The following is a 288,358-nucleotide window of genomic DNA, read 5'->3' as shown; positions in this document are numbered from 1 at the left end:
CTTCCAGAAATTGGATCCAGATGTGAATCCAGAGATCATCAAGACGCTGGCTCCCAATTCTGCCTGTTTCATTTTCATGTATATTTCTATTACTAGATAAGATGCTAGACACAGAATGTCCAATTCTTCTCCCTGTTGCAACAGTAAATACTTCAAACCTAAAAGTCTAAGGTGGGTCGCTCCCACCTCTGGCAAAACTCACGCATATCCCTCTGGCAGCTGGGATTGGCTCCAGCCTCCTCAAGCCCGAGTGACCGACCAGATGGATGTTTCTAACCAGGCAGCTCTACACCCCTGCAAATTTTTAACAGAATTTATTCAAAACTTTGAGCCGTCACGTTTACAAAGAAAATAACACATACACACATTCACACACCCTAGCAATAACATAACCTCTTTGGTGTGGATTTAAAAAAAAGGCCAAAAGGCAAATTTATTTGTACAACCTTGCTTAGAAGAGCACAGTAAAAGTGAAAACTTGAAAAACTTACTAACCTCTTGTAGGTATAGTTTGTTCCAAGAAAAACCAAATATCTTGTAGCTTAAAAATTTTTGCATGGAAGATAACTGACAATAATGCAAAGCACAAACCAGTTGTTAAACTGCTAAAAGGAGAAATAATAACTGCTGAATTTATCCACCATCCCCGTGGTGCTGTGAAGGCACTGTCACCTTTATTTGAAGACACTGGACCTCTATCACCAAGTGTGAAAACGTTATTAACCTGCAACAAACAAAAAACCCATGTGCGCCAGTCAGTTCTGCAGCTCACTAACATGCATGTGTTAATGGATCCAACTCATCCCAGATAATAGGGTTCAGCTCATTGTTTGCAGAATGTCTGTTATATGCAAACGTTTAGCTCAAGGTGATGTGGAAAGAGCAGTGATTTAAAAGAAGCCTGCAAAAAAGCAGGAGACATGCATTTTTGCAGGAAAAACCTAAATAGTAAGGTCTGAGGTGGAAGCCAGAAAATGCACAGAAGACATGACCATTTGAAAAAATTAATAAATACTAGTTTTAAAAAAAATCAAGAAAGCTGACAATAGAGGCAGTGTAGCTCAAGTTTAAAATAATAAATAAGATAAAGTTTCTAAGACAGCCAGACCCTCAAAATATTCATAAATCACTCATTTGTGCACTGTGTTTGCAAATGAGGCCAAATGTTTCAGAGTCCAAATATTTGGAAATACTTTCTTTAGGTTCACATTACTAAGGCAAGAAATAAATCAGTGATTTTGATTACTGGCCAGTTGCTGCAGTTGTTCCATATTTTCTTGATGTAAGGGTCAGTCACAGCCAACTAAGATAACACAGCTCTGCCAGAGTCAGATTTACTAAACCGACACATGTCAACGAAATTTCAGCGTTGTAATGATAAACATAAATACAGAATTTGTTTTGGTCACATAGATAGAAGGATTTCTGCTTTGAGGACTCCTCTTGCAACTTTCTCCATCTGGGTGGAAAACCTTTGTTGACTTTGGTTCCAGGCACAGTTTGAACAGCAAACACAGCCCTAAGGAAAAACTTCAAATTCACAGCCCTGCTTCTCACAAAATTACCCCAGCTCTGGTATTGCTGGGCATCCTCAAATGAACTGCTTGAGGTCCTTCCACAGTATTTAGTATCAGTATCTGACCTTCACTGTTTAAAAGTAAATCTTTGGCAGAGTTGCCGGTGCTCAAGGTGCAAAAAAAAAAAAAACATTTAAAAACTAGCGTTTGTAAAAAAATCTAACTGAAAAAAACATTATGTGGGAAAAATCTTCAGTTTTAGTCTTTGAATGTGGTCAAAGCTGTCAGCCCAACCAGTCTCAGCAGGCTTTGTTGCTTATTTCTATGACTGTGATGTCTGTTACTGTGTCAGGTGTCTGCTCCGAACCCATTAAATCTCAGTAATAACCAACCACAGTGTAAGATAAAACACAAAGACTGAGACTGAAGATTGTAATGAAAAATCCACATCCATGCACTCAAGTTATAGGCTTTAGTTAGCTATAAATTTCCAGTTATATTTCCTGGAACAATGTTTTATTCATCGTTCCATTGTTGATTGTTGGAAGTTCATGGTAGCCCTTATGAGCCCTTATAAATGCTGTGTTTCTCAATTTCAGGCAAAAAATTCTATTTTGATCTCACATCCATAAACACAGCCTCCCACCAACTTTCTGGTTTCTCTTTGGTGAATTTCTTAGATGGTGTTGGCCTCCTTGTTGCTTTACTGCCACGCAAGCCGTTCACCTTCAAATTTTTCTTTGAAAGCACACTCATCAATATTAACCTTGGCATGTCCAAATGTTTCTGTTGCAGTACTCCTTTCATGCGCTGGCAGCTTAAAGAAAGGAGCTACACTGCAAAGGACATTTGTCAGCTGGTCCATGTGTTAATTAGGTGTTCCCATGCCATGTATTCATTGCTACTGGAGTCAGCGATCACTCGGGGTGTTGTGTTTCACTCCCCAAGGACTCGTGTACATCCAAGTGTGCACGCGATATTGGATAGTTGTGTTTGTGAGAAGTGTCATCTACATGACAGTCTGCAGCCACAATAGCTCTTTGTCTGCCAAGAGAAACTGAAGCAGCTAAATATCTCACACAAGATAAACTCAGCATGAGCGTTGACACATTTTTTAGACTCTCGCTCAGCATTTTGAAAAGCGAACATGTGTTTTTAAATAGCTATTTGTGCTTTGCATTTCAGTTTGTTTAGTTTCTTGTTTTCGTGATAATGTCGGAGTGAGATTTAGCACAATAATTCCATTTAACAATCCAGTTAGTCTGTCTCACACATATTGTTAGTTTTTTAAGTCCACAACATGGTCTCAGTTAATTTTATTTTGTCTTTAACACTAGTTTATTGTATCTAAGTTAACTTAAACTTTTGCACATCTGGTTTAATTAAGTTCACTATACCTTTAATGTGGAAAACAGGTAAACTACAGCATGTATTTTTCTTCAAATAAAAGCAGAAAGGTAAAATTGGTATTTATGAAGTGCTTTACTCTTGAGTACCTGATGCACTTTTCCACGGTAAAGTCACATTTGGAAGCATTCATACTGTGCACTTTAAATTGTTTTGATTCATTTTACAGACAGGGGCAATTTAGTACCTTGCTCAAGGACACCTTGGCGTGCAGACTGGAGGAGCTGCCAACCTTCCCACAGGTGAAAGCTCATTTACACAGAGCACAAAATAAACAGGACAATATGGAAAGGTTGGCAGCAGACTGACGTATCATGAATTTTACACCCACTTTTCCAAGTGCATGCATCTATTTATGAGAACACAGTAATGTCCTGTTGTGTATCTGACAGCCATACAGCTGCTTATTGTGAACTGTTACGGGAGTCACTAAAATGATTGTTGTACTTCTGTGTGCCACTTTCTATTTTTTATTTAGGCATGTTAAAACAGCATTTAATATCACTACAATGACTTTTGTGCAAACCATCAAAGAAAGAAAAAAATTCAGAGCAAGATATATTAAACCTAATCAATGAAATAAACTGTACAGAGCTCTTTGAATTTGGTCAAGTCAAGTGGCTTTATTGTCATTCCAACCATGTGCAGTGGTACAGTACATAGTGAAACGAGACAGCACTCCACCAAGACCATGATGCTACATATAACAGACGATCAACACAGGACTACATAAGTGCAATGCGCAAAGATTGCAAACAAAACAAAGACAGTGCAACACCAGGCAGAACAGAACAATACAGACACAAGACAGTGCAGACACAACAGTGCAATAGAAGCCATCAGCCATCTCAAGTGAACTTTTAAGTTTCCATGTTAAGTCCTCGTTCAGTACCTTGGAATTGTTAATCGTACCAACTTAATCTGTTGCTACATTAAACTGTGCCTGTATGCATATTCGTGCAACTTCTGACTTTCTTGTTCCATCTGAATGCATCACTTGAACTGCTCAAATGACAACTACCTGTACATTGAAGGATAACATGTTCATATGCTGCACATCTCTGTAAACAATGTCCTTGTAGTCATCAGTAATTTTTTCTTTTATTACTTTCTACCTCGTACATTTTCAAAACGAACTCGTTACTTTTGGTTTAGCCTGTGTGCATATTGTTGCACAGTTGCTGCTAGCTAAAGATCCAGCTGCTGTATTTCACAGGGAGAGAAAAGAAAGAGCTAACTTCACTCAGAGATGGAGAAAGACACGAAAGACAGGACACTAGAGGAAGAAGAGAAGTTATATTTAAAGGTAAGGACTGCTCAGTGACGCTTGATGAACTGCAAATTTAAAGCTTACATGTAATAATTTTAATCACATATTGGATTTGTATATGTTGGGTTTTAATAAATTAGGTATTTTCATTTTGTGAAACGTCTTGCAAAACAAACTAAGCTATTCTAGCTTTGTTATTCAAATGTTGCATGAAAGTATGGTTTGGGTTTTCCAGAATAAACAGGTTAGTTTGCAGTACTGTGGTGAATTCACAGTAAAGTTAGACTCATCAGTGACTGCGGTGCTGCTGATGGTCAGATTTAGGTTACATCAAGGTAGCAGATATGAATTTCAATTTAAGCTGAGGGTGCTTGGGTTTATTAATTGAATTCCAACTTTATACTGTCTAGTGTAAACAGTATAGTGTCAGTGTAGGAAATGGATCGATGGGGTGTGTTTGAGGTGTGGTCCTGCTCCTGAAATTCAGATAAATTATCTTGTGCTCTCATGTTTCCCTCCTCTTATCTTCCTTTGTTCTTAGCCAACAGTACCATAGCTTTCATTGGCACCCTATTGGCCAACAGCAGCGTTAACCTAGGCCACACTCTTTACATTACATGTAAGACCAAGACTTTAAAACAGCTAGCTGCAAAAATATGATCATAAACTAAAATTTTGGGGATGTAACATTTCAACGAAAGATTGTCAGCTGAAATGCAAGAGTGAGTCTACTAGGTAGACAGTTGTTTTGTCCACGTTTGTGCAATGAGTGCAGAGATGATGTGTGCCACAGTGCTCCCACTGAGAGCTAACTGCCTGATGAGTCACCCTCTTCTGAGAAATGGAGGCTCCAGTCCCTGGGGCACTGTTCTTAGAAATAATTAAATGTAGTGTTTTCCGAACTTCAGGCCCAGTTTCCATAGAAGCTGGCATGTTGTGTAAAAAAAAAAAAAAGGACAGAGTTTGATTTGCAAATCATTTAAACTCTAAATTTAGCTGAATCTAATATAAATAAAACATTACATGGAATCTGGGACATCTGCAGTGCACATTTTGAACACATTTAAAAGATGTCAAGACATAGGAAGTTTACTGGGGTATTGTATTACCCTCAGGATATATTGCTATAGTTTTTTGGGGAAAAAAATATACCATCCCTTCTCGTATGATTTTAGCTACTCAACAGTTTGAGGCTTTCTTAAGAGTATTTTTGTTGTTGTTGTTGTTTTATAATCCTAGAGCTGTTTTCACTGGGTGACAGGCCACTTTAACAACTTTGCTCGACTTTATATTTCAGTGGGTTAAAACTGCAGAAGGTGCACGCATTTTTCTTTCTTGCTGAGATTAGATGTTTCCTGAAAAAGATGTCCGCATGGAGGACACGTTATAAGCAATTACATTAAAATTAAAAAACAATTAAAAAAATTGTTCTATGTCAACTTTCTGCTATTTTAAATGAAATACAATGCATAAAGTTAATTACATTTTATACAGAGTCCTAACTTGCTTTAAAAAAAAGGTAAGTTTGAAGCCACTTAACTACAAACCTTAAACGAAACAGGCAACAAATGCCTGTGATAACCTTCTCATCTCCACCCAGTTTTATTGCCAAAACCAAATCAAAACTTTGGAAACAGGAAAAAGCATTGACTGCCGATGGAGATAAACAAGAAGCTCTCATCTTTAAACTCAAGTAGGAGGGTTAAAGAATATTGTAGAGATGAAATATTGACCCTGGGGGAAAAGGCTTTTTAAAAATCGACTGGACCTGAGATTATATACACAATCACAGGTTCAGTCAATAAATTTCTGCTTAGTAATACTGAGTTGATTTCAGTGAAAACGGACAGCTGAGTATTTCCAGGAAAGCGTAACACATCCGGAAAGCACTCGTGAATTAATTAAAAACATGAGTCGCCGTGTCGAGCTGAGGCCTGAGCCAGGCAAGAGGCAACAGGAGAAGTTTACATTCCTGTGCAGAGTCATCACCTCAACCAACACACAAGACAGCATACAGTTGCATCACTGGCGGAGGTCCGACACATCCCTATGAGGAATTCTTCACTTACCCATTGTAGATACAACGACACACACACACACAGATAGAAAAGCCAAATATTACGTCAGAGGTGCTGCTGTTACGAATGAGGCTGACGGTAAAGGAGCGCCGGCCAGCTGAATTACTCATTACACCATCACTCTTGAGAAGTGATAATTAAACCTTAGCTAACAAAGAACCGGGACAGAAAAGTAGTTTTCATCGCATTTCATTGCACGCTGCATCTGATTATGTAGGTACATACTGCATGGATATGCTGTTGAGTATTACAAGTACTGTTTTGAGCACATATAGTGAGGCTGCTCTTCAAAGGAAATGTCAGTTATATTAATTAATTTCAAGTGAGGTACGCTGCCACGCAGGGTACATTTGACAGAGAAAAGAGAACAGGCCGGTGAGTCCGTTTGAGATCACATGAAGGAGAGATTTCCACCATGTGATTCCATTTCAGTACTGTAACTGCAGACGCACATGTGTTATTTTACCTATGAGGCATGCAAGAGATGCAACACGTCACTGAAATATAAATAATGTCAGGAAGAACAGTCTGCAAAATAAATATTCCTTTGTTGTTGTTTTGGTTATTTTAAGCTGATCAACCTTTTTGCCCTTCCTTTCTGTTTGTGACTGTGATATGTCACATTTGACCATGTTGTGAATTTATTTAACCTTCAAGAGACCAAATGAAGTCAAACTACTTTTCTTTTTTTTTTACTCTTCACATTTCCATTTTTTTTTAAAAAAAAAAAAAAAGAAAGATTTGTCACATTTATTTGAACAATATGGACTTTCTGTTCATTGTGCTACTGAACTGATTTGTTTTGTAGAAGTAAAAGAAAAAATTTAAAATAAAAGTAATTTTGTTTGTATGATTTGTATTTTAACTCCTTTTTGCTTAAAAATTATTCAAAACCATATTTAATTATTTTAGAACCATTAGAATATTATTCATAGATAAAGCACTCTTGAACAACTTAACTGAAAGTTATGATTTGATGCAATTTGCAGCTTAATTAAAGGATTTCAAAGAAGCAAGAAATCTCCTCTCACAGCATGGCTTATAAATTTTTCATTTACTTAAAACATCAATTTTCTCAGAAGCAGTACACTCGGGCATAAAGTTTGCCTGAAGCAGAAGAAGTTTTTACTAAATTTATATCCCCTGCGTCTCACTTTTATTTCAGTCTGTGAGATGACAAGCACTCATATCAACAGTTAATTTCATTACATTTGCGAGCTCCCTTGTCATGCTGAGGCATCACAGTGCAGAATTAATGAAAAGTCTGGGTCTGGTTACATAAAAGGAGCAGACTTTGTGATTTCTATCAAGTGTCGTGACTCACTTAGCGACCAATTCTGGGTCAAGTTGACCTGTTGCCACTTTATGAGAGATTTTTTTTCCTCTTTCCTCTCTGCAGCGGTTGTCTGCTCATCTGCAGGAGTGGCCACAGGTGTGTTAGTCAACCAGCTGCAGCCAGTTCCATAATCAAGACCTCTATATATACAGCAGACCTTTCACTTCCACCCTGCTGCTCAGTTGTGTAAGGTTGGGTGAGCAGCTGGTGGTTTATGTGAAATGTTTTTAATAACCCCCCCCCCCCCAAAAAAGAAACCCTATCCTGTTTTTCTGTAATATGTAGCAGCTCAACTCCTCCTTAATCAACATGTTACTCCCAGGTATTAAGCCAACTAGCTCCCACTTGCCTAGCGGAAATTCCCTAAGCCCTACCTTTCCCCAGAACTCACAAATGTATGAGAAGTGAACCTGGCAGCCTTAGTGTTGCCCGTGTGGTGTTTTTTGTTTGTTGGTTGTTTTTTTTTTTTTTTTTTTTTTAATTATTTTTGGAAGCCTGATCCTTGCTCTACTCAAATTACCACTGTTTGGGGTTTTTGAGCCAGAAACTGCCACTTAGACAAGGTGAAGGTGGCTGGTGCTAAACTGACTATGCTAGACTTCCTCCCAGCAAAACTAAAGCACAGACCCAGCCCAGCTTAAATCTGGCTATGTCATGAAAATATGGGCTTTTAAAAAATGCCAGACTTGATTTCTCTTTATAAAAGGAGGGGAAACTTTCCATAAAAGCCAAGTGTCTTGAACAAGGTAAACACATTTCTGAAGTTGGGCGTGTGTTTGGGGTTTTTGTTTCATATTAATAAACAAGTCTTGAATCACTTGAAGCCAAATAAGTCATAAGAACTGCTGGATTTTAGATCTTGGACGCTGGATCAACTTTGCTGTGTTCCTCCATGGCATGGGAAACAGCAGGAGAAGTCTTTCAGGCACTGACGCTATCAAGATGCACTGTTTCCTCTGGCTTCTCACTGACTACCCAACATCAACACACCCATGTCTGAGGTTCCTGACATGTCACCATCTAGGGGGAGGGGGAAAATGGAATAGCAGCCTCATCATTCCCAGTTCCATTTTCTACAGCAATGCTGTTGCTAGTGCTGACACATTGTGTTTCACTTATCCACAATTTCATTGTACAATCAAGGGCTATGCTATTTGACAGCAGGAAGACTAGCACTACAGTAAACTTCATAATTGTAGTACTTGGTGTTGAAACTAGTACACATATATTCCTGAATGAAGCACATAAGCCCTAAACTGATAAGAATGGCGTTTTGGACTTTCTCTCTCCCCTTTGTTATCTAAAAGGTTTTGAGGGTGCGGCATTTTAGTTTAAGGTTAACGTTCGGGTAAATGAAGTAGGCACTCTCAAAGGTCTAGATCTGCATGTGTGGGTTCATGTCCTTGGCCTGCCAGGTGCTGACCCAGTTTCCCCTACTGTGCGTTGGCATCACCGCCAAGCACCAGCCGGTTGCACAAGGAGTCATTCACCCACCTGCAAACACGCAAACAAAGAAGAAATGTGACTGCGTTTGAATCCATACATGGATGAGTGAGGTACCATAGAAACCTACTGGGAGCAGTGTTTGTTGACCTTGGCTCTCTGAATGTGAGGCTCTGCATTGAAACGGTTTTGGAGTTGCTGTGGCACTCACAGGCACAAGTCTACAGGAAGAGGACATTTTCCAGCATGTTTATCCAAAACATAAACTACTTTGGTTTCTCAAGACGAAAAGCATAAATGCAACTGCTGATTGACTCTTAAATAACCATATGCTAAGTCAGACTGAGACTTACTTCTGTAAGGAAGTTCAGCTCTTCTGTTTTAATCAAAATGCCAGTTGGACAAATATTTGGGGCTTGGCTCTAAACCTTCAGGGCAGGAAAACAGCCAAAATATCAGCACTTTAATAACAGCTTGGTGTGATCTGCACATGCTAATCCTGCAGTGACTGACACTGCACCCATTTAGCTAATCCCAAAAGTTCTAGACATTTGGAAACCTGTCCATAGTCTCTGAGATGGTGCAGTGCCTGCTTAATCTTAAATATGACATCAGCCAGTAATGTGTGGAAAACTGAGGTGGCACTCAGAGCCTCAATTTATGGAAGCAGTATGAAAGGTGCATAGTGATGCGTATCTTTCTACAAGATACAGGGTCATACTCTTAAAATGCTTAACCGAAGCCTTAAATTCTAATGTGCTTGATATAAAACAAAACCACACAACCTCAAAACAGGGAACCACTGAATTTGTCACTTAAGAGCATCCATAGTGTGTGTGTGTGTGTGTGTGTGTGTGTGTGTGTGAGAGAGACAGGCCAGTCAGTCACTGAAAACAAGCAAAAACAGAACAACACTGTAGCAACAACACAATGGGGCCTGGGCCCTATCCGGATGAGGACAATTTTCTTGGCAATGCATAGGACAGTGAAAACAATGTGGGCTGTGTTCATTTCTGTAGTAACATCATCCAAGTTGCCCAACAAACACACTAAAGGGAGGCTAGAAATTTACATTTCAGACACTTTGGTTCTGTCCAGCAGTTAAAGAAGTTTTGGCGCAGGATATGTGAAGACTTATCAAAGAGTGTGGATGTAATTGTCTATTGTATTGCCTTGACAGTGTGAGCAGTTGCTGTAAAGCTGGGCTTATGCCGGCCTTACACTGCAATATTTTATTTTATTTTATTTATTTATTTTTTGGCCCATTTTGAGACTATTTGAGTCGTGCGACCGTTTTGGTGATCAGCCCGATTTTGGCCTTCATCATGGCGTCGTGTACTATACGTGGGGTAACGAGAAGCGATTAACACCTCACGACCAGCTCCCGATCATCAATTGTGAGGGTGTCACCGCAGCCGCTCACACTGCGCACACGCAAACCCATAAATGTCAGCGAAAAAGATGGAGCAGTGCAGCGTGTGATCTGGACACAAGCGCTGGAGGCACAACTTGTAGAACTTTGGAAAGCTCATCCAAGCCTTTTCGACGTGGCCTCACAAAATTATCACGACCACAATCGTGAAAATGGTTGGATTTACTTTGCTGCTCAATCACAGCTGCCTGATCAATGTTTTTCATTAGCAATTTATCAAAGGTGGTGTGAATGAAAGACGGTTAGGGAGAGTGAGCAACAGATTTTCTGTTATAACCTTCATTTTATGGACGCACAGTGTGAGCACTTAGATTGCATCTAACCCCTGCGAGTCAATTGTGCAGTTTGAGCAGAAGCTGAGTAACGCGACTGGAAAAAAAATCGCAGTGTATGCCCAGCATTAAAGGGTCATGCGCAGCAGGGTGCTCACTGCTTTGTGAAAGTGTATTTTGAGATTAATCAGTGATATTTGGCTTTAACGTAGCTAAAACCAGGTTTAGTGATAAACATGGGTCCCTTACATCCTGTCGTTCTCCATTATTCAGTCAGAAAAATGTAAAGCAAGAATGGGGCAGGACAAAAGCCAACATGTTCTTATTTCAACAATTCAATTTTATTTATATAGCGCCAAATCACAAGTCTCCTCAAGGCGCTTCATAGATACAGAGAAAAACCCAACAATCATATGACCCCCTATGAGCAAGCACTTTGGCGACAGTGGGAGGGAAAAACTCCCTTTTAACAGGAAAAAACCTCGGGCAGAACCAGGCTCAGGGAGGGGCGGGGCCATCTGCTGCAACCGGTTGGGGTGAGAGAAGGAAGACGGGATAGAAGACATGCTGTGGAAGAGAGACAGAGGTTAATAACAGATATGATTCAATGCAGAGAGGTCTATTAATACATAGTGAGTGAGAAAGGTGACTGGAAAGGAGAAACTCAATGCATCATGGGAATCCCCTGGCAGCCTACGTCTATTGCAGCATAACTAAGGGAGGATTCAGGGTCACCTGCTCCAGCCCTAACTATATGCTTTAGCAAAAAGGAAAGTTTTAAGCCTAATCTTGAAAGTAGAGATAGTGTCTGTCTCCCGAATCCAAACTGGAAGCTGGTTCCACAGAAGAGGGGCCTGAAAACTGAAGGCTCTCCCTCCCATTCTACTTTTAAATACTCTAGGAACAAGTAGGCCTGCAGAGCGAGAGCGAAGTGCTCTATTGGGTGATATGGTACTACAAGGTCATTAAGATAAGATGGGGCCTGATTATTTAAGACCTTGTATGTGAGGAGCAGGATTTTGAATTCAATTCTGGATTTAACAAATGGAGCCAATGAAGGGAAGCCAAAACAGGAGAAATATGCTCTTTCTAGTCCCTGTCAGTACTCTTGCTGCAGCACGTTGGATTAGCTGAAGGCTTTTCAGTGAGTTTTTTTTTTTTTTTTTTTTTGGACATCCTGATAGTAATGAATTACAGTAGTCCAGCCTGGAAGTAATAAATGCATGAACTAGTTTTTCAGCGTCACTCTGAGACAGGATATTTCTAATTTTAGAGATGTTGTGCAAATGGAACAACGCAGTCTTACATATTTGTTTAATATGTGCATTGAAGGACATGTCTTTGTCAAAAATGACTCCAAGATTCCTCACAGCATTACTGGAGGCCAAGGCAATGCCATCCAGAGTAAGAATCTGGTTAGATACCATATTTCTAAGATTTTCAGGGCCGAGTACAATAACCTCAGTTTTATCTGAATTAGATCATTTGTAACCTTCACTAAAGCTGTTTCTGTGCTGTGATGAGCTCTGAAACTCTTCAATAAGCCATTCCTCTGCAGATGATCTATTAGCTGTTTGACAAATACTCAAAGTGGGGCGATCGTGGCTCAAGAGTTGGGAGTTCGCCTTGTAATCGGAAGGTTGCCGGTTTGAGCCCCGGCTTGGACAGTCTCAGTCGTTGTGTCCTTGGGCAAGACACTTCACCCGTTGCCTACTGGTGGTGGTCAGAGGGCCTGGTGGCGCCAGTGTCCAGCAGCCGTGTGTGTGTGTGTGTGTGTGTGTGTGTGTGTGTGTGTGTGTGGCGCTTTGGGGTCGTTAGGGACTAGTAAAGCGCCATATAAATACAGGCCACTTACTCTTTCAAGGATTTTTGATATGAAAGGAAGGCTGGAGATTGGCCTGTAATTAGCTAAGACTGCTGGGTCTAGAGATGGCTTTTTGAGTAAAGGTTTAACTACAGCCAACTTGAAGGCCTGTGGTACATAGCCTATTATTAGAGAGAGGTTGATCATATTTAAGATCAAAGAATTAATGGCAGGACTTCTTTGAGCAGTTTTGTAGGAATGGGGTCTAAAAGACACGTTGATGGTTTGGAGGAAGTAATTATTGAAGTTAACTCAGACTCCTTTTCTCCAATTGATCTTTAACTTAACATCAATGGTACTAAGAGTAGCTGTAGATAATATTACATCTGTGGGATGATGATGATTATTGGTAATTTTTTCTCTAATGATAAAAATTTTATTTGTGAAGAAGTTCATGAAGTCATTACTAGTTAACGTTAAAGGGATGGTTGGCTCAACAGAGCTCTGACTTTTTGTCAGCCTGGCTACAGTGCTGAAGAGAAACCTGGGATTCTTTTCTTCAATCAGTGATGAATAGTAAGATGTTCTGGCTTTGCGGAGGGCTTTCTTATAAAGCAGCAAACTATTTCTCCAGGCTAAATGATGATCCTCTAAATTTGTGACACGCCATTTCCTCTCCAGATTACGAGTCTTCTGCTTTAGGCTACATGTTTGAGAATTATACCACGGAGTCAGGTACTTCTAATCAGAGACCGTTTTCACTGGAGCTACAGTATCCAGAGTCGTATGTAGTGAGGAGGTGAAATTATTAACAAGATAATCGACCTGTGTTGGTACAGGGCATTGAAGATGAGACATACTGCACGAAGAGCGAGAGAGACTAGCAGCTTTCTGTTTACGCCTTGCTCTGGTCCTCCTCTTGGTCCTGGTGCTCAGTCTTGAGTGCCCCGAGGTAAGCTCAAAATTTACAAGAACCTACAGAAACTCACATTGTCTCGCTCAGTATAAGCAGCTCACGCGCCGGGGCTTTGGCGTGTTGCGTTGCCGAGAGTGGGCCTGGGTCTCAGCGGTTGCTTGAGCGAGCATGGAGCTCTGGGAACGAGCGGCCAGACGGCCTAGCTCTGTTAACAAGTCTTGTCTCTCAGTGTCCGAGAAGCAAATATTTTTCATGGGAATCTAGCTGTACTTGTGAAGGTAGCCTGGGAATCTGACTCAGAGGGAATAGGTAATCCTCCAACTCGGAGATGTCTAAGAGTTAAATCAAACAGTTATTGTTATTGTTTACAATTACCTGTTATTTGTGAGGGTTAGGGTTAACCCTTCTATATTATTAGCGGCATCATTCACTAAATCATCTATAATTAGCAAATTTGTTCTTGTCTGTAGGTAGGAGGGTATCATCAGCTTGAGGTGTGTGCAATGTTATCAATACGGTGTGGAATAATCCTGGAAGCCTTTTCAACAATATTTTTGACAAAGTCTTTCTGCAGTTACTGGGGCCACTGACGACCATGCTACAAGGGAGATGCAGTCTGCCATTAAACCCTTGCTCTAATTTAATCTGCGTTGTATAGTCTGGAAACACACGGCACTTGTAGGCCGCTTTGACCTTCTTCACAACAGTTTCATTCTTCAAATATCAGTTCTTTTTATTGCATCTGATAGTATCAGGCACAGCTGTTAGGTGCATGTCTGGCTACAAACGCACAAACTAATCCTTTCAAGGAGTCGTAGGTGGCAACTTGAGTTTAGAGCGTTGAGTGTCACACCTTTACATTTAATGGTGTTTATCAACAATTTCGCCTTTATCGTTGTAAGAAATTAAGTCTGGCGAACGGTTCAGCGCTGATGAAATAAGCTCTGCATTCCTCCTACTCCTTTTAGATGTGTGTAGCATCCCTGTTAAGTTGTTCGGGTAGGGATAAAGACAATGCATTCTTTTCATGGGCACCTTGTCTCACAAGCGTGAGGTATCTTTGGAGAATATCACCATATATATTATTAATATTATTATTATTTTTTTAATATCTTATCTTAAAAAAATATATATATATATATATCAACTTTTTTTTCCTTTTTTTTAAATAGCTTTCTCATACACATCTGTCCCGGATTGTTGTAACACTTGAAGCATCTCATTGTCCAACTCATTCTTAGCCTGTTGTCTGATGCTGCCTGTGTGCTGCTGTTGCTTTAATAAGTCCAACTAGTGTTGGGCCACCAAAAGCATCTTTTGCACATGTTCCATTTTCACCTGTTTGCAATCAGACTGGTTATAAAAGGGATTGCAGCCCCTAATAACGGTAGTCAAAACCCGCCAGATTATTTGATTGTCTCTTTTTCAAAATTGCTGAGAAAAAAGATCAAATCAGTCTGATTATTGACTGTTATTGGACCCCCCCTTTCATTTTTAGATGTTTGTACTGCTGATTGGTCAAATGTTGCCTTGCAATACATTAAAGGCTCTCACACAACGCATTGATGAAATCTAAGTTTGCATTACTAATAATAACTCTGTACAGTAGGGCGAGCCTTGTATATCAACTCAAACAGAGACAGATTCCTCCGCATGTGTGATGACATCCTTTCACCTCTTCGCTGTGAAAGGATGACCTGATATTTATCTCATGGATTATTAAACAATATTAGGGTAGTTAGTGTTCAAGGAAATAGTTCTACTGGATTTTTCTTGAATAAACAGATCTCTCTATCGTTCAGACTTTCTCTATATATCAGTGCTATGTACAAAGCCGAAATAATTTTCTAGCCTGTCAAGGTTGTTGTAAATGATTTGCAGGTGTCCTAAAGGATGTTTGTTTTTGTTTTTGTTTTGTTTTTTTTGTTTTTTTTTTTTTTAAAAAAAGACTGCACTGTGGGATAGACTGAAGTCGTAGTAATATTTTTTCCATCACATGTAGTCTGGTGGTACAGCTTTAGAGCGTTTGTGCGCCCACCGAAGAGGGCATCTCATGGATTCAGGCGTTCTGGCTTTCTGTATGTGTGCATGAAAGCCACAACTGTGGGGTCTGTCTGCTTCAAGGCAGCCCATTCACACTCCCACATCACAACCATGCTCATACTGTGTTATCTCAATGCATCCACTTTATCACAAAATATGCAATGCAGCAGTCCAATGGATGCTCTGCTGACATGGTTAACTTCACTCCCGGGGTAGCATTTAACACAACTGTGGTGAAAACATCCAGCAAATTCATATGCCGTATTACTTGTGGGCTCAAAATATGGACCAATCCGCTGTTCGCCGCCTCTGAGAGCGTGTTTTACCACTGTGTTGGTAGTATGGGCCACGTATTGAAGCCATTCAATAGAGATGTTAGAAAACGTCTTATTCTGCTCGACGAATGCACCATCATACGTGAGAGCAAGCGTGTCTCTAGGCAGAAACAGTGTTTTATACACACACATGCTGAATGCAGCTAAGGTAGTATACATGAATGGATCAATGTGTGTGTACAACCCAGTAGAGTGTCACGATATATACTGCATGCTTTACACAAGACATCAACATTATTAACACAGTAGCGCCTGAGTTCAGCCTGAAAATCAAAGGGGTTTTGTGAGGCAGTGTGATGGATGCATGCAACCACACAACTGAGATACTTGGGTAATATTCATTTGGTCTTTTGTCTTATGTTTATGTTATGCTCTAAAGCTTCTGTGATCATAAGTTAACTAATTTGATATTTTGAGTTTACCTGTAATGCATGACAGCACTAAGCTATAGCCCAAATGGGGGCATAGACTTTGCTTTGCATTGTTATTTTATATAGGTATGTTATATTGATTATATTTCTGCTCTTTCTGAGTTACCTGCCCTCCGCTCCAGTCCTTCCTGGTTTGACTGAAAGAGGAGGGTGGAGCTGGTTAAAATGCAGAAGCCAATAAAGTGGACTGGACCATCTATTGTGATCATGCAGGGGGAATGGGGTTCTTCTTGAATGATGGTTAGCTGTTATCTCTTTAGTTTTACCTTTGGTGTATATAATGGTTTATTCATTTGCTATATAACTGGAGCTGTTTCTCATTTGGGCAGGTCAGGTTGAGTTATGTTTTTATGTTTTTGGCTTTTCAATCAGGTGATGGTGTTAATTGTGCAGGTACATCATGACAGTGTTTGGGTTTGGCTCATCATGTGTGAAAAAACTAAGATGTTTACACCCTGCAGCATGATAATAGATTACAATCTTGATGTTTTAAGTGTTCTCAAATTTGCTGACATCAGAGAATGATACTTGCTGTGTGTCACATAGGCCTACTTCAGCATGCATCTGTTTAGCCATAGCAATTTTATCATTATCAGGGGATAATGAGTTTAATCAATGCGCTATGCAAAGGAAGAAGCACAAATTGTTGTGCGTTTGGTGTGTGCAGATGTTTACCTTTGAGAGAATCTCATCATATGGGATGTGAACCAGTCTTAGGCGAGCACCACTGCTACTGTTCTGGTCAACTGTGACAAACTAATTCATCGTCACTGATAGCTCAAGTTATGCAGAGTAATGATGAATCTATTTGATCGAGAAAAAGATCTGGATCGTACTAATCATCAGCATTTAAAACAGCTTGAACATCAGAAGCCAGCGACGGTCCTCGCAGAACTACATTTAGAACACAACTCTGCTGAGATCCAACCACTGCCCTATCACGCAGGCTAAGCAGTCTCTCACCCTTGCCGGCCCTTGTTCTGGATCATCAAGACTTATGTCCCTAAAATCAAGGTGCTCACGCAATTCTTGGGCATTAAAATTGGGTATCTCTCTAATGCTAGGGTTGACTGTGTCTACCAGACCCAGACTGAACAACGGGCTCGACTACTGCAGCACCTGTTTAACACAAACATTGTGAAGAACTGCAAATTTCTTGAGGTGTTGTGTGGAGGAGAAATACTGATCATTTGTGGTGGTGCATCAGTAGCAGCAGCAGCACCCAGACACCTTTGTGTGCCAGGTGCACACCCCTGAGCAGGTGTGACAGAAGCATTAGTAAAAACAGCCCCAGTAGCTGTGCCGACAGACAAGGATGTGCATCGGACGCAAGATCAGCAGCAGCTATACAATCACCATTAACAACAGCCCCAGCAGCAGTAGGAACAGACATACAAGGATGTGCATCAGATGTTGTCGCACGAGCCCTATGAGGTCTTGTATGCAGAATATCACATTTGTTTATTATTTGTTCAGACCACTGGTTAAAAGCCTCTAAGTCAAACCATCTAGCAGGAGTGGAGGTACCGTTATTGTGTTTAAATAATTTATTAGGAGGGTCCATGATGTGGATTTTAAGTCAGGGATTTAAAATTCTGGTGCAGATGACATCTAATACGCTGGAGGTTTTGTGATCCTAGTTGGAGCACCGGCTATTTCTTGCAAGTGTCCCTGTGCTGCTTGTTGATGATAATTGAGTTTAGCTTCAATCAAACATAATTTATCAACTACTGAAGCAGTGACTCTGTTCAGCAGGCGGCAAGCCTGCAACATTTAAGTATGTGTCGTATGCCTGTGATATTTGAGTCTGTTATGCAGCTTTCTTCAAAATCTGTGTGACTCGTGGGTATTTCTGATACACTCTGGTGTGGTGGGTATGTGAACTAAATTGAAATCCGATATGCTGTACTCAAAAACATCACTAAAATCACGAGTCAGGCACTCACTCTGGGGTGTTGATGCATGGAGCGATGCTCTCCACAGCCTGATTTACAGCTCTTAAGTCTTAAATCATGCACCACGACTGTGAATCAGCCTTTCTGACTGGGAAAATAGGTGTTAGATACTGCATGTGGTGCTTCAACTAATATCCCTGCTTTAATCATGTCCTCTATTACTGGTTTAATGCCTTCCTCTGCGTCAGGCTTTAACAGATATTGCTTCACTCTTGGCCTATATGAGGTTTTGGGCTTTATTACCATCGGACTTGCTGTTGTCATTAACACTACATCAGTCTTCCCCGTAGACCAGAGCTTCTCTGGGACCTGTTTAAGCTCCGGGTGTTCTGTGACATCTACAAGATATCATTCTTATGTGTCATTCTCACCCCCTTCTAAATGTGTTTGTGGTGTTGTGTCACCCATCCCAGCTTTTTACGAAAGATGCTGCATTGCATGTCTGTCTCCCACCCCTCTCCAGCTTGCTGCCACGCTCTGTGGTCACCTTGCATCACTAAAGACTCTAAATCTGTCCACTCAGCCGTGCTTTACTTTGTCAGTGAAACGTGGCATTTTTCCTTTAAAGAGTTGTGCTGTTTCAGAAAGGATCATACTGCATCCAGCCATTATTTCTCCATCAGTGTATATTGCTTTTATGGTGATTCTGTGGCCCTAATTTCATCACTCTGTCTGTGTAGGCCTCATCAGGCCCAGGCGTAGTCTTAAAATATCAGCGTAACAAATCTTCTGGTGTCTGTGTTCCTCAGCTGCAGCTTGCAGTTTATTTGCTCTGGTCTGGAGGCTGACAGGTCAAGTGTCCAGTAATAATGCAAATCCCCACTGTCCTGATGAACCATTGTTACAGCAGTTTTCTCCTTTTCCTGCAGCTGTCATTCCAGTGGCTGTTGGAATTATTGAAATTCCAAGTTTTATCATATCTCTTCCTAAAAGGTTCACTGGACACGTTAGACACATAACTGAACCCTGGGCTGCCTCTTGCGTGGTAGGATCTCTAATCCACACTGGTTTAGAGATTCTATGTTGATTTAGTTGACCACTTGCAGACTTTACATAAATTGTGCCACTTGAAGGGTCAACTCCTGACACATGATCTTTCAAGACTGTTTTATCTGCCCCTGATTCACATACAAATTGAATGGTTTTGGGATGTAAACTCCAACCATGATGAAGAAGGAAGAAGGCAAGCGAAGTTTAACAATACTTCAGTTAAATGTATGGTCTGGAGCACAGACTGTTGATTCTGGCAACCTAAACAGTCATCTGTACATGTGTGGGTGTTGGCAGTGGCGACAGGTGCTAGTCAGTTATTGATGGGTTTTTGGGTTTGGGACGTCTATATTCTTCAGGCTGGGGCTCGGGGCAATCCTTAATATAGCGGCCCTTTCCTCCACACCCATAACACCTATCGAATTTCTTGTCCCGTTCCCCTTTTTAGAACCCAAATTCCCTCTGCCTCTCTTGCCTCCGCCTCTATTTTTTCCCCTTTCTAACCTGTCCCTAGAAAAAGATTTTATCTGCCAAGGCGGCGGCAAAGCTTTGACTTGTATTTTTGATTACTTCCTGTGCAGGGCGGGCCCAGTTCATGCATTCAATGGACCTGTCAGTGTTATGATTAACAATTGATTTCCTAATGAAATCAGCAATGGGTGGATGAAAGCTGTTCATCAGAGCATGTTTTTAACTGCTGCTGCTATAGGCTATATTCTCTGTATTCTTTGAAAACTTCCTCTAATCTTGCCCTGAACTCATGGACATCCCCCTCTTTCTGCACACATTGTTGAATAGAATAGAATAGAACTTTATTTGTCAATTTCTTCAAGTGTACTTGCCATACAAAGGAATTGAAATTACGTTTCACACTGTCCCATGCGTAGACATTGACAACAATAAAGTGCAGGTGCACAACAAAAACAGCCCTAACAATAAGGTAATATTAAATAGGTAACAGGATAGACAAGACCTAAAAATAAATAAAGTGTTCCAACAGTGTTCCCTGGAAAATAGTATACTAGTCTACTTGAGGTAGTCCCAGGTTGTGGTTGGTAGGGGTTTTTGTTTTAATGCAGCATAAGACTATAGCAGCAGTAATAGTAATATAATAATATAAATAGTGCTAAAAGAAATACTAAAAATATATAGCAGCAGGTGTGTGCAATTGCAATGCAGAGGTAGTTGTTTCCAGTCAGGAATGTTTTCCAGTTCTTGGTTCAGAGAGTGTTTCCTTGTTGGAGAGTGTGCCTGGATGGGGTGTGGGAGGGGTAGAGTCCAGTCTGTCTTCCTATACTTCTGCCAATCTGGTGATTCTGCTGGCTGGGAGCCGGGAGGGAAGAGAGTTCAGCAGTCTCACAGCCTGGTGGATGAAGCTGTTGGTGAGCCTGGTAGTGCGGGAGCGGAGACTTCTGTATCTCTTTCCAGAGGGCAGGAGGCTGAACAGACAGTGCGCGGGGTGGGTTGCATCGTTGACAATTGTGATGGATTTGTGGGTGAGGCGAGTGGTGTAAATGTCTTGCAGGGAGGAGAGTGGTACACCAACTATCCTCTCAGCTGTTCTCACAATGCGTTGTAGAGCTTTCCTGTTATAGTCAGTGCAGCTACCGCCCCACACAGTGATGCAGCTGGAGAGGATACTTTCAATAGTTCCTCTGTAGAATGTGGTCAGGATGGGTGGTGGAGCACTTGCCCGCTTGAGTTTGCGCAGGAAGTAGAGGCGCTGTTGTGCTTTCTTGGCCAGTGATGCTGTGTTGGTGGTCCAGGAGAGGTCCTCACTGATGTGCACCCCCAGGAACTTGGTGCTGCTCACCCTCTCCACCGCAGTGCCGTCGATGGTCAATGGGGGGTGACAGGTGTGGCCTCTCTGGAAGTTGACAATAATCTCCTTGGTCTTACTAACATTTAGCAGGAGGTTGTTGTCTCTGCACCAAACAACAAAATCCCCCAGAGGCTTTAAAAGTGTTTCTAAGGCGTTCATAGACCCCGTCAACTTGACCTATTAAGTTTTCATGCCCATTGGGCAGGATGGTGTTGCCATCCCTCCCCGTGTAGGTGCCTCTCACCCGAGGTGTCCGACACCTCCTAAAGGTGGCTTCTGTTTCCTGACCGTTTAAGTGATACGAGGAGCAAAGCTGTTTGTGTCGAGTGATAAATGCATCAACATTGGTCAATGGGTCCCCTAAGCCTTTACATGCCTCTGCACATCCAGACTCAGTCAATGACTTGTAAACACAAATAACACGGCTTTGGTCACCTTCAATGCCATAATGGCGGTTCGACCTCGACCACGGGATAGGTATTTACTGCATGGATGGGGTCGGGCTGCGAAGCATCCCTCCCCTTGTCCTCGCCGGTTGCAGCTGAGGCTTTATAACAGTCTTTTATGTGAGCTAGGGAGGGGTAGACCTCACCGCCTTTATTTGTGCATCTAGTCCAATAAGGGCTTAGCAATCTGGTCAGCCAGCTCCCACAGTGCATTGCTCGCATTGGCCTAAGGAGGGATGTAAACTCCAACCATGATGAGGAAGAAGGCAAGCGAAGCTTTTGTAGTAGGAATTGAGGGTTTGTTTGTTTGGGTTTTTTGTTTTTGTTTTTTTTATTAATAATTCCATTTAATTCTAGTTTGGTTTTGTGTATTTTGTTCAGTATTTCCTGATCTTGGTCAGACACGTAGGCTTCTAAGAATTTGATAGGGGTTGTTTTTTTGTTTTTGTTTTTTTGTGTGGTTTTTTTTTTTTTCGATTTCCTATTTTATATCTCCAAAAGTTGATTCTGACGCAGCGTTTTGTGGGAGAAACTTTTCGTCACTCATCCAAGTGACTTCTTCAGTATCAGCTGACTGCAGGTTTTCCCAGATCTTATAAACAGTACATTTGCATAATGACTGAAACCAGCCCACTGAAGGAACAGTGGGAACAGCTGTCATGCTCTCGATGGTGCAACGATAGAAGTTCACCAGGATGTCTGAGGACAGGTGGTTCTTCCTCAGAGTCCTCAAGAAGAAGAGGCGCTGGTGAGCCTTCTTGACCAGCTTGGAGCAGTTGGTCGTCCAGGTGAGATCCTCGGAGATGTGGACTCCCAGGAACTTGAAGCTGCTCACACGCTCCACAGCCGTCCCCTTAATGTGGATGGGTGGATGTGGGTCAGCATTCCTCCTGTAGTCCACGATGAGCTCCTTGGTCTTCTCGGTGTTAAGCAGCAGGTTGTTTCTGTCGCACCACTCAGCCAGACGATCCACCTCCTCCCTGTAGGCGGCCTCATCGTTGTCACTGATGAGGCCAATCACCGTGGTGTCATCTGCAAACTTGATGGTGTTGGAACCATCAGCAGGTCTGCAGTCGTGGGTGAAGAGGGAGTAGAGGAAAGGGCTCATCACACAGCCTTGTGGTACACCGGTGTTCATCGTGATTGTAGATGAACAGTGGTTATCCAGCCGGACATGTTGGGGGCGGTTGGTCAGGAAGTCCAGTAACCATTTGCAGATGAGGGAACTGATGGTCTGTCAGTTTCCTGATGAGTTGTGAGGGGTGGATTGTATTGAATGCTGAACTGAAGTCTATAAACAGCATTCTGGCGTAGGTGTTGTTGTTGTCCAGGTGTGAGAGGACAGAGTGCAGTGCAATGGAGACTGCATCCTCTGTGCTCCTGTTCTGGCGGTATGCGAATTGGTGGGGGTCCAGGGTGGGGGGGAGACAGGATTTGAAGTGTGCTAGGACCAGCTGCTCTAAGCACTTAGTGATGATGGGGGTGAGTGCTACTGGGCGGTAGTCATTGAGGCAAGATGGGTTGGAGTTTTTGGGTATCGGGACGATGGAGGTGGATTTGAAGCAGGCCGGTACCACAGTGTGGGCCAAGGACAGATTGAATATGTCTGTGAGCACTCCTGCAAGCTCCCCAGAACACGCTCTTTGAACACGCCCGGGGATGCCATCAGGACCTGCAGCCTTGTGGACATTGATCCTGCTCAGCACCGCTCCTACATCGGTAGGGGAGAGAGTCAGAGGTTGGTGGTCTGGCATCACGTCTGCTTTGGTTGTGGTTGTGGGGTTCCCTCGCTCAAAACGAGCATAAAAGTTGTTGAGCTCGTTGAGGAAGGAGACATCAGAGGATGCGGGGGAGGGTTTGGTGGTCCTGTAGTCTGTAATGGTCTGGAGTCCTTGCCACATGCATCGGGGGTTGGAGTTGGAGAAGTGTTCTTCTACCTTCTTTTTGTAATGGTGTTTGGCTTTTTTGATGCCCTTCTTTAGATTAGCCCTGGCTGTACTGTAGGCGTGTGCATCTCCTGAGCTCAAGGCGGTGTTGCGGGCCTTCAGGAGGAGACGAATATCCCGGTTCATCCAAGGCTTCTGGTTGGGGTACATGGTGATCCATTTCTGGGTGGTGACACTGTCTGTGGTTTCGGAGATGTAATCCAGTACAGATGAGGCGTACTGGTCCAGGTCTGTGTGGGTGAACATATTCCAGTCTGTGTTTTTAAATCTGTCCTGGAGCACTGCGTCTGTCCCCTCTGGCCACACTTTAATTGTCCTCACAGCAGGTTTCACACGTTGGATGAGTGGTGAATACCGAGGTGTGAGGAACAGGGAGAGATGGTCCGATTGTCCAATGTGGGGGAGGGGTGTTGCTTTGTAGGCTCCAACCAGGTTGGAATACACATGGTCTAAAGTCTTGTCTCCTCTGGTGTGGCAGGAGACATGTTGGTGGAATCTGGGGAGGACCGTCTTTAAGTTGGTGTGGTTGAAGTCGCCAGCAATAATAAAAGCAGCCTCGGGGTGTTTATTCTGGTGTTTGTTAATGGCTGCAGAAAGTTCTTTCATGGCCAACCTAGCATTAGCGTCGGGGGGTATATACACGGCAGTGAGTATGATAGAAGTGAGTTCTCTGGGGAGGTAATAAGGTCTGCATTTGACCATTTAAAAACTCCGCATTAGGTGAGCAGTGACTCTCAGTAGTAGTGGAGTTCATGCACCAAGCATTGTTAATATAAATGCACAAACCTCCACCTCTGGTCTTGCCGGAGTCATCTGCTAGCCTGTCGGCTCGGTGTGTGTGTGTGTGTGTGTGTGTGGAGTTAGCAGGACGCCACACATGCACGCCACACACGCCACACACTCTGTTAGCAGGACAGCTGTTGTTTAACCATGTTTCGGTGAAAAACATGACATTTAAGTCCATAATCCGTCTGTTGTTAGTGATGGAGAGCCGTATCTCATCCATTTTGTTTGCCAGAGAACGTACATTGGCGAGGAAAATACTGGGTAAAGGCAGCCGGTGTGGTGTTAGCTTTAGCTTAGCCCGTAGCCCTCCGCGCCTACCTCGCCTTTGTTTACGATCTCGGCGCCGTCTGCGTGCACTTCCGCCTGGCCGGGGAGAGTGAGCAGCCTCCGGTGTTCTGGAGATCTCTGGGATGAGTCGGAGATCGGCGATAAAACTGTTGGAGTTATGAGTCCAGATGTCCAGAAGCTCTTGTCTGCTGTAGGTCAGCAACGCACAGCAATTCTGGATGAATAATCCGGTTAAAAGTAGATAAAAAAAAAAAAAAACGCTAAATAGCAGCACCACTGCACAGAAGACCCCACCCCCTCCTGGTGACCAGGTGATGACTCTGTCACCGGACAGCGTGAGGAGATCCCTCAGCAGGATCAATGCACGTAAAGCTCCGGGTCCTGACAACATTCCTGGTCGTGTACTGAGAGACTGTGCAGTGGAACTCACTGATGTCTTCACAGACATCTTCAACATATCACTCATCCAGGCTGTCGTCCCCACATGTTTTAAAGCCACCACAATCATTCCGGTTCCAAAAAAGTCCTCTCCCTCCTGCTTTAATGACTACCGTCCTGTTGCACTTACTCCCATCCTGATGAAGTGCTTCGAACGACTAGTCATGCAACACATCAAGACTGTCCTGCCCCCCTCCCTGGATCCCTTCCAGTTTGCCTATCGGCCCAACCGCTCAACCGATGATGCCATCTCCACTGCACTCCACTCGGCACTCACACACCTGGACAAAAATGACTCATATGTTCGAATGCTGTTCATAGATTTCAGTTCAGCATTCAACACCATAATCCCCCAACAGCTCATTCAAAAACTGGTCCAGCTGGGGCTCAACACCTCACTGTGCAACTGGCTGTTGGATTTCCTCACCGGAAGACCTCAAGCAGTACGGGTTGGCAGTAATACATCCAGCACCATCATTTTAAACACGGGGGCCCCGCAGGGATGTGTGCTGAGCCCCCTCCTCTTCACTCTGCTGACCCATGACTGCACTCCATCATACAGCTCCAACCTCTTCATCAAGTTTGCGGACGACACAACGGTGGTGGGTCTCATTAGCAACAGGGATGAGACCGACTACAGAAGTGAGGTGAGACGCCTGGCCACGTGGTGTGCTGACAACAATCTCTCTCTGAATGTGGAGAAGACGAAGGAGATTGTTGTGGACTTCAGGAGAATGCACACCCTACATGCTCCTCTGACCATTGACGGAGCGTCTGTGGAGAGAGTGAGCAGCACCAAGTTCTTGGGTGTGCACATCACAGAGGATCTCTCCTGGACGTACAACACCACAGCACTGGCCAAGAAATCACAGCAGCGTCTCTTCTTTCTCCGCAAACTAAGAAGAGCAGGAGCACCAGCCCCCATCATGTACACTTTCTACAGAGGCACCATCGAGAGCATCCTGTCGAGCTGCATCACTGTGTGGTTTGGAGCCTGCAATGCGTCCTGTCATAGGACCCTCCAACGCATAGTGAGAGCTGCAGAGAGGATCATTGGTGTCTCTCTCCCCTCCCTCCAGGACATTTACAGCACCCGTCTCACTAAAAAAGCCCTTTGCATAGCGGCTGATCCCACACACCCAATGCAAAGCTTCTTCAAGCTGCTGCCGTCGGGGAGGAGACTGCGGAGTCTCCAGGCCAGGACCAGCAGGCTGAAGGACAGCTTCATCCATCAGGCTGTCAGGAAGCTTAACTCCCTCCCGATTCTGCCCCCTCTCCCCTCTCTCCTCCACGGTCTCACTGAACTCTGTCACACACACACAAACACACACACTCTCTGACTCACTCACTGGCCTGCACCAGTTACCAGTCACTTTGTGGAGCATTGGACTGCCATTACCTCATAAGACTTTGTTGTTACACTTTCTCTTACCGTACACTACTAAATCTCCATTTGCACTATTTGCCTATTTGCACTACTCTGCCTGGTTTACACTCAATGTCACTTACCCATTATATTGTATATTGTATAGCTTCCTTGTTATATGTAAAATTGTATTTATTTAAATTTTTACTTTTTAATTATTTTACTAGCATTTTTTTAAATCACTTTTATATTTAAATATATTTAAATGTTCATTTGCTATTTATCTAGGGATTGAAGAGTAACGCAATTTCTATTCTCCGTATGTCCTGTACATGTGGAAGAATCGACAAATAAAGTTGACTTTGACTTTGACTTTGACTTGACTTTTTCTGGAGAGACACTGAGCCTCGCGTTGTTCACGCGCCGCCATCTTGAGTGGGAGAGAAATTACAAAATTGAGTCGTTTGGCTAGCACTTTCTTTTCAGGTTCAGTGAGATTCTTGTCTGAAAAGTTCTCACAACCAAGGACAGTCAGGAAAAATGGGTGAAGTATTGTGCCGGTATTGACTGGGGAGTTTTTATTAGCAAAGTATGGAATTTCCAGTGTTGTCGGTCTTTTCCTTTCGAATGTTGGGCTCTAAGCCTTGTCCACAAACTTGAAAATAGGGGAGGGTAGAAGTGTTGAGTTCCTGTAGAGTCTGATTAATCCTGTTTTGGAGTGCATGTATAGTGAAATAGACCTGTATCTTTTCACTTAGAAGTTGATTTTGTGCTCTCCATAAAATCAACTCCGCTCTGGTGTTCCCTGACCGTGAACACAAGGTGCAAACTCTTGGGACAAAGTCTTCTTTGTCTGCGTCTTAGGTTGAAGAGATGGTTAGGGAGTATAAAAGGGAATCAAAAACCTAGCAAATTATAGGAACCAACTGGAGAGTGTTCCTCTTATCTGAGAAGCTTCTTCAAATCTGGGACTCTCCACCAATTGCTCTTAGAACTGAAGAAGCTTCTCTGATGAGATAGAAACTTAAAGTAGTACAGATGCTTTTCTTTCAAAGTGTCACAGTCCTGGGTCGGTGACGCAGCATTTTCTGTTTTGTATTGTTAATCTTTGATTTCTTGATGTCTTTGTTTGTTCCTAGGTTTTGGTTCTGTGTCAGTATCGGGTCTGAGGTTTCTTTGTCAGTGTCCCTCATGTCAATGTAGTTCTGCCTCCTCACCTGTGTCTGCTCCTGGGTCCACCTCTCTCTTTCTCCACTCTGAGTTTTGTGTCACGGTCTGCAGGCAGACAAACTACAATGATCTCGATCAGCGGTCCCTAAGCCCCGGTCCGTGAGTCTTTTGGTACCAGGCCGCGAGAGTTGAGGCTCAGGTGTGACATTTATGTTAAGTTTTTTATTGTTTTTTTTTTTTTTTATTGTTTTTCGTTAACTCTGTTTCCCAGGGCCTTTTCCTCGTGTGTTATGAATAATATTCTTTTTTTGGTACTGGTTTTATTTTGTTGTATTTTTCCGTAACACCTTAAAGGCCAGTCCGTGAAAATATTGTCAGACATAAACCGGTCGGTGTCGCAACAAAGGTTGGGGACCACTGACCTGGATGACTGAGAACCATCACGTACATCCCCTTTCTGTTTATTTTTCCTCATCTTGAAAGCTGCTGTAGTTCAGCAACCACAAAAGTCCTTCCCCTGTAACACTGTCCAGGAAGCAGTTTGAGGCTGAAATTGTCCCTTGGCCATTTCCATCTTCCTGGTCATTCTCCTCTAGTTGAGAAGAAAAGTGCTGAGGAGATCCCAACCGGTCACCCAGGTTCATCCAGCAGCCATCGTGCAAAAGCCACAGGGAGCTGCAGCGACAAGCCGGTAGGCTCTGCCAGAGCAGACGAATGCACCAGCAAGTGTGATGGGGTGAGACAGGCCTCCACAGTTGTGGGGGGCCTGAGATTGAGTCGAAGACCCGACCCACAGAAGCAACAGGCACGCACAGAAACAAAAATGCATTCCCAAACTCATGCAAACACACACAAATTTTTACCCTCTAACTGGTGCCTATTGAGACAGTTGTGCTTAGTTCACAGGACATAAATCCAGAAGCAGACAAATCATAGGGATAGGTTAATGGTACATTATCAAATAATGGGCAGTTTAAAAAAAACTAATGGATTAAGTAGACAGGCCATTCTTTATAATGAATAAAGAGCTCTCTGGATGTCAGAAGGGGGGGTTTCCACACTTTAACAACAATTCCAGGGTGTCCAATGGCTTGTACCTGTGTAAATAATTGAATAACCTTGACTGAATCAATCCATTACAGCTTTTTTTTTTTTTTCCTTTCTTTCTAAATTGTGCCTCACCACAAAGCATCAGTGAAATTCTTAGTGGCCAAAGGTCAGTTAATTGCAAATACATTCTCCGGCTTGTTGTTCTTCCTCCTTCAGCCCATGAAAAACATTTGGCTGTGCTGAGAGAGAAAAAAGCAGATCGGCATTTTTGCTGTGAGACTGCTTGTGTGGCAGGAAGCGTGTAAATGGTGCTTCACATTCGTCGCAGCAGCAGTGAGCGTGAGCAGCTGACGGGAATGAGAATGAACATCACTGTTTGCGGACATGAAATGAACGCACTCTCCAGCAGCTCAGTTATGTTAAGTCTGTTTTTCTGTAGCCGAACTTAAACATGGAGCTCTGTTTGCCTGACAGCATCAAGGCCAGTGGGGAGTGGGCCAGCAGGGAGGAGGTAAATGAGCCCAGCATTCAAAAGAAGAGGGTGGAGTCGTTTAGGATGTAATGAGCTTCAACCCAGCCTCCTGTCTCTGTGTTTTCATACAGACCTTATTTTGTTAACGTCACACCCTCATATGAGCTGACATTGAATATTTCCTTCCCTCCTCCACCGCTCCAGCTGGATCTGTCTGTAGCTTAATTCATCTCTCATGTTTCAGGTTTATTTTGCTTGGGTTAACTGCTGTTTACCCTCCTCTCGTGACGACTTGGAAGTACATGTTTGTTCTCTACAGGGTGCTTTTGGACTATAATTAGAGTAGCAGGTTTGAGGTAAACAAGTCTGAATTTAGGTTATATATTCCCAGTGTTATAGGTTAAGGTTAGTGGTGCTCCTTTACAACACAGATGCTCTGAAATTCTCTGAATTTGGATCCTACTTAACAGTGTCTGTTACGTTTTTACTCCTCAAACAATATCTTTTTCTAAAGTGGGTTAAATGTGAAACACTCCCCAGTTGGAGTCACCTACAGCAGTTTCATCCCACATGCACATGTTAAGTCATCTACCTGCTGTCCCTTAGACTTGGGGATAATTATTGCCTCGGAGTTGTAAACGGTCTCAGCTTCCCTCCTGTCTGCTCTAACAAGGAGCAAGAACTCAGTTTTATCTTTATTCTTTAAAATGTACAATGTTTGCACAGTTTGAGAATAAATGGAAACTTTAATGTTTTCATTTGTGTTGCAAGGGCAGATAAACATGCAGAAATTCTCCAAGCTGTTTTGACAAAAACGGTGCAGAGGTAGAAGTGAATTTCTTGGCTGTAAACACAAGATGGAAACAGTCTCACTAAATGTGCATGAAAGAGTTTCTTTTAATGTCACAGCTTGCATACACTCACCTGTGTAATTGTTCATGACGTGGTAAATAGACTGGTTCCTATATCTTGCTTTTCTACTCTACCTGAGCACTCAAACCACTCGCTTTGTATGAATGGGGCATGTTGTATAAACACTACTTTTGTGTGTTCTAACATTTACATTTCAATGGATGCATCAGGGTAAGCATCTTAAGGACAAGATTTGACATGTAGACTGGAGCAGCTTGGGATCGAACCACCAACTTTCCGATTAGATGACCTGCTCTGCTTTCTAAGCTACAGCAACTCCTTTAGATTCAACCGAATGGCACAGATTCAAAAAGGTGCTGGAACTGTTCCTCAGACATTTTGTTCCATGTTGATATGATGGCATCTGCGCCACTGCAGATTCATCCGGTGCACATCATGATGTGACCCTGTTCCACCACATCCCAAAGGTGCGCTGTTGCACTGAGATCAGGTAATTGGAGGTCTTAAGGTTTGATATGATCTGAGCTTTATGACATAGAGCTTTATCCTGCTGGAGTCTGTAACCACAATGTACTCATCTTCTGGTGGCTAAGGAATGGATGTGGTCAGCAGCAATAATCAGGTAAGCTGTGGTGTTTTAAATGATGATCACTGACACAAGGCAGTATGGATTCATGGTGTCATGCTGTTTATGCCAAATTTTGACCCCAAATTTCAAAGGTCGCAGCAGAAATCGGGACTCTTCAGACCAGGCAATGCTTGTTTTTTTCGGGGGGGTATGTTGTGGTGTTTCTGGTTTTTTTTTTTTTTTTTTTTTTTTTGTTTTGGTTTTTTTTTAAATCGTCTGGCTAATTTTGGCGAGCCATTGTCACCTCAGTTTCCCGTTATACCTGCTGCCTTCCTAGCAGCTCAAAGCAGTCTGGCCAGTCTCCTCTGGCATCGACAAGATGTTTTCACCCAGAGAACTGAACATTTTCTTTTTCAACACATTCTCTGTTCATAGCATTTCAGAAACTGCTGATCTGCTGGAATTTTCCCACACGATGTTACTTGGATTTACAGTGTCTGGCACCGCCAAAAACTACCACCATGTTACATTCAACGTCACTTTGCTCTTGTCTCCTCACATTGCAAAATCTGCCATAAAATCCTTGAATATTTCTTTTTTTTTTTTTTTTTTTTTATCTTTCAAAAGAGTGCAAATGCATCAGAGTATGGACCACATGTAAGAGTAAAAGACACTGAAAAAAATTTGATTTGACGATCATTTTTGGCTGTGTTAAGCTTCTGTCATGGATTCTTTTTGCAGGAAATCTTTTTCATCAATGGAAAAAGTTGGAAAAAAAAATGTCTGAGGAGGGCTTAAGGGTTAAATGACCTTTCTTCCCCTACTGATGATCAGCTTAAAGTTCAGTGGCTTAAATGGTGAGTTATTGCCACGTGACTAGGTGACAAAGTGATTTGGGTGCCTAAAGTTACAAAGTACAGTCACTTAGCAGGAATGCTTAAATTACAGTATCATATTTATAAATCTCTCTTAAACCAACCAACTCTTCAGGATGATAATGTTTAGGTAACATTGACCAAATATCACCAAAAGCTAAATGGTTTGTCATTGCAGAGAAGGAGGCTTATAATTTGTTTTCTGCATCCAAATCTGTTGTTTATTCATGCCAATTTGGATCTTGGTTCACCAAAAACTGTTCATTCTTTCAGAGACGATGGAGACCTCCCAGGATGGGAAAGAAAGAAGCTTCAAATTCAGGTCCTGCATTGACGCCGATCACACCAGGACATTTGATCTGAAGTCGCAGCCACAACCTCTGACTTCCTCACAGCGCTTCTTTTTCACACACAAAGGGAAATGTCAAATGTTTGCATTTTCAGAGGGAGCTGGGTGTTATTTTTCTTGGCAGGCTTGAGCTCAGCAGCTGGAGACTTGCAGTCAGGTCAGAGAGGCTGACAAGGTTGCTACACCACCCCCTGAGCTTTTTTTTTCCTTCTTCTTCTCCTTCTTAAATGGGGTGGCAAAGGAGAAAATGGGAGCCTATCAGGAGAATCTTTGGTTTTGTAAATTCACAAGTATCAATTATAAATTGAGAGGTGGGTCCACAACTGTAAGAATATGGCTAATACACCGAAGCACACAATTCAGTGTCATCTCTGCTTACCTTTATTCTAAACACAGCTCATGCTTCTGCTTTCAGCTACATTAGTGATCAGTGGGGGTTAGTTTAGTTGATTGCTTTTTATTTTTACCAGAAAAGGCCCATTGAGATCAGTCTTTTTTTTTTCATAAAAACAAAAGACCCAGCAAAAGTTGCAATCTGTCTTCTCTTTTGTTTAGAACATTCTTTAACTCAGTAAAATTTTTCCAAATTTTATAAACTCTGTTTAAAGAATTCAGAGGTCCAGATGCCCTTACATTCATTAAACAGTGCAACCATGGGTACTAAATTATGGGTATGGACAAGTGCCATGCATGTTTTGTTTCTGTACATGTTAAAATAAATGGCCTGCTTACATTTTTTTTATTTAAAATGGTATAAGCTGAAAGTATTCCTTCTCTTTGTAATTTCACTGTCTGAAATAAAATGTGCGTTGACTCATACTCTCCTGGAAGAAATAAACGTGGTGTCCGATTAGTATTAATGTGATTATAGGACTGATTCTGCCAACAGTTAAACACTTTTCTGTTGTTAACCTGTCTTGGGGTGCACTACAAAAGTAAAAGCAACATGCTGTATTCTGTATGTATTTCAGACTGTATAGTTGGTCAAGCAGTTGATAATCTAACCATTCGAGGCCCTCTGTACAAACACACTCGTAAGTACAGTGTTTGGACAACCCGTCTGTCTCTTCGTCATTGGTGGAGTCCTTTCCAAGTAAACTCTTTGACTCAGTTGCTAGGAAACTTCTACTCTGTCTCTGCCCTCCTGACTGCGAGCAGCCGGCTCGCTCCTCCTCGTGATGTAAGGACGCTGTAACAGAAACACATGTCATACTAAGTAAAAGCTGAGCTGTTACTCACTGCATTGAGATGGGTTTCATGCTTATATTGGTCATTTTGCTGTTGTCTGTGTAACATGAGAGTGAGTACCTTCTTATCACTCTCACCATGCACTTGTCGCTCCGCTGTAGTCAGACACACAGGCTGTAATTTAAGGTGGTCTAAACACCGAGTCTATTGACCCTGATTGTGTAGTGTGGTGTCAAACAAGTACCGCCTTACAGCAATAATCCATTCACTCTGATAAATGTTCACAACAAGACCAGCAGTACGAGTTTTTTCAAGTGGTGTAAACATTTGCCAGTATTGTAGCCAGTTAGTCATTTAAAAAAAGGCTTTAGTGGGTTTGCTGATATCAGAAACACTTGGTTTTTGTTCATTTTGACAGCTAACTATTAATCACCCTGAAGACTGGCCCTTAAAGCCACTGGCTGACATTTTCAAGTTTAATCAGACTCGTGGAAGAATTTTAAAATACATTAAGTATTCTTATCTATCAGAGTGAGATTTGGAAAAACTTCCGTTCAGTTTTATTTACATAGCACCAATCACAACAGTCACCTCAAAGCACTTTATATTGTAAGCTAAAGATTCTACAGTAATACACAGAGAACCCAAACAATCAGACAACCCCAGATTAGCTAGCACTTGGTGGCACTGGGAAGGAAAAACTCTTTTGACAGGAAGAAACCTCTGGCAGAACTAGGATCAGGGACGGGAATCCATCTGCAGCGACCCGTTGGGGGTGAGAGGGGGGACATGGGACAGAAAACACACTGTGGTACAGAGGCAGAGGTTAAAGTAAATACTAAAAGGTTCACTTAGAGCCTTAAAATAATGACGTTAGTGAATCTGCAGTTCTAGCTAATCAAGTAGAGCAGAAAGGAAGCACCAAATACCCAGTTTGGTCATTAATCTTTACCAAGTAGCTTACTGGGATGGCACATTGACTGAAAGAGTTTACAAAGTACAACAGCATCCAGGGTGTAGGAGCTAAAAAATAAAATAAAATAAAATACTACCAGCTTAATAATATGTAGGTCCTCTAAAACACTTTTGATCCCAACAGGACTTCATGGACTTCTGAGGACATTATGACGTATAGAACCAGTACATTGGCAGTGGATCTCTTAAATGGATGTGGCTTCATGGAATCAGACACAGAATTGGAATCTTGAAAGAGTCAAAGGTGGGTGTTATCCGGACACTACAACACAGAATGAACACCATCCCAGACGGGCACAGCAGAAGGAAGCAGAAGAATATCATTTCAATAAGGCCTTGAGTAAATGTGGTTATGCCAGCTGGATCCAGGAGCGGAGGGCAACTGTTGCTTAAGCGAAAACCTTTAGTGATACCTTATGTGTTAGGAGTATTATTGCAGAGATGCATTTTCTAAAAACACTGTCTCCGTGACTTTCAAATCCCAAAACGCGTTACCCCCAAGAATCAGGTCCCCATTCACAACAACAGTAATATGGTGTATGCCAGGAGGCTTCACGGACGGCACGGCACAGAAGAGCTACCCCGTCAGACCAGGACTCCGCAGTCTTATTTACACCTACAGGTCAGTGGACACTCTTACAATGAAGAGGATGTACACATCCTGGACAGGGAGGAATGCTGGTTTGGTCAGGAACTGTGTTGTCTTCGTATAGCTTTGAATAATTACACAGTATCCACTTGTGTTTTGCGAGCGTCTGCTCCAAACATTTTTATTATCTCATTCACAAGTCAGTCTTCTTTTATAGAGGCATTCATGAGCCCTCTCAAATACAGCGCCCCCTACTGGCAAAACCCCATTAGCACATGAACACCCACACATCACCACATCCCCTTTTCTCTTACAACATAGGTCCCACGAATCAACATATACACATATTTATATTACAATAATATGTCTTCCTTTTTTTTTTCTTTTTTTTTTTTGTTACACCATCAGAATATAAGATAAAAAAAACAAATCCAGTCATAGCTTTACAGATTAAGCCTAACTGGTCTTTGGACCTTACGCTCTGACCTCCTCAATACAGGTTCTGAAACAACTGCACTCTTCTCTACATGCCCATGTCCATCCAGTGGTTTTAAACCAGACACTGTCTCTGCATGTGACACATCAACATTTTCATCTCCATCACCATATTTTTCCTCCTGAAATGTCTCTTTAGTCTTCAGCAAGTTGCGACGGTTCCTTCTGAACACATGACCTTCTTCAGTTCTTACGTCATATGATCTCGGACCTGCTTCCTGAAGAACAACGGCTTTCCTGCTCCATGCATTCTGATCTTGGATTCTCACTACATCATCCTTTGCAAGCAACTCAAGTGCTCTTGTCCCCTTGTCGTATTGTAGTTTTTGTTTCCATTTCAGATGCTCTTGTTTTTTTATAATTCCTTCACTCTGCTTGCTTTCTGCATAGCAGGGCAAAGTTGTGTGTAGCTTACGATTCATCAGCAATTCTGCAGGGGATAAACCACAGTCAAGAGGAGCAGTCCTGTAGCTCAGCATAGCTAAATAAGGATCTGATCGACTGTCTGTAGCCTTCTTCAGAAGCTGCTTGATGATATGCACTCCTTTTTCAGCCTTGCCATTTGCCTGTGGATGTTGAGGACTTGATGTGACATGTTTAAAGCCGTATTCTCTTGCGAAATTCTGCCATTCTTTGCAATTATAGCAAGGACCATTGTCACTAATGACAGTTTCAGGTATTCCATGCCTGGAAAAGATAGACTTCACATGTGTGATCACATTATTAGCAGTTGTACTTGTAAGCAGAGTAATAATCTATCACCAACAGATAGTCTTTCCCATTAAAATGAAATAAATCTGTTCCGACTTTCCTCCAAGGCGCTGTAGGAAGTTCAGGAATCATCATGGGTTCTCTTGCCTGTCTGCTCTGAAACTTGTTACATGTTTCACACTTTCCGACCATGGTCTCAATTAGAGCAGGGCGATATGGCCAAAAATATTTATCACGATATACATTTGAAAATTTGCGATAACGATATAACTGACGATATAATTGATGCGAGACAAAATACTCCACAACATTACTAGCGCAAAAAGACAACCTTCCATTAATTTTCACTTAAACAAGAAGCTGGTTTTTATGTACATTAAAGCTTTATAAAAATGTAACAGTGCAAATGCAAATTCCTTGCTGAAAGTTTAACCAAAAGGCATTTCCAGTAGAAATGGGCTGACATATCCTGAGCATAACCATATATAATATCCACTGAAGTTAAAAAGAGGTGCTTTGCAACATTAAACTGTAGTGTGCAGTACGTATTTTTTGGACCATAAGGCACATTGAGCTAAACAAAGCAGTTAGATAAATCAAACTTTATTAAACTCATTCTTCTTGCTTCCTCCACTTCTGTACCATTGATTCATTGATGTTGAATTCTCTGGCAGCTGCTCTATTCTGTCTTGTCTTAATGTTGGTTTAAAATGGAGCACTGTAACAAAAAATAATTTCCCCCAGGGATCAATAAAGTATTCTGATTCTGATTATTCCCATGTTGTTGCAGTATATTAATGACTAGCCTTGTATTGTGGATGGATTATCTCAGTTGTTCTCCTGACTGACGTTTGGTCCGTTTACAGCATCCTGCCATGCGATTGCATTTGTCTCTAACCATGAGGAACCTTAGTGTTCATCCTCCAGCTTCACTGTTTATGTTATGCTAACATAGCTGTGTCGCTAGCGATCACGTAGCACATCATTATATACCAGCTAGCCCAACTTCAGTAACCCTACAAACGTCACTGCTGTTTAGTTTCCTGCCTTCATTTATGTTGGAAGTGATAGCAGAGCTGTACGTTTGAATTTTTTCAGAAATCTCTCAGTCAGAACATGCTATATCATGCTTAGGTAACTAGCGAAACTAGCGAGCTAACTTCCGCTAGCTTCCTGCTAACTTCTAACTCCGTTAAATGTAATAAATTTTGTTTTCATGGATGCCTGGAAGTTAAACTGAATTGTTACACCTGGTAAAGCAGCAATGCTGATCGTTTTATTAAAGATGAAAGAATTTAGACAGTTAACTCTCAGTGATGCTGCAGTGTTGTTTGACCTGAAGCATACGGAGTTTAGGACCCAGATTACTCCCAGATTTAAGAGCATCTTAGTCCGACAAATACGACAATAACGACGGCCGCTTGCATGTTCTGCAAAAAAATGTGCTTTGTTGTGTATCTGACGGACAAACACCAAACCAGTTCCACATCACTGAAGTTGCACCATTTTTACAAACCAATTCTGGTTCATCTGTTTCACTCAACAATCGGCCATGTGCGTATGAAAACAAAGGCACTGCGCATGCGCGTTTTACTCATATTCTATCGCGATATTTCATTTTCCTATCGTTGCCTAACATTATACCGGTATTACCGTGAACGGTATAATATGGCCCAGCCTTAGTCTCAATGTCTTTATTAATGCCAGGCCAGTACACAGTGTCTCTAGCTCTCCTTTTACACTTTTCTATTCCCAGATGTCCCTCATGTATTCTTTGAAGTATCAGCTGTCTCAGACTATGTGGTATCACAATCCTATTGCCTCTCAACAGCAGTCCATTTACCACATTGAGCTCCGATCTAACATGATAATACTTTGAACAAGACCCTTTGGGCCAGTCTCCTTGGATATTTTCCATCACCGTTTGCAGCTCCCTGTCTGCAGCTGTCTCCTCGCATATTTGTTTTATCTTTGCTTCAGACACTGGCAGAGACTCCACTATCATATTAACATGATCGTCTACTTCTTTCTCAGTGGAGCTTGCGTGACACACCTCTGATGCTCGCGACAGTGCATCCGCTAAAGCTAAATGCTTTCCTGGTGTGTATATCAAGTCAAAGCTGTACCTTTGCAGTTTCATCATGAGACGTTGAATCCTCGGCGACATCTCGTTCAGATGTTTCTTAATGATTGACACCAAAGGACGATGATCTGTCTCAACTGTAAAGGTAGGAAGACCATAAACATAACAGTGAAAAATATCAAGTCCATATGCCAGTCCGAGACATTCTTTCTCAATCTGAGCATATCTGGTTTCAGACTTAGTCATGGATCTAGAATCAGAATCAGAATCAGAATGGGTTTATTGCCAGATGTTGAGGTTTACAACATTAGGAAATTGCTGCGGTGCTTCAGTGCAGACAATAAGAATTAAAGTGCTATGTAGAAAGAAAGATATGTGCATGCGATATACATGAGATATATATAATTATGAGTGCTACGTAGAAAGATATATACATGAGTGCAGGTGGTGATCAGTGCCAAACATGAAATGGTGCAGTGACACAGCGTAGGGTCATGTGTTAGTGGCGGGGACAGTCATGTGGTTATTGTTCATGTGTCCAACAGCAGAGGGGAAGAAACTGTTCTTGTGGCGAGAGGTTCTGGTGCGAATGGACCGGAGCCTCCTGCCTGAGGGGAGCAGGTCAAACAGACTGTGTCCAGGGTGAGAAGGGTCAGCTGAGATCCGGGCTGCACGCCGCAGTGTCCTGGAGGTGTACAGGTCCTGCAGAGATGGGAGTCTGCAGCCAATCACCTTCTCAGCAGAGCGCACAACACGCTGCAGTCTCTGTTTGTCCCTGATAGTGGCTCCAGCGTACCACACGGTGATGGAGGAGGTGAGGATGGACTCGATGATTGCAGTGTAGAATTGCATCATCGTCCGTGTTGGCAGGTTGAATTTCTTCAGCTGCCTCAGGAAGTACATCCTCTGCTGGGCTTTCTTAATGACGGAGGTGATGGTGGGCTCCCACTTCAGGTCCTGGGTGATGGTGGTACCCAGGAAGCGGAATGAGTCCACAGAGGTGATGGGGGTGTCAGTCAGGATGATGGGGGGGAGTGGGGCTGTGTGCTTCCTGAAGTCCACAATAATCTCCACTGTCTTCTGGGCATTCAGCACCAGGTTGTTGTGGCTGCACCAAGACACCAGACGTTCAACCTCCCTCCTGTAGGCAGACTCGTCCCCGTCCGAGATGAGCCCAATGACGGTGGTGTCATCTGCGAACTTGATTAGCTTGACAGACTGGTGGGTGGAGGTGCAGCAGTTGGTGTACAGGGAGAAGAGCAGAGGAGAAAGAACACAGCCCTGAGGGGAGCCGGTGCTGATGGTCCGGGAGTCCGAGACATTCTTTCCCAGCCTCACGTGCTGCTTCCTGTCCGTCAGGAAGTCAGTGATCCACCGGCAGATGGGATCAGGCACATTCATCTGGGAAAGCTTGCCTCGGAGATGGTCTGGAAGGATGGTGTTGAAGGCAGAGCTGAAGTCCACAAACAGGATCCTGGCGTAGGTTCCTGGGGAGTCCAGATGCTGCAGGATGAAGTGTAGGGCCATGTTGATGGCGTCGTCTACAGACCTGTTGGCTCTATATGCAAACTGCAGGGGGTCCAGGAGGGGGGCCGTGAGGGTCTTGAGATGGGAGAGAACTAGGCGCTCAAATGACTTCATGACCACAGATGTCAGAGCCACGGGTCTGTAGTCATTTAGTCCAGTGATCCTAGGTTTCTTGGGGACAGGGATTATGGTAGAGGACTTGAAGCAGGCAGGCACATGACATGCCTGCAGTGAGGAGTTGAAGATGCCAGAAAACACTGGGGCCAGCTCGTTTGCACAGTGTCTGAGGGTGGCAGGAGACACACCGTCTGGGCCGGGAGCTTTCCGAGCATTCAGACTCCTAAACTGCTTCCTCACATCTGCTTCATGAATATGAAGAGTTGTGGTCGGAGGAGGTGGTGTGAAATCCTCTTTTGTGTGGGGTGAGGGGGCGGGTGTTGCAGGTGAACAGTTTGAAGGTGGTGATGGCTCTATGGAGGGGGGAGAGGTGGGGGAATGAGTGTCCAAAGTGCCTCTATTGTTGGGGTCGTTGGAGGTGTGAAGGCTGCCTGATGGCTCGTCAAAACGGCAGTAGAAGTCGTTAAGGGTGTTGGCTAAGAGCAAGTCATCAGTGGAGTGGGGGGTTTTAGGCTTGTAGTTTGTAATATTCCTAAAACCTTTCCACACAGAGGCCGAGTCATTCTCTGAGATCTGCTGCTGCATCTTCTCAGAGTGCTGATGTTTGGCAATGTCCACTTCTTTAGTGAACCTGTACTTGGCCTCTCTGTAGCAGTCCCTGTCTCCGCTTCTGAACGCCTTACTCTTTTCCAGCCACAGCTTTTTGAGTTTAGGAGTAAACCAGGGTTTGTCATTGTTATAACTCACCCTGGTGCGTGATGGCACAATGCTGTCCTCACAGAAGTGGATATAGGAGGTGACAGTGTCCGTAAACTCGTCCAAGCTGTTAGAAGCAGCCTTCATTGTGTCCCAGTCTGTGGTCTCCAAACACGTGCGAAGCTCCTCCACAGCCTCGTTGCTCCACAGTTTTTTGGTCCTCACGACAGGTTTGGAGAGCTTCAGCCTCTGTCTGTACGTGGGGATCAGGTGGATCATGACGTGGTCAGAAAGTCCGAGTGAAGCGCGCGGCACCGCGCGATAGGCCCCGCTGATCGTGCTGTAGCAGTGGTCCAATGTCCTCTCCTCTCTGGTCGGGCATTTAATATACTGCTTGTATTTCGGAAGCTCATGGCTCAGATTGGCTTTGTTAAAGTCCCCAAGAGCAATGATGAGAGAGTCCGGGTATGTCCGCTCCATGTGGAGAATCTGCTCTGCGAGTGCGCACTGAGCTGCTTGCGCATCCGCGTCTGGCGGGATGTAAACAGCGGCCAGGATGAATGAAGCAAACTCCCGCGGAGAGTAAAACGGTTTGCAGTGTATAAAAAGATATTCCAGAGAGGGAGAGCAGTGCTGAGCAATCACTGTTACATCTGTGCACCAGCCACTATTGATGTAGAAGCAGACACCTCCACCTTTGGTTTTACCGGAGAGAGCGGCCTGCCGGTCCGCGCGCAGCAGATGAAAGCCCTCCAGCTTGAGCGCGCAGTCCGGGATGTCCTCACTGAGCCACGACTCCGTAAAACATAAGACACAGGAGGAGGCAAAGTCTCTGTTCATGCTTCTCATCAGGGCCAGTTCGTCTATCTTATTCCAGAGTGAGCGTACATTAGAAAGGAAGATCCCAGGAAGGGCCGTTCTCAGTCCGCGTCTCCTCAAACGCACGAGTACGCCGGCTCGCTTACCTCTCTTTCGACGTCTCACTTTCCTGATCAGAGTCAGCAGTAAATCTGCCGCAGATGCGACAAATATTGGAAATAAATCCACAGGCGTTGTAGTCCTGCAGTTAAGGAGCTCTTCTCTGGTGTAAGAATATCCAGAGGAGTGCCCAGACACAGAAGAAATGCACAAAAACAAGACAAAAGTAACGCACTGAAGCACCAGGGCATCCATACGCGGCGCCATCTTGGTTTAACATAAGCAACTGGTTTCCAACTCCCTTCTTCAGCCTGAAGTAAAACAGCTCCAAGCCCATCCTTTGAGGCATCTGTTGAGATTTTCAGACTCTTAGTTGGATCATAATATGCAAGCACTGGGCGCGTTGTCAGTGTGGTTTTCAAATCATTCCATTCTTGTTCATGCCTCGCTGACCATTTAAATTCCATGGAATCACGAAGTAACTCCCTTAGTGCTGATGTTCTCACTGACAAGTTAGGTATGAATTTTCCTACAAAGTTTATCATTCCCATCACTCTGAGCACACCTCTCTTATCTGTCGGGCGTGGCATTGTTGCGATGGCTTTTACTTTTCTTTCATCTGGCTCAATACCTCCAGCAGAGAATTTGTCTTCCTTCACACCAAAATGACACTTGTCACGATTTAACTTTAATCCATTCTCCCTCATCTGCTGCAGCACCTTCACCAGTCTTTCATTATGTTCTTGTAGGGTGGAGCCCCATATAACCACATCATCAACATAACAGCGAACACCTTGTAAACCCTCTAACATGTTGTCCATGGCACGATGAAAAATCTCAGATGCTGAGATTATGCCAAATGGCATTCTGAGGAATCTATACCTGCCAAAAGGTGTATTGAAAGTACAGTATTTTGAACTTTTCTCATCCAGCTTTATTTGCCAAAAACCCTGTGCTGCATCTAGCTTTGAAAAGTATTTGGCGCCTGCCATTTCACTTGCAACCTCTTCACGCTTTGGTATCTGGTAGTGCTCACGTTTTATGGCTTGATTTAAATCGCCAGGGTCCATGCATATTCTCAAATCATTGTTTTTATTCCTTTTATCCACACACACCATTGAGTTTACCCACGCAGTCGGTTCTTCCACTTTTGTAATGACCTGCAACTGTAACATCCTGTTAAGTTCTTTCTTTAAACGGTCCTTCAGTGGAGCTGGGACTCTACGTGGTGCATGGATCACTGGCTTTGCATCCTCTTTCAGCTGGATACTGTAATTGCATGGTAGACATCCCAAACCTTTGAAGATATCCTCATAATGCTGTACAATGGAGTCAACTGCTCCTCGCTGTCCACTTTCTGTTTCTGGACAGCTGATGTGATACACTCTTTCTACTAGGTTCAATCTTTTGGATGTCACGCCACCCAGCAGTGATTCACGACCTTCTGGAACAACATTAAACAATACATCATAATCTTTATGTTTTATTGTCACTTTAAGCCTTCATTGACCACTGCTCTCAATATACTTTCCATTGTAGTCTTTTAGAGGTACTCTTTTCTTTATTATTTTGGGCTTTGGTTTCATGGCATGGATCTCTGTCATGCTGATTAGGTTCGCCTGCGCACCTGTATCAATCCTTAGTGCCACCAAAGCTCCTTGTATTGGGAGTGAAACAATCCACGTGTCTTCATAATCTGAGCATCGCTCACTGTCCTCTGCTTCGTTATGCTCACTTTTTACATCCTCAAGTGACACTATGCCCACAAAGAAAGTCTCGCTTAAGTCAGTCTCTTCAACTACATGCACTGATTTGGGTTTGGCTTTCGACAGACAATGTTTGGCAAAATGATTTTTTCCATCGCATTTCAAACATCTTTTGCCATAAGCTGGACACTGTCTAGGTTCATGTCTGCTACCACATCGCTTACAGGAGTACACTGTATCCTCTTTGCTGGGCTTCTGTGACATATTCTTCCCCATTTTCTTCTTAACCACAGCTATTCTTGCACCATCATGTACTGCAGCGACGCTCGTCTCATTAAATGTCTTTGCATGCTGCAGGGCTAACTCACTTGCATGACACAGTCTTTCTGCTTCATCCAGAGTCAACTTGGAATCTCTGAGCAGCCGTTCTCTAGTCCGTTTATCATGGATCCCATACACAATTTGATCACGAACCATAGAATCTTTCAGCTCTCCAAAATCACATGACTGTGCCTTTAGCTTCAAATCAGTCACAAAGCAATCAAAAGTCTCTTCTGGTTGCTGCATCCGAGATCGGAAAACATACCTTTCATATACTGTGTTCTTCTGTGGTGAACAGTGTGCATCAAACTTTTCAATCACTCTGTCATACTTATTCCTGTCACCAACTTCCTCAAACTCAAACGTGTTGAAGACTTCAATGGCTTGAGGACCAGCTACCGTGAGCAGCAATGCAATTTTCCTGGCATCGGGTTTAGAGTCCAGTCCCATGGCAGCCATGTACAGCTCAAACTGCTGCTTAAAACACCGCCAGTTTCAGTCCTTCCGGAGGCTTCAAACTTTCCATCTCAAACAGAACTTTGAGCTACTATCGCTTCCGCTCTCCCACTTTTACTCCTGGTACCATGTGTTGTCTTCGTATAGCTTTGAATAATTACACAGTATCCACTTGTGTTTTGCGAGCGTCTGCTCCAAACATTTTTATTATCTCATTCACAAGTCAGTCTTCTTTTATAGAGGCATTCATGAGCCCTCTCAAATACAGCGCCCCCTACTGGCAAAACCCCATTAGCACATGAACACCCACACATCACCACAGGAACAACCATCTCTCAACCAAGAATAAATCCAGTGCTTGCAGTCGTCCCCCACCGATCTGTGGATAGTACTCAGTTTCATGATCACTGATCAATGGCCATGACCCCATGCCCTGTTTTTGGTGCTTCTTTAGGTTATTATGCAAATATATGGTTTTTAAGGGTGGGGAAACTGCAGTCAGCCGAGACTGATTAGGTCACTTAGACGAGTGATGAAATATTTCTCCCGCTGAAAAGCTACATCCAGATGAATAAAAGCAACTTTGTGAATGTTAGGCAAAAGCACCTGTCTGGATAGGTGAATGAGACTTGTAATAAGTGCTTTGAAATGTCAAAACAAGAATCCCACAAAGTGAAATGGATGCACTGAGGACAACTAAGGGTGAGGTAACTTGGCCAAGGATACTTTGGTATGCACACTGAAGGAGCTAGGGATCAAACCACTGGCTTTCTGACTGGTAACCACTGGACCAAAAAAACATTTCAATCTTCTTTTTTAAGGCAAACAACAAGGTAACTTTTAGGCTGTCTCAAAACACGCATCGTTATATTTAGGTAGATGACAGACATGTAAACCCACAAACTTGATGAGCAAAAGAGGATGGATGGATAGAAATTAGAGTATTTTTAATCATCTCATAATATTTATTACAAAATACGTGTACAGAAAATGAGTCGTACAGTGACGACTCGTTTTCTATTTCATTTATTTTCAATCATAGTCTATTATTCAGTCATCGATAGCTGGAGCGCGCCCCTGAACGCGCCAGGTGCATGGGCATGCTGTTTTCAAGCTCAACAACGTACAACACGCAACATCCTGTGGGGCCCTTCAAAGTAAGAGTCTCGGTAAACATTTTGTATAATTTCTTATAACTTAAGTCTTACAACGATTTAAACGTACAGTAAGCATATATAGATAGTCACGTGTTGGATTTCTGAACTTCGAATACCATAGAATAGAGCATAAAAACTTGTTATAATAGCTTCGTGCTCGTATTTTGAACGCTATCGCACTTCGGTTCCGGTTTCTTCTTCGCGGACTTTTGGTGACTTGACGCAGGCGCCGCTGCTGCTGCTGTCGTCAACCTGCAGCATCAGAAAACAACAGGCTAAAAACAGACTGGCGTATCCCGGTGAAGATGGTGGCCAAACAGAGGATCCGCATGGCCAACGAGAAGCACAGCAAGAACATCACTCAAAGAGGAAACGTAGCCAAGACGCTGGTGAGCCGCTAACGGACACGCAGAGCGACGCCAACCTGACACGTTAGCCCAGAGAGGTGACGTTCAGCCCGGCGTGAGCGCAGCGGTGATGGTAGTGCTGATGGTGCCAGCTGTCAGTTAAAGGTGTCAGGGTGCTGAGCGACTTGGGAGCTTCAGCGTGATATGTGCGGTGTGTTTTATTTCACACGGAGCGGATCGGGGTGTAATTTATTCAGACTGGATTCACTCCGCTCGTGACCGCCGCACACTGCATGTTGCTGTCCGGGTGAAGAGGCTGCAGTTAGGGCAGGAAAATTGCCGAAACCCGTTAATTCTGACATAAAATCAGCGGTAAACGTGAGAGCACGTCTGAAATGCATTGATTTAAAAACAAATAATTGGTTGTCATCAAGGAAAAGGAAAATAAACCCCAATAAACCCATCACTTTATTTTACTCTACATTGTGGGCCACATACAGTCCACTTTGATCCTAAGTGACCGGTGAAACTTTCTGTCATGGTGAAGAAGTTTAACTACACATTAATTACTGAGCTATCATAAAGTAACAGAAAAGACTTGTTAGAAATAAATATATTTTTTTAAAAATACAAAAATGATTAAAAGTAATGGTAAATGGCCTGCATTTGTATAGCGCCTGCATTTGTATAGCGCTTTTCTAGTCCCTAAGGACCCCAAAGCGCTTCACACTACATTCAGTCATTCACCCATTCACACACAGGCGATGGCAAGCTACATTGTAGCCACAGCTGCCCTGGGGCGCACTGACAGAGGCGAGGCTGCCGGACACTGGCGCCACCGGGCCCTCTGACCACCACCAGTAGGCAAACATGGGGTTAGTATCTTGCCCAAGGATATTTGGCATGCAGCCAGGAGGCAGCCTGGGATCGAACCACCGACCTTCTGATTAGGGGCTGACCTGCTCTGCCACCTGAGCTACAGCCACCCCCTAAAGAAACAAAACAAATGATAAAAGGCTTTTTGGTAAATAAAAGAACGTACGATTTATTTATCAGATTTATTTGGTAATTTTTTGGAAATTTTTGTTGTTGTTGTTTGTTTTACTGTGGACCAATTGTTTAAAAAAACAAAAATAATATTGTAAAACTTACATTTTGGACTTTTAACTTTATTTAGGACCTCCTTCACATTGTTTGGCGTCTTCGCCAGGCCAGTTTTGGCTCCTGGGCCTTGTGTTGACACCCCTATGTAACCAGCTCCCAGTTTGGATTCAGGAGACAGACTTTAAAACTTTCCTTACTTCATGAATTTCACCTATCACGGGTTATTTGTTATAACGTAACTCCCGCGATAAACGAAGGACCACTGTACAGCACTCTACATTTTTCCTGCCTCCCCTAACCCCCAACCAGCCCCTCACTGAGCCTGATCCTGCTGGAGGGTTCTTCCTGTTAAAAGGGAGGTTTTCCTCCCCACTGTCGCCAAGTCCACTATTGTAGAATGGTTATCTTACAATATGAAGTGCCTTGAGGCAACTGTTTTTGTGATTTGGCGCTATGTAAATAAAGTTGAGTTGAATTGAAAAAACCGTGCAATTTCTACATGCTAGAAAACATTGGTTTCTTTCACTTACTACAGCATCACAACCATTTGGGCTTAAATTTTAAGAAAGACATTTGCAAAAAAAATTGCAGAAAAGTTTGTGGTGGCTCGTTGCCCAGAAGATTTTTGTGAAGTTCCCCCCAAAAAAGACAAAAAAGAACCAACTGGAGCTTTTCTCTCATTTAATTGTTTTTGAATCAATGAATGTGGTGTAGTATGAATGTAGCAAAAGCTGTAAAATCTAAGAAAATACAGTTAATGCCAAAATAGGTGAGCTGAACAGGAGTCTTTGCCCTTTTGACATCCCTGCTACTCAACATGTTTGTCTCACCTGCTCCCACCTTTCACTGAGGTCAGTGCAGTTGAATGGCAAGCTGATATCACAAAGCAAAACCAAAAAAAACACTGAATTAAAAAAGTGAAAATAGATGTTAGATGGCGCTTATGAGTCTTATTAGTTACTATTAATTACTTTTAATGACTGTGGAACATTTTAAAATATCTTTAATACGTCCTTCACATTTTCATTTTTATCTGCACTCTTTTCCACTACTGTGGATTTAAACATTTATTAACTTTAGTATCTGTTCTCAAGGTCAGTAAAGGGATCATGGAGGGTTGTCTTCTCCACAAGTTTTCTCTTTTCATTTCTGTTAGTCTCGGTAACTCTATTCAGTGATGTCAACATTAGTTTTCTTCACATATCCTCCTCCTCCTCACACGTTTGACATCCCAACAGCAGACATGTAATGCAGAATGTCAAATTTGCTCATTTGCTCTAGTTTTCCAATAAAGCTCTGTGATAATCCTTCTCTGGTGATCCCCATGGTATTACACAGGGAGTGGAAGCATTTCTAGACCAAGATGAGCTAAAGACGAGCAGGTTTTGTCTTTTCCCACTGTGACGCCAGACACACTGGCCAATTTATTAGGAAGGTGTTGCAAGAACTGTTGATGAAAGTCAGGATGGAATCATACTGCCATATTATTTACACCAAATTTGGATCCTACCATCTATATATTGCAGCAGAAATTGAGTTTCATAGACCAGGCCACGTTTCTCTAATCTTCCAATGATTCTTGTTCTTAGCTGACAGGAGTTTCACCCAGTGTGGTCTTCTGCTGCTGTAGCCCATCTGCTTCAAGGCTCAATGTGTCATGGGTTCATAGATGCTCCTCTGAATGCTTTGGTTGTGATTATCAGGGTTTCTGCTGCTAAATCCTTGAGCTGGTTGCTGGTGTCTGATAAGATATGTACATGTTATTATATTAATAATAATAGAGTGAATGTCTCATTAAATAAGAGAATAATTTGGAAAGGAATAATATTTTTCTTTGTTTTTTTTTTAAAGTTAAAGTGAAATATTTTTAGATGTAAACATACAAATTCTCTCCCTTCTTTAAGTTACTGGCAAAACTTTTTCAGGTTGAGCCCACTTGAGATCAAATCAAGCTGCATGTGGTCCAGGTTTAACACATCCAACCAGATGTGGACATGTCTCAGCCTCCACCACTCTCAGCACTGGAGCCCCCCAGGGGTGTGTTCTGAGCCCCCTGCTGTACTCTTTGTACACATATGACTGTGTGGCCACTACCAGCTCCACCACCATCATCAAGTTTGCTGACGACACCGTCATGGTGGGCCTGATCTCTGATAACAACGAGACGGCCTACCTGAAGGAGATTAGGAATCTGGAGAACTGGTGCCAGAGGAACAACCTCCTTCTAAACGTCAGTAAGACAAAGGAGCTGATAGTGGACTTCAGCACTAAGCAGGAGAGGAACTACCAGACCCCCATCATCAACGAGTGCCCAGTGGAGAGAGTGGACAGCTTCAAATACCTCGGAGTTCACATCACGCAGGACCTGTCATGGTCCTGTCACATCAACACCGTGGTGAAAAAGGCCCGACAGCGTCTCTACCACCTCAGACGCTTGAGAGACTTCCAACTGCCCTCCAAGGTGCTCAGGAACTTTTACTCGTGCACCATAGAGAGCATCCTGGCGGGAAACATCTTAACCTGGTTCGGGAACAGCACCATGCAGGACAGACGAGCTCTACAGAGGGTTGTGCGGTCAGCTGAGCGCACCATCCGCTCCGAGCTCCCTGACCTGCACTCAATCTACAGCAGGCGGTGCTGGACCAAGGCCAGGAAGATCGTGAAGGACCTCAGCCATCCCAACAACAGACTGTTCTCTCTGTTGAGGTCAGGAAAGCGATTCCGCTCCCTGAAGACCAACACAGAGAGACTGAGGAGGAGCTTCTTCCCGCAGGCGATACGGTCTCTCAATCACACCACCACACAGTACTGACCCACACATACAGTTCTTACACACACACTGGACTTTCTGGACATTGTTTTTGCACAACACTGGTCACTATATTCTTCATTTCCAGTTAATACTTGTACAGCTGCTGTTATTGTGTATATATTTATTTATATTTAGATTTCTTCATACATTCTTATATAGTTCTATATTGTGTATTGTGTATTTTGTTGTACAGTTATTTTATTTTCAACTTTAATTTATATATTTTATCTTATTCTTCCCAGTTAAATTTACCCTTCATTCTAATTTGTGTTGTACAGTTATTTCATTTTTAACCTTAATTTATATTTTATTCCTTCCTAGTTAAATTTACCCTTTTTAATTTTGCATATTTATTTCCTATCTTATTCATAGCCTTTCCTTTTTTTGTTTTCTTTAGGTCACGAGTAGTTGTCCAAGCATTTCACTACATATCGTACTGTGTATGACTGTGTACGTGACAAATAAAATTTGAATTTGAATTTGAATTTGAGCTCATCACGGCTGCTCTCTAAACCTTTGACTGATGAGCCACCGTGTAAAGAGGGAGAGAGAAGTGCTGACCCTGCACCTTTCAGTGTATAATTAGACTCTGAGGTTTATCCCTGCAAAAACAGTTGTTGAAGTTGGACAAGGAGCAGGGAAGCCTCTGTGTTTGCTCGGCAGCACATTTTTGCTGACGTACATGATGTGTGTTTCTCCTCCACAGCGGCCACAAGAAGAGAAGTATCCTGTGGGTCCCTGGCTGCTCGCCCTCTTTGTGTTTGTTGTGTGTGGATCAGGTACGGACGTTTTCTTTTTTTTAAAAATATCTACAGAAGAAAGTGGTTTCAACTGGTCAGTGATGCTGGATTTTAGGACCTAAAGTCAGACTGATGTGATGTATCAGTCTGTGTTCAATACCCAGCAGCTCTTTAATGCTTTGATTATCTCACTCAGATGACTGGACCTTCAGTAACTGTGTTAAATTAAGTGTTTTATATACACAGATAAGGCTTATTTCATGTTTAAAGGCTCACTCAAATCAAATGTTAATTAATTATGCAGTTGACCACTGGAGCTCCACATCCCCAATCCAGTAGATTTATTAAGCACTCACATTTAATCAGCCTCATTGGAGCAGGGCTGTGTTCACAGGGGAGTGTAGCGTGTCTATTGATGCTTTAAGACTAGAGTGCTGTGAAGTGTGAAGTCTCACATCGTGTTACTTGTCTGTTTTTAGTAAAAGAGAGGTTGACCCGTATTAAGCTCCTCCTCCATTTCAGATGACGGTGGCATCAGAAGATAATTCGGTCTACGGGAGAATCCCAGACATTTTTTTCAAACCCAGGGTGTAGTAAATTTTTCTCCAAAGCTGAAACGGCCTATCGATTTGCATGACCTTCACGTCACGTCATTGGAGCTTGCGTCATGTAGCTGTGCCGCATGACAGCTTGACCAGAAGTCTTACAAATTGCTTAGAGGACAGCATGGATGGGATCAGGGGTTAAAATGTAAATCTAATAACTGTGTATTTTAAGTACTTTGTGTATATTTTGATGGTAAAGCATTTGTGCTACCACTTGAGTATGATTAAGCCCTAAATACTTCTGTCGTTACAGTAACGATGAAAAATTTTGGAAAAGTCACGAACTTAAAAACGTCTTTTAAATGCTCATTAGAATTCAATTCAAAACGATGAGATGGAGACTTTCACATGTATGAACGTGGCCGTGGAGTAAGATCATAGAAATACATTTCTTCATTCTTGGCAAATTCTTTCGCTTTTGCTTTTCGCTTTTGCCAAGAATGTTTTTTTTTTTCCACCAGGACGCTCTAGGCCGTAGGTCGATGATCGATTTTGTAATCGTATCACCAGACCTGCGACCATATGATCTGGACACTCGGGTAAAGAGAGGGGCTGAGCTGTCAACTGATCACCACCTGGTGGTGAGTTCGATCAGGTGGCGGGTGAGGACGCTGGACAGACCTGGTGCACCTAAACGCGTAGTGAGGGTGTGCTGGGAACGTCTAGCAGAGGCCCCAGTCCGCGAGATCTTCAACGCACACCTCCGGCAGAGCTTCAACAGCATTCCGAGGGAGACTGGGGACATTGAGTCCGAATGGACCATGTTCAGCGTCTCCATTGCCGAAGCTGCTGCATTGAGCTGCGGCCGCAAGGTGGTTGGTGCCTGCCGTGGTGGTAATCCCCGAACCAAATGGTGGACACCAGAGGTGAAGGGAGCCACCAGGCTGAAGGAGGAGTCCTATCGGGCTTGGTTAGCCTGTGGGACTCCGGAGGCAGCCGACAGGTATCGACAGGCCAAGCGGAATGCGGCTCGGGCAGTGGCTGAAGCAAAAACTCAGGTGTGGGAGGAGTTCGGAGAGGCCATGGAAAAAGACTTTCGGACTGCCTCGAAGAGATTCTGGCAAACCGTCAGGCGTCTCAGGAGGGGAAAGCGGTGCTCTACCTGCACTGTGTATAGTGCTGGCGGAGCGCTGCTGACGTCGACTGAGAAAATTGTCAGGCGGTAGAAGGAATACTTCGATGACCTCCTTAATCCCACTGACACGTCTTCCGAGGAGGAAGCAGAGTCTGAGGATGAGGGGAATGACCCGCCAATTTCCGGGGGCGAGGTCACTGAGGCAGTTAAACAACTCCTTGGTGGCAGAGCCCCTGGTGTTGATGAGGTCCGCCCCGAGTTCCTGAAGTCTCTGGACGTTGTAGGGCTGTCCTGGTTGACACGCCTCTGCAATGTTGCGTGGAGATCAGGGGCAGTACCTGTGGACTGGCAGACCGGGGTGGTGGTCCCCATCTTTAAGAAGGGGGACCGGAGGGTGTGTTCCAACTACAGGGGGATCACACTCCTCAGCCTCCCTGGGAAAGTCTATGCCAGGGTGCTGGAAAGGAGAGTTCGTCCGCTAGTCAAACCTCGGATACAGGAGGAACAATGCGGTTTTCATCCTGGTCGCGGAACACTGGACCAGCTCTTTATCCTCTCCAGGATACTTGAGGGTGCATAGGAGTTTGCCCAACCAGTCTACATGTGTTTTGTGGACTTGGAGAAGGCATTCGACCGTGTCCCTCGGGGTGTCCTGTGGGAGGTGTTGCGGGAGTATGGGGTGTCTGGCCCATTGCTACGGGCCATTCGATCCCTATACAACCGTTGCAAGAGCTTGGTTCGCATTGCCGGCAATAAGTCGGACTCGTTCCCGGTGGGTGATGGGCTCCGCCAGGGCTGCCCTTTGTCTCCGGTTCTGTTCATAATTTTTATGGACAGGATTTCTAGGCGCAGCCAAGTGGCGGAGGGCTTTCGCTTTGGTGGCCTCAGAATCTCATCTCTGATTTTTGCGGATGATGTGGTTCTGTTGGCTTCATCGGGTGAGGGCCTCCAGCTCGCACTGGAACGGTTCGCAGCCGAGTGTGAAGCAGCGGGAATGAGGATCAGCACCTCCAAATCTGAGGCCATGATTCTCAGCCGGAAAAGGGTGGAGTGCCCACTCCGGGTCGGGTATGAGTTCCTGCCCCAAGTGGAGGAGTTCAAGTATCTCGGGGTCTTGTTCGCGAGTGATGGGAGAAGGGAGCCGGAGATCGACAGACGGATTGGGGCTGCAGCTGCAGTAATGCAGACGCTGCACTGGTCCGTCGTGGTGAAGAGGGAGCTGAGTGTAAAAGCGAAGCTCTCAATTTACCGGTCGATCTACGTCCCTACCCTCACCTATGGCCACGAGCTGTGGGTAGTGACCGAAAGAACGAGATTGCGGATACAAGCGGCAGAAATGAGCTTCCTCCGAAGGGTGGCTGGCCATCCATGAATATGGATGGATGGACAATGAGATTTTCAGTGTGTTTCAGTGAGCGACCCACAAACTGACGCCACATTACAGGGACACACATCTGCTGCAGTTTTAAAAAGTATCACAGAGTTGACAGGACTTTTAAAAAAAAAAAAAAAAGCTGCTGATTGGAGCGGGAAATTGGACCCAGGAACGGGATAGAGAATCCAGATGAGAAATGATGTCATGGCTGTTTACCACGCTGTTTTCCTTCCTGTCAAGGCTTTGACGTCGTGTCTCCCTGTGTGCTCTCAGCCATATTTCAGATCATCCAGAGCATCCGTATGGGGATGTGATGAAGGAGAAGACTCTGGACCCCTGCCCTCTACCCCCCAAACCCTCCTCATGCCCTCATAGCGCCTCACCTGTGCACCCTCCAGAGGTCCAGAGATGAATGCCACTCCTTGGAGAGAGAGGGAGAGAAGCGTCCCCCTGAAGCTGACCCTAAAGACACCACCCTGCCCCTGATCAGCGTTTACAGTATTGCAGTCTGTGGTACTGACAGCTTTTCTATGGACAGTCTGAGACCACGCCGGCTGGAGATCGTGATTCATTTTGTGTGTGTGTGTGTGTGTGTGTGTGTGTGAGAGAGAGAGAGAGGTGGTGTGTGACTGTGCGACCAGTGATTCCTGCTAACAATGTGCCATACTTGTATAATTCACTGTCAGTCTATGAAGAATGTTTTTTCAAATAAATGTTGAGCATTTAGAAAACGTCCACGTTTAATTCTGCTGTCGTAGACTCTGTTTTACCAGAGCACGATACTCACTCCACCCGTCAGAGGTTTCATGTTGTAGGTGGCAGCAGGATGCAGCTAAATGCTTTAAATGTCACCCGGGGTACACATACAGCTCATTTGTAAAGTAGCTATCAGAACTTTGTGTACATAATCTTGCATTTCCAGTTTAAATATGGTTTCCCTCTAAACAGAGATGGTGGGTATTTTCAGTAATGAGAGGGATCAGGGGGTGATTTAGAAGTTTGAGAATGACAAACAAAAACACTGCTTTCTATATTTAAGGTTCAGTTCAGCCACCTAAAGGGAACAAATGAGATCCCAGTACATTAAACCAGTGTGAATATCACCTTGTTTAACTGTTACGTGTTACAGAGCAGTAACACAGTTTGTAATATGACTTTTTAAAGTCATATTACAAACAAACTGTGTTTGTAATATGACTTAATTGCTGTCTGCTAAGATAACATTATTTGATATGTAAACACTGAATTTAATTACATCTGCAAGTTATCCAAATTATATATTTATTTTTGTTTTTATTTTCTGGAGCTTAAATGCATTTGTTTAGGTTTGTTTTTTTTTAGCGTCACTTTAATGGAGTCTGTAAAATTCCCTGACTCTTAAATACATGCAGAGCCCATTGTGGTTATATGTAATTGCTCGTAGGAGGCAGTTTCATATAAAGAAAGCAAGCCATGGGAGGTCTGGCCTCTTTGGATAGTTTTCCCTCCACAGCAACTGAGGAAGGTGAGTTTATTTTATAAGTCATCCACCTGGATATTGGAGATCTTAGAGATTGTAATGGCCTCTCTAACTAATGCTACAGTCACAATGTGCAGCGGTCTCATTCATTTTGTAACAGTTGGAGACGGGCACCTGGTGTACAACTACTTGTTTCAAAACGACTTTGTTGTGTAAAGATGGGCTCTGTCTGCCATCAGCTTGCGATTGAACAGAGACAAGTGGACAGTTATGAGCAATCTGTGATAATAGCTGTGATTAAATGTGAAGTGAAAATCACTTCTGTCTCCATATACATACACAGAAATTTATATAAACTCCTTGAGTCCAGTCAGAATTTCAGATGTTAAACTAATATTGATGCAGTGGTCACTACTGCAAAGAGTTGAGTTGCACTAATTGTCCAGTGGTTGTCAGAGTTTAACATTACACTAGTTCCCAGGTTTTTTCAGCTGTAGCTGCAAACAGGGATACCAACCTAACCTCTTTCATTTGACTTTTTCTTTTTAATTTAATGCAATTTCAGTTGCTTTGTCTTTTTCATGGTTACTAGATGGAGGGGATACGTCAGAGGCAAGTTTTAAGTTAACCAAGTAGACATCCAGAGTGTCAACCTCTTGTCTTTCAGTCTCATCACAGAAACATTTTACCAAATTAATCCCAAAATTAAAGCGATTTCCTCTAGTTAGTTTATTTCAAGTTCACAAAATCATGCGTTTTATTTTAGTTAATGCTCCACTCTTGTCCAAATGTGGTCACTCTTTTCATTCATGAGCGCAGTAATTGGACAGGAAAACTGGGGAGGGGAGGAGAAAAAAAGGAGTCATTTCTTCCTTAACCATGTTTATTGAAAGTTGTGAAGTGCAGCTGTCAAGTGCAATTGTGGTATGTATGTTACAATATCTCATCCGGTCATTGCGGAAACATGCACAGAACATGAGCATACAACTGATACACAGAATGAAAAAGAACATCTCTAGAGTTTGTATTTTTTTTTTTTTTTTTTTTAAATTGAACTTTAAGATATTGTTCATCCAAAAGTATTTCACTGTCAAAATAAAATAAAATAAAATAAAGAGTGCAATACTCCAGAAAGAAAAAGAGAACCAAGTGGAAATGGTTTTACAGTCAAGAGTTAATGTTGCAGTAAGGGTTATGGACAACACAGTCGGGCTGCTTGTTGTCAGTTAAATATCCTAAACTCCTCGTCCATCCACAGTCCTGAAAATACAGCATTAAAAATAGATGACACAGGCTGGGCAAGACTCATCTGCATCAATCTGTGTGACCTAGATAGCATCTGTTGTTTATCTTCACCACCACCTCCTCTCTATTTTACATGATACTTACACTATACAGAAATATACATCATCCTCTGCCCTCTCGAATCTTTTAGGAAAACAAAAAGGGGAAAAAATGCAGCTTAGCCCAAAAGAAGTCTCAACCCTGTCTGATAAGGTTTAAATTACATGCCACTGCAGGGCTGAGAAAACTGCAATGAGGAGCTTCGAGGGCAAAAACGAGGAGGTTGAAATACTGAAAATAGAATATCATCATCTCCATAAGAAACCACGGTTTGTTCATCCCATCAACCCACAGCTAAAAGATCATACCATCATCATCAATGCTGCTGTAAAGAACCTCCCCTCCCACCCCAAACTCCCCCAAGATGGGGGAGTCTGTGATGATTGCTCACATTCTTCATTTGGAGAAGGTGTCTTCCTCTTGAGTCCGTCAACCTGGAAACTTCTTTTATTTACATCATTCTGCAAAACAGGAAACTATCAATCCTGCTGCTCCACCCACTGGTGTAGTCGACATCACTCAGGCACAGTGATTTTTTTTCTTTCTTCTATTTAAATCTAAGCATTGTTTCCACTGATGAGCTGTTCCTCTGTAAGACATTCTAGTTGATGAAAAGAGGGGGACTTTTTTGGCAAATGTTCAAAACAACTTCATGTACAGCATCTCAAGATTGGCGCCTCCGAGCGCAGCCCCCGCTCGTCCCTCTGTCTGCATCCTTCTGAGATAAAATGTGCAAATTCTCATCTTAACGGCGTAGCCTCCTGCGGTTGAAGGCAAAGTTTGGCTCGGCGGCTGTGCCAGAGCTCAAACAACACAAACAAACAAACAAACAAAAAAGTCAAGTTCTCCACCTGGGCCAGGCTACGCCGAGGGGCCGGAGCTGTGTGTTGCAGACTGGGAGAGGGTGGTGGCGCTTGCGGGTCCCGGCGTGGCGGCCATTTGAGGGGTAGGTGGCGAGCCGGTCTGAACCTGGGCCTGGAACTGGGCCATCTGTTCGGGGCTCGCCAGCGTCTTCAACAGCGTGTTCTCCTGCTCTAGCTGGGAGTTACGCTCGATCAGCTCCTTGATCTGCTCCTTCAGCACCTCCACCTCCTCACGCACGGCGTACATGAGGTGACTCTTCACCAGGTCCTGAAAAAGACAGGAGGTAGAGGTTTACGACAGGAATCCACAAACATCAGGTAAATTAGGTTGTGCCTTTAGGCAAAAATCATAATTGTAACCGTTTGATGTGAATTTAAATTTAAGGATGAGGTTGATAAGGAGAAGGATAAAATAACAGGTAGCATCTGTTAAACCAAATGGAAATTGCACATTTTTACATTTAATAGATATGCACCAATTTGAAACACAGCGCTATTACAATGCCAATGTTTACTAAATAAGCTGTAATCCTCACTGTAAGAAGAGACTGGACAAGACTCACAGGATAATGTTATTCAGTCCCGTTACACACTGAGTACCTTCTTTTGCTGCTTTGCACACATTGAAGTCAGGAGTGAAATGACATTGAATCAAGTTGTTGACGACACATTATGCTAACTTTAAATTAATTAATATGGAATTTTTCCTTCCTACTGTCAGCAAGTGCTTGCTCACGGGGGTGGGGTGGGAGTGGGGGTCGTCTGATTGTTGATGTTTTCTCTATATCACTGGAAGGTCTCTACCTTACAATACAAAGCGCTTTGAGGTTACTCCTAAGGCTTGATCTCCTCAGGGAGACGAATTTACGGAAGGAAATGTGACACAGCTATTGCCTTATACAAAACTACTAACACTTTTGAGTTGAATTATTTATTTAAAATTTCCTTTTAATTTTATCAATGTTGTTGTGACTAATTAGAAAGTAACATTCTGGATCAGACTTAATTTATTATCCTCTTCAGTTGCTTTCTGATTTCCATAAATCAACTGTTCTTAACATTAAGGGACATTTATTAAAATCTAACTAGTCTTTAAGGATCCAGCTAATTTTCAATTGCAAACACCAGCAAAAGAAAAAGCTACCTGTCTTATGTCTTCACCTGGACCAGATGCTGATGGCCTTAAGGTGTGACTATTTGTGCATCATGGGACTGTACACTGAAAATACTGTTGATCATAGTTTTAATGATCTGGGAAAACAAACATTTAAAGCTGACCTATTTTATTTGGAAAAAGTCAGGAACTTTCATTCAAGCTGAAAGTATCCCTAAATTGAAGCTGTGTGTTATCTTTTCATGGAAAAGCACTGCCAGCCTTCATTATACTGAACTATTTTATGAAAAAACGAATGTTTCGAGAGAGAGAAATAAAAATAAACTACTACAACAACAAAATGATAGTTACCTAAAACATTAAACTAACAGTTCATGAAGGAGTAAGTGGAAAGAGATCTTTAGAAGCGAGTCTCTATGTAATCTAATCTGGGATAATATAATAGATGATGATGAAAGGAGAAGCGTGAGAGGGAATATTCCCAAGGTGCTACGTCAGCAAGCCGGCCCACGTTTAAGTGCTAGCCAATCAGAGCCCGAGATATTTATACCCAGGCTGCAAGCCTTCCAGTTTGCCTAGCAACAAGAGCTGACAGCAGAGACAACAGAGACTTTAGATTTTTCTGGAAATAAAGGGCTAGATCTTTTTAAAACTTTGATTATTTTTTGATCGGCTGTTGTGCTTATAATTTTATATTTATTTTATATTTGTAATAATCGGGATGTTCTTTCAACTTGGAACCAGCGGTTCGTTTTGAGTTAGCTAAACTACTTTCACCTTTACGTCCGGTCACTCGTCAGTTCTGAAGTCTCACACTATTGCACTATTCTCCACGTATTAGCGGTTTTATTTCACAATTCGTTAACGTTTTGTTTGCCAGAAATTCAAATAAACACTTAAGTACACTGGGATGACGAAGTTCCAGATATAGGTGATTTAAAGTAAAATACTTTTAAGGAATACCCTATTAAGACATCTTATAGCAATTCGAAGACAACAAATTAAAGGAAAAACTCACCATCGCTTGCTCTATCTTGTTGTCTATGGCCACAACGCTGGCTCCGGATGAACTGCAAGAGAAAAGAGAAATAAATCCATTTTAAGCCAAACTGTGCTGCAATGGGGGGAGGGGGGGGGAGAAAAGCAGCAAATAAGATGGATGGAGAGAAATGCAGAGAATAGAGGAAAGCGAACCGCAGAGCCTGAGGAGCTCCCTCTATAGAAATGTAGGTCGCTACTAGAAACATCTGGAATTTTCTATAAAAGCAGGAATTTTTTATGCTCTTTTTTCCCCTCACAGTGAGCATTTACAGTCATCTAAGCTGGATGCTACACAGTCATGAGGAAAAGGCACAGCGCTGCAGGTGAAGCAGCTGACGGAGCATTCACCTATTATCGAGCTGGACGTGCGAGCTCTCCGCGCTCAACAGCGACGACAGGAACGATATGGAAAAATTCCTCAGCTGGCACACGCCTAGATCCATAGCCATGGTGTAGCACGGAGCATTCATGCTGTTCATGATTTACAGGATCTGCGTGGCACATCCACGCGCTTCTTTCCCTGTGTGTTTTCCCCCTTTCCTTTTGTTGTTATTGGTCCTCTCTCCGGTAAAGCTCGCGCACTGACTGCAGCGGTACGGATGTAAGCCAAGGTCAGTTCATCACAGCGACGCGCGTACACACAGATCTGCAGCTAAGGACGAGGCTGGATGATTTATCCACACACGCGCAGAAAGAGAGACCTCCGATTGGTGGAGGCTGAGTCTGTTTGCGTAATATATGCAGGGAACGCCCACACCTGCAGCTCTGCCGACTGGTTTCGGCATAAAATCATAGTCCAGCAGCACAAAGGGGGAATATCCGAAAAACAGCTCCCCCCCATAATCATATATTATTGAATTTAATCATTTTAAATCATTGCTGGATGGCCATATCTTTATCTGTACTCACAGGCCTAGACACTAGCTGGCAATCCCCTGGCATCTACCCGTCGCTAGAGGGAAAAGAATTTGAATTCCCTGAATGCCTCTTCAAACATTCTTACAGTGGTGAGGCTCAACATTGACATGAAGGTAAACGTTGTACATGTATTTGGCGAGCATTTGCAGGAAATCTTCCTTGCAAATGACCGGCAATCGCAGCAGCTTGGAGATTTTTTGTTTTGGCACAACCTGACCAATTTAACCTAAAAACAACAAGCAACCGCTTGCCAACCACTCAGTGAATGCACATTTTTCCTCAAAATGGTGAGCACGAAGATCTATGCTGACATCTGCACACCTGCCAGTCATTTGTGACCTCCACATTACTATTGCACGCGCCCCAAACAGTGGGCTTCAAAGTAGTAGAACAGCTTTCTGCACCAGAGAATAATAAAGGCTCTATCCTTTAGGAGCAATGCAACTTTTTGCATGGACCAAAAATTAAAACACCAAAATAACGTTTGTAAAAAATCTTCCTAAATAACAAGTAACTGAAGATTGTAACAATATGGAGTGCAAACTACAAAACTTAATATGGTGGAGCAGAAAGGGAATGAGCATAACTTAAATACTTATAAATGATCACAACTGTGCTCCATGTAAATGTACTAAGTTGCTTTGCACTACTGGTCCTAGCCACGCTCTCGTCCAAACTAAGGCATTATTTCATTGGCACCCATGAGGGCCAGTGTCCATTATGAGAAAGAGCTTATAATACGGAGAAATGGCTCAGGGACAGATAAGACGATAAATTATTTAGACAAGACGCACAAGGTTGACGGACAGGGAATGTATCAGCTGCTGCTGCTGTAGTCTCCACAGTAAGAAAGACTTTCATCCAAGGGGGTCAAACTTAACGGTAACATTTAGTTTATTACTTAAATTAATTTTCACATGTGTTGTGGTGCCTGTGGGTAACTTAGATCCTCTAAATAATCTATAACATTCATATCTTTGGAGAACATGCCAACCCCACACAGAACAGCTGAAGTCTGCTCCTCCATGAATCTGGTTGTGCTCGAGGTTTCTTTCTGTAAAAAGGAAGATCTTCCTCCCTACTGTTGCTGGGGGTATCTCCAATTCTGTAGGGTCACAGTGTGCTGTTGCGAATTGATGCTACAAATAAAACTGAACACTGAAACTTCAGATGAAAGTCAACTTGGTCCATGTAATCTGCACTAACAGAACATAATCAAAAGAACAGCTTAGCTTTTATTTTAGGTTACACAGAAATGAACGTATTTAAAATACTTCAGGTGGGCACTTAGTGTTATTTCGTGTACATATGTTGCCCCCTTGCGGCCTTGTGATGTATTGCACTTTGAGGATTATTATCAAAGGACTCTGGCATTAAAAAGACTGTCTTACCAAATGGGAACAGAGATGGTATACATAGAAATAAAAGGTCCTCCACTTCCAGACCATTTTCTTTCTCAAATATTTGCAGGCCAAACACTGTATAAGCACATTTCAGAAAAATCCTTCACCCCACAAGTCTCTCCTTATTGAATAGATTTTAAAAGATACATAACTGAGGCAGTTTGTCCTCTGCATAAAACAGTGTTGACTCTCGCAGAATATACCATTATGTATATTACAAACAAAATGACAGAAAGACCTGGGCTTTCCTTTTGAACACAGTGAGTGGGATTTCCAGTGTGAGGGGAGCAGATACCTCTGTTGTAAAACAACCATTACAAACTCTGAACCCTCTGAAAAAGATCATGTTCACCTATAACAGCCTTATTAGACAACATATTCAATTTTTCATCTGCCATAAACTGTTGCTCTCTGAAACAGTGAAACTATGTATAGAGAAATCAATATTTGTCTGGCAAATACTGGTCAGACAAATGTGGTTTACATGATTAGTTTTGTGGTTTTGAGCGCATATGGATGATGCATTTCATTTGCTTTTATTATACTGGTATACATGTATGCATATCATTCTGATTTAGTTTGTGTAAATACTCAGTCCCTCATATCATAATATCTGGATTTATTTGTTGGAATTTGAAATATTAAGTTCTTTATTGGATTATTGTAATTTCAATTTAGTGAAATAGAACAAAGTGAGGAGTTCTTTAGTGCCATTTCATAAAGTTGTACACCTATACTTTTTCAGATTGGTTGTTTTTCATGTTTTGACTGCAGTAGCACATTAAATTACAGACTTTTGGGATACATACAAGTACATCTGATGTGCAATGGCTGTGTTGGGTTAAAAAAAAAAAAAGTTAAAACAGAAACAAAAGTAAATAAAGCAGATGCTCCTCCTTACTGCAAGATGATCCATGTCTACATATTTTTTGAGGTTTTACTTCAGAGACATATTCGTAATCTTACGTTATTTTATTTCATCCTATTCAACTGAGCTTTTTTCATTATGATTAATTTCACTTCCACTAATTTTGTTTTGTTGTTGGTTGTGTTTACTGTTTTGGTTGCTATAATGTGGAAATTTTGCTACTATTTGTAAACATAAAGACCTCTTATCTTACCTAATTCTACACTGTTATCAAATGTCTGTCTTCAAGGCAGTCATGGTGGGTCACTGCAGCTAATTTGACTGAAATCTACACACCCAAAAGTTTTTTCACACACATTACAGATGGGAGTCTTTGTTCAACAGACTCAAACAACTCCTACATTTCCAAACATTTCCACATCAGACACCCACAGCGCACCACCCTCTCCCATATACCTCCCTACACCCGGTGAAAAGGTCACTCTCACACATTCCCCAAACACACGCAAAGTCCTTAAAATCTCTTATACAAACTCTTGACATTCACGCCTCTGATCACACCCATGTCCACATCATACAGCAATCAAGCCACAAAACTAGTGTGAAGAAACTTAAGGTCCAGTTTCTGTGGTCAGAACGAGTTAATGTTTCATCAGGAGGTCAGAATGCGAATTATAACCAGACAGCTGAGAAACGGACTTGCCAGCAAGCACAGGACAGCTATGAAGACAAATCTGTGGCAAGCAAGCTGGTATAAAACAAAGAGGACTCAACATCCCCATGAATTCAACTCAGGGCCCCAAAAAAATAAATGCCTGTATTATTACAATTAAAACCCTGAATCAAGAGCTAAAGACTGAACAGAGCAACGTGTAAAACATTCACTTGGATTTTAATGTTAACACTTTACAACTTCTTTGAACTTCTGTCGTTTCAAGTTTTATTGGTTTCTTTTATGTGTATGTGTGTACCTTATGTTTAATAAAACTGCTTTTTATATTTCTATGTATTCTTATTCTTACAAATAGTCACAAGTGTCAGTGATCTTGTGCCTTTGTCCTGCAGTATTACGCCCAAGAATAATTTTCCATCGGGAAAACTGAGGCACTGAGTACAACTGATTGTGGAGCTTAACCCTCAAGGGGCCATATGATGCACAACTATTGTCTTTTTATTTTATTTATTTATTTTTTTAAGAAAGACTGGATAAAAATAATGACAATTCTCTACATCTACTTGCACACTGTAGCTAATTATTTTTGTTACCGATTACTTTGGTAGCATCATATTTAAGTTACATGTTTTACTGAGCCAGGAGTAAAAATGAAACCAAATCTACAAACAAAAAAAGCAGTAAAATCTCAGAACTGCAAAACTGGAATGATGAAATTTTGGGCATTTTTACATTTTGATGTATGAAGTACCACAGCAGGCTGAAGAATGGGAGGGGTCTAATCTTAGTGTTTTCAGGTGAAGTATTCAAAAACAAAGCACCAGCTGGATACCAGAAGTCACCTTTACAAATGGTGGCTTAAGCTAATTTGGGCATCAGTAAGCACCAACACTATGAACAAACTGTTTTTTGTACTCTTGCCCGCCTCGCACACCCTTGTCCTCAGTCAAACACTTACCGAAAAGCCAAGTACCTCAATAAGAAGCTCTGAGCAGTGCTTATCTCTTCCGGTCAATTGACTGGAAGAGGGTTTAGCCAATTATCCACACCCCAAATAGCCAGTACAAGAGCGGCTGCTGAGGAGTAACACCCACGCATAAGGTCCAAATTAGACCTACGTATATGGAGTTACATTGAGGCTTGGTAGGAGCTATACGTGTTTACGCTGAAAAACTTGATGCACTTCCAGGAAAAGCTAGGAACAAGCTTTTCAAGGTGCAACTTGCACAAAAACACTACTGAAACTTAGTAACTTAGTTTCCCCACACGTGATTTAAACCTAATAAAATCCTGAACTAAAGCCCTCATCAGTGAAGACAGAGGGGCTTTTCTTTTTACCTTTTAGGACAAAATTTTAAACTGGTTATAAAGTTTTAACTCAAATTATCAAATAAATCCAGAGTTTCTGACAGAAACGTAGTTAAGTCCGGAGGCTGGGACAGAGGAAGTTGTCCCATTCTTGTCTGATAGAGGATTCTCGTTTTTCAGCAGTCCCAGTTCATCTTTGTGTCTTATTAGCTTCATGATTTTTCCATTGGTTAAAAAGTTGGAATGCAGGCAGGGCAACTCCTGAAATGTGTTGCTGCCATCAAAGTTAAACAGAGTGAATATTTGTAACCAACTAATAAAATGTCTTAGGTTAAACATTTGATAGTTTTCTGTGTTCTACCGAAATCTCATAAAGACCTATTTTACTCAGTCATCTTTTTTTGTAATTGGGTTGTATATTCATTGAGGTGCAGTCATTTTTGTCTAAATATCCTGGTGCTTGAGCTCGACTGTGGGCCAAATTAGACACACATGTACTGTTTTGCAAATGTGAGTGTTCCAAGTTAATTTAGTAAAACTGCAAGTTGGCATCCTAACCAGCTAGCACCAGCTTTTGCCCACAAACTACTACATTTGTATCGATTGTCTCCAGAATTCAAAGAATACTCCAATAGTTGCCAGTGAAGATCATGCAGTATTTTTGTTTGTGATACCCAGGCCTACTCTGCACAACTTAAGTCGTTCAGAAACCACAAAAGTCGCCCCCTGCTGGCCAGCACAAAGATGCAGTTCACATTTTCCCACCTTTTGACTGGTATCAAGTAACATAGAAACAACAAATCAAATTTTATTTTATTACAATTGCGGCTTTCAGACATAAAAACAAAGCAATCATCCTTTTTTTCCTTTACAGCTGAAGCTTTAGTCCCTCTGTAAAAGCCCCAAGTAACTCCTCACCAGGCTGCGGCATATTTACGACTACAAACACCCTCCAATGAACTATATACTCCACACTGCACCTTTGGGGGGGGGGGGGGGGGGGGGACAAAAAAAACAAAAACAAAAACAAAACACAACCCCCCCCCCCCCCCCCCAGAAAAAAAACGAATCCAGGGTTGAAGCACCTCACAAATTCAATTAGACATTAGTACCCATTTTCCAACTCTATTTAAGGGATGTTTTCATTGCTGAGGTCTGCATGAGTGTGTTCTTTGTTTCTATTAAGAAAGGCAGCAATTAAAAGCATCCATCCATCCAAGGCTGGAGCCTATCTCAGCTGTCCCAGTATAGCCAGGACAGGATGGCTCACCAGTCCATCACAGTCATTAAAAACATTTCAGTTTATTTCTGCCACCACCATGTGCCACAGATGCAGTGAACCCATTAAAATGCTGCTATGAAAGTCACAGTAATTCTTCTTTATTCTGTTCGCTGATGTATTACAGAACACTGTAGTGTTTAAACTATGCATGCAATAACTGGCAGTGTCATACGCAGGCCAGCCAACCAATGAATGGCCTCGCTAGTTTGCTGTAAAACAACACACCAGCCCAGTGACCTACTGAAGAAACTTGGAGAGAAATAACCCAGCTCCTGGATGATGTTCTGCTTTTATCTGACCACAATTACTAAGCACTTATTTCAATAAAAACTATGTACATGTAGCGGATACCATTATAAGTATAATGTGCTTTATACAACACCAACAACAATGATTTTAACGCATTTTCTGTGCATATTATCAAGAACACCTCAACAGGAAGTACAGAAATGACACTGTGGGCTGCATCTGCTGCAAAAATAGGACTTCATATGAGATGATGGAGGAGATGGCCCCATTTTGTAACAAGAGGCCAATTTAAAAAAATTAAATAAAACAGCAGAATTTGGCCAAAAAAAAAAAAAGAAAAAGAAAAAAAAAAAAAGCAGCATGCTGTAGGTTTTAATTACTCACCCCACCAGAAGATATGAGTAAGCAGCACACATGGACTACACAGTGTATCGTCTACTCGCCATCTGCACATTTACTATACATCAAACACTCCCTACAGTTTATCTGCTACACGTGAATTAAAAGAACATGCAGTGCTAATGCACCCCTGAAGCCCTGCATGACTGAACCAAAGGACAATATAGCCATGCAGCCTTTTGTGTGCAGCTACTGTAGTGACTGGTCTATTCACAGCTACCGTATACAGACCCCTTTAGGGAAGGGGGTGAGGTGGTGATGGCGGTGGGGGTTCCCTGTTTTCATTTTACCTTTTGAGATGCTGCTCCAGCTCCCAGAACAAAAGCTTCATTGCCATCTCGTCATGGCCTTGCACTCGTATCCCCCGCACTCTCATGGAGCCGTCCGTTAGCAGCAGCATATACACTCCAGAGTAAGCGCAGCAGCAGTGTGTCCCTGACCTTCTTTGTTTAGTGTGGGTTTTTGTTTTGTTTTTTTAAAATACAAACACCAAAAAAAAAAAAAAACCCACACCACTCGTGCCTTATTAAATTCAGCGTGCTAGATCACAGCAAAAGACGCAGCTGGACAGTGAATAAAAGGCAGCGTGCCAGGTTATGACTGTACATGAGCTCCTTATTTTTTTTCCTCGGTCACTCATTTGTGTTTGAATGGCTGACTAGTGAGTGATTTACTGAATACAGCCAGTTACTGAGCCGGTGGTGACGTGTGATCATGTGATACTAGGAGTTACATAAACCATCACCGCAGATTAGCATGTGGACCAATGAGTTCCCTGCTCCTGTGGTCTCTATAGCCTGAGACATATGCAAAAAAATAAAAAATAAAACAGATCTTAAAAAAGATTACGCGGAGTCCGAGTTTGTAGCATTTTTTGGTCTCAAGAACTACAAATCAGTCCTTTAACCTTTAGTGACAGAGATTAATAATGCTACAAAATTCCCTTGAACTCAAAGTCAACAGGATTTTAGGGTTTCCTGTCAAAGACGGTAAGAGCATTCCTGACACTGGTTACTTAACTCGCCACTTCAAACCAAATCATGTCTTTGTCCTTTTACGAGTACATATGCCAGCCCGTTGTGTGACAGACCAGAGACCCTGAGCTTTAGGGTCTTATCTTGTCATATCTCATTGGATGGCAGCTTTAAGATGGCTTAGTGCTTTCCACAGATAGAAAACACAACATATACTCACAGGTAGGGCTGCTCAATTAATCGAATTTTAATCACGATTACGATCTGGGCTTTCAACGATCATTAAAAATGACTGAGCCGATTATTAGCCCCTCCCTCATTTATCCGCGACACCTTAAAGGCCGGTCCGTGAAAATATTGTCGGGCATAAACCGGTCCGTGGCGCAAAAAAGGTTGGGGACCGCTGATTAAGAGGACCCGAGGGAAGCTCGGAAAGCTAAGCAGAAGTTATTTGGAGAGGAGAGTGACTGCCGTTGGTTGAAAAGAGAGTTTAAAAAAAAAAAAAACCTTCAGTGGTGTTGCACACTATTTTATATTATTTTTTTAAAGTCATTGTTAACCCTTTAAAGCCGGTCAGAGCTGCACGCTCCGTTTTGCGTAACTATTTTTAAATCCCTGTAGAATCTGAACCGTGTAAGCTAGCGCAATAATTTGTTTTGCATATGAAACCGGAGGAGTTGTACTTACATCTTATGCCATCAGCTTGTCCTCGGTCACGGTTTCGTTCCACATATAGCTTTGCAAAAATTGCATAAAAAGCGCTTGCAGGAACAAAAACATAATATTCCAGAAACACGCTTCGCCGTTCCTATCAGCTGTTCGTAACACTTCCCACAGTAAAATGATGCACATGCTGTTTTCTTTGCAAATTTGCATCATAGGATTGTTTTTTCGTTTTTCCTGCAGTATATAAAAATTGCTGTATCTCCAAAATAAAACTATGAAGACACTCAAAATAAATTTCCTGTGGTGGGAAACTATTTTTTGCAACTTTTTTGTATTTAAAGTTTTGAGGGATAAACCTCTTAAATTTCTCCAAGTAGAAATATATGTAAACAAAACAAAAGCGATTTTCAATTTTTTTTGTAGTTTATTGCACTTTTTTGCAATTAATGTAGTTACTATGGACTTAATGCATACATATTAGTAAAATATGGGCTATAACAGTTGTATAGCAACTTGAAATGCTCCCACAAATGGCACTACAGCATGTAAAAAAAATAATATAAGCTCTGGTGGACTTGGTTCTATAGTAGGTCTTAAAGCGTTAAATAAATATCGTCAAATAATCGTGATCTCAATTTCAGTGAAAATAATCGTGATTATCATTTTTGCCATAATCGAGCAGCCCTACTCACAGGGCCTCTGCTGGCTTAGAGACAGCCCGCCAAGAAACAACAGGTAAAGGATGAGCACAATCCAGGGGATATGAATCAGTACCACATGACTTCTGGGCAGCTCATGCCACACCCCGTTTATGGCATTATATTTTAGGTAAACCATATTCTTAGAGATTATTTTTATTTTAACGGGTGTGTTGAAGGACTAATTTTTTTAGTTTTTGAGTTAATGTTTTATATTCAACTATATTTCCAGTGGAAAGATTTTTATTTATTTAGAGAAAATAATTAAAACTTAAAAATGAGGAATACTTATTAAAGAAAGGGCCCCCTTTTACAGTACATATGAACACATTTCCCTTCTGAGGCTAGTAAGACAAACAATTACTCCATACTTGCAAGTAACTGAGCACACAGGTGACCTGCACCTTTCTGCAGCCTAAACACATGCAAAAGTTAAACTACACAGAAGCAGATGCACTGCTGGGTTATCATGCATTTACTTCTTATTTTGAACCATCAGAAACCAGACTTCCCATAGACCTGAGGTGATCTCTGTTGCTTAATTTCACAGATATGATGATTAGCTTCAAAAGTTGGGTACTTCCAACCTGCAGTCATCATCCTCATATCATCATCTCAGAGTAACTTTCTGATTGACCACAGACTCAACGAAATTCTTTGGTTGGGGGAGAAATTCTCACAAAGCCACACCACATTTGTAAAAAGTGCAAAAATTAGCCACACGTTAATTTTCACCTATAGACTCTGACAAGCGAACGAAACAAAGGAAAACATAGAAAAAAAAGCAAGCACAAGAAAAATAGAACAACAATAATGTTGTATGGAGAAAAGTTAATACCACCATTACACCAGATTTCACAGTAAGCTATACATGAATAAGTTGGAATGACGCATTTGCAGTTTCCTGTCATAACATGCTTTTGATGTAGCTAAAATTTAATATGAGTAATTTTATTCTGATGTTATCTGTCTCCTTAATTACTTCTAATTTGTTTGCAGTTTCTGGTTTAATTCACTCTTTTTTTTTTTTTTTTTTTTTTTTTTTTAAAACATGGCAGCCAGTTCTGCCATTTCTGAGGGGAAAATGTAAACTGTAAATGTTTTGTTTTTATAAAATAAAAATAAAAAAGAAAGGACCTGGCGCGTCCCAGTGATGAGAAAAGAGGCCCATTGAATTGTTGAATTGTAAAGGCTTTTGGCTGTGCTGTAGTTTGATAGTGGGGAGCACACACAGACTTTACCAGTAAGTCCTGGCAGTGGTTTTTCCACTGTGACACCCTGACTATGGAGAATGACAGAGAGCTACTGAGTGAGTCAGAGAAGCAGGGAGGAATGATGAGTGGTCATTTTGGCATCCATACGTGACAGAGGGATGGGCTTTTCGAACATTTGGGCTGACAGCAGCAAGTCCTCAGTCCTCACTCTAAATTAAAAGTCACACATGAGGGGAGAGGCAAAGGAGGAGGGAGAGAGTCTGCCAGAGACATGGGGACTGGAATGACCTAGATCCACCGCCTCTGCATTAGTACTCTCACTGAGTCATACGGCAAGAAGGGAGAGAGACACAAACGAATGCACGTTTCAAATATAAATCAACCATGAGAATATTCAGTTTGATGACTTATATTCGCAATGACCTTTTAGCTAAGCAAATTGAATTGTACAATGTCACCTTTACTGCCACCAAACCTGCTCATTAAGTACGATGTCATTACCTATGTCCTTCAGTTCCCAAACACAAATGACTGAAAGCTATAAATGGTCTGCAACATTAACATCCAGACATCCATGACAAAGATGACTCGTGAGGTTTAGTTATAGACCATATAGAAAATGGACAGAGATACCACAGCCACTGTTTCTGAAGTCTCTTTTTGAAGCCTTAAGATGAGCATTTTTGCGAGGAATGGATGTGACGAGGAAGGGTGGGTGCTAATGAGCAGACAACCACAAGTTATCAGGGTGGGGTTTACCACCACTGATAATCCTCCATTTTGAAACACGGCATGACCAAAAAACAAAAGACTTGGAAAAAAAAAAACATTTATATGATCAAAAATGAGTGATTGAGCCAATAAACTCAACAGCGAAGTGTTTACTGAGTTTAAAAAGATATTTTTGCATGGAACTAAAGTTAAAGTCCCTAATCAGCAGAGACACATGCCATCACATGGCAGGGAGAGGACATTGAAAATGGACCAAATTGCAGCCAAGAGAAAGTCTGAGATGATCCCACAACACGGGTTAGTCATTAATATGGTGCAATGTGGGGCAGCTTGGTGGCTAGCATGTTGCCTTCAATTTACTTACTACAATTTTTTTTTCTTTTCTGTTTAAATATGCAACAGGCTTCAATTTGCATGAATATCCAATAGACAAAGAACAAGAAAATGAATACCAGATGATGTATTTAAGCCATTATTTTTCACTAGTTTAAAAGAAGACATGTTATAAAAGCAAAATAAACCAGTACCTCATAATTCTTTATGAATAAAAACCAACTGTGTTTTTGCCTGAAGTCTCTTGCCACAACACGCATATAGCAGTTTAATCAGCCTTGCACCAAAGTCAGTTCTTACGAATAAAACAATTCTCTTTTACACATAATTGTAGACAGACACACACACACACACACACACACACAGTTACGTAAGCTGTGATGGTTTGCGAGCAGCAGGTTTGAATAATGCGGAGTGAAACCTGGCATTAAAAGGATTAGCAGCCAAAGAAAACACAGTGCTCTGTCCAGACATCAGAGGACAGAAATGATGCTCACATCAGCAATAAAAGGGGGAGAAAAAGGCTGTAAGCATGTCCAAATGATGCACTGATACTATGGGCCTCTATACAGGATTGATTTTAATGACTGGTAACTTTATAAGTTGTGTGATAAATTTCATTAAAAGAAACAAAAAAAATATTTCTGACATCTGTAAAGTGGTCCTGTAAAGTGACTGATCAATAAATCAACTAATATCGACCTATCACAGATATATCAGCACCGTTACCCCACACAGGTGCATTGTATTTGTGGTGGCAGTTGGAAAAAGGGCCCTGCATTTACATGCCAAAGGAGGGTCACCCACGCTTTTCCAGTAAAGTAGTAAAGAGTATAATTTATGATGATAACTGATGGTTTAAAAAAAAAAAAAAAAAAAAAAAAAACTGCTTTGCAGTCGATTCCTCATCCTGCAGGTGAACTCTTAATTCCACCATCTACAACTGCAGGCCATGTTCTTCTCTTCAGCCTCAGTTTCAAGCAATTCCAGTGCAGAGATCGTTCATGAATGACAAAGAAAGTAAAACAAAGAAAGTATCAAAAACGTGATTTTTGTCATTTGTGCACCACCACAGTGAATTTTAAATCAGCTTTAATTCAAAGGGTTTTGCGATTACAGCTATTTTTACACATAGTCACCCAATTTTCATTATAGGAACCATTTGCTGCAATTGGAAGAAAATTTGCAGTCAGTAGCTGACTGCCCAAAACACCAAATGCTGTGTTTTCACCCTGGAGATGCTCTGCCAGACCTTTATATCAGCCGCTTTCAGATGCTGCTTGTTTGTGGGTTTCTCTGCCTTCAGTTTCAGTGTTTCTTTCTGTTAATTTTTAATGCTATGAGGGAACAGGCTGAAAATCTGCACTACAAACTGCATATAAAATATAATATAATAGGATATATATCTATATCTCTATATATCTCTATATATATATATATATATATATATATATATATATATATATATATATATATATATATATATATATATATATATATATATATATATATATATATATATATATATATATATATATATATATATATCTCTATATATATATATATATATATATATATATATATATATATATTATACTATTTTATATATATTTGAGGGGTTTTTTAACCTCCCAAAAATCAAATCCTTAAGCGTCTGTGAGGGTGGAAAACTGAGTCACACTGATGTCTGGGTTACAAACCTTTACAACTCACACCTGCTACAGAGTCACCACTTTAAAAGCTATCACAAGGTGTTATAAGTGTGTTTGTGTTGGCTGGTGGGAGGCTGATATTCTCATACAGACACACAAGTCTGACTGAGTCATCTGCACCTCTCATGCCCTGCTCTACATCTCAACAAATTTCCCTCCATATTCAACAGGTTTCTCAGCCAAATCAGGGAAAGCAGTGGGCAGAAGCAGCGGTACTGAAATTCTTTTTGGCCAGCGGCATCAGCACAGTCATGTGTTTCTATTTTAGAACTGATGATGTGCATTAAACAATGGTCTCTCCTAGGGATGGGCATTATTCTAATGAATAGCCAGCAGCTAATAGGATGTAACAGAACAAAAACTAATGACACCATGCTACTAAAAAGCAAGCGCTGTACTCTTTATGCACAATTATAGCTTCTCACATCGAGAACATTTAAGATGCACTTCCTGTTTGCACTACGAGAGATATTGCATATGTTAATTGAGCAATACGATTAATGCACGAGTTCAGACATTCTCAGATGACAGAGTGGGAGATGCTAAAATAGCTGGGAGAAAACAGGAAATAAAATAATAACCTCCATGATAATTTTGTGTCCCCATTTTCACTTTTCCACCACCAGACCTGATGTGGAGGGTTTTGTCTGAGCTGTGATATCATCATCTTTTAAGGAAAAGACTGCAGCAGTGGTCAGCTGGCTAGTGCAACAAAGTTTTAGATGTCATATCTCTTGGTAACATCAACCGTCACAGTCAGTCTACACAATGCCTGTGGAATATTGAGCTCTGAGTCTATTAGGGCTGCCACAAACGATTATTTTGATAGTCGACTAGTCACCGATTATTTATGCGATTAGTCGACTAATCAGATCATCATCCACTGGACATAAAACTACAGCTTATTGCACCAGCAGCATCTGCTCTTATATAACTATCATTAGCTTACAGCTTTAAGCTTTTAAGGTGCTAACTAAAAATAAAGACAAGATGATAGTTTATTCAATTTTAATGAAATTTGCAGATTGTTTCGGTAAAGTTTAATAAACTCCTTGCTATCTAAAATATAACAGGACACCGGAGTATATTCTCCAGCATCTCACACTTCTGATAATCAGCTGTCTGCTTGACGTTTATTCCGCTGTGTAAAAACTAACTTTAATCTCAGCCAAACCGATTTACTCAGGAACAAATAAAATACAAAAAAAAAAAAGCCAAACAATAACATTTTTAATTTATCTAAGTGACTCATATATATTTAACCTGAGTCGCGAAAGACGGCGGTGGGTTTGAAAACAATTTGCCGGGAGTCCGGTGTTCTCACGGCGCTAGTGACCTAGCCCCCGGCTAGCTATCGAGCTAGTGGGTAACAGACGTCTCCGAAAACGTCGGAGCGCTTTTGAAAATATGTGGTGTCCTGATAAACTGAGCCGATATTTGAGGTTTACACAGCTACATTCTCGCCTGAAAATATGTTAAACGTTTATTTTGTGACCCAGAAAGAATAATAAGAGTAATATTAAAACTAACTAGCTACCGCCATTGTTGGAAACTAAGCTGGGCCGCGCTATGAATTCTGGGACACAGCTGCTTCTTCTTCTTCGGGGTTTAACGGCAGCTGGCATCCTTGTACATGCTGTGCTGCCATCTTCTGTTTCAGTCCGTTATTACACTCTTAAATCCTGCTATTATTCCTGCGTCTTTTGCGATCTTACAAAGCTTCAAACGACACGTCGACTATTAAATCAGTCGTCGACGATTTTGATAGTCGACGTAATCGTGACTAGTCGACAAATCGTGGCAGCCCTAGAGTCTATACAGCGATTTTCAAAACTGTGAAAATGAGAAAAGCCTCATTTCAACACTGCCAGATTATCTATTTCTATAATGTAACAAGCAAGCTAGATATAATTACAGCCTGTTACATTTAGTTCACAGAAGTATGACTTTGTGTTGATCAATATGGTGAGTTTACACTGCGTATTATTACCAAACAGATCAATCACAGGCCTGAGGTCTGTGTAGACACATGTCTGGGAAGGTGCATGGGGTTATGGTAAAGTGTATAGACCTACGCCACAAATTTAATGCAGCACTATAAATAAAGCACAAGCCCCTTAAAAAGGTTAGGGCTTTTTCAAACCAACAGCTTAACGGTAGGATAAAATTATCAATAATCAAGTAAAGCTATTCAGATTAGCATCTCCACTGCACACTTTCCAGTATTTCCTAAAGTTAACTTTCCCCATCTGTAATGCATCTTGAAAAAAAAAAAGCAAAATCCTGAAACATTTGCTAAGAGCAAGGCTTTTAGTTCACATCACAAGTGCAATACTTCTGTGTTGCCTACTGTTTTATCTCACCATCACCTATCAAACAAAGTATCCTAAGCATTTCCTTTTGATTAATTTGGTTTGCCTTCTACATATTGTTGCTTCTCTCCCATCCCCCCTTTTGCTGCTACCTGCAAACTAATTTTAACTGTGGAAATACAAATATAAACACTGAAGGTTCAGGGAGCAGCAGAATTGATCAGTGATGGATCACTGAGGAAATTGGGTGCACTAAGATCAATAATGCTTTGGTCTTTCCAAATCCCTTAGGCTTCTTCAGAACAACAAATGCCTACCAACAAAAACACAATGATACAAAAATGTGTCTTTGTATCTGTTTCTTTCTTTTTTGTAATGTAGGGGAAACAAAATGTTGCTATTCAGTTTTTCTTTACCTAGCATCAGCTGACAGAAGAGGAGCAGCAGATCAATAACTGGAAATGTTAAGCTCCAATCCCTGACCCAGTTTCCTCTTTGTACTCATGTAAGATTACAAGTGAAGACACGAGGACGGAGCACTGAGTGGATTAGCCAATGATAGCGCCACCGTCACCGCACCTAAACCCCTGACGACAGCGGAGCTATCATAAGCGCGGCTTAATGAGAAACCAAACAACAAAATGTTGTTTCCTGCAAGCTCTGTCACGCCACTTTCACTAAGACGACCCTTATCTGGATATTTCTGTTTTTGTATCCAGCTTCCTCTCAAAAGGTTAACGAATATAAATGTCCAAGCATAGCTACAGAGACAGAGTCATGTGATAACTATGAGAAGTATTCTCCGACTAATTACAGCTCAACAGTGCCAGCTAGTGAAGCTAGGAGGCGTTGCCATATATTGGTTGGTACATATACTGTTTGTAGCTTGTCAACATGAGGATCAGATAAGTGAGTCTGGGGTAGCTGCTTGACTGCAAAACTATCAAAAAGATGATTCATAAAATACTGTCTGATTTACCAAAAAAGCTAAACAAACAAGAGATCTGCAGCAAAGTGGAAATAACAGCCCAAGCCCAACACAACCACATAGCTTTTACTGTAAAATCAAAAAATGACAATAAAACATCAGCACCACCCTGCGGCGACAACCAGGATGCAATTTAACTTTTCTCCTGTAACTTCTTGAGAAAACTGGCCTGAAAACACCAGGGTCTCATCATCTCTCTCATTTCTGCCTCCTCTGTCCTTCTGCCTGTGACCAGGAAATTTCATATCACTACAGCATGTTGAAGCATCTCAACTCCCATAATGCATCTGTAGGAAAGACTACGTTGGCACACAGGTGGCATAAACAAACCACTTCTGGAGGATGACTCTTTAAACGACTAGTCCAATTTTCTGCCCTTCATCATGCATGCGATTACAATTCATCTTGTCATGAGTGTCATTACATTTACATGTTACATGTTCAAGTCACCATGCTGATATTTACTTGACTAAAATTGAATTCTTTGTTCCTCGTTAATAAAAAGCTGTTGTGGTGTGAGCTTTAAACATTTCTAGCCTTTTTGAAGTGGAAAAAGTGTGTGAAGAAGTGCTCTAAAAGGAGCCAAGGACTCATTTTCTGCCTCACTTGAGCTGGACTTCCTAACCTGTGGACGAGATACATCCGAGTGATATTTGGGAAATTTTTAGTAAAATCAGCAGTAAACATTGAGAGATGAACCAACACACTGCCCTCATATTAGACTTTGATCTTAACAAGTTGATACTAACAATTTATTTACAATTACACCACGAGGCACACCATAAGTGACTGTGACAAAAATACCCTATTCCTACAGTTCCTAGCCTTCCAGCCTATTACATTACATTTCCCTAACACACAGTTATAACAGCATAAAGAATTTGATAAGAAGCTGTTATAGGCATTTGTTCATTCACGAGTGTTCTGAGCATTGAGCTTAAAAGGAAATTAATTTCTCGTTGCTTCACCATTTCCTCCCATTTTACAAATATGAAATAAAATAAATAACTGTTGACTGTCACAGACCAGCAAGGCGAGGCTATACTCCTAATGCAACTGCCCGTTTGGGGATGACCAGGAGGTATTAGCTTGTGCACACTGCCATCTGCTGGTACATTCCTGCAGCCAAACTTTCTCTAATTCAGCACACTCCACACATCTTTATGGTGAATTGCTCCTCAGAGAAACAATTCAAATTTGGCATCTCACAAACTGACTTGTGAGCTGAAGTTCACCATTCTCAAAAACAAACCTTCTCTGACATTAAAAAAAACAAAACAAAACTGAAAGGTTTCTTTGATACTCCAGAGAATTAAACTGCCTGTGAAACTTTGATACTCATTAAAGCAAAACATCTCAAAAATTATAGAAATAAAAACTGCCATAAAGAGATTCTGATGTAATTTAGATTGTGATACACCGTAGGCCTGAGGCATTTTTTCTTCATTATAAATTAGTTTATGTATAAACCTAGTCAAATGACACCGATTTCCCACACATATACTAAGCCTATTTCCAGACAAAAAAAAAAAAAAAGATTAATGAAGGAAAAGTTTGTGGTCCTGGCTTAGACCATGTCTTGAACCAACACCTAATGAAGAGTAATCTCAGCTCTTGGCTGCTGAAAACTTATAATTTCCCAGATTATATTAACTATATTAACATTTCTCTTTGAAGCAGCCTCTGCTTTCCAATTATAACTAAATGAAAATACAAATAAAATATCTGTAATAGGTTAACATCGCAGGATTTAAAAATAAAACAGAATAAATAAGATGATTGTTCCCTAATGTAGACCTGCCTCCGCCTGCCCTTGTAACAGCCTCTGCTACAGTTAACAGGACAATACAAACGCAAGCCTGTGATCTTAGACAGTTAACTGCTCATTATCTTTTCAGTCCGGTCTACATGGGAAGGTCACCTATATTCACTTCAAACACCTATCATTAATTTAGCATGAACACATAATAATAACCAGGTGAGTATATTAACAGCGAATGTCTACCAACTGTTTATATTAGGCCCCATATAATTTGCTCAGGTTCTCACAGGCACTGTGAGAAAATATTAGTGTACCGTTTTCACAGCCAACCCTTCTTTTCATCAAGTCTAATCACACCTTAAAGCATTAAAGCATCCGTGCAGTAAAGATGTGCATTTCTCACATTTCACCACTCATTGTCCTCAGTCACCCCAGTGCCAGAGCTTTCCCTGCAAATTAAAATAAATAAATAAAAATCTGGTTCCCACAAAGAAAAGTCACCAGAGCTGATTTTTTTTTTCCTTGTTTTTCTTGTGGAGTTAAAATACATGTCAAATAGCCAAAGGAAAAGAAAAATGACATGAACATGCTTTAATTCTTCCTTCTTTTAAGGAAAAAACTGCAGTGCTCCTCAATCATCTGACTTTACAGGGCTTTCCTCATCTAACAGCAGAGTTGAGATTTGTTAAATTAAACTCTTTAATCTACTTTCTGGAAAAAGTGCTATGATTTTCTGTCATCCACACCTGCTCTTCTGAAAGTGTTAATCCATATATTTTATATGTAATATAAATACATTTAATATGTAATGAATAACAAGTGCTCTTGAAAAAGTGCTGTTAAAGAGACATTAAACATATTTTTAAAAACAAAACAAAAAACCCAACATTAAATGAATGGGGAAAATATAAAAGTAAATGGGCTATGAAACTCAAAAACAAGAACCATTCCTGGACCCAGGCAGGTTAAACGGAACATTTCTTACTGTAACGAGGGGAAAAGTTGATCACAGTTTGGAAAAACTGGTCTTTAAAACAAAAACAACCTCTGTTTGCTCAAAAATTGGCCATCCTGCATGTGCTGAGGAATTTAAAAAAAAAAAAAAAAAAAAAAAAAAAATGTTTTACAGGTTATGAATTTATAGCTCTACTGCATTGCTTTTCCCTCCCAGCAGGACAGCTAGCTTGCCTGAAAAGGAAGACTGAAAGAAGAATGTATTTAGGACTCTTAGATTTAAATGTGCTTCTTTCAGGACTAGAGGCAGCATTCAAACCATCCCTTGACAGTCCTAGTCTGCATCCAATATGATGATCCTGGTGTCTGTTGGCAGTCGCTGCTTGTTAACCAGCAGGGGGTAGTACAGCACTGTTTACAGAGCTCAAAACTGCACACAGAGACACAGTATAGTCAGAAACCATGCCAGTAGCTGTCAAAAGTTAAACTAAGAACAAAAAATAAATAAAATAAACCAAACAAACAGTCAATCTCTAGTCTAAAGACATCTGAAGTTCAAAATAAACTCTTGGTTTTTTGTTATTAAGTGTGTGCATCCAAGTGCATGTCAACACAGACGCACAAGTAAAAAGTATTACATATAAATATTTGTATACCTAAGTATTATATGGGAAATGGTCTAGTACAGACACTGAATTACAGGACACAGAAAAGTATCTCAGCGCTTTACTCATGCTAATAAGAGAAGCAGCTGCCAGGACTTTTGGGGGGGGGGGGGCCTCTGGCAGCGTAGAGCTCCAGCAGCGTAGAGCTCCAGCAGCCTTCCTCATTCAGCCACAGAGCATAGAGAAAGGGATTAGCTCACACAAAGCCAGAGTGAATGAATATTGAAGCCTATGGGAAAGCACCCTGACTGACTGAAACTCTCACATCACCACAGCCAAGCAGACAAAGTATCAAACTGCACTAGCCTGAGATAACCCAACACTGTTTAGCTTTGGTATTTATAGATAAGCCTTTTATTTTAACTCATTTCCAATCAACAGGATTCTTAAAACATTTCTCTGCTGGCATCCATCCTTTTTCAACTTGTGGCAACTGCCTTAAACCAAGAGTTCAAACAAGTCCAAAAGAATTTCTTGCACATAGTGACCATGTTTAATAGTAACACCCACCATTGTAACAGTAAATATATGACAAAATACAGAAAAGCACAACAGGCCCATTTAAAGTGGCATAGCTCTACCTCCAAAAACCTAAAACGTTTGCCGATTTTCTCATAACAGCAAACTGATTATCTATCATTGTTCTGTCACAATAACAATATTAAGGCTGTTCCTGCTACTACTTCAGTAGTTATTTAAACAGTCCAAACGTAACAAAATGCTCACAAAACATTCAAAAACACACAGTCAAATGGACAAAGTTAAGCACTGGCCACACAAATATTACATGAATGTGTTTCACAAGGCTTCAGTCACATTGTGATGTCAGTTTACCTTGGACAGCAGAAATAAAATATTTTCAACATCATATTGCAGAATTTTTACTTCTTACAGCTGTCTTTAACCTCGCTCATTTGTATCACAGGAGAGACGAGTGGTACTGTCCGTCGAACCTGCAGCCCCAGTTAGTGGCAGATAACTTCTACTACCCATTAAGACTTGTAGTAACAACACCACAGCAGCTCTTGCAAATGTCTTTCACCGATACTTGATACACTTGTTTTTCCAAGCATGCTTAGTCATTCCTTTAGAACAATTTAAAACAATAACAACTGTTGGTGCTGACTAGCATGGGCAGAAACATTTAAATTTCAATGAGCTGGGCACACCCATGATGACAATCAAGTGATAAATGTAGTGATTAATACCCAACTTGTCTTTTCTCTACACAGGATACAACACCATTTAGATGCGTCATGACTTTTCAAAAATGAAATCCTGATACAGCTTCACTAATTACACCAGATATCGTGAGTAGTTGTATAATTGTTACTTTGGTGTTTACAGACCACCTCCATTTTAATTTGTTATACGATAGCATCATTGTTATTATTTGTTGTAGGTTCTCCCCCCCCCCCACATTTTCTTGATACATTGCGATAAGATTGGGTTGTTACAATATCATAGTTTTACATTCACAATAACAGAGAACTTCACATATCTCATAGGATCCAGCAACACTATAGAAAATGATTTGAAAATAGTCTGCAGGAATGATGAGAGCATCAATCGATGGAGAAAAAACAAAAGCCTCACAACTATCAATAACTATGTCTCCGTTATCCTGGGATGACCTTTGGTAGCTGTGCTGTTCGGCTAAGAGCGAACAGAGACATAATGACAGCAGCAGAACAAACACTATGAAACACATGGAGTACAAAGAGGCAGCAAACTTACGCCTATAGCAAAGTCATGCACTGCATTTTTGCTTCTACATGTGTGTGAATGTGTGTGTGTTAAACTCCTGCAGCTGACTGGACAGTGCTCTGGCCACAGGAATGCCGGCCATGATTCAGCACATTGCCTGCATGTTTAGGGGGGATGACAGTGGCAGCCCACTAAAGCCTAAAAATAAAAATGCGTGACTGAAGATGAAATCAACAGCATTTTAAAATTTATGCATACACCCAAAAAAAAAAAGTCTCATATGCTGTTCGCAACAGGAGATTTAGTGTTTGTATGTTAATCCCCCTTTTCTTCCACGTTTTTAATACAATAAACTTTCCAAACAAATAACTGTAACAACACAGCGTCTCTGGCACAATTTCCCCCAACAATGTACACATTTAGATAATAACAATACCACGTCGACATCAATATGCAGTGATGAATCCTGCTCTTGTTTGTAAAACAAAATCTAACTTGTGTTAGTTAAACAATACATAACAGCACCAAGTAAACTAATATTTCTCATCCTGGGGTTTAGTTCAGTCAGGATGAAACAGGATTTTGTTCACTGAATGGCCCAAAGTAACAGGAAAAGGCACATACGTCTGCGCGACAACTGAGCTTGTGTGTAGTTACCTCCAGAAATACAAGAGGTTTTGCCAGCTTTCATTTAAAACTATGGTAATCATAATGGTCAAAAACAGCATGAAAAAAATAAAAAAATAATTAAAATTTATCTGGAAAATGTTCAAGTACTCCATCCACAAGCATCACCACCACCAACTTAAACCAAAGGATAGCCTCCGAGAACCAGCTGCATCCCTGAAGTGGTGCTCAATCAGCATCTGTGAACGTACATTTCAAATCTTTAACAGCCAACCTCGCACGGCGCTTTGCTCTGCTGATGAAGTTAAAAAATTTAAAAAAATAAATAAATAAAAAAATACACTTTTCTGCTGAAACCACTGCTGAGCTAACACAGTGGTCATACTAAAATGAATGAGGCAGGCTTTTTTTTTTTTTTTTAAAGGGAGCTATTGTTGGTCCGAACAAGTGTATAGTGTGTTTCAAAGTGTGAAAGCTTAGGGGAATGTGGGCTGGTTGGCAGCATGATGGCTATCTCTGCTGCAGCTGTTTTGAATGTAATCTTCCCCCTGGCAGTGCAGGGAGCGTGCGTGTGCGTGTTGTGCCCGTTGCTCATTGTGGGGAGATCAACGAGATCCCTAAAATTCACAGCACACAGCGGAAGTGACCTGAGCTGACCTGACCCAAGTTAGTCAGGTCTACTGGAGCTGGTTCAGACTACTTGAGGACACAGCAGACGGGACCAGATGGAACCAAACTGAGCAGAGTCGCTCACTGCTGCCTTTCATCGATTCGATTTTCATTTATTATTGGCACTGACTTAACAGACCTAGTGTCCAGATGTTCTGGTGGGGTTTTACAGAAGAAATCTCTCTTTGTTTAGGATTGTAACAATTACAAAGCAATCTTTTTTCTTTTGTGCGTTTTCTGCATTGAAATTTGCTTCTAAGCTCTTGCTGTATGATGGGTTTTTTTCCTCTTCAGTTGCAGAAGCATGATAGATAGCTATGGGACACTATTCACAGATTTTATTAAGTGAAGTATGGCAATTCCTGGGTTCCCTTGATAGGATTTTTTCATATTCTTGGATTAATACAGAGAATAAACTCTGTGGGAAAAATGTTTATGATGCCTGAACATTTTTGTTATGCAAGATAATCTCACCCAACTCACTTTTACTGATCTCTAAAGTTTAACTGCCACTGACTGCACAAGGTATACCCTTTAGTTACGCATTTTATGCTGCACTTAACTTATAATTCACCCAACTGCAAGCACCTACCAGAAGTAGATACATGCCAATCTGGGTTTTAGGATTTACTCCTGTGACTCTGGGTTTTGTATTTCTTTTAAAAAGAAAAAAAAAAGCGGATAAATCTAACATCAAAGTAGCAACAGGGAGGAAAACCAAAAACATACATATCACCTGTGGATCTTTATTTAGTAAATGCCTTTGCTTACAGACTGCCTGATTGCTTATGCTTCAAAAGTAGGGAACATATTTTCTCAAACTGTTACATCTGTAAACTTACACAAGTCAAAAGTAAAGTTAGAATTATAGTGTCAGTGGCAAATATTAGTGCTAAGGAGTGTATTGACTGTTGAGCCTCCTCACTCACAGTTCTAACTATATGAATACATAAACATTAATTTAAAAGTTAATGATCCACAGCTATCTGTCACACAGGACATAAAACTTTTTGAAACAAACAATTATCTGCACATTATTAAAATTTATACCACTGAACAGCATGTTGGACATAATAATAGCTAGACAGGCAGCATAGCAGCCTGTTAACAGCATTCAACATTCAAGACCAGTGAAGGCAAATGGAGGATAAAGAAAAGAGACTAGAGGTACCAAAATAACTTGTGACCAAAAGAGGAGCTGCATCTGCAGTTTGTCTTGTTCTCAGTTCAAAGAAGGCCCGTCTCATTTTGGGTTGTTTTGTCTATCACTGTGCTCTCACTGGGGGTCAACTCGTCCCACAGGTGAGGAAACGACGATGTGTTACACAAGGCTTACAGGTGATTTTCCTCACCACAGGTTAGTTTTTACAGCAAACTTTAAATCCAAGTGGCCTCATTCACATTAAGCAGTCCGACTTTTAACGTCTTACTGATAATCCTTGTAACTGGTCCCAATTATGTTTCTGATAGCGTCACTCCTCACCTTGGACAACTAATAACCAAACCACAGCAACCTTCTCACAAACAAGGAATTTATCAGTTTCAAAATGGATCAAAAGCCTAGATCAGTTTTGCTTTGTACAAACTAGAAATATTGTAAAGGTCAAACCAATTCTTTAGAACAATATAACTGAAAACCTCTTTCATTAGATATAAAAGCCTAAGCCCCAGACCTGTCAGATCAGAGAATCAATTACTGTTACAGGTTTCATCCAGGCTTAAAACAAAGGGCAAAATGTGCCTTTATTGTTTTAGCCAGACCACTGTGGAACAAACCTCCTCTTATAAGATTAGCAAACTTAGCTGCTTAACAGAGCTAGGGTCCCAGCGGCAGAGGGCGCTGCGAGGGGTCTAGGCATCTCCCTGGCCACCATCTCCACCTTATCCAGGGGGACACCAAGACATCCCCAAGCTACCAAGAGACAATCTCTCCAGAGGGTCCTAGGTCTTAGCCTCTTTCCACTAGGACATGCCTGAAACACCTCACCTAGGAGGTGTCTAAGAGATGTCCAGGAGGCTCTCTAATCAGATACTCGAACCCCTTAACTGGCTCCTTTCAATGTGGAGTAGCAGCATCCGTACTTCGACTTTTGCCTCATCTCTAAGGAAGAGTCCAGCCACCTTTCAGAGGAAGCTCATTTCCATCGCCTGCTTCCACAATCCCATTTTTCCTCAACCAAAGCTCATGGTCATAGATGCAGGTAGGAATGTTGATCGACTGTTAAGTTTTAGAAACACCTTAAATTTTTACTTTTTCCTTTCCTTACTCATTGCTTGGACATTTTATTTTTGATTAATTTGATATATTTTGGACCGTTTTTTTATCTTCTTCTTTTTCTAAAATATAGACTTATTTAAATTAGCACTGATTTAGCAAGATGCTATAGAAAAAGTTTTTGCATTATTCTTAGTATTACAGGCAGCCTGTTAAGGACAACTCTATGGCCCTTTGAAAAATACTGTTAACAAAGCCAAAGAGCCATTATTTATGGTTTTGGTTGTCTGGTGGTATTTTTGTCCACTTATAAAAGCACTTTCATGCCACTATAAGTCATACACTCATGACAGGGGGGAAAAAAGTGTGACTCTAAACCTAAATAAGCATTTGCTTAAATAAAAACTTCATTAGCAATACAATGTGAAACCACCAGAACCTTAAAAAAAAAAAAAAAAAAAAAAAGACCATAATTACAAACTTTTGATCACATGTTCCCTTACTGCCATATTTACATCAATTTCAGTCCAATCGTATTCAAGTATTCAAGCTATAATCACTGTTGGTACCAAGTTTTTGTAATTATTATGAATTACACTGTATTACCCCACTATATCCTTGTTATTATCAGGCTGTAATACACAGTGAAAATATCACTCAAATCTGAAAAATCCACACAGGGGCCAAAACCTGGGCAGGTATCACATTTTTTTGAGCAGTTAGAACAATCTCCGTGACAAAGTCCGTCACAACAAATGGCCCAAAACTGCTGTAACGTTCAGCCGTGCTCTCTTTATATAGCACTAAAGTGTTTCACTACAAGTAAACAGCAATTGTTGTGTGTTATGCTACTGACACCTCCCTCAATCCTACCACACATACAGACCGAGCCAGAGAGCACCAGAAAACAACAGAGCAACAACATGCTGTGTATGAGCAACAGAGGCAGCGAGAGGGAGGTCTCGCTGAGTATTTACTATCACTTTTTAACCGGGAGGTGAAAGTATGAATGGCAGAAGGAAACTGAACACTAAGATTGTTCAGGGGGGACCAGAAGTTAGCAGAAACCCTCTCAGCGCAGTTTACTGTCTTAGTCTTCTGCTTTGCTGGTGTTCTCTGCTCAGATGCGTCATTGATTTTGTTTGTGTCTGCCCCGTTCTTGCTGATGGTTTGTTTTTTCATCAATAAACAGGACTGTTTCACTTAAGAGTGTGGTGGGAAAACTAATGGCCTGTAATGGATTGTGTTTTTAGTGTGCCTTTCATCTGAGAAAACTGCCCTCCCAACCTGAACATGCTCACACGGGGACAATAGGCTAACCTTCGTGACAAACAGCTCCATCTATTATTATTTTGTTTCCTCATTATAGAGAAAAAAGTTACACTGCTGCCTAATTCCACAGTGGGTGCATTATTATAGAGTGGACTGAGTTTGTTGGGCCATAATAAATTTAACAAAAGATAATTCTTGCTCGCTAAAGCTAGTTAAATATTAACTAGCTTTAGCTTATATATTTACATTCTTGCTAGCCAAAGCTAGCAAGAATGTAAATATATAAGTTACCTCACACGCTGGATTCATAAGAGGTCTCATTTTTCCCCCTCTTCAATCCAAAACTTTTCATACCTCCAGCAAATATCTTTTCATAGCCCAAATATCACAAGTGTTGCTATCAACAAAATAAAACGAATCCCTACTACTCCATTTAAATAAATAAACCAAGCATGTGGAATAAAATCAGAATTTGCAGAATCTCCAAAGACGTCACCACAAAATTAAGGATGCGCTGACAGTGAAATTCAGTGAACATACTGAAGCCAACTGCCAACACAAAGAAGAATCTTTAAAGAGAAAGACATGCTTTCTCTATGCTTTGCATTATCTGAACATGTAGGTAGAAAAATAATGTTGCAGATAAACATCAACTGAACCAACTGTCGCATTCTTGTAATTTTGGGAAAGTTTTAAGGTTTCAAAATAGGACTTAAGAAAATAACAGGTGGCATCGCAGCAGCTATGTCCATCTTTAAACACTGCAAGGATCTAGTGAATAGATAGACATGAATGAAAAGTCCCAACCCTAATGACGTCACTCTTCTTACATTTGACTTGCTGGGAAACTTATTGCAACATTACTATAACATGTGATGATTATCATCATCATCATCATCATCATCATCATCATCATCTGCCCGTTAGCTAGACGCAACATGTATTAGTGTGTATATACATTAAAAAAAACAAACAAAACAAACCCTGCATTCTCAATGAGAAAGTAGAAATATTAAAATAAATAAATAAAATAAAAAACTAGCACTAGTGTGTGTGTGTGTGTGTGTGTCTTTTTTTTGTGCTTCTCCTGTGTTATAGTGTCACACTAATTTGTCTCTTCTGCTTTGTTCACTGTTAGCATAACAGAGAAGCAGACAGGTTAAGTGAAGATTAACACTACTCCACTTGACATACACTTGTGTACATCATTACCGTAAGTGCAATGAAAGCTTCCCCACAGATGTTAATCATTCTAAAACCAAAAGAGACATTGACCTTAACGTTTGACATTATAACAATCCCTAAAGCTTTGCAGCCTTGGCAGGGAACCTAATACAGACCCAAGTATTAGTCCCCCACCAACTTTATGTTACAGGACAAAATTTCACCCATATTCACTGCCTGAGAGAAAAAGCACCTTTCTAGACAATGAGGGCCAAACTTGGCACTTCTAGATTCTCAAAACATTCTGGCCTGGCTGGTAGAATATGTAGGTTGCATATGCCAAACTACACAGACAGGGGTACCTCTATCACAAATTCTAGCTAACAGAGACTGGTACAATTGACCATAAAATAATCTCTGTCTTCAAGAAATATAACTTGCCTTTTCATTTTGATGGTTGCATCCACAGACGCGCAGAGATATGGGGCAATTGAGAGGGAAAAAGAGGCAGACATGTCGAGAGCAAGTTGATCAAAGCAAGTCAATAAACTGTATATCCAGGCATTGATGGGATTCTCATTTCCCAGTGGGTCCTTTAGTGAAATTACAAGCAATACTGCTGAGGTGAGACAAAGGCACAAGAGGAATGCCAATAATAGTTAATAAACTGACCATTTTAATCTCAAAAAAGCAAGAAAACAAATAAAAAGGAGGCTCAAGTAGAGCAAAGTGTAATTGATGAATTGCCTCATTAAAGCTAAAACAAAATCAACAAAAAAAATTGTGTTACAGTGGTGTGAAAAAGTGATTGCCTGCCAGAAAACATCTTGATTATCGCCAAGACTTGGGAAAATAACTCTGGACTGACAAGACAAAAGTTGAACTTTTTGGAAGGTGTGTGTACCATTATATCTGGCATAAAAGTAAGAGCATTTCAGAAAAGGAACATCATATCAACAGTAAACTATGGTGGTGGTAGTGTGATGGTCTGGGGCTGTTTTGCCACCTCAGGACCTGTAAGACTTGCTGTAGTCTGCTGTCTACAAAAACATCCCGAAGGACAATGTCTGGCCATGTGTTCGTGACCTCAAGCTGAAGCGCACTTGTTTTCTGCAGCAGGACAAAGATCCAAAACAAACCAAGTCCAACTCTGAATGGTTTAAAAAATAAAATAAAGACTTTGGAAAATCTTGAGATGCTGTGGCATGACCTTAAAAAGGCATTTCATGCTCAAAAACTCTCCAATGTGGCTGAATTACAACAATTCTGCAAAAATTCTCTACAGCACTGTAAAAAACTCATTGACACTTATCACAAACACCTAATTGCAGTTGTTGCTGCCTAGGGTGGCCCAACCAGTTATTTTTCCACATGAAGGATTGGATTTTTGTTTTCCCCTTAATAATAAACACCTTCATTTAAAAAAAAAACTGCATTTATACTTGTGCTATCTTTGTCTAATATTTCAAACTGTTTGAGGATCTGAAATATTCAAGTGTGATAAACACCCCCCCTCAAAAAAAAAATATAATAATAATAATAATAATAATCATCAGGAAGGGGCTAACACTTTTTCCACACCACTGTATATTCATTTCTGACCAAACTTTTACAGCTTGCCAATCTACAAAACCTCTGGTCACAAGACTCAAATACACACAAATGTGAAGTCTCACCTCACGAAACCACTTCCTCACATACAGGATGAGCCATGAGCGTGGGAGCATGCCAGGTTTTACTTAAAGTTCTGCACACAGGAACATTTGACATTCTGTTTTTAATCACTATTAGCTGCCAGTAAACCCCAGCAGTGGCATCCTCACACTCACTCACACACCTCATTAATAACTCGCAGGACAGACTCAGGATATGTACAACAGACAAGCTCCCTCATTCAAAGAGACACATGCAGACAGATGAACTGGCACTCTGAGGACACCTAACTGTTAGCTTTGGCTCCGGAGGGGTTCGTGAGGACAGGGTCATCCCACATAACAAAAACTGAAAATTTGGTCATCAACAGTCACAGAGAAGACCACAGGAACTGTCCAACCCTAAATACAGCTCACAGATTCCCTGTTCACAACATACTTGTACACATATTTCTACCAGACAGAGAAAGCTAAGAAAAAACATCTCAGTGACAGCCTCTGCACAAAATGACCATAATGTTTCAGCAGAAATTTAAAGTTAGAACAGTCATTCCTCTGTTACTGCAACTAACGTTAGGGCAACAATTCAATAACAGTGGGCAGGAACTGTTAGTGACTGTTAAAAACATAAGTGTTTCAAAACTGTGTGTCCAAAACACACAAAAGGGCACGATGCCACAATGTTAAGCCAGACCAATGAGCAAAGCAGTTCCTATGTTATCTGACATGTGGTCAGTTCCTCTTTTGATTGCAGTTTAACAAAGGGCACTTCTGACAGCCCATTTTCCCCCAAATGACCACTGAGACCACATCAAGTGTTTCTTTGTTGTTTAAAACTCAGCATAAATTTGAAATTCTATTTTGAGAATGAAGTTGAAATGCTAAGAATAAGGTCAGCTTCCACACTTACCCTTGTTACCACTCTATTTATGTTCCAAAACAGAACTGAATTTCTTGTTGCCAAAAGACATTTTCAAGTATCATGTCACTAATTAATCTGCATAAGGCCTTTTGTAGAGGCTCTATATCTTGGGGCAACCTTTCTCAAAAGTCCAGCTAAGATATCTAGCTCCTGTAATACTGACCATGCAACCATTTTTCTTTAGGTGGAGAGCCGTGTTGCACTGGTGGCAAGGCTGCTCAATCATTGTGGTCATTATTGTAATCTTGATTATTCAATAATTTAAAAACCATGCAGTTGATCACAACTGCTGTTCATTTTTTGTCTTGGTAATAAGTGATGCTTTTAAATTAAGTTTTATTTTAACCCAAGAGGGTTGTCATTTAACATAACTTTACATAGCAGTTTTGTAATTAATAGATTAATTTACTGTGTTTTGTCTGCACAAGTCCAAATATAGAATCACAAGGGAAATACCTTTCTTGAAGTATGCCTGTTATGCAGTCACGGAAGTGCATTACTTTTGTCAGTGAACATGAAAGAGAGGCAGAGATATCAGTAATACAAAAAAAAAAAAAAAAATCTCAGGTTCACAATTATTTGTGAACAAATAATTGCTTAGATGATTAAAAGCTGCTGCCTTCAGTAATTTGCAGCAGAAATACTATAAATTAAAAAACAATAATCATTGGATTTCGAAATTACTTTTGCATTCATTTTCACACCACCACTTTTGAGCTTTTAGGGAGGAGCCATGAAAACGAAACTATGTGGGGGAAAAGAAATACTGCAACGTTTTCATTGGTGTACAAGTGAAAAGATTATCATCAGTTGCCTGTAACTGCCTCAGTCACCAGGTCTCACCTTGTAGCTACCATGAAGGCCTCTTGAGCTGTGCGAGGTAGCTAAGCTGATGCATGGGCTTCTTTGTGGCAGCTACTCTTGTTACACAGGCTTTAAAGTCAAAAATACCTGTTAGCCCAGGTCTGAAACTCTCTCAGACCTCATGTCTCCTACCAAGCTCATATCTTTTATTCTTTTTCCCCCCTATCAATTTTTTTTTTCTTCCTATCTTCAAGGAAACTTGCTGTAAAAAGTCTGTTTTCTGTAACTGTACAGTGTTGAAATTACTGACAATAACAAGCAGCATGTTAAATAACTGAGCTTAACCAACAATTCGGATTATTATTTTGCCATAATCATTATTTTGCCATAATCAAAAAGCCTTAAGTTAAACTAATTTCTCATGTTGCATTAATGTACAGTGCCGGTTATCTGTTGGGTTAAAGTTGTTGCCAAGTTACCTGTCGAATGTCGGGCCCAGCGTCCTGGACCCACTCTTTGTCTCACTTTAGTTGTAAAGAAGCACAATGTTAGACAGGGCAGGTAACAGCCCTGCAAACCAGCACAGTTCTGTTTTATTTTCATCTGCCAAATGTAGGCCGCATCAAAGTAAACTCGCTTAAAACCACCTGACCGGAGACATGTTTATTTACACTATGCACAGGTGTTTGCAAGCACAGAAGGTAGCTCGTCCTAGCACTGTTAATGTTAGCCACACAAGCCACTGTATGGTGCAGACTGACTAGTCTAAAAGTAAGAAAACAGAGTCAAAATATTACCACTACCACTGATAGCAGGTAAACTAGACAGAATGAGTATAATTCACAGAGATAATCTGTAAGCAGGGCTTTGGTATGAGTGCTGATTAAAGACAATAATCCACCTGATCCCACATAGATTTCAAATTCCTCAGAGTTAAACATCATGTGATAAAAACAGTCACCCTTTAGTATCTACCCAGCTGACCCATAAAGGCACCCCCCCCCCCTCCAAAAAAAAACAAACTAACATAACTTTCATGTTACCCTCCACATTCCCAGCTGTACCTGGCATCACTTCGCTAAGCGCTGACTGAGACTCAGATATGCTAAACATCCCTAAAGCTATGAGGGCAAAGGTGACAGTAACACCAACATATTCGTAAGACTTCAGATTGTTAGGGGTGACGGAAATGAAAGCAAGTCCCTCGTGCTGCACAGTGATTAAAATTCCTGTCTAACCTCAAAATATGTTCTTAAAACTTCTTGTGAGGAATTTCCAAAGGATTTCAAGTTTGCCAGTAGCAGAGAGAGAGAGGGAAAAGGCTCTTAATGAAATCGATAAGCTTTCACTGAGGAAAAAAGGAGCCATGTGCCTTCATTTTCATGTGAATAAGCAACCTGGCAACTCTTGTTTCTTTCCTAAAGACGAAAGGGCATTTCAAGACTTGCTTTGACTACAACACAAAATTGACAATGGCTGTCAGTTTATTTCATACCTGTCTTATTCTATTGCTTATTAAGTCATCGACAACTGCTACTGTAATTTCTGCTTTTCAACAACAAAATGTGCTGAGAGTCTCTACAGGGAACTGTGCGCCCAGCAGAAAATGTGCCCTGTAAGGCAGACAGCCGGGATTTCAAGCAGGCGGGCGGGTGAGGTAAAATGTTGAATCACTGCAGCCACTTGATAAAGACAAGAAACGTCACATCCAGCTGAGCCCTGCGTTGTATCCCACTGACAGAGGACAGAGAGAGTGCAGCAGCTTGGCCTCTGTCGGCTGGTGATCTAGGATAACAACAACACTTTTCTTCCCTCACAGCTGCAACATTAAACAGTGAACTCATTCAGCTTCAAACAGACTTAAAATGCTGAGTACCATCACACAAAACTCTTTTTTTTAATACAAAACAAAAAGAAAGCCATAAACCGTTTGCAGATAATCAAACAAATATAAGTGAGAAAAGTATAAAAATGAAGTCTCTTACCCATCCTCTTCTCCATCTACAGTCTTGAGACCAGCTGGTGCTGTTAAGGCACTGGCGGTGGCAGCGTTGCCCTCAGTTTCCTGACCATGGCCAGTGTTGGATCCAGTCTCTCCCCCAGACAGCTTGGGCAACCCCAACAAACCCGACTGATGCTGGAGGAGCAGCCGCTGGGCATCTTGCAGCTGAGTGGTGGTGAAGCTCGGCAGACTGGCATACAGGGCGCTGGCCTGTGCAGCGTGAGCCAGGGCCTGGGCACTGCTGTGGTCATGGGTCAAGCTCACAGAAGACGGCTGGCTATGGGGAACTCCCTGCGGGGGCATCCGAGCAGTATTCCCAGTGTTGTGAGATTGGGGTTGGGCCTGGGCCTGGTGATCGCTCTGAGGGTTGGGGGGAGGCACACTTGGTGCAGACGCCTGGCTCTGATGGGCCGCTGTTGGCAGCTGGGTGCTCAGCCCTTGGTTTTGGATTTGTGTTGGGAGTGACTGCGGCTTTTGCTGCTGGCAATCCAAATGGCCTGGATGGCTCTGAGGCTGCTGGCCAACACCAGCTACCCCGACATGAGAGGACATACTAGAGGTGGTAGACTGAAGAGAGTGGGGCTGCTGAGGACCTCCCATCATATGGCAGGCTCCGTTAGCCATCCCAGCAGATGTGGCTCCAGCTTGGTTGGACAAAGGCTGGGAAGCAGCAGCAGAATGAGGGATGCTTTGCTGCAGCTGTGTGTACTCAGGTGGCCTCATCGACATCGTGTGTGCTTGGGGGGCAGCAGCTGGCTGTTGTGGTAGGGTGGCATAACCCATCTTCTGCTGCTGAACACCTACTGGGGGTTGATTAGCAACTGCCTGGGCATAAGTGAGCTGCTGCTGGGACACAGCAGTGAGTCCCATGGTGGTCTGGTGGCTCGGCATGGATGGAGGCTGATGAACGTTTGTAGGTGCCGAGGGGGCCGCAATAGTTTTATCATGCTGTTGGGGTTGGGTGTGAGATACCCCCATGCTTAAACCGCTGGGGAGGATTCCTTGAAAGCCCTGAGGAGGGGAGTTGTAATCCTGTGCATGCTGTGGTCCACCAACATCTCCACTGCACACATTCTCGACATAATGGCTCAATGTACTCATAGTACTACTCACAGAACTCCCACTTGTGCTTTCTCTCTCCGACCCCCCAGCAAAGCTCTCAGAGACAAACTGTCGTATGCTGTGGGACCCAGGATCAGAAGAAGAAGTGGGGGCAGGAGCTGGGGTGTCCTTATCATAGAAATCAGTGCAAGTCCATCTGCCCTTTTTGAAGGGCTCAGAGTTAGAGTCCAGCTTCACCACTCTAAAGCGAGAGCTTGTGGTGGTGGCCACCACAGGGGCCGCAGGAGCAGTTGATACAGGAGCTGTGGTTGCAGCTGTAGCAGTTGCACTCACAGGCTGCTGCACAGCTGATCCAACTCTTCCATGGAGCCCGCTGGGGAGCCCTACGCCTCCAGAGACACTCACAGCAACAGTAGTTGTAGCAGTCATAGCAATGTTGGAGTTTAAGTTTTGGTGTTGCTGGATCATGCTAGTGGGGGCCATTAGGTTGCTCCCCGCTGGAGCAGCAGCACTTTCTCCTCCTCCACTCCCTCCACTGCTGCTCATCACATTGAGAGGATAGCCGCCACTGCTAGTGCTAGCACTCGTGCTGATCCCCCCTCTCACAGGCACGTTGGCAGAGCTCAACATATTCACATTACTAACATTGCTGGTCTGGGGATTAACTATGCTAACTGTATTGCCAGCAGCAGAGCTGTGCATTCCAGGGATAGATCCCGGGACTGCAGTCCCCGTAGGCTGAGTGGGGATACTTGAAGGAGCAGCCTGGGAAACTCTCTCTTGAGGGCCGCCCATATTAGAAGGCATTTTCTGGGTGACACAAGGTAAAGCTCCAGAGGTGAGACCAGACGCGGTGATCCCGGAGCCAGAGGACAGAGGGTAGACCTGGGCATGGTTAGGATGTGGAGGATGTTGATGGTGTACAGTCCCATTCACCATGGCTCCACCGTGTTGCTTCTGTGCCTGGTTCAAGGTGTGGGGGTGTGAAGGCTGATTTGGAGAGACTGCTCCAGGGGTCTCCGCCTCATGGAAATTATTCAACGTCTCCTCTGAGGAGCTTCTCTCTGCTCCAACTACATCATTAGCTCGGGAGAGGGACACATCCAGAATCTCAGAAGACGACAGATCCTCAGTATGGGACTCATCCAGGTCGTCGTAGCTCTCAGTATCCTCTGCAATGCTGTTATTGGTACTAACAGATACCTGTGCTGGAGTCACACTTGTGATCTGGAAACCACTCTTCTTTTTTATCTGAGCTCCAGTGGACTGTGTGGGCTGGGGCTGGGAGAGCAGATTTAGGCTGTGGGGGGGAGGAGGATGATGGGGACCCGGGGAGGATGAGCCAGCAGGAGGTTGAATCAACAGGGAGGGCGGGTAGTCATCGCCTGGTACGTGGCTGTTATTAACCACCGGGTTAGCTGATGTTGACAGCCCGGGGCCGCTCCCGCTACCAGTGTTGCTCCCCCTTCTGTGAAAGACAGCCTGGTGCGCCATCTTTCTAACACTGCCAGAGTCTCCTGCAGGGTCCGGATGATGCATTTCGAGAAGATCCGGGTGGTAGTTGGTCTCTGACAGTATGCAATAAGGCTGCAGCTCGTTAAAGGCGCCGTTTTGACAAAACTACGCTCAACAGACAAACGACCAAAAAAATTATCTAGAAAAAAAACAATAGATATTTCAACGAAGTGCGCAGATATGAGGCAAAAGTTGTGCCGATATTTACACCCTTGTCTTCTTTCACTCGCTTCGGCGTTATCCTAGCGAGGCAAAAGAAGCTAGTGACCGCTAGCGTCAGCTGATGCCAGTTCGCCGGTTAACTACCAGAGCTGTCCGTCTGCGCCTTTATTAAACACAAGCTAACATTTCTGTATGTTTTGTTGAAGAGAAAAAGACGCCACGCTGCAATGAACACAAAAAGCGGGCAAAAAGCTGCTGAGTAAGTTAGCGTTATATTAAAAGCTAGCTAGCTGCCACTCTCCATCACCGGCTAGCTAAACACAAACTCGGCTGTTTAAACTGCTGGGTTTTTGTATTCTTATTCTTTTAACAAGAGGAAACGAAGTGAAAGCGAGCCACCTTTAATCCGCAGTTAGAAGCTTTAAAAGGCGAAACACTTCTAATAAAAGCGCCGTACACGGGTTAAATCCATTCCTCTGGGTCCTCGTTTGGGTTTTGCTGTATCACTGGTCCGCCCCGGCGGTAGCGTCGTTCAGTATGGAGCCTCCCGCACCGCTGCCGTGGTCTGCGCTGTCTGTGACGGGGCCGGAGGGGAGGGGTGCGCAGTAATATGGCGACCGCGCATGGCCGCTGCTGCCAGACATAAAGCAGTCTGGGAGAGGCGGCCACGAGCTCACGTCAATATCCACGAAGCGTGCCGGAAAGTGCCGAGCCCAGCCGCTCCCTCCGAAAACCAGTTTAGGGCCATCACAATAGATTTTGTTGGTCTTTTTGAACCAGAGGAAATCAGTATGGAGTCATTATAGTTTTGTAGTTTCTCATTACTTTAAAAGTTTATTTAATTTTGAGTTTTTTTATTTTTCATTCAGTTTAGTTTCAGTTAGTTTTCAGATCGGATTTTCTTGTTTTGTTTTGTTTTTTAATTCTCTGGAGAGTACAGAGAGTACACGTTTTTACAATAAAAATAACTTTTACAAAGTCTTATAGACATCCAAAGTCTTAATTATAACATAATAACATTTTATACCAAACTAACATATTAAAGTAAGGTAATTTCATTTTTGTTTGTATAGTTTTCCAAGTTCACAAAATTGCTTCAGTTAGGTTTTATTTTGTTTTAGAATCAGAATCAGAGAAACTTTATTAAGCCCAGAAGGAAATTGAGTTGTTGTAGCAGCATACATAAAACAGACGATAAACCATTCTTATAAAAAGTAGAAGTAGCATTACACCAGTGGTACACTGTAACAACCTTAGTCAAAAGACCCAGTATGGCTCACTCTAATATTCTTTGGAGAGTGGAAAAACCTGCAGGAAATACTCCAGTTTTATAAATAAAATGCATTACTGTTTCTGACACAGGGGATGCCAACATAACACAGGAGTGAAAATGGAAGTAAATTTAAACATATTTCTAAATCAAGGGAAGTTTTTTGAATTACAAAAACACAAAATACTCTTGTTTAGTTGAAAAAAAGTATTTAGACCCTTAACTGAAAATCAACATCCACCTTAAGTGATGGATTACATACATGTGGAGGTATAGAGATGTCTAGGAGAGAGGGCAAGGGGCTTTTTCACCAAACTAAATCCTAGAGAGAGAGTGTCTGTGAAGAACGGAGCAGAAGTGTGCTGGTACTAGTTTTCAAGAGCAAGAGTGATGTGAAGAGCTGCTGAGCCATACAATAAAACTATGGAAAAGAGATCAGGAAGTATATTGTGGACTATAATATTTGCAGATGATGTTGTGGTCTTAGTGCGAGCAGGGAGCAGGTGGGAGAGAGTCCAGAGAGGTGGAGGTATGCTCTGGAGAGAAGAGGAATGAAAGTGAGAAAAAGCAAGACAGTATGTGAGTGAGTATTAGTAATACCTGCTATGATGTATCTCTTAGAGATGGTGGAATTAACAAAAAGACTTTTGGGGGAGTATAATAACTCAGTTACCTACATTAATACTAGTTTAAAGAGAGACCGTTGTTAAAAACAAAGGCTTGCAGTTTCAGGCACTAACTTCTAAACAATACAATAATAAACTAAATAATATAAACCTGAATTCTGTGTAATGATTAATTTTATGTCTATGCTAACATACATGGGAAATAATAAGTAATTCCATTGTTAGGTTATCGTGTTCCCCTTTTATTGTACTCATTTAAAGAAAAATGTGATTTATTTTGACAGTGAAAAATACTGAAAAGAAGAGGGAAAATGATGGAGGGTGTAAACATTTGTTGTGGTATGAGCAAAACATCCCCACAGCAGTGTTTGTGAAACAAAGGTAGACAGAGAGCTGCTAGATCCCTCTGCAGACACATGTGTCAACTACACTGAAGGATTATTCTACATGCAGGTGCTGTTTGGGGCCTCTCTCACCCTCACTCTCTCCCTTTTAAACACAGGAGAGAGAGAAAAATGTACACATTTGTTGGTTGGTAATGTTGCCACAGCAGGTCAACGAACTCTGATCTCAAACTCGAGCTTCTCCATTTTCTGTGTTCCGGTGTTTTCTGTTCATCACTGGATATACAGAACCAGTTCTAGCTCTTTTCAATCAGTCTCTTCTTTTCTCTTCTCTTTGCACTGAAATTTTTAAATAATATGTTAAGTTCAATTAATAAAGGCATAGAATTACAGTGCATATGTTTCTTTTGCATGTATTTTGGTTATCAGAAGCATGCTTTAAGGGAAATTGCATTTCTTTCACATCTAACCAGAGGTCAGAGTTCATGATCCACAGAGGTAGATGCTCTAAACATGACGCAGGTTTCAAATAATGAGGTCAGCATATTTGCAAGGAATCCCTGACTGCTCCAAACTCTCAGGTTCAGAGATTTGTTTTTTTTTTCCCCCAATATTTTTCTATTGGATCAGAACGATGTCAAACAGAGTAGATATACCTAATATGGTCATCTAAGGTACACAGCAATAAGCACAGAAGTCAAACCAACCTGCTGTTCAAACCTTCTGTTTGTGTTGAGCAGCCAGTCACAAGGAAGCTGGGTTAAAGCAGTGGCTTTCAGAGCCAAGTCGAATGATGTTGATGCTGAAATGTGGGTTATTTCTTTTTAAAAAAGGGTCATGATTGGGGGAAACAATGGTGTTAAAATTAATGCTGGTGGTTTGAGAACCACTAGATTAACTCAGAATGTAGAAGATAATTGACTGTGAATCATATAAGAGAAAAAATACTGGAAAAAACCAGAATAGGTCCCCATGTAAGAAAAAATAGATGTCTTGTAGAGTTTAAGCAACACTGGCTGTCTGAGCTACTGTGAAATCATACATCATAACGACATCTGTGAGAAAAAAACAAAACAAAACAGGGGAGGTAATGCAAGAAATAGAAAGAGGAGGAGTTGTGGTGGCTCACAGAGAGAAAGGAGAGAGTAATAGTGAAGGAGGAGGGAAGAGAAGAAGAGATTAACTGTCAGGCAAGCAGACAGGCTATACCCATCGATACAAATGATAGAGGACAAGAGGGACAGCAGGAGCCTATTGCAGTGTAAGCGCCTGGTGCTGTCAGCAGCTTTAAATCATCCTGGCACTCCACAAAAAAAAAAAAAAAACCCCAAAAAAACACAGCACTATTGTGCTGTGGCTCTAGCACTAATGAGTAATTTATACTCTGAACTCTGCATTGATTTTCTTTGCCCTGCTATGAAGAAAAGTAATCACTCAAAGGGTTTTCAGAGAAAAAGGAGAAACATGTTTTGTTCTTTATATCCGACTGAAAGACATCCGACTGTTGGATGTGCCCTAAAGCGATTCTTCCTAATTTAATTCAAGAACACCCGGGCAGTTAGGGAAGACGTATCTCGGGCAGAAGGTGAGTTCGCTTATTAAGTTTGAGCAGGCAGTTTGATTCCTCCCCCCTCTCTCTAAGCTGTAATGTAAATGGGGTTAACAAGAAAATTTTATTTTCCAAAGAACAGGTGCTCATAAGAAGTGCAGACAGAACAAAAAAAAGTCCAGGAAGTGGAGCAAGAACACTGCTGGGGATAGAACAAGACTCTCCAACCCTGATAAAAGTTTAGCGTTACGCTGCCTCTATGGTTAAAGAATAAATGAATGTGATTTCACTTGAAGATATATTGCCCTGTTATCCCTGCACCAATCAACAGGACTTCCTGGACTTTGTTATTTAATAGAAACTTCGTCATTTCTGTCCAATGTGGTTGTTGTTACAATGCCAAATTATAAATGAAAGAGGAATAAAAGGTCCAAAAATAACAATGGTAATTCAGCGTTTCTTGATTATGCGGTGCACAGTCAGAGGAACATTAGTGTGATAATGTGTGGACCGCAAAAGCTTTAAAACACTGCATGTTTTCTTTTGGAATGGGGCCATTTAAGTTTATTATGTGATTGTGTTTTCATCAAATCAGAACTGCGTCCACACAAGCTAGGAAATACTTTCAGTGTGCTTGCACACAGCCCAGACCAAACACAGACGTGACTATTATGCGAAAATTAAATTAATTGAGGGATGAAAGGCTCAACATAAACAAAAAGAGCCTTTTGATTAACAAGAGATTTCTGAAAAGTGCACTTCAAAGCACTGAAGCTCTGTGGTGCATTGCACAGTTTTGAGATGATTAAACCCCAAATATTTCCATCTTCTGATCATCACAATCTTTCAGAACTGGGAAATATTTTACTTTGTCCTTGTAACTCTGCAAAATACAAACAAACCTTTTAAAAAAAGCTTATTCTTTTACAAATAAAGTTTTGATAACCTAATTTATTTGTGAGTACATCTGCATTCTGCTGCACGTTTCCAAAATGTGCGATGCTAGATAGTAGTTACCTCAGTTATCTTGTTTAACCAACTGTAGCAGCAGGTAATGATTATTCTGCTCTGAATCTAGTCTTTGTTGCTTGTCGAAGTATCCTGGTGGAGCTTTAATGATAAGGTAGCAGATCTTTCAGACACGAGTGGCACTGATGGTGGAATAACTGAGCTAAAATGCTTGAATGCCCGGTGATGAGAACCAGGGTAGCTGAGTCTGTCTGAGGCTTGTGTCCACTGATGTGAATGGAGGCCAGAATAGATGCCAGCTTTATTTCAACCAGAGGAGCCACAACATTCATTCATGAGCCTGTTTTCCCACATTGCTGAGCTTGACTAAAGAAAGATTAGACTCCGAATCCCTTGCAGCAGGGTTGTATTGACACATTACCCCCCAAAATGAATTAACATATATACCTTCTGCTGATTTAGACATTTTACCTGTGATCTATTTCCCTATTCTCTCTTGCATATGAAGAGATGCATTGTTTCTTTGTTACTAATAATAAAATCAAAAGTCTAGTTAATATGCTATAGATTGTGATGAGTAAAGCTCCTTCTACAACCATCTGTTGCACTTTTTAGGCCAAATGTCACATGGAAACCCAGATATGATGAACATATACACGTGACCTTTTATGCTTTTTTTTGGTCTTAAAAATGGATGAGGGTAAAGGCCTGAAGACATGTTTGTTTAGCAGCAAGGTCCCAATTTCTTTAAGTATTGTTAGTGAAATTTAAAGCAGCTCTATTATTCTTTGAATTATTTCCTGTGACATATACTTATATAGTAACAGTGAATATACACTGTTACAATTTGTCCATTTTAAACATGGTCAAAGTTTCAAATACTGAGATCAGTGCCTGTATAAATAATCCAGATTGGGGTTGTCCTCTTGGCTGAATATGATGTAAAGAGAGGGCCACAGTGGCACAGGGACGACCGTGTTTGTGTGCACCAAAACAAGAGTTTGCATCGTCGCAGTTCCTTTAACAAAAAAGGTCAATGGAATTTTTTCAAACACTTTTTAGATTACTGAGAAAAACAAGCTCTGTGAGCAATTGGAGTTTCTGTTTCCTGTATATTATGTTCAGAAAATGATCATCTTTACAAACTGGCTCTGCTTTGATGATATCCAAATGCAATCACCACACATGAAATGCTGTTGTGCATAGCATCTGCAAGACTGATCATCCTGATTCAGTTTCTTCCTGTTAGAAGGGAGTTTTTCCTTCCCACTGTTACTTCGTGCCTTAATCAAAGAAATTATCCACACCTGCTGATATTACCAGAAATTGATATTAACCCAGTTTCCTTCAGGGCCAACCTTCAGGATCAATAAAGTTTTATTGAATTGATATTACATAAAAGATGGCAGGTGAAGGCAATCAGAGAGAGGTGTCAGAGTATAAGTGGCACAAACATGAAGACGGCACAGCTTCATGAGAGCAACAGGTTGGACTGGCCCGATGGATGCCAAGGAGATTAGCCTGGAATTGTCTGTGGAACTGGATTCAGATGTGGTGGAGGAGTTGTACCCAGTAAGAATGCCTCTCCAAATGAGACCCAACTGGGGAAGAATGATTTGTGTGATGGTTTCAAGACTGTTGCACCTGGGGTAGTCTGGGTAAATTCCCAGATGATTAAACATGCAACTATTTTGCTGGTAATAACTGAAATGAGTAAAGAAAATCAACAGCCTATGTATGTAGGATAATTCATAATTTTATTGGGGGGGGGGGGGGGGGGGGTTGTATTGGTTGGGTCTGATTATTGGGGGGGTCATAACCCCCCTAACCCCCCTGGAAATTACGCCCCTGTATATAAGTGAGACCTATAGTTTTAGTTTTTTAAATTCCCTGGGATGGTTTTATTGTAAATAAATTATGTCAACTGCTGCAGTTTAGTTTTGTACTTCTTGGCTACCACCACATTTTACTTTCTAGCTGCTCGCCACCTGATGAAAAAGGACCTCGTGCTTCCTTGTCCTTTTCCCTCATTACACCATTCAACCTGAGTTGAATTTCTGACATCTGCAGCTCCTTTTAGCCACTTCTTACCAAACACATTTTATGGGACAAAGTATAGACATGAGTATTTTATGTCCCTTCCATTTTCTTCCACTTGTCGATTTTCATGGTCACTCAGGGGTTGGAGCCAGTCCATTGCAGGGCTAATGGAAACACAGGCAGCCAGTCCCACTCATATATAGAATCACTGGCCATTCCTGCAACAGTCTGTATGGTCATCTTCAGCACACAATTCATGCTCATCAAATCATCAAAAATGCGTTTACATATTAAAAAAAAAATTAAAGCCCATTTATAAAAACTCTCAAAAAACCATGAGTACATAAACACATTTTGAAGTGAGTTTACTTTTTCGATTAATCACTGTTCCATATAGAGGTGGCGAGAGAGTCGATTTTGTTTGTAGTGCTGTGGGTATAGTCGTCATGGTCTCTGAGTCTTGGACCCAGGGTTTTGAGTTTTTAGGATGTATGAGGTTTTTTTTGGTTCTGTGCTTCTAAGAATATTTTGTAATATTCTGGTTTTATGGTTCTTTATTTATCCCTTGTACCCCCCCCCCCCCCCCCATTTCTGTATCTGACTCAGTCTTTTTTGTGGCTGTTTACATTTTTGTCATTGCGTCAAGTGTTTTGTCTCTCCCTGTTATACTTTGGCGGTCTTTAGTCTCTGCAGCATGTCTAGTTGTACTACCTCTGGGTCATCATCTGATATTAGTTTCAGCTTTTTGTGTCTTCCATGTGTGGATTCATTGTCTTCCCGTGCTCTTTGTTGCCTTCTCCCTCAAGCTGTGTGTTTCTTATCCTGTGTCACTAGTTTAATTCCTTTTGATTATTTGTTTGCCCTTATGTCAGCTTTACTTTGCAAGTTCCCAGGAATAAAGCTTTTTTGGAGCTTTGAGCCATGCTTTTGGGTCCTTCTGTCTTCTACATTAGTATTCCCAGTATTTGCAGCTTATAGGAAAAGATGCACCGTCCAACGTATTTTGTTCTTAAAATGCTTTGATTTTAAATAAAGTAAGATATCTACAGGCTGTTTTCCTATTTTAAGAAGCCATGTTTAGCTAAAAGGTGACTCAGCTGTGGTGTAATGCCTCGTGGGTTCATCACTGAAACTTAAATGCTAACATACTGATTTTTCCTTTATACCAGTGAATAAGGATACACTGTAAGGCCTCACCTCGCCGATTTATAGCTGCTTAAAGGCCAGTGAGATTCCCTTTAGAAGAATGAGATGTGACAAAGGGGTTTAAAAATTTGTGCCACAGTAAGAACAGCTGTTTATTCCTTATTGCATTGATAGAGTAACATAGAGTCAGCACAATGAATTAAACAAAGCAGTAACCTTAGAGCTGCATGCCTGAGTGATGAGTGAAAGGGGAAACCTGAGAGGAGCCAGTGGAAATACTGCACTTAATAATGAAGGAGAGGATTTAAGATGCCACAGACTCGCATTTAATGAAACAAAAACATTGTCAGTGAAGAAGTGAAATAATCAAAAACTTTAATATAACCAGATTTTAAGGATTTTCACACTCAACCAAGTGGCAGAATTATACTCAACCACCGCCATTTGTCCTTGTTTTCATAACAATAATGTTAAATTTGATGTTACTTTTAGCTTGTTTTGATGCTGTACATGCAAAAATGGCATTTTTGATTAAATTTAAATCACACTAGAAATTCTACATCTGTAGACAATCCTGACTACCACTTGTACAACAGTGTTAACTCCTGTCTTTAAATCTCTAAAAACATGATAACTAAAAGGTGAGATTTGATTACAGCACCCTCATCAGGTTAGTCAGGGTATTTGATACATCAAAGGTTCAATGGGGCAAAGCAATGCTAAGTGGTTTGACATTTAGACAGGAATTTAAGAAATACAAGAGGAAAGTACAATAAATCTGTAATTCCTTGATTTAATAAAAAGCAGAGACAAACAAAAGTCTTCAGCCTTAATTTAAAAAGCAGCCACGTTTCTACAGAAACCACTTCTGATGAGGCTTTAGTGAATGGTAGATGTGTAAACCGAATGGTCAGATGCGTCGCTCAGGTCCTGTGTCAGCTACATTTTCATGTTTCATACAAATCTACCTTATGACTTTACACACTTTGAAAAAAATGTTCTCATCAGAGAAAGCCACATTCCAGAGAGAAAATATTCACTGAGTCCTCAGAGCGTTACTACACCCAAGCCAATCTCTTGATTAGATGGAGGATTCAGCCTGTAAACACATGTAATCAGTGGCTTACTTTTTTAAAAATTGCACATACTAATTACCAGCAAACATTCGGCTCCTCCAGAGTGAATCATGTTGTTGTTTTTCAATATAATGTGGGGCTGAGGAGACAGTTAGACAGCTGTGTCGCTGGGATATTTATAAGTATGTAGAAGAGCAGTGTCATGAATTATACAATAGTGATAGCAAAAAAAAAAACCTTGGAAAAACATCATCAAAAGTGATCAGGAGTCATTGTTGTTTTTTTCAAAAAACAGTTTAGATGTACAAACATGTTCTAATAACTGTGGGTTACTCATCCTGAACTGACCTGTTGTTGGTCCTCTACCCACTTGTAGAGCAGAGTGAGGTTATATCATACAACTTTAGAGTTCACACAGTAACAGACAAGACATTCACCTACAAATAGGATATTCAATGTGGAGCTACATGCTGTTAGGTCTTTGGAGGACTCCATGCAAGCATATTTGTGTTGGTTGTGTGCAGTTTTTGAATGTAACTGGCATCATACCATAAAACAAATTATAAAAATAAACAAACAAACAAAAAGGGAGCTGCAAATTTACTGAAATTTATCCAAAATGACAGAGCTCACCCCCTGCTAGCCAGTAGTATGAATGCAGATTTAAGGTACTTTGCTAAATTTTTCTTAGAAGTACAGCGTGCAAAATCTCACCACTAGATGTCAGTAGGATAAATAACTTTGGCTGCCGGTCATCTGTAGCGAGTGTTAGCTGTTGGCCTGGTGTTTACCTCAGCTGTCAATATGTGTCCACTTCTGTTTTCTCTTGAGGAGGCTGTAAAACTTTGTGAAAGGAGTCCACTATGAGTCAAAGAGTTAGTGAAGCTAATTTTTGTCTGATGATAGTGATACATTGGTGAGTTTTTGAGGATATCCTGAACTTTTCTGTGAGTAAGCGCTGCTGTTTTTGCTGCTGTTAGCTGCTATGAGCATCTTTTAGCTGCTGTTAGTTGGCTTTGTAACACGTCATTTGAAAGTGATCTAACATTGCTGGACTGGGACACTTAGCAAATAAACTCTCATATAATATGAGAATGAAATCAAATTGTTTATCAGAGGTAGGGTGTGATTTTTAGAACACTTGAGCCTAACATTAACTGGCCTACGGTTAGCTTATAACCAGCTTTTGTTGTTTAGTGGATATGTCCATATTCTACAAAGGGTTAGGGGTTTAGGGGCCTATCTATCTACAAAGGCCTATCTATGACAAAGGCCCAGTATAAGATACAGATATTGAATTGTGAAGCAAAATATGAACATGAAACATGCATAATAGACTCATTTAAAGCTTAAATAAGGAGTAGACTAAGTCAACCTTTGTTTAACAACAGGGAATAAATACATTAAAAAATCTGTGATATCTTTGTCTAACATCTGTGTCTAATGTTGATAAAAAAGTTTTAATAAAAGCAGTTCAGGCTGTAATTATGTTCCTGCAGCCAGATATGTTTCAAATAAATGTCATTTGTTAAATGCACTGGACCTTTACAAGCTTATATATTTTACATTAAACAGAGTAAATTGTAAATGGAGCCGGTCTTATATAGGACTTTTCCACTCTGGTTGAGCGCTCAAAGCGCTTTATAATACAAGCCTCATTGATTCATTCACACACATATTAATCCAAACAATTTTTTCTAAGCCTAAGCGGTTTCTGTCTAACATCCAAATGTAATCACACTCCAGCGAACACTGTGATATTTATACACAGCTGTGGCTATGTATAAATATCAAGTCAACATTCTCTGTTGTCACTTTGTTTCAGTGACCTGGCTACATCAATGTTTGAGTGAAAAGTTCAAGAATCTTTGTTGCCCATTGCAGAGAATTAATATTTAACAGTAAAGTAGCTGTAATAAACACTAGAAGCTCTTTCCTCAGTATTTCCTTCTTCTTCTTCTCCTTTTAAAGACATCTGTCTAATAGGGGCTGCCATGGCAACAAACCCTGCAGCCCATCGCAAGCACTTAACTGTAAAAAAAATTATAACAATCATGCCTTACATCACACTCACAGCAAGTGTGTCAGAGCCAGGAGATATTCTCATTGAAGTGAAAAAGCAGGTAATTACAATAAAACAAAACTTTTCATGTCAGAATGTCTCCCCCGAGCTGAAGGTGAGATCTTGTTGATGGAGACGTCTTAACGTAAATCAAAGCTCTGGCATTTAATTCACCGGGTTAATTATCATCCTTGTCTTTCGCTGATATACATTCAGACTGCACCTAACTCAAAGAGAGGACGACCTTGAGCGAGCAAAGCCAAAACTGCAGCCAAGTTGCTGCCAAGTTCATTTTATCCCTGATGAAAAGGCGTTTTTGAATCTTTCACCCAGCAGAGGACATATAAAGGACTGCAGGATTTTCACAGAGTTTGAACTTGTGTTACAAGAGGAAGTTATACTTAGGATTTGTCGTCTCACTTTCAACACATTCCAATGATGCTGATAATCTGCGGTCATCGGGTCGGTCACTTTGGACCCTCTGTCTCTGGGTCTTGATGTAGATGGCAGCTTTCACTGTGTTCGACTTTATGTGAATGTGCTGACGACCGGACAGCTGACAGAGGTGCGGCGGCTCTGAGGCAAGTCTTTGTGTTACAAAAACATGGATGCTGGTTGCAGGTCACACTGCTGAGAGATGTATTTAGGAAAGTTACAGGAAGTTCTTTCTGCTGTTTGTTATGAAAAAACACCCATCATCTGAACATGAGGGTCTTGTCTTACATTTAAAAGGTGTTTCTAAAACGTTTTCCTGGCAAAAAGATTACACCTTAACTCTACATTTTTAACTACCTATTAGAGCAGTTTTGCCTGAGTCACAGCTCAGAGTAATCCTTATTAATCCTATACAGTGCTTTCAGTTCATCATCTGCCTGAAACAAGCCATTTTAGCTCCTTCCTCTCTCCTTTTAACCTAACAGTCGTCTTATTGGTTTTCCCTTGAATGTCCCAACATGACCAGCACCCATCCTCCCCAAGTACCATGAATTCAGTTTGCAAGTCCTGGGATCCTAAATATAGCTTACTCTTCATCCCACATTTAGTTTGTTGTTCATTCACTCACTCATTCACTGCATTCCGTTCCAGTTCTAGGATTTGTCCACAAGATGGCAGTATATACAAATGAGCTTCAGTGCTGAAGTATGAACGCCCAATCCACGACTTAATTAAAGATAGTTTCAGAGAACATGTCATTTCAGATAAGCTGTGCCCCTCTGGGTGTGCCTCTTTGACTACTCACAACAACATGAGGGTGATAAACGACTCTGATTTAGACTCATGATGTGCTGAGAACAGCCACCGTCTAAGTTTATCATCACTTATGATGTCACAGTTAATCAAACTGTAAATCAAGTAAGGTGTTTAATATTAAGCAATATTGAGAGCGCATGTTCAGTATCTCCATGAATTTATCATAGTCTCCAAATTTTCTGAGCCAGTGCAGTTTGCATTAATTACATGCAAGTCACATGCCGATGATTCATGTTAATGACCTCGAAAGCTAATCTTGATTTACTCTGGGCTCAAGCTCTACATGCATAATTTATGCAGTGAAATAATCACTGCAGAGCTCGGCTACCTCGCCTACTGATTCGCAGTCACAGACCTCTTATTTAAGAAGCCATCAGATGTTAAGTCTGAAATGCAAGTGTGGCAAAAACACTCAGCAGACTATCACAGTGCACATACCGGGCAAACGGTGAAGTATCAGAAACAATCTCCACAGCTCTCTTTTGAAGGATAAAGGTCAGTAAATCAGTCATAATCCTACACAGTGCCATCCACATTTGTGTTCCTGTTACTGATATTTCTGATGATGGTGTTTATCATGGTGCATTAATGTAAAAATGTATTTGTGCCCTTTCATGAGGGTGACGCATGAATAACACCTGCAGGGCTTTTTTTTTGTCAGAGTCGCAGGAAGCCGCTGGAGACGAGAGGTTTGAGGCTCCTAGTCTGTTTTGCCTCCCCTTTCTCAGCTCTCTTTCTCTCTGTGTGTCCAGGTGTGGCTCTCTGTTCGTCTCCTACATGCTGTTTGCTCACCTGCACACCTGTCGCTTGCTCATAAGGGATCACTGATTCATCAGGTCTTTACCTGCTCTGAGATGACTGTTTCTGTGGACTGGCACTATTTAAACATAAACCTGTGATTTTATTCTCCAATTAAGCCCCTGCTGGCCAGGCTGTAAAGATTATAAAGGTGGTAGCAGAAGAAAATACAAAAAAAACATGTTTACGTCACAGTAGCACAACTCTTATTTTGTATTTTCTTCATCTTGTTCATGTTTAACCATCTTCTCCTCATGTGTCATTGTGTTTGTTTGCTGCTCTCTCTCCCAGTTTCCAGAGTAGAGCTCTGCTCAGCTCGCCACTTATAGACAAAAAAACTACAACTCATAACCAAGGAAACCCTGAAAAAGGCCTTACTCGATCCTTGTTTGTGTATTTTTAATGGGTCTAGCCCACAAAAATAAAGGTTGTTTATTATCCAAACTCAGAGAGCCTGGACTTGGGTACCAATAATTATTATCTATTTATCCTAACAAAGAATTATATTTCCCATTTTTGCAATATAAAAATAAACTTTTAACATGTTTTAATTATTAATACCTAAACTAACAAACAGCTCCTCTATGCTGGGTCTGGTCTGAGTTCTGCCTTTTTGAATTATTATTATTGTTATTTTTATACTAATCTAAACCTACACAACAGGTTTAGATTAGTGAGTGTGTGTATTCACATTTCTATTGTTATAATGATAATAAAATCACTATTATGGTGGTTCAGTCATTAATATCACTAATAACAATAACAAAAAACAAGTGTGTAGAAATGTATATCTATAGTTAAAGTTTCACCAAGTTAAATCTTGCAGAGTATCAGGAGAACTATAGGTCACACTGTCATCCTCTCTCGCCTCCTTTGAAGCACTCAGCCTTCCTGGAGTCTTTGAAACCCTCCATCTGTTCCAAAGACTCCAAACACAAAGCTCAGTTTCACAAAACCTTGAACACCTTTGGAAAAAATAAAGAAAAGAAAAACTTCAACCATGCCGGAACAGTTTTATTTATGCTCAAAACCAAATAAATGTTTCAGATCACACACACAGCCAGTCATATTAAAAACACAGCTGACCAGCGATCGCACACCAGATCAAGTAAGAAGGACGTGCGGCTGTTCCCCGTGGTTGGATTAGACTACTGTGGGGTGGCTGTAGCTCAGGTGGCAGAGCAGGTCAGCCACTAATCAGAAGGTCAGTGGTTCGATCCCAGGCTGCCTCCTGGCTGCATGCCAAATATCCTTGGGCAAGATACTAACCCCATGTTTGCCTACTGGTGGTGGTCAGAGGGCCCGGTGGCGCCAGTGTCCGGCAGCCTCGCCTCTGTCAGTGCGCCCCAGGGCAGCTGTGGCTACAATGTAGCTGCCATTGCCAGTGTGTGAATGTGTGTGTGAATGGGTGAATGACTGAATGTAGTGTAAAGCGCTTTGGGGTCCTTAGGGACTAGTAAAGCGCTATACAAATGCAGGCCATTTACCATTTAGACTAAAATGGCAAAAAATATGAAGTAAAACAGAAACAACCCCCCTCCCCAGCTTCCTCTGTCAATACAAAGTGATGAAACATCAGGAAACAGTAAAAGTGGCAACAGAGGATCACCAATGCCTCATACTATAATTTTCTTTTGAAAGTGACCATGTTTTCTCATAATTATATGAAGGATGACTCAAGTAAACATCATCTTATATAAGAAAAATGTAAAGGACACTTTTATGAAAAAAACCCCAGGTTTTATGTAAAATTGCTGTTCTGGAGCCGGCTCAGCAGCAACAAGTGTGGACAATTTTGAGTTGCTGTGTTTCAGAAATGGCATCTGTGTTGTGGTTTAATTTGGGCCACCTGTTGTTGTCATTACGCATCACAAGTGAATCACTGCGTAAAACGTGCTTTGTAAAAGGTTAAAACAGATCTGCAAATTGTGTCTAAATGCAGCTGAAAACTGTTCGAGGTGATTCATTCAGTGAAGTGGTTTAGGAAAAAACGGTGAAACTCAGCCCACAATCTCAAACGGGGACTGAGAGACATGAAATGTGTTTACGAAAACATTATTACATTAAGACAACATGTATATATACCTGTGACTTCACTGGGTATATTTTGCTTATGTGAATTTGAACCCACTTTCAGCTTCTAGGCATCTTTTCTCTCCCTGTTTGGATTTAAGATTAGGCTTTTTGATAAAGCATTTAGTTGTGGCTGGATCAGGTCACCCTGAATCCTCCCTTAGTTACATTGCAATAGACCTAGGCAGTTGGGGGCTTCCCATGACGAGTGTTTCTTTTTCACTCACTATGCATTTAATCATTAGCTAATTTTAATCACTGGTACTCTTCCACAGCTTGTTTTTGTCCCAGCTTCTTCCCCTTAACCCCGACCGGTCGTGACAAATGGCCGCCCCTCCCTAATTCTGCCAGAGGTTTCTTCCTGTTAAAAGGGAGCTTTTCCTTCCAACTGTCGCCAAGTGCTTGCTCATAAGGGGTAATTTGTTGGGTTTTTTCTCTACTTTCTCTGTATTCGTGTAAGGTCTTCCTTTTGAGATTTTGGTCCAGCATGCTTCAAACAGTTTCCTGTTTTCCTGCAACATTCCTGTTCAGAGTGACTGATTGATTGAGATGAGTGTGGAGGACAGTTGAGTACTTGCTGTCATGTTCAAGTAAACAGAGATGACCTAGAAATAGCAAATTGGGTCAAATTGTGTTCAATGTGTTATACACTCAGAGATGCTCTTCTGCCAACTTGGTTGTTGTCCACAAGGCCATTCTCCTGTGACTTCTGACATCACAAAGGCACTTTGGCCCACAGGTTTGTGGCTCACTGGACATTTTTCTCTTTTTTAAACCCCAGAGACAGCTGTGTTGGAAAATCCGAAAAGATCAACAATTTCGATAAAATAGAAGTAAAAAAACCATATCACGTTCAGTCTCACTTAAATAACCTTTCTGCCCCATTATGATGGTCGGTGTGAACTTTAGCAGTTTGCCTTGACCTAACAATCTTTATGTTGTGCCTATGTGGTTGGCTGATTTGATATTTGTGTTAACGAGCAGTTGAGCAGCAGGAGCATACCTAATGAAGTGTCAGCGTATTGGGAAAGCAAAATAAAGAAACCTAAGGAGCTTGCTGTAGCCAGGCTGATCATAGTGGGAGATAGAGGGCTTCTCCTCTCACCTCCTGCCTGTGACCTGGAAATCAATCTCAGTGCCCCACACTGAAGTGTGTCTCAACACTTTAAATGCATTTGGAGAAGAGAGGAGGCTAACCAGAGGATATATAATCGAAGCTGCACAGGTCTATCCTCTACAGCAGTACTTTCAGTTTATACAAAAGATGCTGCAATATACAAACCAGGGTGGAAGGACTCACTAAACAGCTCATCTTTGCATTCATAAATTGTTTTAGTTAATTAAGATGGTCACACTTTCAGCTTTTTAAGTGTTCCTGTGTGTGTGATTAAAAACAAGGATAACATTTATATATATGCCATATTTTGAGTTTAATTAAAAGAGGTTCCAGACAGTCGTGAGCTCAGTTACACCTGAGATATTAAAACATAGCTGCAGTGTTTATTATTACAAAATAATATCAAGCATCACAGTTAACTGACACTGCTTTAAATTGCTGCTGCTCCAAGGCGAGGGCGTCTCATTTCATTAAGCGACCGTCTCTTGTTCAGCTCCTCTATTTCCATCACTGGTGAGAGAGAGTAAGATGCAAGGAGAGGAATCAGGGAAATGAGAAGCTTTCATATCTGAGCACACTGGGCTCAGGTGTAGCTCATGCAGCTAATTGCCCTCCAATCAGCTCCTGCAGGACAAAACAGGGCACAGCACAAAACAACAACACAGACGCCACCTAACCTTTCAAATTGCACATCCTCACTTGGTCTCTTTGTGTCTCTGTGCTTTCCTTTAAAGATGTGAGGAAGACCAATAAAGAGAGAGGAGATGAGACAGCAGACATGTAACAAAAATGAGACATCCTTCCCTTGGAGAATCATTTTTAAGCCTAAGCAAAACAGGGTTTTTTTATAGCTCAACTGCAGTTGTTTTTTATGACCACACAGCTTATCACAGGTGACTCCTCCCTTCATGGTTTGTACATTCCAGCTGTGTTCAACACCTATTTTCACACATCTGTGCAGTATTCATCTTATCGCTTCCTACAGTGGATAGCTTCTTTCACTTCAAGATGCGTTTTTGAGTGACATCGTTCAGCATTGAGCTACTGAGATTAATTTAAGGGTCACAAGCAGGAGGGAGATGAGGAGGTGAAAATTAGATAAAATAATAATAATTAGTTTCATTTTTGAACGATTCCAGGTTTCCTGTTGATCCACATGATGATGGTACCAGTCAGTAAATGGTTTTGAATTAAAACAATTAGATAAATATGGACATTAGGATTAGGATGAATGAAAGTGGGCAATATGATAATTTTATGATCTCCGTACACATGAAACAAGTCATAAAGTGCATTAATACTTAATATAGTTGGTTTTAATGTCCTTTGGTACTGTATTTCTCTTGTTTTTAGACATGTAATGTCCAAAAATGCAGCATTTTAATGCTGAAGACTTGAGGAAATCTTAAACTTAAGGCACAGTAATTTGCAGCGATCATTATTTTCACACCTTTGCAGACTGAGATGTCCGTCAATTTTGTACTTTTCACCAGGTTGTTTATGCTGTGATATAAGAAACTTGGGGGCTTCAGCAGTGTGTCCTTTAAAGCCACCTACAGCGTGCACATATAATGCTTTCATTGCAGCGCTTGACCCTGGACTTTAGTGGCCTGACAATCAGACTCTCTTTGCTCTCTTTGAATGTTGAGAGAGTGATGATTCAGAGGTCTAGACCGTCGTTCAGTCCTTATTTGACCTAAGTATATTTTGCTTGATGCAACCATATGATTACTTGTCCATTATGGCTGAATTATTGTAAAAAAAAAGTGGACATAATTAGCTGTTGAGCTTCCTTTTAACATTTTAACTTCTTTACTTTTCAATCTAATCTAAATATGCACATACTGAAGGCTTATTTTAGAAGAAATAGTCTAAGACTTGGATGGAGAAGGCTTAAGATCACAACCCTTAATCACTGTCTTGGTCATGGGATGTCATGTAATTTTAATAGGCAGCCTGTAGCTCATAAAATCACAGAAGCCTGTGGCATTTGTCCCCGTCATGTCATTACTTCTCCCCCAGCAGATCCGTGATAAATGAAGTCTTTAAAGAGCAAACAGTCCCACATTAATCAAAATATTGAGAGCTGAAAATCTGTCCACAGAAATGGTCACGCATGAGGACGTTACATAATAAAAATTAAGAGTATTAAGAGAAACTTTTTTTTTAATCTATGTGTGAACCTGCAGATAATGGAGGAAAATAAAGTGGTTTTCTTTTCTCCATGAAAGGATAAGAAGCGAGGTATAATCAGCCTCAGGCTATTTTACATAATAAAGCCAAGACTTAACATTTCTGTGCAAGTATTTTTTTTTAATCATAAAAATCCGTTTTATTTTGAAAGATAGAACAGGAAGTCTTATTTTGAAGCCTCCCTGCCTAATTGGATACTCCTGAGTAAATTGAACGGTCACCAGGCGTCCCTGTTTGTACTTGTTTATTTAGCCAATTCTCGCATTACTGTTTAAAACGATGTCAGAGAAAATGGAGGTTGACCTGACTGGAGTCAAACAAAGTAAAGGCGTGTGGCTTGTGAAGGTTTGTTTACCTGAAAATGATCAAATCACGACGTCATTTCATCTTCACAGACGTTCACAGGTGTTATCAGTTTATTGGTAACACACAGGCACTTCTTTGAAAAGTGATTTTTTTTTAAATAATTCACCTTACTTAAAGGTGTCGACTTGATCGAAGGATTGAAGCTACAGAACTTTTATTGCGCATTCATGTGGCGTGAGAATAATCGGAAAAACGAGCTTCCGGGTGCGGGTAACTTCACATGAACTTGGAAAAACGTTTTTTGTTGTTGTTGTTGTGTTTTGTTTTTTAAGAAGTGCTCGTACTTATTGTTTTACGCTAGGTGTTTAAGCGGAATATGTTTGTGTGTTTGTGACCAAGAGAAAAAACAACTGAAGCATTGACTTTGTGCATTCACGTGGTATCGTAGTAATGGGGAGGGAAAAGATTAGCCCACTTGGAAGAATCGGAGCAAGATTTTAAGCTGTCCTTTATCAATATCTAAGTCTAATAAATATTTCTTGCAATACAAGAAGTACAAATAATTGTGACTTGAGAAGAAAATAAAGAGAAAAGGAATGCATATGCTTGATATTCAAAATAAATTAGAGGATGGCTTTGTGACTTATTCCCTTGGTTATTCATTGTTTAATTCCTTAACGGGTGAGCACTTCTCTCACAGATCATCTGAATATAAAATAAAATTTTAAATGACTGCAAATTTCCAGTAATAAAATAAAACATCTGTTTTCTGTAAATGAATCTTAATCCCAAATAACACATCAAAGACATTTTCTCCCTCAGTCCAGAAAGTTTAAGATGAAAACATTCATAAAAATAAGTATAGAAAATGTAAAGATAATGATGTTATACTCAAGAAGTGGTTTCAGCTTTTCGTCAGGTATCTTGGACTCATACCTCTGGGATTACATCAGAAACTGTGTTGTTTTCCAACTTCAAGGCGGCAGCTAATGGTGCTAGCTCCCAGTGCATGTGATACTTATGATTAGAGCCCTTTGATAAGGGGACTAAACTAGCCATTTGATCATCTATCGATATCTGTATTTAAAACAGCAGCAATGGGAGAAACGTCCTTCAACCATGCTATGACCGCCAATGCATAGTTCACCCTAAAGATGCACATCGGGTGTGTTATTGCATTTAACCAGGACAAAAACAAAGTGACAGCAGATTATTTTAATTCATTTTATTTCCCTATACCTACCACCTATAGATCTCAGTCAGTAGGAAAAATATCAGCATATAAATTGGTCAACTAAAATTCAGGTAAACGCAACAGCCAGAAGAGCAACTCCCCCAAACATGAACGCACTCTTCTTATGATGCCTTTAAACTGGTGCATTTCTCTCCAGGTTCCCAAGTATTTATCTCAGCAGTGGGACAAAGCTGCAGAAAAGGGAGAAGTTGGAAAGATTGCCATTGGAAAGTAGGTACCGCAGTGTGGATGTGTCCATATTAGTTTTTAGTGTTAGTGCTGCAGTGATTAGCTGATTGTTCAGCAGCTGTTTTAAAAAGTATTTTTTAACAAAAATGGCAGTTTTTGAATGTTTATGTCATCATCATCATAAACTGAATCTTGGCTGTAGCTGTGGGAAAATTGTAATTATTGACTTATTGAGATTAATGAAATGTTAAATTATTCTGTTTTCTCACAATTCCGACAGGAAGCAAGGCAAAACAGAGGTGAGTCAGCTTTGGATGATTTGGTTTGTTGGTTAAATGTTTGAATAAAACACGCTGGTTTTTAACTACAATGAGATGACCTTTAAAGGCCTTTCCGCCTGTTTTCTTCCTGTTTTTTTAGATCAGCAGGAATGGCTTGTTTCTAATGATATACACACCTTCATACTAAATCAAGTTAGTTTCATATTTTTGGACATGGGTATCATTTTTAATATTTAACTTGTGTACCAAATATTTGCACTTATCTTGTGAATTAATGACTTAAAGTGCAGACTCTGGTTTAATTTGAGGGTTTTAGGAATTACACCTTGTATAAGAAAAATTAAAAAATATCACAAAGTTGAAAACAGTTTTCTTGTTGGTGTCAAGTGTTTCAGGCTTCAGGTATTTATCGCCTGCAAAAGGTTTGTCAACAAAGTATTAAAAATAAAGGTTTTATTACCAACGTGTAAAATATTGTGTTTAAAATGACTTTAAAAGTTAATGCAATATTGTTGTTGAGAGTCTGCCCGTCATTTGAGCTGAAACTCGATTGTTTTTTATCTGCTGTGATGGCCTACAGAGCTGGAATGATTAAAATCGTGTCACTGTCCAAATATCCGCAGTCCCACCTATATATTCTATATTTAAAATCAAGATTATATCACAGCTAGCTTTGTGTAATTTTACTCTTTCTTTCTTCTATATTACATCCCATCACTGTCTGCTGCTGCTCTGACCCACCTCCCTCTGATGGATCGATATGATTTCAGTGCATCGTGTTTGACCTCCAGCTTTGTTTCTCAGGTATGTTTCAGCCTCAGTGACGAGCTGATAGCCTTGGATGCTGTGGGGGAGAACGATGCATCACTGGAGGTCCCAAAGGATCATCCCTTCACAATGCACCCAGTGGGTGGACAGACCATGGCAGTCTTCAGCCACAGTAACACAGGTCAGTCTAAACCAGCTGTTCCAGCCCTCGTCTCCGTGCTGCTTTCGTGCCGGATCATGAAGCCATCTGGATCATGTTTGGTAGCTGGCTCGAGGGTTCAAACTGAAATAGATAGACAGTGCATGTGATTCCTGCAGGGTGGTGCATAATAAAGTCGAGAAAGATCGGCTTTGATATAAGAGGGAGAAAATATAAAAGTTCTGTTTTATTTAATAATTAAAGAAACTTTTTTTGGTTTTGCTTTCAATACGACCGAATCCTTCCTGCATATTCAGAGCAACAACTAAACAATCGTGATGCTTTTTTGTTTGCAGTGTTCGTAACAGTGCACATAAGGATTCCTGAATCAGCCTACAAGTGTCTTTCCACTTTTAAGAGGTTATTAAGAGAGAGGTGCAGCAGAGGTGGAACAAACGTGTCTTAATTTTGACCAGGAGATTGACTCTGGGGCCGTTAGACTTCTTTTAAATGAGACCCACTAAGGCCATTTCCAGCTCTGTATTTTTATTCTTGGATTCTATTAAAGTGCTTTGCATAATTCACAGTTTTCAGATTTAACAATGTTATACAAGGCCTTGGTGCAGTCCTGTTTTAGCTCTTGTTTTAAGGAGACCCTTGTTTTTCAGGTAGCTTTCTTTTTATTGGCTGCTACTCACAAGCAGAATTGACTTGGCTGGTGAGTTATTACGCACTCATTAGCTGGTTCCAGCTTCCATGGTCACCGTCCCACTGTCTGTATCCACACTTTTCCTGGGGCTAGTTCATCCTCCCCTCCAGTTCTTCTTACAAAAAGCGTCCCACTGTGCTTTTCATATACCACACCCGGCCACAAGCCAGCGAGCTGTGCTTCTTATGCATTTAAAGTTGGAGAATAGATTGAGATTGTTGAGGCTCAAAGACCTCTAGTCATTTACTTTGCCCAGTAAAACAGAAAGACTTGGCTCCAGGGATCCTGAAGGGAATCAGTTGCTTGAGAGATCGATTAGTCTTTCACTTCAAATCAGGTCAGGGGAACAATTTGCACGTCAGGACCACTTTGGGTCTTCACCAGAGCCTGGCTTTGCAGAGTTAGGCGAGAATGTAATGCGTATGGAGAATTCACAGCAAGCAAGTAGGCATCGTGCGCACTGCCTCCTGTGAGCTGTACCCAGACAGCAGCTTCATCTAAACCTCAGCTAAAGTGAGACCACCTCTGTGCAGACTTGATTTTATCTGTTATCTGTTATCTGGAGTTCATGTGTGACAACAGCTTAAATTAGGTTTAGTTACAAAAACAACTATGTTATGGTTAGAAGTTTAAAATACAATTTTTTTTTTTTTACTCTGTTAAAATGTTTAGAAAGCTCAATTTTCAAGGTCAATGGGGCGCAGAGTCGTTTTCTGAGGTAGCGTTGTCTGATTAAGAAAAGAGAAGTTGTTGTATAATCAGAAAAACAGGAAAAATGTGGTTTAGATCCAAGGCAGGCATCAGCATTAGAGTAGCTTCCTTGCACACTTGCAATATATTATGCTAATGCTGTGGAATGAGTTCCAGTCAAAGCAACCATAAAAGCCATTTTCTGGTTCCTCTAATTGTAAAGTATTGATCGATCGGAGAATAGAAAGAGAAAAGTCTTTGAGCTGCCATGTTGACGACTAATATAAGGGGGAAGAAAAGCTGGGAATCTACTCAGGATGTGACATTTAAGTAGCCTTCGAGTCTCTTAGGTTTACTTGCACTGATGGAAAGCTGTTTTTGATATATTCTGCACTGATTGCACTGTAAAATTCATGAGGATACTCGGAGAGCGGCTTCTGATTTGTGGAGGACGTTCGCTGCCAGGCACGATGTGTCATACCCCGTCTGAGCCAAAGGGATTTGTCGGGATTTGCATCAGACCAAGGGCTTAAAAATAGCTGCAACTGTATGGTTTGGTGTCTGGGAGTGTGTGAACCATGAATTACAATAGATTAGAGTGTTAATTTTAAAGGGATAACTTTATTTTAACACTTGAACAAGTCGAGTGAATCAAAAGTAAAGAACAATGAACTGGATTTTAATTAACATTTCTAGGCAATACAAAGGGGAATAACTGAAAGTTAAATTATTAGAAAATGGAAAGAAAAGCTCCCTGACGTGGAATAAAAATTTTTTTTCTCAGTTCAGTGAAAACTTCCATTTAGTGAAAAGGTAAATAAATGGCAGGGGGTGGGGTGCTCAAATCAGCAAAATGTCAAGAGCAATTCTGCAGCTCCCAGGGTGCCGGTGCTCAGTAACAACGAAATAACTGTTTGTGGTGGTGGTGGTGCTTTTTTTTTTTGTTTGTTTTTTTTTTTAAACCCCGATAAGGGGGCACGCATTTGGGTGGTGGTGTATTTCGAGCGCTCCCCGGGCGTTACCAGATTAGTTTTGACTGGAGACCAGAAGTCTGTCCAGAGTGGAAGGTGTGAATCCGAATGGAGCAGTGAATACATTTCGTGGGCAGTTTGGAGAGAAAAAGAACATTTTTTTTTTTTTTTTGTGGGGGTTTTTTTTCCCCCAGCAACACGACAGATAAAGCTTTTTTTTTTTTTTTTTTTTTTTTAAATATTACATTCTACAGCAAAGAAACAGAACAGAAACACCTCACCGCAAGTAAATTTTAACTTAATCTTTGAAGATATTTTCAGAACACTAATTGGAAAAACAAAGTTTTAATGCTTGGTTACTTTAATGTAGGGTTACTGCAGCTCCTGACCCTTTTCTTTTGGACTTTGAAACCTGAAGTGATACCTGAACATAAATATAACAAAAAAATATTACGGGTGAAAGCCTGAAACTTTTACTGGCTTTTCTCACCATAAAAATGAACCAGGGGACAGATACCTAAAAAATATCTGAGTATTGACTAGATAAAATACAGAGTTGCATATTTGAGTGCACACTAATAAAAAAAGGACAATTTCTGAATGGTTTACAGCTTTATTTATAAAACACACAGTGTACTTTCTTAATCACAAAATTGAAGAAAATATATTGAATTTAACCTTGAGATCCACTTTATAGACAAGCATATTCCCCTGGAGGAGTCTAATAATTCAGGTTAAGATTAAAATGTACTAAGAGGCATTAACACGCACATATATAACAGTTGTCATATGTACAAATAAATAAATAAAAACCATTAAGCGTAATGAAAAAAGAATTAGTAACTCATTTCATGTGAGTAGCCTTGCAAGGTCTACTTGCCGTGTTCACATACTGCGATTAGGAGCCTGTATTATTGTAGGGTAACAATCCTACAGTAATACAGAGAAAACCCTAACAATTAGATGGCCCTCTCTAGCTACAGTGGGAAAGAAAAACTCCCTTTCAACAGGAAGAAACCTCCAGCAGAACCAGGCTCAGGGGAAGCAGCCATGTATAGAATGGCACAATATTTGGACTTATTTTCAGAAGTTTTATAACTCTTTCCATGGATAAAGACTTACCACATGGTCATTCAACAGAATAATGTAATAAGTAGATTTTTTAATTATTTATGTCATTAAAAAATTCAGTTTTTACAAGTGGTCCACAGTGTCAAAAGAGAGAGAGAAAAAAGGGTGAATACCATGTGAATTAACAAAAACTATATAGTAGCCTTTAAACTTTTGTTTTATAATTACAGGACAATCTGGGCAATGATGAGATTTACTCGTCCGGCCTGCCTAAGATCAGAATGGGCTGTATGTGGCCCACGATATTTGACATCCCTGATTTGGATGGTCGAGCAGAAAGACCACAATAATCTGAGGTGGAATGACTCCAGAATGAGCTGATGTTGGACTGTGTCACAGAGAAACCAAAGCAGTGCTCCTGCTTTGTGTGACTGACTTGCAAATAGTGACTCAGCCCTGCAGCTTGTATACATGGGTGTCAGTAACAATAGATTTTAAGAGCTGGAGCTGACATGAAGATGGCGGTGTAGCCAAACCATTAGTACCAACACATTCACCGTGTCAAATTTGCAGACATGTTGGTCGTGTATAGTTTGCTGAAAAGGAAGGCAGTGTTCATAGAGTAAATTTACTACACGAGCGGTTCAGTTATAAGAATGGCTCCCACGTAAGCCAGACATGAGCTCATGTGTTTATATTGGTTGATACTAATTTATACTTTAATTAATAGGCTTCAACACCACAAGCACCATTGGGAAATCCAGTCCACGAGTCAAGTTATTTGTGATACTATATTTATGTCTGTCTGTGTAGGGTAAAGGCCTGAATAACAACCAACACAGACATGCTTGTGTGCAGTCTGTTGGCAACAGCAGCCGTTGGTGCTGCGCGGGGACAGAAAGGTGATAAGTTTATTTCAGTTTATAGTTCACCACGAAGAGAAAGAAGTGAAGAAAAACCATTAAAGATCAAGAAAGTTTACATGAGAACTCTGGAAAGTGGATTTTTTAAAATTGTTTTTAACACTCATTAAGCTAGAGGACCAATTACAGCACAGATGCAAATGTTAGTAGCCCTCAGACAAGTTGTTCCAAAAGACTTTAACACTGCCCCCTGGTGTGAGTCTACAGCTATAGCATGTAGAAATGTGAGGATCTAGATATCAAAGTAGCATTGCCACTAATGATGGACACTTTAAAACTTTAAACAGGTTCAAGCCAAAACTTTATTTGTTTTTTTTTACTGCACGTTGACTTCATTTTTTTAGCCAAAGTATTAAAAAAAGTTAATTAAAGTAAATCCCTGTTGTTTTAAATCTGAACCAGTCTTTCTTTCAATATAGGAAAATTTCACTTTCAATATTTATTTTCCAGTTCACAGAAACGAATCAATTCCCAAATCCTCCACAACTCATGTTTCCAAAAAACAAATATGTCCTCCAGCATTTGAGAGTATTATGCAACCCTTTTAAATGTTTTAATGGGACCCTGTGTGCCCGTGTAGGAAAGAAAATTCAATTTTGGTAAAGAGATAATAGTTTAGGCCATTAGACTGACGGTGATGCAGCTTTTGTAGTTTTGCCTCTGTGCACCGTCGCTGTGGATTTTAAATCGAACAATAAAAATGCGACTGAAGTGCAGACTTTTGGCTTTAATTCAAGGAGTTTAAATAAAGTGATGCATTAACTGTTTGGCAGCATTTTGACAGATAGTCCTCCATTTCTAGCAGCTTGAAAGCAATTTTTACAAAAGGTTTGTTTGTTTTTTAATACTTGCAGTCATTTTTGCCTGAAGTCTAGAACCTCCTTTGAAATGCTGTACCGTGCCTTTTCTCTTTAGTAACTGAAAGACATGCTGTATTAGGTTGAGATCGAGTAACAAACATGTAGTATATGTTTTTGTTTTTTTTATCTGTTCGAACAGTTTTGCAGCATTTAACTAAATTATTCACATTCTGGGATCTTTTAGGTGTTTCTGTGCTGCGGAGCTGGCAATTGCACTCAGTCCTTTTAAGAATGCACCTGGTTGTTTATTTGGACACTCCTAAAGTCATTCCTCTGTCTCTAGTTTATTAGGTTATTGGTTTATTTTTGGTTTTTCAGCTTGGAGATAGCTTCCTTCACTTGCATTAGCATCTCTTTGAACCTCGTATTGAGAGTTGCCAGCAAACAGCTACAAAATGCAAGTTTAATATTTAGAATCAACCCCAGATGTTTTTTTAAGCTTAAAAAAGAAATGAGGTACCAAGCCTCACTTGGCCATAAAACTGCCTGTCAGTTGTCCAATGACTTTAGAGCATCTGAAAATAATGACTCTGTATAAAAAGAAAAACTCTTTCTTAAACAGTTAATGCCATACTTTTGTTGAAATCCTTTAAATAAAGCTGAAAGTCTCTACTCAGTCACATCTGTAATATTTAAAATCCACTGTGGTTGTGCACAGAGGCAAAATTGCGAAAAATTGTCATGGTTCAAAACCTTTTGGACCTAATTGTGTTTATGAATATTTGCACTATCCCCAAATCACAGAATAATAATTAATATCGACGTTATCAGCCATCTCTGTCTCAGAAAACTATTACCAAACTGTAATGAAAATTAAAATAAAGCGTTGTCCTTATCGAGGTTTATTCTATCACCGCCTTCACGCACTTTAGATGCACCCACACTTGCATGTGCATGTTAATACCTCCTACATGTGATAATGGATATTTCAGTTTCTCTTTTTCAAGGCTTTTTTCTGTTTGTTCAGTCCTTTATTAAAACCAGAAACAGAAACACTTTAATACGTGCTGAAGTGAAAATTTTCAGCAGAAGTTTAGAGTTGTAATTTTTTTAAATAATTTTTTTTATTTTTTAAAGAGAGAAACATTATTGCGTTAGTCTGCAGCAGCAGAAGCAGCAGTGGGTGGGCACAGGTGTCAGAGGATCACCAGGATTATAATCTTATGTTTGTGAATGTGGAAACGGCACAGGAGGCGTTTAAACCTCTTCATTTTTTTTCTAGAAGGTGTTGGTGCTCCAGATGGCTGGCCTGACTGCCAGAGTGCACTGGAAACAAGACGTAGGATAATGTCCTCTGAGATGCGGTGGTGTGTAGTCTCTATTTACCTGACCGGCGCTCAGCTCCACCCCCACTCGCCCACAGGAAAGGTGTACTGTATGACACCGGTCTCCCACTCGCTTCCCCACAGTCTCGCACTCCGAAGCGCACACGTACAATTACACAGCAGCTTTCCAGCCGTAACCGTACCTGCGCACGCACGCACGCCTGCACGGGTTTGATCTGCACTTGCACTCTCGCTCTCACACTTTTTGCCTCACCTACTCAAATGTTAACAGATTCTTGACACCTCGGCCAAAGCAGGTTCAGGCTATATTTTGAAATAATGGATTTTCTGTGTGATACATTTGGGAAATTATATAATCAGCCATTGGCATTTAAATTTCCACTATATTACCTTCTCTTGACTCCTTTTAGAGATCGCAGTGGGTTTGAATCCTAGTTAAACTCAATTTAATCAATGTTTGCAGTCATTGTAGATGTCGCATGTTTATAAATTGACCTTTTTTAAGTACAGTTGGTCTGAACTAACTTAAAGGCAGAGACGATGTCATTAATTATATCATGGCTGCAGTTCTAGTCATCACTACTAAAGTGAATTGTAACTGAATTTTATTTTCAGTTACAGTTTTGGCTTCCAAACATTAATAAATCGAGAGAAACTGACTGTTGTGCTTTGTTTTGAAAAAGTTTTCCTGTTTTGTCTTTGAGCGCATCCTTTTCATTTGCTTTGCTTTCAAATTCTCTTTCTACCAGACTGTCGCATGGTGACTTCAGTTCACATTTTATTATTTATTTTTAATTTGAGTTGTAATTAAGGTTTAAGGAAATATGCTCAATTACAAAGCTATGTTTCATCTCTTTAATGAATCCACTGAGAGTAATTTTGTTTAATAAATACATATCATGTTTTTTTTTTTTCTTTGGTCATAATCAGTCTTACTGCACAGCTGGATTACTGTCAGACCTACACGTGCTGGTATTATTATCCACAGAATGTCATCAGCTATAGATCCTTATATAGAAAAGTCTTTGATCAGACTCAGCTTTGTATATTTACACATCAAGGGACATGAACTTTTTCCTTACCCTCATTGTACTCAGTAGAATAGACAAACAGAAAATAACAAGTATAGCATATTTATATGTATATTTGTATGTGCATTTGTGCAGAGTGGAGATTGGGGATAAATTATGGACTAACTGGTTACTATACATGCATGAGGACTGGACAGTGTAGATATGTATGACAAAGCAGAAGTACAGGATGTTGAAATTGCAAGATTTTAAGAAACTAAATACTAAAATGATACCTTTTAGAGTGAGAAAATATCAGAAGCGGCATTATTACTAGTCTTAATTTAATAACAATTTATTCCCTTAAAATCTTGTGATTCAAGTGTACTTACTATTTGCAATCGAGTTTATTTTATTTGGTTGGTTGATTTGGTTGATTTGATCATTTGTTTAGTTTTCAATAGTTTCGATGTCTGACTGCTCCCTTTAGGGATCATCTCTGTGATATATTATCATTATTAACGCATGACGATGGCCAAAAATCAAACTCCAGTCTTCAAACTGGGAACCCTCACACCTGCTGTATGTGGTCCGGCTCAGTTCATGACACACTAACTCTAAACTTGATTTCCAGTTGTGACTGAAGTGACTATTTATCACTGACAAACATCTATCTAAAAACCTAAAAAAAGGTGTTATTCAGTTGAAGAATTGGAATAACGCTATATAAAACTGTGTGGCAGTGATATGCAAATTACATTGTGACGCAAAAGCGTTTCTTCCATTTAACGTCCCAGAGTTGGCTGGGCCTGCTTGATCCATCTCTGCTTGTAAAGAAATATGTAATTTAGCCAACCACGCAGTGTCTAATCCATATAATCCAAACATTTCAGACTCTGTATAATGCATTCCTCCACCTCTGCTATACAAGTATGCACTGATCCAACAATTGTAAAAGGTTTTTAATTGTGACCATTCATGATTGATACGAGCACAAATGGTGCCTGACATGCCTTTTGTCCTGTAAGGCTGCTAGCTAAATGTTCCTCCATTATTTCCCCTCTCGTTGTTCTGCTTTGTTCCGGCAAAAAGAACCAGGTATTGATTAAGAGGTTGCTAAGCAACAGGCTTAGCTGCCACAGTAGCGTGCAGAAGAGAAAAGAAAAGCCAGATGTAATGTGCTGCTCTGCTACAGTAGAGTCTGTGTGAAGCTTTCACTCCGACTTTGCAGTCCTTGAGTTCTTTGAAACTATTGAAAACCACAGAACAGTCTGTCCTCTTATTATCAGTGTTTACACAGCTACAGGATTCACTTTGAGTTCTTTTATAACTTTGCACACTTGTTGAAACACTCGGGTGTGTAGTCCCTTTTCCTTCTTGTATGTTCTGGTTCGCTTTACAGTCTGTTGAGACTATTAATAATAAAATGTCTTTTCTGAATAGATATTTTATTTTGTAGGATTGACTCTACCGCTCTTGTGCGGTGTAATCGTGCAATTCTGAACCCCGTTAGTGTGTTTGAATAAATTTTCTTGTAAAAACATTTTAATGCTAATCTATGCTTTAATGCTCCTAAAACTGATAAAGTTAACTTCTAATAAGCTCACACCTGCATACAACAGTCCTTTACCTGCATTTGTTTATGAAACTAGAGTTGACTCCTCTTGTTTTAAAAAGTTAGAAAATATCTGATCACTTGATTAGATACAGAAAAGTGCAGGTAGCCCAAAGTCAAGAAGATGTGTAGCTCTGAAGGTAACTATTGATCTTTGAGTCCAAACCCTGCACTGCTGACGAGTGAGGAAGTCGATGCAGAGCTTTGCAGATGCTGCTCTGCTTGTGGTTTCCTGCTGTCTCCTGACACTTGAAGGCACCATTAAAAATATGTGGAAGTCAGTAGGGCTGTGCGATATGACCAAAATCTCATATCCCGATATAAGAATTCTATCGTCCCGATAACGATATAAATCACAAAAATGTAACATTTTCTGTGAATCTCGGGCAGCTCGACTTGTGTGAAGTGTTTCCAGCTGCGCGTCCTTTACCCGGAGTCGAGTGTTTTAACCGATGCATGAAACTATACATTTTTAGACATAAGTTGTAACGGCCGCCGTTTTCTTTGTATTTATTACACGGTGTGCTGCGGGGAAAAGCCTGTTCTAACGTTTGAGTCTAAGGTTTATTTTTTAGCACCTGGCGGCTCTTTTTTACTTCTCATCCGTAAATAATCTGCTCTTTCACGTGATTCAGTTTATTTTGAAAAGTCTCAACAGGATCTTGAGCTTTATTGTGAAAGGTTTATGTGGAACATAAACAAGCGGACACGCGAAGGTGTTACCGTCGCTGTTGCTAATGACAACGCGTAAAAACAGGCGCTTGTCGGTCAGCAGTGTGGTTATATTACATATAAGAGAAAGAGAGAACTTTAATAAATTAACATAGCCACTACAGTGACCATCAGAACGACGAATAAATATTGCCATAAACAGTTTACTTTGCGACACCACGAAACAAACGATAGCGTAAAATGAAACGATAGATGTTTTTATATCGTCATCCGAGATATATATATATATATATATATATATATATATATATATATATATATATATATATATATATATATATATATATATATATATATATATATATATATTATTATTATTAGTTCAAAGAACAGTACTGTATCAAGCTGTGAAGGCTTCAGACCACAAATGAACGTATTTCTAAAGTCTGTGTGCTTTAGTAATAGATTTATTTATGCTGAAATGATATCAAGTATGTCACAAAGTTTGCTAAACACTGGGAAGAGCTTGAAGCAAAGGAAGCAGTTGCGGTGTATCTGGTTTGTTATATTTTAAGGAGCTTATCTTGAATGTGTCTGTGTTTCGTTGTTGATGAGATGTTATGTCACTGTGTAATTTGTTGTAGTGCGTCATCACAATGCTGAGAACTTTCTGTTGAGAAAGATAACCCAGGAAGAAAAGCAGCTGGCAAAGGTGATTTCAGTGACTTTGAACATGGCACAGGGTGGTGGTTGGTGCCACGCAGGCAGAAACTCCTGATCTGTTGAGATTTTACAAACAACCATCTCTAGAGTTTATACAAAATGGTCTGAAAAAGAGAAAATATCCAGTGAGCTGCAGTTCTCTTGTTGAAAATGAATTGTTAATGCCAGAGGTTAGAGGAGAAGTTGCCAGGCTACTCTGAGCTGATTTGAAGGCTACATGGATTACAGAAGCAGAAGACGGCACAAGGTGCCACTCCTGTGGGCAAGGAACAAGAAACTGAGACTACTGTTTGCATGCACTCACCAGAATTGGACAACAGAAGACAGGAAAAATGTTTCCTGGTCTGATGAGTAGTGTGCTGTGTGAGGGATAGCTTCTTAGCATACTTTGGTACTCTGGTACCAACTGAGCATTGTTTAAACTCAAAGACTCATGTCCATCATTTTATTGCACCTGCTTCCAGCAGAATAACCAGGCATGTCACAGAGCTCAAATCATTTCAAACTGGTAGTCAGATTGTCTCCACTGTCACCAGATCTCAATCCAATAGAGCACATTTAGGATGTGGTATAAAGGGAGATTCACGTCATGGACATAGAGCCGACAACATGTCATGTCAACATGGACCAAAATCTCTGAGGAATGTTTCCAGCACCTTGTTGAATCTGTTTCATGAAGAAAAGGGGGACATACCTAAAATGGTCATCTCAGGCACAGGAGCCTGGCTGTGAGCGCAGGGGTTTCCACCACCTGCTATTCATACCTTCTGTCTGAGAGGGGCAGCCAATCAGAAGAAAGCTGGCTTAAAGGGAGCATAGCTATAAACACGTGTTTTAAATTTTAGGCCACATGTGAACTGAGGGGCTACACAAAATAAGAAGTATCTTTAATTATCAAGAGAACATTTAAAGAGATGAAATATGGAGCTAGAAATGAGCATAAATCATTTTAAGTGCGAGTGCAGATGGATTCTGGGCAATATTTGTCATTGCTCACACCAACCAAGTCATTCTTGGAGGAACGGACGGAGGAAGGCATTTGAAACTGTGTCTGTAATGGCGATCGTTGCTTTAGGTTTTCTAAATGCCTACTACTGTGATTCCTTATGAGAGCATCTATAAAACCAGGGCCTCCTCCCACTCTGCAGCTCCATATTTAAGATGTGACCCTGTGTGTTGGAGTGCGACAGCTTGATAAAGTCACCATCTGTAGTCTGACTGATAAATACTGATTGGCTTGGCTGTTGTTCCGAACAGGAAGCATGCGTTTACAACAACAATATCAGATCTCCGAGAGAGACAAAAGTGGAAATGTGGGCAGCGATTCAGAGGGCTGTGAGCAGGCTAAATATAAAGCAGAAATTGTCCTGTGTTGTTATTTGAAATCCCTGTTGCACAGTAGCATCACGCTCAAAAGTTCTGGAAGCGCGCAGGCTGCTGGTTGGATCCCGGGCAGACTGTCGTAGGTGTTTTATTGAAGGAGTGCGGGTGGCTTAGCTTTATAGGTTCATTCCACCAGTGTGGTTTATGAATTGCTGAGGCTTTAGAGAGGAATATCTCTTGACTGGATACCTCTTGAAAAAAAGCATGGCTTTGTAGTTAGATGACACTAACAGCCGATGCTTGGTTATATCTGGCTTCATTCAGAAGCGTTCAGCAGGCTTTCCAGTATGAATTGTTTGTATTCATCTCCAGCTTTCAGCCATCTTCTCGCCATGCTAGAAGTTGTGCACGAATAGTGGAAAGGCTGGGCCGTTTCCTTGGCTGACGTCAAGGAGCAGTCTTTCTGTGTTTTGTTAGGCGAGTCAAGGCTGCGGTAAGCCAGTGGGGAGGCTTCCCAGCTCCCTCCGCCTGCTTTCACTGGGCTCAAACCTCTTGGGCATCCTTGCAGTCAGGGCTGGTTGAAGCTGTCAGCTCTCTCCTTTTGCACTGCTCTCTCGCAGCGCAGAGCATATCTCTGAAAATATAATGTCACAGGTATTGTTGGAAGTAATTTGTTCGCAAGCTGACATTTGTTTTGCTGTGTTTATGTGTCTGGAGACCCTCACTTTCAGCTTTGTGCTTTTATTTCCTCCTTTGTCTCCCTCCTCTCATTTATTCGGGTCACGTTTGGGCTGGTAGCTGCACATCGGGAGCGTAAGAATCCATTGTTACCAATCAACACATACATTTTAAAAGCTCATGCCACCCCACTGCGTAGGAATGAAAAACATATTTAGTGCCTGCTCAATTGCTTGCAAGTTAAGCAGAATCGTGAAAGCACCGCCTCATTTAAATGCACTCAGTGCCTAGTTTATTAGGTACAAATGGTTCAAACTAATGCATCAGTCCTGCAGTAAATCCCTCTGTGATGAAAGTGTTATATTTCTGTTGAAAGTGTTGTAGATTTGCGTTAACTGAATTAATTTTTTAAATTAAAGAGTGTGGTTTGTGGTGCTCTTTTCAACTTTGTTGAATTATATAGAGAGGTGGTGGTGGGGTTTGCTGTGTTGTTGTTGGGGGGTTTTTTTTTAGCCTCTGTGATATAAATGGTTTGGACAGTTTCAGCTAAGTGCACTTGGTGATGGCGTGTGCAATTATGCCTAAAGAACAAATGCATTTGGATTATTTATGTGAAAAACATGTTTATATAAATTACATGTAACCAAGAGGAATGGTGTCATATAGCCAAAACCATAGACTGTATTTAAAAGATGGATGTCATCACCATGATATCACCCACTGGTTTGAAAAGTCCCGTTTTCCTTCTAAAAACAGGAATTCTCATATTGTTTTTAGAAGAAGGTGGAGTGCTAAGTTGTCTGCTCACAGTTGCAGGCTTGTTTAGTAGGATGCACCCACTGTGTATGTTAGAGTTGTGGAAATGGGGGATGACTTTGTGGATCGTTAGTGGTCAGTAACTCGCAATTCAAAGCAATTTTTCATCTTATTTTCCGTTGATGGATTAAATTAATATGATTATAATGGTAATAAATTGAAAACTGCAATGAGGCAGATTTATGTCTCCTTTTCTGCACATAAATGACACAGCACAGACCCAGTGTGTGTGTGTGTGTGTGTGTGTGTGTGTGTGTGTGTGTGTGTGTGTGTGTGTGTGTGTGTGTGGCAACATGCAGCCATTATCTGCCATTATCATTATAACATTATCTGTAAATGAGAGCAAGCAGAGGATGTTTCTGACTGCTGATTTGATTTTAAAATTAGTTTAATGTGACGATACTTGGAGGGACGGTCCTTTATCTTGTCCCCTTTTTTTAAAAATTCTTAACTGGATGTTTTTGTTGATTATAATAATAAAAAAATTGCATTTTAAACCATTTAAAACTTAGAGAAAAACAGACTAGATGAGTCAGTAGAACTATAGGTGTGAGGTAAAAACCTACAGACTCATGTCTCAGACAGTCTGGGCCACAGAATAGTAACAATCAATATAATTCATAAGATCCATCCATCCATCCATTTTCTTCCGCTTATGCGGGGCCGCGTCGCGGGGCAGCAGCCCAAGCAGAGAAGCCCAGACCTCCCTCTCCCTAGCCACCTCCTCTAGCTTATCCGGGGGAACACCAAGGCGTTCCCAGGCCAGCTGAGAGATATAATCTTTCTAGTGTGTCCTGGGTCTGCCCTGGGGCCTCCTACCGGTGGGACATGCCTGGAAAACCTCCCCCAGGAGGCGCCCAGGGGGCATCCTTGTCAGATGCCCGAACCACCTCAACTGGATGTCCCAATTGCCAGTCTTGGTAGCCGGGGATCGGCCCGCCAGGGCCTCCGTTCCTGGCCGCCGCCCGACTCACATTGCACTCGAACCCTACGATGCCTCCTGCGGGTGGTGGGCCTGCAGGAAGATGGGCCCATGTCCCTTTTTCAGGCTGTGCCCGGCTGGGCCCCATGGACTTAGGCCCGGCCACCAGACGCTCGCCCTCGGGCACCCTCCCCGGACCTGGCTCCAGGGCGGGGCCCCGGTAACCCTATCCCGGGCAGGGTGAACTGTTCCCTCGATAGTCTTTTCATAGAGGTCTTCTGATGTAATTCATAAGATATTTGCATTAAAAATTCTTTGAACGTGACTCCACAAATCCAATCAAGAGGTCTAGTTTTATGACTGTTCAACTGAAGCAAAGCTACCGGTCCTGTGCGCCTACCTGGCACTCAAAGCAACCTCTAATAATGTATAATTCAAACCCTTAATAAGGTAAAAATGTTATTTTAAATAGAAAGTCAAACTCTTGAGATTAAGAATCTTTGTGAAAGTGTCCTGGGCTCACATTAACCCACAAAGTGGCATTAAACCAGCAGATTTATTTGAAAAAATTAAGGCCCCAAAAGGCTAACCCAAAAGCTGAGTTGAGTTTGACATAGCAATTTTGTTTTTAGAACTGAACACTACCAAACTACCAAAAAGTAGCTCATCTGAGCTTACCCACATGACCAACTCGCACAACTTGCAAGCCTTACAGGTTGTCAATTTCCAACCAAGTAAATCATTAAGTTGACCTTGAAGATTTTAGTTGATTGTTAACATGACCCCACTCTACACCCCTACAAAGTTTTTCGTGCTATCATGTTTACAAACTGAATAACACGCACACAAAAAGCTACAAAAACATAACCTCCTTGGTTTAGGTTGTGAACATAAAGTCATATTCAGTAACGCTTAAACTCACAATTTAACCAGTTCTCTAATCTGAAAAGGGTTTATTTGGGACATATGACATGAGGTTTGTATTTCCACATAGACTCTTGCAAAAAACATTGGCTTCCTGTTTAGACCCAGAATCAACATCCATCTTTTATATACAGTCTTCTGTTTTTAACATGACTCACTTTTGGAGCCAGCCTCAAGTTTTTTAAACTCTTCCTTGTTCACTGAATTTTTCACCCCCGAGGTTGGTGTTTGGTTAAATTGTATAAAACACTAATAAATATGAGCACTTAATTGTAAATTATCTGATTCAGTTACATATAGGGGATACATGGACGCAGTATGCCATTGTAGCTTTACATCACTGAAATATTGGCAATATGTTTCTATTACCCAGAGCATTAGGACAGGTGGGTGGTTTGTGCCTCTCTGTGCATAAAAAAAGCTACTGCAGAGAATGAAAATCAAAATATGTGGATTAAAATTAAACTTTTTTTTTTTTTTTTTTTTTTGCACCCTGCAGGTTTCTCAGAAATGCAGATCTCACATTTGTTTTTCCCTGTAGTCACAGTAAGGTTAATCACTGGCTCCCATTCTTCTCAGAGAAGCATGTTTTGTTTTGCCCAAGGTGAAAATATGACAGAGTGAGCCAGCAATTGTTTGGCTAGAGAAATGCCATGTGTGTTCTCGTTTCTGTTTTGCTTCTTGAAATAAAGGTTTATTCAACCATCCCCTGCTGCGCTCCCACACAGCCGACACGTGACACCCTGAATAATGATAGAGGGGCTAAAATGTGATGTTCTGTCGCCAGTAGATACAACGTTCGCCTCTGTCAGTGGGGTGCTGAAAGGCTGGAAAGATTTTTTTTTTTTTTGATTTTTTTTTTTTTAGTAATGCATGCTGGAGGGAAATGTTTTCTGTGAAGTTAGATGCAGAAAATGCTGAGGTTTTGTTACTTTGATGACCCATGCTGCTGTCTACAAAGCCCATCATATTAATGGATTTCTTTTTCTCAACCAGCTTATATTTGGCATGTTGTTTTAAATGCATTTCAGTTTCTCTGGCTCTTTTAGACAAAGTGTTCAAAGCAGCGAAACGGAGAGAGCCTCCATGTCAAAATGATTTCTGATAATTCCCTCTTCTTTTCCCTGTTCTCCAGCTCCAATTTTTTTGCAATCTGTCTTTTTGTATCTGAGCCTGCACTGTGCTTTATTTCAGCCTCTCCATGGCTGCATTTAAAATGAGGAATCCAATTTACTCTAACAGCCCATTTCTGTATTTAACATCCAGAGGCCAAGCTGACCTGCAGCAGTGGCTTTTTAGAGGTGTATTAGAGTCAACGGTTGCCTTTTGTAGAGATCATGCACGCTGACACATGAATAAAAAAGTATCACATTATTGTCAGGGCTGTGTGCGTGAGCTGGTTGGAAACTCTGGCTGACATTGGTGCTTTTTTAAAAAATGTAATTATATCCAGTCGCGGGGTTGTCCACATCAAATATTATCTATGCACGGGTCACGCAAACCATACGTTAGTAATGCTTTCTGTGTGAGATGTCTGAGAAAGAAAAGTAATTTTGTTTTATGTGGGAGGGTTTTACTCAGCGGCGCAGAAACTTGTCGGATTCTGCCTTAAAAAGCTCCTCACCCACCCGCCCGAGATTTGTTGCTTTTAATTTTCCAAATAAATCCGGTGCTGCGCTCATTGTTCTCAGATTTCTGCCGCTGAGGATGAGCCAGGCGTGGCAGGGATGTCTTAAACCGCTTGACTGCTGCATATTTTATGGCAGGATCTCTTGTAGAGCCTTGGGCAGTTGTTTGTTGCTGTACCTCCTAAAGGCACAAAGACAAAGTTATTGAAGACACACAAACAAATCAAGATTGCATAACACACGCTGCAGGTACATGAATGGAATCTGCTCGCTTACCCACACCTCTACACCGCTGTTACAGTAAAACTAGTAATAATACATGATTGATTGCTTTGCCAATATTATCGGCTAATATTGGTCTATCACAGATAAAACCGTGTTGCCATACACGCTCAGGCCCACTTTATTAGGTACACCTTTTTTGTTGCATTTCAGATTTAAGATTTAGCAAGGTGCTGGAAACAGCTCTACTGTATTCGGAGCTGGTGTTTGTACAGTGAACCTATTACCACGTTTAAGAAAGCAGAAAACGACATTGAAGGACATGGTCAGCAAAAATACTCAGGTAGCCTCTGTTGTATGTGCCAAAACAATATCCCCAACACCAGTGCAACACCAGCCTGACCCACTGATACAAGGAAGCAGGGATCTATGCTCTCATATGGTTTTACGCCAAATTCTGAAATTACCATCCAACTGTTGGAGCATCTATTGACCCGTCAAACCAGGCAGTGTTTTTCAAATCTTCTGTTTTCCAGTGTTGATGAGCTTGTGCAAATGGCATCAGTTTCCTGTTTTTAACTAACAGGAGTGGGACCTGTTGTGGTCTTCTGCTGCTGTAGCATCAAGATTCTACGTGTTGTGCATTCAGAGATGCTCTTCTGCATACTTTGGTTATAACAAGTGGTTACAAGCTGGGGGATCAGCTTCCCAGCTCCCTCCGCCTGCATGTGGAAGGCAACATACTGAAACCTGTGATGAAACTGTATAGGAAAAAGCATTTTTATGATCGTGTGTATGTGATTGGATGAATGATGCTTATAGTAAAAAGTGCTCAGTTGCTCAGCGTGCTCAGTTAGAGCAGAAAAGCACTACATCAGTACCAGTGCATTTATTTGAGTTATTGTTGCTTTCTTAATAGCTTTAAGCTGTCCGGCCCTTGTCCGATATCAACCAGGTATCTTCATCCACAGATGATCACTGGATGTTTTCTCTGTTTTGGGCCTTTTTGTGCAAACCTTAGAGAAGCTTGTGTGGAAAGATTCCAGTAGATCAGCAGTTCCTGCAACACTTGAACAGGTATACCTAATAAAAAGACTGGTGAGTGTGTGTTTTCTGATATGTGGCCATTTTTATTGCAGAACATAATCAAAACAAAAACTGAGTTATTTGGAAATGGTGCAATCATGTAGTTTGTTGAACAGCTCAAAGCATCAAAGCAAATGTGCTGCAGCCTATCAGACATGGATGTAGCCACTGTGATGTCACTTTTTGGTTTGTGTTGTTGTCTTTTTGATGCATCAACATTAGCATTTTAGCCATTGCTACTTTGTTTTTGTTTTATTGGAGGCAGAAGTGTCCATAATTGGACGATAGCGTGGAAGTAACAGATAAATAGAATCTTGGACTTTCACTCACCAAAAATGAAGCACCAATTTCTTGGATGAGCTGTTAAGAATACATAATTAATCCACCCTTGTTGCCAGATAAGTGCATCAAAACACATTCAAAAAGGTTTGCAGACATCTAAAAATTTAATTCACCCAAACTGAAATGGGCTTGTAATAAACAATGCATAATTAATTCATGCTAATTCATATTAATTTTAGGCTAATTTCATTAAAGGCACAACAAGTTTGCGAGCAATTGTTGGCCACACCAGTAATAATACATAACTTCCAGCCGTAAAACTAAATGGATACTCATCAGTACAAAAACAAGTCACCCCTGCTGCATTTCTCATGAATTTCTCATGACTTTATATAATTCCTAAAAATGCCACAGATGGGCAGTGAGTGCTGCGTTGTGGTCCCACCTGAATAAATTCAGCACAAGTGAACCAGATTGTTTTGTTTCACCCGCGTCATTCCAGGTCTGCGTGTCGTTTCGGAGTCCTGAACGCTGCACAGATCACAAATTATGGAACGGAAACAGCGCAGCATTAATAACATCGCTCCAAAGAGACTTTTTTTTAAATCACAGACGTTAATTAATTCGCACGGATGCACGTAATGCACACAGCTACGCACGCACACTCAGACACACTCGTGTGATTCGGCCTGTGATGTCGTGTTGTGTCAGAGTGCGTTGATTATCACTTTCACACATGCTCTGGAAAGGTGGAGGGCAGGTTTGCTCTGATTTCCTCCTCCACATTATTCCGGCTCTGCCTCGGCTCTGCTGGAGATCCTTTTTGTATCTTTCTATTTCTGATCTGCCCTCTTTACCACTTCTATTGTCTGTGTTTCTGCCTGCCCCCATTTTATTCTCTCAATATTTATTTTTTTATTCAGAGTTTATTCATTATTAAATGCCACGTCTTTTTCATTTTACAGTATATGGTCTCTTCCACATTTTCCAGCTTCACACTGGTTCTGTGATATAAGCTTGTTTTCTACAACAGCGAGTTTGAGGATGTTTATTTGTTTCTACAACAAGCTGCAGAGGTGCACTGGGAACAAAGGCATTGGTCTCATGCCCAATGAGTGGCTTCAGGGTTGAATTTGAGTAAAAATGCTGTTGCAGGAGTGAGTTTTTAGGCCTTTAGAAAAAAATATAATTGTTTAGGAAAATGCAACTAATGACATCAGAAAAACAACTTCTTGCATCTATTTCTCATCTCTTTTTTTTTTTTTTGGTTTTCCAATTTGGGAACTGTTCTGCTGTAATTTGGTTACTTTATGGTCCGTGCATGGTGCTGTCTTTAGGTGCTACCTAATAACAACCAGTGTTTTCTTTTCTTGTTTGTGTTTGTTCTCTTTAGTCCTTTAGTCTTTGCCATGATGATCTTCTTTGTAGTGAAGAGAAACTGAGTATTAGAAACAATTAAACTGTCCACCGTAGCCACTGTCTGTGCTTGCCATGTGTGTTGGTTTTTTTTGTTTGGTTTTTTTTTTGGTGCTATGTCCTTGAAGAAGCTCTCAGCATTTGAGCACACAGTGCCACTGCCGTCAGGCTCTTTGATTAGCATCTCTGCATAATGGTTGATTTCCCACAGTTACCCTTTCTTCATTGAGCTACATAAATGTACACCAACATTTATGTAAATGGTATTTAAGATAAGATAAGATAAGATAACCTTTATTAGTCCCACACGTGGGAAATTTGTTTTGTCACAGCAGGAAGTGGACAGTGCAAAAGTTATGAGGCAAAAATTAGAATACAATAAGAATAAATACAGTACACAACTGTACAGAATAGAATAAAATAAAATACTATATACAGTAGAATAAAATAAAATAAATATACAATAAGATAAAAATAGAATACAAATACAAATACTATATACAACTGAGTAAAAATACAACGATGACAGAAAGGATTATTGCACTTAGTATTATTGCATATGTATGGATGTGTGTGCTTGATCAGTTAAAGTCTTTGTTGTGGAGTCTGACAGCAGTGGGGAGGAAAGACCTGCGAAATCTCTCCGTCCCACACCGTGGGTGCCGCAGTCTCCCACTGAAGGAGCTGCTCAGTGCTGTCACAGTCTGCTGCATGGGGTGGGAGATGTTGTCCATCAGGGATGACAGCTTAGCCGCCGTTCTCCTGTCACTCACCACCTCCACTGGGTCCAGAGGGCATCCTAGAACAGAGCTGGCCCTTCGGATCACCCTGTTCAGTCTCTTCCTGTCCCCAGCAGAGATGCTGCCGCCCCAGCAGACCACGCCATAAAAGATAGCAGAAGCCACAACAGAGTCATAGAATTTCTTCAGGAGTGGGCCCTCCACCCCAAACGACCTGAGTCTCCGCAGCAGGTACAGCCTGCTCTGCCCTTTCCTGTAGAGGGCGTCTGAGTTATGAGTCCAGTCCAGTCTATTGTTCAGATGAACACCAAGGTACCTGTAGCTGTCCACAGCCTCAATGTCCATACCTTGGATGTTCAGTGGTTGCAGTGGAGAATGCTTGTGCCTGCGGAAGTCTACCACCAGTTCCTTGGTTTTACTGGCATTGATCTGGAGGTAGTTCAGCTGGCACCAGTCCACAAAGTCTTGGGTCAGACCTCTGTACTCCTTGTCGTCCCCATCAGTGATGAGGCCGACTATTGCAGAGTCATCAGAGAACTTCTGCAGGAAGCACTGGGTGGAATTGTGGGAGAAGTCTGCAGTGTAGATGGTGAAGAGGAACGGAGCCAGAACCGTTCCCTGTGGGGCCCCCGTACTGCAGACGACCCTGTCCGACACACAGCCCTGAGTCCTCACATACTGTGGTCGGTCGGTGAGGTAGTCCAGGATCCAGGTAGTGAGGTGATGGTCCACTCCAGAGTTCACCAGCTTGTCCTTTAGAACCGAGGGAAGAATGGTGTTGAAGGCACTGGAGAAATCAAAGAACATGATTCTCACAGTGCTTCCAGCGGTCTCCAGGTGAGCGAGGGAACGATGTAGGAGGTGAATGACGGCATCATCCGCTCCAATGCCAGGCTGGTAGGCAAACTGAAGTGGGTCCAGTGATGAGCTTATTAGGCGCCGAAGCTGAGCCAGGACCAACCGCTCCAGGGTCTTCATCAGGTGGGATGTCAGTCTGTTAACAGACTGTTTATGCATGTTGTTTCTTTGTAGAGTGACACGGGGTGAAAGTGACATCACAAGTAGTGTCTCGTGTATGAATGAGTGTGTCTGTGTGTATACGGAGAATTTAACAGGAGAATAAAAAGGTAGAAACAGTATTACAGCCAGCAGCTTAGGAGCAAAAAGAGCGATGGTAACCATGGAGTCACTTTTAACGTTTCCTGAAACCATAAAACACAGAAATACTAAACCACAAATAAGAATGACTAAATAAAACTAACTAAATAAAATCCAAAGGTTAAGCAAAGAGAAAATTCATAAAGGGATCATTAAAAAATAGTCTTTTTATGGAGCTGCAGAAATACATCCAGTAGCAGCCGGCAGCAGAGACGTGTGTCTCTTTGTGGCCTCCAGTCTCAGCGGTGCCGACCTCCTGCGCAGAAAAGATGCAACCCGCAGTTAATTATCCCGACACCAGGTCCCGTATTTGGGTGATGAGGAGAAGATGGTATTCACAGGATTTCAGCAGAGGTTTAAACTCAGCTGTAATGTTGATCTAGTGCAGATCACCTTCCCTGTTTCCATCACTGCTCCATGGGACAACACGCACATCTTCCATGGCATTCCATGCCAAGTGACACAAAACTCTCAACCTTTCCATTTAGAATGTGCACTACAATGCTAGAAGTATTCCCTCATCTGCCTTCATGTGCATATGAACTTGAATGACATCCTATTCTTAATCCATAGGGTTTAATATGAGCTCTGCCCACTTTTTACAGCTTTAACAACTTCAAAAGCACAGAAACTATAAAACTGATAAAACAAATAAAAACACCACATAAAAAAAAAAACCCAAACTTCCTCCAGAGACATGTGCAGCATTGCTGGGCTCTGCTTTGAGTGAGCATGTCCTGTTTCTGTTGTCATTTCTAAAATACGTCAGTGCATGAGTGTAAGGAGCCCAGGATTTCAGCAACAGTCTGCAAAGATCAGACAAGAAAACCTCAAAGGGGGAAGAAACGTTGCAATCTGTTTGTTTCCTGTTTTGACTTCTGTTCCTAATCCTGCAGTGAAGGCTTGTCTTTCCTGAGAAGATGCGCCTCTCGTTTAGGAGGCAACAGCAGTGAGTCATGAGTGCCTCAAGTAGAAATAGTTGTAGACGATAAGCGGCAACCTCATATGTGAGCTGGCTGCTGCTGCTGCTGTTTAAAATTGGACTTGGATGCAGATATATTTTTAAAAGGTTAATAAAAAGCTAAATAATAATCAGACAATGATCTTTAACTGGTTCTTAGATTAATTTTAGCCAACGCTTCCAAGGTTTCATCAAGTCTATTAAAAGCTTGATGTCCCAGCTGTCCATATTCTCTCTCTCTCTCTCTATATATATATATGCACAAAAAAAGCTAGAACTAACAAATGGCCTACTGTTGCATTAGGGGCTTTTACACATATAGCGGGTGAGAAAGGAATAAAGTACCAATGGAAATGTTAGAACTTAACACGTTTGACCTGTTCAGCTGGTATCTGTCCACTAATTACAAACCACTCTTTGCCCTGTGTGAACAGTGTTAACCGTGACTCAGTGCTTTCTCTATGATACAGGCTGTAAAGTGGGAAATAAAAACCCTGTGCTGCAAACAGAAGCCCACAAGGCTTCCAGTACCAAAGAATCCACAGATTCTACACGTTCATACTTGGATATCTCTTTTTGATATTACTGCTGTCTGCGCTGAGTCTGAAAGCAGTAGGGGCCTGACCTCCCCTCCCCCTCTCCTTCTTCATTTCATCCTTCCTCCACCACCACCTCCTCCTCCTCCTTCTTTGCTTTTGCTTCTCTTTCTGCGATTGAAAGATAAAAAAAAAAAATCTGAGGTATGTTAGTCATTTTCTGGCTGAGCGGCACCACACGACTGAGCCGTCATGATAAGGAGGGGTGTGTTGGAGCGACAGAGGGAGTTGAGTTTGCCTGGCAACAGGTGAAAAGACTGAGATAAGACTGTTGATATTTGAGTTTTCCCTCTCTGCTTTTACCGCCTCTCTCCTCATCGCCACCTGCCCCTGCCACCGCTCTCGTCGCCCTTTTCCCAGCTTTTGATGAGGCGTGGATCTCTTTGACCCCCGCAACTAATAAGTGAAGCAGTCACGCTCATAAAAAATGCATGAAGGTGATGTGCAATTAAAACCTGCCTCGAGTTTGATGTTGTTGACAGTAAAGCGTGAGTGACATGTGAGCATCACAGCTTCACTGGGCGAATCTCCTCTTCAAGGTGTTCGCGCTTTACTTTCCTACCATGTGTTTGTGTATTTGTCGTCTGTGTTTGTCTGCGAGGCGTGGGCTGTGGATTAGGTTCGCCTGATGTCAGAGGTTGACGTGGGCGTGTGAGTCATGAGTCGGGGGAGGAAGGTGGTGGCGCCTGGGTTGTCGGTTTGACGACATCCCCCTGCTGGAGCAGATGGTTTCGGCTGCCGTGCCGGGGGGAGCGCAGTTAGAAGTAAAACAAGAGCTGCTAGTCGTCAGAAGGTGGCTGATTGTTGCTCTCCATATGGGCATGCTCAGTAACGAACAGATCCAGCAGAGGCAGCGAGAGGCAATGTAACTTGCTTCGTGGAGGATTTTCCACACCTAACAAGAAGAGGAGATGAATGCCTGTCACCATTTGGGACAATTGAATTTAAACATTTCCACTCCCACAAGTTTCCATAAATGGATCTTGACGCATCCCTCTTAGCATTGTTTGAATGTACGCCAGGCTTTGTGCGTGTGTGTGTGTGTGTGTGTGTTTGCTTCGGTGCCGGAAATGTCGCCCAGTACCAGCACGTTTGTTTAAACGCTGCAGCCATCACAGGCAAACACTCAATAATGTCTCTTTCCCCTTTCTCGTTCAATGAACCTGCATGTGGGAGGACATGTGTGTTAAATAGTATGAAATTCACTCTCTAAATCTTTATTTGGTATTTAGTTATTTCTTTACTGCAGGGGTCTCAAACTTAAATGACCTGTGGGCCACTGCTGGCACAATCATCTCATGTGAGGGCCACTTTAGTGTTCAAGTAGTATAAATAAAACTCAAACAAACAAGAAAACACCCACAAATCTTTCTGAAAATATTCCAGACACGTGGCAGCGCTTCTGCTATAATTTTGTTTGTATTTAACAAAATGAAAATGGCGACATAAGTGTACACATTACTTTTTGACTGCTTTTCTCTCACTGAACTAACACAGCCAATCCTTCAACATGTTTGTACTCTCTGCTCATATCGCCTTCATATTAAATAATGTTTTGCTTTTTAAAGAACTTATTTTAACATTGCACTCTACAACAAGCAAATCCTCCCTAACAAAAACGGTAACTTCAAGGGCCAAATTTCATTACATTTCTTCCTGTCAATACACAGGTAGGGGTGACGCGGGCTGCAAGTGGCCCCCAGGCCACGAGTTTGAGACCCCTGCTTTCGGGGTATGTGTTTAAATTTCAATTTTAAAGAGAAAGTACTGTAGCTATAGTTGCTACCATGCATTTTTTTTTCATTATGATTGAAATGACTGCACTACAGTGAATGTTTTAAATACATGTTATATATTTCTCCTCATCAGTGTTACTCAATCTTGTCTCAACTGTTTCTCGTTATTGTTTCTCTAATTCATCTAAAAGTTGGCATTAAGAGCAAACTATGCACAGAGGATTTGTTCAGTTAGTGTCGTCGGGTTTTTCATTAGTTTTCTATTTCCTTTTGATGTTGTCTTTTTATTTCAACTTACTTTCATTTAGTTTCTGGACTTCAGTTGCTTATATCAGTTTAGCTTTTCAGGGTTTTTTTTTTTTATTAGTTTGAGTGTTAGTTGAAGTTTAAAGCAAAGACAAACACTTAACTACAAATGACAAACGTCCAAGTCGCTTTATTAGGTTCATCTGATTAACTGCTTTTTAACACAAATATTTTAACAGCCAATCACATGGCAGCAACTCATTGCATTTAGGTATGTAGGCGCGGTCAGGACGACCTCCTCGAATTGAACATCAGAATGGGGATAAAGAGGAGTTAAGTGACTTTGGCATCATTGTTGGTGCCAGTTGGGCTGTTGTGAGTGTTTCAGAAACTGCAGATCTGCTGGGATTTTCCCACACAGTCATCTCCAGGGTTTACAGAGATTGGTCCAAAAAAGAGAAAACATAAGTGTGCGCCAATTCTCTGGGTGAAAATGCCTTGTTGATGCCAGAGGTAAGAAAAGAATGACCAGAGTGCTTGAAGCTGATCAGAAAGCAGCAGCAACTCAAACAACCACTTGTTACAACAATAGTATGAAGAAGATCATCTCTGAACATGTTGAACCTTGAAGCAGATGGATTACAGCAGCGGAACATCCGATGCCACTCCTGTCGCCCAAGAACAGGAAACTCTCGTTACCAAAGATGGACAACAGAAGATCAGAAAAACATTGCCTGGTCTTATCAGCGGCGATTTCTGCTGCAACATTTAGATGGATGTTAAACTTGACTGTAACTATCTGTTGGAAGCTGCCATTTGTTTGGAAAGAGATGGACACACGGGGCAAATATCGTCATGCATTTTACATCAGAACAGAGGGAGTGAACATGAAGATCACCACCATTGAACCAAGCTTGGTTAACCTGATTTATGTGTTTAAATATTTGAATCCAGTTTTAGATTTTAAACAGTTTATGATCAGAATATTAGGCTCCGTGTAAACACAGCCTCTACTTTTAGATCTGAAGCTAAGTTTGTATTCATCACGAGGAACTTGATTTAAGCGGTTTAGAAAGGAAATAGACTCATAGGAGAAACTCATTTGTATATCTCTTCGTTTGTTGTATTGATTTAGTTCTTTTCCATCCTTTGTGAAAGTGTAGGAGTAGATATTTGATGATTTACTGTCTAGTTATTTGCCTCAGGGGCATATAATTCTACTTCTCAGTGCATTCAAATTAAAGAAGTTTTCCATCACTTAGCTCTGTACCTGTGTAATATCAGTGCCATTGATTTTCCTGATGTATATTATGTTTGAGCCAGGAATGTTTCACCTGATGAAATCAAAGCAGCGTCTTCCATGTTTAGTCATTGATTTGCATTACAGTGGTCTCACAGAGTGAAATGTGTTTTCCATTCCTGCAGTCACGAACTTATGAAATTTCTGCATCATCTCCCAGGAGGCTGATTAGATCATTTTACTAATCCACCTGCTATTAAAATAAGCACACCTACGGTTAGCACTTTTGACCAGTACAATATTGCAAAGTTGGACTTTGCAGGTAATGATTACTTGTTACCTGTTACTAGCTGCTTAGATGCATGACACAAATCAGGGTACAGTGATAAAAGGGATAAAAAGAGATTCTCCTTGGGGGAGGAGGGCAGGATTCATCCCAGAGTATGACCCAGTTTTAAAATGCCAAATATCTCCACTAGAGCTGGACGGGTTTGAAGGGGCTCCCTCGAGGCTGCGGCAGGGGAAGCTGGTGCACTGTGGAGGCAGCACGACTTGGGCTGTCAGTTACTGTAGCAGGCGGTGTGAGGGTGAGAGCAGGGCATTAGACTGTGTGACAGACGCTGTTGCATAATAATGGGAGACTTTGCTTTAAACATAATGAGCGTTGTAACCAAGTTGGAGCTACTTACACTGAACTCATATTAGAGAGGTAATCTTGCAGGATTCCTGTGAAAATAAAAAAGAAATGCTGTAGAAAATATGATAGGAATGATTAAAATACTTTATTTGAGAATATGAGCCACATTAGTTAAAGCAGAACATCAATTTAAAACAGCGTCTTTTAGTTTATTGGCAACATTTGTTGAGCCTATAGTTTGATTTTTGCTTGTAAAAGCACTGATTTTTTTTAAACGCGCTTTAAAAATTTTCACCTGAGCCATAGGAAAGTGTTTGTTTGGGGGTTTTTTTTGGCTTTTTCAACACTGTATCCCAGTTTCTCCACATTCATACAGTCTGTATTTACATGTAGATTAGTGGAAAGGCACAAAACTATCACACGTAGTTTTTTCCAGCTATTTTAATATTTTGCAACTTTATGATTCAATCAACTGTCGTACAGCTGGCAGGTTACTTTACGGAAATATTACACTAGTTAAAGACTTCACTGCAATTTTTTACACTTTGCAGATGTCGGTGGGCTGAATTAGGACCCTTTTTGCAGACACGCTGGCGAGGACACACAGTGAGCCTCACTGTATCACTGTTGACGTGCAGTCAGAGATTTGTACCAGAGCTCCACGGCAATCTTTCTCTTTATTTAACTTGTAGAAATCTTTCTGATTACGCAGCAGCACATCTGCATACTCTGCAGCGTTATGAGAAGTAGTGACTTTTATATTGATGTCAGGTGCTCTCCTTAGAGTGGACCTGTTGCCTATTGCTGTTATTTTCTATTTATTTTTTTAATGTATCTGTATAAGCGAGAGAGGTTTGTTCATTTAGATATTTTTTTTAAAAATATTTAAGAAAGCGTGGTTTTGCGGCCAAAAATACAGAGCATTCTAATTCTGTACTAACCGCTAACTGTATCTGTAGCCCCTCTGATAGTTTTATGTGGCATATTGCAAGAAGGCAAATGAAACTATAGAGCTTTGTTTCAGATTGAATCAAAGTCCTTCTAGAAGCAAGTCTTGCACCTTTACTTTTCTGACAATTTATTATCGTTTTGTTAATTATAATTTCAGTGATGTGAAACTGCATTAATAACTGCTTTAACAGTTTCCACACTTTGCCATAAAATACGTTTTGAAACCCTTTTCACCCCCTGGAAGCTCCTTTAGGAATTTCCTGTACATTATATTTCTGAGATCTTTGACTGCTGTGCCTCTATCTAACATTTTTGCTTCCATGTCTTGGGGTTTTTTTTGCAGTTAATGATGTTTAGCTACTTTGCAGCGCTGCGTGATCTGAACAATACATCGTGGAACAGCATCAGAGGAAATAATATCACAAACCTGGTAATTTCTACAGGTTTCCACTGGCCGGCATGTAAAACCGTGGAAAAGACTCCCTTCTCCTTTTAATTTTCCAGATGTGGAAAACAGTGTTTCACATGTTTGGAGAACTGCAGAAGTGCATCATTTATAGCATGGAAAAGTACTGGCTGTAAGCAAGAGCCAAGTCTGTGTATAACTCCCATTTGGATACGTAACATTAATAATGCTCCTGTCTGACTCAGTGGGTAACAGTCTCACTCTGTACAGACTGTAAGTTCAGCAGGGTCAGGACTAAATGGTTATAAGTGTAGCTTTTAAGCTATTGTATGAAAGAAAAATAATCTAATACTAAGACTTGCTGCCTGATAGTATAAAATAAGTTTCCTCATTAACGGAAGCAGTTTTTGTGAGGTTTGTCACACAAAAGCAGCGACATTAAACGTCAAAACACTCTGACCCAAGAGTTTTAGTCTCACTTTTATTTGTAAAATACTCACATTGAAAAGTAATAGGCATTTTATTTTTTGTGTCACTGGCTTCACAGAGGCTCACAGCACTAACAAACACACAGTTTATTTAGTGCACATGCATCATGCTAGATTCAAAGCCCTTACAATAATCACAGTTCTTTGCACTCAAAACTCAAACATTTGGTTGTGAAGTTCGCTTTGTCCATCCAAATCGATCCGAATGAGCTGTGGCTGTCCCTTCAGGCTCCGGAGAGGCTAATAAACTGAGCACAAGCTATTAAACCAACTAAACACAGCACACAGGGGTGGGTTTAGCAGTGGACACACACGCACGCCAGCACACATACACACACGTGTGCACACACAGGCTGTAGTAAAAGCTGAATGGCACATCACGCAACACAAGCAGTTTTTAAAACCTTAATTCGACGCGCTCGTCTTCTGTGTGAAAGGACTCGCCGTCGACTTTCGCGTCACTTAAACTTTTGCATGATACCTAACCAGATGCAGTTAAAGATGCTATAAATGTCAAGATGATGTGGGTCATTTTGAGTTCTATAAATACAAAGCAGTGCAAACGGTGATGCTAAAATACCATTCTGCTCAGAACAATCACCCAAAAACGTATCCCGTGTGTGTGTAAGCCACTATTGTGCAGTAAACATTTAAAACCTGCCCTGTACGACAGACCTACCCACCAGTTCTTCTATCAATGACACATTACAGCTCGGCACATCTTACAACACTTTCAAACCAATACCTCACAGGGTGGATATAGAAACAGGCTCTTTCCTTTCTCCCTCTATCTTCCCCCTCCCCGCCCCCTTCATCATCTTCATCCTACTTGACAAAATGCAGGGCCTCGGCCACCACCACGGAGCCTTTGCTGCTGTCAAGGCAGGTGACAAGCTTGAAGCCCGATCTCAGTGCTAGCATCACTGTCTCTAGTTTCAGACAGTCAAGTGTGCACAGGAATGTGCTGTCCTCCTTCAGAACGAGCCGCGAGCCAGGCTCCGACTTGATGAAGTGTCGGAACTGTATCACGTTGGATGACACCACAAATTCTTCCGGAAAGCCATCCAAGCGGCTCTTGGAGATCTGCACCAGCCGCCCTTTGACCTTATCGATGAAGGCGGGGTCACTGCAGTACACCTTGAGGCCCTGCGACCTCTCGTGGCTATCCGTCACCTCCAGGAAGGCGGGTTCCCGCAGTGCCGCCCTCTGAGTTTCCCACTCGACCACAGCCTCCACCAGTTCAGTCAGGCGGTAAAAATCGGCCTCTCGTCGCAGGAGCCCCGCCTCCCGGAAGTCATCGGGCAGCTGGAGCTCTCCTGTTCGGAGGTAGTTGAGCACATGGCGAAAAACCGGACCATCTCTGTCGATGAAGGGGTTGCCCATGGAATCGGTGTGCTGGACCGCCTTCTTACCGTTGGCCACCTCCTCGAGAAACGAGCCCTGTTGTTTGGCAAGGGTGGTCCGGTGGGCCGTGTACAGGAACCCCCCTACGTTGAGGGTGATGGTGCCCGAGGAGGGCTTCTTGAAGCTCTTGCTGGGCTGCAGCAGGTCCGGGTTGATGTGCCTCAGTTCACTTTCCATCCTGCTGAGGTCCCATTCCATTCTCCAGACGCCCTCTCCAGCCTCGACCCAGCCTCGGAGCTGGTGTGTCTGCTCAGCTGTGCGCGTGTGTGTCTGTGTGTGCTCGGTACCAATCGAGTCAGTTTTTTTTTCTTTCTCTTCCCCCCTCTCCTTTGGATCTGACTTTGTGGGTCGGTGCGGCAGCAGAGGAAATGAGAAGGTGTTGTCAGCTGTCTGTATAGTGAGAGCAAATGTGTCTGAGAGCGTGTGATGGTGGATGGGTGAGTGCTGCCTGGCAGAGGAGCGACAGTGAACTGGGAGCTGAAAACACTCGCTCTCTGTTCTGCTCCGTGTCCCTCCTCTCGCTGTCTCTCTCTCTCTGTCTCTCTGTCTCTCTGTCTCTTCTACTCTTTCTGTCTCTCTCTCTCTCTTTAAGAGTGGGTGGGCAGGCAGCGTCACATACAGGGAGGAGAGAGAGGGAGTATGTGAGCAAACATCAGAGGAGTACAGACTCCAGAAGCTCGCTCTTTTTCTTTCTTTCACTCTGTCTTTAATTATCTTGGATAAAAAAGGTGCAAAGCTCAGCTCTAGCTGTTAGTTAACACACACACATACACACACATGCACGCAAGCCATGCTTTCACCAGATGGAGGGGGGAGGGTTGCTTCCATAATTTTTGTGGTGTGAAATTGTCTCAGCGTGTGTGAGTCTGAATATGAAACTCCTTTTTGCAGCCAGATCCATCTGTTTTACCACACAGCGCTTCATGTGAACTGGAATCTGTCTGAAATCTCCGGTCATGACGGGGAGGAGGCGGCTGGCCTCGTTTCATGTAAATTTATGTGACTCTCCTGCTTTCCTTCGTGCGAGGTAACAGGCGGGCCCTCTGTCTTAGCAAATTGTTTATTGATCGTGCCCATGTGTGCGGTGTGTGTGTGTGTGTGTGTGTGTGTGTGTGTGTGTGTGTGTGTGTGCGCTCGCTTTGAGGGCCTTGTGAAGGAAATGGACCAATTACAGTCCACGGTGGTCCGGTCATGAAGGACAGCTTTTGAATTGGTTAATGCTTTTGGCCTGTAGCCTCCTGTCAGGGGAAAAATGGTCCACTGGTCGCTCGGTACTAACGACTCACGCCGTCGCTGTTTACGTGTGTCCGTGTGTGCTTATTTTTGTTCTGCGTTTCACTCTTTTTTTTTTTTTTCTTTTTTTTTTTGTATCTCCTCCAGCGCGACTACAAATGTGAAAGAAATCACAGTTCATATCAAACACGAGGAAACACGCAGAGCGGCTCCAGCAGTGCTGACTGGTAACAGCGTGTGATAAAAACATAAAAGTCTGCGCATACCACGCAGATGATTTGGTCTGGTGCTTCATGCTTACACTCTAACACACTAAACACTATGTTAAATAACTGTAGTTGGGCTGAAAATGGAAGAAAAATTACCATTCTAGGAAGCTACTAAATAAATAACGGTAAATGATACGTATCAGTTTTGTGGTAGATGTTCATTTTATAGCAGAAGCTGCTCTAAAGTGTGAGTGTGCAAAATCAATGTGTACTTCAGCTTCCATGTGGTGATTTAATGATTTTGGTAAACTGAGTATGTTGTGAATATTGCAGAGTTTTGTGAATGACTTGTATCTGCATTTGGGTGCTTTTGGATCTGTTGGTTATCTATTTATTTCTTTTCTTTGTTTCCTTTCTGATGCGTAAAATGAAGTCCTGCCTTATGCATGGCTTCTCTTTTACCCCACAATGGATCTAATGAGAATGAGGGGGAAAAAAAATTAAAAGGCAGAAAAGAAAAAATGCATTATAATTAATTTAAGAGCTTCAACAAAATGATTATTGGTTACACCCCAGTGTGAAAAACCTAAAGCTATTCAGTTTAAAGAAAACCAGCAAATATTCACACTTGTTTCTGTAACTACTGAAAATTTTGGCTTGATTGCTTTAAAATATGTCAGTGAATAGCTGTTAAATCTAAATATATTAGAATGCAATACATTAAACTGAATAATCCCTGTGAGCATGAAAAATAGCTGCATTGCTGCACCTTTTAAGAATCAATAATGAAGCAGAAAGGTTATAAATCAGAGTATATTACATTAAAAAGTCTTTTTCATGTGTGTCTGCTTATTTGTAGATCCTCCATTTATCCCTGCTCTTTTACCCTTAATAACAGACAGAAATGAATAAAATAGGCTACACTGATTGCTTTTCCACCGAAAAAGCAACAAGTATGTTCCACTGATGCAACAGGTTATCACCCACTTACTCCTCAGAGCTGCTGCTGCTGCTGCTGCTGTAGATGTAAATGAATCATGTAGGCAAGTGCACTGATTGAAGATTCACTTGAACTGAAACACTTTATTCAAACATGCGAGCGCTCTCTGATTGATGTGTGACTGAAATGCTTCTTTTCCTTGCCTACGTGGGGTAGTTGATCCCCAAAACGACGGCTCCTGCACGTCGCCTCTGTGATCTTTCTGTTCATAAGTGATTAGTTGTATCATCGTTAACGACACTCAATTGGAATCACAAACGAGGACAAGATGCAGCGGAGAGGATTGTGGGAGGTTTGACCTGCTTTCTGCTCTCTTTATTAAAACAGCCTCGCCGGGGACCGCCGTCGTCTTCAAACGTCGGTGGGAATCTGTTAGTCGCGGCTGTTGTCAAAGTGACAGCTTTTTGAATGTTTGAAATAAATTCCCCAAAGTGCTGCTAGCAAGGACTCTCCTTCGCTCTTAAAGGTGGTGAATTATTCATAGAGCCGCTCTAAGAGCTTGTGGTGTAACATGGAGTCACTGACTGCTGTGAAGCTGGCATGGCAACCACTTAAAATGGGGTCTTGCGCGAGCTCGGAGCTGTCAATCTCTCGCTTTATTCATTATGGAAGTCTGTCTGCTGTAAAGGGTCTGCATGTGTTAGTCCCAGTGGATCGAGCTGATCAGATGGGAGCAGCGTATTTTTAAAATGATGACTGTGTGAATTTTGATTTGATCACAGCTACTTTTTCTTTTTATGAATATCAGCACCCTATTACCAATATTATTTTTTCAGTAATACAAACAAGCAAATATGACCCATGGAGGAAAAGGGGAAATATATCATAAACAATGTTTAAATGCACACGGAGCTCCCATCTCTATAAAAAACAAATAAATAAAAAAATCAACAAAAGGCTGCCTGATTTGTGATGAAAAACTATCCTGATGCTTAATATTACACCTCTTAAATATTGGTTTATTAGTATTTGTATGTAGTATATGTAGTATTTGCCTCACAGAGCTGCTGGCATGGGTGTAGAGCAGTTTTGTGTAACAAGTCAGAACTTCCTGAATAGAAAGAAACTGCTCAGGTATACATTCACCAGCCACTTTATTAGGTACATTTTGCTGGTACCGGGTTGGATCGCTTTTTGCCTTTCGATTTATATAGTGCCAAATCACTACAGTAGTCACCTCAAGGCGCTTTATATTATTATGGTAAATATCCTACAATAATACAGAGAAAGCCCAAACAATCAAATGGGCTATGAGCAAGCAATTGGTGACAGTGGGAAAGAAAAACTTCCATTTGACAGGAAGAAGCCTCGGGCAGAACCAGGCTCTGAGAAAACTGTCCTAATTCTTCATGGCACAGATAACAGCAATGTGCTCAAAACATTCCTCAGAGATTTTAGCTGTGTTGATGTGACAGCATCACACAGTGGCTGCAGAGTTGTCGGCTGCACATCCACGAACCAACCTCCCCTTTCTGTCGCATCCCATAGGTGCTCTTTTGGATTGAGATCTGCTGACTGTTGAGGCTTAGTACAGTGGGCATGGTCAGCAACAGTACTCAGGTAGGCTTTGATATTTAAATGCTCAGTTGGTGCTAAGGAGCCCAACATGTGCTAAAAAAATATCCCCCACAACACCACCAGCCTGACGCCATATTTAGACTTCTAAAGGGAATCTTTGCAGAGCCTACGACTTAACGTACATAAGCAGCCAACGTCATTGCTGGCATTTATGCTGGTGCTGGTGCATTATGTGTTAACTACCATGTGGTAATGTCCCAGAGTTTTATATGCCCTCCCACAACACTGATAAGGATGAGCAGAAGGGGATGGATGGATGGATAATTAGTCCTTATATTGAGATGATAATTATTCTCTGAACTATTTAAAAAAACAAGTGGACAAATGTATAGGAGGAATTGACGGTACTGCCCTTATGGTACTTAGCATGAATCCCCCATCAGTTGATACGAGGCAGCATGCATTCATGCTTTCATGTTGTTTATGCCAAATTCTGACCCTCTCAGCCTCAGCTTCTTCTCAGCCTCAGCTTGAAGCCACTCAGTAGACATTTTCTCTTTTTTGGACTGTTTTGCGTAAACCCCTGAGACGGTTCTTTGGGAAAATCCAAGCAGATCAGCAGTTTGTGAATATTCATACCAGACCATTTGGCACCAACGAGCGTGCCATATTCAAAGTCACTTAAATCACTTTTCTTCTCCTTTCTGATGCTCAGTTTGAATTTCAGCAGGTCACCGTGTCTACACGCCTAAATACACAGACTTCCTGCCGTGTGATTGCTGATTGGATATTTGGTTTAAAACCTAATTGCAACGTGCTCAGTGAGTACCTGCCAAGAAAATGAACATAGACCTGGTCAGGAAGAGGCTCAGATTTATCCAAGCTGCTAAAAAGTTTACTTCCACAATCCTGTGTTCTACATCACAATTAAAGCAGTATAAATGAATTTTATGCGTTATGATTTATACATTATTAAAAATGTTCAGAGGTCAAGATTCATTCAGAGGCTTTATTACCAGCAGGTCCACTGTATAGATCGGATTTGCAGAACAACATTATTTTCTGTTGCATCCTGACTGACTCCTTTAATTAAGTTAACGCTGCTGTGCCACATGCGTAAATGAGCACATCACTCTCAATTTAAAGGTCTTATTGTTTCTGCTGCTGGGTGATCCTTCGGGAAATTTTTACACGTGGCCAGCTGTGGGCAACCGACAGGAAGTCACTGAGTTCAATGCTCCTACAAAATCCCAGCTGAGTTTCAGTGATCCCTCAATTAACATCATTTCAAGATTAAAGGACGTAACTGTCTTCAATTTTCTTTATGAATCAAGCAGCAACCTGAAATTGAGCCAGGTTAAGAGCACATTTACAGGATAGTGAAAAAAGCAATTTCTCATTTGGAAACTGACGAGGTTGTTTTAATTGACACGTGTCCCTGCCACGGGCCTCACCTCGAGTAACAGCAGCCACTGAATGGGACCTTTGTACTGTGTTTGCGCTTTTGGTTCCTTTTTGGAGCATTTTAATGCAATTTTAATGCAATTTTATGACATGGCTTCCTGTGTAGCACAGCAAGCCGAAGAAGTCAGTGCTCCAGTTTTGGTGATTGAAATATTAGTACTTAATTAGTCGGTTACTTAGAAGTAATTAGGAGATTTGTGCTTTTATGTGTTGCACCTCCAATTGATGACCTAACGCTTGACCCTCTCGTCTAAATATGGCGAATTCTGGCTTTAAAAATGTATCTCAGCAGCCAAAATGCTAATGTAGAAGTTTGAAAATGCAGTGCCCAGAAACCGTAGACTGTATATAAATGATGACTGTAGCCACCATGACATCACTCTCTGTTTTTAGCTCTTTAAAACCAGATGCCTCGAACACAGGGCAGATCTGACTGAAACTGTGGAACCAAGGCTAATGCTTTGTTAATCATATGTCAATAACTGATGATTATACCTTTGTTTATCCATCTTAGTGGATAATAATGACCATAATTTACAAAATAAACATCATCTTGTATTTAGTGTGACTTCAAAGCATCAACAGAGCCCATAAATTGGTCAGAAAAGCATTTACTGAGGTCACAGGTCCAAGGAGCCGTGAGGAGTCCCTCTCTGCGGGAGATTAAAAGAATCCAGCTTAAAGGCATTTATCCAATGGATTCAGTATTTAGACAGATCCATCTTTTAGATAAAGCCTATAATCTTCATGGAAACTGCTCAGCTCATAACTATACTTTCATGGCTTGTATGCATCAATTAAAGTTCAGGTGTGTTTGTACAAAGACTGTCCTGAGAGGTTGGCAAATAATCAATGAAAGCTTCTTTAAGGGGTTTATAAGGTGGGCATATTTCATTTTCTACTGTTCTAGGAGAGCATGACCCCCTCCCAAAATGCATGATTGTATGATACCTGTAAAGGCACAAAGGTGAGATTTATAATAAAAGCCACTCTGACATTAAAATCCACCCTATTTTTAAACCTTTTTTAAAAACTCTCAATGCTCCGTTTTGCCCAAGAGGTTTTAAGGTGAGAAACAGACTCATTTATGCCAGACCGGTCCACTCGTAATTAAATGGCCCAGCACTCCTCTGTGTATTTACGGCACTTCAAAGCCTACTTGTTGCATATGGATGCTGCTAATCAACTTTAAAATCAAAACGAGTGGGTTGAGTAGAAGTGCAAACGTCAGAAAATCACTTCAAAGTTAACGAATGGAATCATTAAATTTCTTTAATGAAGCAGCCTCTGGGCTTGGCAGATATGAGCTTTAATGGGAAATTATATTTGGAGATCCAATCAGTGACTTTGCCCCCGTCATGTCCTTACCCACCCCCCACCCTAGCAAACTCATTGCTTGCTCATTATGTTTAGACTAGCCTGCCACAGCTGTTGTATATGTATGTGTGCACACAGTGTGTTCATGTCTATTTCCCTTTGTCTGTTGTATTTAGTAGCTGATAAAGTAAACTCCCAAGTATAAAAATTTGATGATGTCTAAAAGCTAGATGCATAAACTTCATTCCAGTTTCCAGACCTAAACAAAAACATCAAAATGATTAAACTTTAATCCCACGCATTTTTGTTGTATGAATTTTTAATATTAATCAAACTCAATTATTCCACATAAAGTCAACCAATTTTTTAAATATATACAATAGCTTAGGTGTGTTTTAAGAAGCTGTACAAAATATAGCCTTAATAATATTAATATTTTCGGTGTTAAAACCTTCAGAGTACAAAGGGGTGAATCAAAATTCATGTTATTGTTTGAGCATTTATGAGTCGTCAGAATGCTTTAAGTACGGGAGCTGCCTACATGATATTTTCATATTTCAAGATCTATTTTATTCACAATTCACTGCGGGGTTTTTTTTCTATAACTCTTCCATAACAAGCTACATTATTATCATGATATATCATAGCTTCAGTAGGAAGAAGCTTCACAAATGTAATGTAAGATTAACATTGTAACGTTGTAACGTTAAAGTAAGAGAAATAAGTATTGGTGCCCTGGATGTTTGATCCATTTTTCTCATAACTCACTTGAAGAACTTTAAAGAGAGTATTCATTGTATACTTTTAAGGGTCAAATTACCATGTGGGGTAGGTCAAAATAAGTTATAATATAGCAAAGGTTTCCAGTTCAGTGTCAACTATATGCTTTGTCAAAGAGGAAAGTCTTAAGCTTGTTCTTAAAAGTAGAGACAGCTTCTGTCCAGCCTGGGAACTGGTTCCACAGACTCACAGTTGTCTAACATAGCAGTAATAAAGGCACGAACTAGTGTTTTAGCATCACTCTGAGGTTTCTAATTTTGGAGATGTTGCGCAAATGGAAAAAACCAGTCTGACATATTTGTTTAGTATGCGCATTGAAAAGCACATCCTGGTCAACAACAGACTCCCAAGATTCCTCACAGTGTTCACAGTGTTACTGCAGGCCAAGCTAACAGAGTACCAGAGTAAGCATCTAGTTACACAACATATTTATAAGATTTTTAAAGCCGAGTACAATAACCTCAGTTTCATCTCAATTTAGAAACAGAAAATAAAAGTCATCCAGGTCTTTAAGGCATTCCTGTAGTTTAAATAATTGGTGTGTTTTATCTGACTCCATGGATTTCACATATTCATTAGTGTAGTTCTGACATATCACATGGATCAACCAAGAAGTAGTACCATCCATCCATTTTTGTCACTGATCTGGGTGCATATTTTGGTTGTAGCGGTCTAAACAGAGACACTGAAGTGTTCCTGAGCCAGCTGACAAATGTAATCTCTGCAGCATGTTCTGAGTGTATCCGGGGATCTCTTCCCAGTTTGATATGAAACGCCTCACCTAAAAGGATTCCTGAAGGCATCCTCGTCAGATCCCCAAACCACCTCAACTGGCTTCTTTTCATCAGTTGTTTGTACTCATGATGTCATTCTTTTGGTCACTGCCCACAGCTCGTGGTCAGGGTAAGGCTGGGAATGCAGATCAAACAGCAAATAGCAGCTTTTTCCTCAATATTCTCTCTTACAAAAAATAGTCTGGAAACAAATGCTAATATATATATTTCTTATCTTTTGCCTTTTGAACACATAGAGAGGCCTGGAGAAGCATTTACTGTTTAAATAACAATACTTTGGTCAGAGTTAATAGGGTTTCACCACTTCGGTGGCGCTGTCAAGGTTCTCCAACAAAGGCCAAAGCAGCAGTCATTATGTGCAGAGCTGTGACTTTTTATAGCCCCATATTATTAACTCATCACATATAAACCATCATCAAGTGTGAAGTCATGAGGTTAATCATATAATAATGAACATTTCTCAAACACCAAAAAGGCTTCACAACAAAGCACCTGGAAAAAAATATCCCTACATCAGTAACTACGGCCCTGAAAGTAACCAGAGCACAATAATTTACAAATACTTTCAGGTGCATGCATTTATTGATGATGGAGTCAAGAAGTATACAAAATCTATTTGGATGCAAAAAATGAAGAAGTAAGCCACAATTAACTGAGTAAAATAAGTAAGGAAGTGGATGTTTCAGCATCGAAATGATCCTGAAGCAAAGCGAGACCTGCTGAAAAAAACTGATAAGGAGAAATCAAAGTCTAAATCTCTCCAAAGACCAGTGATGTCAGCGTGTTGATGCCCCGGAGAGGATGATCTGAAAGCTTTGCTCAAATGCTGAGCAAAGATTTCACCTACTGCAGAAACGGACTCATTAAATACATATAAAAGCTCCATTGCAATTCTTTAAGATCCAAGATCTGAAAAACTTGATACAAAACCTTGACGTTTAATGAAGCCACTGTCCAGACATATTACTCTATATTGATAATATATTTATTTTTATGGAATATCTTAAATATCTTACCTACAATGACATTGAAGTTTGGCCTAAATGCACAAACACCTTTTTGGATTTCAGTAAAGTGTCCAGGTTTAACGATATTTTGCATATCATTATAGCTGCTATAGTAAATTTATTTGTAACACTTAAATGAGAGTAACACTTCTATATGATGATAGTAATATTTCTGGAAACGTTTGAGTTTTGGATCTCTGTTAACTGCAGTGCTTTTCTTTATTGTGCAGTGTTTTTTGTATTTTTTTTTAAGCATTGATTTGCTTGTGTGTCTTTTTTTCCCAAGCTACAGTGCTCTGCTTTACGTACATACACTTGTACTGATGAAATTAAGAGAGAGACTAAAGTAGGATGAATTATGATACAGTTTGCATTGTTCTTCATGATGTTACTCTCCAGTTTTTAGAACAAACATATTTTCCTGCATCTCAACTATATAAAAGAAACTGTGCTGCTACATGTTTTTTTTTTTTTTGGTTTTTTTTTTTTTTTTTTTTTTACAACTCCCATGTCTGCACTGCTTTCCACTGCACTATATTGTGGCTCTGACTGCGGCACATTTTAGATGGTATTTTTTGTTATTATAATATCAATCATGCTTAACTGTCCAAAAAACTGAACACAGTCACTTTGCTATACATACAATACAATTTAAAAGCAACCCAAAGCAATAGATCTGTCACTACTGCTACTTGGAAAATCATGGAGGCTGTAATAGTGCAGAGTGCAGAGCTGGGTTAGGCCACACGTTTTCACTGACACTGAAAAAGAAAAACAAAAAAACAAAACGCTCATAATAACCTTTCAACAAATTTTTTATTCAGATGGCATGAGAGGGAATCAGACAGCTACACTGGCTTTAGCTAATCTAGTCTGTGACAAGAGACTTCGGCTAATCAAAACCCTTTTAGGTTATCTGTATGAAAAGGAACGGTCTACACAGAAGGTAAGACTTTGCAGAGGACTTGAACCTGGGATAACAGGGTTGGAGTCTTGTGCAAAGCCAAAACTGAGGATTGCCTAATGCTTGCTTTACAGCATAGCTCTTTGTGCACCTTCCCAAAAACAAAAGTACAAGTCACAAAGACATAGACCTCAACAAATGTGACTGGTATGTTTGGAAGTTATATAGAAGGACTGGTACGGTGTCTGCGCTAAACACCAAACAGACTGAGACTCGACAACAAGATAAAAGGAACATGGAGAAAGCGTGATAACTGAAACAAGGAATATAATACGCACAATAGGGTTGGGCGATATGTAAAAATTTTCCAACCGGGAATCGTCAGTCGAACAATGTGTGATATATTCGCGCATGTGCAGACTTTTTGATGGGCGGGGCAATGTAATCATGGGCGGGGCAATGTAATCATGCATTTTTTTTCTTACGTATTCTTTTTTTTCCTGACTTGTATTTTCCTCCGTTTTAAATAATTTCCCCCAGGGATCAATAAAGTATTCTGATTCTGATTCTGATGCATGGACTGATTTGCGCGTTTACAACACAGAAGAAGTACAAACGGGGACGAACTAATTAAAAATAAATAAATAAATAAAAAAACGCTATCAGCATTAATGCAGCTTAAACGCGGTCATCACAATTAAGATTTTTAACAGTCTCAACCCATCTGGAGCGCAGAATGAACAAAATTTGGACAAACTGCTGATATGTGTTGACAGAGAAGCCAAGAAAGGGCCATTTTTGTACATTTCTGCCTACTGCGGCTTTAATTGAACCATTTCCAGTTGAGATCTGATCTGCTGCTGCACTACATCACCCCTGTGTTTACATCTTCTTAGTTCATGATTGTAAATGAAGTGGGTAAAACGTTAGTTACGTGTTATAAGGAAATCCAGCACACGAAGGTATAAAAGTAAGCAGTGCACAAGTCTAGAAGAAATCAGCTGATTTTCACATGACCATACATCGATTGTAGATTCACACCTTATACTTCCATCTCCACTTCATCTTATCACCTACAGCTGGCTCTAGAAAACCATGTGTATGCGCGTGTGTGCGTTCTCACTGCGCCATCTGTCTTTATGAACATCAGTTTGTGTGTGAAATTATTCAAATTGTGCTTTTTTTCTGAATACTCGTGTGCCTACAAACGGTTCCTGAGAGCAAAAACTAGTGTAAACCCATGAAGATCACAGTTGGCAATATATCCAGGAGGTCACCGGGCTTCAATCCCATCCCAGCTGAGGTCGGAGGAAAGAATGCTGTTTTTGAGCAGAAATGAAATTATAATAATAAAACAGAACCGGGGTCACCTGAAGAGCCTGGAGCACAGTAACAAAAGCTGCTTATGCAATGGGTTAGATCTTGTGTTTGTAAGAGCAAAATCTTTTTGTAGCTGCCGAATGAAGCTTGAGGTCAATAAACGTTGAAAAAAAATAAAAATTAAATGGATGCGCTGTTAGGCGAGAAGAGAAAGCATCCGTGCCTGATGAATTTCTTTGACGTATTTATTGCTCTGATCCTATATGCAGGCTTTCTGCATGTTAGTGAAACAGATGAGAACAGATGGAGAGACGGTGTTGGTGGATGAAGGTCTAGTGGGCGGAAAGCTGTTTGTTGTTTTAACATTAGGAAGGTCACAGCTTTGAGGAAAGGGCCTCGGAGCAGATGGAGGTAAGAGATGAGCATGAGGGGGTGGACGAGTGACCTCCTCGCGCTTGTGTCTCTCTTCCTCTGCCGTCTTCACTCGGACACTTTTCGCTTCTCTGCTCTTACAGAATTAGCAATGGCATTAAATGTATTTACACATCTGGATTATAGCTGATACAGGTCTTGACTTCTCCGTGGCCTATTTATTTTCTTTTTTCCGTCATTTATTAGTAATTATTCAGCTGTTTAATGCTTTAGTTGTTGAATCAGACATGGCCTCGTATTCTTAAAAGCTTTGCTCAGATCTCAATAAATTTTAAATTATCATGCCGCTCTTTAATCAGCTAATTTACTTAATCTCCTGGCTTCTTTTGTATTAAGTGGTGCTAATATTATGAATAGATTGAACTGCAGTAAATGGGTGGGCTTTTTATTAAGAGGGAAAATATGCCAATGTTCTTGGCACTTTGCATTTTTGTCTGCTCGCCTAAATCACTGTGGGCACCACCACTGTGTACAGTAATTGTTAGCTCTGCTGTTCTGTGATAAAATGATTGGTGGTCATAAAAATATTACCCTTGAACAATTGCCTCGCTGGAGCTTCTTTTGTCAGCTTTCTTTTGTCTTGGTTGCACTTTCAAACGTGAGGACATATTGAAGAAGTCTGTTTGATTAATAACGATTGGGCGCCTTGGAAAAAGCAAACCCTGAAGACCGCTGAATATATTGAAATGTGCTGCAATTAGAGTCAGCGTGTGCGCTGATGGTCTTTGTTCCCAATCTGTTATCTGGCAGAGCTTCATCTGTGAGAAGAGAAAATGTATTTTGAATAGATCTGTATGAAATAAAAGAACAAGGGTGCGTGAAGCAGTGGGCTAAAAGCAGAGGGAGGGATTTTCTTTGGGGGGGGGGAACACATTGTCTGAAATAAATTTCCAGTTCGAGTGTTTGTCTTCAAACAAAGAGATAAAAATGCAAAATAAAAATGGAAGAAAGGGTCCTTGAATTTGGTAAAGCTGTTATAGAAGAAAAAAAAAATCATTAACAGAAAAAGTGCTGCTTTTAAAAGCCAGCCTGATTGAAGACATGACCGGGCTGTGATGCAGATGTGCTCAGCGGACGTCAGCTCTGATGTGGAAACACCTGAAGCGCTTTCTATTTTTATTGTAATAATTATGCAACTTACGATGTATTTGGCCTTTTTAAGCTGCAGGAACTCGGCACCCAACACAATATGTCTTTGGATGACATCACTGTCAGCGGCTGCGCGCATACCTTTTCCTTTTGGGGATCGGACTGTGCCGTCTGTATTCAGGATGGTGTTGTAAGTCGGCGTTAGGTTATCTTTGTTAAATTCAGGCCTCTGTAATTTATAGTATGACATGATGGGCAGGCAGAGAGGAAGTGCGAGTGTTACGCAACAATGTGGGAGACGAGTGATTCCAGCTAAAACCTGAAAAAGAGTGAAGTGCATCTGGACATTTCTGTCTCTGCCACTGTTTTCTTCACATGTAAGAGACGCTGAACCGGAAAAGCGCTTTACTGGTCTTGAGTGCACTTTGCAGAGTGAGACTGCGACCTTGAATATATAGAAAGAGTAAGGAGGAGTCCAGCAGCATGTGGTATGACCCCCCACAGAGCCCCGATGGCAACATCAGTGAGTCAGTCTGGGATTACATAAAGAGGCAGGAGGCACTTAAAAAGAAAAGTTTTTTTAGTTTCCTGGACTTTATCTGAAGCCAGTTGATTTAAAGTCTCACTTTCAACTCTTTGAACACTGTAAAACACAGCAGAAAGTTACAAAAGTACAGTTTACTCAACTCAGTCTGAGAAAGTGTCTTGATGTAATCTTAAATATCCAGCTAAGGAAATCCATAAAAGCTGAGATGTTTCTCCCACTGAAAACGCTACGCCCAGACGAACAGAATCAACTTCTTGGGATCAGTCCGAGATTGTCCTTATCCCCCCAAAAACACCACCAAATTCTTATTTTAACCAACAGTGTAATGCTTTAAAATGAACCACCCTCTAGTGATGATGTGGAAAAAGTCACTGGTGGAATCACCATCTATAGTAGGGTGGGCGATAAAGCCTCAAAATTATTTTATGATTATTACATTTGCGATATATAAATTATACTGAAAATCATTTTATCTGTGACTGCAGTTCGCAGGCAGCAGCAAAATTAAATAAAGGCCATTTTCCACCCTTCTTTTCCAATCAGCTGTTGTCAGTGATGACACACTGCCTCAAAGTGTGAATCTACTGCCACAAGCTCCCAAGACCAAGCATTATAGTACAGTAGCAGTGACACAGCGTTTGTCGAATGTAAGCACTCTGGTTTTATCTGGTGTAAAATTATAAAATAACTGCTGAACACTTTAGTTTAACAGTAACTAAAGTAACATTACAGAAGCTGAACAGTAATGTCATTAATAAAACTGAAAAATATCTTTTTCACTGGGTTTTTGCATGTTGGGTGGAGCTTTTTAATTTTTACCACTGTGTAACCACATCAGTAACTTTTGTCCTTCCTGTCGTATGGACTCGTATTTCCTCCTCGCAGCCATTATACCCCTGTTGCCAACTGTAATCTTTCTGGGTTTACGTTAGTTTTAGCTCTCAGAGCAGTTGATAGCTGTAGTTGTCTTTGGTGTTGCAGTTTTCTCCTGTGCAGTACCATCTAATCTCATAGAGTCATGCATGTACCTTTCCGTTCTGCCACCTGAGCTACAATAAGTCTATGTCATGGTTGTGTCTGTGGGTTAAATGAATCTAATGTACAGGATCACGCAGGTGGTCTCAGAATCTCATCTCTGCTTTTCACGGATGATGTGGTTCTGTTGGCGTCATCGGGTAGTGGCCTCCAGCTCGCACTGGAACGGTTCGCAGCCATGGTTCTCAGCCAGAAAAGGGTGATCCACTCTGGGTCGGGGACGAGTTCCTGCCCCAAGTGGAGGAGTTCAAGTATCTTGGGGTCTTGTTCACGAGTGACTGGAGAAGGGAGCCGGAGATCGACAGACGAATTGGTGCTGTGGCTGCAGTGATGCGGACGCTGCACCGGTCCATTGTGATGAAGAGAGAGATGAGTGTAAAAGCGAAGCTCTCGATTTACCGGTCGATCTACATCCCTGCCCTCACCTATGGTCACTAGTAGTGACCGAAAGAACAGGATAGTGGATACAAGCCATGGAAATGAGCTTCCTCCGAAGGGTGGCTGGAGACCCCTTAAGAGATAGGGTGACAAGTTCAGACATCTGGGAGGGACTCAGAGTAGAGCCACTGCTGCTCCATATCAAAAGGAGCCAGTTGAGGTGGTTCGGGCATCTGACAAGGATGCCTCCTGGGCGAGGTGTTCCTGGCATGTCCCACCGGGAGGAGGGCCCGGGGCATGCTGAAGAGATTAAATCTCTCAGCTGGCCTGGGAACGCCTTGGTGTTTTCCCGGACAAGCTGGGTGAAGTGGCTGAGGAGAGGGAGGTCTGGGCTTCTCTGCTACCCCCACGACCTGGGCCCGGATAAGCGGAAGAAGATGGATGGATGGAGGATCATGCAATGCTGCTGATGTCCAATTGCTCACAAAGATCAAATACAAATAAGGGAGATGGGAGTCATGTGCAAAATCAAACTAAAGCGGAAGAAGACTAAAAACCCACCTCACATTGGGCTGTCTGATTCAGGCTTCTGTTCTAAACCAGTGTTGGTAAGCTTAAATTATAAATCCAAACCTGATAACAGGACTGCCACAGCCAGTCAGCACACGCTCAGGATGAATCAGAGAGGAGAGGGCTGGTTGATTAGTTTTTGCTAGCATACAGAGGCATGCACAGCCTGATTCTGAAAACATCACACGATTTTACCCTTGGAGATTCTTTAGCCATCTTCTGTGTTAGACAATGTTGATTTAAAAAAACAAAACAAGTCATCCGACAATAACGATCACAATTTCAGCTGCTTTATTCAAGCATCCTCACCTGGAGATTTGCTTCATTCACATGTGTTTTATTCCTCAGGAATCCTAATATGGAAAAGGAAAATAAAAAGCATGACAGAGAGAATCTGTTCACGTCGGTGTGGTTGTGTTATGTTATATTCATGATTTCATTGATATGGTTGAGTAACAGCCATGACATTTCTGTATCACTGAAGAGTAATGAGGCCCTGTGAATGATATGTGCGTGGGAGAATTAAAATATCGATCGTCTGTTGAAGGTGTGGACCACAATATTCATGTAGCGCTTGAGTTTTATAGTAAAGCCGTTGTGCAGGAGTCTGCAGCTCGTCTCAAGTGTTCCTCCCACACAGACGCCTGAAGCTACATTTGATGTGGTCAGTCATCATCCCATGCTGGTCCTCTCGCTCTCTCTCTGCTGTTCATGCTGTTCATGTTTACAAAGGCGCTTCTCTGCTACAATCAGTGTCCTTTCGGGCCTCGGAAAGAGGAAACTGGAAGACTTGAATGGCAGGAGGAAAACAATCCGCTTGTCCTTGAATCTGTTTGACCGCAACTACTTCATAACGGGGATGAAGGCGAAGGATGCTCAGCGGCGCGGTGCTTGTGTGCACACGTTTCTCATGTGTGGGTGTGTTTTTAGGCGTGTTGCTCTGGCACTCACTGGCCAATAATTGCACATAATTGCATCCATTAGTGGGGGAAAAAAAGATGAACATTAGTGAGAAATCTCTGACACCTTAGTGTTTGTCCCCTCAAGATTTAAAAAACGGACTCTTGGCGGGCAGTTGATGAAATGTTGTGTGACACATAATGTCAGGTGGTGGTGTGATGGTTACTATGGTGACTGTGGCGTTGCATCTGCTTTTTGTTCAGCTTTGGTCATCACTGAATACGTAAACATATATACATACATGCATGCATACATGCAGTCACTTATCTTGCAGACAAGGGCTCCATTGTTGAATATAAAAAAGGTTTTTGTTTTTTTTCTTTCTTTTCAAACACAAGCGAGCCGCAGCACTGAGTGACATGTTCAGCCTCTGTGATCTACAAAGTGCAAATTTATCCACTGCTTATAATAGTCCCCAACAAATTCACTGTTTCCACCTGTTTTCCCTGTTTTCTAAAATGGAAACGACACGACTAAACAAAATGTAAATAATTAAAGGACTGCTTTTTAATCAGAGTGTAGCATCAAGTAATTTAAACTTCTTGAATATTGATCTGGTCAGTTACGTAACAGAGGAGGTTGTTAATCAGTTTCAGCTGATTTGCTGGTAATTAAATTGGCAACAATGAGACAACCCCCAAAACACTTCTAAAGGTTGAGGCCACAGACTGATTAGTTTTTCCACTCTGGTTTTGCATTTGGCTTGGGTCAGTGTCAGTACTGGTAGCATGAGACAATACCTCTCCCAGCACAGTCTCAAGAGCGAGTAGGAGCTCTCAGGAGAACATTACCTTGCCTGTAACATCATTCAGCATGACCGGTTTGGTAGCAGGTCAAGAGTGATTTGGGGAGGGATGTCCATGGAGGGATGCACAGACCTTTACAGGCTAGGCAGTGGCACCCTGACTGCTATTGGTCGAAATCCTTGGATGCACTGTCATACCCTGGGTTTTCTCCCGGTGCACAACGACGTCCGGCCTTATATGGCGAGAGTATCCAGGCAGTTCATAGAGAAGGAATTGATACCTCTGACTGGCCCCCATGCTCACCTGACCTAAATCCAAAAGAACACCTCTGGGACATCAGGTTTCAGTCCATGTTTTGCTTTCTGCCACGTGTCCATTTCTCTTTAGAAGGAAGCAGGTTTCCTGGATCACAAAGGAAGCGATTACGTTGTTCTTTGAGAGACGCCTGTCCAACATTGTCATGGACTTATGGCTCAGGTAAAATAAATAACTCAATACAATAATAATAACTTGATGTGGAGAAAAGAAAAGCCTAACAGAATAAAAATATCTGAACACAAACCACAAGAAACACTTGCTGCTGTGTGTTTGCGGCTCTTGTGTTCTGTGCACCACTCTTTGTCGTCTTATTAGCATTAACACACAACCCTGCAAACATGAACAGTGACCAGAGGTCATTAATTGCCTCAACAGTCTAAGTCACGGTGGCAAATTGGCAGCCGCACTCAACGTCACCTTCAGACAAGCAGACAAGAAAACACTGGAGTTCAGATGATAACGTAACAGTAACAATGAAGGACCAACAAAACATAAATGCAATAACTGTCATAGCATCTTAAATTAACAGATTAACATCAACATGAACAGTCCCCTCAAGGACCCCTCAAGGCTGCTACAAGATAATAAATTAATTTATTTTGATATTAAATGGTATTAATGTCATTCCAGATATGCTGTTGGAATGATCATAAGCATTGTTTATGCACAAATGCGCACATGTATACAAACTATGAATGAAGCTCACTATCTTCAGTTGCGTTCATGCACAGTGAGAGGTGGAGGCATGCAGTCTCACGCCTGTTATACGGTTCTGCACTCATGTCTATTTGCCTACGCAGAGCCCACACAGAAGGGTATGAAACCTAAGTAGGTGCGCTTGCGTGCAGGCCTCCAAAGACCCAACAGATCAGTATCAACATGGATGACATTGTGTGTAGATCAAACGCTGATTGAAAAGTGAGCCAGAACAGGAAGGGCAGCGACGACATCAGGGATCATCAAAAACAGCAGAGATAGTGGCTCCAATAGATAGTTTTCACTTTTTTTGTACAATCCTATCTGAACCACAATTATATTTGCCTTGTTTCATTGTTTCTTGCACTTTCATAATTAAAACTTAGCACTGAGGTTTCCCTCAGAAGGGTTGAGCTTCATATTAAATGATTCAATAGCTGTTACTTTGCCACAGCGCTACAGTTTATATCAGCAATAAATGAACTTCTAGAGTTTCTTATTTAATATCCTGTTAAAACTAATGGATATGGACAGTACAGTGTATATATTTGTTAGTGTATGTGGGGTTTTTTTTTTTATTCAGTATATAAAATCCTAAAATTTTCAGGCAGCCTAGATTAAAATGTAATTGTGCTTTCATTATGGGTTAGTAGAGCATATGCATGTGCTTTTATGGGCCAACATGCAGAGACATATTTTTTACGTTATTTAGTCATTTGGGAGAAGATCGGTAAAACAATAACTGCCTCGCAAGCTATGATATGCACCCTTGTAATAATCTGGACAGGATGCTGCATCTGGGCTAACGCAGATGAGGGAACAAAAGAAGCCGACTGACAGGAGATCCTGCTGCACCTCCGTCATCAGAAACTGACGTTTCTTTGGATGACGTCCAAGAGGGAAAGACGTCTATGCCGGGGACCGTTTCTTTGCATTATGCCCCCGTTTCAAGTAGGAGGGACTGAAACAAAAAGGAAAAATGTACAGGGTGCAGATGGATATGAGAGGGTTGGTGTGTAGCCATCAAGGATTTACAGGATTTACCACCTCAAAAATAAGAAGAGCCTGTTAAAATAAGTTTGACAGCTTGTCTCTCCACTGCACAGGTCACTCAGGCCTATCAGGCTATTCATTATGAATGCCTCGCCAACTATTTGCTGGCCTCCCTGTAGACTCGCTCTTTCTGTTTACCCTTAGAGCATCTTCGTCTTTCTGCTGGTTTTGTTAAATGATGAGTGTAAAATGTAGTGGCTTTTTGGACCTTTTTGCGCGTCCGGCTACAAACGATGCCAACAATGCACAATAGCGAGAGCCGCTGCCAATCTGACGCCAACGCTCACCAACTGGACTCCGGCATTTCCTGAACGTTCAGAAAAAAAGAAAACAGAAAACTGCTCCCGATAATGATTGGAGAGGAGCAGAAGAGGCATCAAACGGTTCAGCAACAAGGTTGTGGGTTGGGCAGTTGGATAATTGGCTAAAGCACCTAATGAAAGAACAGCTTGAAAATAAATCTAACAAAAGAAAAACCTTTGTGCAGGGTGAATGACAAACGGCAGGAAATGTCAAGCTGCGAGTTCTGGCTGGACTATAAGTATGTTCACTTGATGCTTTATGCTAGTTGAAATGTGTGAAAGTGAAACTCTCTGGATGTGATCAAATAAAAGTCCCTTGCATCTAAACGTACGCATAAAGATACAGCAGCTTGTCCGTTTCCAGTCTTATGAGCGAATCCAGTAATTATGCAGTTTGGTGCACTTGTTTAAAAGAGACAGCTACACTTGATAAACGAGCTACGTAGTTTATTCAGTGCACTCAGCTATTTGTAGCGCTCCACTGACAGCAATTACGGCTACGAGCATGTTTGAGGCTCCTTCTAGCAGCAGCAGTGCACACCTGGCTTTTGAAGCACTTGTGCTCGTTGCGTATTGTCTCCTGCTGTGACAGATTGGATTGGAAAGTGTTGGTAAATTGCGGTCTGTGTCTAAACTGATGTGCAGCTGGGTTCAGGTGCTTTGTGGCGATAGAAGACATTCAGAGGTGTATCACAAATCTCAGAAAGTGTATTTTGGGAGAAATTAACGTAATGCGCTCCCAAAAAAAAGAGTCTGACTAACTTTAATGCTGATGATTGAATTTTGAACAGATTACAGCAAGTATATCTAAACGTTTTAACTGCCCTCTCCAACTGTTTCCTGTACTCTCCCTGTGAGAGGTGCTGAAACGAGTATAAAGAGATGCAAAATGACCACAACAAGTATCTTTTTTTTAAAAATTGTGTTTTGTGTCTCCTTGTTAAAGCCATGGGTTTGGCTCTTATGTTGGAAAAGCTCCTAATCGGTCCAGGTTGGGCCCTACTCGAGTCTCAATGGTACCACCGACGAATGCACACTGACGTTTTTAGAAACACAGTGAGCTTTAGTTTCTGAAAACCAGGGGGCACCACAGCCCCCACATTAAATGACCTTCAATGAGGAATCCTCAAAAAGCTTTTATGCACGGGGGTAGTGAGAGTGGGCGTGCAGGCTGGTTGTTTTTGTTGCTTGAAAATGCAGGTAAACACTCAGTGTGAATAATTGTGAATCTTCAGAGTAGAAAAGGACGTGGTGTGGAGCAAAAAGGTGTGATCTGCTGTCATCATAGACTGTCACATCCGTGTAACGGCCTTTAATTATCGCGTTCAATTTCACTGTCGCAGTCTCCCTCATCATCATCATCTTCATCTGCCCTTTCCATTTATCCCCCACTCAAGACTTCATCTTCTGCTGTCTGCTGTCAGTCACGTTGAGAGAGTTCAATGTAGCCTTTTACATATGGCACAGTCTCGTCCCTTAGCTTTACTCTGTACAAGATCCAGCTTTAACAATCATCTACAAGGCTACATGATGTGACTATTTAGGAGTGAGGTTAATAATAACTAATGATTAAATGCAGAGTGGACAAACACATGCATAAACACTCAGTGCAACATTAATGGGAAAAGATTTTTGAATCAGATGAAGAACGTGGGCTGTGGTCTTGTTCTGTGACCGAGTGAGGAAAACCCTGCCAGGTAACATCAAACAAGCCCAAGATTTGAGGTTTTGCAGACAGGAGACCGTGACATGATGTTAACTTGTCAGCTATTTTGAACGTACATGGTCGCGATGGAATGAGGCCTAGCAACCGCCTGTGTCTAGCGACTGTTTGCGTTCAAAGTTTTTGAACATGTTGTTTTCAACTCCGAGACACAACATTTACTTCAAAGGTGAGCCGTCTCCATTTCTGCTTTCCATCGTGCTTTTTCAAGGTTTGCTACTCCTCAGCTAGTAGTTTGTTAGCAGTCTGCAAACACACAATCTGCTAGCAACCAAAGCAATCACCAGGAAGTTTCTTCTGCAGCAACATCTGATATCAGCTGATATCAACCAACATTAAGGAACCACTACCGACCAGTCGGGGAATACATGTTTCCCTAGCAACTGGTGGCTGTATCCTGTCCCATATGGTGGACATCTCACGAGCAATGTACTCATGATGTCAGAAAACCTCAGTATAAAAAGCAAATAAAAATTTAGTTAGAAAGCAAGCATCTACAGCAGTCTGAAGTCTGAACTTCTAACAGAGATTATTCATGAACACCTCATTAAGTGAAACTTGCCCATTTTTTAAAGTATCTAAAATGCAACAGTTTAGATATATAAGATAGAAAATAAGGAAATGCATTGCAAGTCCACTTCAAATAGGCTGAAGGTAGGAATGTGTGCATTCACCCAAGTTCTCAAGAGGTTAAAAACAGTTTCTGGTAGTTACTTGTAAACTGATTCTTCCAAATGTGCACTAAAGATACCTGCAGTTCAATAAAAGTGTGTGTGTGTGTGTGTGTGTGTGTGTGTGTGTGTGTGTGTGTGTGTGTGTGTGTTGTTTGAGTTACACATCAATAAAATGTGGATAACAAAGACTTCCCTCCACTTACAGAATCTGTGTGTCTGAATCATGATTAAGCAGTTGAGTCACTGTCTTTGTTGTAGATGAAATCAGTCTGGAGGGGATGGTGGTGCACCGAGCCGAATGCAGACCAGTCGTCACTGACAGCTACATGAAGCTGAAGAAGTGAGTGAACGCTGAAATTTCTCTTCCAAATGCTGCAGTTTGAAAGCTGTTAAATTCATCTTGCTTGAGATGATGTAATCCCCAAAACTTAAACGTTACAGTGGTTCTTATTGCAGTTGATTAGAATAATATACAGACGGAAAAGAGAGTTAGGAACTCTATCGAGGAGGTAGATGTATCATTGTCACATTCTACAACCAAGAGATGCCTTCATGCATGGAAATACAGAGAGTTTGCAGCAAGGCACAACAAGCTGGTTACACTCAAGAAGTCCAAATTAGACTTTGCCAGAAAACATCTAAAAATGAAGTTCTGGGAAGAAAAAAAAAAAAAGATAAAGCCACGATTAATTTGTACTAGAATTAGGAAAGAGAAAAGTATGAAGAAAGATGGAAACAGGTCAAACCATGTCATCTGTCAAACATGCTGGCACGGGCATGTACATGGCTGCCAGCGGAACCGGATCACTGGTGTTTATTGATGACAGACCTATAATCTCTGCTCAGGTTCAGAGCAAATAAGTTGAAGGCATTAGATACAAAACTGAATGCAGAAAAAACAACAAACAAGCTGCAACTGAAGGTGGCTGCAGCAAATCCCTGGCAGAGCATCTCATCTCAGAACACAGCAACCGATTGGTGGTGTCCCTGGGTTCTAGACTTGATTGTACGAAAAACAATCCTCATGTTTAAAATTCTCTTAGTTTGCCTAATTACTTTTCAGTCCTTGATAATAGGAGGCTGTATAAAAATATAAAAACAGTCGCTGCAAGTTCAGGGAAGTCAGATACATTGTGGTCCATCAAACGCAGATATTTTAGAGGTGCACTGGTAACAAAGTATGACATTTGGAGAGCATCAAACACAAATGTACATCAAACACACAAAGCAGTAAGGGTTTTATTTGTTGTTTTGGAAGCGTGCTGTTGAATTTGCTTCTTTCACCCCTGAAAAGCACGAAATCTATTCAAGTGTTGTGAATTAATTCCAGCGTGAGTAGACAAGTTGGCAGCGTGCTGACAGGATCACGACTGCAACTGTTAATTTGTGTACACTAAACACTTGAGTCCACTCAGGCTGTTTTTTTTTTGGGGGGGGGGTTTAAATTTTTTTATTTCCAAACTGGTTTCTGTCTCCTCTTCATTGGATTATGCTATTCCAGCCAGAGTTGGAGGATGGCATTGCTATAGCAACAGCATCACTGTGGCAGATGCACTGCTACAATCCAACCGAAGGCAAACACAAAACACAGCAGTGTGTGAGACGCTTCCTCTGTCGACCATCAAATCAGCGAGGCACATTAGAACTAACAAAAAGCACCTTGAAAGCTGAAGTGCAAAAAAGCAGTCTTACGTCCTCTGTCCCTAACATGGCCGGTGTGTGTTCGTAACAAAGCTGAGATCCTCCTTAAACATTACAGGACGGCAGTATTTATCTAACACAGAGCACGGAGCGAACTTAGATCTGTCTGATTTGTACTTCGACACAAACTTGAGAAGAAAATTCTTCACTTTTGGATCCAGTTTTTTAATCTCCCAGTTGGACAGCAGCTGACAAATGGCCCTCCATCATTTCAGGCTACAGGATAATGAAGGACATTATGTTGTCATGGTGGCGTCTGTGTGTGTGGACACAATTCAAGAATAGTTTCGCTACATTTTCAAATGATTATATGAAGCTCTTTGCCACCTTTTCCGGTACATTAGTGAACATATTCAATCGAATAAATGTATGCATTAGATCCAATTTGATCATTATTGGGTTTATTTATAAATGGGGAGGACAATCGGCTTCACTAATGGCAGCACTGAAGCAGGAGTGCTTGTGGCCAATATCAGTTATCACAGTGATTATGGCAGGACATCAGGGAGGCAGAGTGCTTTGCTGTTTGATTTGATGGTCGAACTTTTAATAAAAAAAAATGTGAGTCAAGATTAATGAAAGTCAAAAAAATAAATAAATAGAAAGCAGGATATCTTCAAGCAAAGCAGCTGCCATTACTTGTTTGCTTAGCTCAAGCCCAAGGTTATGACAGTTGTGTTTTGTGCCAACAGGCCAATCTGTCAGCTGAGATCACATTAGACGTTAGAGCACAGATGATAGAGGAAACTTTCTCTCTCTCTCAGTGTGTGTGTGTGTGTGTGTGTGTGTGTGTGTGTCAGATTGCAGATTAAAGAGTCCATCAAGCCTCAGCGTTTGTCACAGCAGCTGGAGAGAGCCGTCACCACCATTTTCAAGCCTGTGGCCAACCATGATTTCAATGTGAGAAGTAATATCAGCAGTCCTTGTATGCATGTGTCTGTAACTAGTTTGACTCATTGTATCACCTGTTTGACAAAAAAAAAAAGAAATTGAATATCAACATTTATATGTGAGTTTTAATTTGTATTACTGTTTGCTGTTCACAGTAGCTGGGCAAGGAAAAAATACCACTGTTGATGTAGAAGTCTTAAAAACTCATGGATCTAATAGGATACACTTGGCATTGTAGGGTAAAAAAAAAAAGCTGTTGTGCTGACGTAATGTTGCCACCTGCAAGGTCGTCTTTCATAAAGTAACTTAAAAGTCTCTCTCAACCAGAATGAATCACATCAAACTTCAGACGGCACAGTTTGAAATGTATTAATGACCCAGCCTTCATCACTTCATCAATCTCTTCATCACACAAGCAGATAATACTTTTCTTTGTGTTTTCTTTAATGCATTTTGATCTTCTAATGGTTCGCTTGCTGAACTTGATTCTCCATCAGCACCTTTACTTTTCAGTATTAAGTTCTTTCCCAGCTAAAGATGAGATATAAGATGAGTTCAGGATTAAAAATAGATTAGAAATGGAGGGAACTTTTTTTGTTTGTTTTTTAATTCCTCAGCTTTGTTGCATTTGTTCATTTCCATCTTAAAATATAAATATTTCATGGAAATTTTTAACTAAATTACTAAAAAAAAAAACAGCTAAAAATGCATTTTATAAAAGTGCATCTTATCGCATTCTTTTACAGGATTAAGGGGAATTCTTTTAAATTATATTTTTATCTATTATAAGTTTTGGAAATTTTACAGGAGCTGTTTGTATCCAGTTGTGGCTCTTTCACGTGTTAGGTGACTGTCTTAACCGCTACGATGTGCTAAAAAAGGTTAAATAGTTCAGTTAAATTTTTTTTTAAATAAACAAGACTTCTCGTTTCCCACCTGCAGTACCTTTATGGCCAACCAGGAGGTTGCAGCCCACACTTTGCGAATCAAAACCCACATATATATGTAGTTTTTGTAATGTAACCTCTTGAAGGGAATAATTATGGTATGAAAGGTATTTTACCTTCTGTAGGTCACAATTTTATTAATATTTTAAACTAACAGGTTTATATATTGACTTGGCGTCTTTGGTCTACAGCAATTTCATAGACTGTACATAAAAGATGGACATCCATTGGCTTGTGATGTCCATTTGAGTGTTTTGATCATAACCATTTAACCTTGATGGGTGAAACTTGGATCACAGCATTTCAACAAAGCATACTCCGCTTTATTGGTTAAATTAGAAGATTTTACTGGAAGAAAATCATTCTATATTAAGGAAAATTTAATGAGCAACAAAGACTTAATAAAACCTTGTTTAAGGTTTTAAGATTATTTCTTCAGGTCAAGTGACCAGTCAGGTCATTTCCTCATACTTATTTTTGCAGCTAAAAAAGTCGCAGTTTGAAAGAATGCAAGTTTAAGGTCCACTTTTGCATTTTTCAGATACAGCCGCTAGACCCATCTGTGATCTGTATTTTCTGTGGTCTTCCAGGTTAATTGCCTCTGGCTCATTTTCCCCTTTGGTGGGGTTAATTTGTGGGGATATGACCTCAGAACCTGTTCCAAGATAACAACAAAGCGCTTCCAGGTTTAGGTCCTAGACTTTGGCGTTCAGTAATGCATTTTGGTTCAGTTTGAATTCTATGTGAAAACTGAACAAGCCAAGGGGGGAATGCAACAAGTGTGCCATCAGTTGCTGATTCAAATCAGGAGAAAACAGTCAGTGCACAATTTTTGGTGTTTAAATCCAACTGAAATGAGTTTAGTTGTCTTTAGTCTGGCTATATTATATAGCATTTTAACTGTCATTAATGTTACTGTCATCAGTTTTAATACTGAGTTTGGGTCTAAGATGGAGTATGAGAAGAAAAAGAAGACTGAAGGGAAGATGGTGAGAGCTGAACGTCAGCTCGTGTTGGACATGCTCTTCTCGGCCTTCGAGAAGCACCAGTATTACAACATTAAGGCGCTGGTGGACATCACCAAACAACCTGTGGTGAGCAGCGTGCACGCACACAAACCCATGTGAAACAGGTAACATGTACACACACTCAAACATGCACACATGCAACAGCATCACTGTAAAAAGCATAAAAAAACCCAATACACCTGCCCACTATCCACCTTGCTTTGTTAAATTTGAACAAATCGCCCACGGTGTGACGTTCATGCCTGTTCACACTATCTGTTGTGGCTGAAATTTGGGCCAACGTGTGCACACGCACACATGGCATGAATCGATACAGTGCAGTGGATTCATTCCAGCTCGCAGTGAACAGAAATGTGTAGGTGCTGATGAGACCTTTAGGTCCTCCTCTCCCTCTGATTGCATCTGATTGCATAACCAGTGGCTGAGTAGGAGTCAAACGCCCCAATACACTCCACACCATCATTTCTCTCCTAAAGCACTTGGCTAGCACTCAAATTAACTGAACTAAAGTAACCGAAATGCCCATTATGAAAAGTCTTGAAGCACATTACGGTTATTCATCAGTTGGCGGCCGCATCTTTACAAGCTCAACAGAGACACCTGCTGGTCATTGCAGAGGATTGTCTGATCTACCAAAGAGTAGCCCCTGCTTGCGAGTTCATGCCTGCTGATTAAACCAAAAGTCAATGTTAGCGCATGATTTAAAGTAAGAAGAAACAGCTTTTTGGCCACTTGTTTCAAATAATGAGTCCGTGTATGTACTTTTTTGATATGATCCTTAAATAAGTTTGTTACAATTGCAACAGTATGCTACAGGTGCTTTTGAAAAAAGAAATAAGGAAAAGCATATCAGGTCCACTCTAACCCTCTGACAGCTAAACCAGGGTTGTTGTTGTTGTGCCTAAAGGGGAATATTTGCTCACTGCACTTGTCTTTGTAGCTGGTGGATGATTATTAGGGTTATCCAGTTGCCTAGGTAACCTACTACCGTATTTGCCACCCTGTCACATGTCAATCAGTGGCAGTTTTCCTGAAGACACTTCAGTCGCTTACCTCGAAGTTCAGAAAAGTTTAACTCGGGACCCACAAACTGCAGCTATTTCTGTTCTGTTGTCAGTTGAAGTTGCTGATGCCATTGACTTTTTGTGGTTTCTAGTTTCTGCTGTTTGCTTCCTGCGTGAACGCCCCTGAACCAAAAAATGGATTATACCTAACCTTAGACTAACTACTTCTACCAGTGGAGCTCTTTTTAGTACTCTGGGAATATACTTGATCCATAACTGAGGGGAAAAAAAGGACACCAGAAGCCAGAAATCTCATATTCTCATAGCATAGAGTGATTGTGGAAACAGATCAGTGATTTATTAGACCCCACAATATTTCCCCTGTGGATCTCAGGGGAAATTTTCTAAACAGTGGTCACCACCATAGTGGCTCGAGTCCATCATGAGGAGATCGAGAGACACGCTCTCTCTCTCATATGCGCTGGGTTTCCTCACAGTTCAATAGCTCACCTGGGAGGGGCCATAGACACGTGTCTAAATCACCTGAGCTGACTTCTTTGGGTGCAAAGGAGTTGTGGCTCTTCTCTGAGCCATTTGTGAGCTCCACACCCCTGTATGTGGGACGGCCCTCCTGTGGAACCACAACATGCAGGAAGAGGCACGTGGATTTGGAGTATTGTGGATCAGGCAGCAGACAAAGGCAGGGAGTCAATCACCAGCTCCCAGTAGTGTCATATACTAATAACTGGTACTTAAAGATAAATATGAGGCCAGTACCGGTTTAGCAACTGGTTTAGAACAAGCACAGGAGAAAGTGGGTGTGAACTGAAAAATGAAGGCATACTTTTGTCTTTGTGTGGGTTAAAGTAACAAGGTGCAAATGTTTGCTCTTTGTGCTCAGTTAGTTACAAATTGTCCACAAAATCATGCAACACATCTGTTTAAATGCACCATGTTTCAAGCTGCGTCTTGTGTCTGGCACAGACCTACCTGAAAGAAATCATGAGGGAAATCGGCACATACAACAGCAAAGGCGTTCACAAAAGCACCTGGGAACTGAAGCCGGAGTACCGACACTACCAATCTGACGAGGAGGAGATGCAGACCACCTAGGCCGAGCCAGAGTCCTATTAAGTATCTTCTGGGCCTCAAATTTGCAACAAATTTGTTTTTTTTCCAGTAATTTTGTTTTATGTTGACAGAATTATGGGGAGAAAAAGCTTTGGGTGCACTCAAACATAACTAATATGGCACGATGGTGTAAAATCATTATTTTTGTGGTAGGATAAATTTTTGTGTGTATTCAAAGAAAGAAATAAACGTCCTCTGCTGAGGAAAACAAAGATTAAGGGGCAAACTGGCTCGAAACTTCTAGTAATGCTGCCTCTTTCTAGGAGTGTTACTATGGCAACTATGAACAGCCTTAAACTATGGTTACAATGAATCACACCAGCTGCTGCTGCTGGTCTGACTGCACCCCAGCTATTAAATGTGTGTCAGCGGGTCTCATTCCCATTAGTTTCGAGTGAGATCAGTAGTGAGCACAACTTTCTTTTTTCCTTTTTTTTTTTTTAAAGCCATGCATTTCGGTTTTTGTAATTAACAAAAGTATTAACTCTTCTGTAACCAGCTTATTTTTTTCAAAATGTGATCTCATCTTCACACAAGTCACAAGTATAGACAAACACAGTCTTTAATAGAATTGTCTTTTACCTCTTTTATTTTCCCCCACCAGCACAGTGCAAAGCAGTTCTGCTTTGGTTGCTTTTGAGAAGTAGCCCACATTTCAAAAGGTTTGAGACCCTTTGAAAATGCCACATAACAGCAGTTGGGGTAACATCCATGGGGAAGAAGAAAAAAAAAAACGTGTTTACGAATCCTTTGTGGATTTCTTCTGATAACCTCTCTCTTAGCTCTCAGCCTGGCAGTTTTGTGGTACCATGACAGTGCCAACTCTACATTAAGAGCTGCTAGTGTGTTGGTGTAGAAGAGTAGAGAAGAGCTAAGTTACAGTCCTGAGCCCAGACACCCGTCAGAGAGAACAGACTTCCCCTGCTTATACCCTCAGTCTCCTTTAATTCACTGCCCACAGCTTGTGGGTGAGGATAGGAATGAAGATGTACAAGTCAATTAACAGCTCTGCTTTCACACTTACTGCATCATCAAAAACAAAAACATGGGTGCAGTTTGTTTTAGAAATGAAGCCTATGTATTAGTCTTAAATATGCATTCTGTATGAAGGCCACTAGATGGTGATAGCTGTGATTGCAGACATTACAAATCCTATAGAAGTCTACAGGAAAACAACCTTTTCTTGTCAAACCTTGCAACAAGTGTCGGTTTATTTTAAGGTTATCTAGTTGTTGAGACTAAAGACCACCTTAGATAAACTAACAAATACATTTGATGTCTGTGCTGTCCTAACGACCAGTTCGACAGTTGGCTACACACGTTTCTTTGTACTGCAGTCCTTGAGCAGTGGATTAAACTGCAGATCACTAGGCTGCTCTGAATCACTACTGTAAAACTATGGACGATCAAAATGAATTAAGTCATTAATAAAATTGGAAATTATGTATTGATATTTTATTACTAACATTTAATGTCACTAACTAATTTTGGCACTTGATGCCCTCCATATCACCTTCACACATTTAACACCAATCTCATCAGTAAATTGCATTCATCATACACCTGACCTTGGGTCAACAGCCGCAAGCACTTTAGTTCACTCCTGAACAACCTCCGTACTACCAGCTCTAGTCATCCTAATTTCTGTGTTTATTCATTACTTTGTATGGCAACATTTTTTCTTGAATTTCGCTTTTATACATGAAGCTTACACATTACATTGCCAGCAGCTACTGGCTGTGACTGTTCTGCACTTCACAAATATCTGAGAATCAAAAAGGTGAAAGAGAAAACCCAAGGACGACTGCACATGAGATCAGTTTGTCAACGCTACAAAAGCATCTTTTCAAGCAATTCAAAAAGGATATTCTGAAATCCAACCTACAAACTGCCTGTTTGCAGCACCAGAAGTGAAGGTTGACACAGAAATGAAATGGAAAGTTGTGGTACTCGTTTTTATTCATTTTCAAATTAAACCATAAGTCTTTTTTTGTAGATGGAATCTTATTTAATGCAACCACAAACCCAAACTCAAAGGGGTCTGGTGATGCCAACCTGTATGGATTGTTGCTAAAACAGTATGCAGACAGAAGGAAAACAAACGTCTTCTTTCAGCCAGTCAGAGCTTTGCTCGCTGTCCAAGCCTTTTTGTTTCAATCACAAAAACTGGGCCAATCCTGGGACAAAAATCAAACACTGCAAAAGCCAAAAAAGTAAAGGTTAAAAACTGTATTTGGTGACTAATCATGTTTGATTCACCCCCCAGGTTTGGGAGCGGTTCTGTGGGCCGTAATGTGAATATTTAAGAAATTGGACAATGTTTCTGTTCAGGCATGATGCAAGGTAGTGCTCCTCCAGTCTGCTTTGTAGGCCATTTTGGAAGCAGCAGTCAGGTGAACAGCAGATGTAATTCCAGGTAGTTACTGTTTGAAAGAGAGAGGAACAGTGTGTGGTTATTAAATTTAACAATCTACACCCAAGTGGACAGCAGGCATGATTTTACAAACACGGAACATTCATTTAGAAATCCAGACTGAATTAGTGTGTGTACTGTGGCATACGGATGTTCTCCAGCAGAAACACTTTGTAGCTTGAGAAATGTATCAAGTCTTTCCCACTTCATAGCACTTACGCATTTTTCGATCTCCAGGCCATCTTTGAAGAAAAGCATGAATGGTGTGATGCCATCCTCACGGTAGTCCAGCAGACCAACCATGCCCTCTGGGTTCATGGACTCTCCTGTGAAAAACTGCAAGCAAACAGCAACCATTAGACCTTCCTCAGTCGTACAGAAAATCTTTAATTAAAAAAAAAAAGTTCGGATTACAAAGATTTGCAACTCTTAAACCCATAATTTATTCACAGTAGAACACAGAAAATGCCACATTTTTTAAAACTAATAAAATATAATTTCAAATTTGGCAGCTTTGCTTGAATTTGATGGCAGGGGAAAGTCTCCCCATCACCCTCGTTTCATTAACAAGCTTCGGGATGCTGGCTGTCAGCCACAGATCAACATGCCAAAGAACTGACATGTTTATTTCAAACAAGCAAGCTGGTTAAACTTGTCTTTTTGACACTACTTAACAGTAGCACCCAGTCTAGATGTCAAGTATTCACACTACGTTATCACACAGTCTATAAAGCTACAAACTGACAAATGATAGAGGCAAATCCACCTCCAGGATGGATTAGCAATCCATTAGCAATTGATGATGACTCCCAAAAGAAAAACCTGTCAGCTGAGATTCTCCCATACACTGAATTCTCCTGGTGCCAACATGGTTATTGCCACAGTTTTCAGAGCTTCAGCTGCATGATTTAACTCAAGTGTTGTATAGACACACACTCAGAAAGTGACATGCAGGCCTTCCTACAAGACTTGAAAATGTCACTCAAACTCCACCCATTGTCTACACTCCTCACCCTTCCCGTTGGCTTTTAAGGGTTTCCAAAAATTACTGTAGTTACTGTATTCGCAAGGCAAAACTTTATATTTAGTGTGAACACGGTTTAAAATGCCATTTCATCTCTGTATAGCTACCTGGTAGTTCTTGATGTTCCCCAAGATTTTCTTGACTTCTGGTTGGATGTCAGCCATAAAGCTCTCCACTCTATCTGGTTTGGTCTCTTGCAGCTTGGCTTTAACACTAGACATGCAAACAGACACGTTCATTTAACAGAGCCGAAGATCATTCAAAACCAGAACTCCTTCTCACTGGCACATCAAGCTACTCACGCCTTCACATAATCCTTAATGTAAGTCATGTACTGCTTCTTGTCAAAGCCCGTCTCCTGCAGTTTGTGGTTCAGGACGATGTCGACACCGGAGATTGTGGAAGACTCGTTGCCCTCGGTTGCTTCCTCGGCAGAAGCGTTGGCTGCAATTAGAGAATCATCAAACCCTTCTGTCCTGGTGACGGTCTGTAGTTGAGGAGAGGAAGAAAAAAGAAAAAACAATTATTACTGGTGCATCATAGCAAGGGCAATAGTAAATGATTGGGAAATACCAATAGATCAGTTGGCCTCCAATTCAGTATTTTTGAGCCATTTAAAAATGTATACCGTATTTTCACGACCATAAGGCGCACTTAAAAGTCTAAGATTTTCTTCAAAAAGTACGGCGCGCCCTATAGCGCAGTGCGCCCTGTGTGTTGTAATGAGGACGTAGTAGATAACACAATGAGAACGCTAAAGGGTGAAGTGTGGCCGAGTTGGAGGAAAGACTCGAGCGGTGGATCATCGAGCAAAGAACGAGCGGGAGAAGCGTTTCGACGGTCACCATTCGGCTAAAAGCAGTTTCACTTTCACTTTTTATGAAACTGTGCCATTTTTCCATCCGGACCAGGACTACGGTAGCGCAGCAACTTCCAGCGGATTATAAGGAAAAGCTGGCCATCTTCCGCTCCTACTGCAGCAAACACATCGGCGACAAAAACATCCAGCCCAGCCACATCACTAACATGGACGAGGTCCCGCTCACTTTTGACATCCCGGTGAGTCACACTGTGGAGAAGAAGGGGACCAGCACGGTAGCGATACGCACAACGGGGTATGAAAAGTCTTCTTTCACTGTTGTGCTTGGCTGCCATGCTAATGGACAAACTGCCGCCTATGGTGATTTTTAAGCGAAAGACTTTGCCTAAAGAGAAGTTTCCAGCAGGAATCATCATTAAGGCAAATGAAAAGGGCTGGATGGATGAGGAAATGATGAAAGAGTGGCTGAGGGAGGTGTATGTAAGGAGACCAGGTGGTTTTTTTCCACGCATCACCATCGCTCTTAATCTGTGACTCTATGCGTGCCCATCTCACAGCCGATGTGAAAAAACTAGTGAAACAAATGCACTGTGAGCTTGCTGTCATTCCGGGAGGCCTGACAAAGGAGCTCCAACCGCTGGGCATCGGTGTGAACCGCCCGTTCAAAGTAAGGCTGCGAGCGGCCTGGGAGCGATGGATGACCGATGGAGACCACAGTTTCACCAAGAGTGGAAGGCAGCGCCGGGCGAGTTACGCCACAATTTGCCAATGGATTGTAGATGCTTGGGCTAACATGTCTGCTGGCACTGTTGTTCGAGCTTTCGCAAAAGCCGGCATCATTTCCGAGGAGCCGCACGGCACGGAAAGTGACTCTGACAGTGAAGAAAGTGAACTTGGCATGTTTGATGGAGATTTAGCGCAGCTGTTCAATTCAGACACAGAGGATGAGGACTTCGATGGGTTTGATTGATGATAAAAATGTGAGTACCAAACTCAGTTTTGCTCCTGCTTTATTTTTAAATACGCACACTTGTATGCTTGTGTGTTGTTGATGATGACGATTACCGGTAATAGAAATGTGAGTAAGGTACCGAACTCAGGTTTGCTCCCGCTTTATTTTTAAATACGCATACGGTACTTGTATGCGCCCTATGATCCAGTGCGCCTTATGTGTGTGTTAAATACAGTAATGGCACACATAACTGAGACTGCGCCTTTTAGTACAGTGCGTCTTATGGTCGTGAAAATACGGTAACTAACAAGAACAGCCGGCTGACTTAAATGTTGTAGCCCGCAACAGTTTCCCAACCTCTTCGAATCACGTCTTTTTGTTTAAACCTAAAAATTTTACTTTTTATTAACTTAAAAACAAAGCTTTAAGTATTTGCCTGGTAACTACATCACCAAGTTTCTTTGACTAATTTTAAAGTATGCTTAAAGACAAACACCAAGCTAACATGATACTTCAAACTGTTCTAGCATTTAAAAATGTTTTTGTCCGATTCTGAGGCAGGTTAAGGACCTTGTAGTTACGCTATTGGAGACCTGCAACTATGAGTCATCTTCAGTCATAGTCAATATGACGTCATGGAAGTACAGCCAGAAATCACATGACTCACTCCAAAAAACATCTACCAATCTACTTTAAACATAGGTAGTGGCCCATCCCGAATAATAATACCAAAGCTGTGAGAAAAATTACAAAACTGGGGAATAAATTTAAAAAGAGCGTACGCATTATTTGTTAATTACCATATGATCGTGTCCCGGTGTTTTAGATGCAAGCTCAGCCAAGATAGAAACAAATAAAATGCTAGTACCTTTATTTTTTCCCCACCCCCCTTTGTGGTCAGCTTTCCCCACCCCCATTTTCTCTTTTTGGGTGTGTGTGTTGGTATTTGTCCCTCAAATTCCAATTGCTTTGTACATATATCCATTCCAATAGTTTCAGCAGTCTCCTTCCAGTAATTAGCTGTTTCTATGTTACATTAATACGATGATTATTATTCCTTAGATTGAGATAATGATGGCTACTCTCTCAGTAATAAACTCAAACTGGTTAAAAAGTAGCCAGAAGCCACTCACAGAAGGAATGGACAATACTGAAAAGGCCAACACAGCAGTCTTGGGCTGTATTGATCTAATGTGTTGTTACATTTCTAGTGAGGTCTGCGTCAGATAACGGTGTAATTTCCCACCAAAGCATAAATCCCTAATAAGGGAGCAGCTTAAAGCAGCTACTTATTCTCTGAGGTTTTATTAAAACAACTTAGTTTTGGGTGTATCCCAACTACACTTTAAATTTCGCTGCAAAGCAGCAATGAACAAGCTGTTGGAAAAGGGTGAAACTGGCTAAATCCTCCGTTGAACATGTGGTTTCGAACTCACCTTTCCTTCAACCTCAAAGAAGATCCCGTTTTCACTTTCTTTGACTTTAAAGGCATCTGAGAACATCTCATCACCTGTAGAAGGAAAAGGGAGGAAGGAACATATTACAACACTCCAAGCTAACATCATCATTTAAAAGAACAGAAACAGCAGCAGCAGCGGCTAAAAAGTTATCCACAATTCAAGGCTGAATCTTATGCGATTAAAATAAAATGTAAGGCGTAGTGGCGGGGAAACACCAACAATGGCAAGTCTAGAAAAATCTGCCGGACAAAAATAAAACTGCAGCAGAGGGGGGGATGCTGAAAGGCCACATTCACCACGTTACTTTACCATGACGAACCCCAACAGTAATAGCCCCAACCCCCGGCAACTACCAAGCTACCTCACCGGTGACTGAGCCGGTGCTCTTTTAGACTTTTATAAAACTTTAATTGAGCCGAAGTGTGGGCAAAGCTAAAAGCTAACCGGCCACAATCACCGGCTAGCCTAACAGGGTGGCTAACTCCACATACTCTTCTGATTGAGTTAGCATCTGGCTAGCTAGCGCTAACTTCCGAACCATGACAACACGAGTTAGCTCGTTAGTGTGACCAACTCTCACCTATAACATCACAACAAACGTGAAATAACACACGCGACCGTCACGCTACCCGGTCAGCGTGAAAGAAGACATGTAAAAAGGTCACTCACCGCTGATAAGGTCCCTGTAGATGATCATTTTGCTGCTTCGATGTTAATTCTTCCCAGAGACAGAGAGCAGGCCAACCGCCCAAACAGCACGGGAGAGGAAAAAGACCGATCAGGCCGCGAGGCGCTACATTTACATCCTGCTGACGTCACTGTGGGTCGGCTCCTGCTCCGGGTTCTGCTGCCACTTGTGGGTGCAGTGGTCAGACGTGGTACTACAGCTATTCTGAACTAGGAAATTCTGGATCATCACAGCACAAAAGGAGCAGCTTGTAGAATCTGTTGTATGATCTTCTGAGGCCCTTTCTTTGAGATTGTTCCCCATGTCACAACCTCCATGGTGCACAAATTCACATTTCAAGAATCATCTTTACACAATCATTGAATAAGATATCAGTCGGCAATCGCCCCCAGGAGTCATTAGTTGCTGGGGAAAGATGTGTGTTCCCTGACCAGTTTACAAGTTGTTCCTGGGGAAAATTAAGGGGTGCTGCAGCAAAAGCCTTTAGATTTCTTTGGTTGTTAGCAGTTCCTGGTGTAGCTTGCATGAAAGACACCAACCTGAGGAATTACAAGGAGGTTTTTGGTGTAGTACCATATTTGTTGCAGCCAGTTTTAACTAGCAATTGGCAGCAAACTACAACCATAGTTTTCAGGGGGGTTGCTTGTCTCTAGGCCTGTGTCACTGGGGCTTTATGTTTTGTGCATGACAGATTACAAAAATGCCCAAACTTCTTTTTAATGCTGCAATTATCTGAATAGCTTTATGGCTTAACTCAACACTCAACCATTGAGTCTAGAGTGGATCTTTTATATACAGGCTGTAGACAATTCCAGGCCCCGAGTCCTGCAGGTTTTAGATCTCACCTTGGGTCAACACACCTGAATCACATTAGTTCGTTACCAGTAGTGATGGGACGTTCTGTATCGAGGCTTCGGAGCGTGTGTCGAGTAATGGAGGGGGCGTTTCCGCGAAGCGCGTATCGAGGCTTGCTTCATTTATGGGAGGAGCTGAAAATGATGACGTCCGAAGCCTCGCTGCCCGGCTGTACCACGTGACTGGTTCATGAAGTGGTTCGAACTTTGCCGCGAGATATGACAGCGATATAAACCCCTCAGACTTCATTCACAATGTGGGTGTTTGATGGAGAGTTGCGGTTAGTGAGAGTTTGGAGACCGTTTGGAGGTTTATGAGAGTGAGGAGAGAAAGTCAGGAGAGAATGGAGCCAGCTAAGAAGAGGAGGATGTCCTCCCCTGTGTGGGAACATTTTGATCTTATTCCTCCCAACAAGGTATGTAAATTTCTACAGAAGATGTATTTTCATGATACTGATGGTGCAATACAATTTATGTTGAGCTGTCTTGACTTTTGTACAAGGGGAAGTGTTTTCTATGTGCCAGGGAGCTGGGATATAACAACAACACCTCATCCATGCTTAGGCACTACAGAGCTTTGCATGAGAATAAGAGGAACACCGATTGTGGAGCAAGACCAGGTGAGCCATCAAATGCCATGATAATATAGCATGCAGTAATGTTACTAAATGATATAACAATATTATACAACTGTTATAAGTTACGTATGTGATATTTATATTTGTGCTTTATCTTTATTGTCTTTCCTCAGGAGAACAATCTCAAATAGATGAAGACCTGGTCAGCATGGTGATTGAGGACTCCCAGCCATTTAGCATTGTGGAGGACAAAGGATTCAAAAGATTTGTTAAATCATTAAATCCTAGCTATGTTCTCCCCACTAAAAAGGTCATAAAAGCAGTGAAAATTTAGTTTTTACAGAATAAAATGTGAACAGGCAGGACTGAGGCTCAAAGCCACAGTGTGTAGCTGTCCATACCTCAACGTTACAAAAGCACAACCACTGTCCACACCCCAACCACACCTCACCTCACAGTAAATGATCATTTCCATTTCAAGCATTTCCAAATAATCATTTCCCATACTGCCACTATAAATATACACAGTATACTGCCATCACTACAATATACATGTTTTACACACTCCTTTTGTTGTTGACATTTACAGGCTGTGTGCAAAATGCCACACTCTTCAAATTCATGCCAGCTATTATTTTTACGTCCAGTAGGTGTCCTGCTAGAGCAAATGAAGCTTCATGAAGCTTCGCGTTGGGGTGAACCAATTGGATGAAAAGCTTCAGTGCTTCATGGGGCTTCATCTGCCCATCACTAGTTACCAGGCCTCTGGAGAACTTCAGGACATGGTGAGGAGCTAATTTAGCCATTTAAATCAGCTGCGTTGGTTCAATGACATCTAAAACCTGAAGGGACACAGACCCTCGAGGCCTGGAGTTGCCCACCCCTGCTGTAGACAACTTAATGCAACTACTCGCTTTAAGGTTATCTTACTTTAAGCTCTGAATTAAAAATACCATTGGTAATGGAAAGAAAGAGTGCAAGTTTCCAGTTTCCAAATAGTTTGATGCTCATCCACGTTGTCACATTAAATACCTGAATGCAAAATCTTTTAAGTGGTGAAATAAAGTCGATAGAAGTCTAAAAATACCCAGAGTGAACCTGCAAACTGTATCAGAGCAAAATTAAGTCAACAAGGACAAGCCATAAAACCATCGATTATTCGTAAAGCAACTTTATTGTTTAATAATAAGCATATTTTGGTACAAGTGGCACCATTTCAGCCTTTATTTCTCTCAAACTATACATGAAATGGATCCCCTTCGTAAAATTCAAACCAGATTATCATTGAGCCACAACAAAGTGAGATTACTTCAGGTTGCATGGGCACATATGAAGTCCAATTACCTGCATTGTGGAATCCATTGAAACAGAAAAAAATCCTGTGGGCGCCCAACAGTTAAAAGTACATGGAGGCAGCATTTGGAGGAAAAGGCAGGGGAGCAGTGGCTTAAGACTTGTTCAAAAAGGGGAGAAAAAAAAAATACCAGAGTGGAGCTCATGGAGGGAACAACTGCATTGAAACAGAGCACATGCAAGACAAAAAGGAGGAACAAACATTTAGAAAAAGAAAGAAAAAAAATAGTCCATGTACATTTATACACACAAAATACAAATGAGAATTTATTGACAGATGATAAAGACGCAAGTGCAAAAGTTTACAACATTTGTTCCAAAAGCCTCCACTCCTTTACCAACTCGCTTCTGTTTTCGTGAATATGTCAGGACAGTGAAAGAATATCTAATTCAAGGCTACTGTGAACAACTTAACCAGCAGCCCTGTGATCGGTGCCTCGTGACTAAAGATTCCGTTTTAGCAGGAATGTTAGTACTGCACACACTGCTCTCATCCAGAGTCTCAGCTGATCTTAACTTAATAACCTAAACCAAGCCGTAAAGCTTCATCTTAACATTAAAACGCTACAGCTGTCCGCAGTCTGTGATGATGATCTTCTTTGTTGGAGGGCCTGCCTTTGAGCCCAGCTCTCCCATCTGCTGCACCACATCCATGCCATCCCGAACCCAGCCAAAAGCCACATGTTTGAAGTCCAGGTGTTCGGCTTTCTTCAGGGTTATGAAGAACTGCGAGTTGTTGGTGTCGCGTCCGCGATTTGCCATCGACAGGATGCCCGGGCCTGTGTGCCGGACATCAAAGTTCTCATCCTCAAACTTGTCGCCGTAAATGGACTTGCCTCCTGTGCCGTTATTCTTGGTGATGTCACCACCCTGAAAGACCAATGGAGCACTTGTTAGTGATGCTAGAGATTTTCTCCTGAGAGTTTTCTTTTAAACAACAGGACTGATTTGTCATGGCATCAATAAAATACTTCATACATCAAACTACAGAGCTGTGCTATGATTACAAACAGCAACCAGGGTGTATTTCTGTCAACCCAGAGTAAATTCCACTTTGTTGTAATCAAACAAGTTTTACATTCATCTGATCTTGAAAGTCCAAACCCTGATCTTTCCTCACCTGACACATGAAATCTGGTATGATCCTGTGGAAGATGGAGTCCCGCAGCCCGAAGCCTTTCTCACCAGTGCAGAGAGCTCTGAAGTTCTCTGCAGTTTTGGGTACAATATGGGAGAACAGCTCTATAGTGATTGTGCCCAGAGGTTGGCCATCAGCTGCCAGCTTGAGGAACACCTGTGGGTTAGTGTCTCTGGAGTGCTCCTGAATTCTGGACATCTGTGGCGAGCACAGAGACGAAGCATCACCATCAATTTGGCCCATCCGGTTCTGACACTCGCAGAAGGTCTTTTTGAAGGATTCGGCTATTTCAGGGGTTTTGAACTTGGCCGCCAGCTGCTCAATCACACCTTCGCCATCTAGATAATCAAAAAGGGGGCGAGGAGAAAGAGAGCAGGTGAAAAATAATCCCCATGTTGCCTTAAGAAATAAACACATGCAAGTGGTTTAAAAATCCAAGATGAATGATTATTAGTGAGTATTTACAGACAAATCACACAACGCAGCACAATACAACATCACATCGATGCTGTAGGTATACCTGAGTAATCAGTGGCAGTCCAGATCAGTGCGTTCGCTGAGGCGTTCATGGGTTTGAGCTCCATCGCCTCTGAGATGTTGTGGTTGGCGCAAACCCGCAGCACCTGTTCTCTTCTCATCAGGATTCGGTAGAAATGTTTGGTTGGGTGGAAGAGGATCTTGATGTCACCGATGCCGCGCTCCTTCCACTGGCCGATATCCCGGTCCCATCGATACAGTTTGGCGCGCTCCTTGAACAGGATCTCCTCGTCCTCCTCTCCAGACTTTGTCTCCACCTGAGTGATAAATACAGTGATAAATACAATTTTATGGAAAATAAATACAAGTTTACTAATTGTACTAAAATGTTAGGGCTTAGCACATTTATGTACCTCGGGCAGAGATACTATGGGCTCAAAGTGAATGTCCACATTTTTAGGAGCTTCTTCTTCATCACTTCCCCCGTCATCAGCATTGGTTTTAGGCTGAGAGGTCACTGCAGATCCAAACACTGTTGCTCCAGCATTTGCCCATGAGAAATTAGCATCTACAATTTTTTTTTTTTTTTAAGAGGGAAAATTAAAATAATTAGCAGTGAAACAAAACAACAGTCCAGATAAACAACTGAAGAAAATGTTTAATGTTAAAGCCAACCTTTTGATCCGAATGCAAATCCATCTGTATTTTTGGCCAACTCAGCAAAAGAGAAGCCAGATGCATTGAAGCCAAAGGTGGAGAGGTCTGCAGCCAGAACAACAAAGACATTAAATACTTCCGTACTTCATAATAAGTCTGTGGAGGTGGTTGATGTTAGTAAAGCTGACATCCATCATGAACAACCCACATCACCCACTGCATGAGTATGTGAGTGGGCTGAGCAGCTCCTTTAGTCAGAGACTGAAACACCCTCGCTGCAGGAAGGAGCGCTTTCCCAGATCATTCATCCCAACAGCAGTTAGACTCTATAACTCCTCAATCACGATGTCATAAGTCACTGGACACTGAATATCCACGGTCACCACTTCATGTATAATGGACCTTCCATGACCTTCCAAGCTATATAGTTTATGTCCTCCGTATTTCCAACTATATCCATAATCACATAGTGTGTATGCTACCATTGTATATAGTGTATTATCTTACTTTTTTTCATTGATTGTACTTAATTGTATTTTTGTATTTCCTTCATATATCTGTACCTGAGCTGAGGTGACGCAAAAATTTCCCCGTTGTGGGATCAATAAAGTCTTATCTTATCTTAATAACTTCCCAGAAACATTCTGAGTATAAAAGAAACCCTCAGCTGAAATTCTGTCTGTGCAAAAATGTATTCAATATTTATCATCCAAACTAGCTCCTCATTTTAACATTTTATAAAAAAATTTTCATAACATTTCAAATTAAAGTTAAAAGTTGGAGCGAAAACCCATAAAGTATGTGGCTGAAGATGGAGAGTTATGTTTCATTTGAAAATACTTATGCCGTTTTTCACACTTTTTTACCTCGACTTGTTGTAGCAGTCAAAGATGCAGGTTTACTCTCAGTGTTGGACTCCAGCTCGACACTCTTCTTAGTTGAGAGGTCAATGGGAGAGCTGCTGCTTGGAGTTGCTGTGGTCTGTTTGTCTGCTGTAGATGTGCTGTCGGCAGCCTCTGCTCTGCTGGATGATGGCCCTGATGCTGGCATTTCAGGGGTCACAGCAGGACTGCTGGAGGCTTCGTTAGATTTGTCTAACTGAGCAACCTGATACACATTTCCAAATTAATAACATGTTCCAAATTAATACCCATCTTAAGATGCCTCTGAGTATTACTGACAGAGTAAAATAATTAATTTAAAAAGTTAACATTTGTTTGTTTTTTAAAAAACAAAAGTTGAGTTTTCTGCTTGTATAATCAGAATTATCTATGTAAATTCGGAGCCATTACCAGGACTTCATGTACTTTGCGGACTTCTGTCTCAAAGTCCTCAGGCTTATCCTGGTCCGGGTCGCTGTCTGTGGTGCTCAGGCCACAGAAGAAGGTGGGTGGAAGCTGGAGGCTTTTGGCTTTTTTCTCCTCCTCTGGTGTTGGCTTCTTTTCCCACACCACCTGACAGTCTGACTCTGAATGCAGCAAACAGCAAGTTTAGGCTCAAAATCAACATAACATTTATTAAGGTACACAAATTTTGGGCTGTATGGCTATAACAGATCGACATAAAACCCTTTAACATAGTAGCAGAATTAAACCAAACCAATTGTCTTTTGAAAAATGAGTTGGTTATAATAACATGTAACAGGGTTTAGACTACATACCATCACCACAAGCTGCAGTGTTCTTCTCAGGAGTATCAGGGTAGAGCTTTCCATTCAAGGCCTTCACTGCTGATTCGTAGTCTTCATCTGAAGTTTAAAACAAATGTTTCCTTTAATTATGTTTGCAAAGAAAATTATAGTGTTTGTTCAGACTTCAACCCATAATGAATTAAAGATTAAAGGCAATTTTGTATTCTCAGATTTAAAACCAAAGAGGCATTACTGAACTTTGATGTCAAAGGAGAACCCCCCCCTCCCAAACAAACAAACAAAAAGTCCAATAAGTCCTTTCTTAGCTTTCTGAATGGGACAGTTACTAGTTTGTCTTATAAAAGCAGAAATTACAGTTTCAAATAATAAAATTTAAATAAAAATTCACTCCAAATAACATGTTTTAATTAAGGTTAAGGTTCCACTTTGATATTTATGTCAGGACAGATGTATATCCTTATAGAGAAATACCGTGCACTACTGCTACCTTCTGGCTCTAATAACTCATTACATCATATGTGGGAGCAGTTCAAATATTCAAAATAAATTACCAATTATTAAAAAGAGTCATGTACATCTCTTATACCACCCTTATTTCTCAAAACTGTCAAATAAGGTGACATTTACCAGTGCCAGCAGCCCTTTGGCGTCACATTCATTTTTGCACTGGATACATTTTTTGGGGTTCAAAAGAAAGGAATAAAAACTGAAAAGCTAACAAAAAATGTCTATATAGCATCTATGTGCTATATTGTTATTTTAAACACTGGTATCCATTTCTGTCCAAAACTTTAGCATTCTCACTTTCTTACATCGTCTCCTGGGAATGTTAACGATTCACAAATAAGCAGATTTATTTCAGCGAGTCATATGTCATATGTACAACCACTGATGTTCACTTTAACAAACCCTCGTTCCATATCTTGGGTCTCACCGTCAGTTTCGTCATCACTGATGTAGCCTGGTTCATTCTTGTAGCAGAAGAAGGTGATGGGCAGCTGGAGCTTCCTAGCTAAAGCTGCCTGCTCAGCTGTGGGTTCCCTGACGTACACAATCTCCACCTCCGAATCCTCATCAGACCTAGCACTGCTTCCCTCTGCCTGAGGGGATCCTATGATAGATGGATATGATAGGAGTAAACAAGTCAGGCTGGGAAAGAACTGTTGGAAGACAGGCCAAAATGTAAAAATTAAAAGCCTTTGCAACCACAGGTGTTAATTACACACACACACACACACGCACACACACACACAAAATCATGCACAGCAAAACAGAACATCATGCATTTGATTTACAACAGTGAGACATGTTTTATAAGCAGAGGATTTCTGCATGGTCTCGTTTACACCACTTACTCTTGGACACATGGTATCGTAACATTAAACAGGATAAATACCTGAGCTTTAACTCTAATTAGCCTTTGCTGATTAGAGTTTCACTGCGAGAAATCAAACCAGATGAGGAATTACATTCCATGCTGTTGCTACAGACCCAGCACTAAAAATGGCACATGGGACGTTTGCACAGTACATTCCTCTCTAAAGCAACGCCCTTTGCTCTCAGCTCACCTTTCAGAAGACCTTTCTGGTGCTAGTCTAACTGCCCCACACTACAATTGTGGCATCGCTGTACTCTTTAATTCAGCCTCTCTGGTATATACAGGACATGAAATAAAGCGCAGTGTAAGACCTTCAATCCAGACTGAAGACTCATATGAAACAATAATATAAATATAAGTGAACATTTGTTTTTTGCCAAGTCAAATCAAAGAACCTACGTGTTTCACTTTTGTACAGATTGTCTATAAGAGATGGATGTAGCCACCATGAAGTCACTGACCAGTTTGTAAAGCTTCGAGTTGAGGTCCACACTTCTCTCCAAGTTGAGAAGTGTGGATCTAGCCATGATGCCACTTATTTGTTAAAGCCTCGAGCTGAGGACTTTCATCATCTAGGTGTTTTAAAGCTGAATGTGACAAAACAAGGATTTGATCTCGCTGCAAACCTGAATGCTCACTGGTCAACAATTTGTGGTTGACAGCTCTTTAATTGTGGTTAACCCTGCTCCAAAATTGACTTAATGTTGTAATTAGTATAATCTGATACTAGCAACTGAGCCCATAAAGGCATCAGGAAAGTGATTTTCTATTCAACCCCAAATCATTCTGAAACTACTGGGCGCCCCCTGGTGGCCACTAAATAGAAATCTGTAATGTTCTGTGTTGAAGTTGCTTTTAAGAAACCGTCCATCTTTTATACCAACTCACACAATTTGTACAAGTGCCTATACTTCACTGACACTTGGTCACCGAAAGCTGCTGGTCTGTTCCTGTTTTGACACCCGGTAACATAGACCAATTTCTAGATTGAATATATGAAACATGATGTTCAATGAGGCTAAAAACTAGCGACTGAGATCTTCAAGAAATTACTTACTGATGTCATAGATCAAGGGAGTAGTTGTAATTTTCCCCATTCAGGTCTACGCAATCCAAATTCTTTCCGCAACCAGAATAGTTGCCCCCTCCTGGTCAATGATTGACCACATTTAAGGCAGTTACATTTCAGCTTCACCCTTTAGACACAGGGGCTACCTCTATCTTTCATCTACTTTCAGCTAATATAAACAAAACTACAAGCCACACTATGAAAATGACACTCATATGAAAAGATTGTTACATTTAATTCCAAGTTTAATTTTTTTCCTTAAATATTTCAGTGCTTTAAACACCATTTCCATGATGATTCAGATGAAATCAGATTAAATATTTTCTGCTTTTTTGCATTACTTCAGTGCAAAACTATTTAATCTTGTGACACAAGTGCTACTTAAAGAACTACAATTAAAATTACTGAATAATAAAAACTGAAACCTTCACACACTTGGCATGCAACACATTAGCTTGACTGTTTTGCTTTTTTTTTTTCCTCCACTCCGTGCATCCAGGTTATTTCTTTGTAGTAGTAAGGGCCAGTCACGTGACAGCTGAGAAGTGTTAACACACACTGCAGTGATTAGAGTACCTGGGGTTTCAAATTGGGTGGTTGATGAGCTGGTCCAAAAAGCCATTGGGTTATCTTTGAAAAGCCTAAAATCCAGCCCTAAAGGATGGTGGGTTGTTGAGTGAAGAGAGACTAATTGTGAGGCTGGTGTCATAATCAGAAAATGCCAAAATTGACTGAAAAATGTGAAATACTGTAGCTGTGCAATGACTGATTTGATAACAGTGTTATTAACCCTATGGATATGTAAAATATGTGCAGTATAGTCATGTTTTGTCTCTAAAATTTCCACTAAATGTGCATGTTGCAAAACAAATATAAAAGGGGAGCATGTCGACGGAGGAAATACACGTTGTGTTCCAGTTAAAAATGAAAGGTGTGGGCAATGATGAAGCAGTGAGATGCAGATGAAATAGGACGATCGGGTAAAAATGAAATGAACTGAAACCGTTGAGACAATCATTCAAAAGTAATGCAAATATAATTCAGACGCCCCTTTTTTATTCTTACCTTTCTCTGGGATTTTGAATGCAGGAACTTGAAGTGAAGTCTTGGCAGTATAACCAGAGCCGTTGGCTTTCAAACCAGATGCTGTAGATTGCTCGGGTTCAGAATGAGATTTAGGAGTGCCAAAAATCTTCTGAAGGGTATCAGTGCCAAAAACAAACTTTGGGGGAGACACCACAGTCTTTCCGGGATTGACAGGACTGTGTGATGCAGATGCACTTGATCCAGTGTCTGCAGGAAGCTCAGTACGTTCCTTAGTCGTCTCTTCAAGAACGGCAATGGCTGCTTTGCCACATACAGCTGGAGTGGTCTTTGCAGATCCTGGTGTTCCACTGTCTTGTGGTGGAACCACTCTAGATGTCGCTGGAGTCATGAGTTCTTTTTTTCCCTGAGCAACATTGGCTTCCTCAAAGACTTGTTTGAATGTATTTGCGGTTTCTTGCAGCTTGAATCTCACAGCCAGCTGCTCAAGCTTGCCCTCTCCTTCCTCAGCAAAGTCCAAAGCACTCCAGACCCAGGCCTTCTCTGCACCCTTCATAGGTTCCAGCTTCATGATTGGACTAATCCAGTGGTTGGCACAGATCTTCAGCACCTGATCCCTTCTCATTACCAACCTCGCTCGTTTATCGTTATAATTCTGCAAGATCTTCAGGTCTCCAATTCCTCTCTCCTTCCACTGTTTTGACTCTTTATCATAGCGATATAGTTTGGCTCTGTGACTGAAGACCACCTGCTCATTTTCCTCTCCTGTAGAAGTCTCCACCAAATCTGGCAAGGGGACCACAGGTTCAAAGTACTGGCCGTCCCGCTCTTCATCCTGGGTGACATCCTGCTCGTCATCAGTACCCACTGAAGCTCTGCTCTGGTTGAGCTTAGCAGGAGACTTTGAGGGGCTGATGCCAGGTTGAAAGCTAAAGCTGAACCCACCAGTGGATTCCCCGAAGCGGAATAGGTTCTTTCTCAGGGGGCTGCTGGCAAGAGGGGAGGCATAGACCGACGAGTCAGCCGTGTCATCTAAAGCATCTTCTCTGAGGTCGTAGTTGTCCCACTCCAAGGTAGGGCCGGTGGTGTCACCTTGGGGCTTGATTACAAGGCTTGAAATGTCACCAGCTGTTGCAATATCTCCCTGTGTGTCATTGTCTTTTATCTTTGTTTTCTCGTCAGTCAAAAATGATTTCAGGTCTTTCAAACCAGACTTCATTTCCTCTGCCTTCTGAATGAGGTGTGCTGTTCTACCTGTGTCAACCAGCTTGTGGGGGGTTTGTAAAGGGATGTCCAAGAGAAGTCTCTGACACTCTTCAAACTTTTCCTTAAACTCCTGAGCAAGCTCAGGGCTTTTAAACTTGGCAGCTAACTGTTCGAGTTTAGCATCTCCATCAGAGAAGTCATTGGCCAACCAAATCCAGGCTTTGTCTGAGCCTGCCAGGGGTTTAAGGTTCATGGTGGTGGTGATCCAGTGGTTGGCACAAACCTTGAGAACTTGTTCTCTTCTCATCAGCACCCTTAGCCGACCATTTGTAGTGTTTTTCAGGAATTTGAGAACTCCCACACCACGCTCTTTCCATTGACTGGTACCCACATCAAATCTAAACAGTTTGACACGCTGAGAGTAAAGAACCTGTTCATCCTCCTCCCCAGTTACCAGGTCCACCTTCTCAGGCATCTGGATCACTGGTTCAAACTGGATGTCATCATTTTCCTCTGTTTTATACATATCATCATCCTCCAGTTCATTTGAGGCTTCTGTCTTGGTGGGGGTTGCTTGGAATGATGTGAACAACTGCTCACCAGCTCCAGAGAAACCTTTGAATTCTGGATCTTTCGTGCCAAACTGAAAGTTTCCTCCAGCAGATTTAGCCAAGTCTGCAAAACTGAACGCATTTGCTTTTCCAGATATTAATGGATTTTGTTCTTCCTCCGTTTGCTCTACTGAGGGTGTAGAAACAGTTTCTTTCTCCTTGTGCTTGTCAGCTATACTTTTGAGCATACTGGAGGCTGACCCAGTTTGAGTCTGATTATCATTTGAAGGGGATTCTTTTGGAGGGTCTTGAACACCAAACTTGAAGCCACCAGGCCCAATGGGCATTGAAAAAGAGAAGCTTGACGAACTGATTGTGCTAGATCCAGTCTGGGGAGCTTCAAATTTGAAAGAAGCAGGTGAGCTTTTATCTTTGCTCTGACCAAACTGAAAGGTGCCCCCACTTACAAAAGGTATTGTAAATCCAGTTCCAACAGGCTGACTTGACGGACTCTTTGTTCCAAAGGTAAATTTTGAGGACGACGATGAGGAACTAGTGCTGCTTGTGCTTTTAGCGTTAGGATTTAGGGTCTGACAGGACACACATTTATCAGCAGAGGCTTCGTTTCTCACGAGACAAGTGTCGCAGTCCCATTCTCCATCCTTCTTACCAAATCTAGCTGCTAAAGATGCATTCTCATTTGGAGCTTTGCAGGAAACACATTCAGCAGCTGATGCATCATTTCTGACCAGACAGGCATTGCAATCCCATTGTCCATCTTTCTTTGCTTGTGGTCCCGACACTGTTGGAAGATTTGACCCTAATGAAGCCCCCTCTGTTGGCTTAGCAGCAGGGTTTGGACTTCCACAGGATACACATTTAACAGCAGAGGCTTCATTTCTTACTTCACACACATCACAATCCCACTGTCCAGGCTTCTTACTAAACTTGGCAGCAACCCCAGCAGAGTCAACACTGGACAGAACGGGTTGTGCTGCAGGTGCACCAGCAGCTGGTGCAGCTTGTGCTGCGGCAGCTGTTTTAGCCGAGGGTTTAAGAGCTTTGCAAGAAACACAACTGTCTACATTGGCCTCATTTTTTATAGAACATGATTCACAGTCCCACTGCCCTGGTTTGCTGGTAAGTAGGGCTCCAAAGCCACCAAATGTACTGGAACCAGTGTCTGCAGATTTTGAGGAGCTGAGACCGAATGTGAATGAAGAGGCTTCAGAAGATCCAAAACCACCAAATCCAGTAAATGTGGAGCCAGAACTACTTGGTTTTGCTGAATCAGTGCCAAATTTGAATGTAAAAGAACTAGGTTTAACTTCCCCAGCAGCCTGAATGTCTGGCTTTGAAGAGGCGTTGGGATTAGGGCTTTGACAGGATACACACCGTACATCTGTGGGTTTATTTCTTACACAGCACACAGAGCATTCCCATTCTCCTTCTTTCAGTGCAAACTGGGCTGCAATCGATTCAGAATCTTTCACGGTTTTTTCTTTCCTCTCCTGTTGATTTGTCTTGTCAAGTGATTTGAGTACAATCTTCTGGGCTTCCTCAAACTTGGCTTTGAAAAGTGCTGCCTCATCTACAGTTTTGAAACGGATGGCCAGCTGTTCAGGTTTAGGCTCCTCATCTGCATAATCAATAGCATTCCATACCCAAGATTTATCAGAGCCGGCATTTGGTTTCAGCAACATATCTGGTGTTATGTAGTGATTTGCACAGATCTTAAGGACCTGTTCCCTTCTCATTAAGAGGCGGACCTTGCCTTTAGTGCTGTGTTTTAAGATTTTAACATTGCCGATGCCCCGTTCCTTCCACTCTTTTGTCTCCGTGTCAAATCGATACAATTTTGCCCTGGTGCAGAAAATCTCTTCCTCTTCTTCCTCACCCGTTTTCACATCTACCTTATCGGGAAGAGGGACAATAGGTTCAAAGTGAGGCCCATCTTCATCCTCCTCAGCATGAGTACTATCATTGTCACTCTCCCCTGCCCGTTCCTGCTCTGCTGTAGGCTTTGACATTCCAAACGCTGGCTTGGACATGTCCCCAAATTGAAATGGTTGATCCACCTTCCCAAACAGGCCTCCAGCAGCTGTGCTCTGTGCAGAATCAACAAATGAAAAGCTGGTAACATTTTTGTTTCCAAAGGTGAAGATGCCCGTTTGGGTGGTGGGCTGCTCCTGAGTTTGTGGTTTCTCTGGAACGGTGTCTGTTTTACTGGGAATGTCTGATGTGAGAAGGCCAAGCAAACTTTCACTGTGCTTATTTTGAGAAGCTGAGAATGTAAAATCACCATCATTGGATTTAAAATTGGAGTTGAATTTAAAAGCAGGCGAGGGTGTTGACTGGGCAGTTACACCTGTACCAAAACTAGGCACTCTGGGCACTTCAGTGGGTGCCTGCTGGCTGAAGGAGAGCTTTCCAAAGTCCATGGGCTTTCCCTCAATGTTCTTTGGTTGTTGAACTGGGACTACAGGTGGCTTGGTGAAATAGCCAGGTTCAGGTAAGGTAGGGTTACTGGTTTGTTGGGTAACACTCTGGCCATAAAAATCTTCACCATAGGGTGAAAGAAGACTTGTGGCTGGTGATTCAAACCGTAGAGGTGCACCAAAGACTTGTTCTTGAGGAGGGTAGATGCAGGCTGGGGCTGTCTGCAGTGGAGGTGTATGCGTGGGCTGCTGGTAGGCATACATATTGTGCTGAGGTGGCATGCGGTTTACGCCATACATTGGGGTCTGTGTAAAGAGAGTAAAAATAAACTTAACAAACTCCTTTTTTTTTTTTTTAAAGCATTAAAGCTTGTTCAGCATTAAAATGATGATTACCTTGGTGGGGGTTACATTTGCTGCTGTGCGCAAGAGATACTGAGAGTTGTATGCTTGTGACTGATTGTAGTACACAGAGGGGCCTGTGGTGGCAACTTAAAAAAAAGAAAGAAAGAAAAGAAAAAAGACATGCAAAAATGTTTTATGTCACTAAACTGCTTTGGTAAATTAAATCTTGTGTTTAAATATAAAATTAATCATGTTTCAGATCCGCGTATCATACTGACCTGTTAGGGGGGCTCCATGATAGGACTGAACCGGGGTAAATGGTTCCTGCAGGCCCTCAGCCCCGTAAGTCTCGCCATACATTTTATGATGAGGAGAAACTGTAGTGCCTGATGAGTTGTGTCTCAGATCATGAACCTCATTCTGTAAAACAGGAGCATCATGTGAACTCAATCTGAAATGTATTGATTTAATCCAAACTGAAAGTAACACAACAAGTAACAGTGATCACAGTTTAAAAACAAGGGACAATGTTACAAAATATTATCTTAAAAATGAATTCTGACCTTAAGGGCTTCTACTTGCTGACACAACATCTGAAGGAGACTCTTCTGGTCCTCCACCCAATGAGGTTGTGTTTTGGGAGAAATCTAAAGAAAGGATGTGAATGAATTATAAAGGTAATTGATTTTTGTGTTTGACTAAAAACACAAAAACTGAGTCATTTAAATAAATAACAACATGGACCTACCAGTCTTTTTGAAGGAGAAACAATGCTTTTGTTTGGAGAGGGAGTGGAGAACTTAATGTGGGATATGGTTGCACTAGTTTCGCCAAGATGAGCAGGGCTGGAGTGGGCTGGTCCTCTTAGGCCCCCCTCTTCCTTCTCATCCTCTTCATCCATGACCTCCCCGTTCTCCCCCAGCTGCTGGTTCACATCATTTAGGAGGTCCACAACTTCCTCCATAGAGACAGGCAGCTGGGAAAGAAAAAGTTTTGACTTTAATTTCACACTGCTTCTACTTTAGCAAAAAACAAACAAACAAAACAAAATAAAGTGTCACAAGTTAAACATCAGTCGTACAAATTTATAGTTTTTGTTTTTTGATTCTTCCAAATTGGGACTTACCTTTTCAATGTCATCTGCATTGGCGCTGTAGATCTTTGACAGATATGCCCTGAACTTTCTCAAGAACATGATGCACCTGTCTTGAGTCTCCTCAACACCATTGCTGGCCTCTTCTGACAGCCGCTGATATATCTGCCAAAAAATAAATAAATTAAAAAAAAAAAAAAAAAAAAAAAATCACTATACACTCTAGAATATAACACCTCTACAAGTGTTAGAACCACTAACTTGAAACATCTGAAACCACATAACAGTGGACTATATGAAAATCTGTTTTTTTAATTTTTTGTTTTTAAGAGAGACTTGGACACAAATGTGTCTTTAAAAAAAACAAAAAAAAAAACAACAAAAAACCCCAAAACCAAACAAAAACCATAGTACCCAAGTGCTTCTTGTGGTGTGAACAATAAATCCAGGTATATATTTTTTATGCTTACCTGAGCTAAATGCCATATGGAGGACATGTTATTGATACTTTCCAAGGTAGAAATGGCCTCCTCGGTTTTCCCTTCAATGTCAAGAAGAACTGCATATGCTATCCTTGCTTCCTCTTCATAACTTTTCACAGAAGAAATCTGAAAGGAAGATCATTAAACAGAGAGGTAAACTCAGACTGATTTTCAGGTATAGCTGAAAGTGTCAAGGTCTTTAGGGACTAAACCTGAGGCTAAACATGACAACTACTTGGATGCAAAAAGAAATGAGAACATTATTAACCTGAATATCTTTGGAGGGAAAGTGTATAAAGAGAGGGTCAAGAGGTTCTGGTATACTGCGTCTGTTTTTGATCTTCTCCAGCAGTGGAAGGGCAACTTTCCAGTAGTGGACACTGCGGCCAATGTACTCCTTCTGGTCATAGTAGGAGTTCACTCCATCCCCCTGGTTATTAAAAAACAAACAAACAAAAAAAAAACCACACAGAAATTGAGTCTGGCACAGGAGCAGAATGGTACACAGAAGCCTTTTGTCACAACTCATTTCTTAGTGGTTTTAAATCCAGCAGACACGCAGCCAAAGAAGTGGCACATGTGGCTGTTTGGACATCTTGCACTTAATTCTGTTTAGCAGCTGCAGACTGAGTGACAGAAAGGAGCAGGTGTGAAAGCCGAGAGAGCTCTGAGTTACCTACATGCTTTTAACTGTCAGTGCAGCTTGTGACGGTAGATGACTGCTGTCTTTTTAAAGCATATGGACTTACTTACTAATAAAGTAAGTATTAAATAAAGGAAGTTGATGACATTAATGCAGCACAGTCAGAATATGCTGGTTTTCCCATTAGAAGCTACAATACAAGGGGTACAAAGGTACAAGGGACTTTCTAAATGCCTTATTTTATAAAAAAGCATTCAAAAAGAGATACATTAGAATTTTAATCACTTTACCATCCTGCAACTCACTGAGTTTAAGCAAACAGTGTATGCATCTGTGTGTGTTTCTGTACCGTCTGGCTAAGACACTGAGCCCAGTGGATGACCAGTGCTGGTTGAAGCCCATGTTTTTCTCCAGCTCTCAATGTGCTCAGCCCATGCTGCACAATCATTCGTAGCTTTCCTGACACACCAGGTCTGCAAAGCAAAAGGCCACACATCAAAAACACTGAATATATGAACATAGCCAATAATGGGACTATAAATTAATTGCAGTTAAATGTTAATGTACTGTTTTGATAGGTTCATATCGCTTATTGAAATGAAATGAGGTTTTAGAAATGTATTTTTAATGAGTTTAGCCCTGTTAAGTACAGTTTTCTAAGATTTAAAACAGACTACAGATAGTGACCACTGATTTGAACCATTTTGGGAAAATACTGAGGAAAATAAATGGCTAAATCCATCAAAAAACAATTTGAAAACCAGAATAGAGAGTTGTTATGCAATTATATAAATCACAGAGCTAAACATACAGGAACAAGACAACACTAATTTGAAACAAACTAGATTCAAATCGGGAGAGATCCTCAAAATAGTGTTTAAATCAGTTTAAGTAAACACAACATAACCAATCATATCCCTTTTGCTTATGCAATAGTTCTGGATGTTTTTCCATTTGGCTCTCGACAGCACTAGAACTCACGCTGCTCGCTTGTGAATGAGGCTGTAGATGGCATCCCACCACTCCCTCTGTCTGTCAGTGGTCAAGAGGCGGAGGAGAGGAAGAGGGAGGCAACGAGGCTCAAAGAGCTGTTGTTGTGACTGATTGACTCCAGCATTGATCTTTGCCGTCCTCTGAAGCTGACAGTGGCTACAGAACACCACACCATATAGAAACACCTTGATGGAGCAAACACAAGAGAAAAAAAAACTTTAATACTGAAAGAAATACCAGAACAAAACTGTGTTTATAAATTAAAAGCAGTGCTGTTGGCTTGTTGAAGTTTCATTTTACTTAATTTTGTCTCCTAAGACTTTTGCACAGCCTGCTGTAATAAAGTGCCAACATAAGTTCATGAAAATGAACCAAAATGCAACAGAAAAACTCCAGAAGTCCAAGATCCAGATTTTCTCTCAAGTAAAACCTTTTATCTATTCATACATTTTTCTGTGCTTTGGCCAGGAGGAGGTTTACAGAGTATGTTAGACCAGTACACACAGAGCAGGAGCAGCACCACCTTACCTCTAGGTCCAGCAGGCAGATTGACTCTGGCGCATTGGTATCTAGTTTAGAGGTTTCCAGCGTAAGCCGAGGAAAGAGCTGCTGTAGCCATTCCCGCAGCGGTGGTCTTTGGTCCAGAAGGTTCCACTGGAGTCCCAACCAGCTCAGATGTTGCAACTGACCACTGTGGAGCAAGATGGAGCCTAAAGAGAAAGCAGCAAAGTTATTATACTACTCACTACTAAATGCTTCTTTAATTTCAGGGGAAAACAAACAAACAAAACAGTTTTTTTTAGTATTCAGGTAGCTAACTGGTTCGTACCAGTGTCCCATTTGGCCATTTGAGAGAGCTCTGGAGCCATGGCAGTAAGGGAATGAATGTCATCATTGGCGATAAAAGATAATCCAGCAGAGGCCTGCGGACCCCGCAGGAGGTCAAACAGGGAGTCCTGACCACTCCGGTTCCCGAAAGCTTCCACCACCTACCAAGAGAAAAATAATTAAACACTGACGCACGAATGATTGATGTTCATGTTGACATAAGAACACTTCAGTGAGAATCATGTGAAATCACATATAACCAAGGTCAGACCTCACTGATCAAGGCAGATGAATCTGTACTCAGATTGAACAACATGTGGCCGGCCTGGCTCTGTCGGTCATTCGCCAGCAGCTCCAGAAACTGTGGGGCGGTCTGATCTCTTTTGGTCACTTTTGTCTTTGGTCTGGGGACCTGGAGGAAAAACAAACTTTAATTAAAACAAACAAAAACAAAACTGCAAAGCGTTCACTGAAAGACCACGACTAGGTCCTGAACAAGTTTATAGAACTGTTAAGTCCTTTACCCTTTGCAAGTCAGGCAAAAAAAAGGTAAAAGGGACAGCACAGTTGCACGATGGTACAACTACTGGAATATATTTAAAGTAACAACAACATAAGTAAATGAATCTGCTCATTTGGTGTCTCACTACCTGATATGCCAGTAAGTAGCACAGTGCAGCCAGGTCACGAACAGCCCTCCAGGTTTGTTGGCGATCCTGAGCCAGCTTAAGCAGCAGCGTGCCTGCATGCAGGTAGAGGTGCCCTCTCATCTCCACAAACACCTCAAGGAGCTCGTCTGCACTGCGGCCTGCAACGCTGCTCACTTCCTGCATAGCTTGGTCAAACCTACAAGCACAATGCAGATGAACAGTTTACAAAAAAGTTGGAATGCTAAAAACACAACTAACAACAACAATGTTAGCCTTTGTTGAAACAGCTGCAACAATTAGCCTTTTTGACTTGTAAATAGTCAAAGCTTGAGACTTATTTGCTTCTCTTACCTGTAGATCAGGTGCAAACAACCTGTTACACCTAAACAGACTGAACTTTTACTAAAGACCAGAACTTAATGTGATTCAATTACATTTTATGAGGTTGGCAAGGTTTTCTGACATCAGTAATGTTTGAGGAAAAGAATCTGAATGTTAACTTTTAACCATATAACTTTGTTTTTTTAAAACTTTACTACAAGGACACGTGGTCACCAGAATACACGGGAGAGATTAGGTTGTAAATTACTCCTTAATTTAAAAAACAAAACAAAAAAAAGGCCCCAGATTTTAGTCCAGTTCTCTTGAACAATCCAGGACCCAACTTACTCTTTAAGTGCATCTACACTTGGCTGCACGCTGCTTTCAGATAGTGTGATTCTCAGCAGGCTGCAGCGGGCCAACAACAGCTCTCTCCGAATACATCGACTCATCTTCTCATTGCTGAGCTGAGCCAGGTACTCCTGAAACACAGGTCATCCATTCTTTAGAAAAGTTTATGCACTTATAAAGGTGGGAGGATGAGTATAAGGCCCAAAATAGAAGTACTTAAAGCATACTGGTCCCGCCTATTCAGGTACACTTTAATTTAGCAGGACACTAGTGCAAAGTCCATACTAACCTGCAGTGTGCACACCACCTCAGTGTACCAGTCCAGACTGTTGCACAGCATGGCTCTTTTCTCAGCAGCCAGGCAGTGTTTAACAGCCTCTTCCAGCCGGCCATCCTGACGGAACAGCTGAACCAACTTCACGTTCACGTGGGCGTCAGCCGGCCGCGCTGCCAGCTCGGTCTGAAGGAGGTCGAACAACTGGTTCCAACCCTGCTGACCCTGACGACTCAACAGGCGCTCCTAAAAGCAGCAGTGGCAATGAACAGAAGACATTCAGTGTGGCATTCTTTCTACTTTTAATTAAGTTGTACCCTCTTCTTCGACTGTTTTTGTAAACCTAAATGACATTAAAACTCCCACTCATTTTAATTTAAGAATATTAAGCAAAGTGATGGACGGATCAGGCTGGGAACTAGACAACAGTTTGTTAAACAACCTAAAATAGTGGGATCAAAGGACTTCACAGCTGACAAAGGCAATGTTTAGTGAATGTTACTGGAGCTAAAGAAGAAAGGAGGAGCTTCACCTTAAGGTTGAAAACTGCCGGGTTTCCTGGTAGCAGCTTTGCAGCTTTCTCCACCCAAAACTCTGCCCTGCTGTCACACTCCTGCTTACTGACAAGCAGCTCTGCAACCTTCAGCACCAGGTCTTTCTGGGCTGGATTCAAATCCACCGACCGCTGCAATAGAAGCGAAGAAAAACATTTAGTCTGAAGCTGAACATATGCATCAAAAGCTCTGCCAGTTTTTTCTCTCTCCCTGCTTTACGAATTAAAAACTCATCACCTCCTCTTCTTTCTCACACTGTGCTGATTATTAATTTCTTTATTACAGCAGCAACTGGAGCCGTTTACGTCCAAGAAACAGGTTGCACTACAGTCAGCCAACTGTGCATAAAAAATTTAAAAAAAACTGTTTTAAGTGGGCCATTTTCACTTCCCACAGGTGGACAGAGCACAGCTTGAGTGCATTTAAAAAGATTGGAAATGTACAGCAATTATATAGCTGATAGTGTTTTGATGAGTCCCAGCACCGACTCTGAATCACTTTGTTTCAGCTCATTAACTGAGAACCAGCTTCATTACAGTACACATCAGTTTTAGTGTTCAGGTGCAAATGAATCAGTAAAAAACTCCCTCAAGGTGAGTTTAATGTTCTTAAAAGTTACTGCTACAAGAAGGGAGAGCAAATAAATCACAGTTTATTTTTCTCAATTTTCTGTCATCATTCATCTTCTAGATTTGATGCTATAGCAATAAAACCCTAACAGTGCCTTTGGGAAGCTGATTATTGATTCCTGAATGTCAGAGAGAGCTTGGTGATTCATCTTTTAAAAAGTAAAACAACAAAGAGCATTTAGCATTCAGTTTGATAGACTACCCAGTGCATTTTATATTTAAAAAAAAAAAAAAAAAAAGGAAAAGAATCACACACCAAAAGGCAGACAGAAATCACATCTAAAGCCTTGTTGTTTGCTGTGGGAAATTACCCATAGTAACAAAGAGGATACTTATTTTTAACTTTTTTTTTTTAATACGCATTCATCACAACTAACCAAATTTATTCAAAGTCCCTTTCGTGTCCAGGTAAATATACGAGTTTGGTTGGTCCATTTAAATTGGTGTGAGCATGAATCAGCAGTTGCACCGACAGCACTTACAGAGCAGTTTTTAAACCCACACACATATTCACTTATGTACATAGACAATTGGAGGAATTTTAGGTCAATCATCTTTCTGATTTCTCAAACAAAAGGAAGCTGAATCTGAAAATCAAAGATTGCAACTGACAGCAAATACGGGGTTTGTGGAAGCTGTTCATCATTTTGTCATTTAAACAATATTTCCTCATTTCATACCTGAATCTTATGATTTCTTAAACCACATTCTGACACACTTTTAAAGGGAGAAATGCTTCCACTAAGATGTTCTTTTTACCTTGTAACATCCAACTGCTTTGTTGATGTCTCCCTCTCTCTCGTAGAGCTGTCCAAGGAACTTGTGTGCTTTAGGATCCCTCTCCTGGACCTTGAGATAGTCTGACACATGCCTAGGAAAAGCATGAAAGACAGGAATTACAAACAATATAGCGACACACAAGCATTGGGTCAAAACAATGGAGGGGCTCACATGCTTACCTTTTTGCAAGATCATATTCCTTTGCTTCAAAGTACAATTTAGCAAATAAAAACCCTTTGACTGGCTTCTGTGGAGAGAAAAAAAAATATGTGGACCAGGATGAGGAAATGGATTCATCTTGTTATGATAGTGAGAAGATGCAATTACACATGTCCTGAAGAGTTATCTGGCTTACTGGGATTTAAATACTCACCAGTACTCAGTACCTGCTTAGTAACTATACCCAAACTCAAAGGCCCATTTTTAGCCATACAAAAAAAAAAAAAAAAAAAATCCTGCAGATGGAGCTGCCAATGCCTAGTTAAATCATGCCCATCCATAATTTTTTATAGATGGTTCAAGTAGTTTGTGAAGTGGGAATACATCAGAATAGTGAAAGATATTTTTGTTCATTATCTAGTTTTGATCAAGTGATCAGCTTTGTGGTATTTACACACCCCACCCCCACAAAAAGGAAAAAAAAACAAAAAAACAAACAAACCAAAACATCTTTTATCCTGAGGAATTAACTAAAATGTAGTTTTGGGAAATTATTCCTCCCAGGGGCTAAAGTTAGTAACATCTTAGCCATCGTGATTACAGCATTACCCATTGTCAGATTTACTGCTAGCTTCTCCTACCCACCACACTACAACTATTATCACTGACTTTTTCAGTGTCAGGTGAACAACGTAGAATAAGTTGATAGTAGATAGTGCTCTTCTGGCTATTCCACAGACCCATTTCAAAACAAAGAGGGATCACGCAATCCAAACCTTAGCGTCAAAACTGTGGAACAGTTTACCTCTCCCTCTACGCACTATGATGCTTCTTTATAATAAAAAATAAAAAGCTGAAAATTCATCTATTTAGACAGGCAATTGGGTAATGCTCTTGTGCAATACGTTGTTTTTGTCTGATGTATTTTTAAATTCCCTGTAACGCACTTTTTAAAAATAGATTCCCGTCTTAAAAAGTCCTTCATAATTACATTTTACTTACAAATCACAAAAACATTTAATTTCTGTATGTTTGTTTAGGAATGCATTTTGCTGATAAGAATACAGGTTTAAGCTCTGAACAGCATGACACCCAATCTTGTGATTTAATTCTTCAGGCAAATGTCTCCAGACTACACACACTACTGTACACAACAAAATGCACAAGTATGTGTAGTAGTGCGAATCTATTGTCAAACAAAACTACATTTTTGGCTTTACTGGTGCAACTCTACAAATACCATTGGGCTAGACTGTTAATCTTACAATACCAAGGTTTCTCCTGACTGAAAACAAGCCTCTGGGAGGGTGACTATGCATGTAAGCACAACGGGTGGCCTAACTTTTTACTTTTTCTATACATTGTTACCTGTATATACACGAACTTCAGTTGCTTATGTATATAGGACCACTGTCTTCCTTTTATACTTTATATTCCCCTTGCTCTAGGAGCTGTAACACCCAAATTTGTCATTCGTGGGATAATAAAGGTTTATTCTATTCTAGAGGTCCGTGCATTTTTTTAAATTACTTTTGATCTTAAGCACACAAAGTGTATTCTAAGCTTGAGTACATTAAACCACACACACTACATCAATAAAAAAAACAAAAAAAACAACACAATCCTGATGACTTTACTTTGATGTAAGACCAAAATATCGTTGGAATTACGCAAAAACAAAACCCTGACTAGGTAAAGCAACTTGAGAGCATGGTTAGGACCACTGACCACATAGCATCACATTTACTCAAGTAATTGACTGATCGACTAGCATATTATGCTGCCATGGTGTAGGTGTAGATATGTATAAGCAATTAAACCAACATTTTCAGCTGCAACATTAAAAAGATATCTACAAAACAAATGATCAAGATCTCATAATAACACTAGCATATATTTCTGTATTCTTTGTCATTTCAGTACACTTTCGAACTAATCACTATTAGTTAAGCCACTTTCAGACTGTTGATAAGCCCGAATTCTGATGCATTCAATGTTTTCTTACACTGCATTTATTTCTCATTAAATATTCTGATTTTCTGTGGGTGCAGCAGTTTCCCCCGTCACATCCGATCCAAATAAATAAACGAATAAACAATACTTAAAAAGAACGAAAACAAATCAAGAAACGTTGGAACTGTGCCTGATTAACAGACAAGTCTGTTTGCAATTATGCTAAAACCACCAGTTTTTGAACAAAGTTAGGCTTGCTGCTCCTGATACAATGAAGCAACGAGCATTTTTAATTGTTGTCTGAACCGAAACCTCGCTTTTCCAGAGAAATGAAACTTGCACACCCTATCCAACTAGCTTTGTCTCGCTGTCGTGGCTAACTAGCATAGCTGATTAGCTGGCGCTGTTCAAGGGATCCCATGCCGCGCATTTTCCCGAGTATAAAGGGGAGGACACGACGGGGCGTCATCACGCCGGCCGGTTAGCTATAGTCTTTAAGACTATCCGGGGGACGGGGGTTATACAGAGAACGATATATGAGTCAACCGAAATACCGTCATCATAATCAAAAAAGCAACGAGTGCTCATTGAACATGTGAACAGGTCGTACCTCATACCGGCTGATCTGACATGATGGCAGCAGCATGCTAACGTTAGCCTCGGCGGGCTTAACTTACCTCTTTGAGTGAGGGAGAGGAACTCTGCACAGAGGAAACGTAACGGTCCACTTCAGCCTTACTTCGCCGCATAGCTTCCAAGGTCAGGGGCTTCTACAGCGGCTGAATGTGATACATAGAAAACCAGAAATTCACTAAATATTTAAAACAAAACTGACGCGAACATCAGCTCGCCTGACGTAAACTCCCCATGATGGTATTGCGCAGTCTCAATGCCGTCAAACGGCAGCTGTCACGTGACTTCTTAACCAATGAGAACAAGAATTCAGTTTGACGCAGACTGACGCATTTCAGTTTGAAGGGTTCTGTTACAAATACCTGAAAATCCTCATTTCTCCAACAATTAAGCCTTAATCCTTAATTTGCTAAATATTTTGGCTAACTTTTGTTACATAAATTAAATTAAACAAACAGATATTTAAACCATGTATATGTGTAACCAATACTATTAACTTAAACAAATCATGCTATATCATGTCCATTTGTATAGGCTGATACCTTTGCAGATTTTTCCTGTCTGTTTCTGTTGTTAAGCTTCAGTCAAGTATTTTGTATTTAAGAACACTTTTTAGTCACCTGTTTTATTCCAAAGTGTTCTCATCAAAACCTCTGCACATGTGAATGAGTAGCAGTTGTCGAGGAAAAGCTGTGATATGCAATGCCCATTTGAACTTTATCAGCTACACACACATTCATCACCCATTATGAACTGAGCATCAGAATGGAGAAGTGATTTGGGTGACTGGTTGTTGGTGCCAGATGGAGTCAACTGAGTATGATTTCAGAAACTGATTATCTACTAGGATTTTTACACATAACCACATCTAAGATTGACTAACAATAGTCAGAAAAAGAAAAGTCTTCAATGTTCCATTGCACAACAACTATAAAAAAGATTCCGATTCTTGTGATGCTGTAATGGTAATTATAGGCACACTTGGGGCCCTTTTGTACCAACTCAGTATTGCTGAAATGCAGCAGTCTTAAGTATTGTTGCTAATCATGTCCATGCACCTCTCTTCTGATGGTTGCTTTCAGTAGCATGACTCTCCTTGTCTCCTTCTCAAACATGACAGTGAATTCACTGCACTCAAATGGCGTCCACAGTCACCAGATCTCAATCTAATAGAGCGCGTTTGGGATGTGTTGGAACAGGAGAACAAATCTGCAGGATCTGCGTGATGCTATCATGCCAGTACTACTCAGCAGCTTGTAAAAAGGCCACCACAGCAGGTAATTCTACATATTTGATTTGGTAGATTTTTTGTTTTCTCCTGCGATCAAACCAGTAATCTCTTATTTATTGAAAATGTAAACCATCATTTCAACATGAACCAAAATCTCACAGAAATGTTTCCAGAACTTTATTGAATTCATGCCACAGAGAATTAGGGCAGTGCTGAAGGCAAAAGGAGGTAGAATATAAATGAAAATACTCCAGCTGGTGTACTCTGAAGATATGTATTAATAAAACTGATGTTCTTTTGTCTGTAAGTATGTATCATCTTGGATGTTGCCTTTCTTTAGTTGATATTGTACACTGATTAATCTTCCTGTATTTTTTTTATCTTTAACTTTATTCCCAAAAGTTTTATACTCTGCATGATTGTCATTGTATAAACTTACAGCATAATTCTAGTAATAAATATTTATTCTATCAGTTTATGTTTTGAACTGGTATTTTAATAGTCAAACATGTTGCAGTTGTATTTCTAATTATTTTCTGTTAGCTGAATGTGACTGAGAGTTAGCTAACATCTGGATATGGCCAACAATTTTGTCTTGAACTCTATTGATTTGTGCTCTTAATAACTTCTGAAGTTAGATGGATGCTGTTTCAGATTATGATTGTCATATTGACTATCCTGCAGATGCTAATGGCTGTTTAGTGTTGCACACATGTGCATAATGTCCATTAGTAGTCCTCTGAGTCATTTCATATGTGTGTGTATATGAGAATGTGGAGATGCTAATATACTTGATAAACATAAAAATCAAGCATGTTCCCATTTAACGTGGACCCGAATGCAACATACCGTATGTGAAAATTGGGGTGTCATTAAACATTACGCAACACTTGTGAATCCTGAGCCTGCTGCTGGTTTCACATTACACTTCAAGAATGGTAAGAAGCTGTAAACCAAATAAATCACTACACACACACACCGGTAGCATTGGCATATGTGTTTATTTTGATGAAGTGTCAGAACGCCATTAAATATAATAAACAACTTTCCAAATTTCAAGTTGAGAACATGCACTTTGGTGTGTTAACATGAATAAATCTGCTCGCAAACATTGCAATGATGATATCCAGTATCAGAGCAGTATCTGTTTGCACAGAGTCATCTCAGTCCATCAGAGTAGTAAAGTATCAAATAAAACCATGCACTGAACTATTTGTGGCTCGAGGTGCCGAAATTCTGCCTCACAACAATCAGCCCAGCGGATAGTTTTACTTCTATATGACATAGAGAAAGTTGTGCCATCTGCACTGAAATGCACAGCAGTAACATACACTTTATAATGATAAAATAGTGGAATGTGTTTATCTATAGAGCTTGTATTTTAAGCAAAGCTTTGTGATAAAATGCAGCTCATGTGAAGCATTCTGCAAGAATGAGACCAGTTTGGCTTTCTTTCCTAAGTGGGTCTGAGCCCCGAGGAAGTCGGTACACCTCCCTAAGAGGAGCACTTTCCCTGGATTACAAACAACAGAGGAAACGTTCAACATCAATCCCACATCCGGTCTCTGTACATGCTACAAGCCGTCATGTTGTAACACACAGTGAGTTTGCAGTAACCATTCAATAAATCCTGTGGCTCAGACGCTTGTTATGATCAATATTTGTTGACAGCACATCGAGGCGGGGGAGGGATTGTTTTATAGAACACTGACAGGTAACAGTTATTCACTCACATGTATTTAATAAATCAAAATTTCACCCTCGGCACTTTGGCTGTATTGAATTAATTCAGATTGTAAACGCAAACTTAAAAAAAAATGCTGAATAAATACCAATTTGCACAGAGATCATGCCACACAAAGATACATAGCACATACAGTAACAAGGCAATCCAACATACTGCAGGTGATGGTCGAGTCCACCTCTGTAGCATGCTGTATATTAAAATGTAGGTCCAAAAAACAACAAAAAAAAAGGCAGACAAAATACTTATTATGCATAAGATTAATGGAAATAAACACTACTATTACATAAAATGATACAAGTTGGAAATATTTGAGGTTATTTACACATTTAGGACATTTTCTTTCTTTGGGCTTACTTGATTGTTATAATAATGAAGCAGTAATATTTTTCAATAAAGGTGGTGGCAAAGCTTTTAAGTCATCATATTACCTCCAGCTTTCCATGTACTCTTAAAACTCATGTCACTTTTTTAAATATAGGAAATTAGCAGGCATGTGTAAAACACACAGTGGAGCAATTCTGCAAAAATGGTACAAGGCACAATGTTAAAGCTGTCAGACCGACAATGTGACTGCGGAGCTGCCGGCTGCAGGCACATGAAATTGAAAGCGCAATGCTTTCTAGCTATAACCAACCTAAATGCAACATAGCAGTTGCAAAACACACAAATTCTTTATTTTAATTCTGGGCTTGTACACGGCCACATCACGGTCTCGTCTATCTTTCCCTCTCCAGCTGCTCCACTGTGTTTTTACTTCCTTGCAACAGTTTCAGACAGCTTTTTCAGTCTCTTCTTCAGCTCCAGGGGGAATTTCTCATAGCACTTCTTACACACCGGCTTCATGTCAAACTCCACAAACTTGTTCCTGTGGGAGAGAGAGAGAAACAGCTGTATTTCAGAAGACTGGTCAGTGATCAGTAGAGGATATTGTCTCCAGGTGAGAGGACCTATTTGCTATTTTGTAACATATGATTTGTGTAGCATCACTGTAATGATCTCATTCCTTCAGAAGCCCGTTTCTGACAAGTCTCAGAGATTACTTTTAAAATCCAATTTTTTGAATACATTTTAATTCCATCATTAAAACTCTGACTCCTGCAAAAATTGGACGTAGCAACGTCTGAATTTTGAATGTTATTTTTCAGACCTTTATTTCAAAACCCCAAATCCTGGACAAAGATGCACACCTCCCCATGTGTGTTTCTGGTAGGGTGCTGCAATTAATCATATTTTTATCTTTAAGACAATACACAAGAAGAAGACAACTGTCTTAACTTAAGACTTAAATTTGGATACTGATACTGGTATACGGGGATTCTAAAAATCACATTATACTCTGCATTCAAAGTATCATGTCACATTTGACTTCTGACCTAATATTTACATTTCACATCTGCCTTTCTTTCAACTTGACCTCATCTTTTCCCACCCTTCATAACAAAAACTGACACCCTACAAGGCTGAGACATGATCAAGATGACAGAAACACGCATCCCTCTTTTAATAATTGCAGTCTCAACTTTAAATGAAGTCATTCTGATCATTGTTTTTCAAGCAGTCCTAATTTATGTCTGTTTAATGCTGGGATTCATGGGCATTCTTAATGCCTTTTGATGAATAACAATTCCTGAATGAACAGAATCTTGGCTGTGTTTTCCTTGACAGAAATCAATGTGTGTGCTGACACAGAGTTACAAGAAAATATTTACAGAGATGTCGAAGGTCTTTGGGTGCCTTCTGATTGTGTTCACTTCTACTAACTTGGCCAGCTCCCTAACCAATTTCCGCCAGCTGCCCCTGAACAGCCTTCCCTCCCAAAGTAGATAATCGCTGTATGGAGTGGCGCACGTGTCATAACTGTTAGGACCTCGGAATTTCAACAGCTGATGCCAGAAAGCTGCCGGAAATGATTACGGCTTTGCGCCTTACATCAGACAGACTGGGAGACCCATGAAACAAAGCTTTCCCTTCAACCTGTGATTGATCTGATTTTCCTGTTTGCACAGCAGAGTTTACAAGAGTACCGGCTTAAATCCTTACTAGCATTTCCGACTAGGAAAAGAACATTTTGCTGAAATGTTCCCGGTCTTACGTCACTCAGATATACTCAGTCATCTACAATTCTCTGCTCGTATTTTTGTTTCATGCCTTGGAAGCCAACTGAACTCAGTGTATCAGTGATCTAAGGGTTAAAAGTGGCATGGAAAGTAGGAAAAAAAACTGAAACAGATAGCAAGGAAGACAAAAACTGACCAAAGGAAAAATCAGCTGAAGTAAGGAGAGAGCAGAAAGAGAGGGATCACAGACACATGGGTATCAATTTCTTCTTCTTCTCTTTTGAGTCACGTTCTCGCTTGGCCAGCCGACGTTTCATGTCATCAGGGAGGCGCTCATAGCAGTGTTTGCACACCGGCTTCAGATCCACCTCCACAAACTTATCCCTGATAGAGCAGGGAGGAAGCAGAGATGGAAATGTGAAAGAGGAGGAAGACATGAGGAGGGGCAGAGAGAGAAGATGAAGGGAAAGGAATGAAGGAGAGGGAAGGGGGAAAGTGGGACAAGACAGGAGGACGATGAAAGGAAGGTGAGGTGAAGAAATAAGCCATCAGAGACACAGCATAAGAGAAAGGTAAGAAAAAACAGTTTGGTAGCAGCAGCAAACAGTCTCATATGGAGGATAGTGAAAAGAAACGTGACAGACTACACAGAGAAACCGTCAAACATATCACATGTGAAAGTCTACAGAGAGCCTTCAGAGATTCATAATTCAGCTTGAATTGTCTTCAAAACTTACTTCAGGGTGAGCTTGGTGTTGCAAGTAGAGCAGGCAAAACAGTTGACACACCATGCCTTGTTAAGAGCAGACACCACTGGGAAAAAAGCAGAAGGAGCAGCCACATGAGGCAGATTGTAGACTTATAGTTTAAATTAAACTAATGTTGGTGTGAAGTTCAGGCTACAAATAATTCTCAAGGCAAACCATGAGAAGAAATCAAGTTAAATTCAATATAATAAAGAAGCAGTAAAAGTAAAAAACAAACAAAACAATGCTGATGTAAACAGCCATTATACATTATATTTATTAAAATTAACTTCCTCACCATCGCCTTCAATGACACGATTGCAGTGGTAGCAAACATCTCCAAACAGCTGCATGTGATGAGGAGAGAGAAACAAAAGGTTAACAATGCACTGGTACATCTTATCAGTTTTTATTGAGGCTCACATGACACACAGTACTGTGCTCAGAAGGCACAGAAACAAGCGCAGGCTACAAGGCATTTGGAGTGAAAAAGAAAAAAGATCCATTAAAGCTTTCGAACACTAGGTGGAGTTGTTACATTGACAATCATCTTTGAGATCCACTGAAGTGAACACTGATGTAACGTGTCTCATATAGATGTATGAGAAAGACTAGCTTTAAGGCTCCTTTACGAAGAAAAAAAAAAATCTCCTGATTAATTTTCGGAAAGCCTGCTTTCCTGATTGCTCCCCACCAAATCAGTGCCTATAATAGCAAACTCCTTACGATCATGGAAGTCTGTGCCGAGCTCATTAGTAGAAAAAAAAAACATCAGAAACTGAGAAACCTGAGCTTTTTGCTCGGCTCGCTTCTACATGCGTTTATCTCATTGAGATTTTAGTCAATAATGATTTAGATGATAAAGAGATAAAGTCCACCAAAAAATGTAAGCATTTTGATATAATATTATAGATCTATGATCATGATCATGCTAATTGCATTGGGACAAGAGAAATATCTCTTTCAATGTTACACATATCTACCTGTGCAAGTGGTTTAGACTCACTGGACAAAAACTAATACGTGTATATCTGGAACAGATCCATAATGCTTACATACACTTATGGTCACTTTATTAGGTACACCTTTGTTAGTACCTGGTTGAACCTCCTTTTGGAAACTTAACTGCCTTAATTCTTCATGGCAAAAATTCAACAAAGTGCTGTAATAATTCCTCAAAGATTTTGGTGCATATCGACATGATAGTATTACACAAATGCTGCAGATTTGTCAGCTGCACATCCATGATCTTCCACCATGTCCCAAAGGTGCTCTATTGGATTTAGCTCTGGTGACTGAAGGCTATTTGAGCACAGTGAACTCGTCATGTTGAAGAAACCTGTTTGAGATGATCTGAACTTTGCGACATGGTCTGTTATCCTACTGGAAGCTGCCATCAGTAGATGGGTACACTGTGGTCATAAAGTGATGGGCATGGTCAGGAACAATACTGAAGTAGGTGTTTTAATGATTCTCAAATGACACCAGGAGCCTGAGCTGTTAGTACAGGGCAAGATGGGGCGATGCTTTCATGTCAGCTACACCAATTTGTTGATCAGGTGTACCCAATAAAGTGTCCAGTAAGCATATGAAAGAAAAAAATTGTCCATTTCGATGTTCGACTGCAAATTTTCACGTTTTCATCTTTATTTTATACTTCAGCAGCTGTGGACGAACACACAGTTCCAGTTCACTGCTAATGTAAACTCTGTTACTGATACTGACGGAGTCATGCATACCATAAACTAAGACAGAGAAATGCGAGTTTCACAACAGGCTAAACATAACAGCATGTTTCAATTTCTATTTTGGTGTTCCACATTAATATTTCGAGTACCAGTGTGTGTTACCTGGTTGTAGTGCGTTTCGCAGTAGGCCAGGCCCTTGCGTTCGTAGTGACGGTGTCCCAGGAAAGGTTTCTCACACTTAGCACACACAAAATGCTGCAAGCAAACCCAAGCCAGGCACACATGGTTAGCACAGCCATCAGTCAGTACAGTACCCCACACTCAGACTGTGTTAAAGGTAGCAGCACAGTCCGGCTTAGATATTATCAGAACATAAATAGATCAGTTGTTTCAAAGGTTTTGTTACTGCATCCATACAGAGAGTTGAGAAGTCAGAATACTGACCTCTAGAGGATATTGGGAAAATATAACATTTTTATGATGGTAATGAATAAAAATCATATCTCAGCTACGAGATATAACATATTTTTGATTAATGTGAGGGCATGGATTTTTTAAATAGCTGATTTTGGTGAATAGTTTTACGATCCACTTTTTAAATGCTAACATTCATTTACAAAATAAATACTATATATACAGCCACTATCTTTTTCTGGTAGCACATATAAACTCTCAGACAGAGCTCTAGATGTCACAGGACAATAAAGCTCTCTAGATACCCTTAAATGTTAAGTCAGGAAAAGCACCTCGTTTGAAATTAAGGTGGAAGTATGATTAGGCCCCAAGAAAAAAGTTTGCCAAGATATCCACTTTTTAGTTGAAAGACTGATTAGAAAACTTTTATACTTGTGTAACCCCTTGTATGGAGGCCGGGTGACTGTAGCCAGGCAGGGAGGCGGGGCGGTAACCAACGTAAGGCCGGTGCTTAATCCCCTCACCATATCAAAGTGTCTCTCACAATAGGCACGACCGCCTCGCTCATAAAACGGGTGACCCTGAAACGGGCGCTCGCACACAGTGCACACATGATGCTACATGTGGAGGAGGGAAGACAGGAAAATATGCAAGGAAATATGTAAGAATAGAGATGTAAATAGGAAAAATAAAGCCAATAAACGTAACTGTGGAGGTAAAAAATATGGATAAAAGTATGGCACATTTTTCACTAGGATAAAATATAGATAATAGAAAGCAATCATTTTCTTTTCTCTATGAAATCCAGCTGAGAATTACTGTGTTTGTTCTAAATACAGAAAAGGAAAATAACCAAAGAATACATCATTTAGATTTAAAATAGATCCACATACAATCTGACGAATCATACTAAATAAATGAACACACTGAAATATTACCTCCTTCAAGGTGACTCTATTTTCAGTGAATAAATTGAGCCAAGTTAATGTAACTAAAGCTGTTTTCATATGCTTTTCGGTTGTTTTATTATCACACCTCCACATGCCACTGCTTGCCCATTGCATTAACCACACGGCCTTCAATGGGTCTCCTACAGGCTCCACAGATCGGGACACCCATCTTGTCGTGGCAGGGTAGACAGTAGAGCTCCCCCTTCAGCTCCCTTGCATCAGCTGTCAGCTCCTTACTGAAAAGGTAAAAAACCCACAATAAACAATCCCAGTACATTTTACTGTAATTGAAGAGATTTATTTAGCTGTCATTTACGTACACAACACAATAGTGCATATGTGAATATGATCAGATAGCTTCACACAGCTGCAATAACACAACCTGTCCAGCAGAGAGCAATAATACGCCTTTCTGAAAATGCTCCTTGTTTAACAATTGTTTCAAACATGTTTGACGGTGATTTTCTTTTTAATAGAAAGTCTCTGTTTACCCGCAGTTGTTGCAGTTGAAGTGATCAGGGTGGTAGGGGTCGTTCTTGAAAAGCAGAGGCTGCTCCTCAATAATGGCGTGGCACTTCTGGCAGATGTACTTGCCGAGGCCCCGAGCTTTCTCTCTGTTGTGACATGGGCGGCACAGATGCCTGGTGGGACAGCAAGGGGGAGAGAAATATAGAAAGACAGAATACTTGTTTAGATGCTTTATCACCTAATTATGAGTTTTGTAGATCTTTCCACATCTGGTTTTGTCTTCTGTGATTCAAGTGAATCAAACAGATACAAGTATCCTCCATAAATCCTTCTCACAGGAGTTAGATGTGTCCATGACATGTTTTTATACATTAACTGAGGCTAACAGTGAAAATTAGGTTGGGACTTCCTCATATGTAGAACTTTTAACTACTTGAAATATTTTGGCTTAAACAAAGGTGCTGCCTGTGCAGAGCTTGCAAGACGCAGAACAAATGATGCTTGCTCATTGGTGTGAAAACCACCACACATTTATTTTGGTTGGACAATAGATTGACTATTTATTACGAGGCTAGCAAAGTTAAAACTGTTTAATATGTTCCAGCTGTGCCAGATATTTTGGTTTTCACATTCAGCGCTGTCGGAAGGTGTTGGGAAAAATTCAGGGCTGTTTTACATCTATGAGCTTTGGTGTAAGATTTCAGAGCTGAGCCAAGACAATATAAAAGTCAGGGGAGAGTAAGACAGGCTCTATATAAAGTAGAGATGGCACGATACCACTTTTTTATGTCCGATACCGATACCGATATCATAAATTTGGATATCTGCCGATACCGATTTGAATCTGATATAGTGTTTTTTAATCAACAAAACTGTTTTTTTTTTAAATATCTTGCTGCATTTTGTATAAGTTCATACTCAAGTTTAAAACAACAACTACACTAAAGCTATTCTGTTATACCTGTATGCAAAAAAAAAACATTTCATAGTTCAGCAATACTGATCAATCTAATAAACTTAAGTAAGTACTTAGCGTAAATATTAAGCAACCTAACTAATAGGGTTCCAACTCCCAGCAACAACAAAAATAAATAAATAAAAAATAGGGAACCACCCCTCACGCTCCACCTCATGATGCTTAATCAACGTAATCAACCTTAATTTGATGCAGTGTGAAAAAAAATGCACAGAAATCAATTATTTTTCAAGAAATATTAAATAGATTCAACATCTTTCTTCAACAAAATTGCAGACTGCACAGATGGTACCTCCCCAAAGGAAAAAGTACTATAGCTTACTAGGGTATATATATTAGACTTAATAGTCACTATATACAGTAATTGACTTCTATTCATTTTACATCAAATTAAAACTTTGGGTGTCAGATAATTATTTATTAAAAGCTAGACATTTTAAATGAGAATAAGAAAGAAAAGTATGTCTTTGTGCCCCCTTTTCCCTGTTAATGCCCTATCGGCCCCCCTGGCTAAACTTTGCTAGATCCGCCCCTGCACAGTTACCAGCCGTCAGCTACGTAGAAAAAGATCCTCGAGTAGAAAGTAATAATAAATAAATTCTAACAACAGCTGATCAAGCTTAAACGTGCTGCTGTTGTTTATCCACTCTTTTCCTCTTTCTGGTGCAAAGTGGGCCAAAAACAAACAAGAGAGACGGACTCGTGACAGAAAAGCCGATCAGCTGATCATTAAGCAGTTTCATGATTGAAGTAGCATCAAGAAGAGGCAGTCGCTTGTTAAGCTTAACGCAGGAATGCTTTACAAACATTCAGAGATGGACTTACACACTTGCTTTACTTCTCTCGGGGATAACTTTGTCGGAGATGAAATGCCGGGTTGCTAGCGAAGCTCCAAATGCTATCCAGACCACCAACAGGTCCTGCATGCCACAGCCGCTCTATCACATGATGCATACTGCTCCGACGTGCTAACGTTCTGAGGTGAGTTACGGGTGTTGCAAGTTTTGTGAGGTGCTTTCATGATATTTAATGGATTGGATTACATTTTTTATTTTTCTCCGATATCCGATCCAGTAATTTAGGTCAGTATCGGACCGATACCGATACGTAATATCGGATCGGTCCATCTCTAATATAAAGTACCTGATAAAAAGCATTACAGAAAAAAAAAAAAACTGTAGCTTTCTATAGCTGTTAAAAGACATCATTTAAAAAGAATCCCAACCGAAACTGTGGTGAGTTGATGTAGATGACTGACCTTCCAGCATTCTTAACAAATCCAACATCTGCGAGCACAGCCTGGCAGATATCACAGCAGAAACAGTCTGGATGCCAACTGTTGTTCATTGCCTTGATCACACGGCCAATAATGAACTCACCTGGGAGAAAAAAAAATACGTTTAAATAGGTGTGTTCATGATAATGCAAACGTTACGCAGACATTAATTATGTCAAGAGAAACAAAGTCCACATCCTCCCTTTGAAACAAATGTAGCAGGTAAAAAAAGATGGATTTAATTAATTCCCTGTACTCACCACACTGGTGGCAGCAAGGTGCAAACAGCATCTGGAAGTCATGCTCACAGTACTTCCTGCCTTCAAACTGTCAACAGATCACATAAATAGATTAGAACAGTCATAACACTGACAAACAATATCATTTAAAAAAAAAAAAAGCTCAAATAGCTAAAATATACACAAACTTCTAATTATTATACTGTGTGAACCACTGACTGTAAATAAAAGGTGGATGTAGCCTTGAAGTTCTTTGTAGTGGCCAGCAGGGGGCGATTCTGGTTTAAAAAAAAGAGATCGGACTGTATTGGGGTTTCTTACATGACATCATCTGCAGATTGCTTGAGAGACGTCTGCCGTTGCTGGTTCTTCAACTAAACTAAAGTGTTGCACTAAAAACCTCCTAGTGATTGCCACGGCCACTGTTAGTACTTTATTGTTATCTGGACAAACTATACCTGCTAACTTCCAGCCAAGCAGCAGTACAACGAATCGATGATTTTGAGGGCAAACTGTTTGCATTTCTGGTTTGTGTTGCCCTTTCCACAGTTTTACTACTGGAGAGTAGCTGTTAAATGTTTGTAGACAAGTCCATCACTTCTATTCAAAATACAACTGGAGCAACATGCTATACCTCAAAAAAATCAGTTTGGAGGTTTTTGCCATTTTGCCTTAGTGACTTCCATGTGGCTTCCAGGGGTTCACTAACCGGTCTGTAAGTTTTAGACATTATTTACCCAGCAAAAGCCATAAACCTCAAGCATCCACTTGCAACCACATGCATCACTAGTTTCAAGTGTTCAGCACAGCGTGATGTTTATTTGGTTATTTAAGGTGCCAGTTAGAGTGAAATTTAACAAAAAAGTACATATTTTGATTGACAAGTTGCTACCTTATGAGTGCACAGTGTCATTGTTTCTCAGTTGGAGAAAACTGAAATGCATAAATTGACTTCACGCACCACTGGGTAATCTCTCGTCCCACTGTCTGGGTGTAACAGCAGTGTCATGACCGAGCTTTCTAAAGGTTAATCTGGATGAGTGACTGCCACAGTTTATATTTTATTATATCATGAATGTGACACTTACAGGCTACAATCCAGTAACAGGGGTGTCGGAAAAATGGACCGTCTAATGACGAAAAATGATAATTCCTTTGAACGATTAAAGGATATGCAGGAAAAGAAAGTGGGTTTGGGGGTGGGGGTCAAATAACAGAAGGGGTGTTTCAATCAGTTCGGCAGGGGGAATTAAACCCACACTGTTGTAACCCAGTTTTAGAATATAAAAAGAATAAACAGGCTTTTGTACATATTTCTTTGTATACATTTAACTGTATTTAAACTTTATATATTAAGTCTTCCCTTTAAAACAAGAGTTTTATTATCATTCTTATCAAGAGGGTTTTCTTTTAAATCTACATTTTACAGGTAATATGTATCAACTGACACAGCAGTGATGAGCAAAAGCTGACAAAATGACAAGAAGTACAGCACAATCATCAAGGATGCACAAGTTGTGAGGCTGATACTGATACTTCAAAAGCAAAACAAAAAACTCATTACCAGCCATTCCAGTATTTACTGTCACACAATGTGGCAGCTAATCTTTATCTGAGTATTTATAGGAGCATGTAGCATGAGGAATGACATCTAACATCCTTGGCTTTGATGTTTATTTACTGATCAGAGCTAACAGGTTCTCTGGAGCCGGTAAAACATCTGGCCCTGTGTCAAGTATGCAAACGGTTTACTGGAAGAGAGCTTCTAATAATCCAATAATCCTTTAAGGTTGTGCTCACCCTTCTTTATTTACTTTAACTGGACAGTTCCCTCACACTAAACATTGACCTAACTATATAAAGAAGGCCAATTTATTGTTAAGCTGCATTGTAAGCTTTGTTAGGCAATGAAGCATATCTGCTATAAAAAGTTGACACAATTAGCAGGTGTTTATTATAATGCACAAACCATCATGGTACCATCATGCATATTTTATGGGATTAGTAAAGAAAAAGATGTTACCTCATAGAAGAGCCCCTCTGGGAACTGCTGGAAACACTGGGCACACACGAAGCACTGTTCATGGTAAAGTTCCCCATTGCTGTTCACTATCTTCTCTACTGGGTCAAAGCCACTCTTGCAGCGCTCACACATGGCATTGGCCAGTGCATTGGCCATGTTGCTGAGGAGAAGAAAAACAAACTTAAAATCAAGGACAAAGTATATTTCTGTACTCAAAAGATTAGTTGATATAAACCTTAAATAAAATATAATCATTACAAAAAGCTTTTGCAACTGAAGCAAAACTCGCTTCGCTCAAGATATTATTGGCTTCAAATAAAGAAATAGTGCCATAGCAGCAGGTATGTTAGTAACAAATGACATTATTATTCACTTGGACAGAAAGACACATTGTGCTACCATGTTTGTTGATCTATCCAAGGCATCTGATTCTCTTGAGCAAACCCTGCTCTTAGGCAGACTCAGTGATGTTGGTTTGGGTGACTGTGTTCAGGAGCTAGCTTGCGGATATATATATCTCACTGTGTTTATACAGATGGATACAAGTCAAGTTTTCTGGACAGTCCCCCACGGTTAAATTTTAGACCCGTTTTTTTCTATTTTTAAAAACACAATTTAAAAGAATTGATTTACTGCTAAAATGCAGCTTTATGCAGATGACACCATACTTTACTCTGAGTCAGGGCATTGCCTTTTGTCTGTTGCAGGCATCGTGTGGTTTAAAGGTGGTTCATAATGCTAAGAAAACATAACTGTGTATTCTATAATCCGGTTTATTGGCATTCATTAATCCTAAAGCTGGGAACCAAGTCACTCCGTGCATTGCTTTGAAGGTGACTGCTGGTTGCTTGCCACCATCCCAGGCTCTAGTATCCAAGGTAAGCCCTCTATTGTATTAAGTACCAGGTCATATCTCAGTCAACAGTATTCTTTACTCTCTTTTTTTTTTCTTTACTCTCACTCATGGTTGCTTCAGTCAGTCACAAAGTTTATCTCAGCTCCTACCTACTTTGTGTTGCCAACCGTTACTTCACCTTGTCACGGCGGGTGAGAAGAGCCGTGTGAAAATAACAAATGAGGATCCAATCGCAGGCAGTAGTGGAGAAGTGAAGGTGGTTTATTGAACACGAAATAAATATAGACAAACAGCAAATGGAGCACGAAATAAACTAGACTGGAGACAACTAAACTACTGAATACGAACCGGAACTCAAACATGAAGCAAGGTGGACGACGGCATAAGATGGTGACAGCGGGGAACACACGGAAGAAACATGGTGGATACACAGACGGACCAGCAACTACAATGACAGAGGACACGACTTAAATACACAGAGAAACACAGGGGAATTACACACAGATGGTGGACACAGCTGGGAATAATCAACAAGACAAGACAGAGGTAAAACTGAACACACTCACATGAGACGCAGACCTTCACAATAAAACAGGAACAAGAAACCATCACACTAAGACGCAGACTCGACATAGAGAGACAGACAGAAAATGACACATGGAACTAAACTAAACCTGCAAAAACATGACAACTCATAATACTGGGTCAAACTGACCCAGAACCGTGACACACCTGTGGTTACCAAATATTCATTTCCATGGTCTCTGGTTGCCACTTCCCTGCAAATTGTTTTTGCCATACTGAGTAAACTACTTTCTTATCTGCATCAACTCCTATGGCTTACAAAAGAACTGCTATTAATGTATGAGTAGTCCTCTAGACGGCTCCTCTTTAGGGTACCCAGGGTTTTCCCCCCTATTTAATAAGTCCAACCTTATTTCTCTAACTTAATTATAAAAAATATTTTATTGTTTCCTACCATTGATTTTACATCTGTAAGGAATTTCTTTCTGTAACATATTTCCCTAAAGAATAATAATAACAAGGGTCATGCCAGGACACACCTAATGTAGTATCGTCCACCAACATCATAACAGCTGAAAGATATACTGAGTCAAAAGAGAAAGTAATGTGGGAAAGACCAGTCACACACACACACACACACACACACACACACACACACACACACACACACACACACACACACACACACACACACACACACACACTAAAGTTAATGCTCGTCCATCCAAGAAATGTGAGTGCATGCACTAACATGGATTCATACAGAAGACAAAACAGAACAAAAAACCCCAAACAAAACAGAACAGATGTGGTCTAATGATTTTTTTTTTTTTTTAAAGTTTGGAAACCTGAGACAGGCAGCAGCTATTAGAATAGAATAGAATAGAATAGAATAGAATAATCCTTTAATTGTCCCACAAGGGGAAATTTGGTTGTAACAGCAGCCAAAAAGACACATATACAAACAAACAGTACACAGGACACAGAACAGCTATTGCTGTTTTGCTCGACAATCAGAATTGTTTGTTTTGAGAAACTTTGGGTTTCTCTGGTTTCGTATTTTTGATTACTCTTGGTGTCATGGTTCTGTATTCTGTTTGTTGACATTCGGGCTTTCTCTTATGATCTTAAGGTTACTGTTCAATTATCTGTGCATTTAGTTAATTGAAGGTTGTGTATCCCCTTTGTGTATTCCCACTCTGTTCCTTGTCTTTGGTCTCCATGTCTTGTCTTCTGTCTGTGTTAAGCCTGGTTGTCTTAGTCTGGGTGTGTCAGTCTTTTCCTGTTTTATTTTGGTGTCTGTTCCTCCCTGTATCTTGTGTCTAGTTTTACTTCCTCCTTAGGCATTATGCTAGTTATCTCCAGCTGTGTTCTCATCTGTTTCCCATTCTCTCGTTATCCTTTGTTTGTATCTATTGCCTCAGTCTTCCCTTGTTTTTGTCACATCTTCTCTCATGGTTGTATTCTCCCTTGCATTATCTTTATTAAAGGGTTTTTTTTATACCTTCCTTAGCTTGTGTTATTTTATACTTCATTTTAGTTTAATAAAAGCATTTTTAGCTTAGTTTAATCCTCTTGTTTCCATGTGCTGTATTCTGAGTGCAACTCTGCCAGCCACACAACCAGTCCTTACATTTTTTTACTGCTGTACTGCTAAAAACACAACTGTAATGCATCACTGGGGGTGGGCCCCAGGCTAATATTTCCTTATGTTGCAAAAACCGGTGCCAGAACAAGCAGCACATTATGAGGCACACCCAAAAACCTGCAACAGAGATTCATGAAACCATCCTCAAAAAACAAAAAGAATTATTTGCAATCTTTTCTTCTGTCAACCATCACATCTGCAAAATTTGTCACAACACACAGTTAAAACCCCCAAACGTTTAGTTCATTTAAATAAAAAGAAAATCTGACACATGAACAGCTGGCACACAGCTGGATGTTTTGATTTTGATTTACAAAATGGAACACAAGCCAATCTGATCTGGCAACGGGCAAACTACGCTCTCTCTCAAACTGAATGAATCTATTATGAAAAATGTGCAACACATCTGTCAAACAGTCAGCTCAAATTTACAGCATCTAGTTTTTATAGATGTTGACAAGTTTTGGCTATACTATCATCTAATATTTGGCTGATTGGTCCTGTGTGCATCTGACCAGTCTGTATTTACTCCTAAAGGTAGGATTTGTTAGACCGAGCACAGAGATCTGACCAAATGAATCCGGTATGGCAATCTCTACACAATTCTCCCCAATCTGATCCTTTATATTGTCATAACTCTCCAAACCCACTTCTGTTACAAATTATACTCAGGCTGAACTTTGGACTACTTTCATCTCGACCTCAAGCACAGAAAGCAATCAAATGCCAAAACTGCAACATTCACTGTTAATTAATAAAAGCATATGCCCCCTGCTCAGAATAACAACACCTCCTAACACTTAAGACAAACTGGAGGTGAATGGGAATGTGCAGACATTTGCAGAGATAAAGGAACAACGACAAGGGAATAGCGGGACTGTCCCGGCTTCGCTGCTTTGTTTTAAAGGTCACAATACCACAGTGTATCTAAGCAACAGAAGTACGCACACAAGGCCATTGAAGGATGTTTATGGAGTGATGCCATCTGTTCATTTAAACTCACACCAACTTGGGAATCATCAAGAATTCCATAAACTTCAAGACATTTTAACTCACTGTTTAGGGCTTTACTCTAAACTGGTCATCATTCCAAATGTCTGCCAAATGGCTTTAAGAATGCGCGCTACATCAAACGGGTAGAGTGAGTGGAGGTTCTTTTAACATGAACACATTGAAACAAGATGTTTCCACTCCTCACATGCTTATCAGACGCATATTGTTTTATATGCCCTGTCTGGGCTGATATCAAACACACTGAGAGCCCTGCCCTGTCCACAGGCTTGGTGGGAGGAAGTGATACATCCTTTAGGCATTTCCACTCTGCTATCAGCTTCTAGCACTCTGTGTGAGCCAAAGACAAGCCAGAGATGCAGATTTCAGAGAAAATACGTTGTTTCTTTAAGCCTGGTGCAATCAATGACAATCCGGCTCTTTTTAAGGCTGTGTAGGCTGAAAAAAAAGTCTCACCAGCTTCTGCATGAACTGCTCATATGGACAAGTCAAGAGAAGGCAAAATGATTTCTAATACAATTAAAATGGGTCCAGATTTCTTAAAACTCCACAGTGAATATAAAGTGGATAAGAGTGGATAAAGAAAATCGTTTTTTATGAGCACCATCTGTTCTCTCTACTCTGCCTTCTCTGGTCTCCATTTATCTTCAGGTCTTCTGATTTGATTTTTCAGTGTTTTCTCATTCTTCTTATATCTTTAATATAAAAAACCTGACTGTTCTGACCATGCAATGGTAAATTTCAGCTTTTCTTAGAATGATTTCAACACAGATTTACAAATAAGAATTGCCTTATTACACTGGTGAGGGCTCACAGTAAAAATAGCCAAATTTTTAAAAAATGATGTCAGCACATGTGCCAGTAATCCCCGTGAACCAACAGCTCGGTTTCCTGACTCGGCCCCTGTATGATGTCATTGAGAACGGATATTCCTAACATGACCATTTTAGGCTGCGAGCACAGAAACCCCACCCATCTGCTGTTCAAACCTTTTGTTTGCTAGGTGCAGCCAGTCAGCGAAAAGTTGGATTACAGGGAGGGGCAGGCTCAAAGATAGAGCTAAAATCAGTGGATGAAATGACTGTCTTAGCACACGAAAAGAAATATTATATTGAAAAGTTCCATTTCAATGTTTTACACGACTGACACGGCTCTTGCTTTCCTCAAAACAAAATTTTCTGTCTCTTCTGTCTCTATTGACTGCTTCCGATGACAGGCCTCTAAGCGTCCTTTAGAGAAACCTGTGGGTGACCCTACATTCATGCTTTCCCACATGTGATGATGTACCCTGATCAGTCAGAAATAAAGTATGTATATTTAGCCTTCCTGTGTTTCAGGCACACATACTTCAAATGCCAGCCAGCATATTCTGCTTTGCATAACAACTCCCCCCCCTTGGCACAAAAATAACTCTTCCTGTGTGCTCCCTCCTGTAGCGCTCAGAGCTATCCCTGCACAAACATGGCACCTAAGGAAGCTTAAGCTGATAAAGCCCAGTAAATAAATCAGAATTCCTCACATTCTGTAACACGGCCGTAAGCTCGGGGTTAACACACTAACGCTACGTCAGCAAATGAGCAGAGTAAAGTCCTTAACCCACAATTTCTCTGTCATAATCCCTTTTTGTGTGCACTGCTACCACTTCAATTGGCATGTTGGTTACAAAAAGCATATTCTTAAGCTGAGAATGAGATGATACCAGTCATCATACAGCCAGGCAAAGAAGACAGCTCTTTAAGTCCTGTCGATATTTTGGCAGTTGGGCAGCTGAAAGGGGAAAGCAGAAGACTACTACACACCTCAAGGCACAATTTGCACATTCAACATCCTACACTGAGGTATATCTTTTCTTACTACACTCACAGAAATCTGTGGTTAGAGGTCTCCAAGTCACAATAAAATCTTACTTCTGATCTACTTACTAGCGAGCATAAAAATCACAAAACTCCTTGTAGACTTTCACATCACTCTTCCGCCTCTGTGATTTGGACACGGGGACCTCATCCTCCGCTCCATCTCCTCCACCGCCCTGAAGCCTCTGATGGTAGCCGTTCATCTCGCTGTGAGGACTGTGGTGTACAGCTTCATCCTCAGGTATCGATGGAGGCATTCCACGTCCGTTCATATCCATGCTTATCTGAATTAACAGCAATAGTCCGCCTACCGCTGGCTCAAGAGAAATGCTATTAAAAGTCCTTACACTCCAGTAAAAATGCTTTGGGATGCTTCAGTGTTCGTTTCCAGCAGCAGGAATGCAGTAGGCAGGGAGAGCCGTAATCCACATAGCAAGAAGGAGAGCAAAACACCAATCACACTACACTGGGAGTAGTCTCTCTCTCTCTCTCTCTCTCTCTCACACACACACACACCCTCTCTCATGGACATACTCCCCCCCTTTCTCTCACTCCCCCATCAACTCTCAGCACACACACACACTTTTCCAAACTCGCTGTCTATTCTTGGGCAGGTTGCTGAAATTGAAAGGCCCACCCTGACGCCTGTCCAGGCAGAGGTCACTGTGTCAGATCGCACTTACACACACACACACACACAGCATTATTTTAATTTTTGAAATCCCTAATATATAAACTGTCTTCGCCTGATATCTCCTCATGCTATCAATCTCTGTGTGTGTGTTTGTGTTAAACAGCTGGAGCTCTCAGCTTTCTGGGAGATCTAACAATGTGGCTCCAACTGAGGATTGCGCAAAGCGGGAATGTCAGACAGCGACGCAAAGAGCCTAAAAGAGTCCAGTACAAACCAGGAACAGAGAGAATAACAGTGTAACAGATTACTGTTTATTCCATCTCATGTAAGAAATCATTGGATAAACACAGTTGTGAAAGAAACCAAGCAGCAGTGTGTTCGGCAAGCCTGCAGGGGCCAGACTTGAATGCGTAATCAGCCTCCTGATACGAGGTAAGTAGCTAACACATGCAGGAAAAAACAGAAGTGGCTTTAATTGCACGCATTTTCCTTTGTTATTATTATTATTATTATTTTTACACACAAACATCCCTGTTTCTTCCCTTTCCAGCTGTTGTGTTGTTGTGCAAAGCAGGAAATTCACACACAAGAAAAAAAAAGTTTGGTATCATGTCAAAGTCTGTATCAATGCAAGCTGCCTCGCTGAGTCAGAATCCCTGAACACTTTCATATTCACCAGCTCCAAAAACACCGTTTATGAACTGCTTTTGTTCTTTAAAAGTCTCCGCAGGATTCAAACTTGAATTCAACTGAGAAAATAGTAAGAATCTTCTCCAATATCAGTCTGAAACATCAGAAGCTGTCTAGGGCTACAATTATAAATTTGTTAATCATCTTTCTACCCTATATTGGTCCAAGCCAAGGGCATTCCTTTAAAGCCACAATTCTCTTTGATAGCTCTTTATGTGGCTACACTAAGCTGGCATCTCAAATTAATGACCACTTCCCAAACCATCAAAACAACACCAGGCTATATCCGCAAATACGCTCCAGTGAGGCAAACATGTTTGACTCTCCACACTGGAGAGCAGCCAGTGTGTTAATCCAGCAAAGTAAGGGATGGCTGATGATTGCTTAAACCTGTAAAGCGTCAGCACCACGATGTTCAAGTCCCGTGTGTCATTGTGCGTCCAGCTGAAACATGTCGGAGTCCTTCAGTATAAGTCTTACTACATGACTCCATTCTACAAATAGACACCCAGTGGAGCCTCGACTCCAAACTAGGTGCTGGCAGCTGCTGTTTTGTGTCTGTGTATGTGTGCGAGAGAATTTGTATACATGATAGAGGCCAACTCTGTCTTCGGAGTGGAGGAAGGCTACATAACTTCACATTCAAAGTCTATTACCCACATTTTTTTCTTGCTTGTTTTTAAAAGCATCATAGCTGTAGATTTTTTTTTTCATGCCTCTTCTCAATACCAACGCATAAGCTTGCGACTAGCTGACTGGTGCTCTTGCTAGGCAACACCAGAGATACTAACTGGTGTAAAGACATTGTTCATATTTTATTAAAATACAATAGTAGTTTTACAGTGACTGAAAGATGTTACGAAACCACTGGCAACCGGAGAAGATGCCTATCTGTGATAGGAAGATGCAAACGAGTGAGAAAGTAAGCAAAGTAAACTCAGGAGGTAGAGACTCGGGGGGTAATCAAAAGGTTGCCAGTACGCAGATGCCTTAAACCTGCATTCTTTCTTTCTAGGAATGGGAGACTCCTCTGGTTGCAAAAATCAACTGATTGTATCAAAGTGTACAGGCTTTGATTTATAACCTGAGGCAATGAGTTTCTTGTGAGTTCATGGTCTCAGTTGCTAGTTTTAAGCTTGCTGAATAATATGTGGTGTTTAATCTGTAACTTTCTTGATTCAGGTAAAGAAAAGAGGGGTAAAGTACTGATAAGTGGCTCCTACTCATATTTACCCCACATGTGTCATGCCTGCTTTCCAAACATCAATATGGTGAAAAAGCTCAAGGCTTCACAACAGGACTATACTAACCCTTGGATGACATCTTGGTAGGTATGTCTGAACAATCTGGTTGTCATCAAAAGACAAAGTCTGGATTCATACATAGATGACATAATCAGCCAGACATATCACCGGGCACTATTTAAAGACTCGAGAGCTTTTTCAGAAAAGAGCATTGTCTGTCATAATGTCACGTGGTCTGTGCGGCGAATCTTAGCCACTTGGAATCAGTATTGAGTGACCGGGGCACAATGGACGCAGGGTGGGTGCTGAACAGGAAGCTTTCCTCCTGATTACAGTCACAGCACAGTGTTCCACCCTCAAAAATGAAAGACTTGAACAAACAATTATTCAAGTTCTCTGGTGCCCACACTGACCATAGTTGTCTTTACAAGTTGGTTATTTTCTAACCAGTGTCAATTTGAAAATATTGAATGTGCCAATATTGAAACTGGAAAATTCAATTGTTATAACTTTTCTTCTCTAGATATTATTTAAAGGCCAAACAAGTGACTTCACCCCAGAGCAGAGTTTGTCATTACTCAAAATGACTGTTTAGACATGTGAGGAGATGAAACCGCTCAAACTGTGCCTCTCGTTTTTGTTGATCATTCTAGACACACCTAAACTAGAAAATGTGAAAAAAAACACCTTCACATAGGACTTTCTGTCTTAGATTCCTGAAGCATCCAAGACACAATACTGACAGAGTTTTGTTGCTTTTTACAACTCAGATTGGACAGTAAGTGTATAGTCTGATCCCAGCACTCAGCCAAAGAGCTTCTCAATACTAGTGAAAGAGAAAGAGAGAGATAATGTGAGTGTTGATATGAACGTCAACCTGAGCTTAAAACTGGCTACAGCAACTGTCAGCAGTTGGATAAATGTCTCTGGTGTGTTCCTTTAGCAGGACAGGATTTTTAGGCTTCATTCACTCCTTGTTAAATCTGACGTAATAGTGTCAAGCACTACTGAGGATTAAAAAAAGATACTCTAATACAGGGATCAGTGTAGTTGGTCTTCCAGCAGTTATAATCAGGTAAATAATCAAGGCATCTATGAAAGAGAATTGCTGTTTCTTTAATATTAAACACAAAAATGGTGAGCACTGTGTTTTAATTTAAGAATTGAACAAAGATTTTAAAAATCTATTCAAAAAGTAAAGACAAGATGGAAAAAACAACCTTTAACCACATTATGAGTATCGATGTTGCATAGTTTGCCCACCAGAGGGCACTCCACAACATCCCTAATGGAAACAGAGTGGATAGAGCAGAGTCAGTGTTATCTGCGTAAACAAGTAATCTGAGACTTTTTTTCCTGACAAGTTCCCAGTTGGCAACATGTGTTTGGAACAAACACAAAAAACTGTTTTTGTGTTTGTTACGTTTAAACACGTAAATAAATAACTAAATAAAACAAATGCTAAGGCAATGTGTTTGTGCTTTGTGTATCTGAAAGAAAAAAATATTTCGTAGATATGTTATTGGTTGATCATATTAGATTTTTAACTGAACAAATATCCGTGTCAGCATCGGCTGCATAACATAAAGTGAATAATTATATAATCTAGTTTTAAGCTAACATTAGCAACAGCTTTCACTTAAATTAAGGGTCAATGAGTGTGGTACAGTGTCAACATCATCATGCCAGGGCGAAAGCACCGAAAAAGTAGTTTTGCAGTGTTCTGAATTATGTCATCTATATATTGTTTTGTGGTTTGAATTGTTTGCCACAAAAAAATCATGTACTTTATCTTAATCCTCAACCAAAATCAGAACATGGGACACCGGGATAGTGTGTCCAGCATTAGCTTGAAAGAGTGCTATAAATGACCAGTGCTAATAAAAGTCTGGAGAGGGGGAATCACTGGAGGGTTCACAGGTCAGGTTCCAATCAAATGACCTGGGCTTGTCTCCAACTGTGGAGCATGTTTAGACATTAGACAGAAAAAGGATAACAGATTTTTTCTTTATGATTTCTGTGTGCAATATTTGAGACCTTTTCCTTTCTTTTTTTCTTTTTTTTTTTTACAAAAGGAACATTAGATGTGCTGAACCAACATTTGATCCCTTTATAGACTCTATCACTGTCCGAGCCCTTGGCACTCATGATAAGCATCCATTGATTACAAAGGAGCTGATGTTTAGATGTGCACTTTTTTGACTAGCTTATCCTAAAAACACAAATACAGGTCCTCTATTTTTCAAATGAGCAAATAAACACGGCAGAGCTTCAGCAGAGTTCGGGAGCATACACCGATCAGGCATAACATTATGAAGATCTGCTTAATATTGTGTTGGTCCCCCTTTTGCTGCCAAAAGAACTCTGACCTGGAGTTCACGAGACCCCTGAAGGTGTGCCATGGTATCTAGCACCAAGATTTTAACAGCACTGATCAGTGACGTAGGGCCTTCATAGATCTGACTTGTTTGACCTACACAGTCAACAAATACTTGATTGGATTGAGATCTGGAGACTTTGGAGGCTAAGTCAACAACCTCAAACTCATTGTTGTGCTCCTCAAACCATTCCTGAAACATTTCTGCTTTGTAGTAGGGCGTGTCACCCTGTTGAAAGAGGCTATAGCCATCAGGGAGTACTCCAACGGGTCGGATCCACTATTGGATTTGTAGCATTGCTTAGGTTTGTGGTACGTGTCAAACTAACATCCAGATAGATGGCAGGACCCATGTTTTCTCAGCAGAACATTGTCCACACTGCCTTCTTCCTACAGGGCATCCAATTCTATTCTATTTGGTTTTTAAACTTAAGATGGAACCAAACCAGTTTTGTTGTTTTTATGTATATATAATAACAAAGCAGGTCATTTATTCATACAATATAATACAGAACATTTATGTTTAAATGTATATTACTCTAGGCTTAATTGGCCTCTTTCTGCAGGCTCGCTTTAAAACTGGAATCAGCAGCAGTTCTGATTCCTCTCAGCTGATGCAACACAAGGAGTCTCAGACCAAAGAAACTAATCTAACACACCACCTGTAACATACTGGCAGTGTCAACAGCAGCCATGGAAACACAGACCTGACGTCTCTTTGAGCAAAACCTTTGGCACCAAGTCAAGTGTACACACACCAGCACAAGCATAGAAGTGCACACAAACATGTAAAACTGAGTGATTCGATGAGTGTGCAAACATAATTCATGACTAACATTTCCTTTGTTTTGGGCGTTTTGTCCTGAAGGCCACTTTGACCTCCACTATCAAATGTTGAATCCCATTTAACTGCCCAGGACAGGAAAAACACAAAGCATAACAGCAACATGTCACATGCTCTTTGTTATTAGTGCAGAGTTACTAGCAAGTTGCAATCTTCATCTTCGTTTAAAGATTATTTAACATCACCCCATCCCCAATAAATATGAATCAACTGATCATTACATGTAACGAATAAATAATTTTTACATAGTTATGGATGTTTTTTTGGTTTGGAAAATGTAAATGTAATCTAATCTTTGAAATTGCGGTGTTTGTTTTCTTTGTCAACATTGCAACTGCTCCACCTAATTCTGATGACGACAAGTGGAAGTGTGTAGGCGGATCTAACTGCAGGGCCGGAGGTAAGGGGTGGCCATGGCCACTGACAACAGAGATTAAAATGTGGCCACCCCTGTAGCCAAACCACACAACCAATAGTGAAGTAAGAGGTTATGCACACAATCATAAAACTCAAATTAGACTACTATTTACTGTTCTTCAAGCAGAACCTTTTTTGTGATATTAACTATTATTCCCTCACACGGATAGTCAACAGTACATGAATTGTCATAGGATTTATACCTATATAAAAAAATGATTAGGCAATCAAATAAAAACTGTTTCCACCCAAACCTTTAATCAGTTTGATAAGTGTTTCCTTCTTTGTGTTTTTAATGATTCATTTTGCTCTTCTGATTTGCTTGTTAAGGTTCACTATTATCAGCTTTACTTACAGCATCTGCTTCATTTCGGTTCTGCTGAAAATTTATCGGACATGTCTGGCACCAAAAATAGCCTAATAACCTGCCACTGTTAAATCCTGTAGCACTGTTTCTTTGGTTATATTTCTCTCTGAAATATAAATATTATCTCTTTCCCCCTTGGACGCCTGCTAGGAATAGCCCATGTTCCTCTTACTTGAACTGTGCAGTTTGTGTCATATTTCAAGCCTGCTTCTAGAGGAATATGACTGATGCATGAGCTGTGCGTAAGCTTAGAAGGATGCCACGCTGAGGATGTGAACAAATGGGTGAAAAATTTGTCTGACAGACAACTCATCCAAGCAGAGAAAAACATCCTTGCTAAAGGGTTGAACTTTGCTGTGACGCCGAGACAAATCCTGCTAGTGGAACTGATCACAGCCACAGAAACAGCGATTCAAAACAACAACATTGCAGACGTGGAAGAAGAGCAACTACGGACAAAGGTTTCGGCCTGTCTCAGCAACGCAAAGCCCCCAGCATCCAACATCAACATGGAGGAGAGGGAGGCACTCACATCACTTAGTAATGACAACAACATTATCATCCTTCTGGCAGTCAAGGGTGACAAAAATGCTAATGAGCCCCTGAAACGACAACCAGTCTTCATTCCACCTGTTTCAGTAATAAAGGCAGAAAAATTGGTGTGCCATGGGTTCCCCAGGTTCACCCATTGTGGCCAACTTGTACATGGAAGAAGTGGAAAAGAGGACTTTGTTATCCTACCCTGGAACACCACCAACTCATTGGTTCAGATATGTGGAGGACACCTGGGTGAAAATCAAATCTCAGGACATACCACAGTTCACTGATTACATTAACTTGGTGGACTAACACATCAAATTCGCCAGGGAGTATATGAAAAGTCGCAGGTTACCCTTCTTAGCCTGTGAGATTTCCATCAGTAATGGGGGACATTTAAAAGCTAATGTGTACTATAAACCAATGCATGCGAACCAGTATTTAATGTTTGAATCACAAACTGGGTGTCATCAGGTCGCTACAACACAGAGCAAACACCATCTCCACAGACAGAGCGGCCAGGGAAGCAGAAAAACATCACATAAACAGGACCCTGGGTAAATGTAGTCATCCCTGCTGGATATTTGTTAAAGATGGGAAGGCACCTAAAGAAAGCTCCAGCCGATGCCGGAGAGAAGGACAACCGCTGCCTAAGTGAAAACCCTTAGTGATCCTTTCTGTGTCAGGAGTATCGGAACAGTTGAGTTGCGTCTCACATGACAGAGTGGATCAGAAATACAAGAGTAAATAAATGCCCACTGTCTTTCTCACCTCCGTTTTCTGACTTCTGTAGTTTAAAGCAGTCTTATCATTTATTGATGCTGCCTAAATGTAATTCTAGATAAATACAAACACTGCACAGTCACAACTGTCACAGGGATATTTAATTAATTTGTTATTTTTATGCACTATATTCATATAAGCTGTCTGTGACACTGCATTTGAATACCTGTTAAACACAGCGGCCCTGCTGAGTCCGATGTTATTGCCTCACCAAAGGTTTGATTTTAATTTAGTTGTTTAAATGTTAATTGCTCCGCCTGCTCCTCAAACCCTTTTTCAGGGTTACAGGGCGAGAACGGAGCTTTTTTTTTTTTTGGTTTGGCTCAACACACCTCTGAAGAGAGCCCTCTTTCTGTCCGCATTCCTGACATTTTTGCATGCCACATACGACTCAGCATCTCACACACACTCGCAGAAACACACATCAGAGGAGAGCGACAGCGCAAGAGACAGAGAGAGATGCGTCTGACAAAAAGAAACCAACAGACATCCAAAACTGATGTTATCATATTATAAAAACCAATATTACAAAACTCTGTACATGTACACATCTGTTGCTGCTGCTGCTCACATAACTCACAGGAATTCAACCATCAACCACAATACTTACTGTTCAAACACCACAGAAAATATCACCTTATCCATCCACGCTAATACGCAACACATCGGTAAGTAGTTTTCTTCAAAGAGCCTGTAGTAAAGATAAGTATCTGTAGTATACCACACACCACATTTGCTATTTCATGTGAGACTGCAAGTCAGTGCTGATGATAAGGAAGCTGATAAGTTTGACAACACTTGGACCCCACACTAAAAATCAATGTTTGTGAACTGAGATTAAACCCTAAAAGAAACATCGAACAAAGACTTCAAAAACAGATTTGAAGAAGTTAATCGTTTGTTATCTCGCCGAACACTTCTGTAAGCACACTGCAGTACTTGACATGACCTTTGAAGAACCCGCACACTTTTAATGGTTTTTTATTTGAAATGCTAAGTGTCATTGTTGAGCCATTAAAAACCATTTACATGTGTGAAAACCAAAGTGGGCTCAACGCCCTGTGTAGACCACACTTCCTAAAAACTGAGTGCTACAGACTGACAATCGCATTGAGATGTCGGCCAATACAACACACACAATGACACAAGAAAATTGTGTGCATAAATCGTTATTTCTCACCGTAAATGTGACAGTTTGCACCCACCTGTAGCTGTCCCAAGCCAAACTCTCGCTGACATTTCCATTGTCTGGTTTTTCCTTCCTTCGCCTGTATAAGTCTGAGTTTGACAACTCTTTCAGCCTCAAAGAGTTCATCTCCCCTTTGCCTTGCTTTCTCTCTCTCCCTCCCTCTCTTCCTTCCTTCCTTCCTACCTCTCGTCGGCTGAAAACGCTCAGTCCCCAGTACGAATTGTTGAGTCTCGTCTCACTCCAGTACTTGTCTCTCACATACACTTCCAGGGCTCAAACCCTTGAGCACACAGAGGTGTGGTTATGTGGTTACACACCTATCAAAAAAGATATGCTCCCCCTCCCCCTCCTGCAGCAGGTAGAAGGGGGGGAATGCATCACAGGAAGGAGGAGACAAAAGAAGAAGAAGAAGAGTCCTCGACCTTTCAACACTGTCAACGCAGTCTCTGTTCACCTCCTACATCTCTCTGCCTCAGCACTCTCTGTACAGCAAATAAAAGCTGGAGAAGAAAAGGCATGAAGAGCTGATAAAAAGAAGCAGATTTATTTTCTCACACTTAGAATACACTCATACAGAGTGTGAGTGCCTTCTGCATAATCCTTAAGAAGGCATTCATGTTGGAGCTTTAAAGTAAAAAAATGTCAATATTGCCAATAAGTATTTGTAGATGTCTTGTTTGTTCATAAAGAAACTTTATTATGATCGATGACAGGAATATAAAGCCAAACTTCAAACTTCTTGTACTTTGGAACGCACTAAGGACCAGCGCTGATATCTGATCACGGGTACACGGGTCGGCACGGATACTATTTTCACAGCTTTTGTAAACTGAAATTATTTCCCAGCAACAAACAACAAACTATTGAGAAAAAGCAAAATGTCACTCTATGAATAATTCATCACAGCACTATGTGGGAGCGCTTATGTGGGAAGGGCTAATCTACAGCGAACACAAACCACAACAGATATTCAGGCGCAAACCTCTCAAAACATGAAGCTGTGATGTCATCATAGAAGGGACGGGGTTCGATAAACAGCATTCACAGCCATCAACTGACTATATGCACGCTCTGTCAAGGAAGCTCCCTCACACAGAGCATTTCCTGAGATATAAAGTCGAAGGGTGCACGACTTCTTGCTCTGCGTGCTTATATGTGCTAAAGTGCAGTAGATGCATATTTCTTTGTCGGCCTTGAAGCCCCCTGATCCTGCTGCGCTTTGCCACAGGCGAGTCTTTTGTCCCTCACGTTACATCTTGTATAAAAAGGCAGGAAGGTTGTGTTTAGCTAAAAGAAGACTATACTGCACAGATGGCCTGTTTACCTCTGCCCTGCGCCTAAATTTAAATACTTAAATGTCTGGTCGCAGGGCACACTATTAGCAGTTACTCTTAATCACACTTAACATGTAAAAAAAACCTAATTTAAATATTTTACTGCCCACAAAACAAATATAAGGTTACGTTCTCTTATTTCATTGGAGGATTTTAAAAGGATCTATTTATGTATCTGCAGCTACTCTTGCACATGCCTACTCAGTCTGCTGGGCTTGAAGAAGGTGCTGTGTTCTGAACTAGTAGATAAGACAGAGAACCGACCAGCATTCATCTTTGTCTGGGCAGTTTTACTCATTTTATGGCTAGTTCCTAGAGTTTGTGTACTCTAAACATCTGCGGTACTCCGCTGCATGCCAGAAAGCATACCTGGCTACAACAGGAAGGTGTTTAGTTCAAACTTGCAGAGCACAACAGGTAGCTGGGTTGGATCATGGTGTCACCATAAATGAACCACTTTGGAGTTCATGTGACTCATTCATTTAACTTCATCTCCTCTAAAAGTGTCCTGGTGCAGCTGGTTTGGTGTTAACATCTGCACAACGCAACCACAGGTCGAGGAGAGGTGTCAAAACACCTTTGAAACAATTATTTCATTTATTATATTATTGTTTATTAGCACATTTTGTAGAAAGTTAACAGCTCAGCTATAAAGGTGCTGGTTATAGAACAACCTACTACTTCTCATGAGTTAATTCTGATTGCTTTCTTAGGAGTTCTTTTTATTAAATAAAATGACCATTAGAGATGCAAAGGTACAGCTCAGGTTTGAAAGCTGTTTGACGGCTGACAAAAATCATGTATGTACAGACAACTACACGCAACATTTCCACCCCGCAGATTCACCTTCAACAGCCTGCCTTGACCTGTTCAGCATTCCACGTAGCCTTAACAAACACTTGCTCTCACACACACACTCATGCACAGAGTGTGAATTTCGAAATTTAATGTCAGCTTCACATCCTGGAGCAGCTGGAACAGGGTCACAGCAGCTCCGGCTGACATGTCTCAGTATGCCATAACACTCATGATGAATCCCAGACCGTTCTCTTTCTTCCCCACTCTTCACATGCTTCAGCCAGTTTCTAAAAGTTTCCTCGGAACGAATAAAAGCGTGCCAGCTGTATTTCGAAAAGAGGAAAAGTGATGTTGTGCAATGACATTTGTGCAATTTGGAATTTAAGGGGATATGTTGAGTTAAGGCTGACTCATCGTCATCACCACACATACACACAAGCTGAGCAGACGTTTCCCACAAGCCCAACAAGCCTTCCACCATGAACACACTGCCACTGTGTGGCCGTTGCTGATATTACAGCTACTCTTACTGACTTCAATCCTACGCTTTTCATATTCGGTTTGTGTGACATGCACCACTGCAGGTAAGAGATGAAACCCATCACAGTGGGATTAAGAAACAGTGCTAACAGTAGCACAATGCTGCTTCTCGTTTAATTTAAGGTGTTGCATGCCAGCTCTGCGTGCCTATGTGTGGTTTACGTTCATGCCAGAAAACAAACTTCATCACAATGATGATTAATATGTTATACAACAATAAGCTGACAGTGGAATTACAGCTTTTCTCTGCAGAAAAGAGGAATGAAAGTCAGTAGAAGAAACAGAATAAATGTGTGTGAATGAGAGGGATACAGGTTGAGGGTAGATGAATTTTAATACCTGGGGTCATCCAACCAAAGCAACGGACTGCACAAGAGAGATGGAGGAGAGAGTGCAGGTAAGGAGGATTGGGTGGAGATGAGTGTCAGGGCTGATTTGTGAGAAAAGGATGGGAGCAAGAGTAAAAGAGAAGGTGTACAAGATGGCAGTGAACCCTTCTATGAAATATGAAATGATGGTTTGCAGGGCGTGGCAGTGAAAAAAAGATCAGAGGCAGAGGTAAAGATTTTCATTATGTGTAACCAGAAGGTACATCAGAGGGACAGCTCAGGTTGAGGGTTTTAGCGACATAGTGGGAGACGCAAGACTAAGATGGTTTGGACATGTGCAGAGGAAGGATGGTGGATATACTGGACAAAAGATGTTAAAGATAAAGCTGCAATACAACAGGAGGATCAAGAGGAGATTTGTGGCTGTAGTAAAGGAGGACATGCACGCATAGACGTGACAGAGGATGACAGGGTTAGGATGAGATGGAGGCAGATGATCTGCTGTGCCGACCCCAAAAAAGCAGCAGCAGAAGAAGGCAAAGACTTCAGGCCCTTAAGTATCAACTGTGCAACATTTAAGTGCCACAGCCTACCTGAGTATTGTTGCTGACCATGTCCATCCCTTTATGACCACAGTGTACTCATTTTCTGTTTCCTGTTTCCAGCCAAGCCACAAAGCCCAAACATCTCAACCTGGTTTTTTTTGGCCACCTAACAATATGTTCATTGTACTCCACAGTCACCAAATTTCAAACCAATAACGCACCTTTGAGATGTGGTGGAAGACAGGAGATTGTGCAGCTGACAAATCTGCAACAACTGTGTGATGCAATCATGTCAATATTAGGTCATTTCTGAAGGTGGTCAAATAGGTACACTATATAATGTTAAATTAAAATAATAAATTGATTCTTGCCAGGATTGACACCTGCATGAGGAAGCACAGACAACTAAAACAGACGAACACCCTGACATGTCTTTCACTTGTGCACGTAGTAAAGCCTCGCAGCTGCTAAAATCACAAAAAGTGATAATGAAATGTAAAAAAAACAAACATCTTACCAATATTTTGTCAGACTGCAGCTAGAATATTTCGGCCGTTGGTGCAAAGTCCCCTTTGCTATAACTGCAAACACTCTAACAACCGTTATCTCAGTCAACGCGGCCACATCACTTCCTGTTCACAGCTGTGTGTGTTTGTGGTCACTTGTGTCTACATGTTAGCACTGTGTGTGTTTGAGAGTGATGGGGGGGGTGGGGGCGTTGTTCAGGCCACTGGCTCGCAGAATGTTTGCCAGGATAAAGGCAGGGTGTGAGGAGGACAGATAAAAGGTCACATGGAAAAGGGGGAAAATGGAGGAACGAAGTGGCGCGAGGAGCCGTTGATGAAGAAGCGTTGATAATAAAGTAATTCTCACAGAGCTGCGAAATTTGGTGTTTCTCTCAGTTTTAATCAAGAGGGTAAACCACAGGCTGAGCTCATGTTATATTGTGTGTGTGTGAGGGATTCATCATAGTGATGGGTGTGCCTTCATATGTCTAACAACAGGCTGTTTCACTGTGATGAGACAAAAGAGATTGCTAAATATCTCCCTGCTGAAATAACCAAGCGCCCATTTATCTCTACCAACAATATGATTGGTTCAGTTTTTCAGTTCCCTGATTCAACTTAGATTAACTCTCTGGATACATAAATTCTTTGGAAAGATTCACTACCATTATCACAGGATACAGAGAGAGAGAAAAAAATTTTTTCTCACATCTTCAAAAATGCATATCACATTAAAATAATAATTTTTAAAAGTCCTGATGTTCAGTACAACATATTACAAGCTAATCTTGATACAAATAATCAAGGAGGAGGAACTCAAGTCATGCACGGCGTGTAGGGAATCTTTAGCTCGCAGTCAATTGCAGCAAAAGATTCCCGGTTTGATCCCAGGAGGGGAAACAGATCCCTTTGGGGATGTGTCAGGATGAGAAAAAAAACCTGCCAAATCAAACATGTGGGCTATAAACAACAAAGCAGCCAAAAGTAGCTACTTCTTCTTCTGTCTGCAGGATTAATAATAGCTACATCTGCCTCACCCGATTTAAAGGCCATCTTTTCCACACACAAACACTGAGGAACTTCTGTAATTACTGTACGATCATTACACATCCTGTTGGTCCATACTTCCCCATGCATCGGTCAGGCTCCCAGCTGACTAACAGAAGAGTTTTTCTTGCTCTGAATGAGCCTTTGAGAGGTGACTGCACATGACAGCAGGCATGAGCGGAGCATTTATTAACCCTTTACCTCTTAAAAGCCTTCTAGGAGTAACCTTTCAAGCACTCTTCTGAACTGAGCAGCTTCTGTCCAATTTCAGGCCTGCTTATAGAACAAAATGACTGAGTGTACATCAGATGTTAGTGAGAGTGGTCTCTGCCTCTGCAGATCTTCATGAGGGAAAGAGTTAAAGGCAGAAGTCTGTGCTTTTTCCTGTCAAACACTTTAATTAGTTGCAAACCAGAGGCTAAAAACATCAACAGGGTTTCATAAAAGCCGCAGACAATCCTTCAGCGTACTTACAAAGAGGAACCATAGTGCTTTAGAGCAGCACTGTGGCGTGAATGGTTTCTACCTGTAGGAAAGAACTTTGGCGCCCCCAAAAGGAAAAAAACAACAAAACAATTGTTTTTTTTTATCAGTTTTTTTTTTTTTTGGGGGGGGGGGGGGGTGATATACATTTTTGTTCATTTATAATAATTTAAAAAAGCAACAGGAAAATGCAAAGACTTCTGTTAGATAAAATAACACAACCTCATTGCCTTTAATGTTTTAGTAGCAATTAGTCATTAGCCAAGAAAAAACTCTTGCTGTGGCGACGTTACCTTGATTAATTACTGTGACTGAGGCTAACTGCTGCATCAGTTACAAAGTCATCTTCTTTTTATTTGGACTTTATTTATCAAAAACAGCAGCCCCGACACTTTTAACACTATGTTGTTTTCTTGTCATCAGTGGGTGGCCAGAGCAGGTGTAGTAATCTGGAGGTTGGTGGTTTGATCCCTGTCTGCGCCAAAGCATCCTCAGGCAACATACTGAACCCCAAGCTGCTCTCCGGTGCATCCATTGGAGTGTGAATGTTAAACAGAAAGCAATCAGTTGTAGAAAAAAATTAGTTGTATGGATGAGGCATGTTTTCAGTCCTCAAGTTGAGTAGAAAAGCTCCATTTAAATTTTGTCAGTTTGCTGTTCTGGAGGATTCGGGTGTGTGTTAAGGCAATGCTACAATCTTACCAGGAAAGAACGTCCCAGCAAATTCACCCCAATGCCAGAATGCACAATGCTCAGACAAACTGCAACCCCCCCCTGAGCTACACTTCAGACTTTACAGGCCTCATTTAAAGAATGAATAAGTATGTGTTGTTAGGAAGGGTTTCCAGGAGAAAGCCTCCTCTCTCTGAAAAACAAACAAAACAAAATGTGGCGGCACGAACTTAGGTTTGCAACGCTGCATCTGCACAAACCACAAGATTTCTGGAAGACATGAATCCAAAGTTAAGACGTTTGACAATAATGCACAGCTCCACCTTTGGCAAAATCCAAACACCTCATACCAACTGTCGTGCATAGTGTGAAGGGAGGGGTGTGTGATCTGGCACCTGGGTCGACCAAGAACTCCTCTGTAAACCAAAGTATTCTAGAGTCAAATGTGAGGCCATCTGTCCAACAGCTAAAACTGGAATCCTGAGCACAGCAGCGAATCCATGACAGAATGGCCAAAAAAGAAATGAATCTTCATGCTGCAACAGTCCAGGCGTTGAAATCCTGTGGTGGGACCTTAAGTGAGCTGTGCATAAACAAATGCCCGTGAACCTCAATGAACTGAAGCAACGCCAAATTCCTCCACAATGATCTGACAGACAGATAAAGTCATACAGAGAGCAATTCATTTGACTTATTGCTGCTAAATGTGGCTCTACAAGCTACTGAAACATGGGGTGTACTTGGTTTTTTCCCATGACTATAAATACTTTTTAATGAGCAGTAAGAGGTAGGTTCTCACTGTGAGGCAACAGTGTAGACAATTAGAGAAAGCTGACTCAATAAATTACTTAATGGTGCATGGAGATTTTTCCAACAATTAATCATCAAATATATAAGAAGGACCTGTGTCGGAGGAAAGAAAAATACAGAACTTATGTTTCTTCTTTTAAAACCTGAATTGTTTAAATAACTCCTGCATTTCAGAGTGATTGAGCACAGTATGAATAATCGCCCACACAGTTAAATCCACCATCACACAACTTGACTGCTTCCAAACAAGGACAAGTCCACACTGGAGACCGAGACGCTGGTCTAAGCTCTGGTTGTATCAACAGAATGTGGGATCAGATAAAAAATGTAATGCAATGGGAATGCAGCAATCCTCAGGCTTTTAGAAGGGCTAGTCATCTTAGAGCTTTTAGTGCTTTATAAAAGCCATATTCATCCTAACCCATAATTAATTCTGCAGAAGCATTCATGCTGTTTGGAGAAACTACTGCTCTGAACAGCAGTCCCACAGGGACTGTTTAGCCAGGAAGTGATTTAGAAAGCAGTACTGTCCAGTTTCTTTATATGAACATTCCAGGGCAGGGTGGAGGTCACAGAGAAGAGGAACATCCTCCTCCGTTTTTTTGTTGTTGTTTTTTTAAAAAGAAAGAAAGAAAACATCCACAAAAATATATTTTGCCTTCCTTTAGAGAAAAATATTCTCAAGGTTTTGTGCTTTTGGAAAAACCCACAGGTCTGTTTTCTGTGTGAGAAGGGCATGCATCAATGACTTGCACACATGAGTACCAGGTCAACAAAAATGTATTAAATATAAACCCAAATTTTCAAATAAAAGCTTGTTAAAAATCAGGCTTGGAGATTTTCATTTGGTGCAAGGCTAAAAACTCCAGATTTTGTGGCCTAAATTCTGCACCGTCATATAAACACTACATCTTTAACAGTGCAAAACTTGGATAAAATTGAAAAATTAAAGTCGTTAAAAAAACAGTAGTGCTCTTTAGAAAATTTGTTGCAATTATTAAAAATATTCAAACATAAGGTAACATCATTTTCAAACCTCCAGACCATGTCGTTGGCCACACAGAGCAACAGACCAAACAGATTAAACAGCTATTTAAACAGAGGTTTCTTAAACCAAACCCACTTCTGATTACGTATCATTTTCCATGTGATAGCTGGACGTGTTTTACTTCTAATCATATGTTATAAAAACTACGTTACCCTTTTCCACAGTGAAAGTAACTAGGTAGGAGGCGCTAAAGAGGAGCTTAAGTTGTTCTAAAGATGCAATACAATAAATATGACTGTGTTACTAATTATCTTTACTATTACGTCTATTTTAGAGAATTGCCTCTGGAGTATATTGTGTATTTAAAAAGGTCCAACCGCCTTGGATGACTTATAAATGACTAAACTGCAGTTTTTCACTCCACAAAAGAACAGAGGATAGCGGACTGTCAACTTTTCAGACCAATTTCTCTCTTTTTAGAAAAAATAAAACTTTTTAACAAATCGCTCACCCGTTTGTCATTTCTGTAATGCCGAGCATCACTGTGCCTTCTCTCCCACCAGATGTGCGTCACCCGATCACTGTTGCAGCTGTCCAGATGTTGTGCAGTCCGGGATGTAACGTTGGTTTTCGCACAGCGGAGTAGAATGGCGAGAAGGGGCCTCGCCTCAGTCCGGCCGATCTCACTCTAGTGAATGAGCCACTTCCAGGTGGGACCTTTCAGTGTAAAACAGCAGGCTTGCAAGATTCAAACAGGACCCTAAAAATCGGTTTAAAAAGAATAAATTCCTCCCTTTTTGCACAAACTCGAGCAACACATCATCTTACGTGGGTCTCCCACGATATCGCACGAGACTATTAACACAAATTTAGTTTCCATTTAAGCTAATGAGGAGTCAGGAAAACTGCCTTAAAATACAGTAGGAAACAATTTTCCTTTATACCTTTAACCTGTATGTGTTTGTGTGTGTTTGTACTGCATTCTGTTTGCCTCGCATTTACTATACAAAGTTTAATGCACATTAATATAAAATATACAGGAAAAAATATCAATGAATGAATGAATGAAAACATTTTTAAACATTTTTTTATTTAGTATTGGTGCTAAAATGTTTAAGAAATTTATGGAATTTAAAGATTTTATTCATGTGCCTTTTTGCAAATATATATTGACATTGGTCCCCATCCCCGACCTAAGTCAATAAATCACAATAATAACTCAAAACTGAGAAAATGACTTGGATTAATTGGGTTATTAAGACGAGATCTAAGTTAATAATTTTGAGTTACCTTTTGGTTTTTAAAAAAATAATTTTTCAGAGTCAGTGTGTTTTTTTTTTTGTTTTTTTTTCTTAAGTGTATGATGCAAAGAGCTTGTTGGTCACTCCAAAAGATTTTATACTTGTTGCTCTTTGCTTAAAGAAAAAAAAAACACAAAAACAACAAAACAAAGAAAAACGGATGATACTGTAATTCATTTTCCTTTCTTTCGCTACTTTGTGATTTCAGAACTGTTAGAAAGCAAAAAATTTCAATTGTCTGCCTTTCCCCCTAATTTTATTTTATCTTTTTTTTTACATTAGTGAGGCAATAAAACAGAGTCCAAACACGTTTGGGAAGAACAGAAACGCAGCGTTATCAAATCAAGTGCTTTTATTTTGGAGACCAGAGGCTCGTGCATTGTTGCACGCGGTCCAAGTGACTTTGTTTTTTTTTCAGGTTTTGTTGGCAGGATGCACCTAAAACCACCCAGTAAACTCAGTAGGTTCTCTGCGCTCATTATCTCACTATAATATAAATGAGACGGATTCCGAGAGCCGCTTTTACATCCGCTTCAGCTTTACGCTGGGCTGTATCTACACATCTGGTCAGCATTGATGGAAAATCTGACTTTCAGTTTGCCACCACTGGGAGGACTGTAACTACAGTTCAACATGGCGGGTGGGAGCCCTGAAAAAACATCACAGAATCCATCACATAACAGTAGCAGGCAGGGAGACGGGGCTAACAGCATGTTTACATTACTTACAGTAAAAGATGCAGGAGTTTGTCATTTCCTCTCCCGATTGCGTCATGATAATGCACCCACCATTTTTTTCCTTAAAAGGGAAACCCCTAGACCCTGCTCCCTCCTTCCAGAGGGATGAAGGACTTTCAGAGCAGCACATAGGCTGGCTACTGCATCTGTTCAGATGCCCAGCAGTAACACCAAAAACAGGAGGATTATTAATGATGTAAATTAAGGTTCATCTTGTAGTTATCTGCTCTTTTTGATTTAATGTGCAAAACATGTCCATAAAAGTGCTTCCTCACCACATGCATGTCCTCAAAAAAAAAAAGAAAGAAAGAAAAATGTAAAACATCTGGCTGCTGATTAGAAGCTGTAGATGCAATGCTGCACTTCAAAAATCAATTATAAATAAAGGACACGGACTGAATGCAAAGTATGGAATCATTTTAATCTTTGTTAAGTTCCCTTTTTTTTTTTACAGTTGTAAATACACCAGAAAAACATACAAACAATCACTGCCGTAGTCTTTCTTGAGTACGATTTTGCAGTTCGGGTAATCTCTCATAGCTTCTGCCCACGTTAAGTATCATAAATATAAAAGTCTAGATATAAATACAGTCCATTGTGCTGGGTGAATCACCAAAAGCTGCCAATAGGGGGAGAAAATAAACCGGTTAATAATTATTTTTATCACTGGTCAGCAGAAAACTGTATTCATATGAGTAAGTATGTGTTTCACTGGGAGCGGGGTAGATATGAGGTGTTTTTCAAACTCAAAGCACAGGTCAAAAGTCAGAATGTAAAATCAACAGCATCTATAGGTCTGATGAGGAGCCTTGCTCAAGGACACTTTTGCGAGGCAGATGTGCTTTCAGCAATGGAAACTGCAAGATGCAACAAATCTTTGTTAAGGTTCGGTGATTAAATTGCAACACAAATGACAAAACTATAAAACACTCCCATAAAAGAGAGACAAACTATTAAAATAATGGTCCAATAATGGTCCAATATTAAAGTCGCAACTAATATTACAAATTATTACAGGGCACGATGAATCAGAACTCAAGACATGGAAACTGTTAGTGCACCTGAGTTGAGTATGTGATGATTTAACAATAAAACTGTAAAACCAGCCTGGGGAAAAATGTTAAAAGTGTTCTATTATTGTCTGTTTTATAGACATATGTATGGAAGTTTGGATTAAACACAAAAGAGTGTATGTGCAAATAAGCCCAGGCTTTATACTGCTATAAACACTCATTTTCTTACACTCTTGGCTCTGTGTGATGTCAGTGAGGGGTGAAATCACTGATATGATCACAGGAGGTCCAACCTTTTGCTAGTGAGGGGCAGCCAATCAGAAAAAGAGGCTGTCTTAAAGGGAGTGAGAATCAAAAGTGGATGAAGGGCTGCATCAAAGCTCAGAATAAGACAAGCATTTTTTTAAACCATGAAGTCTGAGAAACTACTCGAAAATAAAAATATACAGGTGGGAAGGAGCATAACAGGTCATCACAGTTCCTCACCAACAATCAGTAATGTTGAAGAGAACCTCAGACTTATAAACACGCATCCCAGTGCAACTGAAATGAGATTATGGCAGTTTAGCCCATGAACTACTGTAAATTACACACACGTTTCCCACAGCATACTGCGTTACAGATCGCCTAATGCTTTCTTTACCTTCCGGGAAACAACCAAGTTAAACGTAAAATCAGAGAATCAAATTTTTTGTGAATAAGGTTAATTTCTATACGGCAGAGACCAGTAGAATGGCTGACATGAAGGCAGTTCAATCACATTCAACAGCCTATAAGTTTTAGGTATACCTCTGAGAAAAGCTAAAATGTAAACCGTGTAAAATTTACACGGTTTACATTAATGTAAATTTACACGGTTTTATGATGGGCTTGATTTACTAAATCAAGCCCATCATAAAATGCAGGTAAAGTTGTCTTGAGAAGTAATTAAAGATCTATAAATCATATCAAGCAATACACCAGCACACATTTCTTCCCCTTGATTAGGTTTCCTCTCACAATTAGTTTGCACCCTTTTGGATTTAAAAACACTGTGATCATCACATAACATACACTTAATTTATTATACCCATTCATTTTAGTAATGATGCTTTGTAATGCCTCACTGTGTAACCATTACGTCCAGTAAATGTTTGGAATACATGTTTATAGCACGCTGAAGGAAGACAGATATTCATCACAGTTATCAGTAAGAGACCCATGTAGCTATTGCACTGCAAACTCAAATTCTTATACATGTTGAATATTTTGGTTTTCTTCATCTTAATCGTACACTCCTCTTTATCTGATACATTCCTTGGTCCCATCTACTGCATCCCACCAAAGTTTTAAGTTCCCCCAGTTAACCTCCCAGTTGTCACCGTTTTAAAAGTGCAGCTTCAATGATGAGGACAGGTTTTTACATTAAAAATAAAGGCTCAGTAATAACGCCGACTTTGTGCTCCCAGTGTTTTCTTGGCTTTGATTTGTGGTCGGTTTTATCTGATCCCAGACCAGCTGTGGAGGTAGGAGGTCCAGCCTGAGCTCCGAGACCCAGACGCCTCCTCCTCACCTGCAGAGAGGAGACACAAGAACAGGTGGTTAGACATTAATGAGGTATTCTGGATGCTATAACCTGCAGCACTTCAGAAAAGAGGAGATTAATTAAAAAAAAAAAGGGTTTTGTCTGAAGAAACAAAAAAAAAAAAAAAATCAAAGACAGGTTGTCGTTATGTGTTTTCTATTATGACTCAGCATGAAAATCACTGTGACGCTGCTCTGTAGAAAACACAGCAGAGACAAATTCTTGCAGTGGGGCCGTGCGCTCCTGTAAGTGAATTGGAAATGGTTTCTTTTTCAGGGTGGAATACAGCATACACCTTTAATGACTTGGCAGTTTCACTTTACCATCATAAAATGAGAATAAATTATTTTCAGAAATCACCAAGGCTCAAGACTGCCACGAGCTGGAAACTTGTGGAGAAATGTTTGTTGATATGTTTGGAAGTGTAAATGTGAGTCTTTCAAACCTAAGACTACTGTGACAGCTGTCAAGCATGGTGGTGGTAGCATATATTAATATTAGCAATGGCGTGTCCAGCGGGGTGGCCTGGGGGGGCACAGGCCACCCCCCCAACCAGACTGGCCACCCCAGGTGCCACCCCAAAGGCAAAACAATAAAATTCAATCAAATATCAAATGTCCGATTATGTTTTCACGGTGACGCTCAGATATCCGAGTGTAAGTGAATGCAGCATCGGCTTCTGCGCTATGTGCATCACGTTAGCAAAGGTAGGAGAGCCAAGCACGAAAGACGGCACTGCAGGAAACAATTTTTCGGTGAAAGAAAATGAAGACCGAATAAATGTCCCGGTAAGTAATATTAAGTTTGTTGAGTTTAGTAAACTTCGGCGAAATTAGAATACCAAGGAAAAAATAACACTTAAAGAATTATTGCAGCCGTGGAATATTTCAGACAGTATGCTACAGAGGGGAGCTAACATAAGAGTTATGAGTTATAAGCTGTAATCTAAGTCATAACATTGCTGTATGGAGCTGCAGATTTGGTTGCAGGTTAACATAGCTGGACTGGCCATCGGGCTTATTTGACTTATTTTTTTTATTTTTTTTGTAACGGCATGAACAATGAGAGGTGGTGGATTGGCCAGATGCAGGTCGATGTGTAGAAATAACTCCGTTGTTTGGTGGTGGCTATGGCGGGGCTTCCACAGAGGCAGCAGGTGGATGAGGGAAGGGGAGGCAGGAGGAGAGCCCCGAGGCAGCCGCCAGTCCGAGTGTCAGGTGAACTGAACTTCAGTTATGACCTGCAGTCTATCTGGGTCAGATATGAACTAAGTTTAGGTGGAGTTTATTTTCGTTGTGCTGACTTTTTACTGTCAGTTGCAATAACTCATACTGCGTTCTAGCCAGCTTGGAGTTTTTATACAGCTGTTCGGTTGCTATGATGTTACTGATAGTGAACTTTATTTTATTCATAAGGTTAGTTAGTAGAGTTGCCAACGGCTCCTTAAAAAAATGGAATGGTCCCTCAATCAGAGAAAATATTACACGTTTCGTATTGAGCTGAGAAGAGACGCAGTTTGTCCCGAACTTCAGCTAGAATGGAAAAAGACACAAAGCTGGATTTATTCTGTCTTTACGCTGCACAGCTGCCTCTTCTCTCATCCTGCCTCTCCTGTTGCTACTTCAATCATGAAACTGATCGATGATCAGCTGATCGGCTTTTCTCTCTTGTTTGTTTATCGCCCACTTTGCGCCAGAAAGACGAAACCAGCAGATGTTGCGCTAAACAACAGCAGCACGTTTAAGCTTGATCGGCTGTTGTTAGAATTTATTTAATATTAATTTCTAGTATCAGCTGATGTTTGCTGGAGCCACAGCTGTAAAGCTGCTGGTCATGATGTCGGTTTGGATATCTGGTGAGAGGGAAACGTGAAGACCACCCACCAGGATCCTTTTTTATGTAGCTGACAGCTGGTAACTGTGCAGGGGCGGGTCTAGCAAAGTGTTGCCAGGGGGCCAGGTAGGGCATTAACAGGGAAAGGGGGCACAAAGAAATACTTTTCTTTCTTATTCTCATTTAAAATATCTAGCTTTTATTAAATAATTATCTAAATCTTACAACCAAAGTTTTTATCTGACGTAAAATGTATAGAAATCATACATATACCAAAAAGACTGTACATCACTGTCACAACAGGGTTTGTTTTCATTCAAAGGCTTTATGGCTTTAATACCTGGTGGGTCGGTCTGTAGTCAAAATGCCCGATTTTCTGTCCCAGTCCAGCCCTGCAGGTTATACTGGCAGTGTCACCATGCCAGCTGAATGTATTTCATCATCAGCCAGTGTTGTTCTTGATCAATATTACCAAAGTTGACCATAAGGCAGCATAGAAAGTATTTACTTGCTTTCAGGTTTTATTCAAATATTAGTCTTTTCAGTTGTTTCTCCACTTTTTTCCTGTTTCAAAATCAAACACCAGTTTGTGAGAAGATTATCTTCTTTTTTTAACAGGCAGAGAAAGTTTTACATTGGAACTGGCTAATTTGTCAATTGTTTGCTACAAATGTTCGTATTTTAATATTCAAAAATGTTTTTGCCCAAAACATATGTGCAGTATATGTCAGTAAAAATACTATGCAAATATTGCTGTCCTTGAATGCTGAGTAAACACTGACAAAGCACTGATTGTATCTCTTGTACTTTATCAACGCAGTATCTAAAAACTTTGCACCGTAGTGGTTAAAATCTCATTCTAATAAGAGTTAAAAGTGCATTTGGTTATTAGGTTTATAGGATTATTGAATTATGGTTAAGGGTTGGTAGAATTTTTTTTTTAAACATTATCTGCCAATTAAATCTGCCACCCTTCTCCAAATCTGTGCCCCTACCTGGCCCCCCCAACAAAAATTTTCTAGACACGCCACTGAATATTAGTTGGAGTGTATGCATATATTTGAGTTTCCAAGTATAATTCTGGCCCTATGTGGATTAGAGAAAATCCAAGATAAGCTCAAACTTGTGCACCCAATTCTTGCTTTTAAATTAATTAAGAGAAATATACGGTACAATCATCCCTCACATTAACAAAAGAAAAATAAGAGCTCACATAAATCATTAAATGTCCAAAGTTCCCATAGAATTCTTTTCCATGAGGCGTGGATGCAAATTTCTGACCAAAAGATTTCTACACTTTAAATCATACATAATAACCTTTTGAACAGGTCATGCGGTGAATAAGATTTTTCTTTTTATAAATGCATGCAAACAAGGTTTACCCATTGCATACCTTGTGCAATGGCAGACAATTTGCTTTTCTCCTCTGGGCTGAGCTGCAGCATGGTGTGGATGACGGGCAACAGAGCCTGCCTCTCGCTGCCGGATCGCAGGAAGATGAACTGCAGGAGGACGTTCTTCAGGTACTCCAGGTTGGCCACACTCTTCTCCCTCTCCTGGTTTCGCTCAAGACGGCGAACTTCACTCTTCAACAGCTAGGAGGTAGAACATACAAGCGCTTTAAAATTTACAATATCCAAGCGTCCCTTCGGCTAATGCTAAACGGCAGGAAAATAAGCTAATGCACAATAGATTGTCGAGTCCATTTCAGGTTTAAAAAATAGGAATATAGGAGGTCAGCTCAGAGGTTTTAGTGATTACTAGTATATCGAAGAGATAACATTAAATTTGGTCCACGCTACTTTCCGTAAGCGAGCAACTTACGTCACATACAACAAGCATGGCGACGTCCTCTTGTCTACTGAATATGAAGCGTTGAACGCGAGTACAACAGCGACTTTTAAACCCGGACTGCAGCAGTTCTTGTGCGAAATAGCTTAAAAAACTACAGCGACAGACAAAGATGGGCTTCGAGCAGCTGCTGTGGTGTTACTCCAGGCGGTTTCGGTTCCGTAGCGTTCAGCTAAACCAGGTTGGAAACACGTCGTTGTCGGCGCACACTACGCCTCTCGGCAGCACGTCCTCCCGGTTTGGTGCTTCTCCCGGACTGTTGGGCGGCATATTTGCCCACACAGGCCCTCAGCTGGCCGTACGCCGGAGGATGTGCACCTCCACCCAGCCGCCCAGAGATGTCACCTTGTTCGAGCACGACAGGACCCGCTTCTTCCGGCTTCTCTCGATCTTCTGCGGCGGACAGTTCGTCTTCTGGACGTACTTGGCTCAATTCGCCTACACGGGGCTCAGAGACACGGGCGGCACTAAAGAGAAGGGGAGAACCAAGACGCCTAGCACTGCCACCACGGGTCTGGCGGGAATATGGAGCTTTGAGATGAACCTGGGTTCAAACACCTGGAGGTATGGTTTCACGCTGGGATGCCTGACAATAGGAGCAGGCATAGTGGTACTCGGGGCTCTGTTCTGTCGGCGCTCTGTCAGCAAAGTGGTTTTACACCAGGGTGGGAGGATGGTGACAGTCTGCACACAGTCACCTCTGGGACCAAGCCAAGGCAGGAGAATAACAGTCCCTCTGTCTCATGTAGCCTGCCACGCCCACAGGCAGGAGACCACTTCCTTTATTCCTCTAAGGGTCAAAGGGCACAAGTTCTATTTTCTTCTGGACAAAGAGGGGACTGTGAACAACGCCAAGCTGTTTGATATTACGGTTGGTGCATACAGGCCACTTTAAACACAGCTGCCACACCTGAAACAGCAGTCTACAGGTGTGTGCTCACGTGGCTGCCACACTAATATATCAGTGTGTTTTTCATCTGATCTGTACAATCCGAATTAATTAAATGATTGACAACAAATACTTGGCTCATTTAGTTCATTACATTGAAAACCTCACGCTTTTGACTCAGTATTATTATATAAATTTCCAAGAATTTAATATTTGAAGTAATGAACTGGAATTTTTATGTATATTGCACATTTCTTTACGTGTAAATGCAGTGTGCTTTACCTAAAAAGAAATTTTATAGGCCGATTAAAATCAGCCCCTGGAGAAAAGCCACAAAAGCCCTGGAAAAAACAGACCTCTGCAGGCCTGAATCCAGGACCTTCATGCTTTGAGGTGATATATAGCCAGTACACGACCGCGCTACCCGAAAAAAAGACGGGCAACAGACAACACAAATATAAGCATGAGTAAAAATACAGATATTTATCAGTAGAGAAGAACAAACTGTTAGAAACAGTTACCTTTAACGACTTTCTTAACAATGCACAGATCAGTAGCACATACAAGCATGACTAATTCTAACAGTTTTTCCACCAATAACCTCCTAAATAAAAGCTTATAGTAAGTAAGAGAGTTGAGCCTGAATTACAGCAATTCTGTATGTGCCTTATAAAGTGCTAGAAACCAGAGAACAGACCTTTTCCTTTAATAACACTTAATAAATATGGCATATTCTAATGTAATAAAACCTATAATGTAAATATACTAATACAATACAAAATAACTTTAAAGATGATCTTTATAACTCAGAATGTATGTAAAATAAATACTTAAAGTTAATCTACTTTTGACTGCTTTCTTATCCTCAGCGGGTCGATACAGTGGATATCTGCACGTTTGATTTGGCAGATTCTTTTTTAATTAAATGCTGAATGCCCTGCCCAACCTGAAAGGGGAGGTAAATAAGAAAGTAATCAGATGGTTTAAAATTATGCCATTCCTTCAGCTAACAGTAGTAGTAGTACAGCAAATGTAGGCAATGCGTTTGCTCTCGGTCTTGAAGAAACATCTTTCAGTGATTTTAATTGTATGTTTTTAAATCTTGCAAGTGGTTCGTTAATAAAGGGGATCATTCTCTTTGAGTTTTGTAACCAATGCTTAGGAGTAGGTCCTAGTTATTATAGGGGATGTGTCAAATAGTAGATTTGCTAAGTGCGCAGGGGAGGCAACTTTAAAATAGACAACTTGTCTGGGTTATTAGGTCTCTAATTTAGTTTTGAGCAACAAAAAAAAAAAGTTGTTTCTGTGTTTGTATAATTGAGGAAGTATACATACAGTGATCTGCTCCATGAGAATAGCGTTGGTAGCCTCAGTTTCATGCAGCAGGCTGTTCATGTGCTCCATGCTGCGGGTGGTTGTGTTCAGCTTTTCACTTAACTCTTCTTTGGTTGGCTCCACTGTCCACACAAATGGCTCTAGAGATATAACAAATGCCACATACAGGAGGTGATATAATACATTAAACTCTGTCACTACACAAAGTCTGCATCTATTCTTTTCCCCCAAACATAGTCATTCATTGTTCATTGTAACGCTCATCATTATATCTTGTTGAATAGGTCACATATGCAGTCCTTTTGGAAACTGAATGCGATTTTTTTTTTTTTTTTGTGGACCTCTGCTTTCAAACACACCTTGTTTGGGTTCTGGATATGTGAGAAGCTGCTCCAGAGAGGGTAGGGATGTAGGAGCAGGGGAGAAGCTCTCAGTCTCAGTGGTCTCCATGCCCTCACCTTCCTCCCTGGCCATAGACTGCAGGTCGCTGAGGGCCACTGGTCCCACACCCGCCTGGTTCTGGTCAGTGTTTCTGCGCTGTGGATCTGATGCCAGCGGTTTACGGCTGGACTGGACAGCAACTGAATCTGAGTGGGTGTAAAAGGTTGGAAGAAGAAGATTTGTGTGGGTCTTCTGGGCACATCAATACATTCATATTGAACAAGAGAGAAGGAGGAGGTTGGATTCAAGATGTGTCAAACAAGAATTAAAAAGAAAAAGAAAAAAAGACTTTCTGCTCATGGCCTTAAAATGTTTAAGTAAAATCCCTGGTGGAAAATAGTAAATAAATAAAGGAATTTAAAAGGGTTTCAACTGAAAGCAGCCTTCAGATCTTTTTTTAAGCATCTCTGGATTCTTATGTACAAACAAGTCCGATCACAGCAGCTGTGAGTTAGTGTCCTACTTCACTGTAACATGAGGGGGCACCAGACTACTCCAGGTCTTAACCAGTTCAGCTGGCATAAATGGTGACGTGGGAAGAGAAGGGTAGAGGGAAAAATGAGAAAACTTCAGAAGAATAGATTGTGATTAATGAACCTGAACTGATCCAAGAGGCCAGACTCGCTACCAATCCCCCTCACCTCGCCACCTCCCGTCAGGCTCTTTACTTCCCTTGTCATGTAGCCGACTGAGAGGAGCAAGAAGTCTACCTGCATACTGAACACGTTTCATAATAGTTCAAGTCCAGTAAACTCAAGAGCCCAACATATTTACCCAGTTCTAATCAACCAAATCATGACAACTGCCACTCAAAAGAGTGAAGCATACAGGAGTCCTGATTTAATAGTACATCAGGCTCTAATAGAAAGGTTTAAAGAAATCAATAAGGAAATAAAAGCATCTAATTTACAGGAAAGTAAACACCCTGGGGATCATATGTATATCTGAAAAATACTGAGCAGTGTTTCTGCAAAGCCATCACAACAGCCTGCAACAGAGGGAACAGCTGGAAAGGCTTAAACACTGACTGATTTCTAATTTATAAAAGACTTTTTTATGTGTGTGTCTATGTGCTGCTTGAAGGTTTGGATAAAAGATTAGACAAAATATGACAAAAGGCATATATAAATGTTACATCTGATTTATTAAAGAAAAAAAATACGAGGCCAGTAGTTTTATCTCCCGTCTGTCCGATAGGGCAGTAACGCATTTAATCTGGCGTGAAATTGAAGCATAGTGGTAAAAAGTGGCTCAAATATGACTTCAAATTAAGGTTAATATTGGCTCCAGTATCGAGTTAATCCTTGCATCCATGTGTGAGCCACTAATGATGAGTCTCTCCAGATGCCACAGTGAGCTGTTTGCCACACTGAGAGGTGGGGATAGAGCTGAGGAACCTTGCCAACACCTGGCGTCCTCAAGTGACAGAGAAGACACACACACACACACACACACACACACACACACACACACACACACACACACACACACACACACACGCCTTTCCTAGTCACTACTGTGTGTGTTTCTGCTGTTTGACTCCAGCGGGCAGCTGTGTGGGAGGTGATGAATGAGCTTTCAATGCTGCTCTTCTGATAAACACACTGATGCCCTCTTCATGGTTTTCTTTCTGACTCACATCACTCCACTCATGTAGGAGAAGTGCAAGCACCATGGAAAACTAAAGCACTTGATGATTTCATTGATCTCTATATACCATACCTTTCATGTACTCCTTGAGTCTATTGCTGTCTGCTCTTTAGTAAAAGATAAAAATGTTACCTCACCTATTTGCTCTGTTACCTCTTGTAGGGAATCAGGTATTGGCTCAAGTTTACAACCCCACCCCCATGCTTACTGTTCTGGCTCTGCAGGGTAAAGAGCTGCTCCTCGACACGAGTCAGCTGGCCCTGCAGGGTCTCTACAGTGGCCCGGTGGTCATCCTGCAGCTTCCTTAGCTGCTCCCTGTAGGTCTGCCGCTGGGCCTCAACCTGGGAAGACAGGTCAGCCTGGGCCTGGGACAGGTCTGACCGCAGGGTCACGTTCTCTGACTGCAATGACAAAAGCCTGTAGGTGGACAGAGCAGGAAGAGAGTTTAGAAAGTGCTCCTTTAGGAGCGAATCAATATGAAATGCTACAGGTAAGTAAAAAATAAAATAAAATAAAAATGGCGCAATCAGGTGTTCTCAGCATGTGCGATTATGTCTCCTGATTGCAAAATCAAATGCAAGGATGAACAGCTGAAAAGGCTAAAACGTGCTGCGTATCAACAACGTGACAGTACAATGAATTCCTGCCAAGACAAGATTAAAGAACAACATAAAAAATAAAAGTGTGTTCACCTCTCACGGAGCTCAGCTTCCTTGCTTACAGTTTCCTGAAGGATTTTATTGTGTCTCTCCAGAAGAGTGTCATGCTCAGTTTGGAGCTGCTGCAGCTCTGCTGCGCTGCTCTGGAGACTCTGCTGGCTCTCCACCAGTCGCGTCCTCAGCTGTTCCACCTGAGAGACCAACTGCTCCCTGAAAAACACACCACACGTTACTCTTACAGTGATATTTTCTTTTAGAAGGATGAAAATGAATGTAAATTATTTCTCATGTGGGATTTCTTGTAGGTTATACCGTGTCTTCAATAATTCAGCTTTGGTCATTGTAAATACACGGTGTTTGTGTTCAAAATCAATTATGTGCTGTGCATTTTGACATTTTGCATGTTATTTAAGTTTTCTTGATCACATCTGAACAACACTCTTTCCTAACCCTAACTCTGGGTGTACTTTGAGTTTTTCATGTGTTTAAAAGTCTCACATGGAGAGAGAAGCTTTAGAACAGCATCCTTAATCAATGCAGTAAGATTTGAATTCCTCTAATGTAAAGCCAACTGAATGTGTTACCATTAATTTCACATGCAATGATCTGCATCACACAGTCCGCCACTGGTTACATACATTTAACAGCTGTCTGTTATTACAGTCTTTGTAGACTTCTATCATTCTTGCATGCCTTTACCTCTCTAGTTTGCCAGAGTCTACTTCATTCTGGGTCGTCTTGCTCTTCTGCTGCTTAAGAACATTGTGGACTCGCACCTTGTAACTCTCAAACTCCTTGGTTGTTGCCTCAAGCTCAACCTGGAATCAATACAAAAGGTTAACAAGACGTATACGATTGACTTTCTAATATATTGTTGGTGAACAAATTTATTTTAGTGAGTCTTGTTAGAAAATCTAATAAAGAAAACTTTTGTTGTGTCTCACACATTTACAAAAATTGAGATTTCAATAACACAGCTTACATAAAACCAGTTTTTCACTGGATGAACAATGATGAAGACTGTCTTTTACAGAAAGAAAGCAATAACTTAACTTAAATTGCTCTAGGCAAACAACCCATTCACAAACCTCTCTTACTGTCTAAAAATGTAAAGGGGAAAAAGTAAAGACTGAGCCAGAGGTGGCAGCAGCTGACTAAAGCATTTATTTTACTGTCAGTCTTGGATGTCACCAAGCATTGGAGATTACAGGTAAATCAAGGTCAGATAGATAGTTGGTTGGTCGGGTATTTACCAGAAAGGACTAGTTTGCAGATTTTTGTTTCCTGTTGCAGGAATCTATGGTTATAAAGACTTACAGTTTCTAGATCTAATTACAGAAGTTTCTGTAAAGCTGTTTAACTGATCTGAGCCAAAGAATCTTCCTCCATTGACTTCAGATTAGTAGTATCACCTCAGTTAAATTCAATTAATTCAAATCAAATACATTTATTTGATTTATATAGCGCCAAATCACAACAACAGTTTCTACACGATACATGTAAGATATAAGATATAAGGTAAGGTAAGACCTTAAAATATTCTTAAAATAATCAATAAAATTAAAAACGTCATGCATAAATACATTACCCAGTTCTCGTTTGTGTTATACATATAGTGGAATTTGTTTTTTTCAGTGTTGGTGACCCAAAAATGAATAATTAAAAGTTTTTACCTTGAGCACTTTTCAAAAATTCTACATACTACAAAGATTTGTGGATTAATCAAAAAAAAATTCAGATATTAATAATAGAAGTAGTCATTAGTTGCAGACTCATATAACACTACTGAGCCTGAGCTGTAGAAGCCTTCGATTAATTTAATCAAAGCTGGACGGGTCTGACGTAGCTACAGCACCTGAAAATTTACAGTTAAGGTGTCCTTGAACGACTTCGGTGTCGTTATGGTTGAGTTATTATAGCGTAAACTGTCAATTCAACTGTTATAAGTGAAAAGTCAACACACGCACCTTGGCAGTGTCTCTTTCCTGCTGCAGACTCTGTATGCGTTGCTGCAGAGAGCTGCTGGTTCTCTGTTGTTGCTCCAACGCAGACTTCAGCTGCTCCTGCAGGCGATGGCGCTCGGCTGTCAGGTCACACACCTCAATCTAAATTCACAAACACAGGCTTTATTAAGTGCCACAGGTATGAAACAAATGGATTTCTACAGTTTATTGAAAGGGATAGTGCTAGGTGTGTTACCTTAGAGCTTTCTAGCTGCTGCTGGTTAGCCTCCAGCTCTCCTTTCAGAGAGGCCTGCAGCACCATGAGTGAGCTTTCCTGCAAACATGCACACGGAATATTTAAATACATACAACCAAATAGGAAAGCACACAAATGACTAAGAATTCCCAATAACTTCAAGGCCCCCCTCCAGTCATGTCCACACATGGCTGCATAACACTATTTACATTCATCAAGAAGCAACATTACACACATTCATAAGAAATCCTTGGAGACACACCTCAAATACACACAGACACACACAGACCTGTTTCTTGGCATCAGCCAGGTCCTTCTTGGTCTTCACCAGCAGCTGTTTTATCTTAGCGTTTTTCTCCTCCCCCTGGTCCAGCTGGGACTTCAAAGACTCTGATGACACAATTGCACATTTGAATGGGCATGTGCACACACACAAACAGCATAATTTCTGAACTGCAGTCTTCTTATTTTTCTAGTATTTTGCTGTCATTATGGAGCTTGACAGCATGAAGCAACTAAAGGAGGAATGAAAAAAACAAGCTCTAACATTTCCTAAATAATGATCCTACTGATCCCATGTACTGGCACACAGATACACAGGGCTATGCAAAAGTAATAGATGTTTCAGGTCAGTGAAAGCAGGTGTGTGCTGCTAATATAGAACATAAATAAAACTGAAGTTTTGCTTTCACCGAGCAAAATTTCAATTAAAGATTATTATACGGTGCAACATTAAATACATTTGGATTGTATTATTCTGTGTGCCAGTCACTGAGTGTAAACCTGAACTTGTTATCATACCAATTTCCTGTTTGAGCACTTCTTCCTTCAGGTTGAGGCTGTTTATCTGACCCTTTAGCTCCTCAACACACTCATCTTTTTCTGATAGTTTGGTGTTGAGTTCTTTAACCAGACGTTCATAGTCGGCCATCTCCATGTCCAACAGAGAGCTCTGCTGTGCTTCCTGCAGGGAGAATCAACGTATTACAGCTTTAAACGGAGCACAGCTAAGACTCATCTTCAAGTCCATTTATCTGAAACTCTGGATTTCCTCCTCTCTACATTTAATTGAATTATGCTGACTATATTGTGCAGTTAGTATTTTGGAAACTTGGACAGCTGAAGAAAGTGGATGAAATAATCTACACACACATTGTTTTCTTAAAGAAAAGTAAGGATCTAACTTTTTAAAGTCCTAAAATCTAGTTAAATTAAATAATTACAGTCACAACCACACAATACAATCCCTCATCTTCCTTAAATTACCATTGAACTAACATCTACATATTTCTGCTGCACTTAAAACATGCTTGTTTACTGATCTAAAACTGCCAAAATGAGATAAAAAAAAAAAAAAACCTTTATAAGCATTTAATTGTCTTTCTACTATCAGTATCAACCTGAAAAATCCAATCTTTGTGTTCACATGACGTAGGCACCTCCTGGCAGCTTTCATGTACACGTCTATACTATGTAGGTCTCCACTAATGGAAAAGTAACAGCGGTCCCTGTACTGTGGGCTAGAATTACTCTCCTTCTCTTCATCAGGTGCTGCTGTAGCTGCAGGCCGGCCATCACCAGCTCAGTCGCTTGACTGGATCGGCCCTCTGAGACGCGCTAGTGTCTGAGAAGCACTTGTGTGTTATTTGTGTGTGTGTACCTTGCGTAGCTGCTCCAGCTCCTGGGCAGTCTGCTGAGACTGCTGCTGCTGCTTGCGGAGCTGGGCTGTCAGCTCTTCTGCCTCCTTCATGGCAGATGACAAATCCTAGAGAGGCAAGCAAGTGCACATGGCGGGGGGGGGGGGGTATATTTAAATGTAATACAGATTACATATTATAAAAATAAATTCACCGTGCATGGCTGTTTTTATGATTATTTAAAAACATAAAACATAGAGTAGTTGCTTGCACAAAAGAGGGAGATGACATCCATCTCTCTTCATTTCTACCTTTATCTTTTGCTCTTTTATTGATCTCTCGGCCAGCAGGTCTCTTTCCAAATTTGCTGACTGCCTTTGCATCTCCTGATTCTTGGTCTCTAACTGTTTCAATGTGCTCCTCATGGTTTCCATACCAGCCAGAAGGTCCTCCTTCTCACTGCTCAGTGTCTCACTCTGAAAACAAAAAAAAGACTTGTTTATTGCCGCTGTCAGGTGAGTGTGCAGTGATACTCTTGAGGAAATCTGGTGTATTCTCATTTGATTTATTGCTCATAATCTGTCAGCTTTAGTGACTCTACAGTGTGAACTTCATTCTGGTTTCAGTTTACTGTGTCAGTTAAGAACCGCAGGAAACAAAAAGGATGATTTACAAAGAGGAAAGCTGTCTTACATATTTTGTAGTCAACATTCTCATTTATAAATACACCAGTTGGCACGTGACACCTAAAAAAATAAAAAAAAAAAAATCATTCATGCAAATCTGACAGTAGCAGGCTCTATGGGCTTCCTGTGCAGCAGCTCTCTCCCATCATCTGTCAGCCAAACAGTGAAACTATGATTGGTAAACAGAGATGCCCAGACGTACTCTGAGATCACCGACTAGCTCCAGTCTTCGCGCTTCCCCTGAGATCCATGAGCGCACACAAGACTAAGCCTGTGCTTCAGAAAATGGTGTTTCAGTACTGCACGCAGCAGATGGAAGCTACAGCCCGCTCCATTTACCTGCCTCTTTTTCTCTCATTGGAGAGAAACAGTTATGAGCTTGGGGAAAAGAGTACATATAAAAACAATTTCTCCCTAGCTCACCCAGTCACATCTGATGGGCTATTTGTGGGCGCCGGGCTGTCAGATATAGCTGGGTAAAGTGTTGTCGGCTAAAACGACTCCCTCTAAATCATACAGAAACTGAATTATGGGGTAAGTATTGAAGAAATGTATTACTGGACAAAATCCCCTGCTTTGATTTAGTGGAGGCCGAGAGTTTGTGTGTGTGTGTGTGTGTGTGTGTGTGTTGTCGTGCATGAGACTGAATGTGTGTCTGTGTTACCTGTGTGACAGCACTGCTGAGTCGTTTGGTCAGCTCAGCAATCTGTCTCTCTGCCGCCTCCACCTTCTCCCTCTCCTTATCCAGTTGCTCTGTCTGCTTGTCGTAATCTATCTGCAGGTTCTAAACACAAAACACACACACGCACGCACGCACACAAACAAGTCTTCAATATTCATTACTGGAAACCTGATGAACAGCTCAGTGAAGGTAAACACTATGCATCTCAGTTATCAGCTGCATTTACATTTGAACGTGGGACAAAACTCTCATTAGACACAACACAGTGGTTTTATTCTTTAATGGAGACACAGTCATAAAGCAAAGTGCAATCTGGGGGCTGTTTATGAAGACCACTGGGAGCAATGTCTCACACAAAGTCTTTTTTTAAAGTGAGCGTGCCTCTACTTGCCAATTAGAAAGATTTTTGTATTAGTAATGCATGAAACTAATTAAATGCACAATGGAATCTGTCAAATTTATTTTGCTTTAATTCATGCTATGCTTTTATTTTGATGAAAAGCTAATGACATAAAAAGGTCCATGCGAAGCAGTAACATCTGATACACCCGGATACAAACCTAATAGTTCTGCCAATTTCAAACAGCCATTGAGAAAAAGAGCCACAGTGTAAACATTCTTCACTGTGGCGTCTCTGTTCTGACACGTCTGACATCATAATCCCGAGAGGAAAACAAACGTTTTTCCACTTGGAAATTTCAGTTTCATGAAAGTCCCACTACAGGATCCTAGTGTCTTCAAGTAATATAGACAGTATCTAACATGCAAACAACAGATGCCTTACTTACACCCTTTATCTTAACTGTTTGGAAGTCAGGCCTATTAGAAACAGTGCAGGATTCTTCTTGCAGGTACTGTAGCAAGAACATGTTTGTGAAGCCTTCCCAATTACAAGTATTTCACCAGTGCTGGCTTATAAAATGTGCCTAAAAATTACTCTTATAGACAAACAGCCTGCAACGCAAATCATTACAGTGTAAAACTGTATATGTGTTATTACTTTATTTAAATGCTGTTTTTCAATCATTTTGATCAGTATCAAATTAAAAATTAAAGACTAGGGGGAACCAGGGATTGAACCACCAACCTTCCAATCAATAGATGACCCTATTTTATAAGCAGGAAAGTCAGAAATCCCAGTAACTCCAAAGTGCACCTATATTTCATTAGAAACTTCTCCAGAAAATAAGCCAAAGATTTTCTTTCTCTAGTGAATACATTATGCTTGTTAACTGATTGAATCAATGGTGCTGTATTAATGGAGTCAACCTTGAAAGATTATCCCTCAGCTTCACTGTCAGGTCAATTACTCAGAAACAAGCAGAATCACTACGCATGTTAAAATATATATTCTCACTACGTAACACGCTAAAATCTAGAGCTTGTTGGTGAGCTGATAAATTAAAACTTTGAATACCAAAATATGTTGAGGGTACTGCATCCAATGAGAAAGAAAAAAAAGTGGCTTCCTGGAGTTATAACGCTCTACTTATATAAGAAAATACAAATTTCTGCTTTGCATTTACTTGTGAAAGTATGGGCTGTTTTAAAAAGTTTGCTGAATTCGAGTGTGATGCTGTAACAGGATGCTGTCTTAGATATTCTATGATCCACTTTGAAATACTGCCACTGAGAGCGTTACTGTTTAGGAAGTGTCAGCCACATAAAGTTACAGAGCAGATTTATCGAATCCAGATACTGAGTTACTTCAGTAGCTGCAGAGCTCCAAACCTCCTCTGGGATTAAAATCAGCACAAAAACTGTGGGCCAGGAGCTTCATGCCATGGTTTTCATGGCATTAAACTCCCGTAGGCATTAATATGTAGTTGTCCCAGTCTTTTACGTTTGTATAGTAAGAAGACAAAACTGTGATAATTCACATACTTTGTGCACTACTTCATGCAAACTATTTTCCTTTGTATGCTACAAGTCTTTTCCAACCCAAGATTCCTACCTTGTAGCCTTCAGCACCATGGATGATATCTTTCATAGAGCTGTTCACTTTCTCCCTCTCTGCTTTCAGTGATTCTATTTCCTCCTTCAGGGTTATAACCTGAAAAACAGACAAACAAAAAACCCCACCGAGCATTCATTTACTGGCAAAAAATATACTGATTATTCATGTTTACATGAATCTGTAAAACAAGAGAATGTTGTGGAGTTCTCCTAAGGATCAGTATGGAGTGCAAGTTTTCTACCACAATGTTTGCTATTTAGAGAAATCTAAAGCTTTTCATTATAGCCTTATTGTCTGTGTTGGTAAATGATAACATTCTTCATTCTTCACAGTACCTCTTTCTTACTGGCATCCAGCTCCTTCTTTGCTTTGACAGCGACTGCCTTGATTTTATTCATTTTCTCGTCCTTTTCTTTTTTTTCTTTCTCCAAAAGAGCTGCAGGAAGTTAAAACAAAGAAGAATATGATTCATCAAAAGTCCGGGAAAGTATCTTTGGTTCTTTTCTGCATGATAACTTGTAGATTAGATTGCTTTTATAAATAGCATGAAGAGAAATCATCTTCACACCTATTTTCTCTGCAGTCTCATTCGATTTATTCTCCTCAGAGGACGCAGACTGTTCTGGAGACTCCTGAGAGGGTGACTGAGGAAAAAGAGAGAATGTTAGAAAGAGCACAAAAACAAATTGTCATAGTAACAGTTCTTTTTCCCCTCACAGATGCATTAGTGCTAGTGTGGAGAAGCACTTACTCTCCCCATTTGCAGAAAATAAACACACATCACGTGCTCCACTCACCTGGATAGAAGCCATTTCGGTCCTCAGCTGCGATATGAGTGAATCCTTTTCTGTCAGCTGCTCTTTGAGCTCTCTGCTCTTTTTCTCCATGATCTCCACCTTTCTCACTATTTCCTCCCTCTCTTCCTCCTCCTTGGTCATGAGAGAAATTTGAGCTTGCAGTTTCTCATTCTCCTCGATGATCTTCTCATTGACTGATTTCATATCCTGCAGGTCTTTCTGGAGACCCTCAGTATCTTTCACCACCTCCTCTATGTTGGTTCTCAACATGTTTCTTTCTTGTTCCAGGTCTTTGATGTGGGCCTTGAGCTCTGTTTGCACCTCCTCAAATGTTCTCTCCCCTTGAGCTTCTTCAAGGCTGCTTCTCAACAGGGCCCTCTCCTTCTCCAGCTCATCAACCCGTGCTTGGAGGTCTTTGACTTCTCTCATGGACTCTTGGAGTTCTTCACCCAGATTTTCCTCCATTACTCCAAGAAAACCAGAGATTCGTTCTGCCTCTGTTTTCATTGAATTCAGCCTTGCTTCTTGTTCTTGCTTTTCAGATGTCTCCTGGTTCAGCTGAGCTTCCAGGGCTGCTAGCTTAGAGTCTAAGAGCTCCCTCTCTTCCTGAGCTTTGGAAAGCCTTGAGAGAGCCTCTTCCATTTTCTGCTGGAGATCAGACTTTTCAGTGTAAAGCTCTTTTATAGTCAGCTCTAAAGTGGAAACTGTCTGTTCAGATCTCACAAACTCCTCTTTTAGGCTTCCCTCTAACTTTTCTCTCTCCTCGTTTAAACGTTTCACTTTATCCTCAGTTTCTGTTTTCAGGCTTTTCAGCTCCGTCTCTTTTTCCTCTCTTAGCAAAAGCACCTCCTTTTCTTTCTCCTCCTGTAGCCTCTCAATTTCTTTTGTTCTCTCATTATTGAGCTTTTGCATTTCCTCTTCTTTGATCTTCAGCAGGTGTTGCATTTTGTCTCGCTCTTCAGTCAGTGTTTCGACCCTTTTGTTCAGATCTTGAGTCATGTTCTCCTTTATCTCTAGCTGGGATATGATCTCCTCATTCTGCCTAGTAACGTCCTCCAACGACTGTTTCACTTCGCAGGCTGAAGACATTTGCTCTTCACCTTGAGAGCTCTCAAGCTTCAGTTTCAGGTCTTGCATATCCCCCATCAGAGCATTCTTCTCATCTGTAGCTTCTCTCACCTTCTCCAGCAGTTCATCCCTCTCCTTGTTGAGCTGTTCCACCTTCTCATTAAGGTCTCGTATATTATTAGCTGCCTGTTCCTTCATGGCTTTGTACTGTACGATAAAATCATTTGTCTTCTCTCCCAATTCTGTCTCAAAACTCTGAAGTATGCCCCTCATATGGTGGCACTCGGCCTGGGCAGAGTCTCGCTCTTTGGTTAAGGCCTCACATTTTGTCCTCAGCTCCTGGTTTAGTTTCTGCTGCTCCTCCTCTGGACTCTGAGAGTTTTGCTCTTTGGCTAGACTGGTCACAGACTCTTCAGCTTCTCTGAGGACACCTTGCTGATCAGGATCTTGGGTCACTGAAGCTTCAGCAGAAGCACTGTCCTTGAGCATCTGCAGCTCATTAATTTTGAACTCCAGTTCTTCTCTTTCTATTTGAAACTCTTCTTTAACCCTCTCCAGCTCTGCCTCGAGCTCACCCTTCACATTACTAAGCAGGGTCATCTCATCTTGTAACATGGTGTTCTGGGCTTGAACATCATCCAGTGTCGCTTTTAGTCTTCCCGTCTCTGTCTCCTCTCCATCACCATGGCTCGAGTCACCCTGACTGCAGCCAGACAGCTCCAGCATTTTGGCGATCCCCGAACCACGGGCAGCTTCTTCATCTTCCTCCTGCACATCCTGCAGGTAGCTATCTGGAAATATAACAGTAATATTTTGATTTAATTGAAACTGAATTTAAAGAAAAAAAAGGAAAACACAATATTAATACTTTGATACCAGAACAGACTTAACTAAAAAGAGCTTTTTTACCTTTGAGTGCAAGCTGCTCAGTTAGCTCCTCTTGGAGCAACAAGAGACGTTCCCTCTCAATCTCGTAGTCCTCTTCTAGAGTCCTCATTTCCTCTTCGTGCTGCAGACTCTTCTGAGCCAGCTCCTCCTTCAAGTTCTCCACCTCTTGCTGGGCCAGTGTCAACTCCTTTTGGTGGTTCTCCTGGATCTCAAGAACCTCCTGAGAATTTCGCTCTTGCATTGTTTGCAGTTCAGCTCGAAGGGTCTCCAGCTGAGCTTCTATGCAACGTCGGACTTCCTCTGCACTCTCTTTTGCACTAGCAAGATCTGCTTGGCGCTCCCTCTCTCTTTCACTCTCCCGTTCTCTGTCACGCTCCTCTCGCTCTTTTAGTAATTTCTGGAAATGAGACACCTCTTCTTGGTGTTTGCTGGTGCACTCCTCAATGCTGCTCTCTAGGGCTTTGATCTTCTTTTGGTGCTCTCCTATCGCCCGGTCAAACTCACCTTGCAGCGCTGCCAGATCATCCTGCAACAAACAGCATATGTGTTTTAAGAAGATCTGGTTACAATAACAAAATACATTTATTAGACTGCATAAATGTCAAAGTGTGTTCAAATAAACCCGTTTGAGTTTCTCTGAACACAAACCTGAATGTGTAATCAGGCTTACACATCATACAGCGGTGTGAGTGTTATCTTTCACCTTGGCTTGCTGTTTAGTCTTCTCTAGTTCTTTACGAGACACTGCAAGACTTTGCTGAGTTTCCGCCTTTTCCAGCAGCACCACATCCATCCTCTCAGTCAGCTCCTGTTACACACAAATAAACAATTCACGTAACGCAGTATGAAAATGAAGTACTGCATGTTAACAGAAGAAGCTTTTAGCAAACATGCAAACCTGTATCAAAGAGTCATCTGAACTGCTGTTGTTGCTGCTTTTGGATTGCTGTTTCAGGGCTTCAACTTCTTTTTCCAAATCTAAGAAGACAAATAAACAAACTCATGACATAAACTTGTATAGTACTGGCACAACACATACACAGGATGAATGTGTAATGATACCTGTACATCTGCTCTTCATCTTCTGCATGGCAGCTACCTGCTTTTTTGCATACTTGATGAGATCATCTTTAGAGAGCGTGTCCAGCTTAAAATAAGACACAAAGTTAAAAGGAGGCTAAAATATCTTTACCAAAACATCTCTAACAAAACAGAAAAAAATCCAGCTGAAGAGTGTTGATACATATAACTCTTATGTGTAAGTCGTAACAGTATGCAGGACAGTAATGACAAATTAAAGGAACAGAATAGGTTGAATTCTCTGGGAATCAAAGGGGGCTGTCAAGGTTTTCCTATAATTTCTCACAAGCCTGTAGACAGCTGAAGTACAGTACCTTTGACTTGGGTGTGCTTGCTGCTGATGGAGTCGCAGACTCAGCTCCGGTACCATCAGGGTCCTTTTTTTTTAATAAAAGAAAAATATGAAAAAATGTTTTGTTTTTATGATCAACTCCAGATTTATTCCACAAAGGTCGCATAATATTTCCTTTGAATTTTACTTTAATGTCCTTTTTTACCAAAAGTCTACCTCTGGTGGCGTACGTTTACAACATTTTATGATTAATTACGGACTTATTGTCAATTCGGCAAAGAAACTAAGCAGAAGAATTTTTACTGAAACTGTGTAAGCAAAGTTAGTTAAGTATCACCAGGTAACGTCTCGATATTAAGCACATTTAAAATTCATGGTTGTTACAGTAGGACTACTGCAGGTGACTTTTACTGTTACCAGCACAGTTCATCGTGATAATTAACTATGCATTACAACAACAGCTATTAAGAAACAGACGCACATACACACACACACACACATATATATATATATATATATTGCTAACCTCGAGGTACACATCATTACTATCTGTGAGACTAGCTAACGCTAACCCCTCCACATTGATCATTTACCTCCATCCCAGCTTTTCGGACTTTTTACTGCTTCTCAATCGTCTGACAAGCTCAGAGAGATTGCCGGGAACCTGACCGGACAAAGTCGAATCGATTTCCAAAGTATTTTACGATTCGTCACAGATTAAACACGGAAAACATCTCCTCTGTTATGGTTTTGAGTTAACAAGCTAAAGCACACGCTTCCGCATTCGTCAACCAGGTGACGTCGGTATAGTTGACGTCACAACTTTAAACACAGACACTGGCAATCACCAATAATTTAACATTGAAGAAAAAAGTTAACTATCTATTTTCAACGTAAAGACAACAAACGATGTATTATTGATACATTTCTAACTGTTACATTGTTTCCAAGTTGTGATGATTAGTACTTTGAGTCTTATAAATTCATAACAAATAAAAACATGTCAGCAGCTAAACTTTATAACGAACTGCCCCCCATATGCCTTAATAATAATAATAATAATTTACATAAAATGTTTGAAGCATTTAATTCAAATTAAATTTAGTTTTAAAAAAAAAAGAAAAGAAAAAAGAGCATAACAGTAGTATAAGTTATACTGATCCTGGCTGATCATTGAACATTTGCTATGTTCATATTTAATTTATTTATATCTAATTACATTATTTACCAACTGGAATTTGAGTTTCTGCATCTCACTTTCACCAGCTCAGCACATCTGTCTTTTAAATCAGAGCCTTTTGCATTCTCTGAGTTGTGCACAGACTGAATTCCTGTTCACTTTCATCTGTTAGATACAGCTCGGATTTTTAAAATGTGGAAAAGGCAAAAACTGAAAATAATTTAGGTAATAACTTAATTACATACTGATTATGGTAAATAGTTTTAAATGGCTACATAGATGTGATGTCTATCTGGGTATGTTATATGGCAGCAAAACCTGTAATTAACTGCTGGCCTGATGTCTGAGAGGAGAAATAGTAAGTAGCTGCCTGCAGCAGGGCTTTCAGCATTTAATAAATTATTAACAGAATTTAGTATTATGGTCAAGAAAGATTTTATTCCACTGTAAAAGTAAAATACAACTGCTGTTTATTATACACATAGGCTATATCAAAGCCACTCGATCTAGCCGTAGAGTGAACAGATACCAACAAACTACATGAGGCAAAGTGTATGTTTGCATGGGACAAGGCAGGATGGGGTAGAATCAAATTTTGATATATAACTTAAGAGATTAAGACAAGGAAACTATGCAGGTCATAAGTTTGGGATTTGGAAAATACAGGGATATTCTGTTATATTTATTTAAATTAAATGGTTCAGACTTTTATTGATGGGCTTTCTGCCATCCTGTATTTGGCTTTTGTATTGCAACATCTGTTTAAACAGTTTACAGTTATTTCATCTGCTGTTCTCTCTGTTAATCATCTTTGGGTTTCACGGACCATCCATAGATTTGCAAATCTCTTTTTTAGACACATTTTTGTTTTTACTGAAATCATTTGTTCTGCAGTCCCACTAAAGAGGAATACCTTATGAACCTATAGAAAACACATGCCAGTAAGACAAATTTAAAAAACAAAAACAAAAAGCATGACTGCATAAGAAATATTCAGGAAGAAATAGGCAATATAGATTGTGGAGTCAAAGGCTATAGGAGTTGGATGCATACTATAGCTGAGATCCTAAAAAGGAGAGACTTTTTTTTACTGTGTGTGCAAGCCATAAAATCATCCCAAAGCTGTCTGATACTACAATGATATTTTTGGGACTGCTATAGAGAGGTTGGGGGGTATCTGCCCTCCTGCTGACATCAGGGCTGTCATAAACCCAGTGGAGAGCCTAGCTCTGTTTCAGTATTCCAATCACGCGAGGTCCAGTTTTATCTGTTGAATATGGAGAGCGTCTGTTTTGACACAAGTGATAGAAGCACTGACGGAAGCAACTTAGCAAGATGCCTCTCATCCTGACAAGGCTGAGATGCTCCGAGCAGGGGGGTGCAGAGACTCTGCCGACTCCCTGTCTCATCTGGAAGAGACCCATCTCTACCTTCCACCCCGCCTGGGTCAAACACATCCATCCATCACAGCAACTCCCTTGTTTTCTCCCAGGGCATGGAGCAGTATTTTGCTGCCATTTTTCTCCCCCCACTCGTGGCCGTCAGTCAGGGATGGCTTTGCCGTAATATAACTGACACTGGCTGGCGTTCCGGGAGTAATGAATAGCCTGACTGGGTCTATCAAGAGGAGCAACAGACGCTCCTTCATGCTTCTGCTTTTCTTTATTTCTATCTCTCTCTCCTGTAAGTTCTGCTCCCACATTTCAAACTAAACTAACAAGTGAGACACATTCACCTTTTCTTGCTGCTCTCCCTCACCTCATCTCTTTGTATAAGAAGAGGGAGCCACAGGAAGTGTGCTCCTCTTATGCTTTATACGCATTCATGATTTGCATTTGTGACTTTATAAACATAGTAAATATGAAAATCAGATGTTTTTTGTCATTAAAAAGCATATACACATGCATCTCTACAATTTAACTTTAAATATTTATGTCATGTCAAATTTACCTTTAGAAATTTTGTGCTGCATTTACACTACTAAAAGTTGTGACTAATAGCTGGTAAGGACAACAGCCATTCATCATCACCTTAAGCTATGTTGATGTGTCTAACTTGTTACTGGGGAAGTAAATTTATTGTTCAGTATTAGTTCAGTACAAAACAAAATCACAACCACTAATCAGCAACAGCTGTCACATAATAAATGTTTCTGCTGATGAGTGTTTAATGAGCGAGTAACCTATGAATGAGAAGACTTTTGAAGCTATTTTCTGTCCTCACCAGCTAGTTGACAGTAGCAAATAAAAGGATTGTTAGAGCATAGCATCAGCTAAAGATAACTAACTAACTACAATAGGCCTAGGCTGCTGACACGGGGTGTTTCTTCTTCACTCACCTCTTTTTCACTCTCTGTGTGCACACTACTCGGCATATTCATCTCTGACTGTCTTGCACTCTTCTGTCCTGTTTCCATCCCCTCACCCCCGAACTGGCCACTGCAGATGGCTGCCCGTCCCCAAACCTTGTTCTGCTGGAGGTTTCTTCCTATTAAAAGGGAGTTTTTCCTTCCCACTGTCACCATGTGCTTGCTCATAGGTGGTCGTTTGATTGTTGGGGTTTTCTCACTATTATAATGAGTTATTTACCTTAAAATAGGGGAGGCAGGGAGCCACAGGAAGTGTGCTCCTCTTATGCATCACACGCATACATGATTTGCATTTGTGACTTTATAAATATAGTGAATATAAAAATCAGTTGTTTTTTGTCATTAAAAAGCATATACACATGCTGTCACAGGTATTTACCTTAAAATATAAGTGCCTTGAGGTGACAGTTGTTGTGATTTGGTTCTTCATAAATAAAAATGAATTGAACTTAATAAAATAAAATAGTAAAGTTGTAGGAAACCTGCAAGAAAACTATAATAATAAGGTTAAAGACACACTGCTCAGTCAAGCTTAGTGATCCAGCAGAGTTTGGCGATCATCCTCAGTGTGTTTGTCGCTACATTAAGCAAGTCTTTGACAGTGTAATGGATTTCTTAAATCAGTGATGTGTAAGGTACCAACTCTGATTTAAACAATATGGAAATCAGTGTAGCTGTAGTGAAGCTGTAGCAGAGCTGAAGGGGATATAAAATAATTGGCATCCGCGCCCCATTTCTGTCTTCGCTTGCTCCCCCAATCTATTCCACTCGACCTCCTACCCAATCATTGAAAGGTGACTTTGGGGGTGGCGAGGTGGAGTGCTTATGTCACTGACCCCTACAGTGTGATTGAAGCCTCCCAGTGGGTACCCTGCAGAAGCCAAGGCAGTTGTTGATTAGCTCCTGAGTAAGCAACAACTTCACTGAAGACAATGGCATTTTGATTTAGGCTTAAACAAGCACAACTCACTGCTAATAAAGACTGAATGAACAATTCAGAATACAAGATTTCTACTCATCACTAACTATGTACAAAATTCTTTACACACTCTTTAGATCATCATCTGTCATCTTTACTCACCACAGCAGTAGCGAATTCATTCAGTTATTTTTTGCTAATCTCTCTTGTAACAAAGTATTTGCATTTGTTTGAATGAGTCCTTGAGATAAGATTGTTACCTTTACTCAGTATTTATACTGGTCTCCCCCTTATTTTCTTCATTGTTTCCTGCATTTGTTTCCCTCTTGACATTTTACCTTTGCAGACTGGCAGCACCATTAATAGGGTTGGCATTTTAACATAGAGCTTTGACATTTTAATGTATTAATGTGGGAACTGAACCTCTCAGATTGTTCTTTTCACCACAGACCCCGAGAGCGCAGGTTCTCTAATAAATGACCAAAGCGTGAACACCTGAGAGATGACAGAATATGTCATTATATCCTGAGCTGCTGTTAATAACTCTGGCTCTTTATGTAACAGGTTAATAGTCAAATCAGTGTGTCAGAATTCCCAGATGAGGCAATTTGTCAGTGGCTGTATTTCATTATTCAAGTAGAGATGAGAGATAGGTAGTCTTTTTGTGTAGTCTTTTAGTTTCTAATTAAATTTAAACTGTTTATATATGGTGCCACGTTGCAACAACAGTTGCCTCAAGATGTTTCGTAGGTACACTGAGAATGTACAATAATGAAAAGACAACTCCAGCAGTTAGGCAAGCACTTGGCAGCAGTGGAGAGAAGAAACTTCCTTTTCACAGGAAGGAAACACCGGCATAATCAGGTTCAGGGAGCAGTAGTCATCTGCCGTGACTTAAAATGCCGATATTAAGGAAGGGTAATGATAACCATTTTTGCCATCTTAGTTTAGCATACTGAATGTTCATCATCATAAATGGCTCAGTAGAGCTCAAGGTGTTGTAAATCACATCAGTTCTGTGCACCTATAATGATAAATCAAGGCACCAGACAAAGACAGCATTATGAAACATCTGGAGCTTTGGAGACCTAAACCTCGATATCAAACCATGCATCAGTAGTTACAACGCAAATAATAATCCATGTCAATGCTACTGGGCTGCACAGTGGCACGGAGGTTAGGACTGTTGCTGCACAGCAAGAAGGTCCTGAGTTCAATTCCACCATAAGGCCGGGGTCTTTCTGTGTGAAGTTTGCATGTTCTCCCCGTGTTTGCGTGGGTTCTCTCCGGGTACTCCGGCTTCCTCCCACAGTCCAAAAACATGCAGTTAGTGGGGGTAGGTTAATTGGTCAATCTAAATTGCCCATAGGTGTGAATCTGTGAATGAATGTGAGTGCGAATGGTTGTCTGTGTCTCTGCGTGTTAGCCCTGCGAAAGACTGGCCACCTGTCCAGGGTGTACCTGGACAGCTGGGATAGGCTCCAGCGCCCCCCGCAACCCTGGAAAGGATAAGTGGAAGTGAATGGATGGATGGATGTAGATCATATGTAAACCATAACACCAGTGCATAAATATATAGTTCACTAGTGATTTAAGTCTGGACTCATCAAGAGATTGTGAGTCATGTAGGAAGCATGAAAATAAGCATCATGAAAGGTATATTGTGACTGTTAAATGGCCCCCATCACCTAACCCCATGTAGCTTTGCAACAGGAGGTGTTCTAGGCAGGTTGCTAAAAAATGCCAAACAATTTTAAGTTAAAAGAATGACTGTTTAAATGTGATAAGATAACAAAAATTGGTGGTGGATCTTCTCATTGATTCTGTGTTTCCAGGTGTGGTGTAACAGAAGAGGTGGCGGCCCTCTATCCCGGTGATGCTAGTATATTATTGATGTTGCATACAGGCAGCAAGGCCTCTGATCTGATGAATCCAAATGCATGGGTGACCTTTGATCTCATCAGGATTTTGCTCTCTGGTTAACCCGACTTTTTGAGGCAGATGCCCCTGGGTCCAGAACACCAGTTACCACAGGACAGGGTCAACTGCTTCTGGAAACACTTTAAAATTTTGGGAGAAAACAAGTCTTGGACTTCGCTTTGTGTACAATAGCACACAGTGAGGTATCGAGCAATAAGGAAGAAAGAGTGGTAAGTGTAGCAATTTTCTCTTCCGTACCTAAAGGCTGTCAGTGTCTTGTATATAAATAGTTTGGTGGCTCAGCAGGAGAACAGCACTTCATCAAGGACCACGGGCACAACCTGCATCCGTCTGCACTTACGCTTGATGCACTTGATTACAACCGTCTTCCTCTCTCCCCCTCTTCCTCCTCCTTTGTCCCCACTCCCTGCCTGCCTCTTCCACATGCTTACACCACATTTTGAACATCCTGCACAGATACTGCAGATTCACTGAATTGCTTCCTCCAAAGAAAACTGAAACCAAACAGTCATCTTAAAAATAAAGGTGAAATTAAGGATCAATGCACTTTTGTATTCATATTCATACTGGACCTGATGATTTTGGGGAAACTGCCACAAGAGCTGTAAGGGTCAGTTAACATATAATTTTTCCATAACACATATACTGGTTATGAGAAGATTAAGTCTGCACCCAGTAGCACATTTTCACATCGGACATTTTCTGAAGTCTGTGCACTCAAACAGCCAGCTGTAATGCAAATAATTTCAAGACCATCAGTGAAAATGCAATTTTTCACTGTCATTTTGTTATACATGACCCTGTCACCACAGAAGCTAATGTACACATTCATTCAGCCTAGTGAGGCAGCCCTGAAATGTCAGGTCTGTTTAATACATGAGCCAAACAACAACCCAAACTCATACATGCAGATACAAAAAACGCACACACGCGCACACAGCAGGCCAGTGTTGATTTCATTAGCGGCTGTGGAGATAAAGCGCTGTAGCTGAAGGCTCAGAGAGTGATGAGGCATCTGGATTCACCAGTGACAGCTGTTTGCTAAGTGTGACTGAAATACTGCCTCGCTCTGCGTCCCTCTTACGCTTCTTCTCTCGCCACCTTTTTCTCTCTCTTCTGCTTCTTGTCATTCATCATCAGTCTGGTGGAGCTGTGACCTGTAACCATTGGCCTGTAGCTGTACGCATGAACATATTTTCCAGTGTGTGTGTGTGTGTGTGTGTGTGTGTGTGTGTGTGTGTATATATATGTGTGTACTAAAGAGATCTCTTAGCCTTCACATATTTCATCTACATGGTTCAATTTCAATCAGAGCTAATGGAAGTGCTGGCCAACCCTCAGCTCAGCCCTGCTCCTTTGCACACACACAAGTACAGGAATGTGTGTGTCAAATTTAGTGAAGTTCAGCATTAAGCATTTCCAGTAAAAGATAAAAAAAACTCCTTACATAAATAAAAAGCTTCTCAGCAGTGATACAGTGTCTTATATATAAAAGCATTGTTTAGGCCTTTTTAAGCAAACTGATTTTTTTTAGACTAACTGGGGCAAATAAAAGTTAATGATACAGGACAATGGTAGTCGTTCAAAATCATTAAGCCTGACCAAGATTCATGTATGCTAATTTTTCACCATAAATCAAAGAAAATGTCAGTGCAGTAAAACATGGCAGAGTTCTGACTTTATTTTCCAAACTGATGAGCAAAGTGCCAAAAAGAGTTCCATGTATGAAACCATGTAAGGCCCTGCTGTTTTTGCATTGTCCATGCTTGAGTTGGATTTCCTCCAGGAGTGCTTGCTATTGAAAAACATGCTAGTTTAATGTGCCTATTTGAACCCAGGAAAATCTCTTAGTGTGGATTCTTAATCCCAAGAGGTTCACTTAATAATTAACCATAAAATCACATATATTTAAAATATGCCGAGGCTGCACTGCATGACCTTACCTCTTGTCCTATGACAGGTGGGGTTGGCTCTAGCCTCACAATAGGTTAAGATAGTGGCTGGGGCACTGATTTAACTCCCTGAGGCGAGCAGGTGTCCCAGGTGGTGTAAGCCTAACACAAAGACCCAAGGCCAATTACTGTATGTTATCCAACTGATCTTTCACCCAGGTTCACTGGGTCTTTTCTCCAATGTCCTATTGAATAAAGACTAAAAAGTCCCAAATACATATTTTAAAAATATAAAATGGATGTCACATATTTCTTTGTTGACAGTTGCCACAGGAGCCGAAGCTGAGGATGGTGTTTTGTGTGCATCACATCAGTAAATAGATAGTAACGTAACATAGTGCTGTTTCTGTTACTAACATGTCACTAACGTTTTTCTGCAAGCCACCAACACTGTGTTCATAGACCTTATCTGTTTTACTCTCATGCAAATGCACTAATAGGAGTCCAATATTCAGTCTCTTTTAAGTCTCGTCTAAAGGAAAAACCTGGCTTGTCTACCTGCTTAATGCTCCATACTGTTTATATTAACTGTCGCAAAATTAGCATTTAGCATTCAATTATTTTAGTGACTGTATTCACAATACATATGAATACATTCTCTTTTTCCTTTTTTGTTTTTGCTGTGCTGTTATAACTCAGCTGCAGAGCTCTGCAAAATAATGGCTTTTGATTTTGTTCATGAGAAACAGAAACGCCTGGTTCAGCATTAGTGAGTAGACTTATCATTTCATACTGTTCCCTTGTGAGACCGGCGGTGCTTGAGTGTAACATGTCTTGGCTTTCATGATGAGACTGCCTTCCCTCTCTGTAGCTACCGTTATGCTTAAGCAATAGCTGGGGAACTGCTCTCTTTCCCCCCCAGCAATTAAGCAGCATCAGTCACTGTCAGAAAACTGGCCCTGAATGGTAAGCACTCCATTAGTGGAATTACAGCAGCTTCAGAGTGCTGCAGATAGAGGTGACTAATGAAGTCCAATTAGTAATCCATCAGCTATGATAGAAAAAGACCATTGACAATAACTTAAACTTGTAAATTATGTATTGCTAACATGTTCAGGTGGATGTGGGTAGAAACAATTAGTATTTGATCCCATTTGATTTGTGCTGATTAGAAGATTTAGTCTGAGGTTTTTGTGAATGAAAAAGCCGTAGAAAAGCTCAACAAGTTCAGAGCTTTAAATAGGAATAGATAGAAAGTCATTATTACCTGGAAGGAAAATTAGCCTGTAGTTAGCTCAATGTTTTCACTGTCCTGGCTCAGTTAATAGTTAGAGCTGATTTTTTGATTGTTTAGACCTTTACAGGCTTTGCTTCATTAAATCACATTGATTTTCGGTTATAAAATGTAATGTTCCTACAAAACCATTTAAAATCTTGTTTCAAGTGACAAGTAGCATGGTGATGTACTCACAATAAGAAGAATTTTTGGTTTGAACCTCTTGGTCACCTGGGGCCTTTCTGTGCAGAGGTTTCATGTTCCTCTGTATATGGTCTCAAGGATGTGAGCATTTGAATGCTATTGACTGGCTTCATAAATCTCCAGAGTCTTTAAGTGACCACATATAACACTTACTGGTCATGCCAATTAGTGTCTGCTAGTGTCTGTGGAGTACAACCAATTACTGTGTAAATTCAAAAACGTTAACAGATAAGGATGCACAGGGATGCAGTAAAAAGGTAGTTCAAATCCAGGACACGTTCTGTGTGGAGTTTGTATGTTCTCCCCGTGTCATCACAGATTTTCCCCAGGTGCTCTGGCTTCCTTTCACAATCCAAAGACATGCATGGGGCTTGATTAAATTGGCTGAAGGTGTAAATGGTTTACTCTTGTCCTTGGAGAAGCAAAAGAAAATGGATGGAGGGAGAAAAAATAAGGTGGTAAACAAATACACTAGTGAGTGTTAACTTCTGCAATCCCTCCTTTTCTGTTCTCTTTTTCAGAATCATAATAGATTCTGATGAAGCAGCACAAACATGATCAGTTAAAGTGAACTGTGAGCTGACATGATTCACAACCACAGCAACAGATATATGACCAGGTGTCATCAGGTATATGCAGTTAAAGATAACACACACAAACAGGATGTCACACTCACATCATAAACTAACACAAGTGTAAGCTAGTTCCTTTATCTGATTCATGACATCACATATTGATGTCACTCCAGCTGATTTTATCTCCGTTTAGCACTGTGTAAATGGTACTCCAGTTTGAAATCAAGTGAAATTTGACTAAGAAAAATAAATAAGTCCCGCTCAGAAAACATGTTTGTATGTTTTAACAAGTAAACTGTTGTTGCATCTTTGAAACTGACTTTGCTGTGAATATTTTCCTGTGAAAAAACACAGGGAAGGTCTATTTAATCTCCAAAAGCACAAATTTACTGTTTACTGAGAAAATAATCATTTATTAACTGGGTGTATTTTTGCTGCCGTCTCCAGGGATGGTGTCAGTTGGAACGTCTGACTTCTTTCATTCAAGTAAATACTGCGGATGATAGATCGTATTTAATCACCTTTAGTGATGATGGTAATTAGCAAACAGATGCAAGTTTAATCAAAATTTGGCTGGTGTGGTCCAAGCAGACTCTGATTAATAAGAAAAGGGTTGCAGTATCTCCATAATACGAGCTCTCCTCTTTATGTTACCATCAGAACTCCACCTATGCCCGGTCCCTGGGACCCTGCTCTCGACTCGTACCAGGGTGGCCGGCCTCTAGAGGGGTCGACTGCCCGGCTTCTGGGGGCATCGCTGCAGCTTCCCATCCTCATTATCAAGTGCATTTGTGACAAAGAGACAGGCATTCTCACACTCACTCATACACTCTCTATCTCACACTCACTATAGAAAGATTGTTGATTTATGTATGTGTGTGTGTGTGTGTGTGTTTTAGGTGCTGTAGGTTTATTCAGTTTAGGTTTTTTTTGTCTCTTACAGGTGCAGCAGTAAGAGATTACTCCTTCCTCACACAAAGATCTCTCTTTTTTTGTCACTTGCCTGTCTTGCCTTGGACATCGTCATACTATTGTAATGTCTGAAGTAACACAAAAAGAAGTGAATAAACAAACAGATAAAAGAGTCACATGAACAGGGGGAGCCTATATAGATTGTATGTAGATTTGCAAAAGCAAAGTGTGTTCTGCACCACCACGCATTTGGATCACAATTCTGATTGTAAACCTGCCAGAGGGACAGGAAAAAAAAAAACAGTGGTTTTGTAAGTTTTTTACCTAAGCTGCAATACATGTAAGTTATAAGTTAGCGCAGGTAACAAATGACAGTTAGAATAACTTTATGTTTATTGTATCCTACATTTAATATATGTTGGCGATATCAATAAAGTATCAATAAAGTGATTGTAAATCACTTCATTTAAACCAGCTCTGATGGTTTAAAGCTGACTTTGAATTTTAACCTTCCTGAGATTAAATGTACCCTCTGTAGTGCAATAATTATTACACTGCTATTATAAAATCAACTGTTAAGGAAGGAGCCTAAAAAACTCTACTTACAGGCTACACAACTCTAGAGCAGCTTTAAAGTAAGAAGCCTGGTACAGTGCTTTTCAGATGTTGACAATTTTTTAAAAATATATTGATCCATGCACCCATGTGTGACAGGGTGCTCTGTGATGGGGGCAGGTTGTGTGTATTTCTTCTTCACAGCCACTCACCCTTCTCCTGAGCTGCTAGAAGGATCTTGGTGAGCTTGGAGAGATTGTTAGCGAGAAGGAAGTGGAGAGGTTGATTACTGCATGGCACAATGGCAACAGCAATGTTTCCCATTTTCATTTCCTTTATTGTGCAATTTACTGATGTAAATGAAAGAGTAAATAAAGGAGAAATCGTTTGTGAAGCGTGAACAAAATGAAACATTCGAAAAAAGAACATAGCAGATACCTTTCTGTATGAACTAGGCTAACTCTTTCTGCATATGTTTCTCCTTCGGCTGTTTCTGTAGGAAAAACTCAAATCCTGTAATGCTGCCATTGTCCTGCGGATCCTCCTTTTCAGCCTAATGACATAAAAAAAACGTGAACATGCATTGAATAAACTAACTCTTACCAACATACACGAGAAAATTACACCTCAGCAAAGTCACTAAGTAAAATAAACAACCGGCTGCTCCCTCAAAGAGATGACATCAGGTGAAATGAAAAGCAATCAGGTGGTCTTACTGAAAACTGTAGTGCCCTTTTGATTATCACTATTCTCCCTCAAGCCTGTTCTCATTATTTATTCTTTCTGTGACAAGTCTTAGCTTTAAAAGACATGTTAGCCTCTTTCTGCCCACTTATTCATGGGTCAGTCACCCTGGAGTAAAAGATGTAAAATGAGTGGTTTGTGACTGGATTCAGATTTTTACACTCGGCAACCAGTTGCAAATAGTTGCAGTGACCAACAAATCAACAAAGAGACACCAACAACAATGTGAATATAATGCGAATTTATGTGTATGTAGATGGCAACAGATTTGTGTGTGTGGGTCAGTCACGTATGTTAAGCTTAAAACCAGAGACCTTATTTGTATTGGTGAAATAGACTAATAAAACAACATCTTACCAGAATATGCAGTGTGGAAAAGGCAGGTATAATAAGCTTAAGTTTCCAGCTAAACTATATGGGAACATATTTTGTGTTATTTCCATTTTAATTCATGTCTTATTGCTATTCATTCAGTTTGATTTCCTTTTTTTTTGTTTTTTTGTGAAAAACGGTAAAAAAAAATGGTTTGAGCTACATGCCATCCTCTCTTTCTCTCTTCCCTTCTTCCTATTGGCTCTGTACTGCCTTTATAAATGCAAATATTAAATGCTAAAAAATACACATTATTATTTATGTGTGATATGTATGTACTTAGAAACCTGGTTAAGAAGGTCAAACGTAAAATGACTGAATCATCGGGACCGCAGCCTATGGCTTTTTATCAAGACCATCACTGGACAAATGGAGCCAAAGTTTGTGATGGCCTTTTTCCAGTCACATTGTGTAACCTTCTTCATTGCTCAGCCTGGCAGTTTCTTTAACACATATTATCTTTCTGTTATTTGGACCTGTATGAGCATCATACACACATTTCCAGGGGAATTCGTTGGAGCTTCTCCCCCTTGGCCTGCAGATCAAGATGAACTGTTGTGTGCAGCCCAAATTTAATCCAGCAAGACCCTGGCATCAATGATATATTAGTGTAGCAGTTAGCAGCCTAAAGATATCAGTATTGATCTCCTATTTAGATTCAGCTTGTTCGGACCAGGAGACAAATAGCCCTTCTGACTCTCTCGAAGAATCCATTTCATTTTACAGAAAGAGTTACTGTACAGTGGTGCATGCCATCTACTGCTGATGACATTCACAGCATCTACTCTGTAGCAACACCATTACCATTGTTTGAAAATGGGTTGAGTAAAAGGTATTATCCATCAGCCCTGAATGAAACAAGTATAACACTGGATGTGTGCATATTTAGACTTGTTTAAAGGTGGACAAATGTCACAAAGGGAACTTTGCATCTGACCGATGGAAAGTACTTTCTTCAGAGCTCAGGGCTTCCTCACTATTTTAAGAATGGGTCAATCAATACCACCTCTCTCCTGCCCTGTTTTCTCTTTTACTTCCTTTTTGTCAAGCAAATCAATGCAGAGGGATTATTTTAATAGACTGAAAGGGACAAAATACTTAAACCCTTCCTGATCAAAGCTGCATGCTAATGGTGGCATTCATTATGTATTCCTTGTTTTGTGCATTTTGCCTTTTTGGATCAGCATGTTTTTGTCCATTTTCTTATTGTGAAAAAATATCAACCAATAAGACAGCAACTGTTGCAGTGCTGCATTTTTTTTTGGGGGGGGGTGGACCCACCTGTATATGTATTTATTTATGCCAAATTAAAACTACCGGGTGCCTTAATCTGCCCCATTTATGCGCCAAATTATTCTGGGTAAGACACCAAAGAGTTTTCATCCCAGGACATCAAATACTGCTACTCGGTCCGATGCCCCTAGCAGGATATGCAAAAGTTTTCCTTTGCTGAATCAACACTGAGATATACAGTTCTGTTTTAACGTGTGATAAAGTCCACAGGTGGGGCTTCTGTTCCATTTCTTACTTTTATGTTTTACACTTTGTTTTGCTTAAGTTTGACACTCACTGTGCAAACCAGTGCATACATAAGTGTGATGGCAAGAGGTAATTTAAAGCTTCCATATTTGATCAGCTGGGAGTGACCTTTGTCAGAACTGTCATAAACCCAGTGCCAAAAGGATACCTTCTGCCCAAAGGTGTTAGAACAGGCTGCCACACCCCAGTTAGCTCCTGATACATGGTAACTTTGACCACCAGTGTGTGTGTTATTGTGTGAACAAAGAACACATTTGTTCACACACTGGTGTAGCTCAGGAGGCAGAGCAGGGTCATTCAATAACTGGAAGGTTTGTGGTTTGATCTCTGGCTGCTTCAGTCTGTTTGTCTGTTTGCCAAACTATCCTTGGGCAAGATACTGAACCCCAAGTTGCTCTCCAATGGGTTCATCGGAGTATAAATGTGTGTGAATGTTGGATAGAAGCACTTAGGTGTAGAAAAAAGTGCTGTGTGAATGAGGCAAGTTGTATAAAACGCTTCAATTGGTGGATTAGAGGAGAAAAGTGCTAAATCTAAATACAGTGGAACCCCGACTTACGAATACCCCATTTAACGAAAAATTCAAGTTACGAATATTTCTGTCCGTGTTACGGCAAAATGCCCGGGTAACAAAATCCGCTGGCTCTGATTGGCTGATCCCAGAATGCTCACAATGCCTTCCGAATCATGTGACAACCCCCTTGGCTTTCATACTTGCGCTTCGCTGTTCCACTTGAACGACGTATTGTTGTTGCGGTTAGCAATTAGCCTATAGCCTATCGTTCACTCAAAAGGCGTGATGGGTGCTTCGACTTCGAATTTTCGACTTACGAAAGACCCTCGGGAACAAATTAATTTCGTAAGTTGGGGTTCCACTGTATTTGTCTACTGAAACCATTTGACATTAAAGTTTGATAGAAAAAAAAAATCTAATGAGAAAATGTGTATTTTATTCACTGGGCAGTAGATATCCATGAATATTTTCCCTTCAGGCTAAAATGCAGATGGAACTCTTTAGCTAGTCATAAAGGTGGTGTTTTGATCCTGACGTCTGTCCTTTCTAAGTGTCCTTTAGAAAGGCCGTGAACTCTAAATTGCTCCCAGTCTGTAGAGGAAATAAAGAAAATAATGTTTGCCAAAAGTATTTGCCAAATGATGGTAATATAATGCTTTCAGAGGAATAATCCAGTCTACATCTTTAGGCTAAGTACATTTCTATGCGTTCAGTTCATTTTTTGTCATAAAACATTAAAATCTGAAGCACATGAAAGGGTGTATACAGTCTTATACAACAATATATACTACTCAACTGTATCCTTCTCAGTTAGTGACGGACATAAAATGTGTGCGACGCGACATCAGCACTAATTCTGGGTCAGCTTTTGTATCTAGAGCAGACAGTCCTTTTGAAATTCTGAAACATTGGTTTTCCCAGCTTCATCACAGTCTTAAGGGCTTTATCCATTTAGCTTTGCACTCTCACAGCCTGAAACCAAAACCTACTTCTATTGTGACGCAGATGATGCACTTTACTTCCTCAAAAAAATTCCAAGATACAGAAACATGCAGACAGTGTTTATTTTTAGAAGAAAGCAGACATCTGCAACATTCACATATTTACCATGACCCTAATGCAATAAATAAAGATTCACACAAACCAAATATGTGCTAAAAATGTTTAATTTTATCCAAACAAAACGCATAGATGTAAACACAAAACCTATAACAAAAGCAAGGATGTGAACTGTGCTGTGTGGGAGCTACATTTTATTGATCTGAATTTAAGGGTCATTCCTCTGCATTCAGGGAGGGTGTCCCAATCCCTAACAGGGGCAATAAATTTGTAAATGGGTTAGCTCATGTTTGATTTAATTATCTTTCCTTATTCAGAACCGGTAATCTAATTATCCTCTGCTGCTTCCTGTACAGAGTAGAAAGAGACAGAAATACAGGGGAGTACTGAAAGTACTGGAGTTGTTTGTGAAATGCCTCCCTGCTTCCAAGAATTTGCCTTTTATTTATTTGTTTATTTATTTACTTACTTTTGCTCACTTGGTGTTCCAGAACAATATCAAATAATAACCCCACAGTAAACACTCAAGTTTCCACGTGACAATAATCTATAATTAGTGGAGCTGCACACTATTTTAAATGTGACACCTTAGTGTTAGATGTTTGGAGCAATTATATTAGGCAAGCCCTTTTTTAAGCAACACGTAAATATTTCCAGATTGGCTGCATGGTTTATGGCTGAGATAGCACTGAATCAATAGGCAATTTAATAAGCAGAGAGCCACAAAGAGAGTCTCCATGGTTGAGCCAAGGCCATTAATTTAAAAATGTTTCACCTTCCTTTATTGTCTTGTAGTTGAAAACAAAGTATACCTTAAAAGATGTTCAACTACTTCAAACTCCAAATGTAAAAAGGACCAGACCATAAAAGTTTACTTAAAATCCTAAAAGTATTACAGGTACTTTTAGGCTCCTGTAATTGTTCCAGGGGAACCTTCTGAGATAGAAAAATGAAGATCTGTGTTACAAGCTAATGGTGAAGATGGAAAATACTGGTATCTGTATACTCAAGATATACACTGCTTGTCTTAAACCATATTGTAATATATAATCATGTCTCTCTAGTGAGTTGCATATTGTGAAGCTGCTGTAAATCATTAGTATTTTAAGCTCAGCCAGCTGATGCTTCTTCTATCAGTTGCTTCTAACAGGCAAGAATTAATAAATAAATACTGACAATCACGTTCATTTTCTTCTTCTCAGCCTCCTAGAAGATACAACTATAGTATCAATTTCAAAATCCTTGCTGACTTCCCTCCTGAGTTATTCATAATAAGTTGTTCATAAGATTTTCAAAAAACATGACCTCCAACCCCTGACTTTGAGGTCGAGGTCACTGAGATTTAAACTAGTGTGAGATTAATTAGATACAACTACGGTTTCAATTTGAAAGTCCTACGTCGCTTTGTTCTCACGTTATCACATTCACAAACTTGGATGTCCATGTTACCCACGCGCCTGGCAGGGTGATTACAAAACCCCTTCACAGTTTATGGATCTGAAGATCATGCAAAAGTGCCTTAATTGGTCACCCTACACCTGGCTTCAAAATTAATTATGATTGTGTAGAAGAAACTTTACTTCTCACTTGATTTATGACCTCATTAAACACTTTTCTAAGCGTTTAGGGTCTCAACCTCTAGTTTCAGGTGTTCTTTATGAAAGCAGGATGCCGTTTTTGTAAGATATGTGTAGATATGTATAGAGTACACTAAACAATAACATGGGCCCCGGTTTAGCCCTTGGCTACTCGGAGATTACAGTATTGTAATATTTTGGCTGTTTATATTTTTTAGTAAGTAATTTTTGGTTTAAGCCTGATTTTCAATCATCAAAACAATCATGTCAATTAATTTGACACTGAGCAAAGAATGCACTGTGCTAACCTAGCAACATGCTAGACCTAGCCCCTTGTTAAACTAGGATACCATTCAGTTAAAAAAAAAAAATGTTACTGCCAAAACAAGAAACTAAAGACTTCCAAAGTAACACATTACTTGAATCACATTGTATTTTTCAGTGCTGTATGCATGTTAATGAGTTACTGTACTTGTGTTACAAAGGTTCTTTATTTATCTGCACTTCAAAAGTGATTTTTTTCCCCTGCTCACTCACACTACAGTCAGATGATTTCAATTTCTGTCCAGGGAGGAGGACAATGGTGAAGCCTACACCTTTTGAAGATTGAAGATATTAATATGACGCTTTTTTATTGCATGAAAGGACAAAAACGTGATGTTAAAGTGTAAACTGTATCAAAGACGGCGATAACTGCAATTTGTTGCTAACACAACATCAATATTTTGCATACATCTGCACAGACAGCACGCTAACACAGAGCTAGCCAAGAATCCAGAGTGACGTTAAAGCGAGTGAGTGTTCGGGGACCCCATACCAGCAGAAAGAGCCCGAACTTCATCACTTACAGTGATGAACACGTAGGGCTTTAGCATTGCTGCCTCCATTTGTACATGAACATGTTTCTATAGTAGAGTCAATGTGACAATCACTTTGAAGTCGCTTTGGTAAGCTTTTCTTCACATTGTATTGCAGTCTTTGTGTTCAGACTTAAACATTAAAGGAAAGTCTTTAATGCACTGTGACAGTGATTGGTCAGATCTGTTTATTCACATGCAAAATGTTGAAATTGATTTAAGAAAAATAAATGCCACAAATTCATCCTGTGAAATCACTCGGTTGATGTGAATGGCTGCATTAAGTATAGGTGAATATAGTATATATTTTTAATGCACAAAACATTTGTACAAATGTGTTCACCGTATTAAGATCTTAATGCAAACGTAATGCAACAAAGTGTTACTTAATATTGTCTGAAGGGAAAAATTAAATAACATATGCATTACTTTTAAGAAAAGTAACAAGTAATACATTACTTTCTTTTGAGTAACAAACCCAAGACTGGCTAAAGTTGTCATTTATATACTTTCTATGGACCCATGATGTTAAGGCAACTGAGCACTGAGACACTTGCTTTAGTCAGTTAATAAATGGTTATTTATATGTAAGAGTCATTCCCTGCAGGCTGAGTTATGGTATAAGAATACATTAATGTAGCAGTACAGTAACCACAACCTCAAGCTACACTCAAAACAAGAGAAAAAATGCTTTTAAGTCAAAGCTTTTCAAGTCTATCTATCTATGACAGTGTGCTTTCCCTGTGCTGAGTACTATAAATAGGTTCCATTGTGCCACTGGACTCAGATTTTCTTGTTAATTAATCAATTATTAATTGATTAGTTAATAAGTAATGTGTCTCCTCAGTTAATGATTACCTATGGAGCCGTGATAATCGCCCTGGCTTGACACACTGTGTATTGTGTTTGAGTTTTAGCCATGTGCTAGTTTGTGTCTCAGGCACATCTAAAGCACAAACATGCAAGCACAAGCGTCAGCATAAACACACATAACAGAATAAACAGCCAATACCCAGAGTCACACACAACCATTGCTCCTGATTCATGGAAGACGTAAAACTGG

The 288,358-nt window shown here is 40.8% G+C and overlaps 9 protein-coding genes across 13 annotated transcripts; 3 read left to right on the top strand and 6 right to left on the bottom strand.

Annotated features, from left to right (window-relative positions):
- The first annotated feature begins 44,922 nt into the window (after positions 1 to 44,922).
- serp2 (stress-associated endoplasmic reticulum protein family member 2) lies at positions 44,923 to 52,989 on the top strand. The gene is made up of 3 exons (XM_085374587.1): positions 44,923 to 45,006; positions 49,587 to 49,659; positions 52,949 to 52,989. The coding sequence occupies exons 1-3, from the start codon at positions 44,923 to 44,925 to the stop codon at positions 52,987 to 52,989; spliced, it is 198 nt and encodes a 65-aa protein (XP_085230713.1).
- A 2,240-nt stretch (positions 52,990 to 55,229) lies between these two features.
- Positions 55,230 to 94,901, bottom strand: LOC146616397 (TSC22 domain family protein 1-like). The gene is made up of 3 exons (XM_085373878.1): positions 91,624 to 94,901; positions 58,474 to 58,525; positions 55,230 to 56,609 (listed from the first exon to the last, which is right to left on the bottom strand). Exons 1-3 carry the CDS (start codon positions 94,239 to 94,241, stop codon positions 56,340 to 56,342), a joined length of 2,940 nt encoding a protein of 979 aa, XP_085230004.1. The 5' UTR covers positions 94,242 to 94,901; the 3' UTR covers positions 55,230 to 56,339.
- Positions 94,902 to 113,172: 18,271 nt separating this feature from the next.
- On the top strand, positions 113,173 to 174,953 carry LOC146616395 (general transcription factor IIF subunit 2-like). Its single transcript, XM_085374349.1, has 8 exons — positions 113,173 to 113,238; positions 114,591 to 114,664; positions 114,903 to 114,921; positions 115,708 to 115,852; positions 168,528 to 168,609; positions 170,771 to 170,870; positions 172,759 to 172,902; positions 174,825 to 174,953. Exons 1-8 carry the CDS (start codon positions 113,173 to 113,175, stop codon positions 174,951 to 174,953), a joined length of 759 nt encoding a protein of 252 aa, XP_085230475.1.
- kctd4 (potassium channel tetramerization domain containing 4) lies at positions 145,622 to 146,398 on the bottom strand. Its single transcript, XM_085374348.1, has one exon. It carries the CDS (start codon positions 146,396 to 146,398, stop codon positions 145,622 to 145,624), a length of 777 nt encoding a protein of 258 aa, XP_085230474.1.
- Positions 174,954 to 176,887: 1,934 nt separating the features above from the next.
- tpt1 (tumor protein, translationally-controlled 1) lies at positions 176,888 to 182,422 on the bottom strand. The gene is made up of 6 exons (XM_085374538.1): positions 182,310 to 182,422; positions 181,617 to 181,690; positions 178,711 to 178,895; positions 178,516 to 178,621; positions 177,604 to 177,720; positions 176,888 to 177,394 (listed from the first exon to the last, which is right to left on the bottom strand). The coding sequence occupies exons 1-6, from the start codon at positions 182,335 to 182,337 to the stop codon at positions 177,392 to 177,394; spliced, it is 513 nt and encodes a 170-aa protein (XP_085230664.1). The 5' UTR covers positions 182,338 to 182,422; the 3' UTR covers positions 176,888 to 177,391.
- Positions 182,423 to 184,932: 2,510 nt separating this feature from the next.
- On the bottom strand, positions 184,933 to 207,653 carry ranbp2 (RAN binding protein 2). 2 transcript variants are annotated; one of them, XM_085374662.1, is made up of 30 exons: positions 207,455 to 207,653; positions 204,845 to 204,912; positions 204,645 to 204,756; positions 203,235 to 203,387; positions 202,718 to 202,948; positions 202,426 to 202,559; positions 201,757 to 201,952; positions 201,378 to 201,518; positions 201,108 to 201,267; positions 200,807 to 200,988; positions 200,267 to 200,463; positions 199,635 to 199,758; positions 198,911 to 199,072; positions 198,631 to 198,768; positions 198,194 to 198,325; positions 197,816 to 198,043; positions 197,631 to 197,714; positions 197,346 to 197,487; positions 197,119 to 197,213; positions 192,549 to 197,028; positions 192,060 to 192,137; positions 189,971 to 190,147; positions 189,046 to 189,132; positions 188,678 to 188,853; positions 188,252 to 188,492; positions 187,404 to 187,490; positions 187,142 to 187,296; positions 186,772 to 187,045; positions 186,234 to 186,589; positions 184,933 to 185,983 (listed from the first exon to the last, which is right to left on the bottom strand). In XM_085374662.1, the coding sequence occupies exons 1-30, from the start codon at positions 207,524 to 207,526 to the stop codon at positions 185,678 to 185,680; spliced, it is 9,168 nt and encodes a 3,055-aa protein (XP_085230788.1). In that variant the 5' UTR covers positions 207,527 to 207,653; the 3' UTR covers positions 184,933 to 185,677. The 2 variants fall into 2 exon arrangements, with proteins under 2 accessions (XP_085230788.1, XP_085230789.1); XM_085374663.1 differs by lacking the exon at positions 192,060 to 192,137.
- A 1,983-nt stretch (positions 207,654 to 209,636) lies between these two features.
- On the bottom strand, positions 209,637 to 244,914 carry LOC146616392 (LIM and senescent cell antigen-like-containing domain protein 1). 4 transcript variants are annotated; one of them, XM_085374159.1, is made up of 11 exons: positions 244,764 to 244,914; positions 221,226 to 221,385; positions 219,224 to 219,290; positions 218,946 to 219,066; positions 216,735 to 216,884; positions 216,329 to 216,479; positions 215,042 to 215,134; positions 213,490 to 213,538; positions 213,183 to 213,258; positions 212,642 to 212,829; positions 211,192 to 211,253 (listed from the first exon to the last, which is right to left on the bottom strand). In XM_085374159.1, the coding sequence occupies exons 1-10, from the start codon at positions 244,790 to 244,792 to the stop codon at positions 212,688 to 212,690; spliced, it is 1,038 nt and encodes a 345-aa protein (XP_085230285.1). In that variant the 5' UTR covers positions 244,793 to 244,914; the 3' UTR covers positions 211,192 to 211,253; positions 212,642 to 212,687. The 4 variants fall into 4 exon arrangements, with proteins under 4 accessions (XP_085230284.1, XP_085230285.1, XP_085230283.1 ...); XM_085374157.1 differs by lacking the exons at positions 215,042 to 215,134; positions 244,764 to 244,914 and adding exons at positions 215,818 to 215,910; positions 227,188 to 227,504; XM_085374156.1 differs by lacking the exon at positions 244,764 to 244,914 and adding an exon at positions 227,188 to 227,504.
- Positions 244,915 to 248,539: 3,625 nt separating this feature from the next.
- Positions 248,540 to 269,540, bottom strand: gcc2 (GRIP and coiled-coil domain containing 2). The gene is made up of 24 exons (XM_085373966.1): positions 269,405 to 269,540; positions 268,834 to 268,896; positions 268,502 to 268,586; positions 268,338 to 268,417; positions 268,143 to 268,247; positions 267,461 to 267,965; positions 265,484 to 267,342; positions 265,255 to 265,330; positions 265,022 to 265,122; positions 264,684 to 264,782; positions 262,712 to 262,831; positions 261,673 to 261,837; positions 261,385 to 261,489; positions 260,526 to 260,688; positions 260,014 to 260,114; positions 259,725 to 259,802; positions 259,493 to 259,630; positions 258,225 to 258,343; positions 257,559 to 257,735; positions 257,075 to 257,283; positions 255,135 to 255,362; positions 254,776 to 254,915; positions 252,094 to 252,295; positions 248,540 to 248,855 (listed from the first exon to the last, which is right to left on the bottom strand). Exons 1-24 carry the CDS (start codon positions 269,408 to 269,410, stop codon positions 248,782 to 248,784), a joined length of 4,998 nt encoding a protein of 1,665 aa, XP_085230092.1. The 5' UTR covers positions 269,411 to 269,540; the 3' UTR covers positions 248,540 to 248,781.
- Positions 252,550 to 253,559, top strand: tmem223 (transmembrane protein 223). The gene has a single exon (XM_085374788.1). The coding sequence runs from the start codon at positions 252,664 to 252,666 to the stop codon at positions 253,444 to 253,446; it is 783 nt and encodes a 260-aa protein (XP_085230914.1). The 5' UTR covers positions 252,550 to 252,663; the 3' UTR covers positions 253,447 to 253,559.
- Positions 269,541 to 288,358: the final 18,818 nt, after the last annotated feature.

The sequence above is a fragment of the Diplotaxodon limnothrissa genome, linkage group LG16 (genome assembly GCF_057381915.1).
Source record: "Diplotaxodon limnothrissa isolate DT_005_m linkage group LG16, D_limnothrissa_male_GT1.1, whole genome shotgun sequence".
Lineage (NCBI taxonomy): Eukaryota > Metazoa > Chordata > Actinopteri > Cichliformes > Cichlidae > Diplotaxodon > Diplotaxodon limnothrissa.
This window is presented reverse-complemented; position numbering and strand designations above follow the sequence as displayed.

Coding starts and splice junctions, on each gene's coding strand:
- serp2 (XM_085374587.1), top strand. CDS start 44,923: ATGGTGGCCAAACAGAGGATCCGCATGGCCAACGAGAAGCACAGCAAG. Junction 45,007..49,586: donor GAAACGTAGCCAAGACGCTG/GTGAGCCGCTAA, acceptor TCTCCTCCACAG/CGGCCACAAGAAGAGAAGTA. Junction 49,660..52,948: donor GTTTGTTGTGTGTGGATCAG/GTACGGACGTTT, acceptor GTGTGCTCTCAG/CCATATTTCAGATCATCCAG.
- LOC146616397 (XM_085373878.1), bottom strand. CDS start 94,241: ATGCATCATCCGGACCCTGCAGGAGACTCTGGCAGTGTTAGAAAGATG. Junction 58,526..91,623: donor GTAGATGGAGAAGAGGATGG/GTAAGAGACTTC, acceptor TTTCTCTTGCAG/TTCATCCGGAGCCAGCGTTG. Junction 56,610..58,473: donor ACAAGATAGAGCAAGCGATG/GTGAGTTTTTCC, acceptor TGTCTTTTTCAG/GACCTGGTGAAGAGTCACCT.
- LOC146616395 (XM_085374349.1), top strand. CDS start 113,173: ATGTCAGAGAAAATGGAGGTTGACCTGACTGGAGTCAAACAAAGTAAA. Junction 168,610..170,770: donor AGCTACATGAAGCTGAAGAA/GTGAGTGAACGC, acceptor TGTGTGTGTCAG/ATTGCAGATTAAAGAGTCCA. Junction 170,871..172,758: donor TGGCCAACCATGATTTCAAT/GTGAGAAGTAAT, acceptor TTTGGGTCTAAG/ATGGAGTATGAGAAGAAAAA.
- kctd4 (XM_085374348.1), bottom strand. CDS start 146,398: ATGGAATGGGACCTCAGCAGGATGGAAAGTGAACTGAGGCACATCAAC.
- tpt1 (XM_085374538.1), bottom strand. CDS start 182,337: ATGATCATCTACAGGGACCTTATCAGCG. Junction 178,622..178,710: donor ATTAAGGATTATGTGAAGGC/GTGAGTAGCTTG, acceptor TTGCATGTCTAG/TGTTAAAGCCAAGCTGCAAG. Junction 177,721..178,515: donor GGAACATCAAGAACTACCAG/GTAGCTATACAG, acceptor GTTTGCTTGCAG/TTTTTCACAGGAGAGTCCAT.
- ranbp2 (XM_085374662.1), bottom strand. CDS start 207,526: ATGCGGCGAAGTAAGGCTGAAGTGGACCGTTACGTTTCCTCTGTGCAG. Junction 198,326..198,630: donor CCATATGGCATTTAGCTCAG/GTAAGCATAAAA, acceptor ATTTTTTGGCAG/ATATATCAGCGGCTGTCAGA. Junction 189,133..189,970: donor CAGTGATGACGAAACTGACG/GTGAGACCCAAG, acceptor TTTAAACTTCAG/ATGAAGACTACGAATCAGCA.
- LOC146616392 (XM_085374157.1), bottom strand. CDS start 227,396: ATGGATATGAACGGACGTGGAATGCCTCCATCGATACCTGAGGATGAA. Junction 221,386..227,187: donor TGTGATTTTTATGCTCGCTA/GTAAGTAGATCA, acceptor TCTTCTCCTCAG/CAACATGGCCAATGCACTGG. Junction 212,830..213,182: donor AACACCAAGCTCACCCTGAA/GTAAGTTTTGAA, acceptor CTGCTCTATCAG/GGATAAGTTTGTGGAGGTGG.
- tmem223 (XM_085374788.1), top strand. CDS start 252,664: ATGGGCTTCGAGCAGCTGCTGTGGTGTTACTCCAGGCGGTTTCGGTTC.
- gcc2 (XM_085373966.1), bottom strand. Junction 267,966..268,142: donor AGACTAAACAGCAAGCCAAG/GTGAAAGATAAC, acceptor TGTTTGTTGCAG/GATGATCTGGCAGCGCTGCA. Junction 254,916..255,134: donor ATATCCAGAACCCAAACAAG/GTGTGTTTGAAA, acceptor TTATATCTCTAG/AGCCATTTGTGTGGACAGTG.